Raw genomic sequence first — 288,358 nt, 5'->3', positions numbered from 1 at the left:
CGACAGGAATCTTCATGTGTCAAAGTTTCGCTCAACAAAGTTCGGCAGTAGGTCTTTGGAAAATATTGGCCATTCCGAATATAATAAACTGCCCGATGAGCTAAAATACGAAAAATTGAATAAAAAATTTCATATTTCTTAAATCTTTTTGGTTTAATGTAATTTATATAGATGGGGTTTTATGTTTCTTACAATAATGTTTTCTTTCTATTTCGTATGCATTAACATGTATGATATTATGTATTGTCAAAAGAGGTTTTGTCTTATGTACGGTCCCAAATGAGTTTCTTTAATAACTCCCGGAAGTATAATATGTACTTTTTGTATTATATGTTTTATTACTATCTAATAAAAAAAAAAAAAATAACAACAAACCATCACGCCGTTTCCCCGTAAGGGTAGCCAGAAAGGATAGAACGCCACATCGCGCCGATTATTCCGACTTTTGACATGTCCATCTTCAAGTATTTGTTGAAAATTTAAAAAGTCAAATATAAGGTAAGCTGTGCATAATTAGCTTATTTTGACGATTCGCCCCCGCTGGCCTGTTGTGGTGCAAAAGTCAAACGCGTTTTTTCAAAATACGAATGTGTAATTCGCATGCTAATGAAATAAAATGAAATGAAATGAAATAAGTAATAATTTCCTCAGTAGTTGGAAGTGAGAACCCCTGCCTTGCTCGGGCCAGCGGGCGCAGGCAAAAGCAGTCTAGCAGTAAAAACGGCAATAAATCTTCCCGAATAGTCGGAGGGCCCAAGGCCGCCAGCCTTTGTACGAAAACCATTCCCGGTCCAGGTTACGCGTTACGAGCGGAGAAGTCCAGACACAAGGAATGTTTGCAACCTCGTCGCGGGCCTACATAATACCCTTAAAATCTGCGTTTAAAATTAAAAAATATGACTTCATTAACTCTTGTGTGCTGTGATGTCACCCTAGTCTACATATTTTTATTTATTTGATCAACATTCAACATATACGACAAATCTGCCTTGTATGAAAATATACAAAATTAGCATATTTACAATATTTGAGTTTGACCAAATGTTTTTTTAAAATATTTTTTATTATTAATAAAACATACAAACAAACAAACAAACTATACGTCGTTTCCCCGTAGGGGTAGGCATACAGACCTCACTTCCTCTACATTCATGCATCTTCTCATGCATGCACGCCGATTATTCCTACTTTTGACATGTCCATCTTCAATAAGTATTTGATGGACTTGATCGTGCCATGTCTTTCTCGGTCTTCCTCGTTTTCTGCGTCCATCAACATTTGCATCGTAGATCATATAATACATACAACATACAAACATATAATACAAAAATTACATATTATACTCCCAAGAGTTATTAAAGAAACTCATTTGGGACCGTACATAAGAAAAAAAAAAATTTTGACAATACATAATATTATACACATAATACATCCAAAATAAAAATTAAATATTATTATATAAGAAACATAAAACACCATCTTATATAAACTACATTAATAATTATCAATATCAAAAAGATTTAAGAAATATTTTTTAATTGCGACACTTCTGGATTTTATTTTCAGTTTTTCGTGTCAGGGCATCAGGCAGTTTATTATATTCGGAATGGCCAATATTTTCCAAGAACCTACTGCCAAATGCCTACTGTTTGTAGACAAAAGACTCGATTTCACCCCCTCGTGGGTCGTTAAGATTAACAAATTACAACAGGGATGGAGAATACCTTAAAGAAAGTAATATGCAAGTCTAGGCATTTACAGGGCTTATGACTAGTCAATATGGATGATCAAACATCGGCAAAATGGTGTTACACAGTGTGTAAAGTGGCCACTTAAACCAGACATTGACAGCTATTAGAAAATGGCAATCAAATTGTGGTAGAGTAGGATTCGAACCACGGACCTTTGAGCCGTGAGTCCGAGACACTAGCCACGTGACCACAACCCGATGGTACAACACATATTAAGATTCTTTAGAAGGGAATATAGGAGTCTGTATTTACTGGGCTTACGATCTAATAAATATGTTAATCGGTTTAAAATGTAAAATGGTTTATCAAAATAACAGTTTTAAATGTTTTACAAATAAGCTACTTTGAGGTGAGGTATCATTAAAATAGCGTTGTTTAAATTAACATGTAATCTTATTTGAAACATCTTTAGTAAAATCTAAAATGTGGCAACAGAAGTCAGTATGTTACAAAGTTTAGTACCCCGTGACTTGCACAGTGACCCAGGTAACTGATGATGGATAAATAATAATTATGAACATCACTAAAACTAGCCTATACAAAAAAAGGTGCTATTCAAAATTTGTTCATGGAGCCTTTAGTAAGACCTTTTTACAAATTCCGTAAATGCTTTTTGGTGTTTTTGGTTCGGGGAGCACAAAATAAGTCTGATGCAGTCTCCTGATGGGCAAAATACCTACGGTAAACTGGGGGTAGTTAATAATAATAATAATAATGTTTGGATAATTTATATAGCGCCATTTTTGTGAAAATCACCTCAAGGGCGCTGTACAATAAATAAATATCCCAACACGTCTTGCAGCTACAGAGCGCATGGACGGTTGGGATTCTAGTTCCTCGTCTCCAATTATGATATACTACAATTATGAAATATATGAGCTAGATAACAGAACGTCTTGCAGCTACAGAGCGCATGGACAATAAGAAATCTAGCCCCTATTTACATTTTTATATTTAAAAATTTTATTTGACAATGAAGTTTTGAGTTTAAGTGATATTTTAAAAACGAAATAAAAAGCAAATTTATAAAATTAGAAGTTAGATAACAACAAGTCTTGCAGCTACTGAGCGCATGGACGGTTGAAATTCTAGACCCCATTTACTAAATTAGTTTGTCATTATTATTACTATGGATAACTTATACAGCGCCATTTTCGTAATAAAATACCTTAAGGGCGCTTTACATAATGATTCTATTGTTAAATTAATTTAATTGAAGCTTTTAAATTTGTAATTTAATTAAAACAGTTTATTTAGTTAGGTAGAAATAATATTTTATTTAACACTTTAATAATGTTTTCATCATTAGCATTTCCCTATCTGCACCCAGCGGTGCATAGAGCACAGAACCGGTACTCCGAATGCAGCGTATCTAGATCATTTTTGTTACATAGAAGGTTAGGCGATCAGTCTTACACTTTAGGTGCCAGTCCAGAAACTATGATTTTTTTTAATGTAGAACCGCCTTAAAGGTAAAATATTTCACATCCACCCTGGTGGGAATCGAACCTATTATTAGTTTTTTATTCATGTTTTACTAAAAGAAATATCTTTTGTTTTTTGATAAAAATATTTTCGAATTTAGTTATTCGCCTTAATTATAAATTAATTATAAAATTAATTAAAAATTATTCATTATAAATAAAGTATAATTCAACTGCTTAATTTGAAATAAAAAAAAAACAATTGAATTGACTATAAATTGGTTAATTATTTAAGGAACTCCTTAATTTAAATCTTGTTTCTTATGAAAGTTCTTCTGAGCAAAATTCTTTTTTCAGTATTTACATAGATAGTAAAAAATGCCTACATAATGTCAAATAACAGATCTAGACAACTTGTTTTTTTTTTTGTCGTCTAAAATCTTGCCGATTTTGTCAATATTGTATGTAAAAAATAAAAAATCTTAAGATCGAAAATAAAACTAATTTAATCAACTGATAACCATAATAATAGTGCTTTGAATCTACAGCGTGTATGATAAACCCTGTCACATCTAAAGCCACGGTGATTAATATGAACACGAAGAAATATAAGCATAATAAAAAAAACCGTTTTATAACTAAAATAATATTTTTAAAACTGAATGGTCGCCTACTTCCGCAGGGGGAAAAAGTGCGGAGGGGGTAGCTGTTTTTTTTAATATGCCGATATGTCATTTTGTCTCATATTTTGGATGTGACAGGGTTTACCATCCACGCTGTCTATATGAAATATTTTTTCCAAAAATAGCGTAAATAAAAAACCATACATCAGAAGGAGATAATTGCTGAACTGCCTATATGTACAGACAAATATATATATTATCTGCAGAAGCTGTATTTAAAAAGCAGGTTGCCTTACTGATGGGTAAATTCTGACTTGCATTTTTATGGATTATCGGTACGTAGAATAGTGTATGAGATCTTGCTATCGTAAAAAAAAATCATTTTTTTCTTATTCTATATAAATGTAAAGGCTTTGACACTTAACTTAAGTGATGCTAAAAATAATAAGAATAAGAAAGTATACATTTAGAAATTAACCTATAAAAACCTTTTCAAAATGTCATCTATGAAATCAACTCAAACGAAAATAAATACCACAATGAATTCAATAGATATATTTCCATAACGATTGAAATGTCAACTGGGCGATTTGTTCTAAAAATGAAAAATGCCAAAAACGGCCACGTCGAGCACCGCATGTCCTGCGATATGACTGCACGAAAGTAATGGTGGTCAAAATAGCCCTTAAAAAATACTGTTTTCCAAACCGAGAATATTCAAATAATTTGCATAATCTGCAAGCTTACCTTAGGAGAAAATTACCGCAACTGAATTAAACATGTTAAAAATATAGCATACTTAATTGTATGAAAAAATTAACTAAAATAATTGGCTAGTTTCTTTGCTCACTGCTATCGCTCGGCGGGCTTAGTTAATATTCTTTTTTTTTTAAGAAAATAAAAAGGTGGCAACGGTTTATAAGAATAAATAACAATTATTTGTTTATCATTCTTTTACTAAAGTTACTATAAAACAGTATTATGGATAGTCAAATATAATAGTAAGTTTATCACTTATATGGACGATTCGCCCCTGGATAATATATTCTTTTAGATATCAGTAACACAAAATTACCTTTTGCATTATCTAAAACATTCAAATTTGTGAATTTAAGAACCACTCGTCTTTTATTTCAATGGTAAATTACCTTTTATTAAGAATTGCCGCACAGTCGCTTAGTGTATCGCTTTACCCCCATTTGCCTTTTGCTACCGTAATGAAATTGATTAATGGATCCTGAACACCTTTAGTGGTTATTTTCTACCTACATATTGTTCAATTATTCTAGTTTCATGTTATTCCTAGCACAATCGCTATTTGGAACCAGTTGACCAACGGATGTCGTACAACTAGGATTATTTTTGTAAAATACGAAATTTTAAAGATGTAAATAGTTTTTAAAACATGTTAATGTTCCATTTGGTCGTGCTAATATTTCATTTCCGTGGTGCTAAAATTTAAACTAAAACGTCGCCATGATATAATTTATTTGCTAAAAAAGATTAAGGTTCATCATTTTTTTCGTTTTAAAAATATGACGTTTCGTGTAGGTACTTTTTTTATTTCAGAATGAAGAAGTTTTTTATTATTATTTTTTGTAAATAGACTATCAAACTAGGGCTGTTTAAAAAAAATGTCTATCGTATTATCAGCGCTATGATTTTACGAAGTTTTGCAATTTTGAAATTACTCCGCGTGTGACGTCACAAGTTATCTTGGTGAGTTCTGCTGCTTGGTGAATCAGCTTCCCATAAACTCGAGATTCGGAAGAACTTGTGACGTAGTTTATTTTGATTATTTTTTTCTCCAATTTCCCGTAACACTGAACTTACTCATTTTAACTTTGACGTGATTTTGATTAGTGTTTGAATTGAAACATTCTTAATAATTCGATTTGATCTCACTAATTCTATGTCCGGGCTGATTAGGAATACAATTTTGTGTGTGAAATAGAACCAGAACCCTGGACGAGTGTTTTCGACTCGATGGCTGCTCTCAGGTAAATGTTCTGAATAAGAGTGTATTTAAGTCCACCTCGTTGCGCAATGGTTGACACGTTTGCGCACCATTTTGAGGTCCTGAGTTCGATTCCTGACAGGGTGGATATGAAATATTGATTTTAAAAGTTTTTCGAACTGCAGTTTGTCATTGTTCCTGGACTGGCACTAGAAGCGTAAGACTTATCAGCTTTCCACGCTTCATTTAATTTACTTATACAGTGTCTTTTGCACCACTGGATGCGGAAAAGAGTATGATAATGATGAATGTAAATATTTTTTAATTTTTTGTAAATCAAAATTTACCGTGCAATATTTAATTCCCAGTTAAAGTTTAAAAGTGTAATAAAAATAACGTTTTTTTTTGCACCACAACAGGCCAGGAGGCCCAATTACAGTGGCGAATTACATCACAGAACACCCAGGCTTGAGAAAAATCACATTTATTTTTTGTGTTCTCAGCGAACCCGGAACCTTCTGTGTGTGAGTCAAGCGTCTTGACCACTACACCGCGAGGGCCGCCATTTCAATTCATTTGTATATTATGAAAAAAAATATTTTTCCTTAACTAAATCATGAAATATTGTACACAAAACTTTATCATACGTCTTTTCATTATTCAGAAAATATTTTTATGATACAATAACATTTATTTATTTATTTAACACTTTATATATAGGTACATATAACGGCAGGCAAATTGCCTTAAGGCAATTTCTTCCTACCTGCCCAAACCGTTTGGTTTGAGAAAGTTACAAGTACATGGACATATTCTAGGTAATTATGACTTATAACTTTATACAAAAATTAACTAAAAAATTCACTCTACTAGGAAGAGAGGAGTAGAGAGGAGATGGAAAGGAAATAATATTATAAAATCTACAAAAAATGCTTAAAAGGCGACATTTAAAACTGGGTCTAATTTGACCCAACTCCGCCATGCACGTATTTTTGAGCAAGCGGATTTTTAGTTAATAGTATTTTGTGTGCTAATAATTTTAACTCATTTCACGTAAAGCACATTTTTTTATAAAGGGAATATGGTTGAGGCATATATAGGTATTATGTCCTGTCATTTATTTATTTATTTTTATTTAAGAAGATAAATACATGAACAGAAATACAAAAAAGGAAAAATAATGAAACCCACTAAACCGCGAAACCGGCTCGTCAGCATTTTTATTTTTTTTTATTTTACAAAGAAATATTTTTTGCGGTAATAAACGGTATTTTTTTTTTCTTCAGAAAATAAAAATTGTTTACAAAAGATTCGCGTTTTTTTTTATTTTTTGAATTGACATTTACTGCTTTCAATGTTCAGAGCAACCTAAATTTATACAGTCAATTCGTCTGTCACCCTCAATCAAATTTTCCCAATTCTGACGGCGATAGGGTATGTTAGTTCATTAACTTGTTAGTAGACCGGAAGAAACAACGTCGCGTTGGGGAAACTAGGTCCTATATAGATTTATAATTTTTTTGAGTGATGAAAGTTTGAAATGAAGACATTATTTTATCTAATATTGGCTTTCTTTATAAATCTTATGAGCATTCAGAATTGATTTTTATTTTAAAATTTTATTTAAAATTTTGATCCAAATAGAACCGATATTTAAAAATAAATAAAACTAAGTAAGTCCTGTAAATGGCTAGACTTCCGTATTTCCTTGTCTTAAAATAGTCTCCATCTTTGTTGTAAAATATTTGTTAGTAACACGATGTTACAAATGAAGGATATACATGTATGTATTAGGCACACATTATTAAGTTGTAACATTGCATATTATTACTCAAATAAACACTTATATTGACTGTAAGCCCGGGCGTGTAGCTACTACCTACGTATTATGTTCTGAGCTAAGCTTTCAATGGGTTAAATCCCAGTGGACTTTATTTCTATAAATAGATTCCCATAAGGTTGTAGGAAACTTAACCTAAAAATAAAAATTAGACCTAGCTACCAATTACTATTGCGTACTTTAGTACCCGTATTCAAAGACAAAACTCAACGTGAGAAAAGTTCATTCTATTGTTTCTTCATAGTATAGTGTAGATATTTAGTAAATTTTTATTTCTAAAATACATATATATGTACATGTGCATATTTTTATTTATTGTCATAATTAAAATATTATAATATACCTACAATATTTTCATATTTTACTGATTTTCTCAAATTGAACAATTTGGGTAGGTAGGAAGAAATTAAGACAATATGTCCGCACATAAACTGTATATTATTATTATTTTTTTTATTCAGATAACAAAAATAGGTATACAATATTATACAATTTTTATACATATTAAATACATATATTTACATTAACGTTTCCAGTTACGTAAAAGAAAAAAACAATTATTGTGTACACAATGGGGAGTGACGACTTACAATAGTTTGTTTTAATTGTTAATATTTTTAGGATAACATATAAATTACAAAAAAATATATATAAACGATGTTTTAAATCAGCGCTTCACAAAAAGAATTAAAAATGTAACTTTTCACTTCTTTCTTAAATATATTGTATTCCTGACTGCACTTTTTTTGTATGTCTTCTTCTTCTTGCGGTGCCTTATCAGGTCCCCTTGACGTTGGCGATCACTACAGCTAAAGTATCTCGGTCCTGCGCTACTCCGAGGCCAGGACAACTGCTCGTTGGATGTACTCGCCATAGAGATTCCTGAGAAAAGATGACCAGAGTGGTTTCCCGTTGCCTTCTCAGGTGGATTTTTGTGTCGGGGTTACCTTCCCTTAGCTGGTTGGTTCTGGTTTGCAGGCGCCAGAAACTCGCCTTTCATCCTCTTGTTATCTGCTGTGATAACACCGTTATGAGTGTGATCCCATTGCCCAAGGTTCGCGACGTGGAAGCTAACGAGTTGGACTAGTCAGTAGTATTGCCGGTGGAAAGCAACTGGGCATTCGCACCATTTAATAGAATCCCACCCTCCAGCAAGATGTGACTCACTGCGACCTTACTGACGATTTGAACCCCGTATATGTAAACAAGGTGTTTAAATAAATAAATTTTCTCCATCTTTAAGTTATTCTTTGCCTCAGAGTTAACAATAACCGCTATCTCTATAAATACCACTGTCACATGCAAAAAGGCTGTTTTTTTTCAAAAATCACAAAATGTGTTAAATATGAGCTAATGTTCTACAAGAAATTTCAAATCATTAGATAACATGTATAGCAATGAGCAATAAAAAAATTATTTCAGCACAAAAAACGACACAATGTTTTTTTTTTAATTTTCAAAGCAATATCTAGAGAACCATAAGCAAAAACTCGGTGTAAATATGACAAACACTGGTTTTATGCTTTGGAAACAATTTATACACTGTGTTTTTACTTTGAATATTTAAATTTGTTTTAATATTGCAAGAAGTTGATAAATGCCATAGAGTGATATATCTTAAAATATGACTTTCGCAAATAACTGCCATTTGCATATGACGGCATTATAGAGCCCATACGGACAAAAATCATTCTAGGTATATCAATTACGAAGTTAAGTTTACAGTAAAACAATGGGCCTTAGGTGCTCAGGTCGAAAATCGCAAACACAGCGACGAAACCATCTGTTACACGTTTGTTGTTAAACCGAAAACCGAACCAAAAATTTGCAACGCTTTGTTCTATTTAATACAGCGAAATTGCATGTCTGCTGTAGCGCGCTATTACTCTAAGCTCTTACTGATATTAGTATGTATTTTTCTTACCTTGAGTTTTGTCTGTAAATAACGGCATTATACGCTGTGAATCCGGACGTTGCGATGCGCACTGTACGAATATCAAGAAGAGAAATGGAGTCCAGGTGCCGACCCTTATGAATTAGAATTAAAATTAGAACCACAAGGATGAAAGCAGACTGAAAGCTTTCGAAACTCCGTCTCTCAGACCTGTGGTAGCTGCACAAATGTCCAGACCCGTGCAAGTAAGGCTGAGATAATCATTATCGACAAAATCAAAACAGAGGTTCTGCGTTGATCTCAACATGTATGGCGAATGGGAGGCGAAAGAACGGCCGAAAAGATTTGCGACGCGAATGTTGATGGATACAGAAAACGAAGAAGACCGAGAAAGACATGGCTAGACCAAATCTACCAAATACTTGAAGATGGACTCGTCAAAAGTCGAAATAATTGGCAGCCATGTTTGTATAGAAAGACAGTGATATGGCGTTCTTCAACCCCTACGGAGAAACGAATAAAATGAATAAGATGATGTGGTTTTTTTCCACCACCAACAATCTTTTTAACGACCTGAATGTCCATGGCTGATAGGACACTCGAGCTTTGAGTCTGTTTGTGGACGTTACGTCATAGCTCTGTAGAGATTGATCATCAACATGGAACGATTAAATTAATAAAGCATTAAGGTAATTAACCAGAATCAACAATCAATCTTGAGAGACAATGAGAGAATGTATTGCGATTTTTCCAGAGTACTATAGCCTTGTACATGGTGTGTAAGGACACTTATCACAGGCGCAGGCGTCTAAAGTATTTTTTTTAAAACAAGGAACGTTGATCATGACGTGATCCTAAAAAAGTACAAGTTTTCATGTCACTTTGGTCATGAAATCCATCGTTTTCTGTGGCGCTCTATCCTCTAATGCCCCTCCAATCGCAGTAGTCCACTGGAGTCGGGCGCCGCCCTCGGGCCCAGCCGCCCGATCGATACAGCGGTCTGCCCCCCAGCGCCGCCCCCCCAGCGCCACCCTGCGCCCCTCGCCGCCCTGCCGCGGGCCTGTGCTCTAGCACCCCTGCGTGGCAACAGAGTATTTCATATAAGGATGGAATCGGGGAAACGTCAAGTAACAGGAAATCTTTTATATAATGTTGAATGATATGAATACAAAGAATTGCGTTTTTTTCTAAAATAATATTGTTTTTGACTATCGTATTTATTTCCTCATTTACCTCCATACTCTCTTATATACCTCTATGTTATTTCCACTAATTCCATATTTTTACCATTCTTTTCTTTTTATAGAGGGAAATTGAAGATCCTTAGAATAAGCTTCTGGGATAATAGGAAAATATCACCTTTTTAAACATCTTTTTAATTAATAAAGGTCTATGATAAACTGTCAAGTAAAATAAAATTTGCTAATTATTAGTTGTATTTAAATTTGTAATTTTGAATTCCCGCAAAAACGGTCATTCTATTGGCCACGCCCCCAATACGTTACGATTCATGCTTATTTGTTCCTGGCCATTGAAATTTGTGTAGAGCATTATCGCAAATCTTGACGTCACAACAACCAAGGCCGACCACGTCGCATTTTTCTAGTAACGAATTTTATTAAATTTCTTGTTTACATTTATTTATGAAAACATTTCTCCAAAATATCCATAGTGATTATGAAAATACCTTTTATTATTTTTATCGGTATTCGTAGTATGTGATATTTCCCTGTTGGCCAAATTCATTATTTTATTACTTTTTATCTACAATCCTATCTTAATCCACTTTTATCAACACCATATTCCATTGGTTCGTGCGCTTTGTAGCTGCAAAGTTTATTGATAAATGCTTCCACATGTTTATTTATTGATTATGTTTTACATTAAGATACAAATATATTTATATGTATTGAAGAAAACAGAAATAAGAAGAAAGAAAAACCGTAAACAATTCACATGCAAATTTTATTTTTACATTTTCAATGAACAATTTGTTGCCTAACTAGACAATAACTTGTTCTATGGCTAACATATTGTAAATTTACTGGTTTTTATTAATGGAACATACTAATAATAAAGGTATGCAAGAAAATGTATATTCTAAGCATCATGTTGAAAATCAGAAATATATTTTAGTTTGGATTCACTGCATTGCCTGAAACATATTATTTTTGTGGCCCCGTGCAGCGATCCACTTGGTTATATTGACTTTAAACGTATTCAAGTTGTTTGTGGTTTTCAAAGAACTGTCCAACTGATTATACACTAAAGGTACTTATATAAATATGAATAAAATTTACTAAAAAAATATTTCGAACTTAAATTTCAACTGTAAATAATGAGGTTTTGATTTCTACTGCTAAAACACTTCTTAGTTTAAAAAAAAAACATTACGGTTAGATTTCTAGCCGCGCGTCAATGCGTTCTGTGGCTGCAAAATGTGTTGTTATCTTGCTCCTAGATGTAATTAAAATTTAGCATACTTAGAAACGGAGAACTACGATCTTAAGCCCCCATGCACTCTGTAGCTAGAAAGCATTTTAGAATATTTATTAAATTGCCCTTGACATTATTTTCCCAAAATGGCACAATAAAAATACTTCAAATTATTAATAGGGTAGTTAGTTACATTACTGCGCAGTAATACCAATTGCCCATTGCGTCATCACTTAATTTTATTTCTTTATTTAACATAATTATTATTATTTTTGATAACAAATAAAAATACAGTATTACAACTAAATACATTTTTTTACATTTATCTAATACATATATTTACATTAACGTTCCCCATTGCGTAAAATAAATTAACAATTTTTGTGTACATAATGGGGAGTGGTGTCTTACAATAGTTTATTTCAATTGATAATATTTTTAGGAAAATATAAATGAATTACAAAAAAGATATAAACGATGTTTTCAATCAGTGTTACATAAAGAAGAATTATAGATGTAATTTTTCACTTCTTTCTGAAATATATTGTAATCCTGACTGTATTTTTTATTATCTTTGTTCATTTCATTGAAATACTACTGTTTATTTTATCTTTGTGTATTTGAAGCAAACAATTCTTTTTATATAGCAATTTTATATCAAAAACCTTTCTTTTTTTTTTTAAATGTAACAGTGGGAAAAGTATACGGTTTTTTCAAAATAACTTTTATAATGAAGTTTTGTATTTTTTCAACTGGTAAAATATTTGTTTTAAAAGCACCACCCCATCCGATTATTCATTATTAAAATATGTATTTAAAAAACAGCTTCCATAAGTTTAACATAAAAGACATTTTCTGACTTAACAAGAAAAATAATTACCACAGAAAGGTACGTTATTAAAAATATAAATGTGCAAAGTAAATTATGAATATAAACCAAATAAAAACGTTACACGAAAAAATGGTGTTGAATACAAATAAATTTAATACAAAACGAAAGCGTACGTTTAAAAAGTGAACTGTAAAATTCTTACTAACTAGTTTTTTCAATAATTTCAATGCTAGCATGATCAATACTACACTTCAGATGCTGGTCTAAGAAAACCTCATAATCGTCGTTCCCTTTCCACACCTAATGGTGCATAGGGCACTGCATTGGTACACCAATCTCAGCGAATCTTAATCACTTTTGTTACATGAAGGTAAGGTGATCAGATTTCATATCAACCATGTCCATTGCACCTCGAGGACGACAAAGAGTAAGACAAAATAGGGTTAAATAAAAATAAATTTTATACAAAACGAAAGTGTACGTTTAAAAAATGACCTATAAAATTCCTACTATTATTTATTTTTATAATTTGAATGGTAACATGATTAGTACATAATTTCAGATGCTGGTCTAGGAAAACTGTAGTGAAAAAACATTTTCATATCAACATTTTATAAAAAATGTCCGTTTGAAACAATAAAAAACTAAAAACGGCTCCATGCATTTACTTCATAATTTTGTTTTTCATTATTTAAGAGTCCAACATATACAATTATTTTTTTAGTTTAAAAAAAAAAAACATTAATAAAACAAAAGTGGGTCATCTTTAAAACAAAAATTAACAAACATGTTCTCTAACGCTACCGCGAATCTATGCCCCCACCCTTGAAATTAGAACATTTAATCTGTCTCGTTCTCTCCGTAGAGCGCCGTCACTCTCCCCCTCGAGTCTGGGTCCGCCATTTTTGATGCCAGTCACACAGCTGCTAAATGCTAAAAGGCGGTATCCGCTCGTCTGGATCGGTGACATTTTCTCTATTAAGCTAATTCATTTTATCTCAAACGAAGCGGAAAGTAGTGCCTAAATTGTGCAAATTAATTCTAAACTCACGTGGATTTGATCACAGTTTTAAAAAGTTTAAAAATGACGTTAAAATCGGCGGGAAGATCAATATGAAATCAAAAGATGGTCGCGGGACGTCATATAATTTGGGTAAGATTTAATCATTTAGTTCCGCTGCAACAATGTATATACCAAATTAAAGACATTTATTACTTAATTTGCATTTATGTTTGTTCATACATAAAAGAAACATACATATTTAACCTCGATTAGGTAAAATCTCTGGCATCCATTTCTTGAAACTGTTTAATTTTTGTGTGATATTGATTTTATTACGAAGCAAGATGAAAAGCGAAGATTTATTCAGATTCGTTATATTTATCATAAATCTCTTTAAAAAATTGGTTTTTTGCAGTTTATTCATCATACCTATTTAAAATTAGGTTACATATTTATGATCTGTTGTTAAGGTGTTATTAGATCCATAATCTAGTAGGTACCTACATAATATATTCATACAAGTTTAAAAGGGCAACGATGCATTATTTTTTATTATTAACCAATGAAGTATATGAACATATAAAACATTTAATGCTTTATAAAATTAAAAAATAAATGAATGGGCGTGCAAATAAGTAAAGTGTCGATTGAAGAATAAAAATATGAAATCAGGGCGATTCTTATATGACTGATTACATTTTCAGTCAAATTAAAGATATTATTTGTTTTAAATTAGGTTTTAATTGACAAAAACACTGTTCCTTACTCTCGTGTGAATTTGTTGGTTCCAATTTGGTCGGGCCAACTGTCGATGTCGCATTTCGGACTGATTGAATCCTGTTGTTAGAGTAGGATGTCAAAAGTCACTATGAGAATCATGTGTAGCATAGATGTGTCAAAAATTAAGTTTTTGAGTAAAGATGTGATTTGACGATAGATCGATATTGATTTTATGTTACTTATAATGATTACGCATTAGTTATTTGATTCATTGTTGGTTTGACTTGCATATTTCAAAGATTTGAAAGTAATTTAAAATGTTATAATAATTGCGGTTCCAAGATGGATCCTTGTGGGACACCAAAAAGAAAAAGTAAAGTAACGGTATAATTTGTTGCAAATATGTGTCCAACTAGATTCTAACGTGAAATTTAAATTTAATTATTAATTATTTGAAATGCGTAGTGTTAAGACACATAATATATATGTAAATATTCATTTTTAATGCGGATGAAGAGTACAGTTCTATATGTTAAATAGAAAGAGAATCCTAGGCGAGCGTTTACCACTCGATGCCTCCTCTCAAGTAAAAATCCCGAAAAGCCAAATCAAATAGAGATAACTCTGCCTTGTAGTGTACTGATTGGCGCTTTCGCCAACCATGCTTGAGATCCCTGGTTCGAATCCTGGCAGAGTCAACGTGAAATATTTATTTCAAAGGTCCTGGAGGTCCACGGAGTCCTGGTTCCGACCTTGATGTATGGGAGCGAAGTGTGGACTTGGAAAAACAGGAATGAAAGCAGGCTGAATGCTGTCGAAACGCTATCTATCAGGCGAATGTGTGGTAAAACTAGATTCGTACATTACGCAAGGCTGAGACAAGCATTATCGACAAAATCAAGAAAGGCGCTCAGCGTTGGTTCGGACATGTAGAGCGAATAGACAGCGAAAGAACGGCTAAAAAGATTTACGATGTAAATGTTGATGGATGCAGAAATAGAGGAAGACTGAGAAAGACATGGCATGACCAAATCCAACAAATACTTGAAGATGAACATGTTAAATGTTGGAATAATTGGCCCGCGTGCATGAGAAGATGTATGAATATAGAGGAAGCGAGATCTGTGTGCAAAGATAAAGTAATTGGGCGTTCTATCCTCTCTACTTACCCTTACGGGGAAACGGCGTGATGGTTTGTTGTTGTTGCTGTACCTCCAGTATTTCACTATCCCTGGTCTGGCTTCTGAAGCGTAAAACCTTACCTTCAAATAACAGATGATAAAAAAAAGGCGCATTATTAAAATACCAATTCAGTGACTATGCATCACTGGGTGCAGAAAGGAAAATTATTATTTTTTTGTGAAAATTACCTCAAAGGCGCCGTAAAAAACTATTTTTTTAATATTTTTTATTTAAATTATTTATTGACAATTCTTCCTGACCAGACTGAAGATGCCCATTAGAAGGTGAAAGCGCTAATTGGTCAAAATAAATAAGTGGAAGTGTACCAAGTATTTTTTAAATTAATAACTTATATGTAAATATAAGTTATTACATCATTAATTTTTTTTGTTGTAAATCTAAAAAAAATAATAATAATTGTTACCAAACATTAAAAAACTTGTATCTTGAGTTTCATTTGTGCTAGATATTATATATATATATATATATATATATATATACACCTATATCTAACGAAGAAGTTCGGTGCTACGGGAAATTTCATATAAAAAATATTTTCGTGCACTCTCGAGCATTTAATTGTATGGCGAAGTTTCTCGAAAATGTTAGAAAAAAATAATAAAATGAACCACGTTACAAGTTCTTAAGAATCAACCAATGACAGAGTTTTATGATAGGTTTCCGGGTTCATGGAAGCAAACTCACCAATCAGCAGGACTCCCGACTAGAACTTGTGACGTCGCAGACGAAATAAATTATAAATCATAGAGCTGATAATACGATACATAAACTTATTTTTTGGGCTTAGTTTAATAGTTAATTATCAAATTTGAAAAAAGAACTTCGTCACTGAGAAGGCTTTTTAAATGACAGAAAACAATCAAATGGATGAATTATTATCGAAAAGGCTAAAAATCATTATGGAGTTATGACTTTATGAAGGTCCTTTGGACATCGGCACATAAAATTGAAATACAACATTTAATATTAGGACGTCAAATTTTAATTTTAGAAACCGCAAATTTGTGTTCTCGTCTGGAGCAATATCGCGTTCCATTGTTCAAAAAATCGTTTCGTCTCCGTTTTGGCGGCAGTTTCTTTTTTCTCTGTTTTTTTCGCGCGTCTTGAAACAAATAGTGACCCCTGCAGTTTGTGACCCTAATGGCCCAGACAAAAAGGTTATTAACCCCGTGCCCAGATCAGCTAGGCATCGACGGAACACTATACCTCGCTTGTGACGCGCTCTTCTTTTCATGATATGCAAATTAATTTTAATTTGGTCGGAATTCAATTTATAGGCCGCCGTTTCGCACCAGTTCAATAATTTTAATTTTAAATTCGATTTAAATTTTAATGTATTTAATTATTGATGCAATTTGCAAATATGAATTTCAAATTGTTTATCTAATTCATTCATTCATTTATTCCCTCGTTCGCACCCATTGATGAATAATTTTTTTATCATCATTCCCTTTCACCTAATGGTGCATAGGGCACTGCATTGGTACACCATTCGCAGTATACCTTGATCATTTTTGTTACATGAAAGTAAAATGATCAGTCTTAGGTAGTTAATTCAACAATGTTTTGATTATGTCCAAATACACAAAGTTGCCTAGTAGGCGAATTGGTTCAGCCGGATGAATCTCACCCTCATGATAAAGGTTTCAGCTCTTTTACATCACAAAAGTCAACAGATCGAAGAGTTGAGGAAATGTGGATGTATTAGGCAGACTGGTGAATGTTACGCAGTGTGTAAAGTGGCCACTTAAACTGGCCCTGTAAATGCCTAGATTTTTTTTATTCTCTTCTTAAAAATGTTTTCTTTCACTGTTGCAACAAATTCAGATAATTAATACGTTTTAATTATGATTTAGTGACCCAAACACCCAGTCTGAAATCGAACCGTATCTCAGCATACTGACTACTACATAGGTAAGACGTTAAAGCTCTCTGTAGGAGTGGATGAAACAATTTGTTTTAATAATAAATTATCCTTAAACCCCGCTGAAAGCATGGATTATTATAATAATGGACATACAAATAATATAATGTTATCGGGCAAAGCGTTCCATCTCGCTGATTATAAGCTCCACGAAAGGGCTTAGTGAAAAATTATGGTCAAATAAGTCACACCCTTGCCCTTAATTACGTGCTTTATAATGTAGCTTGGAGAATGATTCCCCTAAAAAATTCAGGTTTCGAAGCTCGAAAATAAAGCGATATTTACATAAATATTAAAATATTCGATATCTGTCGTGATATAATATACCCGACATACCAAATAGTAGTGTAGATTAAAAATGCTTACGGCAATAAAATCAAAATAACTTACATTTTTTTTTTTAAACGCCTTGTAGGCTTTTACATGTTTTAAGCACAAAAAACCATCACGCCGTTTCCCCGTAGGGGTAGGCAGAGAGGATAGAACGCCATAACACTCTATCTAGGCATACAGACCTCGCTTCCTCTACATTCATACATCTTCTCATGCTCGCACGCCGATTATTCCTACTTTTGACATGTCCATCTTCGAGTATTTGATGGACTTGATCGTGCAATGTCTTTCTCGGTCTTCCTCGGTTTCTGCATCCATCAACATTCGCATCGTAAATCTTTTTAGCCGTTCTTTCGCTGTCTATTCGCTCTACATGTCCGAACCAACGCTGAGCGCCTTTCTTGATTTTGTCGATAATGCTTGTCTCAGCCTTGCGTAATGTACGAATCTAGTTTTACCACACATTCGCCTGATAGATAGCGTTTCGACAGCATTCAGCCTGCTTTCATTCCTGTTTTTCCAAGTCCACACTTCGCTCCCATACATCAAGGTCGGGACCAGGACTCCGTGGACCTCCAAGACCTTTGAAATAAATATTTCATGTAGACTCTGCCAGGATTCAAACCAAGGATCTCAAGCATGGTTGGTTGTCGAAAGCGCCAATCAGTACACTACAAGGCAGAGTTATCTCTATTTGATTTAGCTTTTCGGACACACTTCGCGGATCTCGACATTTGTGCACCTATCATACATTGTTTTATCACACATTCGCCTGAGAGATCGCATTTCGACAGCATTTAACCTACTTTCATCATCATTTTTCCAATTCCATACTTCGCTCCCATACATTAGAGTTGGCACTAGAACTCCGTTGTGGACTGCTAGTTTAGCCTCCTGCGATAATCATTTATTTGCCAAAGTAGATTTTAGTGCACCGTTTACCCTGTCCCCGGCACTCACCCTCCTTTTTCTTTTTATTTTTTTGCACCACAACAGGCCAGGAGACCTAATAACAGTGGTGAATTACATCACAGAACTCCCAGGCTTGAGAAAAATCAAATTTTATACCATATCTTTCTCAAAAGATAATACGGTTTTTTATAGTAATTAAAAAAGGAAATAAAAAATTTGCAAATGTTTTTTTTGTTATAATGGCTGTTGTTTTCTTTTAATAAATAAATAAATAATATATTATCCTTCGAACCCTGCTTTACGGTGTAACTTGGAGAATTATTCCTCTCACAAAATACCAGAACTTAAGCTAAGTAAAAAACGAGAACGTCGCGTCAAAGATGTCCGACATTCTTATGAGAATTAGGTTTAATATATAAAGTATCGGCGTAGTTTTTCTTTCCACAATGCAATTTAAATTCATTCGTTTCACTTACATTTATTCATAAATATATTTGGCAGGGTTTGGCGTTTCAAGCGGACATTTTAACATCTGTAAAAGGATATGAAACGATTCAATCATTCTCAAACTGTACTCATAACTTAATCATTTTGCCTTCCACAGCTCTGAGACAAGCGTTTCGGTTGCCTATTCATAAACCAAATAACATGTAATGTATATGTTTGTGTATGTTTTATATGCGCGTTCATGTGTGTGCGTGGATGGCTCGGAGTGGACATTCTGTATTTTTATTTATTTTAATTAATTACCTCCATGGAAAACGCAAATGTTTACAATTATTCTTTTCTCCCTTGAAATTCTTATTTATTTATTTTTTGGTCACATTTAATATTTATATCTTTTGCATAATTTATGAAAACGTAATTGGTTTTTTTAAGTTAAAAAATTGTTGTTTTTAATACTTATTGTGTATGACTATATGTTTTCTGAATAAAATAAAATAAAATAAAAACAATGTTTCGAGTGGGTCCAAATATAAAAATTCAATGTGACTCCTGTTGTTTATTCTTTAAGAAACAGAAATATTTTTTAATTTTGAAGCTTATTCTTGGACCAGTTGGTTTAATCAGCAATTTTTTTAGTGTCTCCAAATTTCTGTAGACAAAAGCTAGATCTCACCCCCTAGGGGGATAAACTCGAAATGTTTTTATTTGTAAGTCTGCAAAAAATATAATTTCCTGAAATCCTTCTAAAACACTGGAGTTCATATTTTGGAGTTTTGAAGTTTAAAATGCAAAAAATTACAGCAGTAAGCTATTTTACACATAAATAAAATACCGCTAGAGGCAAAATTAGCCGCTCTCAATGGAGTCCTGGTCCCGACCCTGATGTATGGGAGCAAAGTATGAACTTGGAAAAACAGGGATGAAAGTAGGCAGAATGCTGTCGAAATGCGATCTCTCGGGTGAAAATAGATGCACAAACGTTGAGATCCGTACATTACGAGTATGTAAGGCTAAGATAGGCACTATTGACAAAATCAAGAAAGGAGCTCTGCGCTGGTTTGGACATGTAGGGCAAATGGACAGCGAAAGAACGGCTAAGAATATTTACAATGTGAATGTTGATGGATGCAGAAACAGAGGAAGACCGAGAAAGACATGGCATGACCAAATCCAACAAATATATGAAGATGGACGTGTCAAAAGTCGGAATAATCGGCGCGCGTGCATAAGAAGATGTATGAATGTAGATGAAGCGAGATATGTGTGCAAAGATAGAGTGATGTGGCGTTCTATCCTTTCTCCCTACCCTCGGGAGAGATGATAGAACGGGAAACGGCGTGATGGTTTGTTATTGGTGTTGTATAAAATACCGAAGTCCACATTCGTCATCAAAATGTTTTTTAAAGTTGAAATAAAAGTCTGAAGTCCACTTTGTTTTAATGCAAAAAACATCAGTAGTCCCAGGTATACTATTTTAATATGTAATTTTTAGCCTCGTGGTGCAATGGCCAGCGCGTTTGCCTACTATGTAAGAGGTCTCGGGTTCGATTCCCGGCATGGATGATGAGAAATATTTATTTAAAATGATGTTTTTATACTAGAATATTTTATAGTCCCTGTAGATTCCCTATAAATCACCTTACCTTCATGTAATAAAAATTATCAAGATACGCTGCAATTGGTGTACAGATGCAGTGCCCTATGCACCATTAGGTGCGAAAAGGGAATGATGAATGATGATAATTTTTATCGAAATAATCATTATTTTTATATTAAAATTCTTACAGATTGAAATTAACTCATTCGTTTTTATTTATTTATTTATATATTTTATTAGATATATTTTTTGTAAACTTTGCCCAGCTAACAACGGTACATAACCCGTTTTAAGCCAGGCAATTACATTTTTTTAAAGGGTTATCCCGCTATACATAGGTATATATGGATTTTGATACATAATAATAATTTACAAGTAAATAGAAAGAACAGACAAGTAAAATATAAACTTACTTGTATACACATATTGATGCATACATATATACATACATACATATACACACATATACACATATATATGTACATTCATATACCCATGCGCATACACGTATGTACATACATACATAAATTTGGTTCAAAAGTTATGATGTTTTAGAAATCGTTCAATCACAAAACCTTGTTTCCTGAACATTTCGTATAATGTGACTCCCGTGGTTCAATCTTTAAGGAACAGATATTATTTATTCGCAAATAAGGTAAAGTTGTAGAATCCCTGAGATCGAGGCTCGCTCTCGCCGTAATATAATGCACTGCGCTGTAACATAATATTACCTACATATACAGGATGTTCTTTAAACCCTGTCACATCCGAAACCACGATGATCAGTAAGAGCAAGAAGACATATTGGCACATTAAAATAAATTTTTAGAACGAATAAAATTTACAAAAATAAAATATTTAAAAAAACAAATCGTTGGTTACTTCTGCAGGGGAGAAACGAGGAGGGGGGGGGGAGTCTGATATACCGTCAACCGCGCGGCGGCGTCCCCCTCGCTTCTTCCCTGCAGAAGTACGCAACCATTTGTTTTTTTTTTTATGTTTTCTTTAAAAAAAAATGTTTTTTCTAAATATTTTTTTAATATGCTAATATGTCTTCTTGCCCATAGTGATCATCGTGGTTTCAGATGTGACAGGGTTTAAAGAACACCTGTATATTATATGTGTTTTATTGTGTATTAAATGTAAATAACGTAAGCAACACCATCACGAATATAATATTTTTACTGTTTGTTTTTTTTTACCTTTTTATTTATTTACCTTATTATTTCTTTTTTTTATGTCTGTTTTTTACTATTGTACGAGCCATATCCAGAAAGTAAGAGTACTCAATTTCTGTATAAAAAAAATAAATATAAAATAAAAAATTACTCTATTTCTATTTCACACACAAAACTGAATTATTCATTTGTCTGACCACAGAAAAACTCACTTAAATTAAATTTCGACCTTAATAAGAATAATTTGAAATTTATTATTTATATTTTATTTCTTTTATTATTAGGAACCAAACCGTCCCTGCGCTAACATTGGGATGTGTATTTTTAGTATAAAATCGATTCCCAAATAACTATCTTGGAATTTGTAATCCTTTTGAAATCCTCTTAAAAAAATTCTTAAATATCATATTAATAAATTAACCCATTTAGTACCAATATTTCCATTTAGGACACCACTACTCTTTATTTGAATCGATTTCCGATTTTTTACAATGTCAAAATACTGTTTTACGTTCTCGTTTTGTGACAGTTCGAGTATTTTTTTATTATCAAAAGAACCCTTGACACTCCAAAGAAGTGGATTTGCATGTTTTTAGATAGACCCATTTTGGATTATATCACATTTTCTCTAGAAACCTTAAATTTTACTATTGTCTTTTAAAATCTCATGATTTTGTTGATATTATTAGTGTGGATAATTTAAATAGCGCCTTTTTTGTGATAATCACCTCAAAGGCGCTGTACAATAAATATCCCAACTGTCTTTCAGCTACATAGGGCATGGACGGTTGGGATTCTAGTTCCTCGTTTCCAATTATGATCTAATTTAATAAAAGATAACAGATAGGAGCTAATTTACAGAACGTCTTGCAGCTACAGAGTGCATGGATGGTATAAAATCTAGCCCTCATTAACATTATTTAAAACATTAATTTTGGTATTTCTAATAGTGAAATATCACATTTTTAAAACATTTTTTAAGTAATAAATTTAAATAAATTGAGTAATATTTTTATATTTAATTTGTAATTTTGAATTCCCGCAAAAACGGTCATTGGATTGACCACGCCCTTAATACGTCACAATTCATGTTCATTTTTAGCTTTGTTCCAAACCGTTCAAATTTTTTTAGAACATCGTCACGAATCTTGACGTCACAACTATCAATACCACACATGTCGCGTTTTTCTAGCGATATTTTTTTACATATTAAAAAAAAAAATGTGCATATATTAAAACGTTTCTCCACAATATCCATGTTGATTTTGCCTCCTGAGAGCCTTAACCACGCTTGCCTACTTTACAAGTTTGTGTCAGAACTACGGGACGCGAACCTGACATGGGAGGATGCACAGGTGCTGGCAGGTGACAGAGATGCTTGGAGGATCTTTGTGGACACTATATGCTCCAACTCGGGATCGGACATGGAATGATGATCATGTCTTCTATCATTACTACTCTTATGTATTTAAAAATCACAAATTTAATATTCTTTGTAAAGCAGTAAACTTTGTCCTTTTAGTAAAATTCCATTTTTACTTTTTTTATTGGGAATTAATGAGTTTATATTGTTCTGTGGAAATAAGTACTTGTGAAATAAATTATTCCGTCGACTCATGATCTGACGAGTGACAAAATACGAAATGGCTTAATTGTTATTAATGATCTACTTCAAAGTAATTTGATATTAATTTCTGCGTGACGTAACTAGGTGACGTTTAGAGGAAACGAAGTATATTTGGAATGATGGTAATTTGGAACACTTCCGCATTTTCACCAGAATTCCAAAATGTATCGGCACATATACAGACCATTCAAATCTTTAATAAACTTTACATATGTTTGGTGTAACAAAAAGTTTTCAAATAAATTATTCAAACATGCGTGCTTATACAAGCATTTTTTTTGGTTCTTCAGCAGGCATTAACATGGGCTTACTAAACATTCAAACGCACTGTTCAACAGTGTAAGAATAAGTAAAAATGCAATTCAAAATACAATAGAAGAATAATAATTTTCCTTTATTATTATTATTATGGATAACTTATATAGCGCCATTTTCGTAATAAAATACCTCAAGGACCTTTGTTTAGTTTATATTTATTTCATTTCTTCGTAAAATTTGATAGTCTAAACTAATTAATTATTAGGTATATTTTGACATATTATATTTTTTTATTCATGGCCTTCTGTCAGTTTCCCCGTTAGGGTAGACAGAGAGGATAGAACGCCATCATTCTCTTTTCGCACATAATGGTGCATAGGGCACTGGATTGGTACATCAATCGCAGCACATCTTGATTAATTTAGTTACATGAATGTAAGGTGATCAGTCTTACGCTTCAGATACTAGTCCAGGGACTATGAAATATACTAATGTGAAAACACCCTTTTAAATAAATATTTAATATCAACCATGTCGGAAATCGAACCCGAGTCCTCCTGCATGGTTGGCAAATGCGCTGACCATTGCACCTCGAGGCCGACAAAGAATAAGAAAAAATAGGGTTGAATAAAAATAAATTTTATACAAAACGAAAGTGTACGTTTAAAAATGACCTGTAATTTTTTTACTAACTTATTTTTTTTCATAATTTGAATGGTAACATGATAAGTACTGCACTTCAAACGCGCTGACCATTACACAACGAGGCCGACCACCGCAATAAATTACAAATAGCAAAAAATAAAAATAAGGTACTAATAAAAAGAACAAGGACATATTTGATAATTAAAACCAACACAATTTTTAGTCTTAGAAATGATTTAATAATAATAATAATGTTTGGATAATTTATATAGCGCCATTTTTGTGAAAATCACCTCAAGGGCCCTGTACCATAAATAAATATCCCAACACGTCTTGCAGCTACAGAGCGCATGGACGGTTGGGATTCTAGTTCCTCGTCTCCAATTACGATATATTACAATTATGATATATATGAGCTAGATAACAGAACGTCTTGCAGCTATAGAGCGCATGGACAATAATAAATCTAGCCCCTATTTACATTTTTATTTTTTATTTTTTTATTTGACAATGAAGTTTAGAGTTTAAGTGAAATTTTAAAAACGAAATAAAAAGCAAATTTATAAAATTAGAAGTTAGATAACAACAAGTCTTGCAGCTACTGAGCGCATGGGCGGTTGAAATTCTAGACCCCATTTACTAAATTTAGATATTTGATAACATTTACATAATATGATAGCTATCATCACAAAAAGTCTTGCAGCTTCATAACGCATCGACAAATTTTACAGGATATAAAAGTATATTTATGTGGATGACATTAAATTTCACAGGGGTATATCTTAACCTAAATTGAATTTTCCATCCTTTCCAAATGCTTAATCAATATCTACCCCAAAATGGCCGTCAAATTGTGGCCATATCATTATGTTTTATTGCTCTGTATATTTACATTTTCATTGACAACCAGGTATTGATTCAACAAAGCACTTCGCCAATGTCTTGTGCGTTTCTTCGTATATTTTACGCTAATTCCTATGACTGGGTGTGGTATTACTGTATCTAATATCCGTCGTTCACTCAATTCTGCATTTTAGTCTATCAGTTGATCATTATTTATGGGTTGATCAACATTCATGTCGATAAAATGCCCATATTTATTTCTGGTCATGGTCTATAGTTTTGCTCTTTGCAAGAAAAAAAAAATCCATTCCTCGATACACTTTTGACTTCAAAGTGCCAAACTCCGGAACTTGTTCATCTAAAAAATGCACCTCCTCCGATCATCTTTGAAACGCCTATTACATTACAATATTTCATTAAAACTCTTTTTTCCCTGCCTGCCCTTCCAAACTACATACTTGACTAATCCCACATTCTATGCATTACTTACATTATCATTTAAAATGCTATAAAAGTACAGTAGAACTCCATTTATCCGAACCTCAGTCATCAGGATTGCCAGAGAGATACCAGAAAATAAAAAACATGGGATAAATTTTTTATTTCAATTTACAACAACAACAAACCATCACGCCGTTTCCCCGTAAGGTTAAGGAGAGAGGATAAAACGCCACATCACTCTATCTTTGCATACAAATCTCGCTTCTTCTACATTCATACATATTATCATGCACGCGCGCCGATTATTCCGGCTTTCGACATGTTCATCTTAAGGTATTTGTTGGATTTGGTCATGCCATGTTTTTCTCGGTCTTCCTCTATTTCTGCATCCATCAACATTCGCATTGTAAATATTCTTAGCCGTTATTTCGCTGTCCATTCGCTCTTCATGTCCAAACCAGCGCACGGCTCATTTCTTGATTTTGTCGATAATGCCTATCTCAGCCTTACATAATGTACAGATCTCGACATTTGTACATAGTTTTACCTCACATTCGCCCGAGAGATCGCATTTCGACAGCATTCCGTCTAATTTCAATTTAATTGTGAGATTAAATTTTTTTATGTGATTCCGATTCGCTATATTATTTCAAAAGCAATAAAATTTTGCAAGCATCAATCCGGATAGTTGGAGTTTTACTCTATTCAAAAATATACCGTTGTATACATAGGTACAAGAACTATACATATATGACCGCTTATAAACGGCTGTAAAATATTTGTAGTCAGATAGTTAGACAGGAAGATATTGCATATGAAAATATGGCCGCTATTTTAATACATACGTATATCTTCGCTCTGGCTCCATCTCAACTCACTGTCTGCATATTCTGTTGAGGCCAGCTCTCGTCGTCAGGCTGTAGGTCCTTCTGTCCTGGACGACCTCTCACAAGCCGTGCCTTTGCACCTTGATCTCTCCACTTCCCACAAGATCTTTGGTCTTCCTCTGATTGTTATTCGAAGAAGGTCCGTGGAGATTGCCTGGTTCACAGTGTGATCGGGTGGTCTGCGTCCAACGTACCCTTACCCTCTCAATTACCTTTCCTCCATCTAAATGTTGTCGTCAGTGACACTCCACGAATGCTGAAGCTTTTTATTTTGCACGCAAGGACACCAGCTGACCATCTAAGTGTGCGAATTTCAGACGGTAAGCTGAAGTGTTTCTACGCGACAAAATAAAAAAACTCTATTAAATATATCGAGAGCATAAAACGAAAACCAGAATTTTTAATTTGTTGGCAAATCAAGATTGAAGTTTTTACATAGATACGCACTTATAGTTTTACTATTTAGTACACTTTTGATTTTAGTTATTTTGCTTTACATAATACAAAGCACTATTGTTAATATGGAAGTGTTTTGATTTTGTTTATATTTCCTGTAGCAGATTGTCACAATCTGACTCGATCGATGTACAATTATTAATTTTGGTAAAAACTTTGATATTCAGTACAAAATATTCAATATCCTCAATATCGAATTCTGCAAAACCATGACCAATATTCAATTAAATAAATTGGTAAAAAAGTGGTTACCGGGTTTAGGTGGAAAAAAATCGGAAAGTTTACTAAAACACATTCTTAAAATAGTAAAATTAAATATTGGATAACTGTATGATAAATTAACTAGAAGGTAGCCTTGTTATTGTTCTAAATAATAAAATAAATAAAAAAAACTTTGTTTTTAACCACTAATTTTTATTTTTCACCGACCGGTTTCAAAGCAAACAAGCTTCTTCGCATAAAAATGTCTGACTTAAAACAGGTTCTACCTAGTTAGGCAAACTAGACAAATCCAGAGAAATCTATTACCTTAAACATGTAGTAGATAAAGAAATTGTAATTTTTGTTAATAAACTGTGATTTTTATTATTGTTATAGTAAGCGGACATGTTTTTTTTTTAGTAAAATATACCATCCAGAAATTGTAAAAAAAATACAAAATCGCGAAATTCGACTTGGCCACTTTTCACTGTATGCTCACAATACGCATGTAAGTAAAGTATTGTGCGAACGTTAAAAAAAAATACTTAAATAAATACTAAGTATATAACGAACATCAAACGGCTCCATTTTCATTCAGTGGGTAAACGAAAAAGATTGTTCAATTATCTATTCATTTAGAATACTCCTAATTAAAAAAACAATCATAATAAAAACCTTTCCAGTCAAATATGCAGTCATCGGTAGTTAACTCGATTTCCAATCATTTAAATAGGACACCTTAGGTATTCTTGGCGAACATTGGAGGGATTTCGCATAGTCGAGAATTCTAATTTCGAATTCTGTGTTTGCACACGACCATTCTCATAACTTTTAACTCGATTAGGTACCAATTATTTTGACCTAATTGTCACCTATATATTGTGTTCTTAATTTGAAATCCTGTTCTTGGCAAACCTTGGTGAAATTTCGAATATAAATTCTACTCAGCACCATTCTCATAATGAATTCCATACGTGATTGGTTGTTCTTCTTTCTTCTTCTTCAGCCTTCTGTTCTCCTCTGCTGGATAAAGGCCTCTTCCATATCCTTCTATTTTTCTCGGTCGGTTGCTACTTGGAGCCAATTTGTACCCCGTATAGCAGCTATGTCGTCTGAACATCTTTTTTGAGGTCTTCCGACGCCTCGCCTATTCTTCCAAGGTCTTCATCTTTAAAAAAATTGGGGTCCATCTTGTAGGGTCTTGTCTCGCAACATGTCCTGCCCATTGCCACTTCAGTCCTGCTACGCGATCCATGACATCAGTTAATTTGGTTCTGTTCCTGGTAAAGGTTCTAATATCATCTGAGTATGAGCCAAAAAAAAAGCACGTAATTTTGGCGTTTTCAGTTGAATAGGACAAGCCGCATTGATTGGTGTATTTAAATTTTCAAATTGACCCAATTGGCTACTTGCATTCGATTAAATTTAATGCCAAATGAATTATCCCCACTAAAGAAGCAAGCAACACCTACCGCATGTATCCCTAAATCCAATACAGCGAATAATAATGATAATAATTGGCTGATTTATATAGCGCCATTTTTATGAAAAATCATCTCAAGGGCGCTTTACAATTGTATACTTAAACTTCTAAGTTTAATGATTTCATTCTTAGCTAAACTGACATATTATATTTTCTGATTTATATTGAGGGTATGATAAACTAAAGTAGTGAGATTTTAGTTGGGATCTGAACTGACTGGGACTGTCGATGATTCGTAAGTTTAAAGGCAATTGGTTCTAGGCAGAGGGGCCGGCAACGGCAAAAGAACGATCTCCGAATTTTATGTCTGGGGAGCGCCGGATTTCGACAAGTTTTCCTCAGCCTGAATCAAGGCTGACCTAAGAGTAGATTTTCTTTGACATGTATTTTCGCTAATACAAAGGTGTGATAGGTATTTTGGAGCCATTTCATGAAGGGATTTGAATACTGTCCAGCAAAGCTTGTATTTGTGATGATTGTAATGAGTAAATGAGACGTAGGTACTCGATTTTTTAACTGCCGTAATTGACTTCGTATTGACACATACGGTAGTAAAAATAGATTTTCTTGTATAAATCAACAACTCAAAATAATCTGCATTTAAATTTATTATATATCTTTTTTTCTTACGAAATCGCGAGGTGAGTCCTAAACATTTTAGCAAATGGTTCTTCCGCGGTATGATACTTACATAGACGCCATCATTCCTCATTTGAAGACTTCTTGGCTTTTAGATAACATTTGCGAAATTTCGCATTGTTGAAATATCTAAATTTGAACATCGAATCTGCCCGTTCCATTCGTAACACAAGTGCATATAAAAATAAGAAGGTACCCTTCGCCAATTTAATTCCCTCCACTCGGCAGACAGGAAGAGGCCCGTATTGGCGGGAATTGGTTCGAGAGGGGGCCACCGGTGGTCGGTGGCGGGAGCCGCTCAATGGTTGCCATGGCGACCGAAAGGGTGCCACGATGTGATAAATTTATTAGCATTCGCCCTGCGAAATCACAATTTAATTTTAATAGCATTAGCAACAGATGAATTGTAACTTCGCGCATCGCAAGCTCCTTTCGTACATCCGAAATCGTTTTAAAGGCCGGGTCTTCCTTCCGGTTTCGCTCATACTAAAAAAACACTTTTTGTCTAAATCTAATACTGCTAGAGGATGGACCGCCACACACGTCTATCCTAACATACATTCTTAGCTTCTTCCACATTCACACATCTTGTCATACTCGTACATGCCCTTTGGTTGTGTTTGCCTTTGACATTTGGATTATCTGGTCATGCAACATCTTCCTCGTCCTCGTCCTCGTCTTACGTTATCGTTCATTCTCGCCATATGAGTATATCTGTTTTACCATTCTTTCATCGTCCATTCGTTCTACATGACCAAACCATATCAGTAACCTTTTCTTAATTTTATCAATTATACCTGTCTCAAATTTGCACTCACGTCTGTTTTTATCGTTCGTAACCCTGTCATACATTGATTTAAAATGGAATAAAAACTGAAAATGAAATATGCAGCATTAAGTATTAAATATGCAGCATTAAGGTAGCCTCCCTGGTGAAGTGGTTAAGACGCTTGCTTGACTCACGCACGGAAGTTTCCGAAATCGATTCCCGATAAGAACACAAGCATTATATGCTATTTTCCATAAGCCTGGATGTTCTGTGCTGTAATTTACCACCGCAATTGGGTCTCCAATATTGTATGTTTTTATTGTTTTGCTCTATTTCTTCATTTAATTTTGTGTTGCCAACAACATATTGAACAAATCAAATTTAAAGTGTAATTTAAAGTACACAATTTACAATATTATGTGTTATGATAGATCAATTTGTTTTTTGTTACTTGTTTTCCTTTTATTGTAAAATACTTCTATGGACACTTGAACATGAAAGTACAGGTGCCAGGCCTGCCAACAGAGGCGCGATACGGGGCCAACCTTAGAGTATTCTTAGAGACTCCCTCAGACCATTTTTGATTCCGGTTGCCTTCAAAACGACGTTGCTACTCCCCTATTATATTTCAAGTAAAATTGTTCCAATTTCCACGGCTAGGTTCAAACAGTATTGTTCGGCATTCATTTGTTGTATTTTTATTTCATTATTGTCAATTAAGTAAGTTGAAATATGTTATTTTATACACGCCACCATGCAACAAAAAATTGGTAAAATAATAATTCTATACAATTATCATAACTACACGAAAGAGATTCCATTACACTTCTTTATTGTTTGTGATTTCTTATTTTTATCTATATATATATGTGTTAATTTTACGTTTTACGAGTTTCAAATACCTGGGAGTATATGTTACGGAAAAGGACAGCTTTCAAAATGAACTGGGAGTGCGGCTAGAAACAGCAGGTGATACATTCAACAGTATGAAGGTTGTTTAGAGATTGGATATTTACTCAGTAACAACCAAATGCCGTAAGCGTTATAATTCGTTATAAGTAACGCCTATTCTCCTCTAAGGATGCGAATTGTGGCACCTCACTAGGGCCCAAAACAGCGAAATTCAGAGTTTTGAGAATGGGTGTCCCAAAGAATATTGGGTGTGCAGTGGTTTAATAAGAGAATGGACGCAGAAAACTCCGGTGATAACTGTCATCAAGCGGAGGCGATACGGTTGGCTTGTTCGTGTGTTGCGGATGCTTCCTGAAAGCCTTAAGTACGCTTGCCTACTTCACAAGGCATCGGGTTCTCGGCGTCCTGGACGTCCACTGCTGACTGTTCATCGGCAGTTCGTGTCAGAACTACGGGACGCGAACTTGACTTGGGAGTATGCGCAGGAGCTGGCAGCCGACAGAGATGCTTGGAGGATCTTTGTAGATACCATTTGTTCCAACTAGGGAGCGGATATGGAATAAAATAACTATTTAGCATTATTAGTACGTAGCTGTCAGCATTTTTTCCTGTGCAAAATAAAACAATCCCGTGAAATTTATTGAAAATCATGAGATAAAAATAGCATTGAGCATATTTCGGTTAGCACGCTAAATATAGTAATAGTTTGCGTCACTAATGCCGCGTGCCACATGCGCCATCTACCAGAGCGGAATAAAATTACAATAGGTTTCTTATTTATTTTTCTACCCGCCATAATAATATTGCAAACATGGTAAAAAATAATTAAATCAGCAAAAACAATAAGATCATCAATTGGTATCTACCATTCATGAAGGTACTGGACATCAGACAATTTTTAAACAGTGTTTGACACATTTCTGGTCATGCGATTACAAGAGTAGATCCCAGCAGAATGCTCGTACGAGGTTTTCCTGTAATTTGAATTATTTAATACCAAAACACGTACGACTTTGCTCAGAGGAATTTCTCTTTTGTGGACCCAAGAGTATTCAATGTTCTGGATGGACATATTTAGTTCTCCAAAATGAAAGCCATTTTCAGAAAGAGTGTACAAGTTTTGATTTTGTCTAAGGGAAAAGACCATTGCAGGAGACTGCTGCGAGATATTGCATAGATTTATTTTTTTGTTTTATTTTTTACATACAGTACAGTTACAAAGTTTAATATTTTACACAGTTAGACTTAACTCTAATGGACCAGTGAAGTTTCCATATTATAAAGCAATTATATGTAAGGTTATTAATGAAAGTATAAAAAAGAGAAGGAAAAAAAACGTAAATGGAAGTGGTTTAGAAATTAAAATTTAATTTAAAAAAATATATTTTAAAGTTTGTAGTTTGTAGTGAATATTTAAAGGGAAATAATATTAAAAATGAAGAAAATTTGTAAGAGTAATCAAAAGTTAAGAATTAAAATAAAGAATGAAAAACATGCTCAGATGTAAAAATAAAATAAAATAGTATTAACATTTTTTTAAAAAAAGGAGAAACATAAATATACACATACATACATACATATATACTATTAAGCGAGTTGCCCAGACGGTTATTGAAATATATGTTTATGTAATGATGTAATAACTTATATTTACATCATTACAATGGAATTCCATCAAGAACTGTCAATAAATAATTAATATTAAATATGTTTATGTAATCATTTTCAATATTTATTTTTACTATTATTTAATAATGTACATGCTTCTACTTTCCATTATGCTATATCCCAACTCAACACAGGACTCTTGGCCTCTTAGATAGATAAATAAATAAAATTCGTGTGTTATTGGTGTGAATATAAGTTGTGTCCGTTTTTTTACAAAAGAAGAGAACAAGAGGAGACAACAACAAAAAATACAACACATTTGTCAATAATTCATAGCATCTTCACCGCATACTGCTGAAATATCGCGAGCAGCTTTGGCAGCTTTATTCCCTCAATCCCCTTAACTCTAACAGAAGGAGTGTGCTCACTTTCGTCTACTTGACATTCCATTTTGAAGACTTGTTTGTAATCAAATAAAATAATCTATGTAACGTAAAAGCAAACACAATATCTTGTGCAGAAAAAATTCTTTCGAATTACGAACCTTTAGTAGTTCATTTTCCTTTTTGTGCTCATTTTTAAATTTGGATGAAAACTAAATACTTATGTTAACATCTAACATCTAATACTTTCAACAATGTTTAAGTATGTCCAAATGCTTGCAGACTGGCTGGATTTCCTCCCTAGGGAGTTGTTCATGTTGAAATTTATATCAACAGTGAGGGAAAACATTTTTGAGAAGGGAATATGGAATTCTAGGCATTTACAGGGCTTATGACCTGTCATTGGCTGGTTTAAGTGGCCACTTTACACACTGTGTAACAGAGGAAATGTGGATGTTCAAACATGGGCAGAATGGTGAACGTTACACAGTGTGTAAAGTGGTCACTTAAACCAGCCAATGACAGGTCAAAAGCCCTGTAAATGCCTAGACTTCCATATTCCCTTCTCGAAAATGTTTTCCCTCTCTTTTGAAATAAATTCTAATACTTTCCTTCAATCATCCTTCACCACTCCTTATCAATTTCCTTCTTTTCCTTCCCACTATCTCCTTGTTTTGTCCATATTTATCTTATTTTAATATATAGTACATTTATTATTTATATAGTTTAAACTTTAAGCCGTCGTCGCTTTCTTACGGTATTATTTAGTGAATACATATAATTGGATGGCAGGACCTACTATGTATACATTTTATATAGTTTTAATTTATATTAATTTAACCTGTACATCTGTTTGTATTCGAAATAAAAAAAATAAAATAAAATAAATAAATAAATAATACATTCATATTTTCGTCTATAATAATAATAAATAACCGCATTGTAGTCCCGTACCTAAAACTAGTTGAAAATTGCCTAAAAATTAAAACATTTTTTCTTAATTTGTTGCAATAGACAGGGAAAACATTCTTGAAAAGATAATATGAAAGTCTAAGCATTTTAACACACTACCACTTATACACTGTGTAACATTCAGCATTCTGCCCTTAACATCCACATTTCTTCAACTCTTCCATCTGTTACCCTTTGTGAATTAAAAGAGCTGATACCTTTACAGTTGTGGGGAAGATTCATCTGACTGAATTATTTCGCCTTCTAGGCAACGCCTGAAAACCCTTATCAAATTTTATAACACTTTTATACCAGTTAGTTTAATCAACGATGTTTTAAGTATGTCCGAATGTTTGAAGATAGGCTGGATGTCACTCTCTGGGTGCCTAGACTTCCGTATTCCCTTCTTGAAAATGTTTTCCCTCTCTGTTGCAATAAATTAAGATGTTAATAACTCCCTATCATAATCGTTGAATCCAGTACCTCCTACATCTAAAAAAAAAACAAAATACTGTTTTTTTCTAAGCTTTATTCTCGTAGACTGAGTGAAAAAACACCTTTTGAATTGAAACACGAAACACATCTTGGTCAGGAATAAAACTCATAATCTGTTACGTGGTAGACAAAAATGCCCTAACCACTACGCTAATGTCTCCTCACTCTGGTAGCCCGTGCCGGGGAAATTTTATTTTTCTGTCTCGCGAATGTCTACAGACACTGTTCGAAAAAGACAACTGAACGTCGGATTTATTATGCCTAACTAAAATTGACGTTTCGCTGTCCTGTTTTCCGCAGCTCAAAACTGAACCGATTTTGTTGTTTTTTTTTTTTTTTAAGTATCAGAATGAAATCTTCTGTTTCTGTACTTTTGCGTTTTTTAAAAATAGTTATCGTATTTTTATACCGTGCGTCCGACAGTATAAAAATAGTTATCGTATTTTTATACCGTGCGTCTGACAGTAGATGAATCTGGGCGCTTTTAAGTGTTTTTGGATGGTTCTAGTTCCCATAATAAGCAATTAATCAAAAATACAAAACGATAGGAACACGCCAATGGTGTGTAAAAATATCGTTGCTCTGTTACCATAATCTACGGAGAAAATACGGAAATACATAAAAAACGCGTAACCGCGTTTCCTCTTAACTATCAGTAAAATAGTGCTGTAACTACACTACGAGCGTTGTAATTTTTCAGTTTCGTTTATTGACCACTAAAAACGTGATCACAAGCTATTAACATTTAAAATGAGGTCAACAAAATCACATCATACATTAAAAACACTGTTATTCGATTCCTATGATATAAAAAGCCTCCTGACACGCATATCATAATATTACCTACGTTTGTTAATCATTCGCTTTTTGTTTACATATTGTGCGTATAGTCCTTAAATATAGCTTGATTAAATGACAGCTGCCAAACTAATGCCACTAGTGATGGGAAATTATTGATCACTGATCATGTACCGATCAAATCGATTTTATCAGTTTTTTAATGCAAAAATGAGACTCTGTTTTCGAAAATTGAAATAAAAACGCAAAAACGAGGCTATTATAGTGTGTTTAAGACAATTATTTACTAAAAAATAAGACATTAGATACTTTTTTTCATGAACAACAACAAATGAATTATTTTTTATTCGATCGATTTACATTGATCAATTTGTCTCATCTCTAACATTTTTGCAAAATGACGTAACCTTTAAGAACGTCGTTAATAATTAGGTTTATTTTAGTTTTAACGCTGATTTTATATAATTATGTTGATTTACATGTCAAGCATTGTATTCAAAAAATAAATTAACATGCCGGATACGAATGATTTTTCGTGTGTCAATATAAATCACTCCTTTGACGTTACTACAAAGTTATGCCCTCACTCTTGCTGACAACTGTCATTCTAATCAGGCTATATTTTAAGGACTATGGTGCTTAGTGCGTTTGGTAGTTATGCATGGATCCCATTTTCGATTTCCGCAACATTTTCTTTAGGACCTAGGAAATTCGTATTTTACTGCCCTGTTTCCTTACAATTGCTATTACGCATATCCGCATAATTTCAGGGTTGTCAATAATACCGCGCAACAATCAAAAGAAGTGCGTAGTTAAATACACATTCCTTTTGGTCTTCAAACTGCATATCCTGGACGAACTCAGTGGGATAAAGCCATGGATAATATCCGCACTCCCTCATGTAGAGAAACCGAAGAAATTTCTTCTGAACCCTCTCCACCATAAGAGAGTACTTCAACTCACACGGTCCCCAAATCATCGAGCCACTCTCGAGTCTACTTCGCACCAACGAGTAATAAAGAATTCTCAGTACTAGTGAATCCTCTCTGTTGCAACAAATGTAAATATGAACAGTCGCGTGCACAAAGTTTTCAACTAGGGTAGGCAGTAGAAAAAAGTACGTTTTATATAGTATAAGTACCTAATCAATCTTACCAAACAGTTTCCTTCACTAGTCACATTAGTTTGAATCACTATGCTGTAGGTAGTTAATATTGAATTTACCTAAGCTACATCAAATATCCAAATAAATGCTAAATTTATATGATATGTTTCTTATTTTTAATATAATTCATATAAATATTCCTACGAAATCCTTCTTTTAAATATTTTTATATTTTCATTTATTACGGTTGCTACACTCGAAATTAAATCATTTTGGGCTCTACTTGATATTCTCGTAAATGCATTACTAGATAATTGCAAGTGATTTTCCAAGATACCGACATATTTAGCTAGCAAATCAATAAGTTCCAAAAAATTACCCTTTTTATTTATTTTTTTAAATAAACGCGAAACAAAAATACTCTCGATTGTATAATTTTATAACAGGAACCAATTTGAGGTTATTTATTCGACATGACTGTCTTTTATTAAATAATAATCGAAAACAACGCTAGATGTCAGTAACGTATTCGTTTGTTCTTTCTAAAACAATGTACCTACCAACGTTCAAAAAGCACTGCCTACTAGCTTACACATACACGCGTAATTACAGCTGAAATAAAACCCACACATACACATTTCGTTCCCGCATCGCGTTATGTTCATATGGAAGAAAAAGGCATTTGTAGTTCGTGCTTCTCCCGACCCAGGCCGATAGCGGCGCGCTGCTCAGTACAATATATTACTTAAACGAATTATCTCTGGCGCGTTTTTCAAATTTTAAATATAGTTACTAATATTTTTGATATTATTTTAATGAAATTCTAGTAGGGTAGGCACTGCTTATGTGCCTTTATGGAACGCACGCCACTGAATATGAACTACTCCTTAGGGAGAAAATCCAGCCAGTCAAATACAAAACATTGTTGGATAATACATGACTTCAAATGTAGATAAAAATATTGGCCAGGACTGACGACGATTTATTGTAGTAATTTATTTGGCAAGTTTGCCACAAATTAATTCCATGCGTGCCTACTACTTACCTAATACTTACCTTCTACCTACCCGCGTACAGAGACGCATTCAATTTTTAATTAAATTAAATGTTTAATATTGACAAATATGAAGAATCTCTTTAAGAGGTTAATATGGGAGTCATTGTTACGGAATGTTCAATTACTGTTCATTGTATTGACATGCTTCTTGCCAGCAGCAAAAAAGACCTGCAATTGAACGTAGTTATGCAGAAAGCATCCAGCCATAGAAAAGTGAAACTGAGATAATAGCACCTTTGTGAAAAGAGTGAAAAATCAAATCTACACAACAGTTGGAATGTTTTTGACTTGAAAAAATGATGAACACTGAATACATTTTTTTTTTTTACATTCCAAGCTAGAATCTAATTATGTATTTGACCAGTTTTAGTGATTTTTATAGTACTGAAAGATTTTACTGGTGCTGTGGGTGTTTTCTGCAAATTGAGAAATTCCGTTTTTGTGATCGACACTATTTTCAGAAGGTGATTAATACAGTTTTTTGTATTAAAGCGGTCTGGCTGATAACACCAATATCTCACTTTTTCAAAATTGTGGGCTGGCTGCTTTCTGCATAACTACGTTCAATTCTTGTTAACAAAAGTCTACGATGTATGCAAGAAAAGCGATTTGCTTATGAATGTTGATAAATCGAAAGTGTTGGTTTTTGAAAGGGATGAAAATATAACTAAATGTGAGATCAGTGCGAACGGAGATATTCTGATTTGGGTAGAAGAATTCGTGTATCTAGGAAGTATGTTTTCTAGGGATGGAAAGGAGGGTGAGTGCCGGAAACAGGGTGAACGGTGCACTGAAACCTACTTTGGCAAACAAATGTTTATCGCAGGAGTCTAAACTAGCAGTTCACAATTGAGTTCTCGTGCCAGCTCTAATGTGTGAGAGCGAAGTATGAAATTGGAAAAACGATGATGAAAGTAAGTTAAATGCTGTCGAGATGCGATCCCTCAGGCGAATGTGTGGTAAAACTATGTATGATAGGTGCACAAATGTCGAGATCCGTGAACTGTGTAAGGCTGAGACATGCATTATCGACAGAATCAAGAAAAAGGGTTGCTGCGTTGGTTTGGACATGTAGAGCGAATGGACAGCAAAAGAACGGCTAAAAGGATCTACGATGCGAATGTTGATGGATGCAGAAAACAAGGAAGACCGATAAAGACATGGCACGATAGATATACTTGAAGATGGACTTGTCAAGAGTAGGAAAAATTCGGAGTGCGTGCATGAGAAGATGTATGAATGTAGAGAAAGCGATGTTTGTATGCAAAGACAGTTATTTGGCGTTTTATCCTCTTTGCCTATCCCTACGAGGAAACGGCGTGATGGTTTGTTTGTTTGTATTGACTTTTTATTATATGATTGTGGTATTTGCGGTCCTATGTATTTTGTACGTATTTTATTTTATAAATTGCACCAGAATATTACAATAATATTGCAAACAAAAATCCAGGCAACTCAGAACAATCTGTGTCATAATGGACTTAAGATCTAATCTAATCTTTCGAATTTTAGCAGTGCTTACTTACAAATTATATGTATTTTATGTATCCTTGTTGAACTTCCAATTTTTTTTTTTTTTAATGAGTTGCTTAAAGAGATTATGGATGCTGTGTATATCGCATTGTTTCGAGGGATGGCTTTTGTTTTTGTTAAAAACACACATCCATATTGGTAGAAGAGTGTCATCGGAAAGCGTCTGGATTTCATAACAATGTTTTGCTTAAAAATTATTTTTGTAAATATATTGTTTATTAGTTAAGGTACAAAACCAGGTGTTCAAATTTTATTTGTTCAACTATCTAAAAATAAATTCATTACATTACAATAAACACGCAATTTAAAGTAAAATGTTTGTCTTGTTATATATGTACATACGAGGGCGGATTGATAATGAAGCTACCTAGCGCTAGATGTCAGCACAAACCCAAAAAAGATTTATATTTTTTCAAATTGCGATCTGTCAAACGGCAGCTGTTAAAATGTCACCCAAATTCATCGATTAGTTTATTTGTTGTAGTCGTTTGAAGTAAACAACTTTTGTGTTTCTTGAAAAATGGAATAAAGCAAATTTCGTGCAGTGAATGTATTTACTCTAAGGATTAAACACTATTATTTGAAAGGGAAAACGGCGAAAGAGACGAAAGAAAAGCTCGATAAACATTACGGTGAGTCTGCTCCGTCAGATTACATGGTCAAATATTGGATTGCTGAATTTAAACGCGGCCGAACAAGCACTGCAACAATACCATCAACGGGAAGGCCAAAAGAGGTGGTTACTGAAGAAAATGTCAAGAAAATCCTTGATATAGTTATGAATGATCGCCGAGTGAAGTTGCGTGAGATTGTTGACATGGTAAACATAAATGTGTGTTCAACATTTTGCATGAACATTTGCATACGAAAAAGCTATCGGCAAGATGGGTGCCGCGTTTGCTCAGTGCCGAACGAAAACGAGTTCGAGAGACCACTTCACAGCAGTGTTTGGACATGATAAAGCGTAATCCTGTTAATTTTTGGCGTCGATTAATAACTGTCAATGAAACGTGGGTGCACCACTATACACCTGAAACCAAAAATCAATCGAAACAATGGGTGGAAGCTGGTGGAAGTGCTCCGAAGAAGGCAAAGGCAGTGAAATCGGCTGGCAAGGTTATGGCCACTGTATTTTGGGATGCCCTAGGAATATTGCTCATCAATTATCTTGAAAAAGGATCCACAATCACAAGAAAGAATTATCGTGCATTGTTGGATCAATTGAATGATGCAATCAAGGAAAAAAGACCACATTTAAAGAAGTAAAAAGTGCTCTTTCTTCAAGACAACGCACCGGTTCACACATCATTAGATACGATGCTAAAATTACGTGAAATATACTTCGAATTGGTTGATCATCCACCATAGTATGTCATCCACCATTATAGTCCAGATTTAGCTCCTAGTGACTTTCCTGTTTCCAAACTTGAAAAAATGGCTCGCAGTAAAAAGATTCAGCTCAAACGAAGAGGTGATTACCGAAACTAACGCATATTTTGAGAGGTTCCCGAAATCGTATTATTCAGATAGTATAAAAAAGTTGGAATATCGTCTTACTAAGTGTGTCGAAGTAAAAGGAGACTATTTTGAGAAATAAATGATTTTTGAAGAAAAATAAATGTTTTTTTCCTACTTAGGTAACTTCATTTTCAATCCGCCCTCGGATGAGTAGTAAAATATATATATTCAATAAATGAACAACCGTAGCTGTGTGAAATAAACAATCACGGTGAAAAACTTTTATCGCGTGGTTATAACCGAAAAGTAAGACCATTGTGATTGAGCTGCGGTCAGTTTTATAGCATCTAAAAACTATTAGGTTAGTAATAAATAAAATTGCAAATTTGAGCACTAATTCTGCCCTGCATCGAATTATTTCAGTTATAACGTATACCCACATGTTAATTAACATACCGAACTAGGACACATCCTAGACAGTGGTTGTAAGACTATAGAAAAGTAGGTAGATATAATAAATATTACGTACCTACCTACACCCATGGTGATGTCATGATACCATCATAATATATTATTATTTAGTCTAGCCCATGGAACGGCTAGACAGTTTTTTAAGAATCTACAACGTTGCCAGCCTCTTCGTCCAGTTTATTTCTTGAGTAGGTGCAAATAAGACTTGGACTAATTTAATCCTCAATAGGTCAAAAAATAACCTTTGGTGGAGTTTAAAACTGTGCATGTCTTTTTATGGATATTTTTATCAAATATTTAAAAAAAGCAACACATCGTCATTACCAATCAATCATGGGTTGCGCTTTAAGATAAGGTTAGGGTTCATATTTTCATGTTTTTTTTTTTCAAATTTCGCCAAATCCGTTATTCGAAATACAGAAAATTCTAAAATATTATTCATAATTTGTTGAAGCTTCCTTCAGTCCATTCATATATTTATTAACCTAATATGCTTTCTATGCGCGTGACCATAAATTTTAATATACATCATTCTAGCGTGTCTACTAACACAAACAAGGTTTGTATGTTTATTTGGTTACCGACTTACACCAACACATTAACATCGTGTTATTAAACATTCGTACGCACTGTGCGTCTCTCTGCATGCATTGTAAATGGTTCCTACGCCTACGGTTCGAATGAGGATCTAAAATTATCCGAAATCTTGTGATATTACCGCTATTGAGCTTAATCCACATTCTCTGGGGCGATAATGTTTCTATGCTATGCTAATTTAATTAGTTCGCTCGCTTAGCTCATTCCATTCAAGTAACGCTTAGTGTGAAAACTGCCACTCATTACGTCATTACACACACATAGAACTACTCAATAATAAATGTGAAGTTACTCACTGTATCATGGTTATAACTGTATCATGGTTATAACTGTGTGTGTACCTATGCAAATTATTGTCAATACCAGTAGAATCACTAGAGTCTCATCAGTTGTGAATTAGTTTAATATAAACATGTCATGGGGAAATGCGCCATCAAGGACTCAATTTAAAGCAAAGATATCATTAGAATTTTTCTCGCTATTTTCGTTACCCATTGCGATTATTACGAACGAGAACAATAGGGTTTTTAACGCTAACACTTAATTTTATTTTTCGTTAATTACGAATGTTGTGTTTTAAAAGAGGACCGCCTTTTTAGAAAGGTTTTAGAGAGCTTCGTTAGTAAAACTAAACTGTGATTAGGTAGAACCGTTATGTAGGTACTGCAGTGGTAAGTGATTTACTTTAAATCATGATTCATCTACAATGACAACCCAAGATGCTCCGACATGTTTATGACTATTTAAAGACTAAATAATAAAATGCAATGTTACTTTAACGATATGTACATATTATGTAAATTACTCTCAATTCTAAAGATGCACCAGTAGCACTTCTGCAGGCGTGTCATATTGGCAAGTAGGAAGTTTCTACTCATTATGTGTGTGGTAACGTGTGAGGGAGAGTTAGCAAAGTAATTCACACCTCCGCTCAGAGAATTGCCACATACATATTATAATTTACAGTAATAAATTATATCATAGGAACTCGTATATTATGGTCAGTCTGCCAGTCTAGAGTGGGAGCTGAAGACAAAATGTAACAAAGCAACGAAACAGCGCCTGCATAATTGAAATTCTTGGTCAACTCGTTTGTCTGCATCTGCATACAAATATCATTAATTTATTGCATTTCTTTTTTTTTATGTTAGCATGCAGGAAAAAAATCTAATTCGCTTAACCAAAATAGGGTTACTTTTTTTCGTATTGGCTAAAAACTACATATTCTAACTTATTTTTCTAAATATGCGTCTTTTAATTTTGACATGTTAGTAGGTAAATAACTGTTTGCAAAAAACGATTTAATCTTATGTTAGTAAATTCATTTTTAAAAAAGGAATCGAAATTTTAACCCCACAGTCGAAGAAAACGTTACGCGTGATGAAATGCATTTAAAAAAAATTAATTTAAACCTGTGTAAACTTTTCCTTACTTATAAATCAAAGTTTATTATTTTAGCTCATCCTTATTTTTACGCATATCCTATTTTTCACTAGTCAAATTCAAATAAATAACGGACTTCAATCTCAGTTTCTTTAAACTCAAAATCTTAATTCAGGGTTTGTCCTTGAATTACACATTAATTTGTAAATGTTTTCGTCATAAATTATTAAAAAGTGCTTTCTTTATTATTTTTTAGAATTCTTTGGATGGGGACCTGCTTATGAACGTTCTTCCCTTACCTCGTTGAAGTCATCATAACTAAAAAAAAACAAGAAACATACAATATTATTGAAAAGTGTAAGTATTCATTATTTGTATTATTATTTATATTCATTATAAGGCAGTATAAACTTTCAATACTAATGCTTTTCCATATTTAAAAATATTGCGGTCGCAACAATATGCGCAGCTTTCCCATTCCTTTTCTAAAAAATGGATCAATAAAAATATTTTGAGTAGGTACGTTGTGAATCGAGCACCGAATTTTTCAAATGTTTATTAATTTATATTCTGGCAACTATTTTTCTCCATAGATACTTCACGAATTATTCGATCGGAAATTGAAATGTCAAATTGTCCTTTGTGTCTGAGGTGTCTGGTCTGTGTCGGAATTTATTCGCAATGTAACGATTTTAGAATTTCTGCAAAAACTAAAAAATAATTGATAAATTCAGGCTTAAAACATTGTTAATCGATTCGCTGTGTCGTGAATTGTTGCGACGAGTGAAAAGGGCTTGCGCAATATCGGATTCTTGCAAAAATATGTTTCATTTCCATCGAGATGTAGATTAATTTACATAATTCAATTCGATCGAACATTGCACATATCGCGATTCTGCGTTTAGCATCACGAAGATACCATTTCTTGTAGTCAAACATTGCTTTAGCATCCCGTTTGGAAATAGTTTGAATTTTTAGGAAGATTAGAACTCAGGTGAATAGTTTCTAAATTTAGCATTTTATAATACAAATATACTTAATTTCATTTTTATCCTTCGATACTTATAAATACGTGTAGGAAATTCTAATGTAAAATAAGATGATATTCGCTATCCATGTTGCTTTTGATCAAAAACAGCTGTATGAAATTAGCTGAGTTTGTAGACTGTTGTCTGGAGTATAATCACATGTTAGAAAATCAATACTTTTCTCTTTACATGTATTTTTCCACTGTAAACTTACTGTCTGCTCTAAGATTTGGACTTAGTTTTTTCTTATTTCTACTTCGGACTATTCTCTGAACTAAGAGTAATATTTTATGCAATTTATTTCTTTTTGACTAGGTACCATTTTATAATTTTGCTGGCACTGTGATTTATAACACGTTTTATGTAAGTCTGAAACATTTGAGATATAAATATTATGTTTTATTTTGAAGCAGTTGTCTCCTTGTTACACAAATTAATCTATTTATAAAAAAATAAATTATGTTCGTATTTTTGACTTTCAACATATTTAATTTTTATCTTCACCATTGCCCTTTCCGCACCCATTGATGCACAGGGCTGTGTTTTTAATTATCTGTTACATGCAGATAAGGTGATCAGTCCTATGCTTTAGGTGTCAGTCCAGGAACAATGAAATAATGTAGTTTTTTTAGCCCTAGATTCATAAACATTCCTCTCACAGACCGCGCAAAATACGTAAACGCTTCTAACTTGAAGGAGATAGAATGTTCAATTTAAAATACCCTCCCAGATTGTTTATTACTGAGTTTCGCCCCGGTCCCATGAGAGGGTTCACATATGTGATTTTAAAAGTGTTAATATTGCCAATTCAATTCCATAAATTATAAAAATACTTGTTTATTTTTATTATCATATACTTGTTTTTTTATTTTTTACTATTATATCAAATTGCATTGTAGTATTGGAAAATATGCATTTCATTGATACATATTTTTATTTCTTATTTTTTCGTGATAATATATGCTTTCTTGTTTATTAATTTAACTTAAAAATGTCTTTCTTGCTTACCGTAACACTTTATTTATTTTTTGCTTTACAGAATTTATTGCATAAGCTTATATCTTTGCATTTTTTATTTATATGCTTACTGTTTTTTCTTGCATACCTTTGTTGTTATTGTTTTTTTTTTTACTTTGTAAAACTTTTTATTATATCCTTTATAACTAATTTCACATATTTTTTCTGTATATTCTGTGTTTATTATTTAGTATGTTAGCATGTATTTCATTTTTATTTTTTGTAAATGCCTTTTGGGCGTTGATGAACAAAAATAAATAAATAAATACCTTGATAGTCCAAAAAATCTAAAATCATAAATACAACATGTTCATTTGAGAGGCGAATGTTTATGAATACGTAACTCCCATGTATATTTATGAATTTACAGTTAAATATGGCAATCTTTAAAATCGATGTTTCACGTTTAACCTGCCGGGAATCAAACCCACGACCTCAAGAATGGAAGTCCAATGTGCCAAACACTTCACGAGGCGAAATTATCTCCACTTGATTTCCTTATTCAAGATTTTTACCTGAGAGCAGCCATTGAGTCAAAAACTCTTTTCTGGGGTTCTGGTTCTATTACACACACAGAACTGCATTCCTTACCCGTTCGTCTGGGAGGTCACAGATTATTTTTCACTAAACAATGAGGAAGTTTGGTTAAGTTAACTACAGTTTACAGCAAGTCAACGGCGTTGGTATTCAGGTCAAGAATTGCAAGTACATACCGGAATCGTCCAAAAATTTGGAACGCTGTTGTTCTATGCAATAGAACGAAAGGCCAGCTCTATAAGCGAGAGTGAATTATTACTCTTAGATTAAAACCATATTTGAAGATACAAATTAAGTCAATGCATGTCAAACTAGTTTAATTTTTACTATGACAATGAAATATCAATTCGTATCTTACATTTTTCATTCTGGAGTTTTTTTTCTCCTGTAAAATCATCCATACATTGTTCGTTTTTGATATTAACAATTCAGTTACGTAATTTTTATATCTTCAATATAAATAAACAAAATTTGTCCAATAATATAAAAATCTCATTCAACTTAATTAAAATATTGTTTTGTGCTTGGAACTCTATACATTTTGTTTCTTTTTCTTGCCATTATTCACACCAAATGGTGGATAGGGCACTTCATTGACACACAACTACACCACTTTGTTATATATTATTATGTGTTACACAAAGGTAAGATGATGATCAGTCTTACGCTTTAAGTACAGATTCCAAAGCTGTGAAATATTTATGTAAAAACAATTTTGAATCAACATTTTACATCCAAAAGCAACCCAGTTCCCCCGGGATAATAGTCAAATACAACATTTGAAATGAGTTTTAAATTCTTTTGTTTTACTCTTGAAAATGTTAACAATGTTTTGAATATGGCCAAATGTACATACAATACAAGAATTCTCTTTGTCCGGACGGATTAAGACTACAGTTATTTGTGTGAAATACAATCAGGGTCTTGGACAAATTCTTTCGGCTCGGTGGCTACCTTCAGCTGAAAATTCTGAATAAGGAAATCGAATGGAGATAAGTCTGTCTCGTAGCATAGTTGTTTGCGCATTCGCCCATGCTTGAGGTCCCGGGTTTGATTCCTGGGAAGGTCGACATGAAATATTTATTGAAAACCTGAAGTGCAAAGCTGATCACCTTACGTTTATGCAACAGATGACATAAATATGCTGCGTTTAGTGTATCAATGCAGTGCTCTATACACTATTAGATGCGAACAAGGGTATATACAAGAAAAGTTGTTTAGAATAATAGTGGAATTTTACTAATATTTTTTTTGTGTTTTCCAGGTGCATCTTTTGAAGACTTGCTAAGGAATCTCCATAATAAAATGGTAATGGTAACTGTGTTTTTTTTAACTAGTCAATATGCAAGAAATAACAAGATACAAAAACCATAAAACCTTTTTCTTTTTGAGAATTTCATCGTCATTAATTTAGAGAAACAAATACTTTTATGATTTTAAAATTTAATTAATGCAGTCTCAGTTAATGTGATTTCCCTAGTAAACCCAGTTTACTGGTGGTCAGTTTCTGTAGAGTTGTGATCTGTTTACTGTGACACCATAATTATACCTCTACGCAACCAGCACACTAAATTCAGTGAACGCTCATTTGCAGTCACAGGCCCTATGGTGTGGAATACTTTCCCAGCAGAAGTGCAAAACTATGAGCGTGAAGTGATGTTTTTTCTGAAATCCACTTTTCCTCTAAATCATTCGAACAAATCCGAAGCATGTGATAATAAAGTAAATTGTTTTACTCAAATGGCATTTTTTTATTTAAAATTAAATTCTTTTTCATTGAATCGCTTTTTAAAGCGCCCTGAAGTATATATTACGAAAATTGCGCCATAGAAGTTATCCATAATAATAATAACAACATATTAAGTTTGTTACTAAATACTAGAATGCAAATATTTTTTTGCAATTTAACAACATTTTTATAATTCGCTAAAATTTTGTTTTGTTTCAAATATTGTTTTTTTAAAGTTTAGTCTGTCCACATCCCATTACTTGTGTTAACTCTGTATTTTCTGTAGGACGCTACAAAAACTACACTGGTTTATTATACTAAAAATATTAAGACTTTAGAATGACATGTTCCTTAAGCAAATATATCCTTAACTCGCGTTTGATGTAACTTGCCAACAATGTCTTGTTTCTCTATAACACACCTTTCCATTATTTTTTTATAAAACTCTTTCAAGAACAAAAAAATACATTCATAATATTCCTCTGCCCTATTATGTCTGTAATTTTTTTATAATATGTATCTTATTAATTGAATAATGTTATTTATTACAGATAAGATCCACCTGATGCTGGAATTCGCCAGAAATGTATCCCGGAGAATGGAATTTCACAGGACTTCTAATCCTGTCAGTTAATGTTCTACATCTACCCTGTAGATCCGAATTTGTTTGAAATAAGGCGACAAATTCGGTTCTAGAGAGGTTTGTGTGGTGCATACAATGCGTCATTCAGCAGTAACTCTAGCATATTTTACATATAAATGTTTTAGTTTTTAATAAAAATGTGTAATTCTGGATATGAGGTGATATCGAGTTGTCTCGTAAATCCCATAGTATTATTATTTATTTAATACTTCACCAGAATACATATTATTTAATTGAATTGAAAATATATCAGCCGAGGAACCGTACAGTTTACGTTTTTAATTTAGTTTGATTTATTTATTTCTTATAGAAAGAATAGATTTAGAATATACATTTTAGTCATCCAATGTTCGAGTAGCCTCTTAATCACATCTTATTTGCTATTTTCCATAATAGTAGGTCACTAATAATATGAATATGAATAAATAATGAATAAATAAAACTTTTTCTTGCCCTGCTGTGCCGAGGTTTATTTTCAATTCTATTGATTTCATAATTCTTCCCTTTGTATTATCATGCCTGGAAAACATTGTATTTAATTTGTTTTATTACCATTCGCTAATGGAAATAGCAAATAAGACCAAAACCCATTTTGTCTGTATTTTTATTTTTTTAATAAAAGAAAAAATTGCATTCTTATTATATACCCAAATAGTTCATTTTGAGGACCATTTTCAACTTTCAACGAGTTGTAAATAACTCACTATTAGAAAATGAGAATCAAGTTGGGGTAGAGTGGGATTCGAACCACGGACCTTTGAGCCGTGAGTCCAAAAGTTGTCAATATACACTGCATTGGTACACAAATCGCAGTGTTTATTGATTATTTTTTTGTTACGTGGGGGTAAGACAATCAGTCTTACGGTTCAGGTGCCAGTTCAGGGACTATGAAATATTCTAGTGTAAAAACACCTTTTTAAATAAAGATTTCATGTCAACCATGTCGGGAATCGAACCTGAGACCTCTTGCATGGTAAGCAAACGTGCTGACCACTACACCACGAGGCCGACTGGTGTAGTGGTCTAGTGTATTTAATTTTTGTGGTTTAATATTTGTAGGTTTAAATTATTACTGCAAATGGATACATAATTGTTTTTTTATTATTTAGTACATAAGCATATTTAAGTAAAACTCCGGGTGAGAGGCAAGCCAGCTAATGAATGCCGATAGGTATTTGAAATCTGCATCTATCGACCATAACTCTAAGTGTTTTATCAACTATACAGTCTATCAAAATTTAAACACCATTATACAAATTGGGATTGTCTTTTTTTCTTGAATAGACATCAATATTTGAAAAAAACAGTGCTCAATTTGCAACATACCTACTCGAAAATATTTTCATTAATCCACTTGTTATAATAGAGATGAGAATGCTTGTTTACTTAGAAATATTGCTGTAATGGGAATGTTTTTTAAATATAAAAAAGTATAAGAAATACCTGTTGGCGTTCTTCAGCTGGGCTTACCTCTCCGTTTGCACTTATATTCTTTTTGTATAAAACATTTTTTTATTTTAATATTATTTTGAATAAAAATACTGTTCTGCGAAACTTTGTTTTTTTTGTCTTACAAGGAATGTGTGTGATATTATGTTTAAAAATATATCATACCATTTTTCTAATAAAATAGGGGGTTTCACGTGCATGCCTTGCATGTTTTATTTATGCCAATAAAACATATCCGATCTTAATTTTGTTTTACTTTTTAATGATTACATACTATATTATAAATCTACACTAAACTATGAAGAGTGGAGAGGGGATGGGAAGGAAAGAAGAAGGGGAAAGGAACAACTCGAACATTTAGATAGTGACATTTCAATCTTGATTTAAACGTAAATGAAGAATTAACATATTACAACAGAGATAAAGAACACTTGAGAGAAGGAAATATAGAAATCTAGGCATCTACAGGGCTTATGACTTGTCATTGGCTGGTTTAAGTGGCCACTTTACACACTGTGTAACATTCACCAATCTGCCCATATTTGAACATCGATATTCCTTTAATTCTTTCATTTGTTGATGTTTGTGAAGTTAAAGAGCTGAAACCTTTATTTATGCGGGTGAGATTAATTTAATTGAATTATTTCACCTACATACTAGGCAACGCCTGAAAATCTTATTTTTTCAATTTCTATGCTTCTTCATGGACCAGGTGGATTTATCAACAATATTTTGAATTTGTCCAAATTTTTGCGGACAAGGACTGGATTCAACTCCCTGGGGAGCTGTTTGTATTAACATATTAAAGAACACTTAAGAGAAGGAAATATAGAAGTCTAGGCATCTACAGGGCTTGTGACCTGTTATTGGCTTTAACTTCACAAATATCAACAGATGAAATAATTAAAGGAATATCGATGTTCGAATATGGGCAGAATGGTGAATGTTACACAGTGTGTAAAGTGGCCACTTAAACTTAAAATTAATATGGAATATAAAAAAACATAAATATAAAATATCTTGTTTCTCATCCCTACTGCACACTGAGCACACTACATGAGAATGGTACTTTTAAACATTGATTGCAGCTTTGCTTGATAATTTATTGTGAAAAGATAATGATTAATCTTACCTTATGTAAGTGTCTAAGAGATGGTGATTTTAACCACTTATAAATATTTAATGAAGTGAGAAAGGATGCAGCGCAGTTTCTCCAGGTGGCAAATTGGAAAACGGCGGCTAAGGACCGACAGAGTTGGAGGCGAAAGTTGCAGGAGGCCAAAGCTCGATATGGGCTGTAGAGCCATCGGAGAGAGAGATAAATATTTCGTTTTTGAAGTCGGGAATCAAACCCGAGATCCTATGTACCAACACGCCAAACACTAAGAGGTTGAAAGTATTCAATTAAATATACTAAATATTTTATTTTTTTCAATCTTTTTGCCTAAGTTATAAAAAATGTACATCAAGTAATATTATTTCATTTCATTTGTTTGCACCACAACAGGCCAGGAGGCCCAATTACAGAACAACCAGGCTTGAGAAAAATCAAATTTTTAAATTTTTGTGTTCTCACCGGGAATCGAACCCGGAACCTTCCGTGCGTGAGTCAAGCGTCTTGACCACTACACCACGGAGGCCGCCTACTGTAACTATTATAAATTGCTCCATCTCTACTGTAACTATTTTTTTTACAATTTCATTCAATTGTGAAATTTTCCAAGATTAATAATGCTGAAAATGATATACTGGGCATACAAAAAATTGCTATGACTTCTTGCATTATTTATTGCACCATCTAGTACAGCCATTAGAATAACAATATAATTCTTGTTTCTTGGCTCAATATCTACACAGTACTTATGACTTATGTTTTGTGCTTATATTATTACCATTTTATTTAAATCTTCAAGTACAAAGAATAAGTACTTAGGCGGACTAATTGCTAAAAGCAATATCTTTCAGCCAACCAAAAAACAGGCAGGTCAAAAGAATAGTTGGTCAAAAATTGTACTTAAAAACAAAATGTAAATCAAAAGATGCATACATATAAAAACCTAATTAATCAAAAATAATAGATGTTTTATGGGAAGATAATACTTGCTCATATTGACTTAAATAAAAGTAAATTATGTCATACATATTAAAGGATGATGAACTATTATTATTATTTGGATAATAACTATTATAACTAAGAACATAAGGTAAATGTATGCCTTAAAACCAATTGTACCCAGTGAGGTGCTCATGTGGAAAATAAAAAAGTATGTCATGTAAAACAAAGAGTATAAACAGTGCACTATGTAGTTTAAGTTCCAACATTTATGCATTTGTAAAAGTGCAAAAAGCAGTTCGCACAAAGTGTGATGCAATTAATAAGTAACAACCGTGTGGATGTTTTTTTTACGACACAAGAGGTGTCGTAAAAAAAATCATACAGTACAGAACGCCTATGTTTGTGAAAAATCACATTTTATTTTATTGAATTCTCACTTCCTAGTGATTCCACCGATTCCTATCGAGCCAAAAACCTTCGTGCCTGGTAAAAATTTTAGGCATTCTGCTAGGTTGATCAGTCAAATAAATCCAAATATATTGAGAACAATGAAGATACTAACTTGTTGGTTGAAAAAAAAAATTATCTACTATGAAAAAAATAATATATTTAAACCGAGATAAAATCTGTCTGAGAAATGATCAAAAATGAATATCTTCGTTCATTCGTCAGCGATTTCAATTAAAAGAAATTACGAATCAAATTATTATCTTTTAACCATGCCTCTATCATTTTATTGCCCCGGTCTACCCAAAAATATAAAAAGCAAAGTATTTAATACCTACCTATCGTAAAATAAAAATGAAGTAGTAGATTTTCTAATATGTGTCACAAAAACGTATATTTATCTCACCAATAAAGACTATAATTGCTTGAAAATTTACAGAAAGTGAAATAGAAAACCGAACCGTATCATCTATTGGCCGTTAAATTTTAAAAGTCATTTTCAAGATCCCGTCTCGTTCAATGTAGGGTTTTATTTACCATCCAAAATCTTCAAATACAATATTTACTTATTTGCGGTCATCGGTTTTTATAAAACTAGTGTGAAAATGTTCGTAGATTAAACAAGGACCGCTCAAAAACTTTATTCCCGCCAGCTGTGAATCGTTTAAAATAGTATAACCTAAAAATGGCAAATGTCCAACACTCTATTTCCACTAAAGAAATATTCTTGTGGAGACTTTCTCGAGCTGTGTTATGGAGTGTTTTAATGCAGTTTTTCTTTTTGTGCATATACATTTGTGTTTTAAACGTCGATATAGTTCATCCAATATTGTGGATCAAACAGACGTTATTTTTACTGACAAGTGTACACACTTGGTTACGCCTGATACCATCGGCCAGTATTCTCTTCTTACAAGGAGTGTTTTGCGGTAAAGAATACATAATCCAGCACCGTACTTATACAACTCGTTTCGCATTCTTCCTGCATTTATTTTCAATTCAAAATGTGGCGCTGTGCGGTGTACATACACTCTCCGGTGGACTGACTGTCTGGCTGTATCTGTCTATGTTAGGCGGACATTACAGCAGTTTGATCAAGCATAGTGAAATCTCCGATCAGCCGTGCTTAGTGGAAGGAAATCTTTTCTTACTGTTGAGCGGATTTTGGAATGGAATGTATTACTTTTCTAAAGATCACATTCTAACCACGCCACTTCTTACTTTTCCACCTATTCAACAAAGAAAATTCATCCAAGTGAAATCCTCCCTCGGGTCTCTGTTCAGGAAAGCCATGAGAGACTCGTTTCTGCCAATTTTAATATTCGCATTCTTATACTATTGCAAAGGGTCTGTATTTAGAAATGCGATGACGTCCCTTCTAAGTATTGCTATCGAAGATGAGCCACTAGATAAATTATTTTATATGGCAAACCTTTCCATAATATTCTACGCATGGATGTTTTCAACATTGTTTCTGACCACAATGTATAGTATGACAATGTTGTTCAACGTTTACCTTACAGAACAAAATTACTTCCCTATAGAATCGATAGAAAGCACCACAACTTTGAATGAAGCCCTCTCCAACGGGCCGGAGATAGTGACCAAACTGGCGGCGCAGGACCTCATGGAAATGTCCTTCAAGGACAGAGCTCGGCGGAACCTCGTCTTCAGTCTGTCCCAACCTGGAGGTCACCCCACTAACTGGACCAACTTGTCCAACGAGTGTCTCCACATAATCAACTCCTACTGCGGAGAACTGAACAGTATAATTAGCGATGTTAAGTCTGATCTGCCGATAACTTTAACTCCGCCCAGAAGCCTTCACACACCTCCCGAAATGATAAAGAGTACGAGACTGCGAAATCTGGCCTTGTCACCTCCAGTTAGTCCCATGTCCGACAAAAATGCAGAAAATAAAGGAGATTCCATTTGGACAGTTTTAAATAAAGAATTCCAAATCTTTCTATGCGAGCTCTGCAAAAAGCCAGGAATAAGCTATTTCTTCGGAGAAATGACCGAACTAAAGCTCAAATGGGTCGTTCTTCGTGGACAAGTTGTGGCGAGAGTTGCTCAAGGACTTTCACAACTCGTGGCCACGTCTCTACAGGAAGACACATTCGGAGTAGTTCAGGATGACCTTTCTCCGATCATCACGTCCCTCCTTCACCTCAAGCAAACTTTAGACAAGTTGTCCAAGTCCGGAATAGCCAACAAGAAGAGTTTACGGCAAGACATAATAGTTATGCAAATGTTAACGGAGTTGAAATCCGCAGTCAAGAGAAGTATTTACAAGATCACAGTTACATTTGGAGTATTCATTAAAGATATTCCACTGGATTCAGAAACGTTACAAACTCTCCAGCCTTTTATCAACATGCGCGAGGGTTAGCGCAAAATCCGCACTACCCGATTAAAAGACTTATGTTGTTTAATTTTATTAATATAACATTTAATAATGATATGTGATAACTGTTAATTTAGAAAATTTCATCTTTTCAGTGTGAGAACATTGAAACTTTTTTTATAATTTTAGGAATCTGCATATTTTGTGATATAAACTACATGTTTGTTATGTTACTTACATAATATTTCCGTTTTGTCTGAATATTATTAATTAATTTAGTTGTAATATAAGTTTTTGTTACTCAATGGATAAGTAAAAGTCACTGTATTTATTGAAAATGATTTTTTTTATTCAATCAACATACCTTTACATATTTTTCAATGATTTAACAACACACAAATTGTACATGAGCATATTCTGCAACTTCTTCCAACCTTGAATCTGAGCACTTTGAATGTCATCGATGGCCTCTAACAGTTGCGAGGTTTCCACAATAATTTTACTGTGGGTTTTTAAAAACAAACTAAGATAGGACTGTGCTAGCTCAAAATCTTGATTGCTTTCAAACATGTTTGTGAGCATTAATAAGAACTGTTTTAAAACGTCCAATGAACCACCATTATCGGGAGAGAGGTTTGTGATTTCAAAGTCTGTCATTGATGGACCGAAACCTTTGAGAATTTCTAAACATTCGGTGAAATCAGAAGTGTCAGCAGATTTTTGCAATGATTTGCCAAACGCTGTGAGGTTGAGGAATGATTGGGGAATGAGCAGTTTACTCTGATCATCTTTATTAGCATCAGAAAGGTCAAACTGAACTTGTAAGTTGGATATTGTTGGTAGGAAGAATGGAGCAGCCTTAGGTGTTTTTGGTGGAGCTTTAGGTTTGTTCCTTTGCTTGACTATATCCAAATTAAGAAGATTCTGCCATCGAGATGCGGGAAGATTTGACAGTGTAATCAGATCGTCACTTATTTGTTCCGGAGACTTGAACTCAGTGTCATCACCCAAATTTAGTGCCTCGAATTCTTCTAATGTCTCTCGTGGTCCATCATCTGCTGAAGTTGGGAGATCTGTAAGAAGCATTTGAAAAATACTAACAATACAAAATAATCATATTTGGCTAATTTTTGTTGCGCCATTTTTAACAAAAATCACCTCAAGGGTGCTTCACAATTATGAATTTAAACTCACATTCATATTTAAAAAAAAAATATGTTAATTACACAATATTAGCATGAAATATGTACATATATTTTGGTCTCAAGTTTGTGATTCTTCAAACAAATGACAATTTTATTTTTAAGAAAATTTTCTAACATGTTTCTAAAAAATATTTAAAAACATTGAATAACGCGACACTAGCCATGGGACTACAACCTGATTCAATATTTTGAGTATGCTCATATCTTTGTAAACTGAGTGATTTAATTTTTATTAGGTACATTTTTAATTTTTAAATATCATAGAAACTAAAAATATCTGTTCATACATCATGAGTTATTAAATATATTTATAATATGTATTGTTCTAACAAGAATGTACAGTCCATTCAAATCTTAAATAAATTTTGCATATGTTTGCACACTTACAGTTCAATGACAGACACGAACACATTAAAATTTCCTTATTAAATATTCTAAATCCATATTAATGTTAGGTACCAACAAAATGTTTTATAACTAACCCATATATCAAAGGATATACTTTTGTACTTATAGTTGTTTTTAAATTTAACAAATAAATCATTATAATTTCCCCATCCACACCCAGCAGTGCATATTGGGCTACATCAGTACTCCAATTGCAGTGTATCCGGATCAATTTTATTACATGGTAAGGTGATCAGTCTTACGCTTCAGGTGCAAATCCAGGGACAATGAAATATTGCAGTGTAGAATCACCTTTCAAAACAATATTTCACAACCCACCTACCAGGAAATCAAACTCTGGACCTTAAGCATGGTAAGTGAACGCGCCAACTACTAAACTTATCTCCGCTCGATTTTAATTTTATGGATTTTTACCTAAGAGTAGCCATCGAATCGAAAACATCCGTCCAGTGTTCTAGATGTATTTCACACACAGAACTGTTATCTATCTAGACTATCCGCCGGGAGAGAGAAAGAATAAAATATATTTGCAAGTCATACCTAATGTTGGAATGATCAGGTTATCAGGATCTAAAGGCCTGAGGTTGACATGAGCATATAAAGTCCTATTGGCCCACAGGTAAACACCCAACTGCCCCGAATGTGTTGTCGCTAGGAATTCTCCATTCGGAGACATGCTGAGGGATGTGCAGGGACAATCCAACTATAACAAATATAAAAACAAATAATGAATATATAATTTTTTTTTAAAACATTAATGAAAGATACCGAATTCTTTTTTACAAATCTTGGCGAAATAGTTGCATATTATTTAACAAGTTATTTCATCATCATTCCCCTTTCTGCGCCCAGTGGCGCGTGGGACACTGCATTGATAAACTAAATGCAGCAATGTAAAACAAAATAAACTCGACACTTCTGATATCCGTGTAATTTAGGATTATGTCTAAAACCTTGTTGTAAAACATATACCTTTGTATAACATTTATCAAATAGATATTTATATTTATATTGAATTGTATCAAAAAAAGAAACAAGAGAAAAAGACAGTAAATATTTATGAATCTATTAAATTAAGAGAATTTATTTTTCAATATCTGGTTCATTAAATGGAAAATGCATCAGTTCCAAAGTGATTGGCACAGTTTTTTGAGAATTAATTTACTGATTCTATGAGTTTAAGGCGTGTAGTTAAAATAAAGTAACAAAATAATATTTAAAATTAAGCAAAAGAAAACACTAGGAAAAATTAAAGTTAAAAGTATGCTTACTCTATAAATATCAACAAGCTGTCCAGATGGTATATCCCACGTCCTTACAGTACAATCCATAGCTGTAGTTACCAACCACCTAGAAAATACGTAAAATACCTCGGTAGTAATGCGCTTTTAAAGAGACGGCATATTGTATGAAGAGAAAATGTAATGAAAATTTGATTTTCATCAACTTCATTCTGCTGGCGGCCATCTAAACTTGTTTGTCTAGTTTGTTGTATATATCTCATACATTTTTTTTGCTATGGAGCATACTTTTTTCTATACTGTATTTCTAAATATGTACTGTACTTTCTTAACACACACTGTATTTTTTCTTGAATTGTATGTCATTTATATATAAAAGCCTTATAGTCATTAAAATTAATAATGTCCAAAAGTATGCACATATTTGGATTTTTATTAGGATATGAATTTAAAAAAGTTTCAGCTTTAAAACTTGCATGTACTGTGCTTATTCCTTTCAAATTAAATTATTTACATAGAAGTTTAAACAAAATAAAGAGATAGGGGCGGGGCATTCAATCACCCCTATCAATTTCTACACTTCCATATCGCAGGGTTACTACAACTAGGTAACTTCAAAATGGTCATATTTATTTTTAGTACTGGCAACATTTTTTCCGATGTGTTCCCATTGTACTTTACAGGTGCATGCGCATCATGTTATCATTCACATTCACTGTGACTTCCACAATTTTTTTTATTTTAACCACTAGAGGGCGCTTATTAAACGTCGAAATTTAATCTGCGCTAAATGACATATTGAAATTGACTTATTTCTCAATATGTTTCTTTTTGGGGTGATACCGTGTGTGTTGGATTTGTTTCGGCTACCATTGCAGGAGCCATCTTCAGGGTAAACTGAGTAGTGAACTCAGTTTACCCTGAAGATGGGTCCTGCAATGGTAGTAGTGAACTCAGTTTACCCTGAAGATGGCTCCTGCAATGGTAGCCGAAACGTCGGAACAAATCCAACACACACGGTATCACCCGAAAAAGAAACATGTTGATAACAGTGACTTAAAACCTTCGCACCTAACTTATTTCTCTTTGGTTTTTTAAATAGGCTTTTAAGATAAAAATTAGCCACCTGCAAATGATTTCAAACAAAAATTGCTTGGTGGAACAACATTTTTGACACTTTGAATGCGTAGGTATGTGTACCGTGGGGTACTTGAGCCCTCGGTACATACCCTCGGATTCGGCTTTATAACTTGTACGTATTGTACAAATTCCTTATAAATTTAAATATGTATACAGAAGTTTAAACAAAATAAGGGCATTCAATCATTCCTATCAATTTCTACTCTTCCATATTTGGGTAATTACTACAACTGGGTAACATCAAAATCAGCATTTATGAGTTACCCACATAAAACACACTTTTTTATCCTCCTCCGTGAATGCTACAAACGGTCGTGATTCATTTAAGTCATATTACGATTTAATTGCATGACTTGTCTATTTGTAGCATTCAAGGAAGATAAAAAAATGTGTTTTTAGTGGGAAGTTACCTAGTTGTAGAAATTACCTTTTCAAAAACCTCAGTCACTTTTGAATGTTATGTAAAACTAGTGAAATGATTTGTTTTTAAACCTAACCTGCTGTCATGACTGAAGCAAGCATCGTTGATCTTTGAAGAATGCCCATCAAATTTCCTGACGATATTATTAGAGTCCATGTCTACTAGAGTGATGGTGAAATCCTCATTACAGAGAGCCACGAGCCCACTCTCACGATGGCATTTGGTGAAGGAGACTGACTCTTCGAGGCGGAGAATCTTCAGCGGAAGTTTGGCTATAGACAGAAGTAAAATAATTACAACTAAATGCACATTTTGCGTTGATCTAAAAGCACTCCCTCCATACACCCAAAAATATTCATATTGCATAGTCCTGTTTAAAAATCAATTTCCTCATTATGGTATTTAAAACAACTTAACACACATTTTTTCATGACTTCTTCACACAGTTGTTGATGATAAAAGCTTAACCGTTTTAGTGTTGAGCTTTTTTTTGCAAGTAGGTAACCAAAGTGCTGTCAATATTTTTTTTGTTATTAGAAAACAAAAAAATGGTATCAAATAAAATTGCAATAACTTACAACAAAAATTAATTGGTTTTAATAGTTAAATAATAATAATAAATAAATAAACAATGTTTTTTTTTTTGTATAATGCTTTGAATAATGGTTCGCCATAGCACTGCGTCGCACTTTTTGTGAATATCGTTTGCAGAACAATAACACTGTGCTGCACTATAGAGTAGAAAACCGATAGCGGTTAAGTTCATTTTTATACAAACAGGTGAATCACACCAGAGTTTGAAAGGTTAATTAATTGTTCGATGTAACTTACATTCTTTGAACGGCCATATCTTGAGTCTTTTGTCGTGACCGGCAGTCAGCAGGCGGCTATTAAGGCTGTCTGTCTCCACTCCCCTGATGGGCCCCAAGTGCGCCGCACCCCTGACTTCCCCCCACCGCCCCCGCATCAGTCCTGACTGCATATTAAACTTGAATACCTCACCATTACTGTATCCTAAAACATTATAAAAATAATAAACTGATATTTTTTCTCAAATGGGTTAGCTAAAAAAAATCATCTTATTATTTACTTTGTCCTTTAAAAATTCCAATACATCTTGGTATAAAATAAGTAATATTTTTCGTTAACTCCCTTCGTCCTGCGCGATCGAGGCTATTCACGGAGCTGGGACAAGACGATATTGTCTTTTCTATTGTATTATCCACATGTAAACAATATTTAAAACTAAAACCCTGTGACATAACATCTGTTTTGTGTCTGATAGTGAATTAATGTCTACATTTCAACAAAATGTTCTATTGAGCATTGCCTACAGTGTTTTTTTATTATCTAAAGAGTAAGCAGTGTGACAAGTTGAATCATCGTAAGCCGTAGCCTACTAAGTCCATGTTACTTTAAATTAGAATATCCAGTATCCAGCCTAATTTAACTATCTGGCCGGTTACTTGATAGTAGCTCAATATTTAGCCGGATACTGGATAGTAGTTCAGTATATGGCGAATACCTAATATTAATTTAACTGCGAAAATTTACAATTTCGAACTTTCATTTCTATATTAAACATATGAAATACTAACTATCATTTATATTTAAATTGTTTATGTTTGTACAAACCTATAAAGACGAAATTTCCACAGTGCGTGACAGAAAGACACGTGGCGAACACATCACTCGACATCTTGGGTGGGACAAGCTTGTGTTTGCCCATGCGCTTTTTGTCGTAGGACCAAGTGGTCACAATATTTAGACCATTGTGAATGGCCGCTACACTGTCCCACTGCTTGTCCCGTTGCATGGACGCACTGATCTCAGTAATTGCCGGCATGATGAGGTTGTCTTCTACTGTTCTTTCTTAAAATTAAAAAAAATATATGTATCAATATATTTTCTTTTATTAGAAAAAATATGCGTGGATATTATTACGCTCACTAAATTCAAGTGTATAATAAAAAAGTTTAATTAATATATCATCCAAAGACGGTTTCTTAGTATGTATGTGCATCTGCCCGGTAAAAACATTGACAAATCATTTACATTTAAAAAAAAGACCTACAATAAAACAGAAATTTATGGGAACATTATATGCATATTTTATCAAATACAAGTTTAAGATTTTCGCTCGTGGATGCGGAAAGCTCCTACACCAGTTTGAGATGGCAGAAGAAAACAACATATTTAATAAAATACAGAATTTGGTTAAGAAGCGCGAGTGTAATAGCGATATCTGAATAGAAATGTTCTTATCTACTTCATGGCTGAACTGAACTCTACTGAACTACTGACTATTACTGACTTCTTGTAGTAAGGGTTTCACAGCTTTTATAGTAGCTGTCTTCATTTTTCTCTCTTCTTTCGAGTAGAAAATTCCTGGAGGTCTTTCATTTCCCTGACTATTGGCAATTTGACATCCATGCTAGGTAATAAGTATTTTGGATCTTTTGATTTTTTGTTTTTTACGTACAAGAAATGCATGATTCACCTTCTGCACTGTTCTTAAGGCCATAATTGGTAGGTCAGACGACAATCAGTGGCCAGATGATGATAGGTTGACAACAATCGCACTAGCACCAAAAGATCTAGGGAAATTGTCTCTAGCGGGCAACCATTTTATCTTGTCAGCTGACAGAATCATTGTACGCTGATGATTCGTCGACTGAATATTAGTATAAAATTATAGGATTTAGTTATGTACAATGTTAGTGCATATAGAACAAAATACAAACAAAAGCAATGGCATATTTGGTATTCCGATGCGTGAGCTGTCATTGCACATGATATCGCTTGTTTACAACACTAGAGTCATTATATTATATTATTATTAAACCCAATAAAGTACAAGTATGCAAATTGTGAAGAAATAGACAGCCAGTATTTTTGGTTAGGAGCCGCCCATCTTATGTCAAAACGATGCACCTCAAAAACTCAAACTGAGATAACCGCCTTTGAAAATTTTTAAGGTATTAAAATCAGAACTTTTCGATAGATCTGAGAGTAGAATATTTTGAGCCATATTGCGGCAGAACGATGCATCGTTTTGCCATCAAATGGGTGGCCTGTGATATCATCATACCCTTATCTGCACCTGGTGGTACATAGAACACTGCATCAATACACCAAACGCTGAGTATCTCGATCACCTGTTACGTGAAGGTAAGCTGATCAGTCTTATGGTTCAGGCGCTAGTCTAGGGAATATTAAAATATTGAAGTGAAAAGCCACCTAATAAATAAATATTTCACTTCTGTATTGCCGGGAACCAAACCGTAGAATACCACAAAGAGAACTGATCTCTATTCAATTTCCTTTTTCAGGACTAACCTAAGATTATCTAACGATTTGAAAACATTCATCCAGTGTTCTAAAGTCTGTTCATTATTACAAGAATTTCCAAATAAACAAACCTGCCGCATGATATCCGACGGAGAATAGCCCGCTTCACACATATCATCCAAATCCAAACGGCACAGTAAACTTATAGTGGATTGACATTTATTAGATTTTTTTGTACCTATTTAAATAAGATATTTGTTTTTCGTTTTTTTTTAATAGAACTATAGTTAATGATTTTATGATTTAAACACCTCGGTTAATATATAAAAAAAATAAGAAAAATATTAGTGTGCCTTTTTTTTTTTTAGTATCATTAATACACTAAATTTATTTGTCAATTTTTAAAATGTGTAAATGGGGGCTAAATTTCTAACTGTCTATGCGCTCTGTAGCTGCAAGACGTCCTGTAATCTAGCTCCTATCTGTTATAATTTTTTATTGATCTTAATTGAAAACGAGGAACTAGAATCCCAACCGTCCATGCGCTCTGTAGCTGCAAGACGTACTGGGATATTTATTAATTGTACAGCGACCTTGAGGTGATTTTCACAAAAATGGCGCTATATAAATTATCCAACTATATATATATATATTATATATATATATATATATATATATATATATATATATATATTATTTATATATTTATATATATAGATTTACCCAAATATTTCAATTTTGGTGACCATTTTCAACAAGTTGTAAATAACTCACTAGTAGAACCGCGATATAACGAAATCTAAGGAAGCAAAAAAAAAATTTGTAATAACGAATTCCCATATAATGAAAAAAAATCAAAATCATACTAGGTATGTATATGTTATGCGCCGTCGCAAAAAAATGTTGCACGGCCTCAAAAAACAAAACAGACAGACTGACATACTCGGCAGTATTCGAAGAGGTTCGGAGGTTCTCCTTCACACACGCGCTTATATACATACACACGCACACACTGGACACGCACTTTGACAATTCTGGGTGCCGACAGACCGCCGCGCGCCGCCGAAAAGGCCATAAAACCGATCGCATACGGCAGATGCAGCGGCGGCGCAGCTTTAAAAGTGCGAAATAATATTTTCATCTTTAACATTTTTTTCTATTTTGTAATAAATGTACGTTAATGTATTGGCATTTTTTTGTATGAAACAAAAAAGATTTTGTTATATTTATTAACGGGATTTTGTGATATAAATGCATTTTTGTATTAAAAATTTGTTGTAGGGAATAAATTTCGATTTTTTTTTTAAAAACATCATTTTTCGCTCTATCGAGTTTTGTTATATCGCAGTTTTACTGTATTAGAAAATGGAAATCAAGTTGGGGTAGAGTGGGGTTCGAACCTCAGACCTCTGATCTGTGAGTCCGCAACACTAGCCACGGGACCACAACCCGATTCAAATAATATAGTAAAACTTAACAAAAGGGATTTTAATGATAATATCATCAAAATCATTATTTAAATTTAACGTGTACTCTCAGGTAAAAATCCTGCAAAAGGAAATTGACTGGAGATTAGTAGGTCTCATGGTGTACTGGTTGTTGCGTTTGCCAGGCATTAAATGAATAAATAATTGTAAAACAATAAATATCAATCCACCCAATCGTATTTTATCATGCCGTGTAGATTCTTGCCATGCTGTGAAATGAGCTCGTGGTTTGCGCGTGCACAGCGGTCCAACCTCCGTGAATGTAGGATAGTTCTATTTTGCACACAGAGCTGTATTTTTCATTCACAATAAAATGAAGAATAAAACATAATAAATAAAAAAACAAAACATTTTTAGCGACTTACTCTTCATCTTTGAGGCATTCCTATTGTAAGATGCCTTCCCGAGGCTGGCGGGGTGATGTCCCGCAGCTGAGGATAGGATGCGAAGGGAGCTGTCCATACCGGCCGAAAGGAGAGTCTTACCAGCAGGACCTGCGTGGCGGACTACAGTGGGGGCAGAACTGTGACCTTCCCTGGGGAGAAACATTATCAACACAACCTTTACAATTTCATTAAAACAAACATTTTTATATCATCTAGAAATAAGGCCACAAGACCTTCAGAAAGAATTTGAGTAAGTGGAGGGGGCTTTCAATGTGTAGATCTATTGTGACAGGTTATGTAAGAGTCACTGGTAATCTGTTTTTTTCTTTTTCCAAAACACAAGTTATAAAGGGTTTAGATTCATCATCACCATCCCCCTTTCTGCACCCAGTGGTGCATAGGGCACTGTGTTGGCAAACTAAATTCAGCATATTTTGATAATATGTTACGTAAAGGCAAGGTGAACAGTTTAATGCTTCAGGTACCAGTCTAGGAACTATATCCTTTATTATTTGATTATTCATTTTATTTATTCATACAAATATATTTATTACAAAAAAATAATAACGTATCCCTTACTGTACGAGGCCAAGGGCCCTGTGTTGAGTCGGGATAAAACATAATGTAAAGTGGAAGCATGCATATTATTAAACAATACCAAAAATAAAAATTATTACATGAACATATATTTTAATAAACATCTGGACAGCTTAATAGTATATAAATCTGCAATATCTCGCAGCAGTCCCCTGCAATAATCTCTTCCCTTAGACAAAATCCAAACTTGTACACTTTTCCTGAAAATGGCTTTTGTTTTGGAGAACTTGATATGTTCATCCAGGACATTGAACACTCGTGGGGCCACAAAAGAGAAATTTCTCTGAGCAAAACTCATACATATTTTTGGAATTAAATAATTAAAATTACAGGAAAACATCGTAAGATGATTTCTGCTGGGATCAATGTGTCGATGACTCTTTTAAATAAAATTGTCTGATGTCCATTACCTTCATAAATTGAAACAATGCCTCAGATGGGAAAGTGGAGGTGCATTGAAGCATGACTAAGTATATTAGTTTAAACAACCTTTAATATCAATATTTCACATCCACCCTGCCTGGAATCGAACACGGGACCTCTAGAATGGTAGGCAAACGCGCCAACCACCCCACAACTAGGCGGGCCCATCTCCCTCGACTTCCTCATTCGGGACTTTTACCCGAGAGCAGCCATCAAGTTGAAAACACTCGTCGGGGGTTCTGGTTCTACTTTACACAGAACTGTACTCTTTATCTCCCTGGACACAGATATCATCAAACAGAAAGGTTTAAATTACCTTATTCTTAATAATCTGGCTCCTCCGTCGGGCATATCGAAAATCCAGAGTTTGATGGAGTTATCGGCCGAGTTGGTGGCCATCAGGGGCTCGCTCGGGAGGCAGATGGCCCCGGCCACCGCAGCGTCATGAGCCTTCTCCAGTTGCGAGGCCACACGGCGCTCCTCGAGATCCCACATCACCATATGTCCGGCCGTGCTGCCAGTCACCATGATGGGATGCCCGTCGGTTCGGAAGGATATTGTGGTCACTAAACCCCAGTCTTGAGTGAATTCCATTACCGTTTTGTCCACCTAGTTCACGTAAAATCGAAGTTAAAAAATATGCATGTGGCAAATAAAAATATTGCAATAATTATAAAAACACAGTTCCTTGTTTCAGGGCCGAAATTACAATAGGAAATTGATAGAGTTATCTTCAATAGTCTATTAAGTCAAATCAAATTTTCTGTATGAAAAATTTAATACGCACACAATTTTGAAACACGTTTAATTGCAAATTGCGGTGAAGATACTTTAAATTTTCATACAAATATACACATTTTCGTAAAGAAACATAAATTTTACTTTATAAAATCTTAATATGTACCGATGAAGATAGCGTTTGTAATCGCGGCTCAGGTCTCGACTAGCAAGGAATTTTCTAATTTTAGACAGGACTTTTTTTATTACGAGTGATTTTTCATTGGATGATACCAAAAAAATTGAGTTAATATTTACATTTTATGACAGTTAAATTAAAGTTATTAAGTCATTATTACAACTTTAAAACATTTTCAAAACATCATATTAAAACGTATTTTATGAACATTTTAATTGCAATAAAAATTTAAGATAATAACGAATATACAGTCAAACTTGGTTATAACGATCACGGAAATAGCGAGATCTCGTATGTAATGAGGAAACATTTAATGACATTTTAGTTTATGGTTACAGTGGAAATGTGTAAAAAGTTTTCTTTATCCTTAGAGTTACCATTTTGGAAAAATAAAAATGTTTATTCATCTGGATGTGAAATTTAGAAAGTGATATGTTAGTAAGTGTTAAATTTATTTATTTAATATATTTATTAATTATTAAAATGTTCCTTTAATTACCTGTATGAACTATACATATATTTATTTGTTTACTTAGTAACAATATGCAAAGGCAATTGTATTTTCAAATAAACCTCTCTCTGGTATAACAAATAATGCTTATAATGAGCAAATTCCATCGGTCTCATCTTCCTCGTAATAATCAAGTTCGACTGAACTATTTAAAAAAATTGCATGAATAAATCATCCTTTTTAGGATGGATTGAGTATAAAAAAGAAAAAGTTATTGATTAAATGAGATTTGCGACTTTTGTTTTGATTTAATAAAGTGACATAAACTAAACCACTATCTTAGAGGGAAGAAAGAAAAATCAGTCAATGCAAGTAAAAAATACCTTGAGATTGTGGAGAATTATTTTTCCATTCGCAAGACCGATAGCTACCACATCAATGGCCGGCGCTTGTTCGAGAACAGTAACACTGCTCCCCCATCCTTTAAAAGTGTAAACTAATTTGGAGGTTTTAATATTCCAGAGTTGCAGAGATCCTTGATCACTCCCGAAAAGGACTTTGTTGAGGTATGTATTGGGATGAACCATCGTTGTAATTTGGAATGTGTCATTGTTGAAGATAACCTCTAAATGCTCTTTTTCCTCTTTGATATACCACACTTTCAAGACGCTATCTTCATCGATAGATATTAGTAGAATTCCAAATGGTAAAATTGAATGCACGGGGGCTCTGTGACCTTTATACGTATGTTTAAGTTCTGAACCTCTTCTCCAGGCGTAGATATTGCATTCACTAGCTGTGTAAATGTGATATGTATCACCCGAGATGCATGTTATTGGGCCAGGATGCGCTCCGCTTACACTAAGTAAGCTGAAGTGATTGCACCCATACGTGTGGAACCAGTTTCCTACGCTCGTAACGAGGAGAGTTTCCTTTCTGCGTTTTATATATCGGGCAATCACGGGAACATGAGTACTAATATAACCTAGAGCTCGGCACCCTAAGAAGATCCTACTTCGGTCAATTTCAGCCATGATAGAAATGAATTAGAAATATTAAATACGTATTGATGAAATATTAAGTGAACATTATCACATACACTTTTTGAAAAATACGTTATATTTTATATTTATATTAACACGTGAGATGTCAAGACGAGAAAAAGAAACAATTTGACAATATGTCAAATAACTTATTTTCTTTTTATTTATGGCTGCCAAGAACATTATTAGAAAATAATATTATGAAAACTAGTTTTTCTAATACCCCTCCCAACACATTTTAATAACATATTTAATTAGATAACTTAGTATTTGTTTTATTTAAACAAAAAATACATGAAATTAGTTAAATAACTGGTCAAAAATCATATTAACAAATGTAAGTTCTTAACCAAATTTTAAAATGACAATTGTGCTTATGGTAGCACTCGCCAAAGTGATTTGTCTTTGGACATTCACCCACGTGTTTAGTGATGTTTCTGACGTTTCCTTAATACTACGTACATATTCATAATTTCGATTTGCCGAAATGTCGGTCCCAGAAAAAGTATTAATGCGAAAAATAAAAAAGCGTGAAAAAAAAAAGTTGAAATTTTTGCAAAAGAAAGAAGCTGAAATCGCAGAAGTTGGTAAAGTAACGTTTTGTTAAAGCATGTTTGCAATTAACCTTACTTTATTTTTAAAACGAAACAGCTTTCGTCACAATGTCTTTTATTTATTTTAGAAGCTCAGGAAAAAGACACTGAGGAGAATGATACAGTTAAACTTGTGACCATGGATACACTTAAACGTAAAAATGACGGTGAAGATACGAACAGTAAGTTTGACAACACAAATTTTATCCCAGATTTTGTTTGAATTATTCATATTGACTAAAATGTGTTTGCAGTTAAACGTAAAAAGAAACGCACGAAAAAGAAGAGTATTAGTGAAAATGAAGATTCTGAAAATGAAGATAAAATAGATGAAATTAAAGAGGATGACATTAAATCTGAAGACGATTCAAAGATTACCATTAAGGCAGAACATACAAAAGATTTGGGTGAAAAACGTATGTATTTATACTGTTTTTTTTATCACTGTTACTTGTTAGGTCAAATTTAATTTCTTATTGTGGAACTTCAAATCCATAGCGAATAATTATATTATTGGTTAGTACTTATAGCATTAAAATCTATGTTTTGAAGCAAACATTTTTAAATCGGAGCTAATGTTCATTATTGAAATGTTTGACCAAGATGGCCGGGATCTCATTTTATTTATTTTTGAGTATTGTTTATACATGGATGATACAATAGATAGGATACTATTGTCTTGTCTCAGCTCCATCAACAACTTTAACTGTGCAGAAAAGAGCACTGGGACAATACAGAAATTCGGCCGCAGTTCACACCTGAGCGCTACGAAAATTAATACACGACGGCGTTTATTATGACTGAGTTCACTAAAAATACTCTTTATTTTATACCAAGATGTATTGGAATTGTTAAAAGACAGACTGAATATTAAAAAGGAATTGTTTTTGCCCCCATTTTCGGCAGAAAAAAATGCATGGGAGCGGAATCGCCATTGTCATAATGTCCTGTCTGTCCGCCTGTTCGCGAGTTCACACGAGGACAATGCGGCCGCGTGCGGTGGTAAGGTAATCATTGTTTCGCGAAGATAGCCTGTCGCTCTATTTCCTTGACAATGTCTCGGAACAATGTCGTGTCCCACAAATCACAGTTTGCACCTGGACAACCGATTGTGTCCTGGGTCAGAACAATATTGTATTGTCTATGTGTAAAGGATACTTTAAAAATTAAATCGTTCTAGTAAATGATTAAAATGTTTTCAATTTCCAATACCTTTGATTTTTGAGAACTTGGCTGACAAAAGCGCACCGCGTTGCGTTGCATATTCTGTAACTATTACTTGCAGCGTGATAGTGCTGGGCCGCTCTCTAAATATTATTCTTCATCTTCATTCCCTTTCCACACTTAATGGTGCATAGGGCACTGCATTGGTTCACCAATCGCAGCGTATCTTTATATTTTTTCCTACATGAAGGTAAGATGATCAGTTTTACGCTTCAGGTGCCAATCCAGGGATTTTGAAATATTCCAGTGTAAAAACACTTTGTTAAATAAATATTTCATATCAACCATATCGGGAATCGAACCCGAGACCTCTTGCATGGCAGGCAAACGCGCTGACCACTACACCACGAGGCCGGCAGTGACTCTAAATATTCAGAACTACATATACTTCCTACATATTTCAGAAGAAAACGTGTGTTGCAAAATGGATATTAGATATTTTATGCAGTGTATAATTATTTGTATATTGCAATAATGCAACTCATGACTCCCAAAATGTGTTTTTTCTATAGTACCGGGGTCCAGTGTAGGTTTAGAAATTCTCTCAGACACAAAGTTCTCATCTCTGGAAGGGAAGGTGTGCGAGGCTACGCTAATGGGCATCAAGGATATGGGCTTCACCACCATGACAGAAATCCAAGCTCGCTCTATTCCTGCCCTGCTGGAGGGCCGAGACCTGGTGGGAGCTGCCCAAACTGGGTCCGGGAAGACGCTGGCCTTCCTCGTGCCTGCTTTGGATCTCATCAACAAACTTAAATTCATGCCGAGAAATGGTAAGAGATCATTAATTTTTAACATCTTGCGAGTAAGGATGAATATTAATAAAACTTATAAATCCTGAGAAAATTGCAAAAATAAATAATGTTTTCTATTACAATTTTGATGTTATGAAATTATTTCAGTAAAGTGTATTAAACATTTTGTTTTACGCTTTTAAACATCTGAAGACGTACCTAAATGTAAATTATGAACATTTTTGTAGCTTTAAAATCCTTTTTAGAATCTTCTATTATATATATTATCTGACTGAGCCTGAGAAAAATGTGATGAATTCACTAAGTTAAAATGGCAGAACTCCTCATGTTGAGTCGCCATATGATTATTACTTAGAACGGATATCTGAAATTAATTTCAAACGCTGCGATGGGAAGACGACAAAAAAGTATTTATCCCAACTACTGGAAGTCTCTAACTGGAGGGTTGCAGCAGACGACAGATGGAGTTGGAGGGGAAAGTTAATGCAGGCCAATGCTCAATATGGACTGTAGTCGCATTAAAAAAGAATAAATAATTATATTAGCATTTAAGTATGAATTTGTCCCACTTTCATGTTTGTTATTATTTTTCAAGGTACTGGATGCATCATTATTTCTCCAACTAGGGAATTGTCTATGCAAACATTTGGTGTCTTAAAAGAACTTATGAAATATCACCATCACACATATGGACTTATTATGGGTGGGGCCAGCAGAGCTACAGAACAACAAAAACTATCTAAAGGTCTGAAAATGTTTTTTTCTGTTATATTTGAAATAAAATCTTGGTGCTCATGATGAATGTGCCATTATATGAACTACCTTAGACGCAATCATCATTACCGAAGAAAATATCCTTTCTCACTTAATTATATTTGCTATTATTGTCAATTGATTTTTAAATATATTTCATTGTATGTAGAGTAAATAATATATGCGATATTATTATTTTCCAGGTGTAAATATAGTAGTTGCCACTCCAGGTAGACTTCTGGATCACCTACAAAATACCCCAGACTTCCTTTACAAAAACCTTCAGTGTCTCATTATTGACGAGGCTGACCGGATATTAGATATTGGCTTCGAAGAAGAACTCAAACAAATTATCAATCTTTTACCTAGTAAGTTTTTAAATACTGAAACATTCACTGCTTTAGCACTGTGTAAATGAATGTAAAACATATTACTTGTAATATTTATCCAGAAAGAAGACAAACCATGCTATTCAGCGCCACACAAACTGAGAAAACTAAAAGCATCACATCTCTAGCTCTTAAAAAAGAACCTATCTATGTTGGCGTGGATGACCACAAGGAAACTGCTACAGTAGCTGGTCTAGAACAAGGGTAATTATAGTCTCATATTATGCTGTAAACGTAGATAAATCATATGAAATAAAATTATCGCATTAATTATAAAATGACTGAAGAAAGCAAATAGGAGCTTCTTGTGTAAAGGCATTAGGCCATCATTTTGCATACTGTCATTGCGCCAGTAATATTTGTCCAATTATATTTTAAAAATTGTTCAGGAAATGAATAAAAAAATCTTTCTTTTTGATGATGGATTTGATCATAACATAGAGTGTTTCTTTTTCCACGCCCGTTCCTAGATGGAGATGTGGATATCACTGAACGCCTCCAGGTGACCCTATCGCCAGCCAGCACTCTCTCCTCCCTCGTCAATCCCACGTCGCTTAGTAAAGACGAGGCAACTTCGGTTTAGGTTCTCCTGAGGCATGTGCAACACGTGTCCGAGCCAGGTCCATCGCTGCATCCTAAAAACACTCGTTATAGGAGGCTGCGCGTTTGTCTCAGACTTCAATGTTAGTTATGAAATCGAACCGCCTTACACCTAATATTTCCCTCAAGCACTTACTCTCGAAATTCAGAAGTTAAAGTTTTAGTAATGCGCCAAGCGTACCCGTATAAGAGTACTGGCATTATAGAACATTTGAATAATCGGCATTTCGTTTTGACCAAGTATAGACTAGAGTTTTAGACAACATGCATAGTATTCAAAGTTGCTCCAGTGATTCCTAAGTGGGTCGCGAGCTCTTTGTGCTTACTACCATCTCAGTTATGTGAACTCGCAAGTATTTAAAACTGTCAACTTTCTAGATCCTCAGCCCAATATTATAAAGAGGCTGATTAGTTTCAGGACAAGATTTGTTGCACATAATCTAGGTTTTTTTGGCATTAGTATTAAGATCCAGATGAGCAGAGTTTTCCTGCAGTTCGTCAACAATTTCTCGAATATCACCAACAGACTTTTCGAGAACCGCATCATCAGCGCACTCCAAGTCGCACAACTTTAGGGGGGAGTTTGCTTAACGAATATACCAAGATAATCAAGTGTTCAATACTATCATGATGATTAATAAGGCGAAGATGATGGTAGAACTCCAACTATTTAGATTGATGAATATTATCTCTATTTGTTGTCGAGTCACCATGTGATATATCTATAGAACGGATATCTGAAAACATTAACTTTTAATTTTTTTCCACACAACGTTTGACTTGTGTTTGATTATTTTTATTTCCTTTCAGTTATATTGTCTGCCCTTCGGAGAAGAGATTATTAGTATTATTCACATTCCTGAAAAAGAATAGACGCAAGAAAGTAATGGTATTTTTCTCAAGTTGTATGTCTGTAAAGTATCACACTGAATTATTCAACTACATTGATCTTCCCGTCATGTCCATACATGTGAGTAATATATATATATATAGTAGTATCTATAGTAGGGCCAATTTAATAGGTCACATTTGACACTTCATCAAAATTCAACAACATAACCGTGTAAGGGCGGTAATAAAATATTTTTTTTTTTTTCGAATTTAGAACTGCTCAATTGCTTAACTTTTTTCAACCGCGATTACGTATTTATTGCAATAATGACAAAAGAAGGTAATTTTATGATTTACTTTCACTAATAAACCATTCTAAGCATAATAAACTTTTTCTGTTCTAAACGTCGTTACAATGTTGCATCAGTGAACCCCTTTTCTTTTTAAACACTAGGGATGTTACCCAGAAAAATCGAATGTTGATAGTTTTGTTAAATTATGTACTTATCTTATTTTGTTCCTTAAATTTACGATAGAAAATAAAAATGGGACAGGGATTCGACTTATGATTTTTAAAATAAAATTACAGTACCTATAAGTACTTTTTCATAGCAACTGAATTCAATTCACGTGTATTATGTTTGAAGTCCAAATCGATTCATTCACTTAAATCGATGTTTTTAAGCAGGTTACTTCACTATGAAGCTAAAACCGACAAATGTCAAATGTGACCTATTAAATTGCCCCTACAATATATTCTTAATTTAATTATGCTTTATGTAGGCGTATCTGAAACTTAGAGTAGTGGAGATAATGGTAATGTGCCATGGCTGGTTATTACTCCGTTACATTCACCACTCTGTCAAGTTCGAACATGCATATATGGGTATATTTTTTTTCTATCTGTTGATTTTTAATTAAATGCTTAAATAAACCGGATTTTGGTCTCGTGGATAGTGTCGCGGACTTGAAGGTTCTACCACAACTTGATTCCTATTTTCTAACAGTGAGTTATTTACAACTTGTTGAAAATGGCCATAAAATTGAAATGTTTGGGCAAATCATAAGAACGTAAATATTTTTTTTTAGAATATTATTAATTAAAAACCTTCAATGTTTTTGTTGCATGGGTCTGTTTTGTGGTTTAGTGATCAAGGCATGTTTAAAGCACAAGACTGATCAGATCATCTTACAATCATATAGCAAAAAAATATTGCAGTACGCTGCAATTGGCATACCAATGCAGTGCCCTGTGCACCATTAGCTGCATATAAGGGAATGACAGTTTCTTCAGATACATTTGCATTCTTATGATTCACCTAAATATTTAATTTTGAGGGCCATTTTCAACGAGTTGTAAATAACTGACTATTAGAAAATGGGAATCAAGTTGGGGTAGAGTGGGATCCGAACCATGGACCTTTGATCTGTGAGTCCGAGACACTAGATAAATTAGTCTCATAGACATCCCTTTGCTATTAAATCCAGTATCTTCAAAGATTTTTTTTTTAAATGTGAGCACCTACATGTTAAAAAAAAATATTTGGCAAGTTGCTTATGGCTGTTGGCCAGAGGACTGGACATTCCTGCTGTTGACTGGATTGTTCAATTTGACCCACCAGATGATCCCAAGGTAACACTGACAATAATGCCAAAAACCGATTGAACACAAAGCTAGGAAAAATTAAGTTGTACATTTGATAAATAATGGAATAAATCACATTCAATTCAGCACTCCATTTCTGCACAACTTATTCTATCACTTGCATGTATTTTTTAATGTATTTGATGAATATAACATTTAAAGTTGTGCTAGATTAATTTTATTTGCACCTCTGAAAACATTACTAATTTAAAATATAGTTTATGGCCGTGTGTTGCAAACATTTTTACTACATAGCTATTTCCATAAAAATCAATGCAGTGCCTTATGCACCTTTGGCTACATATAAGGGAATGACAGTTCGTTCTTTCTTCCTCTCTGTTAATGAAGATAAATTGGTCTCATCGACATCCCTTCCAGGGGCCTTATGCTGGACTCATTTGTCTTTAGAATCGTATGTGACTTCCGTGATTTGACGAGTGTCAGTATTCTTAAACCACCAATACGAATGCAGTAGATTGAAAACCAATCGACTTTATCTCAAGTGCTCCAAAGCAATCGACATTGACAATCGTATGCGACGTCGTAACTTCAGCTGTCAAACGTCCTTCTTGTAAAACGCTCGGGATTCATGTTTGAATGACGAGTAGGTATTTTTGTTGTATGTAACTTAAAATTTACAACACTGATCGATGTTATGATGACGGCGCATCAACAAATGTGCAACAAATATAACTGTACTTATTTTTAATCCATTATCAAATGAAGTTTCACTAGAAACATGATTTCAAAATTATTCTATCGCCCGTCAATGTCAAATTACGTATTTGAGATATATATTACACAATATGTTTTTAAAATACATTAAATAAATATGAAATATTTCTAATTACATGTAGATGTGTGTTATGTCAAAGGCAAATAATAATTATAAATGTTGCAGTGTTTCAGTTAAACATTTTCTTTCATTTTTTAAATAATATTCCATACACAAAATATTCAATGGAAGAAGTCTGATAAGAAACCATAAAGGTTTACATGTGACAGGAGAGCCATAGATAAATACGGATTTGTTAGTGTTGCCACTTGCTCATTCATCTTTGTAATTAAATTGTCGGAGGGTTTTCAAGAATAGCATTATGACAAAGCAATCGAGGTGCCCAATCGACTATTGTCGAGTGGGTGACAAAATGTCACATTTTTCAAGCTCCAGTATCTTCAAAGATTTAAAAATTTTATGTGAGCACCTACATTTTATGTTAAAAAAAATATTTGGCAAGTTATTTACTAATATTTTTTTTTTCCTTAGGGTAAACAACAACAGACCAAGCGAACTACAACATTCTTCCAATTCTGTAATGCGGAGACTGGTATATTACTCTGTACTGATGTAGCTGCCAGAGGACTGGACATTCCTGCTGTTGACTGGATTGTTCAATTCGACCCACCAGATGATCCCAAGGTAACATGCCACACTGACAATAATGCCAAAAACTTATTAAACACAAAGCTACGAAAAATTAAGTTGTAAATTTGATAAATAATGGAACAAATCACATTCAATTCAGCACTCCATTTCTGCACAACTTATTCTATCACTTGCATGTATTTTTTAATGTATTTGATGAATATAACATTTAAAGTTGTGCTAGATTAATTTTATTTGCACCTCTGAAAACATGACTTATTTTAAATATAGTTTCTGGCCGTGTGTTGCAAACATTTTTACTACATTTCTATTTCCATTAGAATTGGTTATTTTCTCAAAAGCAAAAAATTACAATTTTATTATTTCTCAGGAATACATACACCGAGTAGGAAGAACAGCTCGAGGTATGGGTGCTGCAGGTCACGCACTCCTCATCCTCCGTCCCGAGGAACTCGGCTTCCTTCGCTACCTGAAACACGCTAAAGTTCCCCTCAACGAGTTCGAATTCTCGTGGTCCAAAATTGCTGACATACAACTGCAGGTAAAATAATTTAAAAAATTTCTAAACTGCAAACTAACACAAATAAAATTTGTATGTTTACTTGGTTCACCGACATTCACTAATACATTAGCATAAGCTTATTAAACATTTAAACACTCTGTACTAAACATTAAAACTAACTTCAAGATGCAATAACTGAATAATCTGGTTATGTCACACAATTTTGTATTCAAGGTTTTGATAATACGTTTGTTTGTAGTACTTTATTTTAAACTAAGTTTCCTGATGATGATAAAAAGAAATGTAGGTTCTCAACTTTGTTATTGTTCCAACATCCTTTCTTCCTTTTTTAAAGTGATAATGGTAGTTTCTCATCTAACATCCTAACAAATTGATTTGTGCGCTTCACACACTTTAACTTATACCTACCAGGGCTGTTATTCTGAATACTTTTGTAGCGCAGTACAACACATACTTAGTACGTAAATATGCGCTATAAAGGCTTTCGGAATACTAGCCCAGAGATAAGTCCGATTAGACCCAGTAGCACAGACGTATTTATAGCTTCCACATGGGGGGTGTTACAGAGAAATTAATAGAATATAATATAATATAGAAATTAATAGAATATAATATAATGTATAGCCTCGATCGGGATCGAAAACACTCCGTTCCCATTGATCTTTGTTTATTAAGTATCACATTTTATTAAAGTAAAGGTCGAAAATTCATAGTCGGTATCTTCGAAATTCACTATATCTAGTGTAAAGTACTTTTTTATGGGGGGGTTTGAGCCCCCTAAACCCAGTACATAATATACAGTACCTGGCATTGAATATCGTACGTCGGCACATAGAAAGAGACTGTCGGCCATTTCAACTAACTTGACATTGTAAAGTGTCGTCTCTGTCGCACGACTACGGTACTAGTCAGAGCAGAGCTTCATTAAAATACCTTTAAATTGATGTATAAATTAATATTATCTGATCAAATTAGAATGAGTTGTGTTTTTAATTAGCACGTAACGGGTGTAACTTTTTCGACATCCGCGGGTGCGGATATTAGGTATTGGCATCCGCGGATGCGGATGTTTTGAGAAACAGTCAAGAAAAAGAAATATGTACAAACATTTTGCAAAGCAAATGGTATATTTTTATCAACAAAATATGGCAAATGCAAGTTGATTATTTTGGCGATTTTCCTACGTAATTTAAACAAAAATTTAAAATATGAGATTCTTTAATAATTAAAAATAATAATAAAAACTTTATTGGCACTTCTGTAAAGTTGCTACATGTCATTTGGTAACTGTTTCCTTTCCAGTGTCGATATGTTGCACGCATATAGCAAATAAACTTCTTCGCTACTGAGTTTAACAAATATTCTGTACACAAAATAACTTAGACCAACTATGATAGGATGGCAGTGCGGCGTCTAATTATAAAGACAATTACACAGTGCTTAAGCAATAACAATATTGTGTCATATCACTGTGATAACGATTTCTATTATGAAATTAATAAGATTTTTGCTTGATGCCTTTCACTAGATAGACCAAACTAAAAAAAATGTATTTTAATTTTTTTACAAATTATGTTTATCTTTTTTATATTAATGATAATGCCTCATCGGGGTGTCCCGTGCCAAGGGAGACATTTTATATAATTTTGAAACATCCCTTATTAAACATAATTAAATCATGACCTAACATATCATTCAGATGTGGATCTTCTAAAGTAAGCGGATGTTCCATGGATGCGGAGCTACATTACAACCCTGTAATAATAATAAACTAATTATTTATGTTTTTTTTCTCTTTTATGTATTGCCAATGCAGTTTTTTTGGTTGTAAGCCATATTTTTTTCTGACATGATTATAAGTATGTAGTTTGCATCACCCGTTTCACTTTTTGTAGTATTAGTCGTAACACTATAGTAAAAAGAAGAATTAGTAGTTCTTGAATTGGTAAGTGAATAAAAAAAAATAGGTTTCTGGTTATCTCTAGAAGTTATTTTCATACCTTCGGACACCAGACTTCAGTAGAGCAATTAAATCTGATGAATTATGTACCAATTCAAAATGATGTAGGAGTCTGGAAAAAATCTCACCCAGCTAGTCATCAATCTCAAATTTTTCAGACATATTTTCTTGAAAATCATCATCATTCCCTTTCCACACCTAATGGTGCATAGGGTACTGCATTGATACACCAATTGCAGTGTATCTTGATCTTATTGTTACATTAAGGGAAGATGATCAGTCTTACGCTTCGGATGCCAGTCCAGGGACTATGAAATATTCGAGTGTGAAAACACCTTTTTAAATAAATATTTTCAAGTCAACCGTGTCGGGAATTAAACCCGAGACGTCTTGCGTGGTAAGCAAACGCGCTGGTCACGACACCACGAGGCCGACTGTAAACATGCATGCCGACCAAAACATTATCAACAATCAAAAGTGAAACATAAATTACTGCTTTTTTGTAAGAAAATTTAGGATTTATGTATTTAATGTCTGTAATGGATACATCCTTCAATAATTGGTAGTAGAGCATACACAAGCTTAAATATTTCAACTCTGAACTTTCACTCAATAATTATCCATGTTTGTATGTTGCTACGCTAAATCTATTATTGATAACACCACTTAGTATTTAAAAACACATTATACCATAAAAATTATTTGATTTACGTAAATGTGTAATTACAGATTTGTTAACTAATGCCATGACTTCCTACCGGGTGCCTTTCGTAATCATCCTACATTTATACATATAAAAGTCAAATTAAGTATAATCGTATGTAATTCATACTTGATATAAATGGGATATGACCTCATCATTATTAACCTCTGCAATTAATAATTTTAAAATAATATCATTTGTATGTAGGTGTAATTACAGAGTATGTAATTATATTGTCACAAATTGTTTCAAGAGATTTGTGTCAGCCAGTAAGAGGCCAATATTTTATTTTAGTATTTATTTATGCTTTAATCACATTTTCAAAACGAACTAACTTTTTTAGAACATAGTTCGTTTGTTTTAATTGTCGGGCTGTTTGTAAATCTTGATATTTTACCAATCGAGTTTAGTGACTTTTTGGTTTCCCTAAGATTATGTGTGAAACTTAAATATGTATCCATCTAATTTTAATAATCTTCTTCTTCAGCCTCGTTCTCTCCACTGCTGGATAAAGGCCTCTTCCAAACGTCTGCATTCCTTCCTATCACCCGTTTTTATCACCCATGTTTTACCGGCTTCCAACGCTTGTTTTATTTGCTATTGGTCTCCACTAATAATAATATAAATTTATTATTTTTAAACTTTTTGTACAGAGTTAGTAGGCACACTTAACTGGTTTATTGCTATGTACCAATATCTTCCAACCAACCAAATAAGTAAATGAAAGATGTAATAAACATGAACATGTTCAATCACAATCCATCGGATGTACTATACATTGACTTTGAAAAAGCATTTGATCGTGTTCCAATTAAAAGACTGGTCAAGAAGCTGGAGCACTTGGGTATCTACTAAGCTACTAAGATGGATTGAAGCTTTCTCGAATAATTGTATCTTTCAAGTTAAAATAGACAGCACCTTATCTACAAAACCTAACATTCTTAACGGCGTTCCGCAAAGTTCAGTTCTTGGCCCGATCCTCTTCATCCTGTACATTAATGATCTCAAAACAGTCATAAAATCTCAATCAAGTATCTTTGCAGATGACACCGAACTGCAAAACTAAACCCTGAAAAATGTACCTTTCTTCACGTAGGCAAAAACAACCCATTGTATACTTATCCTTTGGGCGGTGTCCAACTCAAACCCTTAAAGCATCAAAAAGATCTCGGCATAATCATATCAACGGATTTAAAATGGGAAGCTCAGATCACATATATTGTCAATCATTCACTTGATTAAAAAGGCATTCTAAAATATTACTCTAGAGATATCTCTTAAAATATACAAGACCTATGTGAGACCTTTATATGGATATAAAGTATGGAGTCCCTACTTTACTAAAGACATCGAGCTAGTGGAAAAAGTCCAAAGATGTGCTAGAAAAATCCCCAAATCACCCAAAAGTATGCCTTACCACGGTAGATCATTAGGACTCACATCATTGGAAGAGAGGGGACTTGATAGAGACTTATGAGATAGTCAATAATTACTATGACTGCCCCCTTGCATGAGATGTATCCATTTAATCCCAACACAAATTTACGGGGTCATAACTGGAAGCTCTATCGTCCTCAATTCCATCTCAATAACAAGAAAAACTTCATTTCCAGCAGGGTAGTTTCAGACTGGAAAAAATTGCCAAGCCATTTCATTTCCAGTTAAAAAACCGTTTGGATGCTTTTTGAAAGAAGAAGACCTTGGACAAAAAGCAGTACACGAGATATAGGCGCATCAGCAAAAGCTGCCTGCCTATAACTAATAATAATTATAATACATGAAATGTTCTAATTGAAAACAAATTATAATGAGGAAGGGAATTGTAGGAAACAGGAGAAAGAAGAAGCTGAATTTAGTTTAGGTATTCTATAGAACGATTTTCTCAGACGTTTCTTAAAATAATATTGATATTTTTTTGTTGATATTTCTTGATAAAACTCCATAGTCAATGATTTTGATAAAATTAAGTTAGTTTTACTTTTTTATCATTTTGAACAACGAGTTTACAGCTTTTATACTATTCTTAACATATTTTAGGGATAAGAAGATCAAATAAGTATTTTAACAGAGGACAGAAAACATAAATATTTATAACTAGTTTGCTAAACAGTTCATTTTTGGGAATTTTCGGACCATAATTGTGATTAAGCATTTATTATTTAAAAGGTGGGAAAAGAACACATGGCGAAATACAATAGAGTGGGAAATACACATTTTAACAGTAGCACAATACTGTGATTCAAAATTCGTTGGTCAAAATAGTAAAAATGTAAGACTAAACCGAGATGTTTCATTGATAACTTTATTTATAATTTTATCAAAATCATCGTTTCTTCAAGTAATTTGAGGAAAAATGAACGGCTTGTACAGAGAAAGAGTCACTAAAGAAAGATGTATTGTGTCGTGGAATGCAGAGCGTTCTCTCCTGGGATGATAGACCCCGTTCATTGAGATACATAAAGTTCTCAGCAACATATGTAGTTAAAAGCATGATTTTACTACATAAGTCTGCATAACATATGATCAAAGTATCTAAAAACGGTATCTCTGACAAGTGTATGTATGGTAAAGCTGCACATATTTTCCTTAGCTCTCTGTCTGGAGCAATCTGGTTGCTAGCTGAATTCACCCTTAACTACTTGTAGATCTTTTTGTTATGTCATTTTAGCTAGGCTATTGTGATCTATGTATATTTGGTGATATAGGGATAGTTTGACATGTTTTGTATTCATGTTAACAAAATGTTTAATTGATAGTATGCAATGACGAGATTTATTCGGGTACCTCATTCCCTATTTCTTTATACGAATGGTCTCCGAGTCTCGTCACAGTCTCGAGACTCAAATTTGTGTCAAAACTGGAAGCTGGAGACTGGAATTGCCTAACATTTGTCTTTTATATTAAAATAAATAAAAATATTGTATTATGACAATATGTTTTCTCAACAATAAACCATCCAATCACAGATCATAAGCTTCTGTCAATGTCCGACTTTATATATTTTTTTCCAACGGTTTCTCCACCTCTATTGAAATATCCGTCAGTCTTAAACTAGGGTTTCCTAAGACAGCGGTGCCCGTATCTTAACGGCCGTAGTGAACGGTGATGCGGTGGACAGCCGTCGTAACGGTGACTAGAGAATGGTTTCCTATGAAAACGGTGTTAAATGGTGTTGATATCGCCGTTTTCCTAGGAAACCACTCTCTAGTCACCGTTACCACGGCTGTCTACCGCATCACAGTTCACTACGGCCGTTAAAATACGGGCACCGCTGTCCTAGGAAACCCTAGCTTTACATTCATAAATAGACTTTTTCAAACTCGCCAGATATCGTTTTTCCGTCTCCGTATCTCTACAGTCTTTTCGTCTTAAATAATACGAATTTAATTTTATGGGGACGAAAGTCGATGTTTACATTGGCATCATCAACCGCCCACAATCGAAAATTATAAAAAAAAAAATACGTTTTAATTCTCTTTTATTGTGTGTTAGAATTTATTATCGGTTTTATATGACATTCGTGGCGCCAATAACTTATTGATACCTCTACACTCTAAAATTACATCATGTTTCTAAAAGTATTTAAAAATAATGATTGTTTAAAAGTGAAAATTGATGCGAAATAACGGTCCAGCTCAATCTTTGGAGCTATTTACTTTTGTAGTGATAATATGACGAAATTTCTTCGAACAAAAATGTATGCTAAAGACATCATTGGCTCGTTTCACCCGTATCGTGTCCACGAGCAGCGTGGAATTACATTTACAGTAAAACCCAAATTATTCGGATTTGGTTGATGAATAGGGTTGTGGCCCTGTGGCTAGTGTCTCGGACTCACGGCTCGAAGGTCCGTGGTTCGAATCCCACTCTACCCCAACTTGATTCCCATTTTTTAATAGTGAGTTATTTACAACTCGTTGAAAATGGCCCTCAAAATTAAATATTTGGGTAAATCATAAGAACGCAGATATTTATTTAAAAAAATAAATAATTAATGAGTGCCTGACGTTATCCAGGGGTGGTATTCCAAACGCTCTCGCGGCCGTATTATCTCGCGTATTTACATACAAAATACACGAGAAAAACATCTCAGAAAAGCACCCCTGGTATGCAGAAATCGGGACAGTTGGATTAACCATTAAATTACGGCAATATTTTGAAAGAACATGCAAAATTTACTTTAGTTTTTTATTGCTTTTGGAATAATACAGCGAATTGGAATCACATTAAAAACTTACCCACGTCCAGACCCAGACTAAGAAACGGCTGGCTGGCGCGCCGGCCGCCCGCGCCCCCTTTTAGTAATTAGCTGAACATTCAACAAATTTTGTTATTATAACATCTTCATTTTTTGATAACCTGGTTACGATCCGGATGTCTGGAGTCTAACTGCAATTCGGATAAACGAAGTTCTACTTTATTATATTATTTTTGTATTTTATAAAAAAATGTTCAGCGGCTATTTTTAAGTCAAAATCCTGTAAAAGGAAATCGAGTAGAGATTAGTCGGCCTCATGGTGTACTGGTTAGTGTGTTTGATTGCCACTAATAAAAAAAAACATAATTTTTTTTATTGTTTTGGCCAAAAAATACAATTTTGACCGCGGCGCGTGGCTTTGATTTCGGCTATTTTATAGCCAAAATTCTAGTTTAAACTTTGAAAGCTGGTTTCGGTCGGTCAGTAAAAATTATATCCTTGAGAATTTTATGTCGAGTTAGTTGATTGAATTACCTGAATATTTGAATAAATCCTTAGCGTGTAATGATAAAATATTTATTTTTACTCAATTACTTAAATTTGAGGTCAAATTGAATTCTGTGCCTTAGAGGATAAAACACGGGAGTACATTTTTTGCCGTTTTAATGTTTAAAATGCAGAAATTATCGCAATAAGCTATATTTTACTTGAATAAAACACTTAATTATTATTATTATAGATAACTTATATAGCGCCATTTTCGTAATAAAATACCTCAAGGGCGCTTTACAAAGTGATTCTTTTAAATTTGTAATTTAATTAAAATAATTTATTTTGTTGTCACATGCTGCGGATTTATTCAAATGATTTAGAAAACAAGTGGGTTTTAAGTTTTTTTTTCATTTAATTTGTCTCAGCTGGTAGAAGCATGAACTTATCGTTTTACTAATTTGAGCGTCAAGAGAAAGGTCAGAATTGAGTAAAACTCTCAGTAGTTTAACGGTGGGTAAAGCGGTACTCCCTACATTGGGTAGGGCCGTATCCTGGATCAAATTATGTCGTCTGGCTGAAGCCACCCATAGTTGTTCAGTTTTTGATGGGTTTAATGTTAGTCTGTTTTCAGCCATCCAGTTTCCTATTTTCTCGATGCATCCATCAATTAAATTGACAAGCACACTTCTCTCGCCTGGTTTGCAGTCCACTTTCGTCATAAAATGATTTTTCAATTTGAAATAAAAATCTGAAGTCCACTATGTTTTAATGCATAAAACGTCAGTAGTCCGAAGTCCCAGTTATACTATTGAATATGTAATTTTACCATCAAAATAATAAGTATTTTATATTGGAAGTTCTTTATAGATTAAAATGATCTTATTTGGTTCATAAGTTATGATGTTTTGGACATCGCACAATCACAAAATCTTATTTCATGAACATTTCGTTCAATGTGACTCCCGTGGTTTATCCTTTAAGGTACATAATTAAACATTGCACATACTATGTAATCATATGTTTTTAATGTAGAGGATCTTCACCGACAAGCCATATAAATCGGCGGTGAGTCCTGTAATAAAAAATGTGTAAATATTATATGTAAATCTATGTATATAAAAATGAATGTATGTATGTTTGTCATTTATAGACTCATTAACTACCGGATCAATTTGCATGCGATTTTTTGCAAAATAATCTAATTTACGTTTTATTTTTTTTTGTAAAAAATAATATCTTCAATATGTCCATCAGAAAAAAAGTTGGAAGCCAATGTGTGTTTTTCATCGAACTGAAGTTTTTTCGTAAACTAAAAAAGTTTGTATTTTAACGTTTACAAACATAAATTAGTTTTAATGGATTTGATTGAATAATTTCCTTACAATTTCTTAATTTCTACATATTTACTTTTTTTTAATGGATTTTTTTACTAAATTATTTAAGCATTACTTGCTTAAATAATTTCAACTGACATTTAATACATTTTTGAAAAACAGATTCTTACACAAAATGCACCGCTGTTGGTTTTTTTTTTTTCATTTACCATTCTTGGTAATACTAGCCAGAAACAAATAGTGTACCGCTGTTGGTAAGTAGCGCAGAGTTTGACATGTACAAAAAGAATTCCATATTTGAAAATTAATTATTTTAAGTTTTGGAATTCAACCATAAACAAGTACCTAGGTACCTAATTAAATTCAATATTTGAATATATATATATATATATATATATATTTTATAATTTTGTGAAAGTGTTGCCTTTTCATTTAGTTAATTAAACGCTCATTTGTCATTTTCAAACATTCATTTTCATCATACATACAGTAATAATTTCAAATATACCTTTTTTTTTAATACCCAATTATTCGAATTTTCGATTATCCGAATGGGGTCTGGTCCCAATCGATTCGGATAATTGGAGTTCTACTGTACCAACGTAAGTCTAGGACCTTAGTTGCATGTTAATTCACCCAAGTGACCAATATTTTCGCTATCCTCTGATTAGTATGAAACTTCAAACGCTTGCATTTATCATTGCACTGTAGTAAATTCAAATCAGAAATTGGAGAAAAGGTCGGACGATTTGAGAATTTGTACGTGCTAACGTTTCTGGCGAGGTCACACCTTCCCGAGGAGTCCCCTGAAGCCATCCATCATCACGCAGTAATACGCCACACATCCGCTCCACATCCGATATCTTGGGATTTAATTGCTAATCCAAATACTGTTCCCCTCCTAACTCCGGACACACTGCGTGTAATCTCTACAGCAGGTGTTTCCTCAATGGTTCCAAAACAGAACATGATAGAAATTATCGATTTTACGAAACAATTTTCGTTATTTATTTCAAAAGTGCATCATGCAATTAATTTTCAAAGTTCTCGTGATCAGTAAAAAATATTTATCCAAATCGATTAGGAAAAATGACTTTGAAATCATTAATTTACTTATTTATTGTATGTGAATCATAGTGAATTTATTCTCAAATCTTCTACTTGTGCCGTATTAGGCGTCCTCCGCGTTTTTTCCTTCCTACCTACTTAAACCGTTTAATTTGAGAAAATAAATGGCAAATATTGACATATTCTAGGTATAATACAATCGTAACTATGTAATTAATAAACCACTTTCTTCTTAAGACCACTTGAGTTTATTTTAAAGCACTTCCATTTACAGATAAAGTTATGAACTCTTTACTTTACCTGTAGATGTCGGCCTCGTGGTTTAATGTTCAGCGCGTTTGCCTACCATGAGAGAAGTCTCGGGTTCGATTCCCTACATGGTTTATATTAAATATTTATTTAAAAGCGTGTTTTTACACTAGAATATTTCATAGTCCCTGGACTTCCTGAAGTGTTATACTGATCATCTTACCTTCATGTAACAAAAATGATCAATAAAAGCTGCAATTGGTGTGCCAATGCAGTGCCCTATGCACTATTAGGTGTGGAAAAGGAATGATGATGATGTGTAGATGGAAAGATCTTTTTAACTTCAAAAGGTGGAAAGGTCTGTGCTGTGAAACTAGTAGTGCTTTGAAATGAACTCAAGTGGTCTTAGAACAAAGCGTTTTATTAATTATCATATATTTGATCATGGTATTCCACAAAGTAAATGCCGATTCAATCAATGATATCATCCTATACAGTCATTTTATTTTTATTATAAAACAAAGTATAGATAAATATAAAAAAATAAAAAAACTACATATTAATTTAAGTAAAAATCTACACTACTATGGGGAGATGAAAGGGTAAAAGTAAGAAGAAAAGAAGGAGGCGAAAGGAAACTCAAATATTCAGATACTGGGTTTCTATCATTACTTTTATTTATTTATTTAATTGTAAAAGTACACATGAAGAAAAATTAAGATAAATAAAAAATAAATACACCATAAAAATAGGTCTATATATAGCCAGGGAATCGGCGTTTTCCATTTTCCTAACACATCTTTTTTGAATTTTTAAAACATCCTGTACATTAGTAGAGTTACCCCAAAAAATAATACCATATTACAAAATTGGATTTACATATGCCCAATAAGTAGACATAACATAATATTCATTGTTAGCTATTTTATTCAGTTCTCCTAATACAAATACATAACTGCTTAGTGACAACAGTCTTCACGTGTTCTTTCCAGTTTAAGTGGTTAATTATTAATTCAGATATTTTGTGAATTCCGCAGAAACTCGAAATGTTATAAAAACAGTTTTATAAACACTACCCTGACATTCATAACAAATTTTTTAAAAGTCGTATTTATAGCATTTTAGCTGGGGTATTCCTGGTACTCCCCTCAGGAACTCGCGGATTTTTTCACCTTCAGGCTCGGAAAAGTTAATGTTTTAAATGAGGTCATGTTTCATTTAACAGCCCCGCCACACTATGCTCCTTGCGCTGCTCATCACTAATCACTATGCTCCTCGCGCTGCCGCCCTCTCGCCCGATGTTGCCCTCTCTGTCCACACACTGCTCTACTCGCGCAATTAATCGCGACTCTCCGAACTTGTCATTTGTCTTTGCTATACAATGGACGATAAAAATGTGACAGCGTGCGCGCTAAGCATTTTTAGTATAGCTAATCATATCAATTTCATACAAAGAAATATACATAATTAAAAAATGTCGCTTGCATCTTGTGTGAGCGCTCGATGCGTACTGCGACCGCGTGATTATGTGGCCAGCCACTCGCCCTCGTATTGCCGGTCCTTTGACTAGCGCTCAAAAATCCGACAAAATAGGGAGCGGTGGGCACGGCGTGAAGCATGACGTGCGGCATGACGTGTAATGTTGCCACACTACGTCTCTGCCTCCTTTCCTCGCTACTTCCCATGCCACTCGTCGAGTGTGTGGCAGGGCAGGCCCATAAGAAATCGTACAATTTTATTGTGACCATTTTATGGTCATTTACGTTGATTCTGAATATCTTTTCTCAGCCCTAATGAATATTTTGAAACCACTTTAGTCTACTTTGGCGGGTGCTTTCCTGGTCCATTTAGTCGAAAACCAGCTCGTGGCGTTGACGGGAAATTGTAAGATTTATTACGGAGATCAAAATAGAAGCGAAGGGAGATCAACACTCTTGCCGCTAACCACTAACGCACTGTAGCACGTAGCACTATAGTATAGATGCTACCGCTAGACGTGCTCGTGTAGTTTTGTATATACGACTTCCCATTTCATCTTTCCAGCAACTGAACTAAACATAGTTTTGAAAGCGATCGAGTAAACGTGATTTATTTCACAAAAATTCTCTCGCTACACTATTTATATGTGCAGTTACTATGTACTAGTGGTTGCGATAAATTGAACTTTTGTCATAGTTTTGAGAGAATATCTCCTCAGTCAAATTTTTATTTAATTTCTTCAGTTTGAAGCCAACCTTTTTCGACCGTCATATACTTCAGTAAATTTTGATACTTAACCTCTGATATTTATATTAATCAAAACCATATTAAAGTTCATTTATAAATGTATTGTTTGTATTATTTTGTTAATTGCTGTATCGAATATACGTCTCTGAGTAATCAGACGTCCAATCAATGATTGACATTCTATCGATCAACAACCATTATGGTGTGACAATCAGTAATGAACCGTTCGCGTTTGTTTTTTCTATAATTAAACAATATAAATTGCTTCATACAAAATGTCAATGTTGCTTAGTTTTTTGTCGGATTTGCTGGGCGTAAAATCATTTAAATGATTCAGGTATTAATTTCAATAATGATTTTATCATGAAGCAAGAGTAAATCAAAGAATTGGCCACTCGACCAAGAGTTTTTATATTAATGGAGTATCAAAAAGTATGCTTTTATATAAATTGATGTAAAAAATATTTTTTAAATTAATTATATGTAAGTTTGTTATTGTGTAGATATAAAGATTTTTTGTTTTAACTAGGATTATTTTATTGTTAAGTCTTGGTGGGATTTTGTGTTTACTCGTAATTATTATCGTAGGCAACTAAAATGGCTCAAAAATAAACAGCGGAGAGACTATCACTCCCTCTCACTTCTGTTCAATGTACTTCATAGTCCTAACGCTCCTATATACCTCCGGAAAAATTCAACGCTTATCAGTTCATGGTTTAACTCTTCGTTCTAATTCTCAAGGCACTCTTTTAATACCCACCCACAATTCCTCTTTCTTCTCGAACTCATAGTGTCCATGCGGCTCGACTGTGGAATCATCTCCGATCCACCGTCAAAGTTGTTACTACAGTATCTCTGTTTAAATCACATCTAAAGAAACACCTCCTTTCTCTTCTTTAATCTCTCCTCCTTTCCTGTTCTTCTTTTTTCCTTTTCCACATTGAGTAAGGGTATTGATTTAAGATAATTTATACACAAATACATTTATTTCTATTTTTATGTATCTTTAGCTTTTTTATTTTATTGCATGGTTGGTTGGAAGAAAATGTCATTTGGCAATAAGCCCGCCAATGTACAATTAACATTATGTACAAAAAGTGAAATGAATAAAATAAAAACTTTATTTTATATCATTATCTTATGTCTGTACTCATGCATGTTATTTATTTATTTAAACGCCATGTAGGCTTTTGTATGTTTTAAATACATAAATATACAGTCAGAAATTTAGTAAAACGTAATAATTATTATATTCATAATATTTGAAATCATCCAAAATTCGAGGTTTTTTTTACTCGCAAAAATAAAAATAAAAGTAGGAAATAGAAATAAGTTAAGATGAGGCAGAAATAAAAAAAACAAAATGTTTACGTATTAGAAACAACATGAAGTACACATGAAATATATTGTATTGGAGAGAACAAAAGCGTATTTTTTCTCACATTAATTTTTAGGCAGAAAAAAATAACTAAATTTTATTAAATATTTGTATATAACCACTTTTCTATGCCTACCGGTTTCAAGACGTACCCGTCTCTTCATCAGAATACCAATTATACCAACATGCAAAACCCACTATACACCTTCACTATAGTTCTTGCACAAAAATATTTATTTATTTATTTAATTCACAAAATACACAATTTTACATAGACACAATTATATGTTTTTTATGTCCCGACTTGTTAAAAATTCCGTGTTAAGTCGGGACTCTAATCTAATCTCTCTCTAGTCGGGACTCTCGGGAATATAAAACCAACATGCATTTTAATAAGTAACCCTCTCATGCACTGATTAGGTAATTGATAAATTTTATTTTTTGGGAGAAATGTTTGAAAAAAGAGAGGGAGGGGCGTGAGTTCAATAGGTATAGGGTGACTATTACAATGGAACATCGTATAATGGACTATATTATATACGTTACGGGTACGTGTCGAAACCGATAGACATTGAATAATCGGTAAGTGGTTATATACAAATATTTAATAACATTTATTAATAAGTTTGACCACAAAGTTGATTCTTTAAATACTAATAAGAAAAAAATAAGATTGTATAATAAAAACTTTGCTTTAAATATACGGTTAAATTAACATGTTTAAATGTAGAAAAGACCAAAAAATGTTAAGAAACAAAAAAGAGAAGAATGAAATTAATATTAACAATATCACATAACACTAAAAAATAATTACAGGTAGAGAAAAAAATAGGGATGTCATTATGATTAATATTAACAGCGAAGTATTAATAATTTCAACTTAAAATGGTAGGTAACCAAATAAAAGCAGTCGTAGTAAAAATAATAAGAAAGTATACAGATATAAGTTAGTAAAAGGTACCCAATTTATATCAACATATAGTATTTAGGAATTGAAATTTGAAGATAATTGATACACTGTATTTTAAAATTCAAATGTCCTAAATAAAAAAGTCATAAAATAAAGAACATTAAGAATTGTTACAGTAAAGTAACATTGTGAACAGTAATATAATAATATCAAAGGGATGTAAAGATACCTTCCACAGGTCTGTTGTTTCAAAGATAATTTTTGTAATAATTTAATTTTATTTATTTTAAATTTATTTTTAATTTAATATAATTTTTGTTGTGTTCCTTTATAGGTAATGAAAATTTTGTATTGTTTCCCATTAAAACTTCTGGTTAACCTCTTCTATAAATTTAATCAGCATATAGATTCATGAAGGCTGCAAGGTTTTTGACAAACTTGTGTTGTAGTTATATAAATTATTGAATTATTTTCAGGAATGCCTGTTAGTATACCTATCATTTGTAATATTAAAGGAAGGTCTCCATATTTACATAACATGATCTAAATATTTCCAAACACATATCTGTAATTTACAGCTATAATATTCGTCCTAAGCGCACCAGAAATCGTTTTATGAGGTCATAATAATATAATAGTACCAATATCTACACTTCGGTTGAATAATCTCCCGAAATAACTATTGGCTCCGAATCGAAGTGGACAGCCCAAGTACTCCGCCTCATTTCTTTTGGACTGTGTTCGTTTTATTACTCGATACAAATTGGTACAAAGTGAGCCTGTCGCTATTTGAAAGGGAACGTATTCCTAAGGAACAGGTCCGCACTCCCACGTGGGTTTCCCCTTCCCCTTTGATCTCCCACGTGGTATTTTTGCCCTCCACCCGATTCGTCCCACATGAATTCTCTCAGCTAATCTTAAACTGTTATTCCAAAAGTTGTTTTCTTTTGCACCGAAAATTTTGAGACATTTCGAATGATAAAAATGAATTGAACAGAATTGTGATCCCTTGGTAATGTCCCGGACTCAAGGATCAGGGGCCCGAGGTTCGAGCCTCGCTCTCCACAACTTGGTCAAAATTTTCTGGCACTGTTATTTACAATGCTCCAAATTCGTAACATTTGGGTAAATCATAGAAACACAAAATTAACTTGTTGCGACGAAAATCTTTATGGTATTTCTTTTACCGTTAAAGCATTTAATTTATTTGAATGTGCACGCTTCAAAAGCGTTTTTCGGAGACGGATTTAAAAATCTTAATTATTGTAAAATTATCTCAAATTAAGTTATTTTAGTTTATTATACAAATTTATGGACAATGTCCAATTTAAACAAATTATATAACGAAAAACAATAATAATACAGTAACAAATAATAGAAGGAATACAACAAAGATAAGCAAAGATAAGTTAATACATTAGACAGGCTTGGAATCCAGGTTAATTCTACAAATATACTGTCAATTTATTGGGAATATTTCTTCAGCCTATTTGTAAAAAAAACTCAATTTACAATAAAAATAATTAAGATCTTGATTTTAATTTACAAATCTAATCATTCTGGGTAGAGGCGCATGGAAACCATAATTAGTCTTATGATGACCGAGGAACAGAATTTCATTATTTATGAGTCTACGTGAAGGAACATTAAGAAATATTTGTTGGAGAATAGTCGGGACGTCAAATAAACTATCCTAAACATGCAAATTAAATCTGCATTAAATCGACGTTGTGAGAGACTGGATATATTCAGGAAAAGTTCCATGTCGGTATAGTTATAGTGATGTCTTGTGATTCCTAGTTTGTATGTAATTTTTCTTATAAATTTATGCTGAACTGACTCGATGCGATTTATATGAGTAACATATGAAGGAGACCATATTACAGAGGCGTATTCAAGAATGGGACAAACCAATGAGCAGTAATGTGATTTTAGAGTTAATATGTTTTCAAAATCGGATGTAGCTCTATTAACATATCCAAAGAATCCAAGAGATTTGTTAATGATATAGTCAATGTGTTCATGAAAATTTAGTTTGTTGTCTAGAATCACCCTGAGATCTCTTATTGAAGTTACAACGGAAAGAATTTGATTATTAAGTTTAATAAACGAAGGTAATGTTTTTTTTTAGATTTACGGTAAGAAATTATTTTGCATTTATTGATATTTAATTCAAGGTTATTTATTTTGCACCAGTCATGAAAATAATCAATATCATCTTGTAGAGCAAGACAGTCACTAACGTTTTCAATTACTTTAAGAATCTTATTATCGTCAGCAAAAAGCCAAAATTTTGTGGTAGAGAACGCTTGTTGTAGAAATGATGATAGCAGTTTAGTTATTTTAAACTTTTAGTCGAGTTTTTTTTATTTCAATTGGAGTTTTACCCCTTTTGATCGTAGAAGCGTAATATATGTTTTTTTGACGATGCTTTTTTACACACCGATATCATGATGTCCATAACACATTTTTCTTTTTATTTCAGAAAAATGTAAACGGAACAATTTTGTATGCTATTAAAATATTAACTCAACCTTCAAGCGAACTCGTAGATTTTTTCTCGTCCAACATTTTCTTTCCCATACAAATCTTCCTAGTTGGTGCCTCATGACTGAGGATCGTGACCACCTAACATATTCTCGAGACAGCAGTCCTCCACGTGTCTCGGTTCCACCAAAATTTCAGAGAACTCGTCTTATGCATATGGCCGAGAGTCTGTCCGTCAGCTTCAGTTAAAGAATGGAGGTGTTGGTGCGTCTGGCCGTCCAGGGTAATCTAAGGAAGGAGAAAATTAGAAGACTAGAAATTTTATCTGGACTCATATCAACACTATCTTGTCCTGATTAGCACCGAGCGACGATGTTTTTGTGTGTTGCTAAAGTCCATCTAAAAGTATGCAGATTCTTTAAAGTTATATTTTTGTATGCACACAGTTATATCCAAAGCGTTGCTATATGTGCGATGAGCTGCCATTTAAATAAGTAACAAACATGGCTTTTAAAAAAAATCAGTATACACAATTTGATAAAAATATACACCGAATCTGTGTTTATTTGAAAAAAGCTTTATTCCTAAATATTGTCCACTTCAAACTAGTTAAATCACAATCGGATACACTTGTGCCAACGTTTTTTCCAAACATTTGGAACGCACTTTTTGGGATGGCTTTTAGTTTCGTCAGCAATTTGATCTTTATCTTTATGGTCGCGAAACTTCGTCCTTTCAAAGTCCTCTTCATCTTTGGAAACTGTTTAAAGTCGTAGGGGGCCAAGTCTGGAGAATATGGTTGCTAGATCATAATTGCGGTCTGTTTTTTTTTGTCAAAAAGTCGCGAACAAGCTTTTCGCTCTGGAATAATTCGCCGATCACACCAAAACGTGTCTTACTAGTTTTGTCTGTCGAAAACCAGCTACGCGTCCAAAATGGACGTATTAATCATAAACATGTCTACCAATTTAAGAAAATTTAAATATTCCGTGTATTTTTTATCCAACTTCGTATTTTACGCACCACAGTTGCAGTTTCTCCGGGCGGCCACACGTTAAACCCTTTCACCCGCGATACGCGCACACCAACAAAGCCGATTAATGTCGTCCGCTCTGAATGTGTTAATACTTACCCAATATGTACTGTCAAATTGTAAAGCCACGGGCATTCCTACAGGTATTTGGTATTTCTGCCCGTGGTAACTGGTAACATTCCTCGATGTGTTACTGGGGTATATTCGTGACAATAGACAAGGAACAATAACTATTCAAATCTTTTCGTGTTTCTGCATGATAACGAAGTTTGACCCTTATATTATTTTAACAGCCCAACAACATAAGTATTTTTCGGTGACTTATTAATTTACGGACATAAACCAGTAAAAAAGTTATGTGCTACTAGAAATAGGATACGAAAAATGTTTTCTTACACTTGGTAAAAATTAGAGCATCTAATTTATTGTAAAGGGAAGTTTCTCGAAAAATGTATGAATTAAATAAATAAATATATCTATTTTAATCAAAAGAAAAAAAAGAAAAATTTGCCTTAGTTTGATAGTCTACTAACATATAAATAAAAAACTGAACTCATTGATTCTCAATTTGTTTTTGACTCGCGTCAAGATTGTTACTAGTTAAATTTCATAACATTACGAAGATTATTTGTTTTTTTTAACCCTGCGTGTTTAAGTTATTATTTTTGTCCATTCGAACATCGAAATTAGGTCGTATTTGTGTTTCATTTTATTCCATCGTACTGTCATCTTCTAGAATGATCTAAAAATAGTTACTACCTACAATATCCAGATTAAATTTGGAAATACAAAAACCATTAAGCATTTACACGGTATACGATAAGGGTTCACGCTTATTATCGTAGGTAACTGAAAAGGTTTAATATTACACATCGGAGAGACTGTCAGCCTCTCTCACTTATGTCACTATACTTCATAGTCCTAACGCTTCTATATACTTCCGTGAAATTTTTCAACGCTACACAGTAAACGATAAAGATACACATATCTTGTTATCGTAGGCAACTGAAATGGCTCAAAATTAGACAGCGAAGAGACTATTATTTATTTATTTATTTTACAGAAACATACAGTCAACAATGATTAAATGACATAATAAACTTATGGTTTAAAAACAGACCAGCGAAGTTTATAAATAAATTCATACATATTAAATTATGGTACGACAAAGGGGTGTGTTTGTGTATGTATGAGAGTAAGTGTAGAGGCGTGCTTCACTATAACTCTCTCTCACTTCTGTTCACTGCACTTCATAGTCCTAACGCTCCTTTATACCTCCGGGAAAAATTTCAACGCTTATCAGTTCATGGTTTACCTCTTCGTTCTAATTTTCAAAGCACCCATTTGACTCCCATCTACAATGCTTCTTACTTCTCTAACTCATATAGTGTCCATACGGCTCGACTGTGGGATCATCCAATATCAAAGATGTCGCTATAGTATCTCTATTTAAATCACATTTAAATAAATATCTCCTTTCTCTTCCTTTATCTATCCTCATTTCGTCTTTCCTTTTTATTCCTTTGTCCCGTCGATTGTTTAACAAAAAAAAAAATTTTCGTTCTTATGATTTACCCAAATATTCAATTTTGTGTTAACTCACTATTAGAAAATGGGAATCGAGTTGGGGTAGAGTGGGATTCGAACCCCGGCTCTTTATCCGTAAGTCCGAAACGCTAGCTGCAGGACCACAACCTGATTTAATTATAGAAATATTATTTCGTTTTTTGTGTATCTTGTTTTTTTTATTTTCTAGTTAAAACGTTTTGAAACTTAAATGATATAGGTAATAAGAGTTGTATTTTATTGTTTGGTCGGAAGAAATTGCCATTTGGCAATGAGCCTGCCAATGTAAGTTTTTAATTATGTACAAAAAGTTAAATAAATAAATAAGGCTGAGAAATATAGATCATTCGATTTAATTTATGATCGGTAGATGTACATATGAAAATGTCTTGGCATACATTAGTCGCTTCCTCTTCAATAATTCATCTTAACATGTTTGAATCAGTTTTCCTCGAATTTCGATATTTCAACTGTGCAATTTTTGGCAACTGATCTATGTTCAATAAAGTGTATTATATTATTATAAAATAGAACAAGACATTAAAGATTTATTTTTGAAGTACATAATACAATATAATATGCTGTATAAAATAATGTATTTCCGTGTGAATAACTTTCTGTCCAGTAAATTCTAAAAATAAGTTTTTAAATATTCGTACATATTTCTGGAACACTGATGTTTGTTTTATGATCCTATTAATTTATTATACGGCACGCGTCTCTTTTTCAATACGTAGATACTTTAATACTTTTATAAACGTGCTATCCTATCTCTGATCATAATAAACAAACTCGCGACTTGTAAACAAAAAATATATATATATCGTGCTTTGTTTTCGCTTTTCAAATCCTTTTTTTTGCCTCAACGAATGCAAGCAGTAGAACCTGAATCAATTTGTCGCGCATCCGATAAAATAGAGTAATAACTCAAAAAGCAGAATTTCTATTCATCTAATAAAACAGAACCTCGAAGTAATAATTCGCCCGCTTATAGAAAAGCCTTTTGCTCTATTGCATAGAACAAAAGCGTTCATTTTTTTTGGTTTAACAACACATCTGTAACGTCTTTTACCGTCTGGTTTCGGTTTGCGCTTGTTATTTTCGACCCGATTTTTCTGTAAACTGTAGCCAAATTCGTGATAAATCATTTCAGAATATTTTTTGCGCATATGGGCGGCTGTATAAGCGAGTGGAGTATTATTACTCATTTTCATTTCATTTTTTTTTCATTGAGTTTTTGCTCTCTTTTTACCCTTTGAAGCGATACCGATAAGTCTTATATATTTAGATTTGTCTAAAAAATTTTTAACATTTTTTAAAGAAAATCCCTGTAAATTATTATTGAAATAATTTTTTTTTTACTAGCGTTACACAGTGTGTTAAAACAAAGTTTTATATCACCCGTTGATATTGCACTCCCGAAACTATAGTTGTTTTTTATAAGGTAATAAAACGTGTAACACCAATAACAAAATGTTTAATTTTTATAATAAATTATAATGAAGTGTTACGAAGTGAATACCGATTAAAATTAATAATATAATCGTTCGTTTTTCTGTCACTTCTGTTAGGCATAATCAACAAAATCAAGAAACTGAACCAATTTAGATTTTTTTTAAATGAAAGAATATTAAAAATACATTTTTGTCTGCACGTTTTGCTCCTTTCAAAAATCGTTATCGTCTTTGTATACCGCGCGTTCGAAGACGGGAGATAAATTTAGGCGCTGTTAAGGGTTTTTAGATGGTCCTAGTTCCTAGAAAAAACATTTTATAAAAAATAAAAAACGATAGAAACATGCCAATTGTGCATATCTATATTGTGTAAAAAATCATCGCTCTGGTGCCATAATCCAGGGAGACAAAACGGGAATACGTTTGAATGAAGAAAAGTCAGACCAGACCGCACATACTTTTAAGACACAGCAAAATATGGCCGTTTTTAAATAAACGTGCGTCATAAAGTCATCAAGCAGACAAATCGTAAAATTATAATTATGTTCCTTTTTTCGCACGCGAGTTTTTCAAAATAATTTATTCCGAATAATTAACTAAAAATCAGAATTTTTTGAGTTATGGTTATTTTTATCGGAGGTGCAATATTGTTCAATCAATTAACATCAACCCACTGAGTTTGTCTTGGGATAAATAATGCTGTTTAGTCAATATCCAAAGAAATAAGTGATAAATAGTTTATTGTACGTTCTAAATTCGTGTACAAATATTTATTTAAAATTCACAGTCGTTTGTTTTAATTCCAAACGTATTTTCAGCGATTGCCCGGTTAATCATAATATAATAAATATTGTGGATTACAGACTATCACGTGTGTAAATATTTACTTTCTACTAATATTATTTTTTATTTCGTATCCATACGAGTAAAAAATAATGTTTGTTTCTTCGATCGCTCATTTTATTAACAACTAAACCAGATCATAGCCGTTTTAACCCTTTCAGCCCGGGTGTGCATTCAAATATTCTCTTCTTTATTTACTCCTGTACCTAGCGAAATTAAAAAGCGGCCAGATTATTTTTTTAATCACTGGTATTTCTTGTGCGTCTCTATTTTTTTTTGGTTTTGTTAGTAGTCGGCATTACACCGAAAAGTTCGTGTTTTAGTTTGGCAAGTGGCTTCTTGCAGGTTTGTTGGTTTTGGAACGAATTCTAGTCCTCCTTCTAAGTAATATTTCAGCTAATTTTTCAATATTATTCACTAAAATTAAACTAATTTGATCGAATAAACATACGTTTCTTAAAATTTTAATAATATCTATTGTTAAAAGAGGGACCGGAACCGGATGAACAGTATATCCCCCTTTATCAAGATATCTGATTAAATTTTCTGTCAATCTAGAGGGTTAAATACAGTTTTTGTTTACAATGTTTTACACACGCTCTATTTATTTTTTCAAAAATATTTAGGAAACATATGCATTATTTTATAAAATATTCGTGTTGAGTTTTGAGAAATCATTTAGGGACAAGCATATAATAATATTTATTAATATAATTATTTACACTTTTACTTTGGCCAACTATGGACAAAGTAAATATTATCATACATAAATATTATAAATAATAACTTCTTCTTCTGCAGCCTTATTCTCTCCACTGCTGGATAAAGGCCTCTTCCAAACGTCTCCAGTCCTCCCTATCACCCGCTTTCATCATCCACATTTTACCGGCAACAGAGACAATGTCGTCGACCCATCTTTTCTGTGGCCTTCCAACACTTCTTTTGTTTGCCAAATAATAACAACCTAATAGAAAAATAGTTTTAAACTTAAAAACTTGCATTATCTTGGTGGAGGTCGTTCGGGGTTGGTTTTTCGAAGCTCGGCGATGACTTCCGGCAAACAAATGTTTGTTTACCAATCGACAGTAACAGTTATTTGATCTTGCAGAGGAATTGTTGCTACATGACCCGCGTTTGAGACAAATGTCGCGACCATCTTTTCGGACACACTTCGAGAACGGACGACTTTTGTCGGCTTTTCTTCACATTGGAACACCCAAACAGACGATTTGCGTTTATTTTCAAGTCCATATGAGTAAATCCACGATTCATCACCACTGATGATGCTGTACACATTTTTAGAGTTTCCTGCGCTGAAGCGATCAAGAGTTTTTTGACACCAATTGACCCTAACTTCTTTCTGTTTTCCTGTCAACAGTTGCGGTATCTAACGGGAAACTATTTTCATGCAGTTTTTTTTATTAAGGTCTTTGATTTCGTGATATGTCACATGTCGATCTTTCTCGGTGAGCTTGCGCGCAGCATCGACGTTTTCCCGGGTGACTGCCATTTTTGGTGCTCCTGTCCTTGGATCGTATCAGTCGTCCATGTTTAAATTCGCCATACTAACGAGAAATTTTCGAGTGGCGTGGTGCTTCATTGCCTAAAACAGACACCAACTCAGCGAGGCATTCTTGTTTAGATAATTGTCTTCTTTAGTTGTAAAGAATTATTGCGCTAAAATTTTCTCGTTTTAATTCCATTGTTCGAATAACTTGTGAACTTTGACAATTCGCTGTAGCTACAACACTATACGTATCACACTGAAACTTTGGGTTGAGGTTCACTAAAGATGAAAATTTATATTTAATAGTGACATTTGATTCGTGGCGCCCTCTATGTCCCTGTATCTAAAACTAAAAAGACACCCCTCATATTGTTTATTCAAATTAACTATTTCTTGGGAAAATATGTTCTTAGTTCACACGTCCTGTTCCTAAAATATTGTTCTGTTTGTTTATTAACAATTAAATTTGACTAACATTAATTTATTAAGAAACAAATCTCAACTCCGTGGGACCAAAGTCCTTCGTTGGATTGGTACTTTATTATGATATAATATCTATAGCATTACAGCTCGTGGGCATATTTTTGATGGCATATGAATTTTATAATAATTTTGTTTTTTTTTTGTTCTCAGCTTGAAAAACTGGTATCGAAAAACTACTTCCTTCACATGTCGGCCAAGGAGGCTTTTAAAAGCTATGTTAGAGCGTACGACTCACATCAGCTGAAGGCTATATTCGATGTGGACACCATCGACCTTCTCAAGGTCGGGAAATCCTTCGGATTCACGACTCCACCATCCATCGATCTACGTATCCTTTTAAATTTTCTTTGGCAATTATTACTAAACCCTACAATACAATTCGTCAAAAAAAATTATGTGCTGTGTTACACCTTATTTGCTGCGTATCTTTGTTTCATTAAAATATTTCTACTGAGGGGATTTCCAGTTATGAAATATTTTTTTATTCAATTGCGTTTAATTATTTTTGAAATGTAAAGTAATAATTTATTGGTATTCTACTAAGTATTTTTTTATTTAGTTATAAAAATATGGAAGTCTAGGCATTTAAAGGGCTTGTGATCTGTCATTGGCTGAGGCTAAGTGGCCATATTACAAGAGCTGAAACCTTTTTTAATGTGGGTGAGATATTTAGATCTTAATAGGTCTCTAGGGAGGAAATCCAAAATCTCTACAAACATTTGGACTTACTCAAAACAGTGCTGATTAAACTTACTGGTATAAGACGGAGTATTAAATTGAAAAAGTGTATTCAGGCATTGCCTAGTAGGTGAATGAATTCAGCCAGATAAATCTCATTCACATCAATAAAGGATTCAGCTCTTTTACTTCACAAAAGTTAACAGACTGTCAAGGAAATGTGTCTGTTTAAATATAGGCAGAATGACAGGCCACAAGCCCAGTAAATGCCTAGACTTCCATGTTCTGTTCTCATAAATGTTTTCCCTCTCTGTTGCAACAAATTTAGAGTAATTTTTACTATTAAGTACAGTAGAATTCCAACTTTCCGAACTCTGACTATTTAAATCGATGATTATACGAATCGCTTTCAGAATTTCAGAAAAAAAATATATCATTGAAACATACTGTGATTCGCAAAATAACGACTTGGCTGTCCGAAAACGGATGATGACAGTCAAACAGCTTACTTTGACTGAGATATTAAACAAGCAATGACCTTCATTTACAGTACGTACATACTGTACCAATAGCACTTGTAACTACGCTTAACATGTACAAGTGTTGCCTTTTTATTTAATTAATTAAAAATTAATTTTTGGTTTTCAATAATTTATTTTCTTTTTCAACATGCATACGGTAATCAATTAAAATATATCGTTTTTTCCGGAAAAAGTCTAATTATCCGATTTTTTTATTACTCGAATGGGGTCCGGTCCAATCGATTCGGATAATTGTAGTTCCATTGTTCATAAATAAATTTAGACCGAAGTGCTGTGATTTTATTTTAACATTGTATAAAGCTTTAGTATCCCAGATTTATAATTTCAAACTCTCTTTTCCGACGATATTTCCTTGACTAATTCGAAACAGGCGTATCGGGAGCGAAGAAAAACGATCGGCCGAGAAAACGAGTCGGAGGGGGAGGCTACGGGCAGTTCAAATCTATGAACTCAGATGGACGGAAACGGGACGATAGGACAAAGGTGTACAGGCAGCCCAAGCCCGGACAGGCCGGACGGCCGGACAAGAGGCAGTTTACCAGATAAGGGCCGACTTCATGGAGGTTTTACGGATGTTTTGTTTAAATTAAAAAATAAATATTTTTAAATATGTTGTGTGTTTTATTTCGTACAAGAATAGCCCATTTCAGGCAGTCGTACAAATGGCACGACGGGGTGGATTAATTTTTGTTGTATTTTTTATTTAATGACAGGTAAACAAACTTTGTCGGCCTCGTGGTGTAATGGTCAGCGCGTTTGCCTACCATGCTAGAGGTCTCGGGTTCGATTCCCGACGTGTTTGATTTGAAATATTTATTTAAAATGGTGTTTTTACACTAGAATATTTCATGGTCCCTGGGCGTAAGACAGATTATCTTACCTACACGTAACAAAAATGGTCAAGATACGCTGCGATTGGTAAAACAATGCAGCGCCCTATGCACCATTTATATCCATAGGGAATGATGATGATGAAACGAACTAATAAAATTTTTGACTACAAATAAAGAAATATTTTAAAAACACTAAACATTCTTCATAACATGCAGTGCATCTCGAACATGTACCTACGGGAATGTAGGGCGATCAGACTTACGCTTCAGGTGCTAAGGGTTAGTGAAATATCGCAGTGTAAAACCCTAAGAATAATAACACGCCACTGACTAGAGTCGCCCATACGGAGAAAAACCACTCTATAATTATTGACTACGAAGTTAGCTACATATTACAGCGATACAGAGGGCAGTAGGTACTCGGGTCGAGTATTGCAAGCGAAGACCTAAACCGTCCGTTATACGTTTGTTGTCAAACTGAAAACTAAACCAAAAAATTAGAACGCTTTTGTTCTATGCAATAGAGCGAAAGGGCTTCTCTAGTGAATTATTACTCAGAGGTAAAACCACATTACAAAAATATTTTATGTTACCCTCCAGGAATCGAACCTGGGACCTTAAGGTCTGGTAAAACGAACGCGTTTCGTTTTCGATAAGGGCCGGTATGAAGGTCATAAAAACGTAATTAAGATGTGGTTTTAAATTTAATATTACAACCAGAATTATCTTCTTAAAAAAAAAAAAGAGAATACAATTCTTTAAAAAAAGGTTTCAACTGAAAGATTAATTTTTTTTTTTTTAAGTATTACTGAAGGCATAATTTTATGTAGAAATAAAAGAAAATGGATGTGATTTAAAATGCTTATATTTCTTTTTAAAATCAAAAAATCAAAATTTGGCTTCGGCCACTTTCATGTTCTATTTAGTATCTTCATATTATTACGACAAATTTTTGTTCAATACTTAGTCTTGATTGAGATCCCAGATACCTAAGTTTAGTCTAAATTTGAAATGGCGTAATCTGCCGGTCTAAAAGTAATTATATTTTAGTTACATAAAACTTTTAAGTATATTTTTTGACAGAAATACCTTTAAAAATATTGTTTTTATCTAATTTATGTTTTTTTATTTTTGCACGATTAAAAAAAACGTTTGTTTTAAGATGGCAAAATCGTATGATTTCCTAATTTTGCGTTCGTTTTACCAGACTAGCCTTAAGAACAGTAGGTTAGTGCGCAAACCACTACACTACGTGGCAGAGTTTTCTCCACTAGATTTATTTTTTAGTATTTTCACATGAAAGCTGCCACCTAAGTAGTCTAAAATGCTCGTTCAGAATTCTGGTTTTATTTTATACATACAATAATATTTTTCATCCGCCTGGACACGTAGGGTTATATAATATATTATTATTGTTTGCAAAATATATGTTTATTTGGGTTGCATAAATTTTCGTGTATTTTTAAAAAATCGTAAACATTTTAGATTCAATTGGATATTTTTCTCTTCCATGATTTATCGCATGGATATTCGTATTAGATTCTTATGAAATACCTACCGATAAATTTATTTATTATTGATTAAATTTTATAACCGTTTAATTATCGTTTTAAATTATTAATGATTCAATGAAAAATAGTAATTGATGGGATTTGAACTTTCAACCTTTATGGCAGATTGATTCGGAAACTGGTCTAACAGCTACTCTTATGCAACTTGTTTCTTATTTATTATAAATTTATATTTCATTAATTTTGAAGGCACTTGAAGATCTCTGACAGGTTCGATAAAAAAAACAATAATTAACGATTTTACACACGCCCTAATTGGTAATGCAATCATAATTGAATTTTCCAATAAATAACACGTTAAGTAGCAATAGCTTGTGACCCTTTTAAAATAACCAGTGAACTTTTCCTACCATAATAATAATATATATCCTATTAACACGTTCAAGTCTGGTAAAATAAATAGTGTCAGTCTTCAAATTTCGTTGAAAATAAATCAACAATAAAATTTATATGTACTTACATGTGAAGTACCTAATACTAGTTCAATAAATTGAAGAAAATTACCAAAGAAATACTTTAATTTGTCATATATAGTGTTATATATGAGGGTACTACTTGCAGGGTAACGCCCAGTTGCATTCCATCGGCATCACTACTGACTAGTCCAACTCGTTAGAGTCCACGTCGCGAACCCTGGGCAATGGGATCACACTCATAGCGGTGTGATCACAACATATGACGAGAGGATGAAATACGAGTTTTTGGCGCCTCAAAACCAACCAGCTAAGGGAAGGTAACCCCGACAGAAAAATCCACCAGAGAAGGCAACGGGAAACCACTCTGATCATCTTTTCCCAGGAATCACTATGGCGAGTACATCATAAGTAGTCGTCTTGGCTGCGAAATATAAAAGTAGCGCAGGACAGATACATATGCTTTCGCTGTAGTGATCGCCAAAGTCGGGGAGACCCGGCAATTCACAAGAAGAAGGTTGAATTTGGAAAACATTAAAACCGGTTAGGCGCTAAGTAAACGAGCCTCAAAAGTTAAGAGAAAACGTACTCCCGAAATTCCCAGTGTGAGTTTTGATGTCTCAAAATGTTTTGACTATAATTGGTTCAAACGATGAGTCCGATTTTTATGGTGCCTCGTAGATGAAGTAAGAGGGAAATAGAGTATTTGTGTCACCGTATCTACTCTTGCGTTAGTCGCCTTTAGCCGCTACCGCGCTTTTCGGCATGGAGTACATATGTAATGAATAACTTCGTATTTTATCAAAACTCAAAGATGCATCCACGCTTTTTCTAATTAGGTACCTTTTTTTAATTTAGTAACGTACTATTATTGGTAACCAATACTGATTATTGAAATCTAGCCGCATTGGAGAATAAAATGTATTGTGGTTTCGGATGTGACAGGGTTTAAAGAACATCCTGTATATATAAATTACGATGTAATGTTTAATAATGTACCTTTAAATATAAATAATAAATTGAAATTATATCGAGTTTCCAACGTGTTAATTCCTGGCTGGTTAATCAAGTTAATTACGTCCATATACACTAGTAATATTACTGATTAAAACTAATCAGTTTTCTTGTATGTTACATGAATCAGGAGGTGTCCAGCGTCCAGCATATCACTAGATGACCGACTATAGACCTGTTATAATAGTGTACTTCAAACCTAGAACCTACCTTTTATTTTATTTCTGTCTACAAGTATTTATTATGTTTTCACTCCTTACGGCATAAATCACTCTTTGATTAGTATTAATTAAAGACGGAAACTAATTGGATTTTATGAAATAGACTCAAATTGATTACTTGTTTCTACAAATTAGTATTTAGGTCCTAACAGTTCCAGTAATAATTGATTTCTTGTTATTTTTTGCGTGAAAAATGCAAATGTACGTTCTTTCACTTCATTAAAAATTTTAATTTATTTTTAATGTGTGTAACATAAAGTTTTAGAACAACATGAAAAAAAAACATAAATAACAAATACAATTTAAACAAGAAAGTTAAGAGTACTTCGGACATTGTATGCAGGAGATAAAAAAATACGAAAGAGTCCGTATCATATTACTAGGAAAAGTTGAAAGAAAACTTAAATTTTGATAGTTTTTGCTGGAAAAAGAATAACCCCTTTTTCGGTCCTCCGCACTTTTTTTCTCCCACAGAAAAAAATTTTGCATTTCCCCCATCATTTTTCTCCAGAAAAAAACACTGCATTTTCCGTTTTCAAGATTTTTATCACTAAAAAAAGTTAGAATTTTTTTATGATCTTCCAGGATTTTATGATATCTTTTTTTCCTGTGGAAAAAAATCGGTGAGTGTTTGGTGTTCTCCAGATGGGTACATTTTTAACCAAACAAAAAAAGTACTAGTAATTACTTTTAATCCTCCAAGGAATGTTAATACCATTTTTACTCTAGAAAAAAACACAAATTTTTGTGTTTTCCGTTCTAGGTTTTTTTTCCCAAAAAGACCATAGCAATTTCCAGGATATTTAACTTCTTGAAAAAAGGGAGAAAAAAATACCTCCAGAAAAAAGCTACTGGCCATTTTTCCTTTGGAAAAAAATTGGTAGTTGTTTTTAGTCTTTTTTCTACCGATTTTTTTCCAGTGAGAAAATTTTCCATACACAAAATCGGTAGAATTATGCTCAATTTCGGATTTTCAATTTTATCAATTTCTTATTTCTTATTATCTTCTATTTACATAATTCAATTTTAATGCTTAGAAAATTAAACATTTCTATCTTTTTGACTATCTGTTTTTGTGAAAAAACTAAATGTGTGCACATACCTTGTTATATTTATTTACAATATTATCTGGTTTTTCCTTACAAATTTTTGATGATTTGTTTTGTCATAATCTATAAATAATTTACGTAACATAACACACACGATGATTTTATATTTACGCGAATCGTATGTTGCTTCAAATAAGTTTATATCAAATATGCGCCTGTTTTCTAACAACGATTTGACTACCCGTTTAAGGCATTACAAATAAAACATATAGTATCTTGTTCATAGAGAAATTTCATTACGTATATACATGCTGACTAATGACGATTTAATATGAGCGACACGCGAAGAATGACACTTCAATTATTATCTTTAACCAAAATGGAGGCGCTACGCTAATCCAAAATCGATCGCGTCATGACGCGTTTTGCGCAATTATCTTTTTTTTATCTCCATTTTCGAATTGATGGGTGATTAAATGCAACTCCCCATTGGTTGTTATATTTATGCTGTCGACCAATGGCGCGGTTTTGCTGGAATAATAATAGCGCGTGTGTGGGCTTCATCGCGATACGTTTTTATTGTATTATGTATTAGGCGCCTACATCTTATGAAAAATATTATTATACTACTATTATTTACTCGTTTGTATTAACAATTTACGTTTTATATAATATTAAGTGAAACAAAAGAAAATAAAGGAAAACAATATTTAATATAATAAATACAGTCTAATTCCCGTAAGATTGTCCCGGTTTTAAGAAAATTAGGTTTTACTGCGCATAAACTCCACCTTTACATTTTAAGCGAGCAATTATCGCTCAGCTATTTTTTTTTTTATTTACAATTTTAAAAAACCCGTTAGGGTTACATTAGAAATTTAATATTGCCTAGTCATTTTATGTCTCGTCTAGTCTAGTTAGTTCAGTCATCATGTGCTTTTTCAGATTGATTTTAAATTTGTCTCCATTAAAAGTTTTCAAGTAGTGAGGTAGGTCGTTGTAGTGTTTAAGTCCATTATGTAGTATTTTTGACTGTCCTGTGTTTGTCTTTGCTTTTTCAATATGATAGTGTTTTTGTTGTCTGGTGTTATATTTATGTATGTCAGCATTTTTGACTAATATTATGTCGTCGTCTTGTATGTTTCCCAGTGTTATTTTGTGCACAATTTTTAAGGTCTCAATTTTATTCAAGTAGTTTATGTCAAACTGGTGTGTTTTTTTGTACAGTTCAGTCGTAGAGGTCAGGTAGGGTAGGTTGTATGTTAGTTTAAGAATTTTATTTTGTTGTCTTTGTATTATTGTTATGTCTGTCTTGTTACCAGTTCCCCAGAAGGCGATCATGTAACTCAATTTACTTTTGACATAGGCTTCGTACATCATAATTTTTTCCTTTCTTGATATAAAATCTTTATGAAGTCACTTTATCGTTATTAATTGACTGCAAGACTTATTTCTTCTTTTTCCAGCTAAACCATAAATGGATCAACAGCGTGATGGTTTGAGTATGTCCTTATATTTGCAGACAGGCTGGATTTTCTTCCTAAGGAGTTTTTTTAAACTAAATTTGTTGCAACAGAGAGAGAAAACATTTTGAGAAGGGAATATGGAAGTCTAGGCATTTACAGGGCTTATGACCTGTCATTTGCTGGTTTAAATAGCCATTTTACACACGTGACATTTACCATTCTGCCTATGTTTAACCATCCATATTTCCTCAACTCTGTTGACTTTTGTGAAGTAAAAGAGCTGAAACCTTTAGCATGTGGGTGAGATTCATTCGGCTAAACCAATTTACCTACAAGGCAACGCCTGAAAACAATTTTCCAATTTTGGACATACTCAAAATATTGTTGATCAAACTATAAGAAGTATCTGCCTAAATGTGGTTAAATTCCATATTCGCGTTTGACATTTCTCGATTCTCTAAATATGCTTGGTTACATTTCCATGCCTGTTGGTTTACTGTGTAGAATGATAATATGGCGACATCTATTGTGTTCAAATACTATTTTTCTCACAAAAATATCAGTAGATACCTGATCAAATAAACTTACCTAACACTGGCAACGTTCTCTAAAAAGATTTTTAAAATTGACGAGTAATCAACTGGCCTATTTTATTATTACATTATAAATTCGAAATATTAAAATATTAGTCTACGATGTATGCAATAAAGGCGATTTGCTTATGAATGTTGATAAATCGAAAGTGATGGTTTTTGAAAGGGACGAAAATATAACTAAATGTGAGATAAGCGTGAACGGAGATATTCTGATTTAGGTAGAAGAATTTGTGTACCTGGGAAGTATGTTTTCTAGGGACGGAAAGGCCAAGAAAGATATTGAAAGGAGGGTGAGTGCCGGGAACAGGGTGAACGGTGCACTAAAATCTACTTTGGCAAACAAATGTTTATAGCAGGAGGCTAAACTAGCAGTTCACAACGGAGTTCTAGTTCCAACTCTAATGTATGGGAGCGAAGTATGGAATTGGAAAAATAATGATGAAAGTAGGTTGAATGCTGTCGAAATGCGATCCCTCAGGCGAATGTGTGGTAAAACTATTTATGATAGGTGCACAAATGTCGAGATCCGTGAAGTGTGTAAGGCTGAGACATGCATCATTGACAGAATCAAGAAAGGGGTGCTGCGTTGGTTTGGACATGTAGAGCGAATGGACAGCGAAATAACGGCTAAAAGGATCTACGATGCAAATGTTGATGGATGCAGAAAACGAGAAAGACCGAGAAAGACATGGCACGATCAAGTCCATCAAATACTTGAAGATGGACTTGTCAAAAGTAGGAATAATCGGCGTGCGTGCATGAGAAGATGTATGAATGTAGAGGAACCGAGGTCTGTATGCCAAGATAGAGTGTTATGGCGTTCTATCCTCTCTGCCTACCCCTACGGGGAAACGGCGTGATGGTTTGTTGTTGTTGTTGTTGTGAAATTCAAAATATCTCCGTAACCTAACATTTAAATGTAAAATGTAGTTGGTCCTGAATATCGGAATATGAAACAATCTATGCTGACTCTGTCTTAGGCAATTATCAGGAACATACAAACCAATGCTCATCATATTTTCATAATTATCTATCATACCGCGCAACAATCGATAAAAATGTGTTGTCAAATACACATTCCTTCTAGTCTCTAAACTGTTGTAGCCGAGCATACCCTGGAGAAACTCGGTCGGATAGAGCCAAGGATAATACCCGCACTCTCTTATGTAGAGATATCTCAGAAACTTCTTTTGGATTTTCTCTATCACAAGAGAGTACTTCAGTTCATGTGGCCGTATGTATTTAATTATATAATATAATTAATTGTAATATTGATTCCACATTTTATTTAGAGAATGTGCCTCTAAATGTTTCCAGTGGGTGATTAAGATTGTTTAGTACCTAAATTTTATCAATAATAATATTAACAATAATATTTCGCACTTTAGCGCATAATCTCATATGTTATGATTATTGTATAATAATGTAAAAAGTAATACTCGTATTGATATATTTAACGATATTTTATAAATATAAGAGAACTAGAAATCCATGGTAAGACAGCTGCTCGGTGGCTCGGTGTTTGTCTAAGAGACAGAATAAGAAATCAACAAATATGGCGCTGAACCGGAGTCGTGGATATCATGGATCGTGCAGCAAAATAAAATGGCAGTGGGCAGGACACTTGGCGAGGCAAAATAATAGCAGGTGGACACCCAGAATAATAAAGTGGAGACTATAGGCAAACAAAAGAAGTGTCGGAAGGCCACAGAAAAGATTGGTCGATGACATTGCCTCTATAGCCGGCTTATCATGGATGATGAAAACGAGTGATGGGAAGGAATGGAGACGTTTGGAAGAGGCCTTTATAAATAAGGCTGAAGAAGAAGAAGTAAACTGTGACTGAATTTATAAAATCAAATAGTCCCTTATGTTAATTAAGTAAACTTGTAATAACCTGTAAGTATAATTATTGTACGTAAAAATAGATAACTTCATAACATTGATAGAATTTAATTAAATTTGTCCATTTTAAAAATAATTTAAAACTTATTTTTACACGTTGTGTTCACATATGATTGATAAACAATATCGGAACGTGACAAATTTTCAATATTTTACTAACTATGTATTGTTTATAGTTTGTGGACCACAATAAATAATTAATTTTTTTTTTCTGGGCATACCTGTATCGATATATTCCAATTTACATATTATTGAATAATTAATATGAATTTTTATTAACGTCTAATTTGATATAGTCTGTAAAATTACAGCAGCTGCGGAAGATAAATTATCAGGAATTTCAAAATTGAAGATTTGTCAATTTCCTTTTTCTATGTGTTGATATTTTAGTGCGTTATACGAGTTCCAAATTCATGTTTGTAATTCTATATTTAATTAAAAGTAAAATCTGTTTAAAATTAAAAACTTGCACTACATCGAGACAAAAATTTCAGATAAAGTGTTTTATCTTGTGGTTTTTACCTGTCTTAAAAGGGGGTTGAATATAACCCTAGTTAGACAGTCAAAGATTTTTTTTTTTAATATTCATATGTAGGGTTAATTTGTTCTGATACTGTAAGTGAATTTAAAACACTTCAGCGAAGAGTGCGCGCTGTACGGGTGCCTACAGAATGGTGAATTATGAATTTTATTGCGATTTGTACCGGTCACTAGGCAAACTGCAGAACTTGTCAAGAGATATAATATTTTTATTCTTTAAATTTTCTTAATACTCGTATCACATTATAAAACCCTGAATTGATTTTTCCCGAGAATAATGCAGAAATTGTGACATGTTTTTCGAATCTGAAACATCTAATCAGAATAAAGAGGTAACAACGGATGGACTAATCTTTATTGAGCAAATGCTGAGAAGTTCCTGATTAGCCCACATTAATATATCCCTCCTGATCCCAATAGTTTAGATAAATTTAAAGATATTTAATTGCAGAAAAATCCACTTTTTGAAATATAAACCTTGTATATTATAAGCAAGGTAAATAATAAAGCAACTCCCATAAAAAAAAAATTTAAAAAAAAACTTTATTTCATTCATATATCGTCTGACTAATTTGCAAAACTCCAATCTCCAAAAATAAAATTGTACAGGAGGGTGTAAATAACTGTATAATTTAAAAAAATTGAGATTGGAGCTTTGCAAGTTAGTCAAACGATATTAAATCTGTTATAAGATGGCTAAATATAATAAGTCATTTTTAAAAAAAATATTAAGCTATAAATATTACCGAATTTTTCAGCATTTCATGTAAACACACTATGGTAAAAAAATAAATTGCATGAACAAATGTTTAATACATCTACTGACACTAGAATTACGATTTTTCAGAGCTCATCAAAACAATCTTTAAACTTACATATCATCAAAAAAAATACATATCATCTTTTGCCATCTTTCAACAGAAATAATAACTTACCCTAATATTGAAGACAGTTTATTTCGATAAAATTAGTGTCTTTATTTTTTTTTTAATATCTATGTAGTCATCTAATCGATTATTAAATCGAAATCCATTTGTTGTCTGTTTCCCATCTAAATGCGGTATTAAATATAAATTTATTTATTTTAATTATTCCCTTTCCGCTCCTAATGCTGCATAGGGCACTGCATTGGTACAAAAGTCACATCGTATATTTATTACTCTTTTGTGCCAGTCCAGAACTACGAAATATTGTAATGTAAAAATTTATTTTTAAATTAATATTTCATGTTAACCATGTCGGGAATCGAACCCAAATAAATGTTTAAACAAAAAGCGGCCTATATAATGTAAAAACAAATATCATTCAATTTTGTACAAAGTTAGAGTATTTGGATACAGAGGAAAGGAGTACAGAAATGGACCTACCTTTGATGCGATGAGGATGTTTTTAATATTGGCGCACTTGATGATGAAAGTTCACTCGTGCAATGTCAAAATTTTGTTTATTGTGTTCCAAATCCAAATATTCTAATTTTTGTATCTTCTATCTTAATGTAAGGTAGGTACCATAAGAATGGGTCAAGGGAAGGATGTGAAAGAAAGGTAATCGGCCAGGAATAATATCGATAAATGCGGTTTTATACTTAACAGGTACTCAGGTCGAGAATCGCAAGCTCAGCGACAAAACCGTCCGTAACACGTCTATTGTTGAACCAAAAATCAACTAAACACTTTTGTTCTATGCAATAGAGCGAAATAGCGTCTATAGGGCGAAAATAAAAAGCAACAGCCGCTATTTTGGTACAAATTTTTTTTTTAACATTTTCATAACTTAAACGATTGCAGCATTTTTTGGATTTAGCTTTTTTTTTATTTCAGACTACTAGGGGGGTTACAATGATAACCAGGGCGCGCCATTTTATGAGACCGCCCCTTCCGCCTGTAGCTTTTTGAATTTTTACTTTTTTCACATGTTTTTTTATGAATTCTTTAAACTTTAATAAATACCTGGTAAAATAATGACTACTTAAAATATTGTTTGGTTTTTTTATTGCACCTGAAAAAATACCTTAAATTCATGACTAGACTAGAATACCCTCTGAATTTATTTAGAATGAAACACTTTGTAATTTTTACTATATATAAGAGTTCTAATTATCTTACGAGTTAGTTTATATTTACACCTGATGATGGGAAATTCAGAATTCCTGAAACTAGTAGTGTTATAATATATCAAACCCTTATGTTAACATATTACAACAGAGATGAAGAACATTTAAGAGAAGGTAATATATAAGTCTGGGCATCTACAGGGCTTATGACCTTTCAATGGCTGGTTTAAGTAGCCACTTTACACACTGTGTAACATTTACCATTCTGCCCATATTTGAACATCTATATTCCTTCCATTCTTTCATCTGTTGATGTTTGTGAAGTTAAAGAGCTGAAACCTTTATTTACTCCTCAGGGAGTTGAATCCAGTCCTTGTCTACAAAAATTTGGACAAACTCAAAATATTGTGGGGAAACTCTTATGTGGTAAAAATTACAAAGTGTTTCATTTGGAATTTATTTATAATAAATGTTTTATTTCATTTGTGTTTTTTCACAAAGTAAATGCTGAAACAATAAATAATATAAAACACCCTCTTAATAAAAACATTGAAGGAAGTGGGGAAAACGAGTGCGGAAGGGGGGTTGTAGGTAGAGCGCTAAATAATATATAACAGAAAAGAGAGGAGAATGAAGATTTGACCTAACATAACTAAGTTGAAACCAAATGAGGGTTATCCCTATTATAAAGCTTTTACAGGGCACTGCAGATTTAATGTTAGAATGAACTTTTCTGAAACTTTAAAGTGTAGGTTCTGCAGTACAGATGTTAAAAGACCTACACACATTCTATGTGAATGTGATGCTTTATATCACAAAAGAAGCCTCATCCTCGGGGGACCACTGATTAAACCTTAGGATGTTAAAGAGCTAGCTCCCTACCTAATATTTATTTATTTCACTATTTGTATATAATGTTATTTGTACATTAGCGGGCTTATTGCTAAATGGCAATTTCTTCCAACCAACCAATAAAATAAAGGTGTAATTTTTATAATTCAAGTTATAGAACATATGCAATAAAAAATAAAGATTAAAAAGCTAAAGATAAATATAAAAATAAATGTATTTATTAATTACCCTAAATCAAAACTATTATTCAATGGAAAAAAACGAAAAAAGAGGGGAAAAAAAGTAGAAGAGATCAAGGAAGAGAAAGGAGATGTTTCTTCAGACGTGATTTATACAGACAAAATGTAGCTACATCTTTGATGGTGGATGGGAGATGATTCTACAGTCGAGCCGCATGGACACTATATGAGTTAGAGAAGAAAGAGGAATTGTGGAGGGGTGTTAAGAGAGTGCCTTGAGAATTAGAATGAAAAGGTAAACCATGAACTGATGAGCGTTGAAATTTTTCACGCAGGTATATAGGAGCGTTAGGACTATGACGTACATTGAACAGAAGTGTGAGAGAGTGATAGAAGAGTTGAAGGGAGTAATAGCCCAAAAATTAAGGACCTGGGCTTGAAGGGGGAGATTTAGCAGTATGAGAACACTGCCCTCCACTCAGTAGCCTGTCTGTTTAAAGACCTTCGCTTGGAGGACGAAAAATAATTTACAGGGACCCGTCCCAATAGATCTACCCAGGTCGTAGTGACGTCAGAAGCTTTATAAAACTCACCCCCTTTTTTTAGAATAAGAATAAAAATAAGACAGGAAATAGGATGCTAACTATAAACAATATATGTAGTAATATTTTCAGTTTTTTTAATGTTTTAGTTTACTTTTATAAATGTATAAAGCTTTAATGTACAAATCGCAATTATTGATATTTAAAAATACGAATTGAATTGTATAAAAATTATCATCAGTCAAAGCGATATAAAAAGGGGTCGTAAGTCATAAGTAACCCGATTGGTTGTCGCTATAAAAATGATTATTTATTATTCCGTAAGAGGTACCCAGAAACAAACAACTAAATTAAAGCATTGCTTTAAATGTCGAGGCTATATGATTTATTTCTATCTAGCTATTTGATCATGTAATAATAATAATTAAATCACTATTTGGCCTTCTCCCACAATCATTAAAAATACCTTTAATTAGTGACTGAATATTCGATGACCCTATAGTTGTGTCATTTTGATGACCAATCTTTTAAGCAACTCTTTTAGTTCATATTATTCAAAAGTACAGAGACAAAAAATATAACATAAATATCGATTTGTAATATGTCACCATCAGAAATACGTGTGCATCATATTATTTATTTATTTGTTTTATTTTATTCTGGATTTTTACAGCTATTACATAAAAAAATAGTAGAAATATATTAACAATACTCGAACCAATAAAAAAATCCACTGTTAATTTAAAAACAGTTTCTTTAAGATTCCAGCAGTATTTCTAAACTTGAAAACGATACAACACGGCATAGTTGAATTCAAATCGGGAGTTGTGTACCGAGCGACGTCTACTAAGAAACTAATTGGTCAGAACGTAAAACTAATCTTTTAAGAGTAGTTTAGTCGCCTTCTGTTTGATGCGCGTATGCGTTTTCTGGACTATTCTTAATTCTATGAATTACATATTATTTATGATATAAATACATAGAGTTGCATAGCGACATATCAGGTGTTCTCAATAATAAATAATATGGTTTCACATGCACCATAACATGCTCTGGAAAACGCTAAGAATATTATAACATCCTTCTAGTAACGTCTATTATTTATGATAATATCTAATAATGTATTGTTATCTCTTAGAACAACAAACTATGCAACATTTTATAGACTCGTATCTCCAAAGTTCCCTCCTCCATACTCATTTTCCCTGTGGGTGTTTTTCTTTATGCGAACTAAGCCGTAAGAGCTTCGTGTATAAGAACGGTAATCCCATGACCTGGAAATAATAATCTCAGATATGTTGAGATCACCCGTTGTTCATTTGTTTTTACTAAATGTTTTGAAATTAGAATTCATATAAGATATTCAAGTATGAATATAGTAAAATCATAATAATTATAATTAAAATTTACTTCGCCGTTTTAAAATATGAAAATGACGTGTCTTTGGCTGTTTAAATAATAATAATATCAATGACTCCTTACCTCGTTTGTATTATTGCTATTAAATGTTGTCAATATTTTTAAAATGTCCTTAGTTTCTTAAAATTAATTGACGTTTCCTAATATTCTTCTTTTTCTTCTTCTGCCTCATTCTCTCCACTGCTGGATTAAGGCCTCTCCCAAACGTCTCCATTCCTTCCTATCACCCGCTTTCATCATCCATGTTTTACCGGCAATAGAGGCGATGTCCTCGGCCCATCTTTCCTGTGGCCTAATAGTATTACCTTATATTATTTTGCTTTCATTTAATAATGAGGAAGTTCAGTGGTTTTTTTAAAAAAAATATTTGTTAAAAGACTGTTAAACTAAGTAAATTTTTTTTTTTTTTTTTTATATATCGTATTATCGGCGCTACGATTTTTCAAAGTTTCGTATTTCTGAAATAACTCCGCGTGTAACGTCAGAGGTTCATTTCCGCTTATTCTCATTCAGTTCTTCCCATTGGTCCAGAAGCGACAAGCATACCGGAAATCTTCCAAATCTCTCTGATCATAGGTCGATTCTCATGAACAAGTGACGTCATTTAAAGTAGTGCGTTTTTATCAAAATATTTTTTATTATTTTTTCTGTACATTTTCAAGAAACTTTGCGGTAAAATTTAATGCTCTAATTTTTACCCCACGTAAGAACATTTTTTGTATCCAATTTCCCGTAGGGCTGAAGTTCCTCATTCCTTATCTTAAATGTTCTCCATCTTTGTGGAAATTCGTTTATCTTAATAACTCGATAGGGAGTGAAATACAGTCTTAAGTTAACAAACATTTGAACAAACTCAAAATATTGTACAAAATTATTTTTAATTTGTAACTTATATTCAAATGTGAGTTTACTAACTTTTACCCGCGTTTCACGCGCTTCGTTCACGTGGTATTAAAGATAAATTTTAATTAATTAGTGTTGTTATTTAACAATAACAAATTTTTCGAGGGAACGATATATTTTTTCGCGATAAAAAGTAGCCTGTATCGATTGCCGGTCATCAATTATTGCTATTAAAAAAAGCGATCGGTTAGTCTTTGATGACAAAGTTAGTCATTCTGTTTATTAATTCATTTTCCTCATAGAATGCATTTTTCACTAAGAATTTTCCCGAGATAGGAAAATATTTTTTTGCGATACAAAAAGTAGAATTTTTCACTTCTCAGCTTACCAGCTATCCCTATACAAAAAATTATCTCGGTCAGTCTCTCCGTTGCGACGTGAAGAAAACACAAATAAACTGACAAACACACTGGCGCATTTATAGTATAATTATAGTTGCATCTTTCCATATAAAATAAAATCGTCAGTAATGCCTGAAATTCAAAAATAATACAATTTTACTTGTGACGTCTATGTAATGTATTAAACATAGAATTAAGAATAGTCCAGAAGGAGCTTATATTATTTCTCTAAAATTTTATTGTGCACGCGGAAATATTGATTGACACAACAGAGTAGATAAGTAAAGGGTCATTTAATAAGAGTAATTGAATTAGTGAACTTTAAACTTAAAATATAAAACAAATTTTATTTTACATGAAACGGATATTTTTATACGTTTTAGATGTTTTAAAGATAATGTCGGTCAAATGTCCACGATAGAGTTGTTTTATCCGAGATCCAATTTTCATTAGTGCTCTCAATAGATGAGCAAAGTAGGGTAAAAAAAAATACTACCCTGGCAACACTAACGAAATGTTCATTTTGTTTCTTCGACAATCTGACAGATGGAAAAATAATTCAATTTTTAAATAATGCATTTGTTACATACACATTCATTTGCTAATTACACATGAAATGTGATTGCATCCTGTTTTTTTTAAGATCCTAGCAGTATTTCTACACTTTAAAAAGACACAAGACGGCATAGATAAATTCAAAACAGGAGTTGCGTACTGAGCGACGTCTACAAAGAAACTAAATGTCAAAACGTAAACCTACTCATTTATGAGTAGTTTAGTCGCCTTCTGTTTGATGTGCGTATGCGGTTTCTGGACTATTCTTAATTCTATGGTTTTAAAGTATAGCTAGTAAAAATGCTCACTAAAGGCAAATATTAAGTGAGTGTATTGTAGTGGGTATTACAAGGTAAACTTTTAACTTGAAGAGTCATTAAAATGGTGAAGTGTAGGTATTAAATATACCTGTAAAATGGCCATTCATTTTTTGTTAGCAAGTTGACTAAGGCTGTGTTTGAAATTATGCAACCCCGCCCACAGTTCGTACCTGGGCTTGCGGTGGGCGGAAGGCTCCCAACTACCATTGTCGCTGGTCCTAACAATCTCAAGTCCACAGGCAGTTATTACAAATCATGCAATCAAATTTCTAATGTTGACTTAACATTTTATTTCGTCAGGGTGATACGTATAATTAAATAGACACGTTACTCTCGCGAAGAATATGGCATTTCAATTCGTGGGTAATTGGCCTCCGTGTCTTCATCTTTAACGGACTTACGTGATCATATCAGATGTGATGCGAAGTATAAACATATGCAGTATTGTGTTATGAACAAATCCTTGAATTGCTTTGAAAATGTGAAAAAAAAACAGATATAAATCATTGTTTGCAATATCTGTTTATTGACATAAACAAAGATATAATTTTAAAATGTATCTTTTGATGACGAATTTTTTTAGATGTTTTTAATTAATTACAAAAAATAAAAATACCCAATTTTATTTTGAAAAATTACTTAAGTATATTTTAACATATTAGACAGAGGTGAAGACCATTTTAGATACGGCAATATAGAAGTCTAGGCATCTACAGGGTTTATGACCTGTCATTGGCTGGTTTAAGTGGCCACTTTACACACTGTGTAACATTCACATTCTGTCCATATTTGAACATCTATATTCCTTCAAATTTTTCATTTGTCGATATGAAGTTAAAGAGCTGAAACCTTTAGTTATGTGGGTAAGATTAAATAATTTAATAATTTCACCTACATACTTTTTTTTTCAATTTCTATACTTCTTCATGGACCAGGTGGATTTATCAACAATATTTGGAGTGTGTCCAAATTGTCCAAACAATGACGAGGCAGAATGGTGAATGTTACACAGTGTGTAAAGTGGCCACTTAAACCAGCCAATGACAGGTCATAAGCCCCGTGGATGCCTAGACTTCTATATTACCTTCTCAAAAATGTTCTTCATCTCTGTTAGAATATGTAAATATTAACAGCTCCCCAGAGAGTTGAATCCAGTCCTTGTCTACAAAATTTTGGACAAACTCAAAATATTGTCATTTTTTTTGTTGAAGCATAATTGTGTAATCTTAATGAGAAGTTAAAAATATATTTAAAAAATAAAAAATCACTCAACACATATTGCCAGCGCAACGACAATATGTTTTATGGGTAAATACAATTAAATTTATAAAATTATTAGATATTTTTTTATATTTTAAAATACGTGAATTTATACAAAAAAATGACAGTTGTTAACTACTGCCGTATCTTTATTATGGACGCTTAAATAATGTTGTAAGGAATGTAGGTATATTGTTGGTAACAACAATATAACTACAGTCGTCTGCATACCCACACAGCTTAACAAGTCATTCTAGATTTGTCTTTCCTAATAAACAGTCGCTCTCTAACAGGGGCGAACCGTGTATTGAAGCGATTATGCACAGCTTACCATTATATTTGACTAACCATAATGTTTTATTGTAACTTTATTTACAGAAAACCAAATAAATAATTACCATTTATTTTAAATCATTTCCACCGTTTGTATTTTTATCCTAATATAAATATAAATTTTAATAAAGTGCGTCTAGCGCCTGCGGTGAGTCAAGAAACTAGCCGATTATTCCAGCTTATTTTTTCGTACAAACAAGTATTCTATATTTTGAATGTATTAACCCCAGTGCGGATTTTTTCTCCTAGATTAAACTTGCAGATTACACTAATTATTTAAAGATTCTTGATTTGGAAAACAGAATTTCAAACATTGTTTCTTAAGGACTATTTTTCTTTGAGATGGTACTTTTGACATAAGACCATAATTACTTTCGCTCGTCCAATCTCAACACGGGACTTCTAATCCCATGGAGTTGGAACTTATTGTCTCAAATAATGTACAATAACCTTATGTTTGTAAATAAATAAATATGTATATCTCATATAGGCCATGTAGGGTCTATTTATTATATGTCGTTTGTGTTGACTTTCCAATTTTCTTTTATTGTATTTTATTTTATTTTATTTCATTTTATTTCATTTTATTTTATTTTATTTTATTTTATTTTATTTTATTTTATTTTATTTTATTTTATTTTATTTTATTTTATTTTATTTTATTTTATTTTATTTTATTTTATTTTATTTTATTTTATTTTGTTTTATTTTATTTTATTTTATTTTATTTTATTTTATTTTATTTTATTTTATTTTATTTTATTTTATTTTATTTTATTTTATTTTATTTTATTTTATTTTATTTTATTTTATTTTATTTTATTTTATTTTATTTTATTTTATTTATTCTATTTTATTTTATTTTATTTGGGAAATCAACAGTTCTAAATACATATTTATAGTAAACAAACATATATAGTGTATAAACTCAGAACTAATAACAGATTTCCACATAGTATACAAAGTTATGATTATTTCAGTTGGCTAACGCATTATAAAGAAAATCAAGAAAGGATTGCTGCATGGATTTGGACTGGTGGAACGAATGGACTAAATAATGGCCAGCCAAGAATAATTTCTACGCGAATAGTGATGGACGCAGAAATCGAGGAAGACGGAGAAAGACGTAGCGAGAACAAATCCAACAAATACCAGAAGATTGGGAATAGGAAAGGTAGACATAAAATACTGCTCTGAAAGGTGGTTTACACTGCAATATTTCACTGTCCTTAGATTAGCAGCTAAAACGTACGACTGATGACTAGATTTATAGGAGTATTTTTATTAGGAGTTAAGTCTGTTATATAGAAAGATACTATTGAAGATAATACCATATCCTAATTATTTACTTGCATGTAAGAGATGATCGAAATACGCAGCACTTGGTTTACCAATGTAGTGTTCTATGCATCACTGTGTGTTGAAAAGTAAATGATGAAGATAGTTAATTTTACGAATGTTTTATAATTTCATCATATTCACCTAAATAGGAAGGTTGCTAGTATGTACTAAATATTATTTAATTTATGTATAAAATGGCCCTCATATGTATGAATATTAATGAAAATCGATATGTTGTCAAGATAATGACATATTTGTTTATGTGAGTTTGCAAGTTTTTTGCAGGATATTGTGTTAATTTTGACATTGGAAATTTCAAAGTAGGCGAAACATTATGAAAGCATAGAAAACACTTTAAAATTAAAATTCTTTTATTTTACCAAAATACCATTACAAATAACAAAATATTTAAGGCATTTTATTGGGACAACATATCAAACTAGGGGTGCTATTCGGAACCACTCTCGTAGCACGAGAAAACAGTTTTTCTCGTGTATTTTGTGTGTAAATACACGAGATAATACGGCCACGAGAGCGTTTGGAATAGCAGCCTAGGAACCCTTGAGCAATAGTTTGACATTATTAAGGTATAATACTCTCCAATGTATTTGCCACTTAAACATAGTTTCGCTGATGTGAAAGATGTCGAGCTCCAAAGTGATAATGTTTAGCTGCCTGACTGCTCTTCCTATCGGCATTACAAGAGGCAGGTTGGTTCTGGAAGCCGGAATGTAAAACCCGTCGATACATACCGATGTACTTACCTCAAAACTTGAAGATGGGTGGTGATCGGTAATATATCTTCTGAATCATTCGGGAGAATTTATCTTCAACTATGACGTCATAATGAAGCTATGTCACTTTAGGTCGTAGATATGTGTACCGTGACGCACGATTCCCCTTGTTACATATCGATGTACCTACCCAAAACTTGAAGGGTCTGTGTATATCTTTTGCTGAGGACTTCGCTGAGCGTGGAGTATACGTCTCCCTTGTCGCTTTCGTTTGGTGAAGTAAAATTCTTCCACAATCACAAATTGAGTAGATACGAGTGGTGGCAAAAGTTGGTTTGCAACCAGTAGTCTTTGGGTAAAACTGCTGCTTTTGGGTGCGCCGCCGCGCCAGTGGCCGCTCTTGAGGGTCACCTGGGGGACTTCTGGTGCTCTAGAGGGTAGATACTAATATTTCCTATCTCTGTCTACATAAAGAGGTTTGAACTGGGTGATAGATTTTTTAATTATTTTATTAATACTTCCCCTTGTCCCTACCATGTGAACGATGAGGGGGTTAAGAATGACAGTGAAAGTGACATTAAAAGTTGTAAATGTAAAAAAAAAATTGTTCGCGATTTGCCTTACCGAATTTGGTTGACAGAGGCAGAAATATAATTAATTCGTAATGAAAAAAATATGATTGTTTGTATTAGTGAATCCCACGAAAGACATTAAGTTTTTAAAACTGATTCGGGTATGAGGTGGACTCTGTCAATGTTGATTTTTGTGAAGTAAAAAAATTAAAAAAATGATTTTAGGCCTTGTTTTGTAGGTGATATGGTTCAGCCGGATGAATCTCACCCAGATGATAAAGGTTTCAGCTTGTTAACTTAAATGAACGGTTTGTAGACCAGGACTGGATCCCAATTTACACCTCGACCATAGTAGCACAAACATATAAAACCAACGTGCTGATATGACACATAATCACAAATAAATTACATTTTTTTGGACTCACTAATGCAGATGCAGTTTTGAAACTCTAAATATATTGAAATAAATTTATGTTTGCATCCTGGCATTTCTTCGACCGTATTTAGTTAGATTAGAGTTTTTCAACCTTTTTTAATTCGCGACCCGGTTGCTGCTAATCATGCTTTTTACTTTCGCTTATCTTGTGGCTGCGACCCCCCAAGCAAGGACCCCCCAGGGGGTCGCGACCCACAGGTTGAATAACACTGAATTTGATAAGTGCAATTTTTAAAATGATTATATTCGCTTCATCAATGTCAATACCAAAAAGATCTTTGCCGCCCGTTTAAGAACATTGACTTTAAAAGTAGTGTTTACACGAGGACAATACAATATTGTCCTGTCCCAGTATTTGACCTTGTGTCCATGGGTGTACTGCAATTTGGAGGACAAGAAAATGGACCAAGCGTTATCCTCGTTTAAACGCACATACCCTTGGACAATAGTGATTTGTTAGTCGCGTACGTGTCGCTCCCGCGCATATTTCCGGTCGAAAATGTAGGCAGAAAAAAACAATTTTATTATTTAGTTCTTCTCTAACAATTCAAATACATCTTGGTATCAAAGAAATTGTGTTTTTTGCGTATTCGCTCGTAACAAACGTCGGCGTCGTTGCGTATAAATTTTTGCAGCGTTTCACGTGTGAACTAACACCGATTGAGGAAATTCAGTGAAATGGGAAATTTGATATAAAAATTATATTTTATGTAAAAATTAGATCATTAAATTGTACGGCGAAGCTTCTGGAAAATATTCATTAATTTATATATACGCCCAATGGGCATTCTTATGGACACATTTATACATAGAAAATTATTCAAACAAAATTAGAAAGACGCAATGGTTTATAGTAGACTTTGTGGGAGTGGAAGCGGGAGAGGGGTGTTTATAATTGAATTTGATTCAGTGATCGTTTGAAAGAAGACAACTTGTTATCAAAGAAATCAAGACTGGTATGTTTGTTGGCAGACCTAAGAATTCTGGGCATAGAGGAATGAAAACCATAGTTAGTTCTATGGTTATTGGTATGAAAGAGTAAGTTTTGTCTGGGGTTTCTAGTTGGGATATTTAATTTTATTGAGCTCAGTAGTTCAGGCGCATCAAAGAGTGAGTTGAGAATTTTAAATAGGACTATAAGGTCGGATTTATTTCGACGGTCTTGAAGAGAAGATATATTCAAAGTAGTTTCTAACTCATTATACGTATATAGGTCTCTGGATAAGCCCAACCTCTAGCCTATCTTTCTTAAAAAACGATATTGAACTGATTCAATATTCTTGATGTGAACATCATATGGAGACCAGATAACAGAGGAATACTCTAGGTGCGGGTGCAAAATATGTGAAAAATATAATATAAATGATTTTATTAAAAACAAACTACTTTGAACGATGTCACTAGTTCTTCTTAATCAACCAATGATAGTGTTTTGATAGATTTCCAGTTTAAGGGAAACTCACCAAACGTTACAGACCTCACACTTGAGTAATTTTTTTTTCAAATCATCGCACTGATAATACGATACATAAAAATTTTGGCTTTGTTAGATAGTCTACTAATAAATTTAAAAAAAAACATCGAACTTTTTCATATGTGTATTGTCTCAGTGTCCTGTCCTACGCGTTCAAGGCCGTTATCGGAGCTGGGACAAGAAAATATTGTCCAATCTATTGTTTTGTCCTCGTGTGAACCTAGCTTTAATGCGGTTAAATATATTGAACGCATGTGTTATTATATCTTTAAAGCTGCGGTAGACAAAACAAACATGAAACAATGGTGACTCGAGCATAACAAAATCCCTGAAAAACATACCTGATATTTCACATTATTTTAAACCACGGAAACATTAATCTATTTCACTAAGTAGTTTTTATAACCAGTTAAAATATGTTAAAATAAAAAACGGTGGCCTCTCGTTACTAAAATGTCGTCTGCTGTAGTTGTATTATATTACGAGTATATAAAATGACGAAGAATGATTTTCAGGATTAATGCAGAGATTATTGCAAAAATGCGGACGTCCGCTCACGCCTCGCGGCTTGTTCGCGATCTTTTGACAAAATACCTGGACGCTGGACGCAGTGATCCCAGCCACCGTATTCACCGGACTTGACACTTGACACCCTGCGACTTTTTCGTGTTTCCAAAGATGATGAGAACTATGAAAGGATGACGTTTCGCGACCATAGATTATTTAAAGACCAAATCGCTGACGGATCTTAAGGCCACACTTAAAAACGCGTTCTAGAAATATTTCGAAGATTGGAGAAAACGCTGGCCATACGTGTATTTTATTCGATCGTGATTATTTTAAAGGGGACAGTATTAATATTAAGATACAAATCTGTATGTTTATCGGTATAGTCCTTACGGGCCTCTGAATGTATTGCAAAAACAAATCATTAAAATAATTTTGAAAGAGTCAAAGATTAATGTAGGTAAGGATGTTTACGGAAATTGTTATTTATTTATTTACAGTTTTTACATATATCGCATACAGAAAATAAGAATACATAGAAACTAAAATTGTATAAACAGTTAGTATAAATTTTCCACGGCGATGAAGGCTGTTGATTAAGTACATTATAGGTGTCAAAATAAAAGCAATTTAAAATTTGAGAAATGATAGGAGCTTATAAGTTAAAAAATAAACATATGTATAAAATAATAAAAATGAAAATAATGAATTCACTACTTTTAGTTATTCTTAAAGGCGTTTTTTAAATATATTTATTCTGCTTGTGTAAGAAAAGGTTTTTGGCGTATATATTGTTGTTCTATATTTAGTTATAAAGGTGCTAAACTTGCTTTGTTTCTTTGTTGTTCTCAATATGTGCTATTTTTTAAATGTTAATAAAATTTATGTTCCGAATTAAGTTGTTGTAACTCCTGGGAATGTAATTCAACGTATTATACTTGTAAAATACTCTGTAAATAAAGGGCTGTTTATGACGTTGTTAACTAGTTTAAACAAAAATAATTTCTCTGCAATCACTTTTTTATACTCCTGATGTATTTTGTGTAGAATAAAATTTGTATTTTATTAAATTTATAAATATACCACAAATCCGAGGTGGTGTAGTGGTCAGTTACTATATTCTACAATTAAAAATGCCCATTGGGCGTATATATATATTTATAAATAAATAAATAAATTACTCATGTTTATTAATTATGTTGTAAATTTTGTAAAAATTGGCTACGGCCGTTGATAAATAAACAATATTACGACAATTCTTATATACAAATGTTTTGTTTTCACTCTTTTTCTTTAAGTATTATTGTTATAGTTTCAAAAAAATATTTTTTACTTTCATTTTATATAACAACAACAAACCATCACGCCTTTTCCCCGTAAGGGTAGGCAGAGAGGATAGAACGCCACATCACTCAATCTTTTCATTCAGATCTCGCTTCCTCTACATTCATACATCTTCTCATGCACGCGCGCCGATTATTACGACTTTTGACATGTCCATCTTCAAGTATTCGTTGGATTTGGTCATGCCATGTCTTTCTCGGTCTTCCTCTATTTCTGCACCCATCAACATTCGCATTGTAAATATTCTTAGCCGTTCTTTCGCTGTCCATACGCTGTCCATTCGCTCTACATGTCCAAACCAGCGCAGAGCTCCTTTCGTGATTTTTTCAATAATTTAACTTTTTTTTTACATTTTTTTTGGCACCACAACAGGCCAGGAGGCCTAATTACAGTGGTGAATTACATCACAGAGCACCCAGGCTTGAGAAAAATCACATTTTAGTTTTTGTGTTCTCACCGGGAATCGAACCCGGAACCTTCCATGCGTGAGTCAAGCGTCTTGACCACTACACCACGGAGGCCGCCTATCTCAACCTTACACAATGTACGGCTCTTGAAATTTGTGCATCTATCGTACATAGTTTTAACACACATTCGCCTTTAAGACTTCACACACTTTAAAACAGATCGCATTTCGACAGCATTCAGCCTACTTTCATCCCTGTTTTTCCAAGTCCATGCTTGCTCCCATACATCAGAGTCGTGACCAGGACTCCGTTGTGAACTGCTTATTTTGACTCATGCGTCAAACATTTATTTTCCAAGGTTGATTTCAGTGCACCGTTCACTTTGTTCCCGGCACTTACCCTCCTTTCAATCCATTTCCCAGTCATTCCATCCCTAGTAAACATACTTCCCAAATACATGAATTCCTCTGCCTGTTTTAGTATAACCCAATGGCTGTGAATGCATTGTATATGCACTTAGTCATACTTTCATTTCGTTCAAAAACCATCACATTCGATTTATCGACATTCATCAGCAAATCGCTTCCCTTGCATACATCGTAGATCTCTGTTACCAAGAATTGCAGTTCCTCTCTGTTGTTAGCAAGAAGCACGGCATCGTCAACATACAAAAGACAATTGACATTTAAATCACCCATTTTTGCTCCCATTTTTAAGCTTTTAAGTTTTTTCATGCAGTTATCAATATACACGTTGAACAGCCATGGTGACAACACACATCCCTGCTTGACTCTTTTATGAATGTCAAACCACGATGTGTATGATCCATTTACCCTGACCCATGGTCCTTATACAGAGAAGCAATAGCTCGTGTCAGATTTCCGCTCACTCCATACTCCGATAACACCTTCTATAATTTTTCTCTGTCAACTCTATCATTCATTTTACATAATTTTGTAATATGTTTTTTTACCACCTTAATCCTAAGACTGGCCATCTTACCTTTATATAACAGTTGATGAGTTGATGCTTCGTTTAGTGTACCGAACCGGTAGGTACACAGAATTCAGTGTATCTCGATTATACCAATGTGGATTTCTTCTTCCCAGTCGATCCCTTATGACTGAGGATCGTGACCACCATGTCGTGCTCTCAAAATTGCAGTCCTCCAGTCACAAACGAAGTGCCTGTTGCTGTTTTTGTCTGCTTCGACCTGCGCGTGGGAGACCTCCCTCTACGCTGCCGGTCAGAACGAGCTTCTCCAGAAAATCTTCCTTTCTCCTCGAGGGTGTCCAAAATATCGAAAAACTCGCCTGAGGCATGTGGTCGAGAGTCTGTCCGTCAACTTCAGTTCCTGCAGAATGGAAGCGTTGCGTTGGTGCGTCTGGCTGTCTACGGTATTTTTAACATACGCCCCAAGCACCACATTTCAAAGACACCTATCGTGTTGCGTTCACCTGTTCGTATTTCTGCCACATGTAATTTTTTTTTTTTAAATTATGTTCGAAACAATCTCATTTTTGTCGCTTTCGATATGCCTCTGTCCTTCCACGTCCTTTTCAAACTTGGCATTACACTTTTTGCAATCCCAGTTCTTCTTTTGCTTTCATGTTAGCAGCTGCCATTGTCCGTTATCTAAGAATCGAGGTAATTAAATTCATGGATAACCTCACGGACGGTTAAAGTATTTATCCTGGTGACTTGCTGATTATGATCTACATATCTAGAGTAAGTATTTTGGCTTTCGTTTTGTTAATCTCCAGACCCATTTTCTGCTTTCTTCCTGAACTCTTGATAGCAGTTCAGTTATTTCAATTTCTGATGTAGCAATCAGTGTTGTATCATCGGCATATCTCAGATAAGATAAAAGTTTTCTACCTTTTTTTATCATACCATTAATATAATAGATATAATAGACCAAAAGAAGATTTTTTAATATATACACACTCACGAATGTTTGCATAAAAATCTACAAGACTTCAAATGCACAAAAATAGATCACGTATCAAAATATAAGTAATTAGATATTAGATATATATAGATTCTACTTTTAATTGTGGAGAACAGGTAAAAACAGTTTGCAATAAGCTAAGAGTTTGCCTACTTAACATGTACCATTTAAAACCATGTATACCATACCAAGTGCTGAGACTAGTTTACTTGGGGCTAGATGACCCAATAATTCAATACGGATTAAGAAATATGGGGACTAAGTTTCAAATCTTATACCGACAGAGTCTTGAACTTATAGGTACAAATCTTAACAATCGTACCTGCAAAATAAAAGATTGAGGTAAAAGACAACAATAAAATATTATTTTATTATGTTAACGTTTTGCCAATTAACAAACAGTGTCAGTATAAGATAGTGACAGATCATTTCCTCGATTTCAGTTTTAAATCTAAATTAACCCACCATATCGTGACCCGACAAGTATCGGCACAGCAGCTGACGGTGCCACGACAGAAGAACTACTATGGAAATAGAACAATGGAGAGTGTAGTACCAAAACTGTACAATTTAATACCAGCTGAAAATCGTAAGGAAAAAAACCTAAATTCATTTTTAAAAATAGTCAAAAAATTATTAGTTAAAAACAGCAAGTGAAACTTAAGTTCGTTTACAATTAAACTATGTATATATATATTTAAATGTAATGTAACCCGCTGACAAGCTTCGGCTTTGCGGAAAAAAAAATACAATTATGTATGTAACGGATTTGTTAAAATGAGAAAACTTAAAAAAAAAAATTAAAAAATGTTTGCTAGTGCTCTTCTCCGTAAAGTTTTAAAAAAATATTTTGTTGTTCGTCTTTCTTTATTTATTTATTCATTAATTTTTTCGTTATTTGCTAACATCATGCAAATTTTATTAATGTTAATTTCATTTTACTACTTAATTTTCGTATTGTATTTTAATTCATTATTTATTTAATTACTTATTTACATACTATACTACATATTATTTACAAGTTTATTGTACATTATTTGAGTCATGCGTCCCAACTCCATGGGACTGAAAGTCCTGTGTTGAGATGGGACTAGCAATTAGTTGACACAGACAAATGAGTATATCACCACAAATATAGGATCAGAAACATAAAAAATAATTTTGATAAAATACATATATATATATATATATATATATATATATATGGCACATCAATATGGTAAACAGTAAACTCAAACATTCGGAAAATCATCAAAGAGTTTTCTACTCAAATCCCTCCCCCAAAGGAAAATGCAGCCCTTAACTACTTTCTTGAAAATAGTTTTTGTCCCTGAGAGCTTAGTACGCTCTTCCAAAATATTGAACACTTTCGGTGCTTTATCATTATGTTTTGATACATATTTACTTCTTTATATTTACTTCTTTATTCATGACATTCTGAAAAATTTATCATTGTTTATTTTATTTAAACGTATTGTGAATTTTCATTATGAATTTCCACTTATGGACGCTGTTCTACTTTACTGTGTCAACCAACAATTTTTGGTAAAATGACTTATGAATGCAGAATATTATTAATTGTGATAAATGTATGTACAATTGAATATAGTTATGCAGAAAGCAGCCAGTCCACAATTTTGAAAAAAAAAAAGATATTGGTGTTATCGGGTGCAGTAAGGTCAATTCTATGTTCTGCTAAAAACAGCCGGACCACTTTCATACAAAAAACTTTAAAAATCCCCTTCTGAAAATAGTGTCGATCACAAAAACGGAATTTCTCAATTTGCAGAAAACACCCACAGGACTATAAAAATCTTACGGTACTTTAAAATTCATTTACACTGTTCAAACACATAATAAAATTATTGTTTGTAACACCAAAAAACTCATGTATTCATTGTTAATCATTCGTCAAAGTCAAAAATATTCCAACTGTTGTGTAGATTTGATAATTTACTCTTCTCACAAAGGTGCTATTATCTCAGTTTCACTTTTCTAAGGCTGGCTGCTTTCTGCATAACTACGTTCAATTGTTCTATTTTTTGTTAGGTAATAAATAGCAATAACTCAAAGATGTATTTTTTTTGGTTTATCTTTTTTTTATAATAATGAAGTCATATTTTGCTTTAACAGATCTAACAATCTGTATTGAAACATAAGGTTTTACGTGAAATATTTTTATAAAATGTAAAATCTAATAACGAATACAAACAAATCACCTCGCCGTTTTCCCATACAGGTAGGAAGAGAGAATAGAACTCTAGGTACACCATTTTGTCTTTGTAAACAGACCTCGCTTCCTCCACAACTCTATACTAATTTATGCATAATTTAAATGTAAAATATAATGTAAAAATGGTAACAAAAAGCACTGAAATGCCCTTGATTCAATACGAAATTGGCACCGCATAAATTAGTTTTATGTTTTTGCTGTTGTCGTTGTTGTTATAGGAGCTTTGAATGTAAATGTTTTATTTTGATGTTAATATGATAATGTGAGCTTTGTGTGTAAATGATAAAGCGCTATTACCGTGGCCAGTGAATGAATTTACTTTAAATGTAAATACTCATAAACCTACGCACCTTAACGTTCATTCATAAAATCCACAGCCATATTACACAATAATTTATGTTATTGTATTTAGATGCATATTAACGTTCAGAAACCTACCGAGATACTACTCAATGAATATAAAATTGGTTGGAACATGCCCAAACTTACTAATCAAAAATATTTTTAGTAAACTACCGGCGCGTTTACCTACTATGCAATACAAAGGCTGTTATTTAAGGTTTTACAAACGATCTCTAGATGTCACACAAATGACATTAAAATTTTCGTAAAAGTTGACATTTGTTACTATTGAAACAGTGAGAGCTCAAAAATCGACCAAGAAGTTAATAATTAAAGTGGGAGTTTAAAAAAATGATTTTGTAAATAAATGGAAATTTCACATGGAGGTTTTCGTTGGATCATTTTTTACCACTACTACCGTCACGCTATTTCCCCGTAGGGGTAGGCAGAGATAATGAACCGCCACACACGTCTATCCTGGCATACAATCCTAGCCTCTTCCACATACATACATCTTGTCATACATGCCCTTCGGTTCTGTCTGCTTCTGACATGACCAGACTTAAGATTTTGGTTTATCTGATCATGCCACGTCTTCCTTGGTCGTCCTCGTGTCACGTTGCCGTTCATTTTCGCCATATATACTTGTTTTACCATTCTTTCGTCGTCCATTCGTTCTACGTGACCAAACCATCTCAGAGACCCTTTCTTAATCTTATCCATTATACTTGACTCAGATTTACACTCTCGCCTGATTTCATCATTCGTAACCCTGTCATACATTGATTTCCCACACATTCGTCTAAGAGCATCCTTAAGCAAATCTAAGACAGTAATACATTTGATTATGTATGAAGAATTGCATGTAAAAAATATCTGCTCTTGTGAACGATGCTCATAAAAACGCTCGTGTCAATTGGTGTAATAGACAAAAGATCGTATTTACTGCACACCAAAATAAAACAGGGACGAGTTTGAGTATCGTCTATTGTCTTGTTAACCTTAATAATAAGTTAAGGAATGGTATCTTTGTTTAGTTTTTTATATATTTTTTTTTTTGCTGTTACATGTTCACTTAATTGCCATACTTACTAGTTCTTTGCTCAATGTATTATCATTGCGTTTCTTAAAATTATTTTTTATTATTAACTTTTTAAAATCATTCTTATGTTGTTGAAATTCCATTTGTCGATGCGTTTTGAAGCTGCAAGACTTTTTGTGATGTTAGCTATCATATTATTTTTATCATATTATGTAAATGTTATCAACTATCAAATATCTAAATTTAGTAAATGGGGTCTAGAATTTCAACCGTCCATGCGCTCAGTAGCTGCAAGACTTGTTGTTATCTAACTTCTAATTTTATAAATTTGCTTTTTATTTCGTTTGCAAAATTTCACTTAAACTCTAAACTTCATTGTCAAATAGAAAATTTGAAAATAAAAATGTAAATAGGGGCTAGATTTCTTATTGTCCATGCGCTCTGTAGCTGCAAGACGTTCTGTTATCTAGCTCATATATATCATAATTGTAATATATCATAATTGGAGACGGGGAACTAGAATCCCAACCGTCCATGCGCTCTGTAGCAGCAAGACGTGTTGGGATATTTATTTATTGTACAGCCCCCTTGAGGTGATTTTCACAAAAATGGCTCTTTATAAATTATCCAAACATTATTATTATTATTATTAAGGGAGTGGTCAAAAAAGCACGTGTTTCTTCGGTTATATTGGACATATAGCCACCATTCCATTAGGAGATCGAAGAACAGTTTATGCTAAATGGTAACCAACAATTTGTTTGCCTCGAGTCATCGATGAAATTAGGAAAAACAACCAAACACGTCCCATCATCCTTCACCTTGACAATGCCAGCTCTCACACAGCCCGTCTAACAATTGATTATATGGAGGAGAAAAACGTATACCTAATGTCTCATTGCTCGTATTCACTCGACTGATTTGTGTACCAGAATGTCAACAAAAAATGCGTGGACTGCGATTATCATCACCTCAAGAAGCTGTTGAAGTCTTCCAAAACTGTTTTAGAGATACCACCATCAGAGTGAAAAAACCGTTTCGAGAATTGGTTCGAACCATACATAGAGAATAATACTCTAAGGTTCAAACGTATGGAGAAGTGTATAAAAGTTAGAGACAAACCTTATGAAAAGTTTAATCATCAGTGTGGCCAGTATATGAATAAAAAATATAAAAAATCCGCATGGAAAAAATTAATATCCCCAAATTAACCGCTCTCTAGGGGATAGAGAATATTCATAACAGCACCCCAGGGTTCTTGTTCTATTTCACACACAGAACCGACTAAAACACAATCATACAAAATAAAACAAAATTGACAAAAACGTTTAAATTCATGTGAATCACGAAAAAAAATCTTCCTCAAAACAGGTTACCCCTATTATTTACTTTTGCACCACGATAGGGCCAAGATGCCCAATTACAGTGGTGAATTACAAGTACAAAACACCCAGGCTTGATTAACATCACAACATTTTTCTGTGATCTCATAGGGAATCAAACTCGAAACCCTATATGCGTGAGGCTAGCGCCTTAGCCATTACACGACGGCGGCCTCCAGAGTTCTATCAGAACTACCCGTCTTTCGCGACTATTGTATTGTTCAAACATAGACAGAATCAACAATATTTTGAGTTTGTCCAAATTTCTGTAGACTAGGAGTGGATTTCACCCCCTAAGGAGTAATTAAGATTAACATATTACAGCAGAGATGAAGAACATTTTAGAAAAGGAAACGCGGAAGTCATTACTGAATGGCTACCAACATTGAAATATTTGGGTAAATTATAAGAACGTGTTTTAAAATACGTTTTTTTACTTTGTTTTTTAATATGTTTTTACTTTGTCTCTTACTATGTTTTTTTGCTATGCCTTTTCTCAAAATATTTTTTTTTTCTTTGTATTGATTATTGTTTTTATATTTTGACTGTCTTGGAACGGAATAAATAGACATAGTAAATAGTTGGACAGTCAAAGCAACTTTGTATAAATGTGTAAATTGATGCACCTATATGAAAATATGATACTAAATAAATAAATAAATTATTGTCAAATCTTTTTCTAAGCGTTGTTTTTCTTTTAATAACTTTAATCTCATGATTCATGATATAAATAATCCTCGCAATATCCGACGTCCATTTTGTCTAAACAATAATAATCCAGCGACAGAATCCGCCCAAATTTGGGCTGGAGATATTAGTTTTTATTTATTATTATTTTTTAAAAGTCAAGCTTAAGATTAGTGGATTGACTTGGTATTCATAGTCAGTTGTTTTTATTTAACAATAATGATTAAACACGTTGATGAAAACATCTGAATATCATTATTCTTGGTGATGATACTCGTTTTACAAGACTTACCGTATCTGGGCTAAAAAAAGGATACAAATTTGTGTATGAAAAAGAACTTGATGCAGGAAGGCATACTTTCACTATGACAGTATAGTAGAAAATAAATTCTAAGAAACACTATTGACCGAGTATTTTTGAGTTAAGAGGTAAGTACATCGATAGCTATCAAAGGCACCAATACCCCACCCCCAAGACCCAAGCCACAGAAATATATGCTTTTAGTGGGCCCAAAGCGTAAGATTGATCATTTTGCCGTCGTGTGTCAAAAAATTGTTACGTTGCAATTGTAGTGCTAATGCAGTAACATGTGCATCATTGAGTGCCAACAAGGGAATAATGGTGATTATTTTTTATCAGCTCTTTTATTACTAGGTATGCATCGTCTAAATAAAAATAAGGTCTTGTCATCCAGTGAAATCGACCATTGATTACTTAAAACTTGTCGAGAGTGAAATCGACCATTGATTACTTAAAACTTGTCGAGAGAGAGACATAGTTTTTATAGTCAACGGTCATAAAAATAAACAAAGTGTTTTTGTTGTGGTCATAAGAAAGATCGCTGTTTTTTTTTTCGTTATGCTCAAGAGAAGTGGTTTTGTTTATTATAGAAAAGAGTCAAGAGAAAAAACGCAGTTTAAGTTATGGTCAAGAGAAAAGACTCGCTTTTGTTGTTAAGAACAAGACGCTGTATTTTTGTTACGGTTAAATTCTTATACGAGTAGTAATAATTCTCTACAGAAGCCCAAATTTTTGGTATGGTTTTAGTTTGGTTTTAAGTTTAACAACAAACGTGTAATGGACGGTTTCGATTAGCACTCGCAATTCTCTACTCGAGTACCTACGGTCCTTTGTATTGCTGTAATCTGTAGCTAACGTCGTGGTCAATCATCGTAGAATGGTTTTTCTTTGTATGGGCGACTCTAAAGTTAAAATAATGTACATTTTTGTTTTTTGTTTCAGTCCGGGGTTACGGAAAGCGACGCAATTTTTTTTGGTTATCAAAAAAATAATATTGCTTTTTGTTATGGTCAAGAGAAGGGACGCTGATTTTTTTTCTGAATCTCTCAGTAAGTCGCCATCCAGCCTCTGTGGACTGTGAATGCCGGAACCAGAGTTGCAATAATAGGGTAGGCGGCCCCGCCTACACCGATAGCCGCCTACCTCTCATGGTCACCTTATATGGCCATCCGAGTGCCTAGCGTCCGATATATGCCACGTCGCGGATACATAATACGTATACACAACACTCGACACATTATACATACGTGAGAGACCTTCCCGTCGTATAAAATGTGACCAGGTACAGGTAGGTACTATAAAGAGGCTGTGACAATATTAGATTACGTCACGATATTATTTTGATCAAACAGCGATTAAAATGAGTTTCAACGAATTCACAAGAATCAAGTTTCCATTTTGAATTAGTGATTTAAATACATATTGATAGTTATTTTTTGGAGAAGGTCATTCTTATAGGATCAGACATGTAATATTGTAGTAACCAGGTTATAAAGACAAGGAAAAAATAGCTCGATTTCACCTGTTAAATAAAACAACATGTCTTCTTCCTTTTCCGGTGCCTCGTCGGGTTCCCCCGACGCTGGCGATCACTGCGACGAATGCATTTCTGTCCTGCTCTACTTTTATGTTCCGCAGCCAGGATGACTGCTTATTGATGCACTCCATGTAGCAGTTCCTAGTAAAAAAAAGGCCAGTGGTTTCCCGTTGCCTTCTCTGGTGGGTTTTTCTGTCGGGGTTACCTTCCCTTAGCTGGTTGGTTCTAGTTTTAAGGCGCCAGAAAATCGCATTTTATCCTCTTGTTAAATGCTGTGATCACACCGTCATGAGTGTGATCCCATTGCCCAGGGTTCGCGACGTGGACCCTAACGCATAACTTAATGGGAATTTAATCTTTATTTTTTTCATTTACAAATTGTTGATTGATTTATATTACGTGGGCCTAGGTCCTGGACTAAAGTCCTGTGTTGAGTTTGGACGAACAGAGCAATAAATTCCATTCAATCAAATATAAAATACATTCGTATTGGTGCGAAGGTTTTCACGGTCACTGTTATTAATGTGTTTCTTTTTTTCATGATACCTTGTGTGCTGGATTTGTTCCGACGTTTCGTCTACCATTGCAGGAGCTATTTTCAACGATATCTGTTGTAGTATTACATATATATATAAAAGAGGCAATCAAAATACACAGTCGCCCAAATAACATAAACAAAGATGACGGGCTTAAATTAAACTCAAAATGCTTCCCAGCACTACTGCAACACGGTACAAATTACTTGTAAATAAACACATACTTTTTTCTACAAAACACACAGTTTACCCTGAAGATGGCTCCTGCAATGGTAGACGAAACGTCGGAACATATCCAGCACACACGGTATTACATTTAATAAAAACAGATTGATACATTCGTATTATTATTTAAAGAAAAATATCAAAGATAATCGATCAATTTATTTCAAATAATCTTAAAACACAAATAATTAGAAAACTTTCTCGTGTCTCGAGTCTTCAGGTCGCTACATTAAATCTTGTCCTAAATCAAACTCAAAAAACGGTATTATAATAAATATTATTATAATTAATAAAAACTCAATAATTGTAACTTATGGCATAAAGGATGGGGGGGCACTAATGAATTATTATTAAAACCTCATGGGTCTGCTCAAAAATCGATCATCAAAAAAATTTAAGAATGCTTTTTAGAAACTCCAGCGTCGAGTTGTTTGAGGAATCCAGAAGTTTCGATACGGGGGAGGTATAAGTTCATAGAAACATGATGTTTGTAAAAGCAAACCATTCCGCTAAATCCCAAAAGGAACACTTCCACACAACCATGAGCTACACTAGAAGAATCTTAGGGGTTACTACAAACTCCGAATTCGGGCAAAGAAAATTCAGATTTTGGGTCCCGAAATATTCAATGTATTGCTTAAACATTGTAAAAGCATGACCCGAATTTAATTTAATAAATTAACAAAAACAAACAGAAAATTTGTTACAATACACTTCGTAAAAAATAAAACAGATACTGAAAACTCTACAATTGTTTAATAAATTCACTAGTAGATGGTCGCGTTTTTTATTATTTTGCTCTACACGTATAAATGTCTGCTTTAAAACAAGTTGTAAAACTATTAACATAAAAAACGTAGTGGAAAAAAAATTGTAATATTTGTTCAAAAACTATTATTTTTATTATTTATCTAGCTCCCATATTAATAATTGATTCAGCATAATTGGAAATGGGGAACCAGAATACGATAACAAAATAAATTGTTTTTACTTAAAATTTTAGTTAAATTTAGTTTAATACTGTACAGAATCACTTTTGTGGAGTGCCCTTGAGGACATTGCGAAAGTGGCGCTGTATTTAAATTGAAAACGAGGAACTAGAATCCCAACCCAATGCGCCATGTAGCTGCATAGCTGATACTTATTATACAGCCCTGTTGAGTAATAATAGTAATCATGAAATAAGCTACCAAAAACAACAAAGGAAGTAATTGTAATAAAGTGTTTACTCGATGAAAAGTGGGAAATGTTTTTTTGATTTTCTAATTTTTTAATATCATTTACATAAAGAAAAATATATTTTTAAAATTCTGATTAAAATTGTCAAATGAGAGACAGGCTCTTGTCTTTGGGAAGTGTACAAAATAATTTTATGCTTTGTTTTTCTTTTTGTTTATTTAATTTTACAATACGCCCAAGGGGCATTTAGAAAAATTATACAGGTAAGTACAAACATAGTAAGTATTAATTTTAAAAATAAACAACACTTTTTTTGTAAACATTTAAAAACAAAAAAAAACATGCTGCAACGCAAAATAAAAAAGAAAAAATATAGATGTAAGAAAAATGTTAGAGTTAAAAAACAAATTATAAATAACTTGTACAGAATTAAAAGAATAAAAAAATAAATATACACATATAAATAAAAAAAAGTATAAAAAAATGGTATTGACAAATTAATGTTAAGAACAAACAATAAAAATTAGTTTAAAGTAAGTATATATAAGATAATAATATAATATATGGTACAGAAAAATATTTGGTAAATTAATTTCAAAAAGAGATACGATAATAACAAAACACATCAGAAACAGAGAAAAAGATTGCATCAAAAAGAAAGTTTTATTACGACTTTAATAATTAGTTTTAAACAGTGCATTTACGAACGTTTTAAAATGAATAATGAGGAAGTTCAGTAGTTTTTTTTTTTTTTTTTTGTTAATAGACTGTTAAACTAAGTCAATTTTTTTTTTTTAAATTTTTATATATCGTATTATCGGCGCTACGATTTTTAAAAGTTTTGTATTTCTGAAATGACTCCGCGTGTGACGTCAGAGGTTCATTTCCGCTTATTCTCATTCAGTTCTTCCTATTGGTCCAGAAGCGACAAGCAGACCGGAAATCTTCCATAGCTCTCAGATCATAGGTTGATTCACATGAACCAGTGACGTCATTTAACGTAGTGCGTTTTTATCAAAATATTTTTAAATATTTTTTCTGTACATTTTCAAGAAACTTTGTCTTACAATTTAATGCTCTAATTTTTACCCCGCGTAAGAAAACATTTTTTGTATCCAATTTCCCGTAGGGCTGAAGTTCCTCATTGTTGTATTAAAAATGTCTATATCACAAATAAATTTGTTTGTTTCTGTTCTTTATTTTTAGATAAATAGAAATATTTTATTATTTGAAAAAAAAAACAATAATTTAAATCGATATTGTATTATATAAAAAATATAATTACAAATATTGTATTGAGTACCGATTGATGATTTTGACTGCTACATTTTAAAGTAAAGATGTCTTACATTGGATGAAATATATATTATGTATATTATACTTGATGAAACTACGGAATCACTGAATGTGTTTACCAGATGTTTTTGAAACACAACGAACGATCACATTTAAATACGCGTTTAATTCTCCTTATTTAAAACTACTTAAACTGCACATAAGGATTAATTGGAAAACGAAAAATGTTGGCCCCAGGATGAGAAAATACATTCGCCAGATGGATTTGGCACTTTAACAAAAGGCCACGAGTATAATTTGCCTTTTATTAGTAAAAAAATACTGCTACTAATACCGTCAAGCTATTTTCCGTCGGGGTAGGCCGAGAGAGTGAACTGCCACATACGACAATCCTGACATACATTTCCAGCTTATTCTACATTCATACATCTTGTCGTATATGCCCTTCGGTTACGTCTGCTTCTGACATGACCAGACGTGAGATTTTGGTTTATCTGATTATGCCACGACTTTCTTGGTCGTCCTCGTCCTGGGTTACCAAACCATCTTTGTAACCCTTTCTCAATCCTATCAATTCTACCTGTCTGAGATTTACACTCTCGCCAGATTTTATCATTCGTAACTCTGTAATACCTTGTTTTTCCGCTTGCAGACATGCATTTCACTCTGTTTTCATCCTTCCACTGCCAATTCCATGTTCCACTTCCTAACATAAGTGTTGGGACTAAAGCTCCGTTGTGCACTGCCAGTCTAGCTTCGATTTGAGTATTTCTATTAGCAATAAGGAAGTTCAGTGGTATTCAATTCAATGGACTATTAAACTTTATGCTATTCTATGTATCGTATTATCAGCGCTTTGATTTTTTAAAGATTTGTATTTTTGAAATTACCTCGCGAGTAACGAATTTCCTGCTGATTCGTCATTTGACTTACCGTTTTATTTATTTATTTATTCAGATATTTAGAACATTACAGAAAAAAGACCCAATTCATTCTACATACAATAATATATCACAATTTACAATAGATAGTTATGTTATCAAAATAATATAACAAAATGTAAAAAGAAAAATTAAAAGTTAGAAAGTGCTTTCCTAAGGGAAGGCCCACTGTTGTGAAATATGTCGACATCCGAGGCGATGCGATTAAGTAGCAAGATTGCTCTACCAAACGTTAACCGGAAATCTACCACAACTCCCTTATCATTAATTGATTCGAAAGAACTTGTGACTAATGACTTCATGCAAGGTAGTTCGTTTTAGCTAAAATAATTTTTATCAATTTTTTCATAAATTTTCACGAATCTTCGCAGAACAATTAGGAAGTTCGGTGGTTTAAAAAAAAACAAAAAAATGTCAATAGACTATTAAACTAAGCTATTTTTTACAATTTTTATAAATCGTATTATCAGTGCTACGATTTTTTAAAGTTTTGTATTTCTGAAATAACTCCGCTTATGACGTCAAAGGCTCTCTTCCGCTCATTTTCGATTAGTTCTTCCCATTGGTCCATTCACGGCAAGCAAACCGGAAATCTTCCATAACTCACTCATCATTGTTTGATTCATATGAACCAGTGACGTCGTTCAAAGTAGTTCGTTTTTATCAAAATGTTTTTGATTATTTTTTTCGTACATTTTCAGGAAACTTTGTCGTACAATTTAATGCTCCAATTTTTACCGCGCGCAAGAAAACATTTATACATATACATTTGGAAATCAACCATAAACAAGTATCTACTTAAATTCAATATTTTTAAATATTGAAAAATTTTAGTTTTGGAATTTAATCACAAATAAGTATCTAGGTACTAGGTACCTACTTATCAATGAAAAGTCTTTTTCCAAGGCAAGCCAACGTTCGGGCAGGACAACGTCTGTCGGGTCAGCTAGTTGTAATATAAAATAGGACTGATTTTTTAGTTTTTTTTAATCAAATTAAAAATGATCACCTTAGAACTGTGTAAAATTCACTATCCTATCCATGTTTGAACGCCTATATAACGATTAATATATTTTTTTTGAAATCAAAGAATACATTTAAAAATAATATCTACTCGTACATTCTTTACGATGCTAATCTGTAATTAAAATAATTACTTTTGTTTTAAAATTATTACTATTTATATGGGGGCGTCTGCGTAGGAAAATACTCAAGGACTTCTCCATTGATCTTTTATTTTAATTAACCCTTTCAGACTTAAATTGTTTCCTGTAAATATAAAAAAATACGCTGTATTCTGTCTTGTGGTCAAGTGGTTAGCGCGTTGGCCTACTATGCAAGAGGTATCGGGTTCGATTCCATACAATTTTGACTTGACAAACAAACAAACCATCACGCCGTTTCCCCGTAAGGGTAGGCAGAGATGATAAAACGTCATATCACTATATCTTAATTTATTCAAAATTACTCTCGTTTACATATTCATGACCGTATTAAGGCTTTTTAGACTGTACCTGTGTTAAGCCATAATAATTAACAATGAAAAATACATAGTAACATTAATAAAATTATAATAACATGTGATGCAATAGAATAACAATCCAGAAAAACAGAATATAAATAATAAAATCCAAAAAATTCAACGTAAAAAAATAATTAGATATAAATATTAAAGTATAAACATACATTGGTTACTTTGCAAACAGATATCGCTTCATTTACATTCATACATCTGCTCATGTACGCGTGCCAATTATTCTGACTTTTGAGTTGCCCATCTTCAAGTATTTGTTGGATTTGGCGATGCCATGTCGTTCTCGGTCTTACTCGATTTCTGCATCCATCAACATTCGCATCGTAAGCCTTTTTAGCCGTTCTGTCCATTCGCTCTATATGCTTCTAACCAGCTCAGAACTCCTTTCTAGATTTTGTCGATAATGCCTATCTGAGCTTCATAATGTGCGGTTCTGAACATTTGCTCACTTATCGTGAACACTTTTACTACTCATTCGCCGCGAGATCGATTCGACAGAATTCAACGTACCTACTTGTTTTCTAATGCCATACTTCGCTCCCGCACACAAAGGTCAGCACCAGGACTCTATTGTGAACTGCTATTTTTGCCTCCTAGGACATACATTTATCTGTCAAGGTTGATTTGAGTGCAGCGTTCAGTCTGTTCCCGGCACTCACCCTCTATTCAATATTTTTATATTTATTGAACACGGTTGACAATTAAATATTTTATATTTTAATTACTCTGAGCATATTTTTTACCTACTTTTTATTGCTTTTCGAAATGATTTATACTGTAATTTAACAATATTTTGAGTTTGTCCAAATGTTTGTAGTCAAGGACAAAATTCAACTTCCTGGGGAGCTGTTAACATTAAAATATTACAACAGAGATGAATAATATTTTTAAAAAGGTAATATAGAAGTCTAGGCATCGACAGGGCTTATGACCTATAATTGGCTGGTTGAAGTGGCCACTTTACGCACTGTGTAACATTCACCATTCTGTCCATATTTGAACATCTATATTTCACTTAAACCTACTTTCACTTTGGGCACTTAAACCAACCAATGACAGGTCATAAGCCTTGTAGATGCCTCGACTTCTATATTACCTTCTCTAAAATGTTCTTCATCTATGTTGTAATATGTTAATCAATGTAATTTGTTATTATTTTTCAAGTTGCTTTTGAAATTCATTTTAATTTCTTTTATTGTTGCTTCTAATCTTTTCCTTTTTAAATTCTTTTTCCCTTATTCAAAACATTTTTTTGCATTTGAGCATGTTTTTAATTACTTTCAGTGTTTTTTTGCTTGATAATATTATTATTGTACTTAAAATGATAATAATAGTTACATGGATTAGTTTTATATAGATTCCATGTTATTAAATATGTATACTCATTTTCATGCAATAAAATTATAAAATAAATAGATATAATCTGGAAACTTAAGTGGTCCGTTAGAATTAAAACGAAATTTTTAATACTCTTTTACTATGAAATTACACTGTTTGTTTCCTGAATAAAACAAATGATGAAAAAATAATTTCTGGACTGGCACCTGAAGCGTGAGACTGAGCATCTTGCCTTTATGTATTTTATTCTTATTATTTAACACGCGATCTAGTGTATCTCTCTTTACACCTCCTCGTTGATGTTGTTGAGAGAGATACACACGCATCCCCGTGAATAATTCTTGCCCTCCAAGCCAGGGGCCGCGATTATAAAAGCTATCTTCATCGGTACATACCGAGACGGTATACTTAACTCCTGTACTATCTCTATCTGCGTCGGTAGGTTCTACCAACTTGTCATATCGACAGCATATAATCGAATCCGACCAATGAATGACACCGAAAATTTAGCCCGCGTTCCTTTCTTAATTAAAATTTTAAATAGTTTTGATTTATATTTTTAAAAGGCTTCTATAAAAAAAATTCTTTCTTTTAATTATGCTCATCAAAGCACATTTGATTATATATCCATCCATGAAGTTATATGTAGTATTCTTATCTTTATATACATTATTTTTATTTAAAAAAAGGAATAACCCACCAATTTCTGTTTTAAGAGACTTGTAAGCAGATGAGAAAGAGGCAGCGTTGCCAACCTTACCAGTTTTTCCATAGATCTACCGATTTTGGGTGAAATCTACCGATTAACCGAACTCGATCAAAATTCTACCGATCTTTAAACATTTCCGTTTTTTCCATAGATTTTCTTTTACTATTTATTCTTCCACAATCCTTTTTTTTCTGTTTTATCAGAAAGTTACTTTTTCTGCCATCTGTTTATTCTTATAATTATAAATACTTATTATCCTTCGGTCGTACAAAATACTAACGTTTTTTTATTTATTGTTTTATTTTATTTATAAATCATATAACACACAGTATTTTACAAGAATGATATGTTGAATTACATTTCCAGGAGTTAAAGAAACTCAATTCGGAACATAAATAAGATTAACATTTAGAAAATAACACATATTGAGAACAACAAGGAAACAAAGCAAGTTTAGCACCTTTATAACTAAATATAGCACAACAATTTTTTTTTCCCAAGCAGAATAAATATCTGAAAAAAAACGCTTTTAAGGAGTGAATCTACAAAGGGAGACAAGGTCATTAACATCACATGCCATGCAGATGACGCAGCCATACTTATGAAGAGAACATATCCATCTCAGGAATATTTTTCTTTAATGAAATGAACAAAGATAATAAAAAGTACAGTCAGGAATACAATATATTTAAGAAAGAAGTAAAAAAATTACATCTATAATTCTTCTTTATGTAACACTGACTGAAAACATCGTTAATATCTTTTTTGTAATTTATTTTTGTTATTCTAAAAATATTTTTGATTAAAATAAAATAATCTATTGTAAGACGTCACTCCCCATTACGTACACGAGAATTGTTTATTTCTTTTACGTAATGGGAAACGTTTATGTAAATATATATATTTGATTAATGTAAAAAATTGTATTTAGTTGTAATATTGTATTTTAATTTGTTATTAATAAATAAAATAAAAATTTAAAAAAATCTCAGTTAGTAAACATCTGGATGCCTAAGAAATGAACACGTGATTATTGGAAACATAATTCGGATATACAAAACATGTGTCAGGCCGATCATGGTGTGTACAACAGAGGCGAGGATAGATAGAGAGAAAATAAAAAATACGAAAATCCAAGTAGAAAAACTTAATAGAAAAACTAATTAGAAAATAGAAAAACCAAATAACTGCTCAGAACGTCAGAGATAAAAGTATTAAAGGCAATCGCAGGGAAACCCCAAAGAGGCAGAACCCAGAGTCAAGAAGTTAGACGGAATTGCGATACCCAGTGCTAGTAAATAGATTATTGCGAGATGACGTCAATAATTCCATTAATGGACAACTCCAAAATCCCCTATACCATTGGCCACTAAATCTCGGCCGTTTGCCGTCTGCCCGGAAGACCACCAAGGAGAGGGAAGAACAGCTGAAACTCAAAGTCTCAGGAGTTAGCTTTTAGCTGATACCAAATTAATCGATCTTAACCGAGAAGAAGATTGGTTGATTGGTTAGTATTGGTAAATAATGATTCCCGGTTTATTTTCAAAGTTGATAAAAATAAAATGATGGCTGATTGAATGAATGAGGTTGAAATGATTCATAATTTCATAGTTTCTATTTCATCAAATGGAATGTCAGCAGACCACTTCATAATAATGAAACGTTTTTGTCACCTGTAACTATTTTTTGCTCAACCTATTTCAAAGATTAGTAGTTAGCATTTTATTGTTTTTTCATTAGCATAAAATTACGATAAATATTGGTAAATGCCCTTGTTTGTCTTTGCTACATAGTTTAATATAATTTTTGTTCAGTTTCTTGTATTTATGTTTCTTCGTGAAACATTGGCTTAGGCCATATATATATATAAATAAAATGTAAAAATTTAGGTAAATAATTGTGATCTCACTGGAAATCGAATCCGAAACTCTCCGTGTGTCAGCTATTAGTCCAAAGGGGGCGCCATTTAGTTTGATTAAAAAAAAACCACTTGCATGATTATCGAAATTTTGTAATGAAAAAAGGTATGGAAATTCCCCCCATCACCCCCAACCCTAAGGACAATTGAACGTAGTTATGCAGAAAGCAGCCAGCCATAGAAAAGTGAAACTGAGATAATAATAGCACCTTTATGAAACGAGTGAATAATCAAATCTACACAACGGTTGGAATGTTTTTGACTTTGACAACTGATAAACAATGAATACACTAGTTTTTTTTTATATTACAAACAAGACATTGATTATGAGTTTGACCAGTTTTAATGATTCTTAAAATACCATAAGATTTTTTTAGTGCTGTGGGTATTTTTTGCAAATTGAAAAATGCCGTTTTTGTGATCGACACCACTTTCAGAAGGTGATTATTACAGTTTTTTTTTGTATGAAAGCGGTCTGGCTATTTTTAGCAGAACATAGAATTGACTTACTGCACCCGATAACACCAATATCTATTTTTTCCGAATTGTGGACTGGCTGCTTTCTGCATAACCCCGTTCAATTAATCTTCCGAAATCTACCGGTTTATTTTTCTGTATCTACCGATTTACCGATCTACCGATTTTCGTATGATGGAGGTTGGCAGAACTGGAAAGAGAAGGTAAAAGTTATAAAAATACACCATAACAAACAGACCAATTGAGAAAATCTTCCTTTGAATTTTTCTTGCAACTGGCGGGAATCTAACCCGCGACTCCAATTTCACAGTTGGCCGTCTAATTGTATGCGCCGCGGCGTCTGTCTATAAAACGTCATTTAATATTATTTTATAGTCGCTTCATACTAACGTGTTTTCCTACCATAAAATACTTTAATTTTATTCCTGTCATTTAAAAGCCCCGTGGGCGTAAATAATAAAGACAATAAATAAATAATATTTTGCCGAGAATTGAAACCGGGGCAAGACCATTCCAAGATACATTTTTTTTACACTTATTTGCGCATGTTGTGTTCACATATACTTGATGAACAACACTTAAACATAACAAATTGTGATTCATTACAATATATTGTTTATTGTTTGTGAACCATAATAAATAAAATAAATAAAGACCGTTGACATTAACTGAACCACGAACGATCGATGGAATAATGTGTGAGGTCCTGAATTCTGAATGTTACATACCGTCACCACGAACAAAAACCTCAGCTTTCATCTCAGTAACATTCGTAAAATATTGTGGTAAATATATTTGAAAAAATAAATTAATAACAGGAAAGATGTATAAATTACTTAAATATAATTACAACGAAAACGCAAAAACAATTTAAAGCATTCTAGTCTGGACTTATTTTGATGAATGATAGCGTTCCTGGACATCTATTTCAGTATTTTTATTAATATTCAAATTTCGAATAAATCCATCTGTTGCGCGTTTCTTCTGTCGCGCCGCCCTTTCTATGCGCGCGCGAGCGTGGGAGCGAGACACTGATACATAATTAGTACGCCTACACTAGATGGAGCGAGAAACCTCCGTGTGCGCAGAATCAGAACTGGCCGCACGCTCTTCCCGCTTCAAGCGAGTCGCACAAACCAGTAGTGCTTGAAACTTACTAGTGTCCGCTTGTGTCGCGTAACATTTCTAACAAGACTCTTCGTATTTATGAGTTAATAAACCTTTCCCTCGGGACTCCGCATTAATCCGACGCGGGTGTACGTACTGATAAATATTAACACTCGAATCCAAGCTTAATCCGGCCAAAATGTGCGATAATAACAATCCGACGACGCAGAGTATAGCGGACTACCTAGCTCAGTTGCTTAAGGACAGAAAGCAACTGGCCGCGTTCCCGAATGTCTTCATGCACATCGAGAGGCTTCTGGACGAAGGTAGGCTGCCCTTTTCTGTTTATCTTTATATTTAGCTGTCAGTTTGTGAGGTTAGGGTCTCGCATTCCTGCGCAGCGCGCCCACTCCGGAGCGCGCCGTAACTGCGCGGCTCTCGCTGGCGGCGCGGCCGGCAGCCGGAGCCCGAGCCGGCGACACGAGAAAACCTAAATTATTTCTATAAACAAAGCGTTCGACCCGACTGGTTTGGGGCGTGACGCTACTTTGACGATACTTTTACTATTTTCCCGAGACATTTCGATCTCGGACCGTATGAGCCGTGCGGGGGATTAATTACCACACATCGTACGCTCTACCTGTCGCTGGAGGAAGATGCCGGCGAGTCGCGTGCCGATCCGACCTGTCAGTTTATTATTGATAATGATAATGTTTAGGTTGATTCTCCGATTGTTGTAGAAATGTCAGTCGGCCAGTGTTGACAGTCTGTAGATAACGGCAGTTCGGTTTGCGCCGTTGCCGATGTCAATTTCGTAGACTACTTTGGCCAGTGCCATTAGTCACTTCTGTCTCGTTTGGCCAGCAAAGCTGCCATCTTTCATGCTGCGATTTTCTGTAAATACTCCTTCCAATTTCCAACCAGTCATCGGCCAGTCATAATAAATTGTACTGACCGTCGGCGCTGGCGTTGTGTAAAGATTTCCTTTCTCCCGCCCATATACAGATTTAAAATTGCAATAGAAAGTTCGTGTATTTTTAATACGGCAAAAATCAAACTTCAGCTTCTATCAGGCTGATAATTAAGTTCATTTAACGATAGCGGCTTGATTACCTTATTCAAAGAATTATTTTTACCGACCATTTTTTAGTAAAAGAATTCCAGAGTGTGCGTTTCATTTAGGCTACTAAAACAGATGTTTTAATCATCTGATGACTCAATTTGTATATTAAAATTTAACATCTGCTTACTAAAAAAATTACATATTCTTATTAAAGGCATAGAAAATTGTGTACTTAAAAAATAAAATTAATGGAAACTGCAAATGAGGATCGTTTTTTCAAAACACGATATTCGCCCCAAATGGCAATTTAGTTTTTTTTTAAATTATTTTAAATTTAAAGCCAGTATCGAAACGCATCGTTTACCTGAAAAAAACTCACCAAACACGCTAAAACCGGCTTAATCTTATTAAAGGCAAAGAAAATTGTGTACTTAAAAAATAAAATTAATGGAATCTGCAAATGAGGATCGTTTTTTCAAAACACGATATTCGCCCCAAATGGCAATTTAGTTTTTTTTAAAATTATTTTTAATTTAAAGCCAGTATCGAAACGCATCGTTTACCTGAAAAAAACTCACCAAACACGCTAAAAACCGGCATAAAAAATATCAAAGTCTTGTCGTTTTTTCAAAATACGATATTTTATTGTGTATCTTTAATTTCAATAATTTATTTTCGGTGCTAATGAAATTTAAAGGAAAATTGTAAACTGTGTATAAATTATAAATTAGATCACCTTCGGGTAAAGCGTATTTTTTTAAAACAAATATTGTTCACGCGATTTGACGCGAATCACAAAAATCCTCTCCTGAAAAAATAACTCTCAAGCGGATGTTGAGTTTTGAAAAAACGGTCCTCAATGAACAATTTACGAAAAAAATGTTGTTTTTTTACGTTTTGTTTTTTACGCGTAAATAAAATAAAATATGGCATCGAAACAGTTAGCGTTAGCTGTAGCAACATTGTCCATAAGGAAAATTTAAATATAAATCAATAAAACTTCCTTCAGTAAAGGTCATGCCTAAATTGTCTCTAGTTTCATATAAAATATTTTATTTCACACTCAAATCATGTCTGCTTAAAACGGGTTGCACCTAGTTAGACAGACTGCACACAATCCAGAGAAATCTATTTCCACACAAATGAAGTAGATTAAATGCTTTGTCATGTTAATAAACCATCATTATCATTGTTTATAATGTGGATGTTTTTCTTTAAAATTTCGTGTCGTAATAGTGTATATTGATCATTTGAAAGATAGGATTTTGCATTTCCTTTCAACAGGTAATTATTAAAACGCACAACGTCGCCTTCATTTGAATCCAACGTAAATCATATTTTTCTGTATTTAAGATTATGATTGAATATTTTACACCGTACAAAATAGCATCTATCTCTGCCATTTGAACGAAGAAATTTTCGACATAAAAGAGATAAAACCCATTTTTCGAATAACACGTGTCACAAAGTCGATGTATATTACTTGGAAAACAGCGTAAGCGGTGGTCAATAGTACAATAGATTAAATTTGTTAGGATAAAACACTTAAAAATCATGTATACCGTATTTTGCGGACGATAAGACGCATCGGACCATTAGACGCACCCCAATTTTTGGCTGAATTTCAGAGTAAAAAAGTTCGTCTTATGGTCATAAAAATAGAGTACATTAAAAATAAAATTATTATTAAAAAAAAAATACTGCTTAAAACAAAATTACCGATTTAAGAAGTTTTTTTTATTTATATTATTTTTTTATTTTTTTTGATTATGTATTAATACATATTACCAAAAAAAAAAAAACGTATCCCTAACTCTACAAGGCCAAGAGCCCTATGTTTAGTTAAAATACAGCAAAATGGAAAGTGGAAGCATGAATATTATTAAAGAATGCCAAAAATGAACATTATTATGTACGTAAACAAATTTTTTTTTAAAACATCTGGACAACACGCTTACTAGTATATAAATCTATGCAATGTCTCGCAGCAGTCTCCTGCAATGGTCTAGTCTCCTGTAAAGTCATCATTCGGTGACTTACATTACATTCAAATTAAAGCGACGATAAATACAATAGTCATTCTTATGAAGACCTATTGATGAATAGATAAAACATTTATATCGTAAAAAGACGGAACACGGTTTTTATATGTATTCATTTTTAAATAATCTTCTTTTTATAATATATTATAATTTTATTAAAGTTTGTGTAAAATTAAACCCCAAAGAATCTACGTTTTTATCATACTTAATTTTGGTAGTCAGATGGCAGATAGAAGGGGCCATCTGTAATTTTCAAAAATGTTCAGGATAGTCGAAATACTACCCATAAACCAAAATATTTTAGTGTTACTTTTCAATAATAAATTGCCATTCTAAATGATGCTGTTTTTTTTTCTTTGTGTATTTACTGAAATATTTACTAAAACTTACAAACACAGAAAAAAAAAACAGATGGTCCCTTCTGCCACCTGACTACCGATTTGTATTCACCAAATTAAGATTATTGCGCGCAGAGATAAGAGTTTTGCAAAACAAACTTACATTATGGATGTCGAAATATTGCAAACTAGGAAACTCTAACAACTTTTCGATGCAGAATTACATTTATACCCTTATAAGCCGCAATGGTGGTGACTGGTGACCACTTCGACAACAAGTTTTATTGCAAAATCTATGTAGGCTTATACGTAATGTATAAAAACAATTTCTAAATGAATAAATGATTTAGACAAATCAACATGCAATAAAATAATTACTATTTGTTTGAAAAAACTCAGTTGTGGGAAAACAACTTAGAGATAGGGCCAATACATTAGTAAAAACGATAAAATACCATAGGGTGGATTGATATATATTGTATTCAAATTATTTTTGTATTATGTTTAACCTAACCTAACCACTAACTATAACGATTAATAATCCGTAAGGGTTAAAAAGTAAATTTTCTAATTTAAAAAAAATCAACTCTATTTTCTTTTTTTGGAATTTCATACGAGAGTAGCCACTAAATAAAAAAAACGATAAAAAAAGAAAATATAATCATTATAAATCCCCCCCTAATTTTACTGTGTCGTGTTGATTTGTAATTTGTACAAACTGTGTGAAATCGGCCGTACTGTGTCTTTCACGCTGGGTTGACCAATGATGTTTACAATGGGTGAACAGTATACTAATAACCCATTCGTATTTAATGAGATATCTGTCAAAACGCCCAGCGCTTTCCGGAAACAGTTCATAAGGACTATAAACCGTCTTTCTTAAGTTTCGCATATTCACCACCAATTAAAAAAAAAAACTAAAATAGCGAAAATGTAATATTTCTTTACAAACTGCAAAAAAAAGTTTCCGTTGTACTTATAACTGCAATATTGCCACCAAATACACTCGGTCCCATTAAATTCAACTTATTATAGTTTCTCTGAATGACAGTGTAGGAACACATAAAGCTCTGATATATCTAGAAATTCATAGAATTCGTCTTATACAACACACGCAATTAACGAAAGAAAAACTATTCGGTAGGTATTAATATAAATCAATAAATGGAGCTATATAAGTAATCCATAATAGTAACAATAATTGTAATATATGAAAGCGTAAGCCGTGTCAATGCCCAGTTTTTCATCTCTTAAAGCAGTTCTCATCAAAAATAATTGGCGATTTAGATAAATTCCTGACTTAAATATTTTCAATCATGTATGTATGTTACGACTTGTTTGTTTATTTTCATTAAATTACCTTTGAAAAAACTAATGTTGATAAAATCGTTGTAAATTCTAAGCAATATGATAAAAAAGTCGTTTTTTTGTCTACAAACGCCTATTTGTACACTCGTTTTTATACCATAGTAATAATCTCCGCTCATTATTTTTTGGTCCATTTGAGTTTTTTGCATTCTAGTTCAACAACGATCTGCCTACAGAATACAGATACAGAAATTACCTTAGAAAGTTCAACATACGAATATTATACCTGTACACCAGTGCGGTTACTGCATATTTATCTAGACAGCTAAAAAGGCGTCATGATGTTGACAAACCTTATCTTGTAAAGTGTTATCTTTCCTACTGCATTTAAAATAATTAATTTGTTAACATAGCAGCGCCTTGTTTCCCGTGGAACAGAAAACCAGGCAATAATTTTGATCTAAAAAACTAGTTTCAGGCGCTAGAAACCCGTTCGCTTTGAGAAATTTATCACTTTTACAGTTACTTCGCAAAATGGCGCATAACTTAGTAATTCGATTTTAATGTGCGCTGGATTTCAAGGGGATTAATATCAATACCATTCCTTCTAAATTTTTTTGAAATCCATCATGGCTAGATACTGCGCAGGTTATGAAAGAGCGGTTTGATGAATAGCTATTTGAAAAGTCTTTCTTTCACTCTCTCGAAGATGCATCCCCGAATACTGTGCAGTAGGGTGGGTCGATATTTTTTTTCCGAATTTTGAAATTAAAGGGGTCTAAAAAGTTGCCTTTTGGATTAGGTACTAGAAATGCAAATAATATCAAAACAAATATTCCATACTATCTTTGGCCCTCAACCAGAAATTTTCGGAAAGTCGATTTTTTGCGCTAAACCAGCTGTCATTTCGTATTTCAGTAAGAAAATTAGTCCAATTAAATTTTATAATGTGCATTAAATCTTATTAAATAAGCATCTAAGGGCGTAAGTTGCACTTTGCTTTGTAATAAATAGGTAGCATTGTTTTAATGAGCCATTGTTTTCATCAATATTAGCCAGGCGCTCAACGGAATCAGTTCCGCGGAGTGTAAACTTTTTGCATTTCGGTAGTTTTAAAACGTGTTCGAATTTGTAATGGGATTAAGTTATATCTTTACTAAACCTCTTTCACTTTGATGTCTAAAAAAATAAAAACTTCATACATCATCGGCCCACTCTACTGTGCAGTCAGAGCCTAACTAAAATCGACAATCGTCTCGTATTCCCGATTTTGACTTTTTTTAAAGAAAGAGTATCAGAAAGAAAATGTCTGTGTCTGCACGCTTTACTCTAAAAAAAATAGTTATCAAATTTGTTGTACCGTACCTACGTCTGAAGACGGCAGATGAAACTAGGCACCTTTAAAGGTTTTTAGATGATCCTAGCTCCTATAAAAGACAATTTACATTTTTTTTTAAAACCAACGATACGTTTATGGCGGGTAATCTTTAGTGTGTAAAAAATCATCGCTCTAGTGTCATAGTCCAGGGAGAAAATACGGGAATATTTTTGTATGAAGAAAAGTTCGACCGCGCATTCTCTCTTTGTAGAAGTTGTAAATAATATGTAAGGAAAGTCGTGTACTAGTTATTTATATGTGCAAGTTACTACTAGGTAGGTACTCATATTAATATTTGTAATTTTTTTCCTCAAAATACAAAAGATTCAACATATGGCGGCCTCCGTGGTGTAGTGGTCAAGACGCTTGACTCACACTGAAGGTTCCGGCTTCGATTCCCGGTGAGAACACAAAAAATAAACGTGATTTTTCTCAAGCCTGGGTGTTCTGTGATGTAATTAACTATGGTAATTGGGCCTCCTGGCCTGTTGTGGTACAAAAAAAAGTAGAAATATTTCAGAACACACAGCCAAATAATTAGGATCGAACAAAATAGGAATGAAAATAGGCATTGCCCTTTTTTTCCTTATTGAACCGATATGTTGCGGCAAAAAAAAATATAGAAGAACGTATTTGCAAAAGTGTTAACAGACATATCTTTTTTAAATCTTTATTAGTACACATTGTGAAATAAATTTATAATGCATGTATCTTCTCCTTCAGCCTTATTCTCTCCACTGCTGGATAAAGGCCTCTTCCAAACGGCTCCATTCCTTCCTATCATCCGCTTTCGTCATCCATGTTTTACCGGCAATAGAGGCGATGTCATCGACCGATCTTTTCTGTAATATATAATTCATGTATATAATATATAATTATGGGAACAATAGATAAGTATGTGTGTTATAATATATAAGTATGTATATAATATAATAAGTACGTGCATAATATATAAGTATGCACATAACGTATAGATATGTTTATAATATAAACAGATTATAAACAAATTAAGTTACAATTATTAACAACCATGTCAATCAACCATGCGCCAATTTTTTCCCAATAATTAACAAATATTTTTTTAGTATTTCCTTGTCTTCTAAAATGAAGTTTTTCTTCTAGCTTATAATCCTGAAAAATAAAAAAAAAAACGGTAAATATAAACCTCACAGTTGTGATAAACGAAGATAGTATTGAAAGGTTGCTTATTCGCTAAATCATTTCTGAAATGCACAAATATTTCGTCATATTCGTAATGTTGATATTTAAATGTGACGAAGAATCAGCACCAAATACCAATTGGCGTTTCTCAGTACAAACCGGATTGCTATTGCCACCAATTTTAAATTTTCAAATGTCGTTTCCTCTATCTACTGCGCAGATCACACTTAAGAAACATCCTCTGACTTTTGATGGCGTTGCGTTCGACAATCTTGTGTTTTTTTTAAAACAAATCTTGCTGACACGACCGTTTAATCGAAGTGATTTCATGCGCTGAACTAGATAACTTCAATCATGCAATCAAAACAGCGACATTTGATCACTCAAATTGATCAAATTTTACAATACTTCCCATATGAACTTTTCTTCTTTCGTTGATATGTAGACCAGTGATGGGTAACCTTTTAGCTCGACGGCGGCGTGCCAAAATTCAGAAAAAACCTGTCTTGACTCGGGTTCCGTGACAAATCTAGAAATATTATTATTTTTGCAGTCCTAGTGAAATGTTGTGAGTAAAGTCATCGCTAAATTTTTTGGAGTGCCAAAAGTGCTCAATAATCAGTTCTAACCATTCAAAAAATATTTTTCATAGTGGCTCTTTCCTTCATTTTCCTAACGATTTCTTTCAAGGGGTTTTGACCTCAAGTAGACGAACGAAAGTTGAGACAAGATGCTGTCTTAAAATTCTGCAGTTTGCAACTCCCAATTAACACATAGCATCCATTCAAAAGCATTTAATTTCAATGTACTATAGACTACTGCATTCGGATATTTAATTATTTCAATTGTTTGTTCTATGGATCTAAATTGATTTAATCTTGTACCGAACTGGTCATGTAACGGGTTCACAAAGTATGTAAATTCACAATTCACGGGCTCCATTTGCCTCCATTTCTTCCCTCAAAATGTCTCCTCTGACACGTATGTCATTCACTAGCGTAGACTTTTCGCAATGAATAATCGAGGTTTTTTCACTCTCTTAGATTCGAGATGTATCGTTTTTCCATACAGTTTTAACAGTAACACCTTATGCCAGTCAAATGAGTCGGTATAATTCTGCCATTCTCGTAATTCTGTCACTTGTAATCGGCCTCGGTGTAAACCATCTGTGGGACCGAATATATAAAGGCGTTCAGCAATAAATTTGCCAATTCTAGTAATTAATTAACCATGCATTTGACACTAATACTCAAATTAGAATATATTTTGGACATAAATAACTGGCACACCTCAAAGGAGGCGGCAGCGGAATGATATTTTTTCGCTTTCTATCCACGTTTTTGGAATGTGTTCTTGGACATATGTTTTGTTGTTACAAATCTCGTTTAAGTTATAATCGTCCTCGTAAATCAGTACTCGAATCAGGTTTGTTAATTTGCTAATTTCGTTTTTATAAATATTTATCGTATTGGTTTAGAACTCATCGCATCTTTAAAACAATAGTGACACAAAAACATAGATTTTGTATTGCCATTTGTAATATTATTTTTAGGTATTAAGTAAAGTACAAATAAATTTCTTATTGCTGTGCAAAAGGCAAAATATTGAGTTGAAGAAACCTTAAAACTTATTACATCACAAAATGATGTATTATAAAAATATGTGATTTTGATTAGATGTCATTGAAATTAATTTCAAAGTGCATTTTCTAATTGAATGTTGGAAGTACGTATTGCAAGTTTTTTTTTCTGCAAAGTACCCAAATTTGAGTGGTACATGTCTTAATTTACCAAAGTTATTGCTGCAATAGTTATTAACGAAAAAGTTGACAATATTAAACTAGCGGATTACAAGTAAACAACTTGTAGAACAGGGCTGAACAAGAAAATAATAATAAAGAATATGTTTAATTTTAATACTACTAATAATTTTAATTTTGTTATTAATTTAGTCTGTAAGAATATGTGCTTCGTGTCTTTAACATTTTTACTGTATTTTTTCAAATGTTTGACACGAATCACACTATTAACCATAGGACAGTTCTGGGAAAGAAGATGCTGAACACTAAGTAGAAAAGATAGACCCAATAAGCGAATCTGTCAAAAGTCTGTCAAAAAAAGAAGTCTATCAAAAATTCGTCACCATGTAACAATGTGCAGTCGAATAAAATGTGATCTGCAGTCACATCTTCCTTGCAAGTTTTCTTATTCAAAGCGAAAAATGAGTAGCGTAGGTTACGTCGGGACACTCAATAAAATGTTCCAGCTTGTTACTTTCATTCCTTTATTTAAGCTTAAACCTTTTATGTACTGTGTCCGCGTGTTGTGTTGTGTATGTACTGTGTCGGCGTGTTGTGTTGTGTATGTACTGTGTCCGCGTGTTGTGTTGTGTTGTGTATCTATCAATATTAAATGCCTGTTTTAGTGCGTGCCTGGTTCGGTCGCCAAGTGCCAAACCAAATATTGCAGACGCATTTCCTTTGTTTTTAACTGAAGGATGATTAGGTGTGTTTGGTAAACATTTTAAGTGATTTCCCCCTTTTTGGTATTTTCTTAGTAATTTACCGCCGTGAAGTAGCGCTTAGTTCCGTAAACCACAAAACACATCCGTCTGTGTTCCCGAGACTTGACGCGGACTTAGGCTCCTGCTATGTAGTAATTGAGTCATGCATTCTGACTACTAACCCGCTGCTCTGGGTCAAATCAAAGTTTGACAAATTTTTGCGCTGTTTTCCGCTGTACAGCAAAAAGTAAGGTTACTATTTTTAAAACATGTTTGATTTCGTAGTCAAATTCTGACTCGGTAACGTTTTGGTGTAGCGGTAGTTAAATAACTGTTTAATCGTTCTTTGGATCTAGTTTTTCTTCAATTCACTACCAGCATGCATATCGAGGGTTTACTGACAGAATGCATTAAGTCATTAAAACAAGTTGCGAGATAGTCGCATTTAAATCCTTTTTATTCTTTGAACGCATTATTTCTCCCACAATTTTCTTTTGTTTTAATTTTTTTAACGCTTTAAAAGAGTAATATCTATTCTACTCATAGTATAAAATTACTGAGAGGCTATACTGACAGAATGCATAAAGTCAAAGGTCTTTATACATTAAAAATATTTCTAAATATAGGTGCAAGATGTTGATTTCAAATTTTATGCTATGCCTAGAATAAAGATAACTCTTTTAAAGCTTAAAAAAAAAAGAAATTTATGGGAGAAATAATGCGTTGAAAGAGTAAAAAAGCTGTAAATGCGATTTACAACGCATTATAGGTTAGGTTAAAAAAAATTAAAAACTTCCCTTACATTACCCTGTGATTGATCTTCATTGACCCCATTATACTCCTATTAATTTATTATACCCGAATTAAATTGTCCCATAGAAAACTTATTCTCATACTTTTTGTTTCGATGCACTTTTTAGTAAACTTATGACGTATCTTTTTGTGACGAAAATACGTCCTACATTCTCATTATAATTCTGTATTCGGTACAGGTAGATATATTAACCTAAATAAATATTTTATTCTCGTTTATCCGGCCATTGCCACCACCCTTCTCACTTTCACCTTTCATTCCCCCTTTGACACGCCAAAGTCACACAGTGCGCTAAACGCATCATTATCTCGCAACATAAGCAGAACGCAGCTTTGTTTTTTATGTTTGTATTTGCAACATGTCATGCGATGCGGACACAAAAAAATGAAGCCTTAGCAGTAAGGGGTAAACAGTATTCTTTGCTCAGACCAAAAATAATAATTGATGTCGTAAAACGTTAGGTGCTCAATTTTATCATAATATTAACCATACTTTTTTAAACCTTAACAGAAAGATAATTGTACTGTTTAATATACCTTAAAATTACCAATAAGCACAAAAGGGTGGATGTACAACCACCCTAATAGCAAACGGCTACTAAAAGGTATAATTGGCTAGATCGTATCCTGTAAACATCTACCTTTCATCAATAAAGACCTAACACTGATAATATCTCGAGCCACTGATACATTTTATCTTTTAATTAAGCACAAGTCCTTCTGAAGAAGGGTTGGTGATGTGTAACCCGTTTGACTGAAGTCTGTCATCATCTACAAACCTTTATGGTGAATGAAGCGTGGAAAGTGGCTTCCTGGCTGCTCTTCCGCGTGATTATAACACTTCCTGCCTCCGCGACACTCCCTTTCTAGACTTCCTGTCTTTCCTACTTTTGGTATCGTATGAAAGCCAATGCGGCCAAATAGCGCATGCGGATTTAAGTACATTGTCCAGTGACCAAACCAGTATGCCATGAAAGCTATTTTATCGTTAAAGTTTTGCCAAAAAACTCAACTTTAGCCAAAGTCACTTTGTTGTTTATTTCGGTGATATCTTTAACTTAGAAAGGCGCCATTCTTTTTGATTATTAATTAAGTGCGAAAAAATTAATCTCTTAATTATGTCAGTAATGGATTTTAATATAATATGCTGCCTTTTCATTTTACCGCTAATTCTTTTTATTTTCCTATTATAATGTTGGTGCACTAGCTAAAAATACAAAAAAACGTTAATTTTATGCTTGAACGTTTTTTCTTAATCTTAAAAATGTGATGTTTTCTTTAAGTATGTCTCTTTAGTTTGTTTAAAGGAATTTTGCTGTTTTATTTTTATTCCTACTATAATTACATTTTTTAACATGATATGCATATTGATTACTAAGCGTTATTATTTTATATGCCCATTAAGTTTGATAATTATTGATCTCCAGTGGATTGTAAAAAAAAACGTTAAGTTATTACCTAATAAATTGATTAGATTGAATAGACCGAAGTCTTCAAATTTCGGATCTGGACTCTGTTCTGAAATATAAACATTGTTAATAATAATTAATGACATCAGCGATTGGGGTTTTCATTAATTTTTTTTAATGTTACATAGGTGCACAAAATTCGTCGATCATTTTTGATGTTGGTAAATAATTTACTCAGACACATCAACAGTATCTTCCTATATTATTTGGATCTAATTTTAATCCTTAGATTGCCTCGAGTTTATCCTTTAGCGGTAGAAAACGTGCCTTTAGACTGTCTTAAAACAGGACTCGGCGCAAAAAATTGCACCCAACGGAATTTTTTGGGATTAGCGTCGTCAGATTCGTTGGTGATATAAACACTAACAATAAAAATTAATAGTTTCGTTAACTAATCGCAGGCAGTGGGTATGCAATGGATTATCCCTGAAATACTGCTCCGAAAATCCCCCGTTTGCGCAAGGAAAATAAAATATTTACACATAATAATTAACACGTCGAATTGTAAATTGTACAACAATGCCTTTAAAGCTTTAAGCCTTTTACTAAGCGTAAATTAGGATTAAATTAATTTATCGCTGCGTGAAACGTGTATTTTTAAATATCTATTTTGGTGCCATTGCCCATTCCCTCCACATTGGACACATCAAAGATTTATTTAGTTTTCGTTTCCGTCTCTAATCTCCCATTTTATTCGTTCCAGGTCGTATTCGTAGACATTTATTCATCTTTTAATCTGTTCGAGCTGAAAAAACTTCTTAAATAATAATGATCACTATATTTTCGTTTTTCACCATCGGATCTTCGTGATAATTTTCATTTCACGTCATTTTGAATTATAGTTTGTTTTTCCGCGTGCGAAACCGGGTCATTATGAATACGATAAAATAATTTTAATTATTTATTTACAAAAGTAAACCGTATTTATTTTTCCCCTGGTAGCATCAAACGAGAAGATGTGACGATTTTAGGATTCTTAAAGTGAGACTGGTTGGAACTCAAAACAATATGTTTACCACAAAGGCTTAAAAAAGTTAAATGAGTTGCTAGAAAGTCTTAAGGAAGGTAGAAACGTCTACGTTTAAGACAAAATGCGCACATTGGCATTAGTTTAAAAACATATAAGAATACTAATGTTAAAATATAATACGTGTAATACGCTTTTATAAAATGTATGTTTTTAAAACCAAATTAACATAGATAGGTACAATGTAATTTTTAAAAATCCAATAATGTTTTTCTCAATTATTATTGGTCTGTGTGTTGTGTATTTTTCATAACTTCCTTCCATATCCTCTCTTTCTCACCTACTAAGAAACCTCTAAAAAAGATGCTTAGCTGGTTACCCCTTAGGAAAATGCTTCAGATAAGTCCTTAGCTCACTAGCTCTACGCAAATGGGAGAAAACGAACGACCTCCTTAGGGCATTTCTTTTAGTCATCCTGAATCCCGACTAAGAAGCTTATTCAACGAGTTTAGCTTTTCCATTTTAGTAAAAAAGGTTTTTCCCTTATATACAATATGTTTAGTTCATAGTTCAAGAAGCGTGTCAAATGTTTTGAATCTGGTTGTGGTCCCGTACTCCCGGACTCACGGATCAAAGGTCCGTGGTTCGCATCCCGCTTCACGACAACATGTTTCGCATCTACTTTTGCCCAGATCGGAGGTCTTGATTTATCTAATCTAACTAATTACTTTCCTCGTATATCGGTAGTGTGATTGCAGAGAGGTATATCCAAAACAGACGTTTCTACATAAAAAATTCAAAAATATGATGTTCTGTCAGAAGACAAAAGGAAATATCTCTCTCGAGCTCCTTTCAAAATGACCATATTAAAATACAGGGTTCGTCTGTTCTTTTCACTTTTTAATTTAAGCCATGCACTACTATATTTATTTTACTCAGGGTGAAATTATTGAAATTTTATTGCAACAGAGATGGAAAACATTTTTGAGAAGGAAATGTGGAATTCTAGGCGTTGACAGGGCTTATGATCTGTCATTGGCTGATTTAAGTGGCAACTTAAAAAAAAAAAATAGTAATAAAATTATACAAATATTTACATTTTGGTGGCCATTTTCAACGTGTTGTAAATAACTCACTATTAGAAAATGGAAATCAAGTTGGAGTAAAGTGGGGTTTGAACCTCGAAATTCCGATCCGTGAGTCCGCAACACTAGCCACGGGACCAGAACACGATTCACTTTACACATTGTGTAACATTCACCATTCTGCCAGTTTAAACTTACATATTTCCCTTTTCAAAATTTGTTTTCCCTTTCTGTTGCAGCAAATTTAGATCTAAAACTTCCCAAGGGGGGAATCCAGCCTGTTTGCAAATATTTGAACATACTTGTCGAAATTATTTTATTCACCGAATGATTTTTGCTTCCGCCAAACCATATTTGTAATCCATTCTTCTAGTTCATCCTCTAAATAAACTAATAATCAACCCGGATCTTTGGAGAGTTTTATTATTTTGCTTGACCCGAAATAATTGATATTGCAGGTTGGGGGGTTGCCTGTGTTGTTATGTAATTCGACCCATAGTGCGGCACCCGCGATATTCTATTCATAACCGAATTATTTTGGTCCGTCTCCCCACGAGGAAGTAATAAATGGTAGAAGAGCCATAAACTTGTCAGTCCACCGCCCCATAACTCGCATTTCGATTCAAGTTATTCACTAACCCAGCGCCAGCGTGCGACAAATTATAAAATAGAGAAGCTTTTCATAAATGTGCTTAGATTTCACCAATATATTGCATCTAGGACTCTTTTTTGCGTTTGCCTTTCCGCAGTTATTGGTAAAATATCATTCCTACCCATTGGCCGTTTTCATACCGGTCCGGTGGTACAAATCCACACGGCACGGTAAAATAAGGGATTTTATTACATATATTATATACACGTACCTAATATGTATTTTTAATACATTCAAATAAAATAACTTTGTATTTTACGCGCCACTTTATTTAAAAACAAAAAAATATATATTAATACATCAGTTTCGTTTGAAAATCATCTCTATTTATATGTAATTCGCTAGATTTGTTACCACATATCAAAGATTTTTTGCTCACAACAATAAAACTACAATGTAAATAATAGTAATCGTTACGCTCAAATTCCTGGGAAATGAATTCACTTGCTGTAAGATTTACTTCGTGTTTACGTGTTCCACACGTGAGTTAATCATTAAATTACAGTCTTAATAAATTATTCATTCGTTTCAATTATAAATATCATGTTCACAGTGACGTAAATTGTTTTTACACCCTTACATGAATATTTATTTTTAATATACAGGCATATATTATTTTACACTTTTTTGTTTAGTTTTGTAGCTCATTTCGTTTTTGATAGTTTTTATTTTTTGGTAACTCTTCAAAAGTATTTTTTAGAAATATTTCTGATTCAAGGCTTTTTTAAAAATCAGTATTTTAATTGTCATTTTTCTTTTTTCCCCTATTTCTTTTAGGCAAGCATATGAAGACGCTTCGTTGATGATATGTTTTTCATTTAAATTTAAACTGATATATTTTTTTAATTAAAATATAGATTTCTTTATTTTTGAAGTCATGATATAATATTTTACTGACTGAATGCTGTCGAAATGCTATCTCACAGACGTATGTGTGGTAAAACTATGTACGATAGGTGCACAGATGTCGACATCCGCGAATGATGTAAGGCTGAGACAAGTATTACCGACAAAATCTAGTAAGGACTGGTTCGTTGGTTTGGATATCTAGAGCGAATGGATCGCGAAAGAACCTTAAAAGAATTTACGAAGCAAATGTCGATGGTTACAGAAACCGAAGAAGACCGAGTAAGACATGGCATGACTGATTTCAACAAATAGGTACTAAGACGGACGTGTTGAAAATTGTAACAATTGCCGCGCGTGCATAATTGTAGAGAATGCGAGGTCTGTACGCAAATACAGATTAAAGCGGCGTTCTACCCTCTGACTACCCCCACGGGGAAACGGCGTGATGTTTTAATTGTTTTTACTTTTCAACAAAAAAATATAGAAATGGGCGTCGATGTTTCACTCTCAAAGAGGTTCACAATCGTTAAAATATTTGGAAAACAACTTTTTTGGTTCACTCGCTTGTTGTATTTTGTTTGTACTACATTTTTAGGTTATTTTCTTCCATACATCATGCACTGTGTGAGTTACTGCCGCACGCTTTTTATTTTGGCAGAACGCCAATTGAATATGTTTATTTTGCCCCATAATTATATTTGGTAAAATTAACTTTTACTAAAGCCACATTTGGCACGTGTTGTGGGAGTCAGGAGTCAAAACGATAACAGTGTCTTAAAGAAAAATGGCGTTCAATACGCATTATTTGCGTTAATTTCAAATTGCTTCCATATTCTCATTACTTTCCTAAATAAATATTTCAGATCGGTCTTTTTTCATAGATATTCCCTTTCTCTTTTTAAAAGAACGTTTAAAAAAATGTCCCATTTAATTAACGAGACGGATTTAATTTTTTAATATTTCATTGCCCAAAAAAACGTTTCTAATTTATCCAATTCGTTTCCATTTTGATATTTTTAATATGAAATATTATCACAGCAAAACTTTTTAGAGCACTTTAAATTGATTTACTTCTTGCGAACCTTATAAAATATGTTATTTTTTACGATAGTAAACCTATTGCTAAAAGCTGAGCGGAAGACTGAATTTATAGTGTACGTTATTACGATACTCTTCTGACACAAGACTTATTATTAATACGAAATATTATGAAATAAATACAGTACTCTCTCTATAATCCGGCACTTCATTTGCCAGTAATCCGGCGTTTTTATACAGGCAGCTACTAAGCGGGTAGCTCGAATTGGGGACAAATGACTGCTTGTCGCGTGGCCAATGACCGGTATGCGCGATGTGTGCGTCTACTTTGCCTGCCTTACACTAGTCTGTTCCGTATTGTGCGCACTAATGAAGTGTATTATACAGTATCACATGCATATATGTATACAATAAAACATAGCTTCTGTCGTTAAAATGTGTCATTATTCCAGTAATCCGGTGTTTTCAATAATCTAGCAGTGCTAGGGTCCGATATCTACTGAATTACCGAGAGACCGCTGTATCTCAATTCTGGTGGTATATTTACGTGCCACTTTGTTGTCCTATAAGGGGTTAAAATGAAAAACGTATTTAGTAGTGCATGATTAATTTGTGTACCGTATATTCCAAAGACTGGACCGCTGTGCACGTGCAAACCGCGAGCCCACTGCGTGATATCGCATGATTCGCCCGGCCCATTTCACACTACGGCAAAAATCTATACGGCATGATTAAAATACAATACGGTGGATCGATATATATTGTTTTACAATTATTTATTTATTTAATGCCTGGCAAACTCAATAACCAATACACCATGGGACCGACCAATCTCCAGTCGATTTCCTTTTGCTGGATTTTTACCTGAGAGTACTCGCTAAATTTAAATAATGATTATGAAAAAAATATCATTAAAATTTCTTTTGTTAAGTTTTACTATATTATTTGAATCGGGTTGTGTTGGTTTAGAGGTCCGAGGTTCGAACCCTACTCTATCCCAACTTGATTTCCATTTTCTAATAGAGAGTTATTTACAACTCATTTAAAATGGTCACCGAAATTGGGGGAATTTATAAAAAACGCAAATATATATATTTTTTAAATACACGCGGCTGGTTTGTTTATTTGTAAATTCTTGTAATAATGAACAGACATTACTTTTCAATGTGTTTGTTTTTTTATTTGTTGTTCCTAAGTGAAGTTCTAATTAGTTATTGCTTATTATTAGTTATTGTAAAAAATCTGTCTTCCTTTCCTCTACTTTATTTCCTCATGAAATAAACCTTCTTGCAGTGCTTTTCTTTTCTTTTTTTTTAAAAAATAAAAACCGTTATTAGCATAAATAAACAATACATTCAGTAAAAAATATCCCTTATTAGTTAGTGCGTATTATGTTTATATTTGTTATGAACTGGAATTATACACTATTTTTTATACACAGTTATTTATAAAAGTCGTATATAATCAAATACTCCAGTTAGTTTTTTTAAGGGGTAATTAAAAACATACAAATTGTTTAAAATAAGGCATTGAGGATTATGCTCAAAGGAAATATATTATGTTCTAATGTATAAAGAAGACACTCAGAAATTGACTTGCTCACAGTAAAGCAATAAAGTAAATATTTAAAATCAAATTTAAACAATGTCATGCATACGAAACTAGGGATAAAAAAAAGATTATTGAGGAAAAAAAGAGTTTCAAAGCTCATTTTACAATTAGGATTAAAACTGTATAAGTTACCTGAAGAAATAAAATAAATGGAAAGCCTTGAAATGTTAAAAATCATTTGAAAAAAATTGTTATTGAGAAATTTTGATGTTATTAAAAGTTTATATTAGTTCTTAATATCTATGAACTAATTTAATAAAGCATAGTTAAATATGGCCGCCATGAGCTATAAAAATCCCATCGCCCCTATTGGTAAACCCTGTACATGTTGACTGATGCATTTTATATTTTTTGTTAGATACATCGGGGACTTGGCGTCAATATCCAATTAAGTAATTAAGACCAAATGAAAAATGATACTTACACTTATTGTTTTCTTAGCATTAGGTCAATTAACCTTAATAGTAATTGCGGATTATTTCACTGACCGTATTTCGTCAATCACTCGGACACAATTTGGACGACCACATCCAATACTTTTAACCGTCCGATCTCCCATCGATGAAATTTCATGTTGTGTTTTATCCCACGGTAATACACGTGGAAATAATTCACACGGAATTCTTCATTGATAGGAGAGTTGAAAAATTCCAATAGATGAGCAACAGGATTAAAAAAACAGAATAAAAATTCTTGCCTATCTTGGAAACCAATTCAACATAAATATTTTCTGCTATAAAAGCATTCCCCTTTTCAACAATACTGCCCGCATAGGCAAAAAGGTAGCTTTTTGCAAGTCATATTTTGAGATATTACGCTTTTTAGTGGGTATTTATCAACTTTATGCATATTTAAAAAAAAAAGTGAATAATCACAAGTAAAAATATTGTATAAAACCTGTATGTCATAATATCTTCACTGTTTTTTTTGCTTATGAATCTCTAGATACATTATGTTGTTTTTCGTACTGAAATATTTGTTTTTTTTACTTTTTGCTTTATATCAAATGTTTCGAAATTTCTTATGGACGCCATATGTATTTATTTCATTTTTGTCGAAAAGCTTTCTTTCTGCCTTTGAGAGCAGAATATATGTCGCTAGTTTTTTTCCATACTTTCATTGTCTATAGTAAACCAGAACGCATGGAAATGTAATATTCAAACCAACCATATATTATACAGAATCGAAGAATTGCCAAGCGTGATTATGGAATTCCATCTACCTATAGTCAGAATGGTAAATGTGGAAAAAAGTGTGTAAAGTTATCGCTTAACCCGTTCGATGACAGATCAAAAGCTCTAAAAGTGCTTTCACTTTCATATTCTCAACAGCTTCATCTTGAATATGTTACTTAATGTTATTGAATATTTGTATATAACCACTGACCGACTTTTCTGTGTCTACCGGTTTCGAGACGTACCCGTCTCTTCGTCTGGACACCAATTAAACCAACATGCAAAACCCACTATGCACCTTCACGTTATTTGTTGCACAAAAATATAAAACCAACAGGACATGCATTTTTTTTAAAGTGAACTAATCGGCCTTGTGGTGTAATGGTCAGCTCATTTGCCTACCATGCAAGAGGTCTCGGGTTCGATTCCCGATAAGGTTAATATGAAATATTTATTTAATAGGGTGTTTTCACACTAAAATATATCATAGTCCCTGGACTGGTACCTTAAGCGTAAGACTGATCATTTTGCCTTCATGTAACAAAAAAATGGATCAAGATACCCTGCGATTGGTGTACCAATGCAATGCCCTATGCACCATAAGGTGCGGATAGGGATTGATGATGATGTACATAAATCTATATATCCAATCAATTATTATTTTTCTAAAAATTGACCACTTGCCTCCAAATACAGCTTTTCAATATTTCATTCACAAATAGTATTATTTAACCTTTTTTTTATAACCTGTCCTGTTCGATTAATCGCGTGACGATAATCTTGCATAATTATCATTTAATATGTTTTTTATTTAACGTTTTACGTAGATACCAAGATTTATAGTGAGCAACATTCACATAACGTTTTATTAATTTAAATATACATATATGTATGTACTTGTAACCATAGAACTGTATGTATAATATATTATGTAAATAATATATAAACGATAAAAAACATTTTAGAGAAGGAAACATACATTTACAGGGCTTATGACCTGTCATCGGCTGGTTTATGTGGCCGCTTTGCACACTGTAACATACACCATTCTGCCTATGTTTTAACATCCATATTTCTTTAAATATTCCAACTGTTTTTTTGTGAAGTGCTTAAACCTTTATTAATACGTGTGAGATTCATCTGACTAAATTTTTAAAAAGCCAACAGTTTGAATAACAAATTCTTGAAGATGGATATGTCAAAAATCAGAATAATCGAGTCGCGTGATTGAGAAGATTTATTGGAAGCGAGGTTTGTATGCAGACATAGTGATACGGCGTTCTCTCCTCTCTGCCTACGGCATGGTTGTTTTTCTAAGTTAAAATAATTGAAGAAATGTTACACAGTGTGTTAAATTTATATAAGGGATTTTTCTTCAACAAATTGCATTCAATTTTGTCACTTAATGTAACAATAAAAAATAATCCAATATAATCATTGTAGAACGTGATGAATTTTAATTATTTATTATTTAATTGGAATATTAGAAATTATAATGTTACATTAGTCGATAAAACCAACGATGTTTGCGATATGAATATTTTTAGCAATAATTATGATTAAATATTTGTCTAGTTGATGGATACATTGTTTCCAATATATCAATGTTAGAACTACCTATTATTGTATTATTTAATGGCTCTGCTGGTACTAACAGTGTTCCACTAGCTCTTTTTCATTCCATTGGTATGATTTATTGCAAATTAACCAACCTGAATACTTTGCATTTATAACAAATAATAACTAATGAGAAAATTATTAATCGAATTAATATTTTAACATCCACTTTTTATGACGTAGGCGTCAAATTATAATTTTTATGTTTATACTATATATTAAACGAGTTTTAGAATTAGTATAATTTAATATCCGTGTTGATAATGTTGACGCTGTACCTTGTATTAACTACTTGTGTAAGAATTATTTTCGAAATATTATTTTTTGATATGAATAAGTGGTACATCTTTTAGTTTGTCGCTAGGCAAAGAATGCATTGCAAAATTATAAATAAATTACTAGTATTAATGATTTTTCATATGCAAATTAATTTTTAGTTGGCGCCCCGAGCTGTACCATACCATTATATTATGAGGATTTTTTTGTTTGCACCACAACAGGCCAGGAGGCCCAATTACAGTGGTGAATTACAGTACAGAACGCCCAGGCTTGAGAAAAATCATACAGAATTTTTGAGTTCTCACCGGAAATCGAACCAATAACCTTCTGTTTGTGAGTCAAGCGTCTTTACCACTACACCACGGAGGCCGCCATTTACTAATATAGATATTTAATAAATAGTTTAATGATAATTAGATTAAAGTTATTATTCATCATCTGTGGCGCTGCAGCCCGTCGTGGGTCCTGACCTCCTCCAGAATCTGTCTCCATCCCTCCCTGCATCTGCGGCTCTTCACCAGTTCGTCAGGCCGCTCGAATGTCATTTTCCACATAATCCTGCCATCTGAATTTTGGTCTGCCTCTGCTTCGTCTGCCTTCCGAAGTTGTATAAAGATTTTTTTGGGGTACGATTATCATTCATCCTGTGCTCGTGCACATGGCCCAACCATTGTAATCTTCTTTTTTCTTTTTTAAAAAGAAATAATTGCGTTCTTATGATGTACCCAAATATTAAATTTTGAGGGCCATTTTCAACGAGTTGTAAATAACTCGCTATTAGAAAATGGGATTCTTCTTATTTTTATGAATTGTGCAATGCTGGGTTCGCCATATAGTGCCTCTAATTAATGATTAAACCGTCTCCTCCACACTTCGTTTTGGTTAACACCACCAAATATCCTCCTCTATCCAGCATCAATAATCTTATGTTAATATTAGAACTGTTCCAACAGAGGGAAAACACTTTTAAGAAGGGATATTGAAGTTTAGGCATTTACGATGTTTAAGTAGCAACTTAACACAATGACAGGTCATAAGCCCTGTTAATGCCTAGACTTCCATATTCCCTTCTCAAAAGTGTTTTTCCTCTGTTGCAACAAATTTAGATCTAAACAACTACCTAGGAAATAAATCCAGCTAGTCTGCAAGCATTTAGACATATTTAAAACATTGTTTTATAATTTAAGAACATTCATTTTTATGTTTTTACTATTTTAAGCTTAAATAAATAAATTATGTATAAATTTCTTAGTACAGTGCGTTCAAATGTTTAACGGCGTATATATCTACGTTAGCGTCCAAAATAAAACAAACAAATTTCATTTGTGTTTTGGACGCACACTCAAATATTTAATTTGAAAACTTTATGTCTCTCACACATAAACAAAAACTATTTAAGACTTGAATGGACTCTACACACCTATACATATAAAGAAAAATTAAGAATCTTGTTGCTGGTGTTCTGAAGTGCAGATGATGTAACAACTATACATATTCCATGTGACTGTGATGCTTTATATATATCACAAAAAAGCCGCATCCTCGGGGGGCCACCGATTAAACCAAAGGATACTAGAGTGCTCGCCCCCTTCCCAATAGCCCGATGCTTTAAGGACCTTGGTAGAGATTTAGCAATATGAAAGTATTCGCCCATTCAATAGCCCGGCTGTTTAAAGACCTAGGCTTGGAGGGCTAGAACTAATTTACGGGGACCCGCCACATACACAGGTCGCAGTGACGTCAGGAGCATATATAGCAGTGACACCTATCTTCCAAATCTAGTCATATTTGGTTTGATGCTGAATAGTAGGGAAACCTAGGCAGAGATACGCAGGCTGCTGGCATACAGTGAATTGCGCAAAACTCAAATCTCCTATTCGGTCAAAATTTCCTTTGCCCCATTATTTGAATATGCGTCTCAGTTTCGTACAAATTTTTGGTTTAATTAAATACTGAACGGTATTTTCCATTCTTGAAGACGATTATGTTAAGTTTTAGCTAATCTGAACAGTTCCTCAGAATTTAGAAGACTTCATGACGAATATTTTATCTTTACATTCGTTATTATTTATGGTGCATTTTTTTTTTTGTTAATTTGTTTATTTTTCCATACATATATTTACATAGAATTTTGGTATGACATAACGTGGAGATAACCATAAAGAAAGAAAAAAAACAAACAAGATTACCATATTATTATGTGCAGTATTCGGATAGACATCGATACCAGCGACATGGTTTCTTCCCCCTTGTCTTAGTATAACACCTGGGTACGTATTCTAATGGGAAGATAAAATTTATCTACAAAGTAAAATTAAGTTTTCTGTATGAAGAACAGAATACGTTTACTTTTTTTTTTCTAAACATGTTCAATTACCGGTTACCGACGAAGATACTTTGAATTTTCATACAAATATACACACTTTCGTACATAATTATCGATATTAGTTTATACCGTCTTGGTATATACCGATGAAGATAGCCGTTCATAATCGCGGCCCTGATTAAGAGAAAAATAGGATACAATGTTCCTCGAGTGGCAAACTCTCCTCGTTTTATGCACTCTAATATTTTAACTAAGTAAGCCATATTTAAGTTTTAATTTTTTATTCATTTATTACATTTTTTGTACTTAATGTAAATTGTACATTGGCGGGCTTATTGCCAAATGCCAATTTCTTCCAACCAACCAAAAAAATATACGTTTTATTTATATGATTTAAGTTACCAAACATATTCAATAGAAAATAAAAATAAAAAAAAGCTAAAGATACACAAAAATAGAAATAAGTATGTTTGTATATAAATTACCTAAAATCTATACTATTACTCTATTGGGAAAAGTAATAAAGGGGAAAAAGGAAAGGAGGAGAGATTAAAGAAGATAAAAGAGATGTTTCTTCCATGCTTCTACATAGGTGATTCTTTGATTGTGTTTACGCCAAATTTGCGTATAAGGGTACAAAACCGCTTCTGACTTCGTTTATTTAGTGCGTTGTAGTTGTAGCTTCTGTTAATATGTGATAATTTAATATACGAAAAATAACACCTGTATTTAGTATGAAGAATATAATAATATCAATTTGGTTGTCAGGTTCCCCCGAATTTCGTCCTCTAAATGGTATCCGATGCAACATTTTTGAGGGTTTTATTAGAGGGCTCACTATAATTTAAATCCTCAAAATAAAAAACAGATAATAAGATGCCCTCCCACACAACCCTAAACCGCTTCAAATAAAATGTCAAGCTTATGTGCTTTGGAGTGAAAATATATATGTCTGTCAGGTTCCTTGACACCCTTATAAGGTTCTGCCAATAGTGCAGCTCATTGACATCCAAACATTAAAAAATAAAAGAGTGTTTCCTCTTCAAACGAGAATACAACATTTTTATTATTAAACCTTTTAAGTTTTTTGTTTATTTAGTATTTTTGTGTTGGTGTTTCTAATCTAAGGTACGAATAAATCTAAGCAAAAATATAGTCGATCGTAAATGGTGTTTACACATTTCTTATTTACGCGGTTTTTATAAAAAATGCATATGGCCAAAACAGCTTCTCAGACTAATTTTTGCGTTAATGTCAATAATATTGCACCTGATTAAATAGGCCATGCGCATTATTTTATATTCTTAGCACCATATTTCTCTGACAGCTCTTGAATTGGCCTCGATTAATAATAAATTTATTTTTTTACGCTGGTTTAATAGAGCCTTAAGCTAGGGTTTCCTAGGACAGCGGTGCCCGTATCTTAACGGCCGTAGTGAACGGTGATGCGGTATACAGCAGTTGTAACGGGGACTAGAGAGTGGTTTCCTAGGAAAACGGTGTTATCAACACCATTTAACACCGTTTTCCTAGAAAATCATTTTCTAGTCACTGTTACGACGGCTGTCCACCGCATCTCCGTTCACTACGGCCGTTAAGATACGGGCACCGCTGTCCTAGGAAACCCTAGCTTTACTGACCCTTTCTTGAAGGGGTTCAGGTTTCCAATAGCCTGTCATTGCCAATTCGAGTCGAGTATTCGAAGAATTGGTAGGAATGGTTTGCATCTTATCTTAACTAATGATATTCGTAAAACTAATTATTTTCAAAAAGTCGTTATTCTTGATTCGAAAACCACAATTGCGCCATTGTTATCTGTTCGCGCTGTGGAGATGCATCCGATTGGACATTGTTTCGCAATCGACAAAATAGATTGAATACAATAATACTCGTCTTGATGAGTAGATATTGACGCGTATCGTTCGCTCGGATTGAGCGAGCCGAACAGGTCATAAAGCACCCACACACTTTTCCTTCGCTCGCTCCATTCGGTGGTTACTCGTTTTGACTAAGGCAAAAGAGATCATGCTTCGTTTTCTCACCTCAGCCTCTATACCCCTCGTCTAATTTTTGCGTTCGTGGGTGTGAACTACAATCCCCCGCAAACTACCCTATTTGGAGGCGACTACTAATTCTATCGACGCATTCAACCTGGTAGCTTATCCATGACAGAAGGAGCGACCGGTATAGAATGATTCACTTGTTGTTCGCAGATTTAATTTGTCATTCATTTTAGTTAGTAATAAGCCAGTTTTTTTTGTTGAATAATCACGAGCTCTTTGCATAATCCTTTCTAATAAATTCGTAATTCAGACCCTACACTTTTTAAAAAGTATGTTGTAATTAAGTTCTTATGTTGCGGAAGAGATTATCGGATCAATGTGCGCTTTCACTGTTTCTTTCTACTCGATTGAATATTCATTTTCTAGAATAGACGACTTATGTGGCATTTTGCGACAAATTCTCCAATTAGTTGACCTCGATGCCTCGGTAGACCCGCAACGCGTTTCGCGCCTGACCCGAGTGAAGTGACCGCGCCTGCGTCGTCACTCGGCGCGTCACCGACTGCCGCAACTTGCGGCCGACAGAAGAACGCAACCTCGGTGTCGTGTTGTTCGTTCCTCGATTCCGATAGTTGTCGGAATTCCTTACTCGGGCATTAGGCCGTGGGATGCCATCCCACATAATTCTTCTACGGTTTGTGTCGATCGCCAATATGGCCACGCCGGGTTTTGGAAATGGTTTGATAAACAATAAATAAGTGTGGCCCCTCGCTCGCTAAATGTGTCAATCCCACGCTGATTATACATTTTTCATGCATTTTGTTGCCCGCTCGTATCGAAGACTATTAGGGAAAGTGGTCATTAACACATGACGTCTTAAATGGTCACCTCACCATAAGGCTTAAGTAGCTATCCTGGTCACGCCAGCCATTAAGGGGCGTGTAGCACCTACATTGCGCTCGTTGCGCGTATTTATTGTACTTACGTTTATGGTATTTACCGCTACTGAATATTTCAAATTTTAGTCAAGCACACCGACAAAACGCCGATACAAAGTTGTCTATGTCTCGTGCCCGCGAGGCTCGTTCTTCGTAAAAGTTGATTTTATTAATATGTTATTTTAGTTGACTCTCGTTTTATTTATCGTAATACAATGGCGCGAGGGAGTGCTGTATTATTCTCGATGTACTGTCCGATAGTGATTAATTTCTGTCCTATAAAATCGTTTCCCATGGTGCAATTACGGAACAAAGCAAATAGTCCGTTTGAAGACGGATTATTCTTGAGCTATCTCGGTAACCCAGTTTCGAGTCTCGGTCTCCGTAACGACCCATTGTTTACCTTCCCCACAGCTAACGTTCCAATTAGTTCCTGCATCATGGCGCTGATCCATCCTCAGTACCCGGTTTAGATGGGACCTTACCGTTTAGGCAATTGCGTTACGCTGTCATGTTTCCATCCAGTCCACATTGTTTGGAAATAAGTCATACACGCCGATTCGTTACGTCGCATATGAAAACACTAAACTGTACCCGAGTGACTGTAAAATAAATCTTCATTTCTAGTCTCTTGTATTGCGGAAAAAGTATTTTTGTCACAGTTTCAAACACCTTTTGTGGCTCTAGAAAATACGAATATGTATTTGATTCAAAAGTACGAGTATACGCTATCAAAGTTTAAAACTGTAACTATAAATTATTTACTTGTAAACTTTCTGTATTGCGATCACAAATGACTTTCGACACATTGTTTAGCGCGGCACCATGAAAGAATATAGGGTGAATTTATTGATAATTATTTTTTTTAATTATTTCATTTATTAATAGGTAGGTAAACATATGAAATAGTACGCCATGAGGCCGACTGATCTCCATTCTCCACTCGATTTATTTTAGCAAAAATTTTACCCGCGAGTAGAAACTAAATAAATAAAACCAAAAAAGAAAATAAATAAGCATCCACCCACCCTAGTTTTACCGAACCGAGTGGATTAACACGATACGTGTGAAACGGGCCCGTACATGATAGAAGATACAATCAATCAATTTTTAATAATAATATGTTGGATGCCTATGATTTTTGCACAACTGCACTGTGGCTAATTTTACACCCAATTAAAATCTACTAGAATCCTTGTTACAGCCATGGATGGATATATTTTTCTTCTGTATGTGATTTCTTGTGCACCGCCAGTAGCTCAATCACAAATAACTATCGACGTGCTTAAAAACATGCTAAGAATTTGAGCGATCACAATAAACAATAAGTTATCGTAGTCATAAGTCAACGCACGTGTAATCTCTTAGTCAACTCTCGTGTCGGTTTGTTTTTCACATAAATAAATACGGTTTATTGGCGAAAAATCGGCATTTACTATAAAAAATAATACAGTATTATATTGCATTTGTAAAATAGTAAGAAGTATTTATTTTATTTATTTATTTTATTTTATTAGGGAAATCAACAGTTCTACATACATATTTTTTAGTAAACAAACAGATATAGTGTATAAGCTCAGAACTAATAACAGATTTCCACATAGTATACAAAGTTAGTAAAGAAAATATATATTACATATCAAATAAATACATACAATTTATACATATAAAAATGTTATTTTCATGTACTCAATAATGAAAGATTTTTTAAATATTAATTTTAAAAACATTAAGTTACTGTAAATTGGGCGGGATTGAGGAAGAAATATGGATGTTCAAACATAGGCAAAATGGTGAATGTTACTCAGTGTGTAAGGTGGCCACTTAAACCAGCCAATGACAGGTCATAAGCCCTGTAAATGCCTAGACTTCCATATTCCCTTATTTAAGGTATTCTTCATCTCTGTTGTAATTTGTTAATCTTAACGACTCCCGAGGGGGTGAAATCCAGTCTTTTGTTTACGAACATTTGGACAAACTCAAATATTGTGATAATTAATAAATAAATAAATAAAAATAGCAGTTTTGGAATATTTTCCGTATTTTCACCGGTGAAATTCAAATATGTGATTGCGCCGAAGGATTATACGTCGCGAAACGTAAATATTTTGACATTTATTATTAGGTGTTCACGGATGTTTCATTGTGATCGCGAATACGATGAACAACCATGGTGAGAAATTGTTATCACGTCGCTAGTTATTTGTGATTGAGCTACAGAAGTCAGTTAAAGCTCAGATAGAAAATCAAAATAAGTTCTGCTATCAGATTCCCAGTGCTTAGTGCCTACCCGAGCGATGAAGTCATTATTTTCATAGATTTGTCCGATTTTGAACGGTTTATTATTTCAACACTGGCGAGCAACGATAAATTGTTATTCCTATGAGAGATCGCAAATATTTTTCAATAGGCGCCGGCTCCTAAATGACTATAAATGCCCTGCCCACACATTATACCGATTCAACCATAACAACTCGTGAATTTACTTCTGACGCTTGTAATGGTATCGACGATTATAACGCACCGAAAAAAATGCTCTCATTTGCATAGTCTAACAAAACCGACCATCGCGTGATCACCATCTTTTTACATACAGGTTAGATTTTTTGATATCAACCACTGATTATGGCTGTCTATTCTAAGGTCATATTAACTATAATTTAGTCAATAGGAAACATTGATGTAATTGTCTTAAAATTTTAGTATAGGTGTATAAAATATTCTGTAGTCGACAACTCTACCTGGCGACGGATAGGCCTTGGTCTTCTGTACTACTTTCTAGATCATTGTTTTTTTCCATACAATGTCAAAATTTTACTCGCGTCGGCTAAATTCGTGTCTCCGAGTAAAAGTATCTTAACATTCAGTTAGTTTTTTGTTTTGAGTATAGATTTTTCTGTCGGTGTCTCCCGATGTGGTGTATTCTTCCCACGTGGACAGTCTGAGAAATGGCGTCGAGGTGAGTCAGTCAGTCGGTCTACCCACGCTTTTATTTTTTATGCCACATTTCGGCCCAACGATATTATTATAGACTTCCGTTTTTTTTTTCGTTTTGTCACCTGTTTGCTCATATCTCAGAAACCTGGCGGCGGATTTACCATTCACCTTTGAGTAATCGGATATCTAAGAATGGAACTCATAATTTTTTTAACACGCCAATAATATCCAAAAAAATATTTGTCATTTTTAATTATCATCGTGTACCTGTCCGCACCAGGGCTGCTATTGTAAACGCTTTCGTAGCTGTAGAAGACACATTTAGAGCGCTTATTTACGTACTAAATACGCGCTATAAATATATAAGCGCTTTCTCTATGACCGCGAGAGCGTTCAGAATAGCAGCCCAGGTGGTGCTAAAGCACTGCATTCGTACACCAAATCTCGCTTATATCTGTTACAATGGGAAATTATCAGAGTTGTCTTAAATTGTCTATAAAGTATAATGGAATTTTCTGTCCAAAAATGTGGATATTTGTGTTAAAATTTAAAGTATCTTCGTCGGTAACCTGTATAAAAACATGTTTCAAAAACAATATCATACGAATATCAAATAACGATCTATAAAGTAAAATAGAGTTTTCTGTATAAAAAAAATAATCTTCATATAAATCTATTTTTTAAACATGTTTGATTACTAGTTACCGACAAAGATACCTTAAATTTAAACACAAATATACACATAATAACACAGAAATTTTTAATTTATAGACAATTGAAGATAACTCGACTGTCTATAAAGAAAAATCGATATTTGTGTACGAAAATAAGTATATTTGCACAAACATGTAATGTATTTTCGTCGGAACATGTTAAGAAGAAAAAAATGTATACATATTATGCTTTCATACAGAAAATGTATCTTTACTTTGTAGATAAAATTGAAGATAAATGTTAACTTCCCATTGGAATCAGGGTCCAGGAGTTTTGAAATACTGCATTGTAAAACTACCCTTTAAATCAATATTTCATGTCGTTCTTCCAAGGAATCAAACCCGGGACCTCAAAATGGTAGGCGAAAACACTCAACCAGGATTCTGGTTCTATTTCACAAACAGAACTGTATTCTACATCGGCCCGGACGTGGAGGTTTTTAGTAAATTATTTTTAATTATTCCTATAGCTTTAGATATCCACTTATTCGAGTTGACCTTATCTAGATGGAAAAATAATAATTATATATTTTTTATCGATAGTAATTATCCTATTTCCTTAACTGATTAACGAACAGGTACAGCTACATAAGAGTAATTATAAACTATTTATGATGGTTATAACGTATGTTTATTTCAATAAATGTCAGCAAATAATTGTAGGTATATATAACCATTTACCGAATTCGGTGTCTACCGGTTTCGAGACGTACCTTTATCTTCGTCAGGACACTAATTACAATAACATGCAAATCCCACTTTCACCGCAGTAGTTGCACAAAAAACAACGTTCTGATAGAACACATGTTATTCTATTAAAAACTAACACCAACTTAGTGCATAGTGGGATTTTCATGTTAGTGTTAAAATTATTCATTATTAATGTCCTGACGAAGAGACGCTTACGTCTCGAAACCGGTGCACAGAGAAAAGTTGGTAAATGATTACTCGTATACAAATACTTACTAAAATTTAGAAATTTGTGTTTGGCTGTTTTCTGAAATAGATGTGTTATGAAATATTACATTTTATTCAAAACGATAAACTTGCCAATATTTTATTTATGTTAACCGATTAGCACAGTGGACTTACGTGTTTATGTTTATCTATGTGTATTATGCTTTTCAAATTTATATATTTTTTTTAGTTTTATTGTTTTTGTTTCGGAAAAAAATACTTTTATAAATATTACATTTACAACGAAATGCAATTTTATATAAATTGAATTTATACGTTTATGATTCATATAGTTATTATTTTTTATTTTTTTAATTTAATTTTTTTCGTTTTTTACAATAAACATAATAATAAAACAGAGTATTAAAAAATAAAGCATAATTACATAGCAATGCAATACATATTAATAGAAAACAATAAAATCCCACAAAGGCATGGCCTGTTCGTGGGTATACAAGAAAATGTTAATGAAGTTTTGCTCCTATAATAAATAATGGACAGTTATAATATTTTTTTGTAACATAAGAAAGAAAAAATAAAATATTCTGTAAAAGATAATATGGTATTTTTTTTAAAAGATAATATAGTAATTAAAAAAGGAAATAAAAAATATTTTTAAAAAACACAAAAATATTCCTTATTATTAAAGGGCAACAAAATAAATCATAGAAAAAAGAGTTCATATCTTTAGTTTGAATCCAGGATGGTGCATGTTTTTTAAAAGAAGGAAAATTTTAAAAGTTTTGAATCAATGAAATATTATCAGTAAAAAAAGAATTTAACATTTTTGGGCCTATAAAATATGCATGTCTCTGTACGAGCCTCGTTTTACAATGTGATATTTCTTACACACGATTCCTTCTTTGACTTGATCTATTTAAATTACTTGTAAATAAATTAAATATAAAAATATTACTCTGTAAGTATAATAATGTCCTGTTGTTGTTTTTAATTTTGGAATTCAGAAATTACCTCAGAGTAATAATTCTCCTATAATCTAGGGAAATTACCAACTGTTCTGGGTCTCGCACTTACATTTTGTGACGTAGAAACATTGTTAAATATGTTGTCCTTATGAATTTGAAGTAAATATTTTTAAGCAACATTTTTTTATCTAGAAATCATATCAATAAATATTATGTTTCTTGGCAAAATGCGTACAAATTACAGATTGATCTAAGCTTAACGACAATGAGTTGACGCTTGTATGCTGATACTCCAAAACCGGTCGAGCGACAGACGATTATGAAGAGATCTAAGTTTGCTGGAGGTTCGATATAACCATATATGGGCAATGAGACAATCGGTGACTCAATCAAAACGGTGATGCCTCTATTCTTGGAGATCTATGGCATCTTATTGCCGTGCATATTGATGAACACGTCATTTGCCTGAAGAAATTTGTCTAATTAGATCGAGATATATTTTTATTTATTATACGGCACGAGTGCCTTTTACAATACATGTATTTATTTATTATGTATGCCCAGAGGGCTTTTTCATGACAGGTACAGTAAAATTCAATCGTTTCATGGTATAACAAGTCAATATGTAGGTCTGATAAATATATATCTAATAAACAGTTTTTTAAATATTTTTATTTATCGATTTACATTAATACTTTATAGATTTACATAAATAAAGATAAAATATTACGTAAAAGTATGTAGGTATACGATTAAACGTTTTTGAAAAATTATTAACAGTTTTAGGCAAAAAAAATTAAGTATCCAGTACGTATTATTTAAGTGTAGGTAAGTAAAAAACAAAAACTTAAATTGATTTTTATAGCATTCGAATAATACAAGTTATTTTGATTTTATCGCCGTAAGCATTTTTAATCTAAAAGCTGACAATGGAAAACGAAACATGTAATTTTTTCCGTATTCGTTTCCTAGCCGGCGTAGTCTGACGATTGGAGAATTTACAAAATAATTCTGTCTATCAGACGCCACAACAAAAGTTGACTGCAACCTTGTACATCTTTTAAGTACTTTGATATTTATCAGTCTCATTAAATCGGGGACGTCCAGTGTGCCATTTGACATTTTATACTAATTTAATATAACTTATAACAGCAATGTTCAGTGTGTATATATATATTTAATGTATTATTTATTACAAAAGTACATATTATATTACGTCAAATAGAAACGTATCCCAAACTCCATTAGACAAGTCCTGTGTTAAGTTGGGATACAAATTGATGTAAAGTGGAAGCATACGTTTTATTTATAACTTAAAAAATAAACATTATAACATTAATATCAGTTTCATATCTTCATCTGAACAAAACGCAGCACTGTGTGCGCGCCATATTATTATTTAGTGGTTGGCAGGGGTCGGACAAATGTTCTTCCAGGAAGCTTTAGAAATGTTGGAGCGTCGCTGGAAGTGCATACGAGTCCAGGGGGACTACGCCAAAAATAAGGTACAAAATAAGTCAGAGGTGGAGAATACCGATCAAGTATCGTATGTATGTAAGCAAATTGATAAAAAATACTCGAATTTAGAACCTATGCTAGCGACTGCAGTTATGGCATGTGTCTTAACTACAAACTCTGATTCAATTACGAAAAAAAAATCCGTAATCATTTGTCATTCAGTCCAGGACATACATTATTGTCTTGAACAATGATTCTGAAGAATCACTTTCATTCGTTTATTTCTTAAAGTATGCTATTGTTATGCCGAATATCTCAAAGGTTACGTATAGTGATAAAAGATTCTTAATTTTGTATGCCTATTTGGATACCGTTCCACGAAAATGATAACTTATAATCATCCAACATGGAACGGAATTCATTGATTCAACCGCAGTCACGCATTGGAAGTTGGTAATCATTTAATTGTTCTGCTTCTCATCAGAGTCCCACGGTAGAAGTTGGCATTTTTACTGAATTTTTGAAAATTACTAACATCCACACACGCCGCTTTCTTCGCGGAAGAGGGCATTCATAACTCACGATTGTATCGTCTTCTTGCCATAATACAGTGTTACTAAATACGAGTAACAAACCTGACATCATTTCTCAGCAGGAATGGAAGAGACGCAGACGATAGGAGCAATATGGCATTAAACATTCAATACGGAAAATCTATATCATTATTTTAAAGTTCATACAGTAGACACTACTTACAAAATTAATTATGTTGTACAAATTTACAAAGAAGAAAAAGTAAACGAATTTGAGATGAATAAGGGACTTAGATACCAAAATAAGATAAAAATTCCTAATTTCCACATAAGTCATGGTCGAAATAGTTTTGTTTTCAAAAGAAAAAAAAAAGTAATAATCTCGATGAACTGAAAACTATTAAAAATAATATATCAGTAAATAAATTCAAAGTAAATTTTTTGAACGCGAGTAAAAACAGCATTCGTATAACTGTATTATTATTTTCTGTTTTTCTTTTTATTTCGTATATTCTTTTATTTTTTTCTCATGCATATTCGAAATTATATAACTACAAATTACTAAATAACTATAACAGTGTAAATCACTCTCCAAGCACAAGAGCTAGTCTCATTTTTGGAAAGTTACAGTTAAAACATCAACTAAATATATAAAAAAAGATTGTAATAAAATTAAAAAAAACATGCATCATTTATGTAACTACTCGTATATAAAGTAATAAAAAAATAAAAATATTAACTGGCACAACTACTACCATTTGCAAAAGTACCTGGATTTTTTCTACATTACACATGTGTTTACTACTAGCGCCCTTGAGGTGATTTTCACAAAAATGGCGCTATATAAATTATCCAACTATATATATATATATATAATACCATCACACCATTACCACGTAGGGTAGGCGGAGAGGATGGTCCACCACACAAGTTTATTCTATCTCCCATTCTCTATCGAAGAAACTTCTCTTTTCTCTTTCTTAATCTCTACTCTTTTCCTCTTCCTTTATTTCCGTTGTCCTATTAAAGACTAAGTAGTATCTATATTAATGAATATATCATACAAATTTCTTGTTTTGTTTTTGTATCTATTTTATTTTATTTTTTTCTCGCGTTTGTTGGGGAAAATTGCCATTTGGCAACAAGCCCGCCAATTCACATACATACAAAAAGTTGAATAAATAAATAATTTTAATGAGGTAGAGCTTAGGGATTTTACAAATGTTTTTTTATTTGTTAATAGAATATTAAACTAAACTAATTTTTTTTCTTATGTATCGTATTATTAGCGCTATGAAGTTTTGTATTTCTGTCAGTCAGTTCTGTCGATTGGTCCGTTGACGGTAAGTAAACCGGAAATCTTCCACAAATCTCTTATCACTGGTTGATTCATATCAATAGTGACATCTTTCAAAGTAGTTCGTTGTTATTAAAATATTTTTTCGTACATTTTCAAGAATCTTTGCCCTATAATTTAATTCTCTAATTTTTACCGCTTGTAAAACTTTTTTTTATCCACGTTTTTCACATCCAATTTCCTGTAGGGCTGAAGTTCCTTATTAAAAGAATATTTTTTTTCTTCTAAAATTGCGATTGACATGTTTGTACTCGATTAGTGCGTTCGATTGTTTAATAAGCCTATGTTAATGTGAAAGTACCCGTCGGCGAACCAAGTAAACATTTTGTATTATTTGGCACACTAGAATATTTTATTTGAAAACGTGTCACACACATTGAAGCAAAGGTTTATTATAGATTTGAATAGACCGTACATAGGTACCGTTTTGTTTTACTTCAGAGCTTGAAAATATTTACTTGGAAATAGCATCAATAATTTATTTTGCTTACTTATGTAGTAAATCGTTTTGTCGTGCACTGTACATATAAATTAATCTGGGAAACAATCAATCAATATTACAAATGATTATACTAACTGCCACTATCCAATTAAAGATTCCCATAACCTCCTCACATTTTCCAGCGACATTGCATTATGTTTCAATTTTCCTATTATCAATTTCGCCACCGCATAATTATTGTGGCCTTATCTTTTGGTTAAAGTGGCATTTATGTTCAATCTACAAAATTCCCTAATTGTAAATGTTATGAAAAACATACGTGAATATGATTTTTAAAATATTTTGTTAAAATAATGTAAATAATTAATATTTTGTCGACCTCGTGGTGTAATTATTATTATGGATGACTTATATAGCGCCATTTTCGTAATATAATACCTCAAGGGCGCTTTACATAGTGATTCTATTGTTAAATCAATTTAATTGAAGCTTTTAAATTTATAATTTAATTAAAACAATTTATTTTTTGTCACATGCTACAGATTTATTCAAATGATGGTCAGTGCGTTTGCCTATCGTGCAAGAGGTCTCGATTTTGATTCTCGACGTTGGTGATTTGAAATATTTATTTAAAACGGTGGTTTCACACTAGAATATTTTTATAGTCCCTGGACTGATACCTCGAGCGTACGACCGATCATCTTACTTTCATGTAACAAAAATATCAAGATACGCTGCGATTGGTATACCAATGCAGTGCCCTATGCACATTTAGGTCCGGATAGGGAATAATGAGGATGATATTTTGTTACAATTCAGTTTACTAATAATGCATTTTTCTTTGTTTACAGGTAAGCTGACATACGCAAATATGAGATGTATTGTAAGCAAAAACCACATGTTGAAGGTATAATATTTTTTTTTTAGTTTAAGAACGTATGAATTTTTTATAAAGTAAGTTTTCACTGCCAGGGTTTTTCAGCTTACATTAAAACGTTCGTATTATGATTATCTATAAAAAACAAGCAGAATTACATACAATTAATTTGTTTTATATCAAGCTTAATAAATATTTTAAACTAACATTAGTCGAATATCTTTTAAAAAAAAAATGTTTTTTCATAAAAAATGGATTGGATGATTTTGCAACCAAGGCGTCACGAGATTTCCGGTAAAACGTAAAAATATTTTTTTGCACAATTGATGGTTGAAAAGTCTTCAGAATCCCTAACAAAAATACATATTTTTTGTTTTATATTAAGTTCACTATGAATTTTGATAATATGCAGTTAAAAATGATAAATATAAAAAATGAGATCATATGTATGTATCCTGTGGATACATTGCCAAGAAAGGGGTTAATGAATTCTTGTTTTATTTTATTTTCATTTTATTTAATGGCAAGCAAAAGAACTAACCAGTACACCAAAAGACCCACTTATCTCTACTCGATTTGCTTTTGCAGAATTTTTGTAGAGAGCAGTAGCTACTAAATAATATTTTTTAAATACAAAATAATGTAATTAATGTCAATCCACCCTAATTTTACTCGGATTTGATTGACATGTTTATTTACAATGGTGTTTTTATGCTGCATTATTTAATTTAATTTTTTATTACGTGTCATGGCTGGTTCACAGGCATGGGTCTTTTAATAAATGTATGTTTTATATTGTTATCAATCAAATAAATAATAAATAGTCCTTGGACTGGCACCTGAAGCGTAAGACTGATCTTTTGTGTTACAAATAATCGACATACCTACTCAGCGATTGGTGTATCTATACAGTTCCCTGTGCACCGGTGCTAATAAGGAAATTATGATATCGGCAATAAATCTACAATGCTTTGAGTATGTCCAAACGTTTATAGAGAGACTGGATTTCCTCCCTAGGGAGTTATTTAGATCTCAATGTTGCAACAGAGGGAAAACATTATGACCTGTTATTGGCTGGTTTAAGTGTCCACATCACACACTGTGTAACATTCACCATTCTGCCTATGTTTAAACATCCACATTTCCTTGACTCTTTCATCTGTTGACTTTTGTGAAGTAAAAGAGCTTAAACCTTTATCATGTGTGTGAGATTCATCTGGCTGAACCATTTCACCCATTTGTAGGTGAAATCTTTCAGCCGGTTCAGCAAGTTTAAATCACGTCTGAAGAAACATCTCCTTTCTCTTCCTTAATCTCTCCTCCTTTCCTCTTTTTTCCTACTGAGTAATAGTTTTGATTTAAGGTAATTTATAAACAAATACGTTTATTTCTATTTTTATGTATCTTTAGCTTTTTAATCTTTACTTTTTATTGAATTTGTTCTGTAACTTGAATTATAAAAATAAAACTATTATTTTATTGGTTAGTTGGAAGATATAAGCCCGCCAATGTACAAATAACATTATGTACAAAAAGTTAGATAAATAAATAAACTAGTTTAACGTAGGCAAGTCGTGAAAAGCCTTTGTGAAGTGGCCACCTAAACCAGCCACTGACAGGTCATCAGTTCTGTCAATGCCCAGACTTCCATATTCCCCTATCATGTTTTTTCCTGTTGCAACAAATTAAGATCGGTAAACCTCTTGCCTACCGTTTCTTTATTAAGGGTCTCATTTAGCCCAAGGCCCCGATTACAATGGAAAGTTACAAAGTTATATTTAACCGTCTAGAAAATTAAATAGAATTCTCTGTACGAAAATGTGAATATATGTGCACCAACATAATAAAATCCAAAAATGGTTCAAGTTAAAATCATTTTCGTCAAAATGAACAAAATTTGTTGCTTGAAAACATAAAACGACCCATTTTGACAAAGCCGCTATTTAACTTAATTCGTTCTTAATGACACAAATCATGATTTGTTTATGGGCTTACCATAGTTTTACTACACTGAAATGTTTTGTATTAGTTTCGAATAAATCATGTCTAAATGTTATTTACTACTCGTTAAGGCCTCAGGCAAAGAAGTCTAAGTACTAAATACAACTTAATTTCACGCATTTATGTTTCGTGAGCCCTTTATTATCAATTAAGAGCCTGTTTTTAACATGATTAGGTATACCGTAACTATTTTTATTGACTGCTGTCGCAATTCTAAACGTATTTATTAAATTAGGTACTTCTAAATTTTATTACTTGGGTAAGGTTTGTCAATCGCTGTGCATTAGTTATATTTCTGTGTAACATATTATAATCTTATTATGGTGAATTTTTCATGTTAACTCTCCTCAAATCAAACTTGTTATTATGTATTACGTTTAATGATGTTTAGTTATAATTATTGATAAACTGACAAAAAATATCAATAATTCACTTTTTTTAATTGGTTTGTAATTGTAAAAACATAAAACCTTTCTTGTTCTCTAAAGCATTTGAATAAATCCGTAGGATGTGATAGCAAAATAAAATTTCTTAGATTTTCTCGACCGTTTAGATACACAATGAGTTTTTCTGGGTTATTTTGTCGTTTGTCATTCGCACTTTTCGGATCGCATTACAGCGTCTATCATCAGGGTTGATGTCAAAATCAAATGTTTGTCATCGGTTTGTTCTTTATTGATGTGTTATTTTTTAATGATGTTTTGTTTAACTATGTTGTATTTTTTATTTTGGGCACAAATAAACATATTCTTATGTGTGCTCTAATAATAACAATGTACATATATTTAATTTATAAGTTATTTAACACATATATTTTAACCTTCTGTTTGAATTTCGCTATTTTTTTTTCTTTTTTTTTTCCCATATAGTATTTTTTTTACTCCCTTATATTTTATTTTATTCGGGAAACCGACAACAAATTGTATAAACTCATGTTGGCTTTGATCAAGTTTTTCGTCACAACTCAACACTGGACTTTAGTCCCATGGCTTTAGGACTTGTGTCACAATAAATGTAAAATAATTAAGAATTTGTAATATATTGAGTTTTCTACTGACATTTCTTGGTGAAACTGCATTTCAATTATAATAATAATACATATATAATTTATTCCACTTTTATTTATAAATTTTCTGTCTGACGATGTCGGTCACGAGGAAACCCGGTCACTGGTATAAAATAAAAAATAAAATTGGAATTAAACTACATTCGTATTTTTATTATTATAATTAATAATTTGTATATGTATAAATAAATACATTCCTATAAATAAATAGATTTACAATCAACTTAAAAAAACATTGCGTGCAATTAAAAATTTCAAACAAATCTTGAATTTCTAATAAATTTGGTTACTCAACTCTAAATTGTATTTAATGGAATTCTTGCATTTTAATAAATTCATGTAATACTTATTGGTACAGAAATTACCGACTTCACCAGGTAGGTACGCCTAAATCTAGGCGGAAAATTATAATTTCGGTTCATATTTGTTCATATATACTAGATTTTTTTTATATTCCCAAACGGGTACTACTTTTAGGATGACCCTCGTTGTATACTCTAGCAGAAAGTATCAATAAAAAAGAAAAAATCTTTAACAAATACAAATATTAACCTTTTATAATAAAAAAGGAAATTAAACAATTGAGCAGTTACAAAGAAGAAGAAAAAATTTGGGTATGAAAAGACATTTTAAATAATATTTTTTTTTCCTCTTGTTCCCGTTATTCATTGCTTTGCTTATGCATACAAAGCTTTTTTTCCTGGTATGTATATTTTGCACAATAGTTATTTTTCACGGGTCTGAGTCAATTTCTTCATTTGTGAATTCCTTCAATGAAGGAATAATTAATAATTAAAAGTAAAAAATAATATTGTAATGTTTTTTTACAATACGATTAAAATAGAAACATCGACATGCTCCGAGTTTTAAAAAGGTCATCTTTTATTATTTCATCATAAAAAAAATATTCACTATTATATTATTTATAGTCTACCAACCATATACATCTCTATTCGATCTCACCTTATATTATTCGTGGCCTTTCTAGAGAAACACATAATTATACTATGAATAATATGTATCGGATGTTTTCTGTGCAGCGTGTCATCAATTTGTTCAAACGTCAAAACGTGAATTTAATCATATTATATTTTATCGGTATTTAATGATAGAAGTTAGTGTAATGTTTGTTTTTTTATGTGTATACAAAAGGCCTCACATATTAAATGCCTTTGTGCTCAGTCATTCGCAATGCCTCGGTAGGAGAGGCATTTAAATCAGACTGCCATGTTTTTTTTCAAATTGATTTTTCACTAGAACATAATTCGTTGGCCGTAGTGAAATTGGCAGCTAATTTCGCTTCGGATTCCAGTCAAAAATTGCAAAATTAATTACTTTCAAATGTTAACTTTTGGTGTATCATTCGGGAATCGAACCGATATCTACGCTGCTTGGAATTTCGAATGAACGACATCGTGCCTAGAATAAAATAACATTCGAGTTCGCCAAGTCTACATTTTTACCCCAGAAGAATTCTAAGGACTCCCGGCTATAAACTCAAAACAAATCAATAAAAACTTATGCATCGTTTAAAAATAATTTTATTTATTGTTAAATCAAACGTTAACCTTCATGTTTGATCGATTCGTAGATAGAGCCATTAAATTTATCGTTGCTTTCAACAGGATTTAATAATTTATTCAGTAGCTGTATCTACATAACCTTAAGCTTTATAATATATGATTATAGGGATATTTAAACTAATAATATACCTCTCTAGATCCCGTAATAATAGTTGTAAAATACCAACATTCAATCGTGTTTATTTCTTCTTAAACCAATATATTTATATTATGTCTTTGATTATTATAAGTTATTTACTTTGTTTAACGACTACTTGCTTTTAGCAGATTGGCTTCCAGTTTTTTTATTCGTACATCATTAAGATACTTGTATTTGATAAAACAATTACCATTTTCGTTTTCTTGACCCTTTGATGTTGTTTGAGTTCTCATACATAAAAAAATCTACCAATTCCTATTAACAAAAAAAGTACGTTTGAGATGATTTAGCGATAATCTGTTTTTCTGTTTTACTATCACTACATATTGTCTAATGAGAAAATTGGTACATCTATTATGTTTACTTAAGTATACATATTTTTTAATCTAATGAAGAAGTTCAGTGGTTTTTTTCAATTTTTTTTATTGGTAATAGACCATTAAACTTAACCATTTTTTTTAAAATTATGTATCGTGTATTATCAGCGCTATGATTTTTTTAAGTTTTGTATTTCTGAAACTACTCCGCATGTGTCTCAAGTTCTCTTCCGTTTCTTCTCGGTCAGTTCTGCCGATTGGTCCGATGATGGTTAGCAAACCGGAAATCTTTCACAACTCTTTTATTATTGGTTGATTCATATTAACTAGTGACGTCGATCAAAGTAGTTAGTTTTTATTAAAATATTGCAATAATTTAATGCTTTCATTTTTACCGCGCGTAAAAAAATATTTTTTGTATCCAATTTCCCGTAGGGCTGAAATTTTTCGTTGTCAACAGGGCACTCTATTAATTTATTATATCTATTGTTCATCATACGAAAGCGCACCTGGTGCTCCCCTGGATTACGTTGTTTGGATTTATGAATATTTATTACCTAAAAATTAACTGAAGCTACATAGTTTTTTTTATTGTAAAATATCAGAACAAGGGACATAACGTTCTGTCGATCTTACTGTGTAAATCTATATGGCTTTAAAAAATATTTTTTAATTTATTTGATCTTGTTGAAAATCAAACCCTGAAACCCCTTCACTCCGTGTTTACAATATGACCAGATTTTTCAATGTATATTTTTTTTATTTCTCCGTACATATTACGTCTATACATGTATACGTTACAATGACCCACCTGATTTTTTGTTTTAAAAAGTTAATTTTTTTTTTTTAAATGAGCTGGAAATTCCACCCAAGTAGCAATATTTTTATTTTTTTGATTCAGCGTAAGTGGCAAGACCAAATTATGTTAAAATCCCATGAAATTTTTCATTACTTTATACAAAATTTATATTATTTTGTTATTATAATTTTTTGTTTTTTTTACAGATTTTGACATGAACATTTTATTATTATAGAACCAAGTTTGTCATTAATGTTATTCAAATCTGGAGCCTTTTGCTTGGCAATTCGATTTGTACATAATCACTTAAAGATTATTGCCAATTTACATTTTTGAAATGTGCAATTTTATTTATCTATATCCGTTTTTATTTAATCGATTCATAAAGTGTTTCAATATATTATATCGATTTTTTGAGCTGACGCCACCTTATCAGTCAACCCATTGCTTTACAAGTTCATTCTGAGAGCTTTTTGGAATTACACGTTATATTTATGTAGATACATGCCGCGTTTCGTCAGTGCGACGATAAAATAGCAGTAAAATGTCTATTTTGTATGAAATTTTCCCACCGAACGACGAATTTAAATGACCAATCTCACGGGACCTGTTAATCGTATATATTGGTGTTTCTCTCGCGACGATTGCGAATACTTTACTACTCGAAATCACCATTGAATAATTTAGCTTTGGATCAAAATGTTAACCGATAACGCGTCTACTCCGGCGAAATTATATTTCGCACCTTTATTTTTAATTATTATATCGCTTAGTAAAATAAAATAAAAACAAATATTCTGGCCGGTATTTCGGTAACAAACTACAGATTTATGATTGTTTAATTTCGAATTATTGTAAAATCATTATTATACTTTCTTAAGAGCTTGTTTGTAGCCATTCCTGACTATTTTCATTACAACCCGCGTTTAAAAATCTGTATATCATAGTAAAATTATTTATACATATACTGCTGTTTTCTATTAAAGTAATGTAATCTTTTAAAGTAAAAAACATTCTGACTGTTGTGTAGATTTTATCATTCACACTTTTTACAAAAGTGCTATTATCTCATAACATTGATGTTTTTTGTTGATATTTCTTGATAAAACTCCATAGTTAATGATTATGATTAAACTATAAATAAATTTATCAATGAAACTTCTTGGTTAAATATTTATGTTTTCTGTCCCCGGTTTAAATACGTATTTGATCTTATCTCCAAAATATGTTAAGAATAGTATGGAAGCTGTAACGTTGTAAACAATTCACCAGGCTTGAAGATGCCTACTTAGGCGAAAGCGCTCGTTGGTCAAAATAATAAAATGTAAAACTAAACCAAGAAGTTTCATTGATAAGTTTATTTATAATTTTATCATAATCATTAGCATCATCATAACTTCGTTCGTATATTCTTCTGCAATTTTGTATGTATGCTTTAAATTAAAATTAAAAGATAACTCTTAATGTAATTTGAAAGGAAGATTGTTTAAAACCTATAATGCATACTTTGTTAATTTATGAGAAATAACAATAATGGGTAACAAAATTTTAAGTGCAGTTCGCAGTTCAAAATTTAACGTTTATGACAAGAAATCACCAACCAAATTTATTGCTTTGTTGCTGCCTATCAATAAAATAGTTATTTTAATACCAAATGATGGGGCAATTCAAAAACATGTGTTTGATGGGGTGTTAACCACAATAGATGCCATCGATTTCCTTTACTTCGTTTAACAAAACTATACAAGTGATCTTAAACATTTAAGTTTGTAAGTGAAAATTCTTGATGGAAGTTCATTGTAATTTATTATATAAATAAAACACGAGTGATACTTTAATCCACAAATTTGGAATATCCAGTGACCGGTTTCATCGCTTTCGCGACATCTTCGAGACTGGTATCTTTATTAAAAAGTTAAATGTATTTATACAGAACAGAGGTAAGGATACATAATTCAAAGTTATATGTAAGTAGATTAAATAAAGTTATTTTTATCTTAAGGATCATTATCAACAATTTTTCTATGGGTTAACTAATGAATTGATATAATGCTATTTTAATGAGTTTAAGTATTTTATTTTATTTTTGGTGTCTCATCCTTCGTGAGTACTAATGACTTTTTACCCTTTGATTTTCAGAAATCATTATTTACAAAACCACACTCACGAAGGATGAGACACCAAAAATAAAATACTTAAAACTCATTAAAATAGCATTATATCAATTCAATAGTTAACCCATAGAAAATTTGTTGATAATGATCCTTAAGATAAAAATAACTTTTTAATCTACTTACATATAACTTTGAATTATGTATCCTTATCTCTGTTCTGTATAAATACATTTAACTTTTTAATAAAGATACCAGTCTCGAAGATGTCGCGAAAGCGATGAAACCGGTCACTGGATATTCCAAATTTGTGGATTAAAGTATCACTCGTGTTTTATTTATATAACTATACAAGTGAGAAAAAAAATATATTTCACATTATTGTATAACTTGTTGTTGTCTTGTTGTGAACAAAAAAACGTGTAATGATTTATAGTGAATCGAGTTGTGGTCCCGTTGCTAGTGTTTCGGACTCGCGGATCAGAGGTCCGAGGTTCGAACCCCACTCTGTCCCAACTTAATTTCCATTTTCTAATAGTGAGTTATTTACAACTCGTTGAAAATGGCCACCAAAATGGAAATATTTGGATAATTTGTAAGAACGCTAATATTTTTTTTTTCTATAAAAAAAAACAAGCTTACTTAAAATGTTTACATCTGTACCGGTATTATAATAAAAAAACAAAACATATACGACTTTAGCTCAGAGAAATTCATCTTTTGTGGCCACAAGAGTGTTCAATGTCCTGGAGGAACATATTAAGTTCTCCAAAACAAAAGAGTTGTAAGAGTTTGGAATTTGTCTAAGGGATGAGACCGTTGCAGGAGACTGCTGCGAGATATTACATAGATTTATATACTATTAAGCGTGTTGTCCAGATGTTTATTATAATTTATTTATTTTATTTATTTATTTATTAAATCAAAATTACACTAGTTTAAATATTAATGACCTTATTAAGGCTTTTTAGGCTATGCCCGTGTCAAGCCACAATAAATAACAATAAAAATACATAGTAAAATTAATCAGATTAAATTATAATGACGTATGATGCAATAGAATAACAATCTAGAAAAAAATGTATAAGTAATAAATAAGAAAATTCCAAAGAATACAATGCAAAAAAGATAATCAGAAATATTTTTTAAAATATAAATTATACGAATTAAGAATCAGAAGTTTCGCTCAAGATCTTTTAAATGTGTGTTTTTTTTATATTTTTTTATTTCATGGCCTTTATCTCTTACTTGATCACTGTAATCGCACGTATGTAATGTGGTGTGAATTATAAAAATGTAAACTTATTATTTTGTGTATTAATTTGTTTATTAATTAGTGCTAAGCACACTGGTTAGTAACGTTTTTGGATTTTATAAAAAACGATTCCGTCATTCGAACATTTAAAAAATGTACATATATCAACCTTTTTTAATACCTGCCAGTCAAATGAAATATCCCTAGCGTTATTGCATAATTATTAATGACAATTTTAAATCAATATCGCTGAATTGCATTCATATATTAGTAAAAGAGAAATTCCGTTTTTGATGTTTATAACCCCAATAATAAATGTCGATATTTATTGAATCCGATCGTTTATCAATGTACGAATTTGCAATATATGAGTATTTTATTAAATTTCAAAATCTACTGGTGAAACGATAGCATTATACTGCTATTGATTATGATAATTATTTTATCGCTCCGCTTATTAATATCATCTCCGGATCATATAGTTTTTACTTATACATATATATTAAGAAATTTTATTTTATGTACCTCATTTTGCGATCAAAAGACGCAATTAATTGTCTTTGTATTTACAATAATGATTTATTTTACATAGGAATTATTACTTGAGTAGTTAGAACCATTTATGTGCCTTCTACCTTTAAAAAACTGTTTTTCATTGCCACTAATATATTTCAACCGAGATTGCTGGTTTAAGGGGTCCATTTACACACTAACATTCACCATTCTGCGTATGTCAAAAGATTCATATAATTTTAATTCTTTAATCCGTTGTTTTTTGTTAATTTTAATAGTTGAAACCTTTATTGATACGTGTGAGATTCTCCTGACTGAATTATTTCACCTACATACTACATATTAGGACTAGTTGGAATTATCAACAATATTTTTAATTTGTCCAAATTTTTGTAGACGAGAACTGATTCAATCCCTTAGGGAGTTATTAAGATTAATATTACTTAATAAGGGCGCTTTACAAAATGATTATATGAGTATTAATTAAATTTAAACTTGAAATTTGTAATTTAAGAAGAAAAAAAATATTTTGTCATCACATGCTACGGATTTATTCAAATAATTTACAGTTATTCATATTTTTGTGATGTTAACATTATGCTCGTCTTTTACTTTATTTTCATACTTTTATTATGTTATCACAGTAAAACAACATATTTTTAGTTTTTTGTTTATTTTTAATGATAAATTGAAATCACATTTCAATCATTATTTTATAATATAAAAGTTTTAAACAATTTATTTATCTTATTTAAGGTATATAAATAAAATTATTACAGTAATGTAAAGTATGTTGCTTTTTCTGTCTAACTAAGGTTAGTAATCCTGTTCTAAGACAGTTAAAAATATATTATTTTACTAGCCATAAAACATAATATTATGTAATATTTACAAAAAAAATGTTAATATTTTTTTAAAAAGTTAAGAAAAACATCTTAACTTCTGGAAAAAAAATCAAAAATTATTTTGGTGAAATAAGAACAATTTGCTTCATCTCTTAAAAACTGGATTTATTTACATTAGTTTTTTTTATTTCTAATATTTAATTCTCTTATTGTATAATGGATTTTATACTTATTCTTAAATAATTTTTATAAAAATTACTAAATATTTAAAGCGCCCTTGAGGTATTTTGTTACGAAAATGGCGCCATATAAGTTATCCATAATAATAAAAAATGGCATTTAATGTGCAGTATTTTAAGTCAAGAAAATGATTTCCTAAATCTATATTTGTAAAAACTCAACATCAAAATCTGAAATACAAAATCGTGTTCCTGCAAAAAAAACTATAAATCTCATATTGTATACTTGGGAGTTTTTTAAATAATGAAAGAAAAATATTACAATTTGTGTAAATATTTCACCTTTGTTGTGGATTAAAACTGTCGCCCAAATCCCAGGCAAACGATGGGACCGAAATGCCGGAACTCCGCGTCCGTATGTACTTTAGGCGGCGCCATTTCGACTAAAGTGGGCCAGCCTACACCCGGTGATCCACTTCCCCATACCCGCCCTGCACGGGCCCGGGACCCGGTTCTTTGAACGCCAACCTATCTGTTAAGGGTTGCTGGATTAGGGGTAGAAATTTGAGGGGTGTGGGACTATTTATAGCTGCAGGGGGAAGGTTTTAAGATACACGTGTACCGCGCGCCTCTGACTATCGTTCGTATATACTTTCCTACCAAAGCTTCGCATCGCCTACAGCAGTGTTCCGAAACCTTTTATGCCGTACTGTAAAGTTTTCTCCGAAATTTCGTAGTACACAAATAAATTTACAAAACCGAATTTAAATCCATATTATATTATGTAAATTACATTTGTATGTGTCTAGTAAGTACTTAAAATAACTATACATACCGGAAACTGAAGATACGACAGATTATTATTATACCGTAATACAGTATTTTTTTAATAATATTTCTTTAATAATAATAATTTGTATTTTAATATTTATATCTGTTTTTTTTTTACATTGTCCTCTTTGGAATTTTACTATTTATAATTTGTTTTTCTGGATTGTTATTCTACATCATCACATGTCATAATTTAATTTAATGAATTTTACTATGTATTTTTTATTGTTAATTATTATGGCTTGACGCGTACAGCCTAAAAAGCCTTAATAAGTTCATCCATATTTATACGAGTGTAATTTTAAATGAATGAATCAATAAATAAAAAAAATAAAAAAATATCTGCTTCTTCTTCTACACAAAATATTTTAATTATGGACGAATTATTTGATTTTGAAATTTTTATTCGAGAAATGCACTTCGGCATATCAGTTGCGTAGCACTGGCCGACTGTAGTACTGTTATATCATTATGTATGTTGCCAGTATCGTAATGTGTAAGAAGTCTGTCACAAGCATTATTGTAAGTACTGCGTACATAACTCTTGAGTCCCAACTTTCAAAGATTTATCGGAAAAGATCTTAATGCCTCGTATTTTACACGCATGCTGTTGATTTTGTTGGCCAATGTAATCCGAATATTTATTTATTGCTAGTTTCTCTAATTCTCACTTTCTTTTTTATGCGTCGTTATATTTTATTGGTTTTATCTACATCAATTTATTAATACGCCATATCGTCGCCCTAACTTGTAAAACTCGCGAGTCCACAAATGTTCGAAAATTTTATTTTGGCTTTTTCTGTTGGGACTTCAAATAATTTATATGTGCGTGAATCTTGTATAATATATTCGAACCTTGATTAACAATACAAAATATTAGAAAAATACCTTCATTCTAATGGTGCACGCATGAACCATTTTGTTTTTGGTGTCTTGTCCTATATAAGGTTAACTCATCGGGAGTATTATTTAAATATTCATTTAAATCAAATATTTAAATCTACCATCTCGTGAGTAGGTACATAGGTACTTGTTTATGGTTGAATTCTTGATACACATTTCAAACTCTGCTCTTCTCACCAACACGGGTGTACTTTATGTAGGAATATTTTTAAATATGTATGAAATGTCAGTTAGTATTATTTTAGCTTTACTAAAAATCCAGTAAAAAGATAAATATGTCTAGAATTACTAAGTAAGAATATAATACGGAATTTAAGGAAATAATTTGATTGGGATCCACAAAAAACGAACGTTTTTTGTAAATTTTCAAATACAATATTTTTTTAATACTAAAAAATAACATCTTCACATTTTTTTAGTATATGCATTCTCATCGAATGCAACCCTGGTGATGGATGAATAAAACGTTTACGCTCCTAACTTTTTTTTACTTATTAAATTGAAGATATTAAGAACTATAAGAATGCCCAGCGCAAAGCTCATTATTTTGCAAAAAACCGCACGTAAATCGGCCCAGTAGGTTTTTAATGTATCGAGGACACACATATTGCCTTTTGTATAGATGAATTTATTTTTTAAATAACGTATGTAATTCATTTCTTGTCTTGTCTGAAACGGCGTTAACGCATTGGTAAAGCTAGGGTTTCCTAGGACAGCGGTGCCCGTATTTTAACGGCCGTAGTGAACGGTGATGCGGTGGACAGCCGTCGTAACAGTGACTAGAGAGTGGTTTCCTAGGAAAACGGTTTTGATAACATTTATTAACATCGTTTTCCTAGGAAACCACTCTCTTGTCACCGTTACGACGGCTGTCCACCGCAACACCGTTTACTACGGCCGTTAGGATACGGGCACCGCTGTCCTAGGAAACCCTAACTTAAGCCAGGGAATGGTTTACAAGAAACATGCTATTGTAAAAACGTAAGAAAAAAGATTTTTTTATTTATCAAATACCCTCTTAAAAAATTGAGTTCGTGATCGTTTGGTCACACCTTAAAATATTTTGCGCACTTTCTGTTTGCATTGTGTGTATTTATTTATTGTATTGTAAGTCGGTATGACTTTTACATACATTTACTCATTTTTAAACCTCGAGTAATTTTATTCATGACAATGTAAGCCTCACATTACGATATTAAGCAATAAAAATTATCTACCGTGTGATCAAATTATGCACGATTATAATGGGTATCATTTATGTTACGTAGAGTGTACTTAGAAAGAAATCTTTGTCTTTTATTACGACTTTTTAGAGAAATTTTAACTGTACCAAAAGTAGAGATTCCCACGCTCAGAAGCATAATTTTAGCGCCCACGTTTTTTTGCTTATTTATCAATAAAACAAAACAATGCGTAAATAAATTAGCCATACCTGTCATTACGTACCATTTTAAAATGTATAAAAATGATATATTTAGTGGTGATGAAACCTTCCAATTTCATTTTCTTTTGTACTTTCGATTATGGAAATTAGGTAGGTAGGTACATGTTAGTATATTCAACAAAACTGGGTATTCTCCTATGCTCGGTGTTTAAATTACATTAAACGTCTTTTTTTTTTATATTCGTAGTTTTATAATTAAGATTTAACTCAAATAACATCTACATAATCACACAATATTTTTTTGTCCTTCTTATTAATTTATTAATGTACAAAAAATATACAATTTATCAAGTCCTTCTGAACTGTGACTGCAGTTCGTCGGTAGGTGCTTATCACTAATATCTTATATACGTATTATTATCTTTTAATTCTACAACATGTCAAAAATCTTATAACTATGAAATACATATATATATACACATCGAAACCGATAAAAAAAAAAAATGGTCCAAATAAATAATAGAATAAAACACAAAAAATCAATACACAATCACGTTCTAGAAGCCAGATCCTCAGCATGTCTCTTTTAAACCTGATGATTTTTTAACGGGAGCATATAATACATTTTAGGTACAGTGTAGTCTAATGTTCTCCGTATTTATTAATGAATTTTGGGAGAACTATTCCATCTACACTGGTGAACCGAGTATTATATACATGGTCCAATTTATTTTTACATTTAGACGAGCTGAACCCGGCAATGCATTGCTATTTCTATATTTGAGTACATACACGTGTGTATGTATATATATATATATATATTAAATTAACACAATCGAAAGTTTGATATCAATTATTGTATTTAGTACAAATTTAATATTTACACATTATTTTTGTGTTTTGATTTATAAAAATTGTGAGGACAGAGAATATTGATGCTTGGTTGTGTCGTGAAAGCGTGTAAAAACTGTTGGGATAAACGTAAAAAAGATGGTGTAACTTTTCATTGGTAAATAGGTGCCTAGGTACTTGTTCATGATTAAATTTCAAAAGTTTTAATAATTCATTTTTAAATATTGAATTAAGGTTGGTACCTAGGTACTTGTTCATGGTTGAATTCCAAAACATAAAATAATTAATTTTATAATTAGAATTCTTTTTGCAAATGTCAAACTCTGTGCAAATGTCAAAACTTACTGTTGTTTGTCGCTAAGATACAATTTTTTTTAATATACAAAAAAAAACAACAATCAGCGAATTTTTAAATACATGCATTTTAGTCGATTGCAACCCTGGAAAATCGATTAAAAACACATATATGCTACTCACTTTTTTTTCCACTCAATATATTAAAGATGTTTTATTTATATTTTTAAACCTTGAGGACGTAAATTTAAAAAAAATGCAAAAAACCGCACGTAAATCTGTCAAGCCATTTTCGAGTTTTTGCGAGACTAATAACCGTGATTTATTTATATATATAGATAAGAGACGCATGCTGAGAAATCAGCGCCGACCTCAATAAAGCCCATATAAAGATTACATTTTAAATAAAATTTATCAATTTTTACGCTTACATGATCGAACTACTCGTGAAAACTTAAACAATAATGACATTACTCTACACAATAAATAAACCATTAATTAAACTAACTTGAATAAAAATCAATACCAATTTTTAGTCATATTTGTATGTTCTCTCATTAAATAAACAAGTAATAACAAGCAATAACAATAAATAGTTTTTATTGAAGGTAATTTATAAACAAATACGTTTATTTCTATTGTTATATATCTTTAGCTTTTTAATATTTTTTCTATTGAATATGTTCTGTAACTTGAATTATAAAAATAAAACTTTTATTTTATTGGTTGATTGGAAGAAATTGCCATTTGGCAATAAGCCCGCCAATGTACAAGTGGCATTATGTACAAAAAGTTAAATAAATAAAAATAATAACGACTTGCGATTTAAAAAGCCCTTTATTTAAAAGTACCTAAATTCATAACGCGCGGCGCGGTCAGCAAAGTCACCTGTTCTTAGTACCTAAAGTCTTCAACAAAAGCCGCATGGCTTAAGGGAAACAAAAAAAATGAAGTTAAAAAAAAAGGATTATGAACCTATCGGTGCATTTAGCGGAGGATACAATTATCGATATAATATTTTACGACATAAGCATAAGCCCTGTAAATGCCTAGACTTCCCCCCATCCTTCTCTAAAATGTCCTTCGTATCTGTTGTAACATGTTACTCTTAATAACCCCCTAGGGGGTTAAATCCAGTATTAAGTTTGCAAACATTTGGACCAGCTAGGGATATTGTTGAATAATATTTTGTTTTATTACACTTCACGATGCGATGAATTCATAGTGTATCCACGTGTGGGGATTACTGTACCTATATACTAAGTTATTCCAGGGAGACGTTGGCGCTGGTTGCACGTGGCCCCTAGAGACTTGTGACTTGTGAAGCTTAGTATTGGATACAGCCGTGGCTTGTCTTCTTGGGATTTAAAAATAAATCCCTAGGTCGACGAACCGCCAACCCCAGATGTGTTTTTTGCCCGAATACGTACTAACCGCTTTAGTGAAGAGATAGTATTATGTATACGTACAAGAAGGATCCTGACTTAAATATGGGTCTTCATTCCACCGAAACTTTTCCTTTTTTTTATGACAGTTTCACTTCCTATTTAATTAAGTTTAATTTTTAAAAGCTATTTATATTTATATATTATATCCCTTCAGATTATAAATATTATATGAGAAATCAAAAAATTTAAAGAGCTGATACTGTTCATGATCTAGGTATAATATTAGATAAAATAAACTTTTGTGAATCATATTGATAAAATACTTAACGGAGCATTCAGAAATTTGGGTTTTGTTCTGCGAACTTGCGAAGCATTTGAAGATATCGGATGTATTAAAATGGTCTACTTTGCATACGTACGTAGTCTACTCGAGTGCGGCTCCTTTATTTGGTCTCCACAATACATTACATTCATAGAAAGATTTGAAAAAATCCAATGGATATTTCTTCGGAATCTTAACTGGAGATGCAAATTTACTGACCTTAACTATGTGTATGTCTTCTTGTAAAACATATAATTTACTAAGTCTGAGTGATCGACGTCTAATTCTGGATATGGACGTTCTTCGCGATATATCTACTGGACGTCTGGTTAATAATTAGCCTGTAACACTCCTAGCTACCATACTCATCACTCATCACACATCTAACTGTTTATTCCACGAACCATCCGTTCGCACAAACTATCCCCAGAACTCTCCACTTGTGCGCTTTGCTAGATAGTAGATTAATTGTTGATTCTATTAACCCTTTTGATTGTAATATTATGACTTTCAAAATGCGAGCTCTAAAATTAATACCTTAGGCTAGTCTATAAGCATTTGGTGATATTTCACATTGTTTATGTTCGTTTACGTACTCTACTCTTATTTAACAATTATTCTTACAATGTTTACAAATACTAACTTGTGTACTCTGATTTTTCAGAACAAAATTGATACTTATTCACATATTCACACCCTAATACATACCCTCATACACACACATAGACACTCACCCACCCACCCTCTCTCTCTCTCTCTCTCTCTCTCTCTCTCTCTCTCTCTCTCTCTCTCTCTCTCTCTCTCTCTCTCTCTCTCTCTCTCTCTCTCTCTCTCTCTCTCTCTCTCTCTCTCTCTCTCTCTCTCTCTCTCAATGAGAAATTTCAAGAATCAATTACAGGTTTCCGACGAAGAAATTTTTACACAAATATACGCATTTTCATATAAATTTCGATTTTTTTGTATAGAAAATCGAATATAAGTTTGTTAACTTCGCACTGTTATCTGGGCCCAGGAATGAAGTCCCATGAAGTTGGGACTTGTGCCCCGATAAATGTAAACAAAATAATTTGTGAATGTATAAATCAATTTATATAAATAAAATCATATCTTTCTAAAAATATGACATCCAAGCGACGCTTTCTCAAAATATGACATACACTGAGGTACTTTTTAAATAAGTAGGTAAATTGTTACTTAAAAAATATATTAAAAATGACCTAAAATTAGACGTAAAGGTACTGGGTAAAGCCAGGCACGTGAGGATGTTTGTAATACATGTTTATGTATGCCATGAAATATTCTATATGCGTAATTAAAAATGGGTTATAAAGTCCAGATATAAATATTTACACGAGTTTTCGGGAGAATGTGAATCGCTATCGACACGTGGTCTTACTGCTTTTAGAAACTTTCCAACGTGTTTTACCGCCATTGTAATTGTTTTCACCAGCGAGGACATCTGAATGTCACTAATCACATTGCAATCTGGCCTTCGACTACAAAGGGGCGGTTAGAGCTTTAGTATATATTCATTCTGTATATATTCACCACTGTAATTGGGCCTCCTGGCCTGTTGTGGTGCAAAAAAAAAAGTACTAATATACTGATATATGGCCATATACTAAGTTAAGTATCGTCTAAGGTCTAAACCCACACGACATGACACGTTAATATTAGGGTGGATTGACATTATTTATTTAATTATTTATTCAGTAGCTACTCGTGAATGTAATCGAATGGAGATTAGTCGGCCTTATGGTTGTACTTGTAAGTGCATTTGCCTGCAATTAAACAAATCCTACGTAATTTTATCGTGCCGTGTGAATTTTTATGATTTTATGAATTTTTTTAAATTGCTTTCATTTATTAGACCATAGTTTTTTTTTATTTATTTGGAAGTTCAACAAGAATACATAAAATACATACATTTTTTAAGTAAGCATAACTAACGTTCTTTTTATATATTCTCAATTATAGAACTCCACCATCTTTCATAAATTATATAAAATAAGTGTGTAAAATCTATTTAAGTTTGATAGTTGCTGCATACAAATCATATCACAGGAAAAAAGATTGAGTACAGATATTTTAATTATCGTATGATGGGTAATTCGAATGACATCTGTATAATATTATGTCGTGCTCTCTTATTATACCAGCAATATAATATCTTTATCGCAATATAAATACTTTGATTACTACCCTCTGATCGGATCAGAGGTCCAAGGTTCGAACCACGTTCTACCACATCTGATTCCCATTTTGTAATTGTGAGTTATGCACAAATCGTTGAAGATGTCCGCCAATATTTTAATATTTGGGTAATTCATAGGAACGCAAATATTTCTCTTGAATAAATAAAATAATACAAATTATGAGCTAATATGGTTTTTAACTTCCTTTTAACCCTTATAGACCACATATTATTTTGTGTTAATTTACGACTTGCAAACATAATAACATATGTTATTTTTTAAAATACTAAACCTATTCCTTTTGCAAAAGCTGAATACAAGACCGATCTACCGATGTACGATATTACTATACTTTTGTGAAATATTGATACGAAATATTAGAAAATAAATCCAGACTCGGACAAAGACACTCATTTTTCATAGCTCCAAAACTGATCATGTAGACAATATGATAGAGATGAATTATTTGACTTAGTTTCGATTAAAATTTTTGTTGAAATTATGTATAAAAAAGCAGATTTAAATAGATTCCTTTTAAATTAATAGAAAATACTTTTCTTATAATTTTATCATTTTTAGCGACAAAAAAATCGTGTTCTAATATAAGAACTCGTTTTTTAAACTTTTTATATCTGTCGTATTCTTCCAGTAGCCTTTATTTCAATTTAAAATAAAATATGTACCCACACACAGGCCATGCCTTTGTGGATTTTTTTTGTGTTAATGTAATAGTTTTTTTTTGTATTTCTAACTTATATATACCTATTGTAAAATGCCAAGATAAAATTTCGCCGTGAGGGTAGGCAGAGGATGAAAAAAAACGTATGAATTTAATTTAATGGGTAAGTTTATGGGGTAGGCATGAAATCAGAGCATAAGTTTTAATATTTCTTTTTTATTTCAGCATTTACATACATTATATCTTCAGTAAATCAAAAGATGGTAACAAGATACTAAAATAAAATTATAAGATTTAATATAATTTTACTGTACGCATAACTCGCAGCTGTGTAATTCTTAATCGAAGATCAATATTAATTAGGACTTGTTTAATTTATCCTTTGTAAAAAAGTACCTACCGCAAAAGTAACACTTTAAACTACATAAATTATGTACATATTTATAATTTTTGAAAATTTTGGGCGATTTGACATTGGGGTCGTTAAAATTATGAAAATAATTTATTTTTGTACAAATTAGCATAACATTATTGCTATTCATTATGTTCTTTGAATTCTCTTCATTTTGAAATTCTTTGGCCATTTTAAAGTGTCTATAATTAACTGCCGCAACTGTTCTTGTTTCTCATGAATAGTTTACTTTTCAAAATACTATCGTAAACCATTCTTGACAGGTTTCTTATCCTTTTGTTGAAGTTTAAAAATGTGGTCGCTTGATGTATCGTATTAATGAAACTAGTTTAAAAGAATTTCTTCCATTATGCAATCATCGGTTGTCATTTGTTTTGGGCATACGTACATATATAATATTCCTATTATGGACATTTGAAAGTTTGCTCGCGACATTAATTTTCCACTTTTGTATGCTAGTTAATTAATTATAAAATTTATGAAAAGTGAGATTTTCCACTAATGGAATTTTAATTCTTACAAGTCTTGATAATTGGTTTTTAAAAATTTTATTTTTGAAACACAAAAATTCCTAATTGATACGTTTGTTTTTGAAAATAGAATTAGTTAAAATGCCAAAAATATATAGGTACTTTGGAAAAAAATCTATCGAAAAACAATGTACTTAAAAACAACACCGGTCTAAAGTTCAAATTTTCAATGTAGAGTGTAGAGCAGACAATCTAAGTTAGGGCAGTCGAGCCTTCGTCTTAGTAAACACTGAAAGGCAAAGGTCCCATTGACTAACACCTCTTTCAAAATAATGGATTCAATAAATTTATCCCTATATAAGTTGTGATTTTTAGATGGTGAAACGGTTATTTGTGGTTACACAGGGTGTTCAGTAAACCCTGTCACATCCGAAACCACGATGATCAGTATTAGCAAGAAGACATATTGGCATATTGAAATATTTTTTAGACCGATAAATTAAAAAAAATAAAAATGGTTGCTTACTTCTGCGAGGGTGAAACGAGGAGGGAAAGGGGGGAGTATGATACTGTGCCGCGCTCCCCTCACTTCTCCCCTGCAGAAGTAAGCAACCATTTGTTTTTTTTAATATGCCAATATGTCTTCTTGCCCATACTGATCATTGTGGTTTCGGATGTGACAGGGTTTAAAGAACACCCTGTATACTTGTTTAAAAGAGAACCACTTTGTTTTTAAACATTCCTTGTTTTTAAATTATTATATCGCACGTAGTAACTCCGATACCGGTCGGTAATTAAATGAATAATAATTGGTTAAAAATAGATTTTTTGTTTCAATTACAGTATTCAAATATTATTTTGTAAATTCTCTTCCCGTCTCTTCGTAATCGAATCTTTTTATTTATTTATTATTATTATACTATACAAAAAAATGTTTAAAAAAAAATCATTTAAGAGCCCTCCTTACTGGGGAAACCTGTTCTAAGGAGGACTTGCAGTGTACAGTGTTCAAAATTTAATTTACATTGTTCACATGTGAATAAAATATATTGTCAATTTCTTCTATGCTATTTTACTTCAGCCAGGTTTTGATCGGGTCCCCAGAACCTACGAACAAACAAATTCATAAACGACTTTTATTCGCACGTTGATTTGTCAGATAATTTAATTCAAGATCTTAAATATTTGAAGAATGTATGATAGGATGATCCTCGAGATATTATCGCGCTCAAATGTGCACGATTATGTCGATAGGAGTATGCTCGATTTGTAATATGGTGACTGGTGACCTCTGAAGTTGAATGAGTACAAGAAATGTGATCCAAGGCCAAGCTCGCAAGATAAGGAATAACTGGAAAGTGCATTCGTGACAATATTAAGGAATCCTTATCTACGCATTAGATCCAAATACGAGTACACATGAACATGTCCAATACATTTTACAAGTTTTGGGCGAAACGAGGCCTAGTCCAAACAAAGGGATTTTTTATCTTTCATTTCCCACGTCGGCGTCGCGTCAACGTAATTGTAATTCCGCGTGGGTATTTTAAAAGTATACAAAAGTAGTTTGAAATATCATTTTATGGTGCCCACAACATATTTCAAAGACGTTTGTCTTGAAATTGTCTAAAACCGATGGTTCTTTTGACTTTCTCGCAATTTTCTTTCATCATTGCGTTCTCTACATGACTATCACGATTGAGGTATTTAGATCATTATAATATACAGACTAAGAAACCTACATGTTTCTTTTGTATCTATAATGATCTAAATACTTCTATCTCCTTCTTTCGGGGCAATCACGTGCTATTTATTATATCTATTAACCTTACATTCATTTTATTAGATTATTTTTTCTTAATTTCAATCCATGTGCCATGTTAGAAAAAAATATGCGGACCGATAATGCGCAATCGATTATTTATATTTCTAGATTTACTCTGATAAATCTAATGGTATTTCGATCTACGTCTAAATAGTGATATGTTTTTTCAATACGCCAGTCTGTCTCGCTTTCCCCGTGAATTATCATATCACGATTTGATAGCCGATATTCCCGTTACGAGGCGTATGTGTTCCAACCACCGATTTCAGCTGGTAAACCCGCGTAAAAGGTATATTTTGATGTATATGTTTGACTACAATAATCCTTACTTTCGTTGTATCCCTTTTGCGTTAAAAACCAGTTTAAAACGCTATCGAGCTATTATTTTAATGTCAAATAGCTACTTATGTATCTTTTGTGTGCAGTGCGAGAGAGATGGGTTAATTGCATTTTTGATAATGTTTGAGCGGCAAGGCCGTTTTTGATATGGTAGGTTTCTTTTGTTATGAAAGTAGATACTAACATATAATAATAATAATACACATTTTTAGCTGTAGATAGTTTAGAATTGAAGTGCTGATTAATATCATTCGCTGAAATGGTGCATATTGTAAGAGTTGCATTTCATTGTCCATGCATTGTTGAGCGTGTGCTTGAATACGAAGTTCTTATTTTTAACTCAATTTATAGATAATTCCAATTGATTAAATGTTTAAAATATTCACGCGAAGGTAGTAAATCGATTGTTAGCCTTATTGCTTTTATGCAATGTGTGCACATGTCTGTCAGTTGTACAAATATTTGCGCAAACGTTTATTTCCTGGGTCGCGTTCATAAAATAATATCTCCGTGACCGAGATCATTAGCAGTGTTGTGCTCAATGAACGCAAGCACGGCGTACGTACGAATATGCTAGCCGGAGAGTAAATAAAATGATTCTTTTATTTGAAAAAAATATTTGTAGAAAGATGATTTTATAAGTTTATTTTGGATATTTATCTGAGGTTTATGAAATAACTTATTTAAATGGGTGATTTTAAATTCTCCGATTTTGGTGTGCCTTGGAGATTTTTACAAAAGAATTGTAACATATTTCGTCACTGAAATGAGCTTGCACTAAAATTATTTTGCTCCACCCTGTAAACTTTTTTGCCATTCCTAAACAGGTCCTTATTTCCATCTAGTAGAACTCTAGAATTTTTAGTATAATGGCGAGTAAAATCTCTTAAAATTTTCCAATTATTTCTGTAATTTGTCGAAAGATTTTCCTCAATAGATATATTTTTAAAAAAAAATTGCATAATGTATTATTTTTTCTTAAATATGCCAGCTACAGCACCTTAAGAGGATATGCGGTGCCAGACATTTTTGATGAATAGGTCTGCAAATGCAAAATGCACTTCGGTTCTTTCCACTTTTATACTATATTAGTATAAAAGTGGATGGAAAGTAAAAATGATATTTTTGATATTTTTCTTTTTCTTCTAAAAATCATTTATATATTTTTTGCTAATTTTTTGTAAAATACATGTCTGTCTTTATTTGTATATATGTATGTAGAAGCCTAAAAGGCGTTTAAATAAATAAATAAATAAAAATAATAAAAATAAAAAAAATGCCCCCCGATACTGCGTGAAAAAGACAAAAATGCATGTCGAACTGACTGTACCTAACCAAACCGACGCTTGGTTGTACCGTTTTCCGCATCTCAAAACAGATTTTGTTGTTTTTTTTTTTAGAAAGAGAAACAGAACGAAATTTTCTGCGTCGGTACTATTTTCGTTTTCCAAAATTATTTATTATACTATTTGTATACCATACGTTCGAAAACAGCAGATAAAAATGGGGCGCATTTTTGGGTTTTTGGATGGTCCTAGCTCCCTTAAGAAATTATTTATCAAAAAAGCAAAACAATAGGCATGTCAATGGTAAATATCTATCTAGTGTAAATCACTGCTCTAGTGCCATAATCAAGGGAGAAAACACGGGGATGCGTTTGTATGAAGAAATGACAAACTGCATTTCCTCTTAATGTTCTTTGTAAAAAATATTGTATCGTATTTTTACGTGTGCCTACGGCAATTTGCTTAATAAAAAAGTAGGTAGACTGTAATAAAAGATAAAATAATGTTTGAGTGTGTTCAAATGCTTGCAGACTGGCTGGATTTCCTCCTTAGGGAGTTGTTCATATTCAAATTTGTTGCAACAGAGAGGGAAAATATTTTTGAGAAGGGAATATGTGAGTCTAGATATTTACAGGGATATGACCTGTCATTGGCGATTTGGTTCAGCTGTATGAATCTCACCCACATAATAAAGGTTTCAGCTCCTTTACTTCACAAAAGTCAACAGATGGAAGAGTCAAGGAAATGTGAATGTTAAACAGTGTGTAAAGTAGTCTCTTAAATCAGCCAGTGACAGGTCATAAGCCCTGTAAATGCCTAGACTCACATATTCCCTTCTCAAAAATGTTTTCAACAAATTTAGATAAAATAATGGTTTGGGATGACCGGAACAGTTTTAGCGATATGAGAAATTCAAGATAATGTAATTTTGACGCAATCGTTTCTCTGTTCTTGGAATTCGATTGAAGACCGCAAAGTAGATAATTTATTCAACATTTAGTCGTTACGTAGAACACGAACTTGGCGTGCTTAACGCCGAGTAGTTTAGAAGGAGAATTTTCGTATACATTACCTATACATTTTCAAGTGCACTGTAACTAGGCAAGTTATTGATTATTCATATCACGCATAGGGCGCTAGGTTAACTTACTTCGCGTTTAATTACTTCGTGTTGTCATTATTATATTTTTGTAATAGCACTTAATTTCTTCATCTCTTCATAGTCTCTTCATAGTAAAGTGTTATTTTTTTTTTATTCATATATTTATTTTTGTTAATCTTTGCTTTTAATTTTTGTATAAAATTGTAAGATTCAATATGTCCATATATTTATTATTTTCTCAAACTGAACGGTTTGGGTAGGTAGGAAGAAATTGCCTTAAGGCAATATGCCCGCCTTTATATGTATATTTATTGTATATGTATATAAAGTGTCAATACATACATACATAATTTCTATGAGACAGCCATTTTAATGTGGAAAACTCTTAACTTGCCATTTCATACTGTCACAAAAATGACCAACATCGGCAGTTTGATATTATAACTATTAATCTTTGATATTATAACATGTTAAATTGTAAATAAATAATGAAATTCAAAGCGCGATTTATTTCAATTCTTGGAGTAAACTACACAATTCAATCTTTGTATTCTGTCACTTAAAAAAAAAGAAAAGAATTACATCGTGTAATTGAATTCACAACGGGTTTTTTTCACAATTATTACTGAAATAGAATCTTAAATCGTGTCACCTGCATTCAGTTAAATTAATACGCTTTCTGTGATTGTCAGCAGGTTTGAATACAACACTTCAAAAGCCTTTCGGCCTGGTTTGTCGGCAAATTCACTGATCTTGAAACTAGTATGGTTCCGATTATTTCATATATACAGGGCAATTGGCCTCATAGAATTTAGGATACGTTTTTATTTTTTTCTAATATGTATCTTTATGTGATTAATACATTAAAAATAAATAATAATATAGAAAATAATATAAACTAGATAACTAGAACGAAACTTACGCGCTTCTTCAATCATTGTAAACCAACACTGAATTTACATCCAAGAATTTACCTTGTGCCTCGCAAGATACAAGTGTGAAAATAAACTTATCTAACAACTGTTTTGTGAAGTTATTACTGGCCAATTTTTTATCTTCTTAAAATTTGTATGCTACAGCTGAATTAGCTTTGTAATTTCTGAGTAATTTTAATGTCCAATATAAGAGTACGTATCAGATCGATAGAACAGAATTGTCAATTTGTTAAAATTTAACTCTAGTGAAAGATCCCCGGTGAAGTGTTTTTTTTATTCTATATATAAGATATATCGTTAAATTTGCTACTCTTTAATGCTGAAATTGTGGCAAAAATTTGAAAGCACTGTCGAATTACTGTGTTGATAGTTAGTACGTATTTTATTTATTTATTTAATTTTATTTGGGATTTTTACAGCTATTACATGGAAAAATAAGTATAATATATTACCAATACTAGAGCCAATTAAAAAAATCCAATGTAAATCTAATAATACACAATAATTGTAAAGACGATCAGGACATAGAGAGACAGAGAAGAGCCATTAATGTCAGGGCCTCTATGCTAGCGAGACGCTTCTTTCAATGCAGTAACGAAGTGAAGAAAATCATATTTACTTCGTATTTGACGTCCATGTATACAGGTGAACTTTGGAACAACTATACGCAAGGAGCGTGGAACAAATTAAGGATCACATATAACAACTCATACCGACAATTATTCGGATTGCCCAGGTACTGCAGTGCCTCTGAAATGTTTACAGCTGGACGAATAAACACCTTCGCTGCCCTGCTTCGCCAAAGAGCCTGGAGCCTATGGGAACGCCTAAAAAAATCTAATAACGAAATTCTCCAAGCCACTGCAGAGTGGATCCAATCACCGCTGTTGAAGCGATGGCGCGATATGTTAAGACCACCATAAGTGCTGCAATATAAAATTTTATTTTATGTTTATATTTATGTTTATTGTTATATTTATGTTTATTGTTATATTTATGTTTATTGTTATATTTATGTTTATTGTTATATTTTTGTTTATATTTATATTTATGTTCATGTTTATATGTTCATATGGTAGAATTGGCTCTGCACTTTATAGCCATTTTACTGGAATAAAAATTAAAAAAAAAAAAAAAAAAAAAAAAAAAATATATAAAAAAAAGAGTCCATGTAATTGTATGTGTGTGACGTTTGTATTCATGTGCGTGTATGTGAATGTGCGTATGTGTGAATGAATTTTACCTATATACCTAGCACCAAGTGATTGCTTTCCTAATTAAAAACCTCACCGCACGCCCCCGATACCTTTTCATGTAATATTTCTTCAGTATTTAGACAAATGCGGATATTAGAGCAAACTTAGAAATCTCCACCAAAAACGGAAAATTAGTTATTAATGTCAAAATAAACTATACATAATAACCTACCTACCTAAATAATAGCGTAATTTAAAACCGTCTCTAAATCTTGCAGAAACAGATTTCAATTATACTACTTGACCCCGCAAACTTAGCATTCTCCATTGAGTTGGTGAAGCATAATTAGAAATCTCAATTCTTTTTTTTAAATTTTGAGGGTTGTTTTCAATTTGTAAAGAAAGATCTTGTCTACTCAAGCAAAAAGGGATAAGTCCTCTGATGCTTGTTTTATCAAGTTCACAGTCTAAATCTGTTCCTCTTGTCTTCGGCACCTTCTTGCCCCGCCATACATTGGTCCGGTTCTCCTCTCCTCTACCGACTTTAGTTCACCGCGTGTTTCGTGTTTCCTCGCGCATCCGCATAGCTCCGTTACCGTTCACTTTTCCTCTGCGCGGTACCGAATACACTCAGTTCTGTTACTGTTGCGTATCGCTCCACGGCCAACTAACATTGAACCGTTTAATTGTGACCACGAGTCGACCAGTAAATGCTTTTTTGTGACCTTTCGATGCCCGACACGACTGTTTTCTGCATTAAGTATTATGAAAATGATGTTGCCGAGCTCCTATTATATCTAATGTTTTTGTTTACTAATAATGTATCTACTTTGATATATTTTCAATAAATTATGTACAGTTAATAACAGTTTTCGTTTTTTATTGATGTAGCTGCCTCTTTTCTATTGAAAATACCCAATAAATTTGGATCTGCGCACGTGGACTGTGCAGCTCAAAGCTCAATATCTGTTGTACTAGACTAGATACAATTTTCAACGCGTGGAAAAACAGAAAAACATTTCTTTATTTGAATGGTAATATATATATTTAATAAAATTATCAAAAAATAAACTTTATATTTGAAGCACTAAAATTAAACATTAAAACAATAATAATGAAACAACTTTTTTTTTACCACCTTTTTTTCTACCGGCCGGATTAAAAGCTACCCATGCATTAACAAGGTATAATTAAGGAATTACAAAAGATTAAATCACTGGTACAGTTTAAGGTAGGTTTAAAGTCTTAGCATGGAAGGAACAGATAGACACCATTTTTTTTTTTTTTAATTAAAATTAAAAATAAAATGCACACTGCAAATAAATTCTGTTTTCATAATATCAGCATATGTCAATTTTATTTTTCTTTTCTTTTTTATTTATGGTCATGTCATACCATATTAATATCCTATAAACTTATTAATAATTAAAAAAGGAGTGGCCCACGCTCAGACGCTGAAGTCCAGATCGATATAAATAGTCCAGATCTTGTCTCGGTGTACCTTATGATTGTCAATGCTTCTTTTCTTTTTTTTTATGTTTTAAACTATTCTTTTATTGTAATATTTAAACCTTATAAATTGTATACATGGACAATGTCCGTTAATAAATAAACAAGTCTTTGTGGGCATCTTTTCCAATTTATGTCATAGCTTAATTTTAAGATTTATTTGTTTAAAGTGTATTTTTGTAATTATATTTCTATGTAAATAATATATGTAAGGAAAAATAAACAAATAAAAAATGTACATTAAAAACATAACATTTAATAATATATACGAACCACCTGACGAATTACATGCTTTCAATTTAGCGCTTAAAAACATGCTAAGAATTTGGACGATCACAGTGAAAAATAATGAACTTGCTTAAGTTTTAGCAGTCATAAGTTAACGCGTGTGAAATCTCTAAGTCAACGCTCGTGTCGGTTTGTTTTTTGTTTTCCTCGTAAATAAATACAGTTCGTTGGCGAAAAATCGGCGTTTACTATAAAAAATAATAGCGTGCTAATAAGCGACGTGATAACAATTTCTCATCGTGCTTTTTTTTTCTTAAAGAAATATTAGCGCTCTTATAATTTACCCAAATATTTCAATTTTGATGGCCATTTTCAACGAGTTGTAAATAACTCACTATTAGAAAATGGAAATCAAGTCTGGGTAGAGTGGGGCTCGAACCTTGGACCTCTAATCCGTGAGTCCGCAACGCTAGCCACGGACCACAACCCGCTTGTTTATCATATTCGCGATCACAATGGAACATCCGTGAACACCTTATGTTAAATGTCATAATATTTACGTTTTGCGACGTATAATCTTGCTGCGCATTCACATATTTGAATATCACCGGTGTTAATATGGAAAATATTCCAAAACTGCTATTTTTATTTATTTATTATTTATCATGCTATTTATTGCATTTAGCCGGCGGTTGGCAAGCCAAATGTCAAGAAAAGCAGTCGCCATAAGAATTGTTATTTAATTTTGACCTTTTTTGTATTAGTATCTTCTTACTATTTCGCAAATGCAATATATTTTTTTTTTTTTTAGTAAACGCCGATTTTTCGACGTATTTATTTGCAAGAAAAACAAAAAACAAATTGACACGAGCGTTGACTTATGACTGCGATAACTTAATCATGTTAATTATTGATCATTGTGATTGCTCAAATGCTTAGCATATTTTTAAGCACGTCGATAGTTATTTGTGATTGAGCTATAGAGCATAAAATGGTTAGTGGTAAAAATTATACCTATTTGGCAATAAAACTAACTTTTATATAGGCGTACGTAATACAATCTAATGGAGGTTTTTAATTTTAAGATACCATCGACACTTCTAAGATTATTTATCGAATAAGGTTCTCTAGTTGTGCCTCTACGAAAAATAATTAATGAATTTCTGGGGGCTAGCATTGTTTTGTAATAAATAAATTTTAAATGGTCGCGGCTCACTATGCTATGTCTATTCTTATTGAGAAATAATATGATATTTTATTGCTCGGTGTACAATTTAGCACAGTAAAACATAGCCATAAATAAGGAGGTACATTCGGTTCTGTAAAACGTTGAATATTTTTTTACGTGGACGATTTAGGCGATTGACCAATGTTATTTTTGTAAACGAGATCATTATGATTAACCTTTGATATTTTGTCTAATAAAATCAGCTACCATAAATTTTCCATTTATTTCATTGTTCGTCTTCATCATCGTACAATGACGTCCAAAAACATCGTACGAAAATACGCTCGTACAAAAACAGTATTATATAATTCGGTTCTACTACCTAAAAAGTTTTTTTTAAATGTGATTTCAGTTATATTTCCTAATAGGGATAATAACAAACTAATAAATAGTAGGTGTCATTATCTAAGATGATTTGGTCATGTGAAACGAATGGATGACGAGAGAATGTTAAAACATATGTATATGGCGAGCATGAATGGTAATGTAGGACAAGTACGACCAAGAAAAGCGTGGTACGATCAGATAAACCAAAATTTTAAGTCTGGTCATTTCAAAAGCAGTCTCAACCGAAGGGTATGTATGACAAGATGTATGAATGTGGAAGAAGCTAGGAATGTATTTCGGGATAGAAGTTTGTGGCAGGCGCGTTCCGCCCATACATACTGTGGATGTGGCGCATCCGCTGAATATTTAAATGAAATATTAAAAATTATAAATATGAAAAAATAAAAAAAACCTAAAATGGTCGAAGAAAAGTTCGATCGCACTAAATTGTCAAATTTAAACAATATTTTTAGCATACATTCCTACCTTCGTATGTGTATTTCCTATATCAACGTACTGAATATCGGGGTACCTTGGCCTTTGAATCTGGTTACTTCTCATTTTGAGTCCAGCCCCGTTACAAATGTTCGAATTTCCGCGCACGCGCATTAAGATTCATAACGTTGTCATATTGTTCTACGAAACTCATAAAGATAAGAGTATCCAACTGTGTAATGCAAAGAAATAACGACTCTAATAACATATGGCATAAATATTTAAATATTGAGGGGAGATCCTTAAGCCCACCATCCGCCCGCAGCTGTTATAGAGTCCTGGGGGACTCTGCCAGCTCCGCACAGAGGAAAATTTTTATAAATATTTCAAAGGAATACAAACTCTATGCAGATTAAGGAGAGGGAAGGAGAATGTATGGACAGAGGCCAACACGTCGTCCCCACCCCTCAGGATCTCCTCAATGCCTCTGCTTTTTTTATTCAAAAAATATATATGCACACAAACAATTTACATAAATAAACGTATCCAAATATACAAAAAACAATTTCTTAAAACTATAGTAACACAACAAACATAAGTAAAAACAGACAATGAGAGAACGGCTTTGAATAAAAAAGGACTCCCTGGGTGGTCGGAGGCAGAGGATCCAAATACCACCCCCGTAAGGGATAAAGATTTAAATAGCGTATTATTGAAATTTGGCTAAAATTTAAGAACATCTGGAGTTTTAGGTACTGTTCTAATGTTTTTAGCTTCACCGCTAGACGCGCCGGCCCCTGTGCTTCTTAATTTTATAGACGATAAACTGTTAATTTTTATTATAAAGGAAAACTTATATCGAATCATTTTCGTAATATAATACCTCGAGCGCACTTTGCAATAGTGATTCTATGCTATATTTATTTCAATTAGATATCTACCTATATCTACTATCATGCCTATTAAAAGAAGGACCATGATTTTTTTTGTCAGCATCCCTGCTGATAACATTCACCGCACGCGCCTGATGTGTGGTGTTCCATCTTCTCTGCCTGAAATGGCGTGATGGTACTAATAGTAGTACACAATATATCTTAAGCTTGTGGCGGTAAGATTTTTCTGAAGTTATTGTTTTTGCTTTCGCTTCTACACTAGCTTTCTAGGTCACGTTGTCTCACTAGTTCATCTTGAGTCGTGCCTAAAATTATTTGCTACGTATTGATATGACTAATAATTATAAAATGGAACAGTGCGTTTCGTTACTATTTACCATACCATAAGTTTAAAAACGTTGGTTATTATCTCTTACTGTTTTTACATTTTTATTTATTTATTTATTAATTGCATCAATACACATGAATAAAAATTAAGATGTATAAAAAATAAGTACCCCCAATAAATACTAAAACCTCACCAAGCCACTTTTTGTTGCTTGTTGGTGAAGTTTTTATATTTCAATATTAATCTTAGTTAAAAAAAATATATACTTACATAAACAATTACAGTCAAAATAAGGAGCAGTAGCTGTAGACTGTATACACACAAACAAAAAAAAAAAACAAATATCATTTATCATAAAAAATAATATACATGTTAATCAAATTTAAACACATTATTTATAGAACATTAATATAAAAATTCTTGATTAAGAAGCCAATTTCTATTTTTTTTCTCATTACATATATTATTAAATCTAAGGTCAGCAAGAATTGAATTAAAAATGTAAGGTACAATATAATTCACAATGTTCATTTTTAGTAATTTTACACATTTATTAGTAATTTTAGGGATCACTAAACCGTCATTATAAGTAAAGCGAGTGTTGTGATTATGATTTTGATAAATTAAAAAAATATTATAATCATATTGCTCTAAAATGATGCAGAACCACACAATTCCTTGAACTGGCAGAGTTTTGACTGATTTGTAAAAGAGTCTTTTGTTATCTCTCTGATTGAATAATTCTAGTGGTACAACTTTCTTAAAAATGGAATACTGTATATCCTGCATCATTTTGATATTGGTTCTGGTTGAATAATAATATAATGCAATAAAATAGATTATAATACTCAATTGAAGCCAATAGCAACGCTGGCCATCCTAAAAATATTTTTTGATCGAAGTTAACTAGATTATAAACGTGTGGATTTTTACCTGATTTTAGGAAAAAAAACATTACCTAATTTTCAACGTTACACTCGACTATTATTATTTGTATTGTGTAACTCGTGTTTTATTATGTAAATTAATTCTGAGATATTTTATCGCATTGTGGACAATGGTAAATTAATGGTCGAACATACCTAACCTACCCATAGAATAAATTACTCGCGCGCAGAGATATAATCTGTCAATCATCTAGCAAATGGGATTTTTATGTAATCAATCATTTTGCAGCCTTTTTCAAGGTGTTTGTTGATGGTTTAAAGACAACGCCATTCAAGAAAAAAAATCTTTGAAATGCACACTTTTCTTTTGTCATTGTAATAATCTAGATAAATTTAACATTTCATATACTAGGTGCAGATGAGAACTTACAGGCTTTATTCAGAATAACAGAGAATAGACGTTGAGTTCTTTTTTTCGCTCTTTATTTCTCGTCATCAAATCAAATGCAATTTTACACTCCTACTTTCCTTCATTCATCCTCCACCACTCCTCATATTTTTCTTTTATTTCAATTTATATGAATAACATTATGAATATTATTGATAAATAACATAAATGACTTATCGTTTTATTTTTTGTATAGTTTAAACTGTCGCTTTATTTTATTATAATTAAGTGAACACGTGTAATTAGATGGCAGGCCCTACATATATTTTTTCTGTACGTGTGTGTCACTGAACTCCTCTTAAATGGCTGGACCGATTTTTATGAAATGGAAATGATTTAAATGTTAAACTCAATGTCAAATGTCACTTAGTATATAGTTTATCGAAAATTCGAAAATCGAAAAAAACGTTTGCTGAACCAGCCGATAGCAGGCAAGCCAACACTCGGGCAGGACAACGTCTGTCGGGTCCGCTAGTTTATAAACATTTAACCTGTATATGTGTTTGTATTCGGCAAATAAAACAAATTAAATTCTGGTACTTAAATCAGTACAATTTTAAAACTTGATAAAATATTTTTATAATTACACTGTATTCCATACGACTCCCACCCCCCCCCCCCGTTACTTCGCCGCAGCCGTCATTCACGTTTTCATGCGAAAACTTCGATCGATATCTTTCTCTAAACAACGGATATTATTGTTACACCATGTATTGTTTTTATTTTGTAAACAGTCAGAGGAATCGCCATTCCGTTCACGCTATCGCGTGCTCTGATAAAAGTACCCAGTGACCCAGTCACTCGGAGAGTCAGTCAGTAGTTCGTTTTGCGATTCGTTCGCTCTTTGCTCCATATTGCGCAATGTATCAGTCACACTTCTCTTTCTATCTCCCTCGCGAGTCCGCTTACCTGCGCGTATTTGTTGTCTCTCTCTCTCTCTCTCTCCCTCTCACCGTGTTCCCCAACTCGGTTTAGATTGTTATAATATTATGGAGGCAACAATTAAAACGTGCGCCGATCGGATCGCTTATTCAAATGGCAGCGCAGTTCACTGTCACGGTGCCATTAATCGCGATATTCTTTGCCGTGCGACAGCCATCACTTCCCGATGCACGACATGAAGTTATTTCAATGCCCGTAGCGAGTTTTGGATGGATATAGCGGATTGACTTTGGATTTGTAATAGTCTGGAGCTTAACGTGACGTTTGTGCCGTATTTACATTCGCAACTGTTGCCCGAGACGTAATTTCTCGACAGCTAGCGAAGATCTCGTCGTCTGTAACAACGATCATGTCTCGCTTTGTGTTTTACGCCACGGATGATCCACGGGCTCTAGGATATCCCGCAATTTCCAATCTCCACTTTGTCCGTAAGACTTTATTATACTAGCCGATAGCTAGCGACAGTGTCGGTCCCGAGTCTGTACACCTCGCTGATCTTTCCCAGCGATCTGGACATTAGTTTGCGAGACAACTCGCAAAGTAAAGCTCGACCCGCGGAATGTTTACGATGGCGAACGGCCACTAAACTTCTCTCTAGCCGAGGTCTTTCCGTCGCGATATTTCCTTATAAGGTCTAGTAGTTCACTCGGATTAACAAACAACCGCCCTAAGCTGAACCCATAAAGACAGGCGAGATATTATCGGCCTGCGATGAATATGACGCCGCGCCGTTCTCTCGTGAATGCACCGTTATGTACAACATTTGATTTCTTGCGTATATTGAGTTACTCTATTTACCCGTATTATTTTTACAAAATGTCTGAAGCGTACGTAGATAAGTTTATTGCATTATTAATTTGTATTTGAGAAAAAGAGAAGAAAGTATTTCAAGGAAAGGCGGAAGTTTTATTTAGTTCCACCGTAATACCTATGTCTCGAAATAACTATTTAACGATACCACAAATTTAGCCAACCAACCCATATACGTAACAATATTATCGAAATTAGTTATGATTTCTCGTATATTTTTTGTCGTTTGATTGTTACTCCGGTTTCTTTGTGTACTTAAAGTGACGCAATTTCAATTTAGTGATTTCTATTTATTTGTTTTTTTCAATTGGATTGCCAGTCTTGATATTTCCACGTCTCGTTTCGGCTGTCACTACGTCACGGCGTCGTTTCGCGCTGATACAATTCCTCCACGACCACTTGCAGGTGTTTTCTGCAGGAAACTTGGAAATAAATGTACATAGGTGTTCGATACTGTAAATATTCCGAACGTTTTTGTTCTACATAGCCAAACGCATGTCAACTTTGCATATTGTAAACGGAATAAAAGACCTCGACCGAATTGAGTCTAAATTTGCATTTCAAAACAGGCGCTTCATAAAGATGAGCTACAATTTATTGTTTTTACATCTATCGTTCACAGAATGGAGACTTTTTTTGTTTTTGTAGCTGTTCTTTTTTGGATAATCTAGTTTCTTTGCATCATCATTTATACATATGCACAAAGGCTTACCAGACGGGGTCCCTATTTTAGCATATTACTAATTTTGCATGAATTAAACCTGCATTTGGTGTTTTATTGCAATCTATTGTGCTGCTGCACCAAAAAGTTTTTGTTTCCAAGTGGTTTGAATTCGTAATTTGTATTTTTATGCATGTACTCTGTATCCGTATAATTTATATTCCACGGTGATAAATTTGTGTATCACATTAGGTCTTTCCTGTTGTCTAATGTAATCTTGCTTTCAAAATATAACGAGTAAGTACCTCTTTTTAATAAAATTATTTATTATAATTTATTTCATCTGCATATTTTCTGATACAGTGCTTTATTTATTTAGTTTTTTATTGCTTAGTTATTGGCATGAACACTTGACAAACTTACTACTATGCTCTATTTTTTATAAATTTATTGATATCATTCTAACTTTGCTAGAATTCCACTCGTCCATGCGCTTTGTAGCTGCACGATGATTGGTTATCTAGCTTTCATATACCAACTTAAAAATACCTAAATTTTATAAATGGGGTCTAGAATTCCAATCGTCTATGCGCTTAGTAGCTGCAAGACGTGTTGTAATCTTACCCTTTTTTATTATTCATATTATTTTTATTTTTTTTAAGTATCATTAATACACTAAATTTATTTGTCAATTTTTAAAATGTGTAAATGGGAGCTAAATTTCTAACTGTCTATGCGCTCTGTAGCTGCAAGACGTTCTGTAATCTAGCTCCTATCTGTTATATTTTTTTATTGATCTTAATTGAAAACGAGGAACTAGAATCCCAACCGTCCATGCGCTCTGTAGCTGCAAGACGTACTGGGATATTTATTAATTGTACAGCGCCCTTGAGGTGATTTTCACAAAAATGGCGCTGTATAAATTATCCAACTATATATATATATATATATATAAACCTTTTAAAAATTGGGGATGAATTCAAGAATTTTTAAATTTTATTACGTACATGCTTGAGACTCTATAATCTTAGTAAAATATTTCGTGATATACCTTTTTTAACTATTGTAATGCAATAACAAAAGATGGAATGAAAAAAAAGATTATGGTTCTTTATTCCGAGAAAATATCGGTCGCATTGTCAGGGTCGGGGATCTGGGACCTACCTCACTAATAGTGACTGACAATATTTTTTGATTAAGGATTACAAAATGCGAATTTTAGTTTTACGAAGTATTGTTTAAAAGTTAAGATATATCGAAACAAGCGCATTTTTTTTTTAGTTTGAGTATCATCATCATTCAAAATCCACAATGCTTTTTCTTACATGTAGACTACGAGTTTAAAATTGGTTCTGTTAGTATCCAGTTTGTTTTGTCATGTTTTTTTTCTGTAGAACTTTTAAGGGTCTAAGATGAGCGTTATAAGCCCCTCCCCATCCAACTATTGCATATTGAATGATTGACTGTACTAGAGCATAATAAACTGTCTTCAATTGATCCGTCGATAAAATACCTCTAAGCTTTAAAAATATGCGGAGTAATTTTCTTAGTCTTTTGCACATTGTGTGTATGTACATATGTTTATGAATGCATTACAAGTTCTCCGACTCAACACAGATTTTCTAGCTATTCGGGGCAAGTTCACAGGCGCGGGTCGTTTATGATTTTGTCACTATAAACTGTGTATCTGTCCCTACTAAATGTATGCACAGTGCTATTGATAAATATAAAAAAATATATATATATATATGTAGACTTTGCGACCCACAAAGGCCACAAAGGTTAAAATCGCGCTGATAGTTACTCAAACCTCACAATATTGAAATTCTGTTTATTGAACCTAAGCCCCCGCTCAAAACAAAATCAGAAACTAAAAAAACCTCCCCGTCGCGTCGTGGGTCGCAGGTTTCTGTCTTCCCCGGTCCTTGTCGCTCCACCGACCCGCGTCACGCATGTCCTGTACAGCTCACTTTCCCACAAGCAGGCTCGACCATCCTTTCTCTTACCCCCTGCCATAATATCAGATTCGCTAGGCTGCACTCGTTATACCACCGGCAAAAGCAATTACTCGGTAATAAGCTTTTCAATTTTTGATTCCTTTTATATTGAATTTGTGTAAGAATATTTTTGTTTAATTCCTCAAGAAATACGTTACTTCAATAGGCCATTTTAAGGGAGCTTTCATAAGTCTGCTACACACCCTTTCATGTCTTTAAATAGATTTTCGATGATTCATTACTTTAAAATAATAATGCAAAAACATTGGCAACTACGCGAGTTGACATAATAGTTCTACTTTAAATCGTGTTTGATAAATTCGCGAGATTTATAATCCACGTTTTCTTTTAATTTTTGTTGACATTTTGTTTTTGCAATTTTTCTTCGTGGCGTAAGCTTTATTTGATCCGTGTTTTTTTTGTATTTTTGCTCTACATGCAACGAGTCTGCGTCTATCGCTTTTGATCATCATAGAATTATCTGCTCAGGCGTATTATTAGTTTGTAAATGGCGGCTTTACTTTGATAATTTGTAGAATTGTATGAGTATTGTTTTCAACGAAATGTGTTGTTGAGATGTGTACCCGTGATAATAGTAATTATGCTTTTTACTAGAACTGTAACAAAACCCCATTATTTCTTTTCTATTTTAACTTTCTTTTTCGGTCATACGTTTAATATAAAATCCGTTTTAGCTTAACTTCTAATCGATCATAATAAATGTGATTGTATTTCAATAACGCCCGATTTGAAAGAATTCGCTTTTGGAAACTCACTCTTCATATTTACTAAATAGAATTATTATGGACCAGTATAATATAATAGTGGTTATTCTTATTCCGCAACGAAATAATCAGTGACTATTGAATTCCACAATAATTTGAAACTTCCACAATGCCACTTACTTACGCACCATTAAACTTGTGAATATGCATTATTGAGTCATTTTCTTTACTGTATTCACTAGAATTCCGTTTGCATTCTTCGGGTTCTCACAATAATGGTCTCGCTTCCATCCCCATTTGTATCTTGACCATTCTTGTTCAAGACGGTCCCGACTCGCGTCTATCTTGTTCCCCCTGTTACAACCGACGGCTTATGAATAGGGTCCTTTATCCTTTGCCGGTAAACACGCAAAGTGTATTCTTTTACAAAACTCCACCTGTAATTCACCTGCAACTTTCAACAGGTGTTTTTATTTGCCCAGACCGAATTGAAACGAGGTGTGAATTGGAGAACATGGCACTTTATAGAAATGTATACACTTAAAAGCGTATCAGCTTTCTTTTGTGATGATTTGGGTCATCTCTTTGTACTTTTTCTTTATTCTTAGTCCTTTTCGTGGTATCTTTTATCTTGTACATTACGTTATTGGTTGTAAATTTGTTTGTGGTTGCCACAGTCATTCAGGTAATCGAACTGTTATTATGTAATGTGGATATTTCTGAAAAGATTATTGCAGTGCTCGCTTCAGTGAGGATTTAGCATTGTAAACGAATTCATGTTTCCATTTTTTTAAGAAAACTTTTCACTTCCACTTTTCGAGCTTCTTTTCTATCAGTTTTGTTTTCGTTATGTTACTCGTATATTGTTTTTACTATCTTATTATTTGTGGACACACTAATAATTAAAATGTTATACTTATTTGTGTTTTATTTTGTTTCAGGTAAGAGCGCCGGTTCCACACTATTAACGACTATCGTGTTAGTCGTTTTACCAAAACCAAATCAACAACTCGAAAGTGTGGCGGGTCGACAACGACGGCACGAGCCGAACATTGCCGAACGCCGACGTAGAGCGTACGAACGGGCCAAACCGGCTGAGAGAAAACTACCGGATTCCGACCTCACCGCACGCGTCTTCGAGGCACAAAATTACCGCCAATTTAGATTTACCAACTTCATTTTATTTTGCCTAATATAGTTATTAGAATCCTTCTTTCAATGTGTTAGCTTCAGTAGTTTAGTTTCGTGAATAAATCTTTGTGTAAAACGTAAGTACCCTGTTTTACTTGCTCTCATTCTGTGCACCCACATAACTTTGTACATCACAAAATTAGGCCACCAACTAGGTGCCTACATAAAGGTGGTAACAACACCACTAAAGTGGTATACCCCGACGTTTGAACACGAAAACACAACATTAAACAATCAATCACGGTGACCCCATTCAAATTCCATAAAAATTGCGCAAAATTTCAGACAGAAATATCTTCGCTTGACAAAATTGTACAACAATTACTTTTTTTCGGTCGGTACATGAAAAATTTAAAATTTCATTTTTAATTTGATTGCACTTTTAATTTATTTGTAATTAATCAAGGTTAATCTATTTCAAGGTTAACTTATTGTAAGGTTAATTAATTTAGTATAATAGAATTATATTATAATAATTATAATATATAATAGAATTAGATTTTTCAAAGACCGAGCGAATCGAGTGAATTTTTCTGTCGGTAACAATCTTCAATGTAAATGTAACTAATGTAAATGTAATTAATGTAACTAGTGAATTGATTAAACTGTGATTAATTTCTTAACAATATTACTCGGCCGGGATTAATTCAAACAGGTGATTCATAATTTAACTAAAATTATTATAAACAAACATAATATAATACGTTCGAGCGACTCGCTCACCAAAAATCGCACGCCGAGTAATACATTCCTACAACACATATAAATTTTATTTTTTTTATTTTTCTTGAGTCGAACACACAAACAATTCACACGAACATTTACATAGGGTGCCAGATTGAGTAGAGGTACTTACAGGGTACCGGAAAATAATTGTTATTTATAGTTCTTAAATTTTGTTTTTTTTTTTTTTTTTTTTTTTCAAAAATCCGGTACATAATTATTTTTGACAAATATTATATGGCGAGACAAGCGTGACGTAGGCATCCGAAAGTTTTCTCCTTGTGAACGCACTGCGGGAGTAAGTTTTTTTTTTACCAGCGAAATCTATCGGAAATATTTTTCAGCTGGCGCAGTCGTTCACAATACTTGCAATTTGTAAAATTTTATTTTTGTAAACAACTTGAAACTATCAAACAAACAGATATTCGGGCGGCTAAGCCGACGAATGTTTAACTTAGTACGTGGACATTAGTATCCATACTTTTTTTCTATATACATTATATTGTGTGACTGTACTATATATGTTTATATTTTTAACCTAGGCTATGCATGTTATTATGTGTTACAGATTTGAAGTTTTACCATAAACATTTTTAAACTTGATATATTGTACAACGGACAATCAAAAGGAATATTAATATTGAGGGGACCACTCAGGCTTGGAGAATACAAATACCTAATAGTTGGAAAATGTGTTCCGCCGTATGGTAAAATAATTATTTAAATTTTCTGTTTTTAATTTTCTTTTCTATAACTTGCACAGTACATACATAACAAATAGTGACTCTGACATTTAAAAAATAAATATTTTTGTTTGAAATTTAAATTTAAATTTAAATTTAAATCTAATAATTTAAACTTAACTTTTTAATACAACTACACTCATTATTGAATACTTTTATTTCAATATTTTAACTTATACTGTAATCATTATTACATACATTTTTCTGAATTTTTTTTTAAAAACGAATATTTTTAAACTGTAAACAATGGCTAACAAGGACAACACTGACTTGACAAATATCAACACAGCAAACAACATGTTCCACACGGATAGGATTAGCGTTAAACTACCACAGCTATGGGTGAACAACATCGAACTTTGGTTTAAACAGATAGAAGCACAATTCGAGTTGGCAAACATAGTTTCAGAAGACGCACGTTATAGTCACTTAGTGTCAAAACTTGAACAAACGCACATAGAACAAGTTTCAGATATTTTACTCATGGAACCGAACCGAGCAAAATATACGAGGCTGAAGGAAGCTATAATCCAACGCATGGGCTGTCCACAGGACAGAAGGAGAGAAAAACTGTTTTCTTCCTTACAGCTTGGGGATCGAAACCCATCCAGCCTACTTAGAGAGATGCGGACGCTAGCAATAGGTTTACAAATAGACGAAACGACGTTGCAATACTTGTGGATACGACAACTGCCCAAGACGATCCAAGCGCATTTAGCCATAAGCGAAGATGACTGGGATAGGCAAGCGACGATAGCAGATCGCCTAATACAGGTGTACACACAGGATAATGTAGCGGTAGTAGGTACCAACAATAAAAATAACATTTGTAGTTTAGAACAGTCCGTACAAGCTCTAACCCATAAGGTAGAGAGTTTATTTCACACAATCAACAAACAGCATAGTCACAACAACAATAACAATAGATTCAAACACACAACAAGTAACAGCAGTAACAATTTCAATAACAACAAATACAACAACAATTTCAACAAAACAAGCTATAGGGCCAACGGAAATAACAAGAAAACTATTCTTTGTTACTTCCACACAAAATTTGGCGATCAAGCTAAGAAATGCGTCACACCATGTGAATTTAAACCGCATCTAGCTTCAAAAAACTAGATGGTCGAATCATAGCGGAGGCGGCTGATTCAACCAACACAACACGTCTCTTTGTTAAAGATCGTGATACCGGTGTGTCATACCTCGTTGACTCCGGATCGGAAATATCATTAATTCCTAGATCTTTACACAAACGCCATGGAGAAAAGTCTAAGCTAATTCTCTATGCAGCGAACGGGACTACGATCCAGAATTTCGGAGTTACCACGGTAACACTGAATCTGGGATGTAAACAAATGTTTACATGGAAGTTTATAATAGCGGATACGACACGCCCTATTATAGGAGCAGATTTTCTCCACAACTTCCACCTGTTAGTAGATGTTAGGAACAAACGGTTAGTAGACAATACAAACGGCAAGATAGTCAGAGCATTTGACATCTCCACAAACAACAACATAACATGTTCCATATCATTAACAGACAAAACCAACATTTACCACTCACTCATATTGAAGTATCCACAACTAGTAGATATCAATAAACCATACGCAGGGCTGGATAAACACAACACAATCCACCATATAGATACCCGTGGCAAACCCGTTATGTGTAAGACTCGTCGGCTGTCCCCAGAACTACTGAGGCAGGCGAAGCAAGAGTTCGATCACATGGTGGCTCAAGGTATTTGTAGACCCTCCAAGAGTGAGTGGGCCTCTCCATTGCATATGGTGAAGAAGAGCGATGGTACTTATCGCCCTTGTGGCGATTACCGTAGCTTAAACGCACAGACGGTACCTGATCGTTATTCCTTGCCACATATCCACGATATATGCAATGACTTATTTAACTGTAAAATTTTTTCCAAAATTGACTTACAACGAGCATATCACCAAATTCCAATTAATGAAACTGACATTAAAAAGACAGCTATAACCACACCATTCGGGTTATTTGAATTTGTAAGAATGCCATTCGGACTATCATGCGCTGCACAAACATTCCAACGTCACATCAACGAAGTCACAAGAGGTCTAGAAGGAGTACACGCATATATCGACGATATATTGATCGCTTCACCAGACGAAGAAACACATGTGGAACACTTAAAAGCTTTGTTCCAGCGACTTCAAGATCATGGAATGGTGGTAAACCCATCTAAATGCGAGTTTGCCAAGAAAACACTGTTATTTCTTGGTTATGAAATTTCGGCTGAAGGCATCGGACCCTCGCCAACAAAAGTGGAAGCCATCACGAACCTCAACAAGCCAGAAACCATTAAACAGTTGAGAAGATTCTTGGCCATGGGAAACTTCTACCGAAGATTCATACCACGAGCAGCACACAAATTGATACGACTACACGATTACCTCAAGGGAGCAAAAAAGAATGACAACAGAAAAGTAGAGTGGAACGAAGTCACTACACACGATTTCGAAGAGGTCAAGAACTCGCTGATCAACGCCACTAAGCTTAGCTACCCAGAGGAAAGCAGCAAGATGTCAGTGTGGACAGACGCCTCAGATTACGCAATCGGAGGCGTGCTACAACAAACCACAGACGACATCAACTACAAACCGATAAGTTTCTTCTCAAAAAAGTTGAACAAGGCTCAGTGTTCATATAGTACGTACGACAGGGAACTACTAGCCATTTTTGAGACTGTAAGGTACTTTCAACATTATCTGGAGGGCAGAGAATTCTGTATATACACGGACCATAAACCACTACAATTCGTGTTTAGAAGGAAAAGTCACGACAAAGAAAGCCCCAGACAACTCAGATATCTAGACTACATCTCACAGTTCAGCACGGACATCAAATACATAAAAGGAGAAGACAACGTCGTCGCCGATACCTTATCAAGAATCGACATGATCGAACAAGAGGCAAACATATCGTTCGAAAAGATCCATAAAGAACAAAGGCAGGACAACGAACTACTCGCACTCTTGGACGACAAGAACACTGCTCTGAACCTGATCAAAACCAACATGCAGGGACAAGAAATCGTCTTCGATCTCAACAAAGGCAACATGCGACCGTACATCCCAAAAACGCTACAGAGATCTTTCTTCAACCAAGTGCATAACCTCAACCATGCAGGAGCCGACGCCACGACCAAGACCATCAGTCAAAGAGGCGTCTGGAAAAATATGAAAGCAGACTGCGCAGCTTGGACGAAGGCCTGCATACCCTGTCAGAAGAGCAAAGTCAACAAACACACGAGGACACCGATCATCAAGATCGACATGCCGAGACAGAAATTCTGCGTGGTCCATGTCGACCTCATCGGACCTTTTCCACCATCAGAGGGACTGAGGTACTGCCTCACATGTATCGACCGATACACTCGATGGGCGGAAGTAATCCCTATCGCAGATATCCAGACCCACACAATCATCAGAGCCATCTGGGACAACTGGATTGCGAGATACGGCGTACCGGAGAAAATTATAACTGATCAGGGTAGGCAATTCATGTCTACGGACTTTAACTTGTTTTGTTCCAGATCAGGCATAGCACACTCCAACACGACGCCTTACCATCCACAAAGTAATGGCATGATCGAGCGATTTCATAGAACGCTGAAGACGGCCATTAAAGCTCACCACCCTGTTCCGTGGACAAAATCGATCAGCACCATACTACTCGGACTGAGGGCCACACTGCGCACGAATGCAGAGCACTCAGTAGCAGAGATGCTGTATGGGTGCAAACTAAAGTTACCAGCAGACATCCTGGAGCAGACGAACGACTACATTGACCCGGACTCCTACACTAGGCAACTGGTAAATTTCATGCAAAACGTCAAACCAAGGCCAGTCGAGCACCACAATAAAGGTAACGTTTTCATCCACCCGGAACTAAAGAGAGCCACACACTTGTTTCTGAGGGACGACAGAGTGTACAAACCCCTGATGCCGAACTACAAGGGGCCCTACAAGGTCATCACCAGGGCGGAAAAGACGGTAACACTGGACGTGGATGGCGAACATAAAAAGGTTTCGCTGGACAGGTGCAAGCCGGCGTTCCAGACAGCGGAAGAACGAGCCAGTCCAGCAGAAACGGAAACACCAACAGAACAACCGGCATACACAACGCGTAGCGGCAGGAGGGTGATACAGCGTCAGTTTTGAAAAACAGATTTCAAAACTTGGAAGGGGGCTGTGTGGCGGGTCGACAACGACGGCACGAGCCGAACATTGCCGAACGCCGACGTAGAGCGTACGAACGGGCCAAACCGGCTGAGAGAAAACTACCGGATTCCGACCTCACCGCACGCGTCTTCGAGGCACAAAATTACCGCCAATTTAGATTTACCAACTTCATTTTATTTTGCCTAATATAGTTATTAGAATCCTTCTTTCAATGTGTTAGCTTCAGTAGTTTAGTTTCGTGAATAAATCTTTGTGTAAAACGTAAGTACCCTGTTTTACTTGCTCTCATTCTGTGCACCCACATAACTTTGTACATCACAAAATTAGGCCACCAACTAGGTGCCTACATAAAGGTGGTAACAACACCACTAAAAAAGTATTGGATCGTGAAGTGGTATACGCCAAAGTGATTTCTCGACGGTAATGTTACATTGTCCCATAACTGCTTCAACTAACCAATATAATAATAATGGCAATAACCACGATTCTTTGCAAATCGCACCGAAAACATTTTTTTCAGAATATAGTATCGTAATTTTCTTGTTTTGTTTTTTTTTCTTTTTACATATGCGCGTACCTTTAGATTCAAATAAAATTTCAAAATGTTACGCGATTTATGAAATTCTTCTAAGGTAGCTGCTAAACCGATTGACACAATTTTCCGCGCATTTCTCAGTAGAAATAAATCATTCGATTATTCTGAATATGCACTTGATCAAAGATAATTTGCCGGTTTGCAATTTATAATGAATCGTTAAGTGGCTATAATCATTGAATAATACGAACGCTGCCCTTGAATATGAAGTATATACACGCACTTTGCATTCTACGTGTCAATTGTTTGAGATTTCCTCTGATTTACATAATCCAATAAATAATTATGTCCGCTCAGCACAATACTATTAAAACTAAATGCAGTGGTGGGGTAGTCATTTTCGCAACCTCCTTAGAGTTAAGTGCAGCGGGCAGGTTGCACGCTGTGGGACCGCGCGACTGACGAAATTGCGGCAATTGTATTCCTCGGCGGTCGCCGGTTACGGTGGCTAATTGATCGTGAAATCACTAATAATCATTCGTATATTCAATAAAACGTTAGGTGCCGCATTAGTATGCCGTGATCAAACAGTCATTTCGTCGGAAAACGCTCATTTGTTAGTTTTTCCCACACTAAATGCATCCACATCGTGTCAGATGCGTATTTATATATTTACGTCTTTAAACCTCCGAGTAAAAACGTCGTCCTTTCTGTCACGCGGCTAATATTACTGTAGTCGACAACTCGCCTCTTTTTATTGAATGGTATATTTTTAACTCGGAGTTCCAGCCTCCTATTCATGCCTCATTTGATTTTCCATAAATGGAAAATAATTGGAATATTCTTACATCAGTAAATCACCACACTCTAGTAATCAACATCTCGGAGTCTTGACATTATTTGCTCGTGCGTTAGAATAAGTAATATATTAATAAAAATCTCGCACTGCCTACGTGATATTATTTTTTATATTTAATCCTATGTGATTTTAAAAATAATTTTGCGGCCCGCCTTTCTGTAAGAAATAAAGTATTTTTCACAAAGCTTTGTGCATTTTCGTGATGAATGATTTTCGAAGATTTCGCAGCCAAACCACCGGATAATTATATCGCATTCATAATATTAAATCGGCCATCCTTGTTGATTTTACAGCCGTTTAATACGGCCAAGTAACCGGCCGACCACCTGCTGAAAACAATTCTCTTGCCAACTTTTTGCTGGGAAAGTTAGTCATTCTTTAGTTTGTTCGGGAACCGAGGCCGCGGACTTACAGCATTTTTGTAAGCGGATTACCAGGATGGTCGCTGAAAGCTTCATACTCTTCGTTACGAACAGCGAAATTTCTAGCTGCGAGATGGAGATATTTATTTATAAACGCCAATTATACCAGTGGCAGGTTTAACTTTGCTCGACGTGTTTCCGCGCAAGCCGCAATATAATAGGTAATGCGCAAAGCCGAAATCCGACTGAGGAATTTTCCCTTTAGCCTTAGTAAAATACTCCTATTTGATATCACACACACACGAATGTGCGATATCCACACTGGCAGATCTGACTGAGTATCGTTTTAAAACAAATTTCTTATATATACTAGCATAAATACTTTAAATACAAAAAACCGTTTAGTATGTTTTTCTATTTAATATTTTTTTAGCATACAAATATTGCGATTCTATAAATTGTATTGCGGAAAATAGTATTCCAAAATATCGTCCCGTTCCTGTCTCTACTTTGCCTAGATACGAATCCTTCGTTATGTCTCCACCAAGCTGGTGTCGATAATTGGTCGCAATAAATACGCACAGCATATTTATTTGTGACACCTGGATCGGTTACCTGGTATTAATTTTAACGCCCGTAAGGCTTTTATTTCGCATGCTGTTTAAGAGAGAAAATGTTGAATAAGATGTATGTATGTAAAAACTAAAATATGTTATACGCAACTACTATGGGGAACAGGATATCAAAATGACATAAACAGACTACAAAGACAGCAAAATAAAATATTAAAGTTAGTATATGACCTTCCCTATCTAACAGCAACTAAAGAACTTTTTGAACAAACTAAACAATTAAACGTAACTGAACTCTTTAAACTAGAATCTTTAAAATTTATTCATAAATTTGCCACTGATGTAATTGTAGACGAAGAATTAAAACTTGAAAAAAACTGTAGTAAACACGAACACAATACGAGAATATCAGAAAAATATCATATACAATCTTTTAAAACGAGAAAAGGACAATCGAGACTTATAAACCATGGACTGAAATTATACAATAAACTTCCTGACAAAACTAAACAAAAGACTTTTTAAAAGATGTAAAAAATAGTTCTTTTTAATAGTAACAACAGAGTATGAATGAAAAATGTTTATATTATTTCTTTTAATTCATGTAATAATCCGTAAGGGTTTATAAATAATTTTTCAAAGATTTTTTTTTTTAAAAGCCATAAAAAATAATCTAGATTGTTGATAAAGCTCAACCTTTTGAGTCTCACATGACTTGTACGGTGCGGTGTGCGTTCCAATATCAACAAAATAATTACAAGGTTTTAGCGTTCGCGGTTTTGGTTTCTTTAAACCTACACAAGTCGTTAGTTATACGTTTTTGTAATTGTTTCCTCGCTCTTTCTCTTCTATGCATAAATCAAGTCCATACTAAAACTTTCGTATTGACAAAAATAGGCACGAGCGTGGGGAGTAGTCTTCGTCTCGCTTCAATACTACACCCATGTTATTCCATATCCAATTAAATTGATTTAAAGATCATTCAAATTGTAGTGGTAATCATGTTCCGAAATGATCTTCGCCTACACCGACTCGCCTACATTATAATTGCTTACAAAACTGTCATTTTTCTTTGTTGCGAGATCAAAATCTTCCGAAGGTACCGGTGTCGTGTATATTACTTCCTGTTCCCCTTCAAAAGAATACTCAATGAGTTGCACTGGGAAGCTTCTTTCAAAGCTTCGCATTAATCTCTGTTACTAAAGACTTGACTGCATTAAATAATCTCGCTACCGTACATTCACGGAGACTGGACCGCTGTGCACGTGCAAACCACGAGCCCGATGCGTGATATCGCATGATTGGCCTATTTCACACCGCGGCAAAAATATACACATGATAAAATACATTATCTAATGCCTGGTAAACGCAATAACCAGTACACCATGAGACCGACTAATCTCGAGTCGATTTCCTTTTGCAGGATTTTTACCTGAGACTACTCGCTAAATTAAAATAATGGTTTTGATAAAATTATCATTAAAATTTTTTTTTTTTAGTTTTTCTATATTATTTTAATCGGGTTGTGGTCCACTGGTTAGTGCTGCGGACTCGTGGATCAGAGGTCCGAGGTTCGAACCCCAGTCTACCCCAACTTGATTTCCATTTTTTATAGTGAGTTATTTACAACTTGTTGAATATGGTCACCAGAATTGAAATATTCGGTAGATTAAAAGAACGCTAATATTTTTATTTTTTAAATAATAATATTATAAACCAATGCATTTTTATTGATATTTTTATTAAAGTCATTAACTATGGAGTTTCATTAAAAAAAAAAAACGAAAAATACAAATATTATCAAATTTTAATAGATACAAATCTTCGCGTTGGGGAAACAAGGTTCTATGTAGATTCATAATTTTTTTGAGACTTGAAAGTTTGAAATTAAGACATTATTTCATCTAATATTTTTTATTAATATTGTCTTAATAAACTTAATAAAAATTAAGGATTAATTGTGTTTTTATTTACAATTTTAATGCCGATAGAACCGATATTTAAGTAAAAATATTATAAAAGTTCAATGTAAAAAGAAATTTTTTTTTAGATAGAACCTTATTTCCCCAACGCGACAAAATGTTAATCCACCATAATTTTACCGCGCCGTTTAGATTAGGATGATATGTGTGAAATAGGCTATTTTCCGTCGGGTATCATGCGGCTGGTTTGTTTATTTGGAAATTCTTGTAATAATGAACAGACTTTAGTTGTTTATAAAACACGTTAAAAATAGATAACGTATTACCCAGATCCCCTATACCTTATTTGTTTGAATCAATATTGTTTTTTTTTTTTAATATTTTAATATATTAGTTGAAATAACATACATCCGGAGAATAAGGAATAGTCCAGAAACCGCATACAAGCATCAAACAGAAGGCTACTAAACTACTCATAAATAAGTAGTTTTACGTTTTGACCCATTAGTTTATTTGTAGACCTCGCTTAGTACGCAACTTCTGATTTGAATTCAACTTTGCCGTGTTGTGTCCTTTTAAAGTGTAGAAATACTGCTAGGATCTTAAAGAAACAGGATGGGATCACATTTCATGTGTAATTAGCAAATGAATGTGTAAGTAGCAAATACATTACTTAAAAATGGAATTATTTTTCCATCTGTCAGATTGTCGAAGAAATCAAAATGGTCATTTCGTTAGTGTTGCCAGAGTAGTAAAATTTTTTACCCTACTTTGCTTATCTTATGAAAGAACTAATGAAAATTGGACCTCGGATTAAACAACTCTGTGGTGGACATTTGACCAATAATATCTTTAAAACATCAAATATTATTTAACATGATGTAAAAATATATGTTTTATGCAAAATAAAATTTGTTTTATATTTTAAGTTCAAAGTTCATTTATTCAATTACTCTTATTAAATGACCCTTTACTTATCTTCTTTGTTGTGTCAATCAATATTTCCGCGTGCACAATAAAATTTTAGAGAAACTAACAGTGTTTTTTTTTTTTTTTAAACCTTAAATTTGTGTCATGATTATATTTTTTCCCATCGTGCAACATTACGCGGCGACATCACGAATGCGCGCGGCGAAAGTGAGGTGTTTTTTGGACACAGTCCGATGTATTCAAATATGATTCTACGCTCCTTCTGGACTATTCTTAATTCTGCGCATACATCATAAACAATCATATTACAGATCTCATACAGTCCCAGACCGCTGACTATGGTTTCTGATTTTGTACTATATGGTATATGGCCGATCCTCACACGAGCCATCAAATTCGTTGCATTGTATCGCGCTTCTCCTGTTTGGCGAATGTATACAAAACCATGGCGATATTGTGGCCGCGATGCGTTTCGTTTAAACTTAATGACAATCGTAAACGGCTCCGTATGATCCATTAATAACAATAATCAAATTGATTATATTAAACATACAAATGACGGGTGACGCTTCCTCGGTGTTTCTAGCTCGTGCCACTGTTTTTATCTGCGAACACTTCTAAAACGAATGAAGTGTTACGAAGTGAATGCCGATTCAAAATAAAACTTCTAAAATTGATTTGAACCATTATTATTGAAACTGCAACCTCTTATAAATTAAAATTCAGCATTGAAAATATTTTTGTAAATTATAATTTTAGAACGCATTTACATCATCAACATTCTCTTTCCGCACAGTTTAGTTTATTTTTCATCTAGTTCAGTTTAACATATTACAACAGAGATGAAGAACAATTTAAAGAAGGTTATATAGAAGTCTAGGCAGGGCTTATGACCTGCCATTGGCTGGTTTAAATGGCCACTTTACACACTGTGTAACACTCACCATTCCGCCCATATTTGAACATCTATATTCTTTCAATTCTTTCATCTGTTGATGTTTTAGAAGTGAAAGAGCTGAAACCTTTATTTATGCGGGTGAGATTTATCTGATTGAATTATTTCACCTACATACCTTCACTTGTAAACGCCTGAAAAATTATTTTCAATTTCTATACTTCTTCATGGATTAGGTGGATTTATCAACAATATTTTGAGTTTTAAGTGTAATTTTTTTTGAGTAAAAACAATTTTTGAGTAAAAATTTGGACACACAAAGTATTGTTATTAAGAGGAAATGCGGCGGATTGATTTTTCTTCATACCGTATTCCCGTATTTTCTACCTGGATTATGGCTCTAGAGCAGTGATTTTTTACACAATAAAGATGTTTACCACTGTCGTGTCTCTGTCGTTTTACTTATTTGATATATCGTTTCTTATGTTAGGACCATCCAAAAAACCGTAAAAGCGCCCAGTTTTATCTGCCGGTTTTGGACGAACGGTATACAAATTTAATATGATAAATAATTTTAGAAAATATACCGACACAGATAACTTCATTTGATGCTCTTTGTAAAAAAAAATAATTAAATCGGTTCAGTTTTGGGGTGTGGAAAACGGGACAAAGGGGCGTCGATTTTAGTTAGGCATAGCCAGTCCGACATGCATTTGTCGTTTTCGCACAATATCAGGGAGATATCTGCAAGGGAGGGACAGACAAACTATGTCTAAATACCTATTCATATTATTTCCCTGACACCGAGTATCCTCTTTCGATCTTGAATGTCTTCTGTTTTTTTCTCTCGATCATCACAGAAAACAGTATGTAGGTATAATATTTTGCTCATTACGTGTTAAGCCTGCTGGTTTTAATGAAGGCTATATTATTTTCATCTCACCGTTCAAACCATTTCGAAGTGCCTTGCTCGCTCATAGTTTTGCATTACAAATAGGTTTGTCTGTGCCTAGTGCCTACTTTGCATTTTTTCATGCTTAGCACGCGCCTTTAGTTGACGCAATATTGGCTTTGGATTGAAGATTGAACAGCAACGCACTTTTATATGCTTATTTATATCCGTAAATTAATTTTACGAGTATTTAATTTAATTCCCAGGCAAAACGCATTATTTTACTGTCTCTAAATTTGTTCGAGGTCAAGCATTTTGCATCAGTTTTAATATTGTAAAAAATATTGCGCAATCACATTGATGTTGAGCGATTTCTAGGTTAAATGCACTCGATAATGTAACCTTTATTTATTTCGTACTCATATCCGTTCTGTGTCCTAAAACTTATGAATATAGACGTGTAATATATTATACAAAATTTCCACTATAACCAGTTTCGTATGGCTGTCGTGTCGTATCTACCTCGCTAAAACAAATTAAGCAGTTTGTCATATTTGCGTTCCTGCTTGTGTCTTTAATATACGGCTAATGTCTGAGATAGCAAGGACATGCATCCATCTTCGTGTTTAGTATACGATTATATCATAATTTCATTTAAGTGTCTTGTAGAATGTTACATAAGCAGATAAACTTAAATTAACGCTAACAAGACATGATTTGATTTGATCTTAATCCCGGGATCATGACAGTTGACATATTACGCATAACATTGTCGCTATAGCCAACTAGTTGTGTACAATCAGAAATCAGAATAATGATGCACTTTTAATTTGTCTTCGCGACTATTCACAATAAATCTTTCTAGTTTGTTTTATGTTGAACAGGTGTTATATTGTAAATGACCTCATCGCACCCCGCAAAGAGCGCAAATGACAAATGTTTTTTTTTCTTCTATAAATATTTCGCAACTTTTTAATATTTTACATATTGTGAATGTTTCCTTCCCAATCTTGTTTAACTTTGACGCCATTTCCCGTTTTGATGAACTTTGATGTTATTTATTAATCGATTCACTAGATCAAAGATTCACCAGTTAAGCGGATGTTATTTTACGGTCGCTTTTTTTATAAATTCACTGCCATCTATTCGTTTTTTACTACTTTACGTGTGTAACACACGAAAAAACAATATTATCATAATCAATGCATTTAAATACAGTGTGCATACCTCGGATATTTAAATGTGTTCTAGCATTGCACTGAGCATATTCGTATGTGTATAACGTACACAAGCATACATAGTTTTAGTGTATGTAACTCATTTAAAGCTTGTTTTAGATACAAAGTAATCACCGTCTATGTATGGAGTGTTTTTGTCGTTTTTTATTATTTGGTATTTGTTCGAAAAATAAGAAAACGGAGGCTTTTTATAATTCATTCACGTAAGAACAGTCATTCAGACAGCATCGTGACGGGATATGACGCAAGCTATTTACGGAGTAGCCGTTGATCTTATTCTGTTGCGGTTTAGCTATTGTTTTTCTCCGAATCGAAAGTAGAACTAGCCCAGGTCTTTTAAAACCGGAAAACTACATGTCTCCGTGTTGACTGTGTACGAATTGGTTTTTTTTTATCATTGATATGTAGCGATTCTGTTCATTGAATTCCCTTCGATATTTTTAGACAATTAAAAAATTTTTTTTTTTTTGTTTCTGGAATTGCGTTTCTTTTAAAGCACTCAAATCCTGTCATTAAATTTAATTCTAATTGGATTATTGTATTTTTTGCATGCGATAATGACAAAGCTCCATTGAGGGCATTCAGAATCAGGTAATAAATAGCAGTTAATGCGGAGCACACAAAACTCTAATTACTACCATAACCTACCCAACGTAGTATTATAATATTATCGTTGTTTTGCGGTTTGATAGCAATGACGCGCTAGCTGTTTTACAGTAATATGTATCTCATTCTCTCGCGAATAAAAGTTTGCCAGATGGAACGGGATGACAGTATCGGAAATATCGGTTGCCGTTTATCTGATAGCGACACAGCGGTCATTCATGCGGCCCCCTCCACCTACACTCGGTACATGTCATGTACATACCTCCATTGCCAATCCATTCCGTGCTGCGTCCCGCATACAAATGTTAAATCGCTTGCATAATATCGTTTTCAATGAGATTCTGATATATGTATGCACAGAGACATTAATTATTTTCGCTATTTAAAACGCCAGGTCTAACTATTTTATTCATTGTCTAAAACATCTACGTGTCTTTTTATCTAGCTGAAATGTGGTACTGTTTATTGTGGTACCGTTTATTGTTGTACCGTTTATTGTGGTACCGTTTATTGTGGTACCGTTTATTGTGGTACCGTTTATTGTGGTACCAATGTTTATCTTTAATTCATCGTCTCTGTGGTTTCTTCTCAATTTAGCGCCTTTTGGGACCTTTATTGTTAGTAGATTTCTAAAACTCCTCCAAGCTACCATCCACTTTTACGACAAATATCGACGTACATTTTTTATTATTATTTTTTTATCAATAAATTTCATAAAGGTACATGTTTTTTAAAAATTCTATACATATCTACTTTTACACATCTAGTAAATGTTATCACTGTAACTATCCAAAAAAAGAGACCAACTCTTGTGCTTGGAGAGTGACTTACGCTGTTGTAGTTGTTTGTTTATAAGAGTCCATATAATTTTAAATACGAGTACATGAGAAAAAAAAAACATAGGATATATAAAGAAAAATCATAAAACAATAATACATTCATACTAATTTAAATTTAATGTAGTTTTTACACGTGTTCAAAAAATTTCTTTAGATTTACTTTAAATTTATTTTTTGAAATATTATTTTTAATAGGTTTTAGTTCATTGGGAAGGTTATTATAACTTTTTACTCCTTTAAAGACAAATATACATAAGAATTAGATTTTGCTGAACTTGTTTCCAGGAACAACCCTTTCTTATTTTCCTGATCTATAATTTTTCATGCTGTTAATCCAATACGCCCTCGATGTCTATAAACCGCATCGTATATTTTTGTGCCGATTTTCTTTTATTATTGTAACTGTTAAATTATTTGGCAACATTCTGATGCCCGTTTTTATGACTTCTTTTTATTTATTGAGTTCATTAAAAATTTCACACGCGATGTAGATGTACGTGCGGTAACAGTATTTCTCCACAGCCTGCTCAGACCAGGTTAAATACTGCCATCGATAAAATGACGGATCGGCTCATCAAATGTATCCGATTACTCTAGATATGTTCAATGTGCAGCTAGGGTAACTGTTTTGTGGTCAACACTGTTTTTGGTAAATTTACCTCCAAGTTATTTTTTTATTATTATTTATTGGGGATATCAACAGTAATACATGTAAAAAAATATAACAAATAAAATATACAGTGAATGAAATCAATGACAGATATCCACATAAATACATTAAATACACGTACAATACATACATACAAGTGTGTGAGAGGGTGGGTGAGTGGATGCTATATTGGAATGAGGGTGGACATGTGTGTAAATATTATTGCACAAGTGTCTGGAAAAATAAATATGTATAAAATATTAATAATTAGAGATAAAATAAAATAAGACTTTATTATTAAAACTAAGTATAATACAAAAAAGTAAATTTTAAGACGCGCATTTTAAATGTTATTTTTTTACAATCAAATGGATCAATAAGGGGAAAGTTCAAATTATATTCACGAACAAAACGTATAAGTGGAGAGTTCTGGGCATAGTTCGTAAGAACTGCTGGTACATGAAATAGAGAGCTCGACGTGTGACGGGTGCGGTATAATTTGCGGATTTAATTTGTTTAATCAAAATAATATTTTCAGTGCTGGAAATAGTTCAAACTCTAGCGTATCCGAATAATCAAAACGTTTTTTTTTCATTTATGTTTCATCTTATTTCATTTACTTATTTAAAGAAAACAACCGCCATTACAGCATACAAATACAATGCTTACAAATAAACCAAAATTATTGGCCAATTATATAATTTAAGATGTTGACTTCTTTCTAAATATATGCCGCTTACTTCGGATTGTTTTTGTATCCAAACATCTCAATTTTGTTTTGGGTGTCGTCTAATTATTATTGTACACAAATCTGGTTAAAGGTGCTAAAAAATATCCTGACAGTAAAATTTATACTGGAAACTTTTTTTGTAAAATTTATAGGTACGTATTTATTTTGTGTAAAATCACCACATTAAAATGAATATGATAATAGTATTTTTAATTAGTTGAATCAAACGCAGTATACAATATACGTTCATATAGTATATTAATTATAATTTGTTAGCATGTCATTTTAAGTTCTTTAATCCCTGTCCCATCCGAAACCACAATGATCAGTATGAGCAAGAAGACATATTGGCACATTAAAATACATTTTTAGAACGACTAAAATCTTAAAAAATAAAATATTTAAAAAAACAAATGGTTGCTTACTTCTGCAGGGGAAAGACTAGGAGGGGGGAGGGGGAGTCTGATACACCATCAACCGCGTGACCGCGCCCCCCTCGCTTCTCCCCTGCAGAAGTTAGCAACCATTTGTTTTTTATTTCTTTTTTTAAAATTTACTTTGTTCTAAATATTTTTTAAATATGCTAATATGTCTTCTTGCCCATACTGATCATCCTGGTTTCGGATGTGACAGGGTTTAAAAAACATCCTGTATATTTATGTTCTTACGTAGTGCGTTGCATTTGTCGCGGATTTATGACCCTACAAGTGATATTTATTGACCTACTTTCTGTTCTTTTGATCAAATAATCTCCGCGTTTGACATAGCACAATTTATTCGCGTTCATGAAATATTCTTACTTTATGTAAGCCATACGCTGTTTACTATCTGCGATGCACATTGATGTTGCTACTCCACTTGTATTTCAATATTAACAAAACGCGGCAGGTAATATGAAGTACCTGTTTTGTTCTAAGTCGTCGCGCGTTGTTTGCCGTATTTTGCCTTTTAATGTAATCCATTAGACTTGGTACGAACTGCGGAGAGATCAGTTGTTTTGCTTATCTGATTTTGGCTGCCTTTACCATTCAATTAGGCCAGGCGTTCTCCAATGTAATTTATCTGGATAAGGCTTGAGCACTCGCAAACTTCGCAACAAAGACCGAGGGATAGGCTAAACTAAACCGCCTCAAGACTTTAGACTAAATTCTTAGCTTTTGAAAACAACCGCAGCTTTGCTTAAGACTCCATTGAAATCATTTAATACATTTCCCTCTAATTAAATTGGCGCGACAGTATCAATAGTAGCTAAAGGTATTCGCTTCTATGTTATATATGCAACGTTATCGTGTCGTCAGAATCACACAACTGTTGGCCTGCCGATACACCTAATGCCTACGTTTCCTAATTGTTTGATAGTAAAACCAGTTTTATTGCCTTTTCCTTCTTGCGTTCAAGGGTTCGTTGCTTTGTATTAATTTCCGTTGAAATATCGATTATTTTTTAGAGGAGCGCTAATATAACATCGAGCAGATATGCAATATGCATATTTTTATCGTACGAGTTGAATTAGACCGTTTAAGATCGGTTTCTTGATAAACTTTGGTGGTTTTGATTGGTTTATCTTATCACGTATTTTATGTTACTAAACCAATTATACGTAGTTTGTTTTAAATGACACTTAATGACACACTAATTTGCTGCTGCTGATAGACCAATGATAATCATAATATTTATAATAAATTAACTAGTAGGTAGTCATGTTATTTAAATTTATTTCAACAGAGAGGGAAAACATTTTTGAGAAGGCAATATGGAAGTCTAGGCATTTACAGGGCTTATGACCTGTCATTGGCTGGTTTAAGTGGCCACTTTACACACTGTGTAACATTCACCATTCTGACCATATTGCCAGTCTGCAAGCATTTGGACATAATTAAACATTGTTGAGTCATGTTATTGTTTATTTTTGCATAAAAATGTCTGCTTCAATGTTTTATTGAGCCTAATTAGGCAGACTAGACATAATCCAGAGAAATCTATTACACAAGTTTGTATGTAGTAGATAAAGAATTTGTAATTTTTGTTAATAAACCATTATTATTATTATTATTTTAAAGAATCCGAGTTGCGATTTATTTATTTTAAAAGAATGAATGTAAATGGATGGATAAATTGATTTTTAGTTTTAATGGTAATGTCATAGGATTTAGATAATTGTGGTATATTTATTATTTATTTTTGTACATTTATTATTTAATTTTCAATCCGGAATTAGGGCACACATGGACATATTCTTTTGTGTGCTCTAGTAATAATACTGTATATGCTTGTATCTCATTTATAAATAATTGTATATGTATTATGTCTTAACTTTATGTTTGAAAACCTATCAAAATAAAAAAAATGTTTTATTAAGGTTAATGATACTTATGACTAAAATAACTATAAAAAGTACATTATTTACTGCCTTAAAACGTGAAAGCTACCTCTAGTTAGGCAGTTTAGATAACTCACCAGCAAAAACCAAAATATATATATGTATACTTTTGCTACTCAATTAATCTATTGTATAAATAATTAAATTTAAATTACTGTAATAAATATGTAACAATAAAATAAAATGTAAAAAAAAAAATGCTGATCAAAAGACCTGAATATAATTTTTCAAACAACAAGCGTCAGATAAATTTTTCACGTTTTATTTACCAACAAATAAGTTAGTTTCGAGAAATAAACATAGCATATATTTTTATATATTTTTTAAATATTTATAAATCATATAACCCAAAGTACTTTACAAGTTTTATACGTTGAATCACATTCCCAGGAGTTACAAAAACTCAATTCGGGACAAAAATAATATTAACATTTAGAAAATAACACATACTGAGAACAACAAAGAAACAAAGCAAGTTTAGCATCTTTATAACTAAATATAGCACAACAATATATACGCCAAAAACCTTTTCTAACTCAAGCGGAATAAATATATTAAAAAAAACGCTTTTAAGAATAAAAAAGTAGTTAATCTACTAAGGGAGATAAGGTCATTAACATCACATGGCATGCAGATGATGCTGCTATAGTGATGATGAGAACACATCCATTTCAGTTAGTAAACATCTGGATGCCTAAGAAATGTATAGTACAATGAACACATGATTATTGGAAACATAATTCGGATATACAAAACGTGTGTCAGACCAAATCATGGTGTATACAACAGAGGCGAGGATAGATAGAGAGAAAATAAAAATACGGAAAACCTAGTAGAAAAACTAAATAGAAAAACTAAATAGATAAACCAAATAACTGCTCAGAACGTCAGAGATGAAAGTACTAAAGGCAATCGCAGGGAAACCCAAAAGAGGCAGAATCTAGAGTCAAAAAGTTAGACGGATTTACGATACCCATTGCATAGTAAATAGATTATTTATTTATTTTGTTCATTAACGCCCAAAAGGCATTTACAAAAAATAAAAATGAAATACATGCTAACATACTAAATAATAAACAGAATATACAGAAAAAAATTGTGAAATTAGTTAAAAAGGATATGATAAAAAGTTTTACAAAGTAAAAAAAAAAACAATAACAACAAAGGTATGCAAGAAAAAACAGTAAGCATATAAACAAAAAATGCAAAGATATAAGCTTATGAAATAAACTATGTAAAGCAAACAATAAATAAAGTGTTACGGTAAGCAAGAAAGACATTTTTAAGTTAAAGTAATAAACAAGCAAGCATATATTATCACGAAAAAATAAGAAATAAAAATATGTATCTATGAAATGCGTATTTGCCAATACTACAATGCAATTTGATATAATAGTAAAAAATAAAAAACAAGTATAAGGTAATAAAAATAAACAAGTAAGTATTTTTTTTTTAATTTATGAAATTGAATTGTCAATAATAGTTTGACGAGTAGCTACAAATAAACTTGATGTTGTGGACTTATAAGATGGTAAAGAATTGGACAGAATGTCTGCAGCCGTTCCATAAGTGTTACCTAACCTATGCAGTCTCAGTATCAATGAATTGTTTTGTTGGTTGGAAGAAGTACTGGAGCAATGAAACAATAAAGTACTCCTAGTGTTGACAGCAGGTACTCTAAAATAAATCAATTCAAGTATTTTTGGTGCGTCAAAAAGAGAGTTTACAATTATGGAGATATTACGTCAATAATTCCATTAATGGACAGCTCCAAAATCCCCCATACCATTGCCCACGAAATCCCGGCTGTTTATTTACCAGTAAAAAAAATAATTGAGAAAAAATGAGTATTCGTGTCTACCGTTTCATTTTCTCTGCCCCTTGCGGGTCGATGTTTCTGCGTAGCCCTGGGCATTAGGTGATTTCTGTAATGCAAGTTTCGAGTTGTATCAATTAAAGTAATCGCTTGTACTTGCAAAACCTCGCACACATTACGAGGGAACGCTGCGAGACAAGTATCGGGATTCGCGCGCACATTAAGCCGGCATTTATAATGAGCCTAATCGTAATCTTCAGTGAGCTGTTGCTGCGACGGGGTACGAATTACTTATTGAAAATTCAAAACCTTTTGGTTTTTTTTTTTTTTTTTTTAATTTGAAAAATTTGTTTATAAACCCTTACGGATTATTACATTCATTTGAAAAAAATATTATAAACATTTTTCATTCATACTCTGTTGTTCAAAATAATATTTTTTACATCTTTTGAAAAGTTTGTCTGAGTCTTTTGTTTAACTTTGTCTGGTAGTTTATTACATAATTTCAGTCCCTGGTTCATTAGTCTTGATTGTCCTTGTCTTGTTTTAGAAAGTTGTAAATGGTATTTTTCTGATATTCTCGTATTATGTCAATGTTGAAAACATTTTTTTACAAGTTTTAGTTCTTCGTCTACAATTACATTAGTGGCTAATTTATGGATAAATTTTAATGATTCTAGTTAAAAGAGTTCAGTTATATTTAATTGCTTAGTTTGTTTAAAAAGTTCTCTAGTTGCAGTTAGATAGGGAAGGTCATATACTAACTTTAATATTTTATTTTGTTGTCTTTGTAGTCTGTTTATGTCATTTTAATATCCTGTTCCCCATAGTAGTTGCGTATAACATATTTTAGTTTTTACATAGGCTTCCTACATTAGATTTTTTTCCGTTTTTGGAACAAAGTTTTTGATTTTTAAAACAAGACTCGATAATGTCGCCACTTTGCTAATTAAATTGTTGATATAAATTGTCCATGTCAATTGTTAGTCGTATTTAACATGTTCAATTTCAGTGAGTCGTTCATTATTTATGTAGGCATCTACTTTATGACATTTTTTTCTAGATTCAAAATGGATAATATTGCATTTTTTTTCATTAAGTGTAAGTAAGTTTGTGTTTGTCCATTTAGTCAACACAGTTAGGTCTTTGTTTATGTCATTGTTTGTTAATACGTCTGTTTGTTTTTATATAATAGTCCAATGTCGTCGGCATACATAATAATTTTTCTCTTGAAATTCTAGTGACAAATCATTAATGTATAAAATATATAATGTATAAAATACATAATATTGGACCCAAAATAGATCCTTGTGGTACTCCAAAATTTACTGCTTGCAAAAGGCTTTTTTTCTTCGTTTAAATGGCACCTTCGGGAGATATCCCCAGTTATAACCATTGATTAAATATATTTTTTCATTGTTATACGTGTCTAATACAGGGTTTTTTGCTGCTATATTATAATATTTGTATAGGCCTTATTTTTTTACCCAAGCCGGAGCCAATACTAAATAACAACCAATATTTTATCACACGTAAGTGAAAATACCGCCTCAAACTGAGTTATGGATGTTTATTATTTTAACAAAACGTGAAGTACAAGTTCAAATTTAAGAACCAGGATTTTCGGCGTCAGTTATCAGACATAAGATGCACTAGTCCGTGAGTATAAAGTAAATTTCAAACGAGAGCTTCAGTTCATTGTTCAGATCAGATCAAATAATTTCCATAGATGTCTATTATTGCTGTATTGTCATTCTCGACATTTTGTTTACAATTAATCAATAGAAACCAGGTGAAATTATTTATATTTGTACGCTCGTCAACGCATTGTTCACAAATCATACTCGGTATTCACCAGCCCTCACGCATGTATTGAAATGAGGATTCTAATGTAATTCCAATCCCACATTGATATTTCCGCATGGTTGACCCTTTCCCGGATGTATCCAAAATGGATTTGAAATCATGAGGAAATACAAGGGTTATAACGATAACAACTGGCATGTTACCTTTGTGATATCAAGGGGTCTTCTGCTCTCCTGTTTGCTAGCATAATTATTCCACGATCGCTAGTGTTTCTAAATTATCAAAAAAATGCGTGAGTTCATTTGTAAAATATGGTTGTTTTTCAAGACTATCTTGGAAATTTGGTTGTATGCAAGTTTAAATTTTAATTATCAACTTTCATAATATGTATATTCCCGTTTCAAAGATCTTCATTTTTGGTGAAATCTATCAATCTTTTTTTAAGCTTTTCATTAAATAAATTTTATGACTACGTTTTATGGCGCCCTGATTCCGCTGATATCTCAAATAGTCACATATTACGAAAATAGCTTATGGTTATGGTGTATGATAGATTAAATTAAATGATCTGATTTTTATTTTCTTTCAGTTTTTCACGTTTCCTCTAGATTCAGTTTCTAATTTTTAAAATTTTTTGTGTCGGTGAAATATAATTTCTGTTGGAAAGGATAATCCTACTAAATCCAGATTGATGAATTTGAATTTTTTATTTTCAATCGGGTTTTTATTTTCCTGCTTAAAAAAGTTATTATTGAATGTTTACAAAAACTTTTTGGGATAATAACAATTACCTATTCTTGTATTTTGAAGATTTTTACCCCTAAAATATATATAATATTTATTTATTTATTATTACAACTAACGGCTGTAGCCAATTTGTACAAAATTAAAGTTGAATACAAAGTTATATAATATAAAGAAAGAAGAAATTAAACAGTACCTTCATCTATTCTTTTTTGTACCAACAATGATCTTAGACCGTCGATGCATATTAATCAATAATACACTAGGTAAAACTGTCTTCAATTGACTTAACAAAAAATAACATTTTCTAATAATTGTTTATTCACAATTTATTAAAAGACTAGCGGACCCGACAGACGTTGTCCTGCCCGAACGTTGGCTCGCCTGCTATTTACTACATTGGAAAAGACTTTTCATTGATAAGTAGGTACTTAGGTACTTGTTTATGATTAAATTCCAAAATGAATTTAAATAGGTACCAAGGTACTTGTTTATGGTTGAATTCCAAAACATAAAATAAATATTTTTTCAAATATGGCATTCTTTTTGCAGACGTCAATCTTCGCTCGTCTTACCTACAAACGGGTGTACTTATGTAAGAAATACGATTTTTTTAATGTATTGAATTTAATATTATTTTAGTGTTACCAAAACTCCAATAAAAATAAATAAATGGGTAGAAATGGTAAGGAATTTAAGGAAAGAATCTGATTGAGATCCACAAAAAACAAATGCTGTTTGTAAACATTCAAAAACAAACTTTTTTATACACAAAAAAAACATCTTTCCATTTTTTTGTGAATGCAACCCTGGTAGATCTATGAATAAAACATTTATGCTCCTTACTTCTTTTTTACATATTGGATTGAAGATTTTAATATCTACGAACACGCACAGCGCGAAGATCTATATTTCTCTGAAAACCGCACGTAAATCGGTTAAGCCGTTTAGGAGGAGTTCAGTGACATCACACGTACAGAGGAATTATATATTTTAAGATAACATAAGAAAATTTATGGACGCTTTTAGTTTTGTAATTAGTTAATGGCTTAATCCCAGTAAGATGTACCAGTCTTAATAATTGACCCTAAAGTTGACTGTAGACAGCGTTAATTAATTATACAGAAGAAGCACTTTACGAGAGAGTGTAGGTTCTCTATAGATACCTATAATAAATGTGTACATTGTGTACGGATTGTCCAGCGGAGAAAATTGTTTGAAATAACAGTTCAGTCGACCCCATTCCACAGCTCTTGGGGAATAAACCATGAAAAGCATTCGCAGTAATTCTCAGGATAAAATAATAATATGTATAAGTATGTCTAGAATTTCATTTCACAGTGATAAAATTACCATTGTTTATAGTTTGTAAATGCGCAAAGCATTTCATTGGATTAAATAATCTAAGTAAGATTATTGTCCACGATGACAAACGTCGACGATAGGTAGGACTATTAAATGTCTCGGAAACTACTTACTAATTCCATCATCGAATTTGATCGAATAAATACTATTCTTATTACATACATATATTTTTTAATACGCGATGTAAAATAAGCCCCTTGGAGTATGAACATAACGGCTCACGACATTCTATACTTTAAATTAAAACAATTTTTATTTATTTTATTCAAAATATATTTATGTAACATTTATTGAGACACAAATCGCAACTCGATGGAACCAAAGTCCTGTTTTGAGTTGGGACGAATATTATGTGTATAACATTTTAACAACATACATATCACCACATACAGAACAAAAACATCATTCAAAAATACAATACATATAAAATAACAGACAACAAAAAAAACATTTGAAGTACATGAAAAAAATAAAATTGAAATTAACTAACTGAAATATTTGAAAAACCATCGAGAAGTTTCTCACTCTAATTCTATAGTATATAATAATAGATTTTGTCCTTAAGAGCTTAATACGCCCTTCCAAAACATTAAACACTCTCGGTGCGGTAATATAAAAAATAAATATACAAACTTATTGAAATAAATACGCTACGCGGACAGTTTCCAGGTGACAAATCCAACGGAACAAATAAGTTGGTAGTTGTGACTGCTCCCGTCAATTTGGCGATCGGAAGTTCCTCAAAATTCACGCATAATTCGTCAAGTCTTCGTGCCGTATATTTCGGGAGATGTGTCGTTATACAATCCGTGACACGTCGCCATTTGTGGGCGGTGCTGGCAACGTTCGTGGTGTGAGCGATGACACCACGAAATGGGAGAAAAAACCCGACGGAAGCTGAGATTTCGGGTGCACATGCATATACAGTCGCCATAGCGTCGGCTTCCCACTCGCATCCTCCGCGGTCCAGCTCTGGCTCTTGCCGACTGCCGCTCGTGGTAATTACGATGGGGAACTGGTCCAAATCTATTACGTTTTCCCGCATTTACAACCGTGTATTGGAAATGCTCAATATATTTACTAATTTCCCTTTCTGCGGAATGAGGACGGAACTCATAACTTATGCACAGCGCGAATTTATGACTTTTCAACGAATCAAATTCGTAAATTAATAAGAATGATCTGTGTGTTGACAGCTTTCTTAATAATTTGCTATTTTTTTGCACTAAAAAAATATGGATTCTTTTACCACAAATATTAAACATAATATATTTTTGAGTAATATAATTTTATATATAATTATATTTTGTTGTTTTGATTGAATTGTCGCCGATTTTAGAGAATCAAATTTCACCTACCGTTTTATCATACACCTACTTGTTTTTATTTCCGTTTTTATTCAATCATTGTAACACTCTACTTATTTTGATAGTCTTGTCAACATTGCTATTGTTAACGTTAACTGGTAGAAATTGTCAGCAGGCGATTGTTAGTGTAATGTATGCAATCGTAATAATGTAAATGCAGTGTAAAAATACAAGCCAATAAAGACAGTTATTATTTAAAACTTACCCAATACAATAAAAACAAACTTATAAAAATACAAATGCCTTCTGCGATATCCAAGTAAATGACACAATCCGGCAACTACACGTGGACCGGGCCATCTTCTAGGAATTTAGCAAAAACATGTGTTTGCACTTGTGCGATACTGCGACAGTGACTAGTGACTACCGAACATCTACGAAAGCTACCCTTCGGATATTTTTATCTGTTATGCTATCCATAGTGTTGAAGTGCTTTATCTGTTTAGTTTTTTATTGTTTACTTTTTAGCACGAACACTTTACAAATTTACTATTATGCTCAATGTTTGTTTTTGAAAATTAATAATTTTATGTTGCCAGAATTTCACTCGTCCATGTACTTTGTAGCTGCAAGACGATTAGTAATCTAGCTTCAATAGGTAAATGTTATCAACTATCAAACATCCTAATTTAGTAAATGAGGTCTAGAATTCCAACCGTCCATGCGCTCAGTAGCTGCAAGACTTGTTGTTATCTAACTTCTATTTTTATAAATTTGTTTTTTTATTTCATTTTTTAAAATATCACTAAAACTCTAAACTCCATTGTCAAATAAAAAAATAGAAATGTAAATAGGGGCTAATTTTTTTTTACTGTCCATGCGCTCTGTAGCTGCAAGACGTGTAATTTAGCTCCTATATATCATAACTGGAGACGAGAAACAAGAATCCTAACCGTACATGCGCCCTGTAGCTGCAAGACGTGCTGGGATATTTATTTACTGTGCAGCGCCCTTGAGGTGATAGGTGATTTTCACAAAAACGGCGCTATATAAATTGTCCAAATACAAATAAATAAATAAATACAATTTTCGATTGCAAACGAAGGAAGAAAATAATTCAGAATTTGTTTCTGTGTCCTGGCGGATTAAGATTACAGAACCAGAATCCTCGACGAGCGCTTTCGACTCGATGGCTGCTTTCAGGTAAAAATCCTGAAAAAGGAAATCGAGTGAAGATAAGTTCGCCTCGTAGTGAAGTGGTCGGCGCGCCTACCGTGCTCGAGGTCTCGGGGTTGATTCCTAGGAAGATCGCCATGAAATATTGATTAAAACCGTGGTTCTTCACTGCAATATTTCACGTTCCTGGACTGGCACTCGAAGCGCAAGGCTGATCATGTAACTGATGATCGATACACCCATCTGGTGCGGACGGGGAGTACGGTGATGTTGATGAATGTCCTTATTTTTAATATTCTGCGAGTCGTTACTCTTTGAAGCATCGTTGGCGGTGCTGTTTGATTTACTCGAGTGAATCCCCAGTAAATTTTATTTGCAATAAAATATGGATGTGTCGGTTGCGAAATAACCTAATTTTCTTAAATGGGTATCGGTTCATTACAGTCTTGTGATGTTTCTCGAATCCGATTCATCCCGATATTTGTTCCAGAGCGGGAAGAGATACGCGAAGGAGTGTGCAGTCGTTAAATTTATTGATGAGAACTTTAATGATCTTATTTGTGCGGAGCTGTTTTGTATGTTATTAACGTATTCATTCCGCCGTTTATTTTATTTGCAGTCAATTTTCTAATGTGACTTGGCTTACTTAACGCGAACATCACGGTTAACTTACTATAAGTTATCGTTTTTGGCTAGTTACTACTTACTATTTTTGAGTTGCGTCTCTGGGTTCAAACGAAAAAAAATGATTTATGACACAATTTATAATTCACATATTCTTAATTTTGTAACTGTATATTGATTTAAATGTTTTTTTAACCCTGTTTGTTTCGTGCGAAAAGTTTAAATTGAGACCTAAATTATAGTTGTTTATTGATATTATTGCGAAAATTCTAAATTGAGTTGATTTCTGGAAAGGAATTCAAGAAATTGAAATAAAAATAGACACAAACTTGTATCGGGTCATAGCGTTTGTAACTAACAGAAGTATGGCAGGCCAATACTAGTACCGTGTGATGGAAGTAGTGATTGAACAAAGCAGGTTTACATTTGATTTGTTATCCAGTCGATAGCAGAACACGACATATTTGACTTTATCCACCTTTCTTCCTGATGGCCAGGAATGCTTTACAGCGCATGACGTCACATGAATCTCGCTAACTGCGCCGTCCCTACCATTGTATTGTTTTCCTAGCCTAATAATGCAAAGTACTTTGAACACAATGGGCATCGCGTCCCCGCTCCATTGGCCATAGGAGTTGGAACACCTAGTAGGAAACATTACTCTTATCCCGAGTAGATCGATTGTATCTGTTTGTTCATCCGACACGAACTCTTGCCCGGTCTATCTACGTCTCTACCTACCCCACTAGCAGCTTGGAAATCAGCGGGATTCTGTAACTAATTCGTATCGTATGAGAGGGAACGAGAGCAAGATACGCAATCAATTGCGTTAGAGCGAGATGGATATATGACGAACGAACGAACTTACGAAACGAAATTGTGACAGAATAAGCATGCTGTCCTCGTATCTTGTAACAAACGAATAAGGACATGTCACTCCGTGGGTGACTCCGTGCAAAGAAAACACTTAAATAGCTCTACCAAACAACTCGGTTGCGGTTTTAATAATTTTTAGATCTTTTTTAAGAAGTAATTTCAACGAAAATGTGTATTTTGAAAAGTGATAGTTATTTTCATATTAATATTTGCAACAGAAAGGAAAAGCATATTTCAGTTTCAGTTTCAGTGCTGCAGAGCAGCGTTTATTTTTATAATTAAAAAAATACATATAATAATTTGTTACCCACTAAGTCTAAAGACTTTTCGGTGGGACACATTTTTTTTATGACAGGTTTATATTACATTTATTTTATTTATATTTTACAGATTTATTTATAAACAGGCACTATAAAGTATCTAGAAGACATTTCTTCGGTTCTTTTTTTTCATTTGAAGATTTTTCATGTTAATGATGGTTTGATTTGAGAAGGGGATATGGAAATTTAGGCATTTACAGGGCTAATGACCTGTCATTGGCCGGTTTAAATGGCCGCTTTATACTCTGTAGCATTCACCATTTTGGTCATGATTAAACATTCATATTTCCATCAGTTGGCTTTTGCAAAGTAAGAGAGCTGAAACCTTTATCATGTTGATAAATCAATTCACTACTATATCTACAGCCATTTGAACATACTCAAAACATTGTTGATGGTTATTTTCGTTAAAAAAATGTTTTTCGTTTCGGTTTTCCATTGCACAACTTGTCACCTTTTTAGTAGTATTTTGCAAACATACTGTTTTCAGCGATTTATTTACTAATTATTTATTCAATTATCAAATTAATTAGATATTCAAAATTCACACTTTGTAAAAATTTTATTTTTTTGCACCACAATAGGCCAGGGTATTGCAGCGGTGAATTACACTGACACCTGAGAAAAATCACACGGACTTAGAAGATCATTTCAAATTGTCAATCAAGTCCAACGTCTATCGCTTGTGGTTTTCTTTTATCACTGTTGTTGAGGAGTGGACGAGGTGTGAGGAAAATTGAGAGATTTTGAAGAATGGTTAGGCAACTCCACTAACCTGATGATGCGTTAAGGCTTGACGTGGTGCTGGAATCTTGCTGGTGAAGCTGGCGGCACAGCTCTATTGTAGATAGTGTTTGTTGGTAGCACTTGACTTAAGTGATGGTAGTTGGGTATTAGCGATTTAATGTTTTAATTGGCACTCACCAACCTACTAGAAATGCTTTATGCATGGTTAAAAAATTTAAAATTTATGTGTGTTTTGTCTTACCCGGAACATTTTATCAGACTTGTCAAGGATTGTCCGTAAGGGCGTTTTATTATACAATGCAAATCTTAATCTGTATGCGTCAAGTGGTCATTTCTCTGTTGTCCTATTATGGTTTTATATCACTTGTATTATCATCTTATACGACCTTTATAGTTGCTTTATCTCGCTTATTATTTAGCTATTCTTGTCTTGGCATAAACAAGGTTTTTCAAGGCTGATCTGTAGGACGTTTTTATCGATATTTTTTATTTATTATGAATTGTTACCCTCGAAGTATACAATATGTATACTGAAATGCTTAATAACTGAGCGAACATACACTCATGCGGGTGCAGAAAGAGTTTTGTATGTTACCATTATACAAGTTTTATATAACCCTTTGCAAAATAGTATATTGCTTTTTCCTAAACATTGCTTGTCTAGTTTTTGCCTTCTTATTCCTCTTTGGGATAAAATAGTTCAATCTTTATTTTTTAAAACTCCACCTTGGAAAAAGCTTAAATAATCAATATGTATATATTTTTTAGGTGATCCCGTGTAAGTTGGATTTGTTCCGACGTTGCGGCTACGACAAACCCAGTACCCACCTAAATGTTTTTTCGTTGTGAAGGTAATAGTTTGAGAAACTCTCCTAGAGACAACATAATTCATAAAAAATATTCACCTAATCTTGATGTAGGTTATAATGCTCTTACTAACTTGTTTTTCTTCAATAAAATTTTACTAGCAACCTTTAGCCAAGTGCTAAAGAGTTTTATGATTTCTCTCAAGAACATTGAAATTTTTCGACCGTTAATAAATCAAACTGGTCGTCATTGCAAGCTAATTTAGTTAATTTATTCACTTCCCAAGTACGTGGCTAGCATAGTGTACGGTCGTCTCTTGAGAACTAAACGAGGTTGTAAAATACCTCGCTCAAGAGGATGGAATAGAGTAGAGCTGAATTGGGAGAAACAGATATGCAACTTTACTATCCCACTGTTCGGAGGATGTGATGCTGGCGTCTTTCTGAGAATGCTGGCTGTCAAGACGACGCCGACGCTGGTACAGTTAATTTGTTGGTTAGCGGCGGGTCTGGTCGACGCTGGCACAATTTATACTTAAAAATGTAAGTGACCGGTTGAACGTTTTGATATTTTCTCCATTTTTTGTTACATGAAATAAAAATGAAATGAAATTAAGACTAGAGGGAAGCTTATAACATGTATAGTCTCGTAGGGACAATTGGATATAAAATATATGGAGTTGATCCGAAATACCTACGTCGTGACATCCAAATTTGTGCGTAGATTTTTGTGGTCACTGCTTAAAAAAATTCCTGATTTTTGGGAAAACTTGCGTTGACTTTACTTCTTCATCCGATGTTCGACATTTTGACCTCCATTACAGTGGCCATCTTCAGGGTTACGTTAAAATTAAATAACGGCTGTGTCCCCATAAAATCACCACAACTTAAATGACATCCAGGCTTGATCTCCTGTTAGGTCTCGATAACGATAAAACAAATTGTCCTAATCATTTAAAAGCCACCAAACAGTTGGCTGACACTCAATTTCTCCATTCTGAACTCATAAAATAAATAAATGAATGGTGTTCTACGACAATTCGTGCAGGTAAAGCAATAAGATATAGGAAGATGGATATTAAAAAATATTTTATATATTCAAGATGTAAATTCATATGAACATACTTAAATATACATTATTTGACGTAGAAGCTGGCAAAGACGTGTCATAATCAAGTGTACCTAACAAATATTATAAATAAAAGCAAATTCGTTTAGAGTCCAGAGTTTCGTTCGGCACGATGGCAATGTATGAAGGTGAAATATCAAAATGGAATTATATATTAGGCTGTTTTCGTAAGGGTTAGACAGAAGGGGTAAAAAGCTACATTACACAATTTTTTTAGACTTTTCCGACACTCGCCAAGAAGTTTGTCTAATCGTTTTTTTTTTAAAAACCTAATGTCATTTTCTTTCTGCTTCTGCGATAAATTTATTGTTCAACATAGAATTTAGCGCATCATTACACTTGTCTAATCGACTACACACCTGTTGGCGTTTTATCCTTTCAGTTATTTTTTTATTTTTTTTATTAACGCGGCAATTTAAACATTTGTTTAGACTTAGATTGACATATGATAGACAAATAACTAGGAATACATTTTCAAGCTCATTATATTTCAGATTTATATCTGGACCAGAGACGGAGAAATCAATTTGAGAAATGAATTTGATCTTTTTTTTTTATAAAACTATTTATTCACAAAACAAGAATAAAATTAAAGTGCCGCTGAATTGCAAGCATGTAATTCGTCGGGTGGTTTTTATATACTATTAATTGTTATGTATTTAATGTACATTATTTTTTTTAAAATTTGTTTATTTTTCCATACATGTATTATTTACATATAAATATCATTACAAAAATACACTTTAGAAAAATGCATCTTAAAATTAAGCTGTAACATAAATTAGAAAAAAATCCCCACAAAGACTTCAGCGTCTGAGCGTGGGCCATTCCTTTTTTAATTATTAGAAAGTTTATAGCATATCAATATGGTACGACATGACCATGAAAAGAAAAGAAAAGAAAAAGAAAAAGAAAAGAAAAACCAAATTAACATATGGTGATATTGCGAAAACATGATTTATTTGCAGTATGCATATTTCCTTTTTTTAAATTTTTATAAGTATGTGTCTTATCTGTTCCTTCCATGCTAATTTAAGACCTCAAATCTACTTTAAACTGTACCAGTGATTTTTTTTCTAGTTTTTTAGTTATAAGATTGAAGGATCTTGGACTAACATGTAAGGAGTGCCTCTGCGCGAACTTAGTTCTGCATCCTGGAACTGACAGTACACTATCGGATCTATTACAAATACTATTTAAATTATTACTAAACAATTCCCTATTCAAGTACATTAATCGTATTATTTAAACACCTTATCAAAAATCAGAAATTAAAATATGACCTGTCGTTGCCTAGTTGAATTACTTTACACACCACGCCAATTTTTATGAAATCCCTCGAAGGTTAAATCCAGTACAAACTTGCATACGAAGATTATGACATATTCAAAACGGCCGGTTCCTTAGTACGTGAAAACATAAAGTGTAAATAAATGATTTATAAATAGTAAAAATTTGTAATACCAAGAACGAGGGATTCATTGCAACATTATGCTCATATGCCATTATAATTGTCATTCAATATTAGAGCCAAAAGATCTAGTGGACGATTTTCTTATCTTGTTTGCGCACGCGCAATCGTCACCGTGCATAATCTGTTTTGCACAGATTTTACTCTGAATTTGTACGAAAAGTACCAGATCTTCTAAAATCCTGCGTCAGAGGGAGAAGACAATGTACATATCCCGTGCACCGCCCGCGCCTGCGCAGAAATGAAGTTCACTGGTAATGTCACTTAGAACATGCGTACTGACAGAATATTAGTAAGAATTTAAGTGACTTAGTTCCGCATAATGTTCGTATAATGTTAGTGCGTATTAAACAGCATGCAAACAAAAACAATTCAAGATTTAGCGTTCGTAGCTGTCATTGCGTATAATACTCTAATTGCTTATTAACCATGTCAGACTTATCATATTTTTTTTTATTTAAAAAAAAAATATTCATATAACAAATTTAAATACAATATTACTACTAAATACAATTTTTACATGAATTAAATACGTATATTTACATTAACGTTTCCCATTACGTAAAATAAATAAAAAAAACAATTCTTGTGTACATAATGGGGAGTGACGTCTTACAATAGTTGGTTTATTTTATTTTTAATTATGTCATTATAATATTACTTAATATTGAAATTGACAAAATGTAAGGAAAATCACTGCCAGTGTTTTTGGCCAGGAGCCGCCTGTACTAAAAAAATATTGTTTACAAATTTTTTTGTTGTTTATATAACAAAAGCGAAAGAAAATGAGAGATGATATCTTCTCTATCTTTCCTGATATCAATTATTGAAAAATTTACATGCAATTCATTGATTTTTCTCAATCTTTTTTCTTTACATTCGTGTCAATCGATTAAAACGTCAATAATAATCAATGGTTGTCTAATCAACATTAAACACGATTATCTTTTTTTTTGCTTGTTTGTCCGTGGCATGATTTGTACTTTAAGTGTCGTAAAAACTATCACTGCAGTGAAAACATCTCAAAAAGCTCTTTGATCCAGAGCAGAGGTGAACTTTTTAAAAATTTCCTTTAGCTGTCACAGTTGACCGTGTTCCTTTTTTGTCACTGGTGACAAGCCACAGGTAGTACCTACCTCAGGCTCAGTGGCCATTGGAATTTTTCTTCCAGAATAAGTTGCGACTTTTAAACATGTATTAGATTACAAAAATGCACATTCTTGTAGATTGTTTCTAAAAAACTTACATTAATTTTTAATTTAATAAGATAATATTTAGTTTTATTATATATAAATAATCTTAACACTGCGGAATATTTACTAGTCTGAAGATCTCCATTAGAGGGTGAAAGCGCTAATTGGTCAAATAAATAGGTGGAAGTGTACCAAGTATTTTTATATTTAAGTTATTATAATTTACAATGAAATCCCATCAAGAATTGTCAGTAAATAACTCAAATTAAATTAAATCAATATTCATAGAATCACTCTGTAAAGCGCCTTCAAGGTATTTATTCCGAAAATTGCGCCACACAAGGTATCCATAATAATATTAATACATTTATTTACAAACAGCTGAACACAAACAATGGGAAAACAAAAACAACAAACAATATTCAGATAAAAATAAAGCACGGAAAACAAATCATTTAAACAATAATTCTATATTGATTACAATGATGATTATGTCAATAAATTCGAGCTTACATTTACGTGGCATACCCAAGTATTATGTTTAAATAAAATTAATGAATGTTATGATGATAAATAGTGTTTGAAAAATATATTACATAGAAAATGTTTAACAGATTCTCGTACATACGTAATCAATCTGTAAGTGCATTTTGCAATAAATCTATTTTCTAGCGCATTCGTTATAAAAGACTGCCAGCAATATCGAAGGCGGTTACTCCACTTCCTTTTAGGGACTCTTCTAGCATATTCTTGTCATGTATCGAGACTCCTTGTACTATTTCTTAATTAAGAACCGACTACTCTTGACTTTTATTATAATATAAACACATGCACGTAGATATTATGCAGCAATAGTCACGTGAACGGGGCACACCTGAAACGTAATGAATCGCTTTGTGCCCAGAATGGAAAAAATATAAGCAAATTCGAAAATCAAATCGGGAATAATCTCGACAATCCTTTATTCGATAGTTTTGCCTTCTGTTGTTCATCCTAACTATTGTTTTATATAGCATTGCTGCACCCGACACCTGGAAGATGTGATTTTAAAAATAATTTTGTACTATAGTTTTATTAGGAATTGTTACCATACCTCAGTCGCAATTTGCCCTTCAATAACATAACCCAGAAGAAAAAAAAAATTCAACCTGTGTGTTCATTCAAATATACACGAATTTTATGATTTTTTTTTAACTCTCTGTCTACCGAAATTCAAAAGCGGCGTGTTTATTTTCTAATCACGGAACCCCTAAGCACGTCTCTATTTTTTTTTGTATGCGTCGGTAATCGGCATTACACAGAAAAGTTAGTTTTTAACTTTGACAGCTGGCTTCTGGCTGGTTTGTTTGTTTTGCAGCGAATTCCTGTCGTCCTTATAAATGATACGTAAGGAAGGTTTTAAACATATTTCACTAAAATTAAATAAATTCGTTTAAATAAACATATATTGTAAAATAATTACACATTTTCAATTAACTTTGTCGGTTGGGTTTGAGACCCATTGCTTATAAAAAATAAACGTTAAATAATTTCTTAAGTATAAAGAAAGAGTTAATGTCTTAAGGCTTTCCATTTCTTGCATTTTTTAAAACAAATAACTTAAGGAAGAAGGCAATTATCTTAATTTTTTGCCATTTTAAATGCAATACATGCATATCTTAATATATTTTATTGCACTTACAACGTACCTATCTACAGTTTACAACATCGCAATATGAGAGTGAAGAGTGAAGTGGTTTATTAAAAAAAAACTAGCGTCTTTTAATAAAATATTTTCATTAAAAATTGAAATTATTGCGTATAATCAGTTTTTTTATTAAGAAAATATCGGCGTATAAGTTATCCATTATACTTTTAAAATCAGCGAATTGGATAGGACGCCGATTTACCACAAATTCCACAATGGACAATTCAATAGACAAGACAATATAGTCCTATTCCAGCTCCGTGAACAGCCTCGTCCGCGCGGGACAAGACGATGAGACAATACAAGAACGTAGTTCGTACGCACGCGGAACACTGAAAATAAATACACAATGCTCGTTATGAGCCGATTTGCGTAAAAATAAAATTATACCAAGATGTATTTGGTACCTTGGTAGCGATATGCACGCGCCGAGCAAGTGGCTATTTTCCTACTAGGAGATTATAAACGTGTCTGTGCGCGTTCACACGAGGACAACGCAGCCGCGCTCGGTGGTGGGTGTAATCCATTGTCCTACGGAGATACCCCGCACATCTATCTATCTCTAGGACAATGTTTTGGTCTATTGTCTCGTCCTCCAAATTTTCGTTCACACGAGGACAACGGGTTTGATGCTGGGACATTTTACCCGGAATGTGTATTTTAGAATGAAATTTAACTAGAATAATGTTTAATTTCATTATTGTCTCGCACGTCGCGCAAGTCCTCGCAAACAGACCGCATGTTGTGATTGTATGCTTTACCAATAGTACAGTTGCTGGCATTGTGACAAGAAACAGCCGAATGTAATATCTCTATAATGATGTGAGTTAACATTGTATGAAGAGAAAAGACATTTGCATTCAGTGTTGCTAGCGTACCTTTGCACGCTTGGCTTTTAATTTCGCGGTACGTATTATCGTGATTATCATTAAGAATCAACATTATTGCCAAGATAAACATGTCGCCATCGCAGAAGCACTCGACTAAATGTTCGCCATAAATTTTCATTTTATTCTGAATGACTGGATGCGTAATTTGATGTGCATAATATCTTTAACCGATTATTTTATTGACCAACAAGTTCCACTGCCACAAAAAGGTAATACGAACCAAAGAGAAAACAAATATGTTTTTAAATTTATTTTAAGGTCTATTTACAATTTTATTTGAAATAAGCTATTATATCTTAAGACCGGGGTTTGTTATTTTTTTTTATTTTTTAAAAAAAGAAATATTTGCGTTCTTATGATTTACCCAAATATTTAATTTTGAGGCCCATTTTCAACGAGTTGTAAATAACTCACTATTAGAAAATGGAATCAAGTTGGAGTAGAGTGGGATTCGAACCACGGACCTTTGGCCCGTGAGTCCGAGACACTAGCCACGGGACCACAATCCGACCGTTATTGTTATTGTGAATTCGATGCATTTAGTACAACATTAAAAACAGTATAAGAAAATATATATTAATAAACTCATGTTCTTGGTCGATACGCAAAATATTTGACATGAATCTATTTTTACCTCCGGTCTCTAGCCTGCTGGCCACATTCATTGCACTGCTGGACATGGGCCTCTTCTGAATTTTTCCAATATTTTCTATCTGCTGCATTCTACGACCCGCAAGCTGGACATTTCATCTATCCATCTTTTTGGGGGTCTTCCTACGCCTCTTCCTAGCCTCTACTTGTAGAAATTCTTGAATCTTATAAAATATTTTACTGCCAATATGAATGCCATGTCTACAAGTTCAATACAGCCTTTAAATATTGATAGCCAGGATGGTCAGGATTTGGCAGAATCGAATCATACGTATACTTACGTCACACCGTTAGACTAGAGAGGGATAACTTGGAAGCTGGATAAGGAGAAAGAAGAGGACCAGGATAAGCCGCATTCAGCAAATCATCAAATATTTCTGAAATCTTGAATGATCCCAATACACCCGAAGAAAAAAGTTTTCGACGCATGCGTTCTCCCTGTGCTCACTTATGGGTTCGAACTATCACCCATTAATAAAATAATCTTACCGAAGCTTAGGTTGACGCAAAGAGCGATGGAAAAAAGAATGGTAAACATCTCGCCCAGGGATCGCAAAACATATCAGTGGATCAGGGAAAGTACAGTTACGGATGTGGGAAAAAGAATTGCGGAACTAAAATGGAATTGGGTCGATCATGTTTCTTGGACGTCGGATGGTAGATGGACAAAAGTGATGGACTGGAGGCCGAGAACAGGACGCAGAAGCGTAGGGAGGCCCCAGACTGATGGCCCGACGACATCAGAAGAGTTGAAGGTTCAATGTGGCAAAGGGTGGCGGCTGACTGAATTGTTTAGGTCCAAACGAGAAGCCTCTGTTTAACATAAATATAATGCCATTTTAATAAAAGTTTACCTCAAATTAGCTTTTTGTTTTATTTTATCTCACCAAAAAGCCACAGAAAGTGACTTGGTGGGATTTTAGTTTTGAACTTTTTTCTTGTAGCAAATTATTTTTCTATGTTTCCTTGACTTTTTACAAGGCATTTTAACCATGATTCTCCTATTTATTTTATCCGGTTTTTGGCCGGCACTTCTGTTTTATGTCTTTATCTGCAATCAAATTACCGATACGTTCAACGCAAAGTGATAGGTTAACAATGAACGTTCATCTCATATCTAATCTACAGTGACTCCCGTCTAATTATCTTCTCGCAGTCTTAATCGAAGCCTGGAATCTTAATCGATATGTTTACATCGTGTCATTTATCGTGGACCATGCGGGGCTTTATGCCGGATCTCCCCTGTAATATTTAGTTAACAGTGTTGTAAAACTGGATCATTACCGGTACACATTACATTAGCATCCCGGGAATGACGCTATCACGACGTAATGCAAATCTCGAGCGACAAGTATGGTCATTTGTGTTCTGCTTCACACAATCGCAGATCTTATAAGGTAAAATTGCGCTTTATTATTGTTGCCTATACTAAGCGCTATACCGTCTCTCCAATCCTAGACTGATCTGTATCCAGTCTCTTGTTTATCGTCTCTCATTCGCGGTTCAGGATGAATTGTCGTTCATTATGTTGATCTAATCATCCGTCAATGTCAGATATAATATTGTACATGCATAAATATGTCGCGAAATATTATCTCGTTATTGGAATTAGATCGTTTATTTATTCGAACAAATGATAATGTACGAAGAAACATGGCTACAAATCTTGTAGATCGTTCATAGATTGACCTTATAAGGCTTTTAATATCTCACTTCAAATCGCACCCATGTAACATTTTTATCTGCAAAAACGAAGAGATTAGTCATGATTATCAAAATCTTGATTGCTAGAGTAATCATGGTTTTCATAATTTATTATGGCTTTTTTTTACGGAAGTTATATTTTGATTCGTGTTGTGTTGTTATTTTTACCGGTGCAGTGGATTGTGCCAGTGTCCGGCATGGTTATATATGTATGTTGTTAGGTTATCTTTTATCTACCGGTTAACCCACAATCTTTTCCTTAAACGGCTACATTTAGAAATGCTGCCATTTCTCGCAATTCTTCCACCTCGGTGCCAACTTTCTATTCGTACTCAGTTCTATATATGCAAAACTTTTCTAATAACGAGTATACTGCCATTGTGATATTGTACATCGCTGTACCTATGTATCCTTCTTCGAGGGCATTTATTTTAACTTGTCTTACTTTAAATCATCTAGACCTAGTCGCGTGTCCTTCTTCTTCTTTAGCCTTATTCTCTCCACTGCTGGATAAAGGCTTCTTCCAAACGTCTCCATTCCTTCCTATCATCCGCTTTTATCATCCATGTTTTGCCGGCAATAGAGGCGATGTCTTCGACCCATCTTTTCTGTGGCCTTCCAGCACTTTTTTTGTTGGCCCATGGTCTCCACTTCTGGGTGTCCGCCTGTCATCATTTTGCCTCGCCAAGTTTCCTGCCCACTGCCATTTCAATTTCGCTGCACGATCCACGATATCCACGAACTACAAACAAAACGAAATGACGCGTGTCCTTTTCTGTTTATTAAACCATTTTTATGTATATATCCATTCTTTGATTTTTCCATTTTCTCCCTTCATTTAGCAGAAATCTCCTTAATTTTAATTGCAAATCAATTTACTTTAGATCGAATACCATTGATTGTTTGATGTTTAATCCTCAATGTCAATTATTTTCCGAATTCAACATCCAGATGCGTCAAGTTAAGTTGATGTGTTAAAGAAAGTGTGATTTATAACAGCAAATGGGCAAAAAAAGCCTAAAATTATAGAGAAACATGATCAAACATAGAGAAGAATGTGAAAATAATGTGTGAACCGGTAAACAATAAAATATTCTGAAAATAAGGGAGATTTATTGGAGGTAAAATATGAATAAAAATGATTGGAGGATATGGCGTTTTTTGTAGTACATAGTGGATATATTCGTATTTCCTTTGATTATATTTATTTGTTGTGAAACAGAGACCCTTTTAACACCGCCACGCACAAATGCACTGTAAATAGCACATAGCTTCTTAATTGAATAAAGTGATTCGTGCATGTTGTGGGAAAGAATACATTACAACTTTTACCGTAAAAGCACTAATTTGTAAAGTGGTTACTTGCATAATGTATTTGTGTAACGTATAACCCTTCTTTTCTTTGGTCTATGTTAAGCCACAATGCACAATCGAGATTAACGTAAATATGTTCTTATATACACCGCAAGACAAATAAATTTACGAGTTCTCAAAAAAAACTAAAATTGACATATAATGAATTATTCTTGATATTTAATTAGTTTTTTTTATATTGTTTGACATATGTGATGACTACTCGTTATTTCAAGGTTAAAATAAAAAATCTTACTCATGAATTGTACTTAGAAATTGCCATTATATATCAGGTATCAGATTACCCGAACCTTAGAGACCCATAACGGTTCATTTATGGTCGAGTGTTTGTGATGGAATAATAAAAGACATGTTATTTTTTAATTCATATTTAAGAAGAAGGTTCTTATCGCTTTATTTTAAATTAAAGTATTTTACATTTAAACATATTTATAACATTTAAAAATATTTAGTACTTAGTGAATTCACCTTTATTTTTTATAACATGTAAAATTCTATTATTTAGAGAAGCGTAAAGCGAATCTAAAATTTCTGATGTTATTTCTTCTTCCCAAACTTGAATTAAGTTTTTTTTTAATTCCTCAATGTTTTTTGATTTTTTTTTCCCGACTTTTTTTTTCATAATCGCCCATAAATTTTCTATCGGGTTCAAATCAAGGCTATTCCCGGGCCACGTCAACGATTTTAAGCCAATTTTCTCCTTGAATTCATTGATCTATAAAAAAACAATAAATTATTTATCATGTGGTCACAAAATGCATTTAAAAAAATATATATTTGTACTCACAGTGCGGGCTCTATGGCACGGCGCAGAATCGTCCTGAAAAATTGGGTCCGCGGTATACTGCGTAATGTCCTCGATTGTTGGAATAATATGTTTTTTTAACACTTTTTTGTACTGAATGGCATTCATCGTACCCTGTACAAAATTTAGAGGTCCTAAACCGTATGCTGTCATGCACCCCCAAATCATCACGTAGGGTGAATGTTTAACGGTTCGAGTGACGCACGACGGATGATATCTTTCCCCACGTTTTCGTCGAACTATCTTTCTGCCGTCTGGACCAAAAAGGTTGAATTTTGATTCATCAGAGAAAACAACATTTTGCCAATCCTCCAAGGTCCAATTCTGGTGCTCTTTCGCCCAATCCAGTCTAGCCTTCTTCATTTTGTCCGTGAGTAATGGTTTCTTTGCGGGACTCCGTGCTTGGAAACCATGCTCCAACAGCCGCCTGGACACTGTTTTTACTGAAAATGTTGATGTGCTGGTAGACTGCACCTCTGCGTGTATTTCAGGTGCCGTTAAAAATCGATCGCGCATAACAATTTTTTTTATTAAGCGATCATCTCGGGCAGATGTCACGCGCCCCCGTCCGCTTCCTTTTTTCCGTTCTATGGATCCAGTTTCTTGGATTTTTTTTAATAAAAACCTCACTCCACCTTCTGAATACCCAACTCGACGAGATATTTCACAATTAGATATGTTTTCTTGCGACAATGTGATTATTTTGGATTTTATCGCAATCGACATTTGCTTTGCACTTTCCATGATTGTTGTGTTATGTTCACTCAAACGCGGGTAAAACAAGACTGTTGAGACATTTTAAAATGTAAATATTGTAGAAAGGTGACACATAGTGTCCTTAATTTATTAAACAAAAGAAAGATGTATCGATAAAGGATTTCTTAGAAAAAGGGTTAAAAGGGTAAAGTCAAGGGGCGCGGTAGCAGGTAAACTCGTAATTTTTTTTGTCTTGCGGTGTATTCTATATAACGGCCTCGTGGTGTAATGGTCAGCGCGCTTTCCTACCATGCGAGAGGTCTCGGGTTCGATTCTCGACATGGTCGAGAAATATTTATTTACAAGAGTGTTTTTACACAGGAATATTTCACAATCCCTGGACTGGGACCTGAAGCGTAAGACCGTTCATCTTACCTTCATTTAACAAAAAATATTAACATTTTAGAGAAGGTAATATAGAAGTCTAGGCATCCACAGGGATAATGACCTGCCATTGGCTGGTTTAAGTGGCCAGTTTACACAATGTGTAACATTTACCATTCTGCCTATATTTAAACGTCTATATTCCTTCGGCTCTTCTATTTGTTGACATTTGTGAAATTAAAAAGCTGAAACCTTTATTGTTGCGAGTGAGATAAATTTGATTGAATTATTTCACCCACATTTCAGGCGACGCCTGAAAATATTTTTCAATTGTTATACTTCTTCTTGGACTCGGTGGATTCATCAACAATGTTTTGAGTTTGTCCAAATTTTTGTAGACAAGAACTGGATTAAACCCCTCTGGGAGCTGTTAATATTTAAATATTACAACAGACACGAAGAACATTTTACAGAAGGGAATATAGAAGTCTAGGCATCCACAGGGCTTATGACATGTCATTGGCTGGTTTAAGTAGCCACTATACACCTATACACACTGTGTGGCATTCACTGCCAATTCGCAGCCATTCACAGCCAATGAAATGTCATAAGACCTTTGGATGCCTAAACTTCTATATTCCCTTCTGTAAAATGTTTTAACAGCTCCCAAGGAGGTTGAATCCAGTCCTTTTCTTCAAAAATTTGGACAAACTCAAAACATTGTTGAATACCTTTTTGATTTGACTCATTTTTACTTTTGTATCTAGAGTCAGAAAGGTGAGTCTCGTCAAAGGACTCTTTTATTATCTCCACCTTTATTGTCTTGTTATGTGAAGAAGTTTCCGGAGTAATGATTTTTTAATTTGTGGGCAAAATGTATTGCAATAATTTGGTTGATACGCTTAGTGACTTTCATAATGCTGCTTTCACCTTGGTGACACTCATAACTCTTTGCGCCCTCTCCTCGGGTTATTTAACGGCTTTTATATCTACCAGTGCGACAACAATACGGACGTGTCATTGTTATGTCGTCGCAGAGAAAGCTCATAGAGACTTTATAATACCATTCATTAAAATGTTTAAACCGACGCTACGCTAAACGTACTAAGATAAAGTATTTTGCATTGCGTTATACTAACTATTTGAAATAAAGGTACATAGAATTAAGAAAAGTCCAGAAGGAGCGTAGAATCATATTTGAATACATCGGACTGTGTCCAAAAAACACCTCACTTTCGCCGCGCGCATGCGTGAAGTCGCCGCGTAATTTTTCCAGATCGCGAAAAGTATAATCATAACAAAAATGTAAAATAATTATATTTTTAAATAAAAAGCAATTTGGTAATGTATCTAGAATTTTATTGTACACGCGGAAACATTGATCGACACAACAGAGTAGATAAATAAGGGGTCATTTAATAAGAGTAATTGAATTAATGAACTTTGAACTTAAATATGAAACTAATTTTATTTTACATAAAGCGGATATTTTTATGTCATGTTAAATAGTATTTGATGCCATTATATTTTAAAGATAATGTCGGTCAAATGTCCACCACGGCGTTGTTTAATCCGAGAGGTCCAATTTTTCTAAGTTCTCTCATTAGATGAGCAAAGTAGCGTAAACATTTTTACTACCCTGGCAACACTAGCAAAATGTCCATTTTGTTTTCTTTGACAATCTGACAGGATGGGAATAATTTAATTTTTAAGTAATGCATTTACTACTTACACATGCATTTTCTACTTACGCATGAAGTGTGATCCCATCGTGTTTCTTTTTTATCCCAGCAGTATTTCTACACTTTAAAACGACACAACACGGCATAGTTTGTCACGGCAACAAGGCGCCGTGGCGCAGTTGGTTAGACGGCTATCTGTGAAACTGGCGTCGCGGGTTCGATTCCCGCCAGTTGCATTGGTCTGGGTGTTGTGGTGTATTTTTCATTACCTTCTTCCATATCCCCTCTATTCCACCTGCTGACAAGCCTCAAAATAGAGGCTTAGCGGGTTATTCCTTTAAAAAAAATAAAAAAAATAGAATTCAAATCGGGAGTTGCGTACTTAGCGACGCTGACGTCTACAAAGAAACTAATGGTCAAAACGTTTCGTTTCGTTTGATGCGCGTACGCGATTTCTGGACTATTCTTAATTTTATGTGTACGTTGTATATTCTTTTAACAGTTTTAAGATTTCTTACAAATAAAATGTTCTCAATTCTGCTCACCTGTTAGTGTTTTAAATTGTAAAGAATAGATGTATTATGTTTGTTCCTTTTTCGACTTTTCTCCGTAAAATTTTCCTATTAAAAAATCGATATCAAAGTACGTTTACTCACTTCCCTAAACATGCTTTAAATACGACATCAATTTGACTTACTCACTTAATTAGAATATTCATGTTTTATGCATTTTTCATCATAAAACATTCGCTTTTCTTGTAAGAATTCATTATTACTTGTATTTATGACTTAATTCGTTATACAGTCTGAGCATCCATTATTCATGTGCCGGCGCTTGCGCCTTTTGAAACATCACGATATTTTCTGCTAGAATAAACAATTTAAGAGCATTATACACTTGACCACGAACCTCACAAAACACTTAGTAAACTCGTCTTCCGTGTAGAAGTATAAATTGTGTAGAAATGTTTGCGATTTGACGTTTTCATGCCGCTTGCACCACTCAGAAAACTCCCAACAGAAGTTTACGCACGTTTGTTTGCATTTTATTTGAAGAGTATACAAAAGCTCCTGTAATAATATTTAATTCTTGCTACGATTCGTTTATTTACTCGTATCTACATACGTATATAGTACTTTATGTGTATCTTTTCCTATTGCATTAAAAAAATCTCACACGCGGTAAATTAATGTGTCCTTCTTCTAAAGTGCATTAATTAATTCGTTTATGAACACGAAATTGATCTTCTCGATCGAATGCTGGAATTGTCTTATTTGTTTTTCTCTTGCAAACCTTGACAAAATGTGTAATACTTTTTAAAGGAAAAAGTACAGTTGTGAGAAGTCAGTAAGACGTGAAGCGCAGCGGAATAATTGCATAATCCATATTATGATGTTCACATCAAAATTATTGAATCAGTTCAACATCGATTTTTAAGAAAGATGGGCTGTAGGTTGGGCTTATCCAGATACTGATATACGTATAATGAATTAGAAACTAGTTTAAATATATCTTCTCTTCAAGACTGTCGAAATAAATCCGACCTTCTAGTCTTATTTAAAATCTTCAACTCACTCTTTGATGCGCCTAAACTGCTGAGCTCAATAAAATATCCCAGCTAGAAACCTCAGACAAAACTTACTCTTTCATACCGATAACCATAGAACTAGCGGTTTTCATTCCCAGAAGTCTGCCAACAAACATACCAGTCTTGATTTCTTTGATAACAAGTTGTCTTCATTTAAACGATCACTGAATCAAATTCAATTAAAAACACCTCTCTCCCGCTTCCACTCCCACCAAGTCTTTCTACTTACCTTTATAATATTTTTCTATGTATAAATATGTCCTTAAAAGTGCCCATTGGGCGTATATATAAATAAATAAATTATGGAGGCATCTTAAGTTCGCGTCATCACTCTAAGTAAACAAGAGCCTGTTCTCACCGTGCCTTCTAACTTCAAATCAAGTCATTTCATTTAATTTTCTGCAGTACTGCTAGCATTTATGATTTTTCGCAAAATATGTTTATCATTCAATTGTTATTATAATTAATGATCCATTTTGAATTGATTTTCTTAGAAAAATGACGAAATATTGAATTATATTTCATACCCTGTGATCATTATTTGTTATGCCATCGCAGCTCTTAACACAAATCACGACTGGAACATTTAAAATACATTATTTGATTATTTATTTGTCCCATAGTAAATACAAGCTTTGCTGGACAGTATTCAAATCCCTTCATGAAATGGCTCCGAAATACCTATCGGACCTAAGTATTAGAGAAAATACATGTCAAAGAAAATCAACTCTTAGGTCAGCATTTGATTCAGTCAGATGAAAACTAGTCCAAATTCGGCGCTGCCCAAACACTAGATTCGGAGATCGTGCTTTTGCCGTTGCCGGCCCCTCTGCCTGAAACCAATTGCTTTCGAACTTACGAATCATCGAGAGTCCCAGTCAGTTCAGATCCCAACTACAATCTCACTTATGTAGTTTACCATACCCTCAATTTTAAATCAGAAAACATATTATGTAACTTTAGCTCAGTTAGAATGTAAGTTTACGTATGAAATTGTAAATAAATTCCTTCTTGGGATGGATGCATACTTAAAAAAATAACGTAAAATTGTAAAGCGCCCTTGTGGTGAGTTTTTACAAAAATGGCGCTATTATAATAAATCAGCCAAATATTATTATTATTATTATTTTTCATAGTATATTTTACTCGTGGTTCACCTAAACACGGAAATCGAATAGAGATATTATGTCCTTCTATGCAACAAAAATAATCTAGATACAATGGGAACAAATGCAGTATCCTATGCAGGGAAATCATGATGAAGGAAACTGAGAAGTTGTGGAAGAAGAGCACATGCCAAGTGTCCTTAATTTTTTGTTTTAAAAAAACATAAATGAAAACATTGGATACATTGTGAATTGTTATTTATTATTATATTAATTTTATTTGTCTATTACGCAATGTATTAGTAAAAGCCGGGTCTCCCTAATAAATTGATTTGATTTTTTATTCTTCCCTACTCATTACACTAACTTCAGAACTCTGTACAACCACTTGAAGAAGTCTTATACCCGTATGCGGAAACAAAACTTAAGGTGAGGAAAGTACATTATAATTTTATATGCAGATAATAACCCGAAGGTGACGACAATAGAATGTACTTTCCTCACCTTAAGGTTTGTCTCTGCATACGGGTATTAGTCACTCTCCTCTCTTCATAGTATAGTGTGTTTTTTTTTTATATATATTTTTATTTTGTTAATCTTTGTTTTTAATTTTTGTATAAAATTGTAAGATTCAATATGTCCATGTATTTATAATTTTCTCAAACTTAACGGTTTTGGGTAGGTAGGAAGAAATTGCCTTAAGGCAATATGCCCGCCCTTATATGTATATATATTTTGTATATGTATATAAAGTGTCAAATAAATAAATAAATAAAAGAAGCACGCAATATTATAGAGGAAGGGAAGCTATCTTCTCCTCTGTGGGGTAGACGGGGTGTAGCACGTAAAATAACATTATGGGTCTGGAATTTTCGGCAGTGGTTTGGAAAACCAGATGTAGCAATTTTTATCAGAATGGCTCAGGATCGCCGGAGTTTCAAACGATGGTCGCCAGCCTCCGATAGAAGCGACACGAAAATAATATAACATTAGATACTGTCGCACCTGAGGCCAGTAATTAGCTTTCGTTTTCGGCTTTCCAATGCATTATTCCTATCTACAAATAATCTAAACTAATTTCCGATTTCGTGATGACCTTTCTATGCAGCGCTGATTTAAATCTCCGTGGAATGCAATATGGCCGCGGGCGGGAAACGAGATGGCAGATGACAGAGGTCGACCTCCTCGGAGACGACAATTGATCTCAATTGGAGCAGGTCAGGTTTCTTCTCGGAAATCGGTCCGTTGTATTGTGTATCGGTTCGTTAATCGGCTCTTATTGTTATTAGATTATTTTGCAAATAATCGAATTTTCATTCAAACAGTGCACTGTCACACGCGTGTGAAATTTTCTTTGGCCACTGATATTGATGGTAGCAATTAACAATCTTCGAGTACTGAACGGCTCGTGAAATCTGTTTATTTTTGTTGCTTACAGTTTACGGTACAAGAAGACATTGAGAGTACAACTTCGACCACAGATCGTAAAATTCTACTTTAGAGCTCCTAATTGCTTTTAAATTACAATTATGCCAACACGTCTTTCCTACCATAAATATGTACATTGATCAATACGGAGGCATTATGGTTGTCACCTATACGTATGTCGTATAGTATCGAAGACTAACATCTGTGTCGTTTGTCGATTTCAATATTGTTAGGAGTCCTTAATGTCCATAATATTATTACTCTAATACAATGTAGTCAATGTTGCCACTGCTAGCAATTGAACTTACAAGTCGTATATCAATCTATTCGTACATTTTATGACTAATCAAGATAACTTTCTGCTCTAGTTAACGTTATTATTCATCCCAAGTTATACCAAATGTGCTGGTTAATGTATGCATAATTTAATTCCTTGCCAAGACGTGATAACCGATCCACTTCACGCATAGTTTTGACGTTCGTCCATTTCGACCAACGCATTTGCGTTTTTGGAAAAAAATTGGCCAGGAAAAAATTCATTATCACAATCATTCCTTTTCCGCACCTGATGGTACATAGGGCACTGCATTCGCATACCAATCGCAGCGTATCTTGATCATCTTTGCTACATGAAGGTAAGATGATTAGTTTTTCGCTTCAGGTGCCAATCCAGACTATGAAATAATATTTAAGTGGAAAAAGACCTTTTTCAGCCAGGAATCGAACGCGAGACCTCTTGCATGGTAGGTAAACGCGTTGACCACTTCACGACGAGGCCGATTTAAAAATGGAAAACTGAAAACCGAAAAAGTTTTTTTTTTTTTTTGTTAAAAGCTGAACTGTAATTTTCTCAGGGTGTGTTTGATTCAATATGTTATTATTGAGAATTATAATGAGAGCGCTCAGCCCTTCCCTGAAACTTTCTTCAGTTTTGCATATTCTCTATCAAATTCTTTTCAACTAATTCAGCAAAAATGCAATATTTCATTACAAAATAACACAACAGAAAGTTTTAAAGCTTTCATTGTACCCACCACTGCAGCATAGTCACTTAATACACACGGTCAGTGCATTCAGCTTATTCTAGTTTCGCTGTATGACAGTGAAGGAATACAGCGTTAGTTCCAAATTGGGACCGCGGCCATACTTCCCAGACCCTTCTTTGAAAGGCAGAAGAACGTAGTAATACAAACAAAATATACGACACAAAATATACGACACAAAACCCCTGTGGTGGATGTACTCGTATCTAGGAAACATTCGAAGAATTCGCCCGATGCAACACGCACTCAAATAACGATAGAAAAACAATTCGTATTCTGAAGCGCATAAGTAAAACCCTAACACAGATTCCAACATGACCCTATCGAACTCACCCTAAACTCCCCCGTATCATAACGCCATTGATCCCATTGATACATTACATTGATTACGTTAACATATTATCTTTATGCTGGTTTTCTGCTTATCGTTTTCTTTCTTAGCCTTTCTTTGTGATTAGAGTACAAAGTTCTCATTAAAACGTCGATCTATAGTCCAAATAAAACGTTTTACGGCCAGTAAAACATGTATTTTAAAGTAGCGGTCGTTTTCCCCTTTCATTGGCCCAAATGGCCCGCTCAATTACATGCGAGTAAATCTTTAGAAGAATTTATCGCATCGTCATTAATTAGATTTAATTAAACTCCGCCAGGGCTACCAGTCTTAATAACTTTAACTTATCACAGAATGACAAGTTGATAACTGCTTTTTATTAAAAGATGTGCAAGTAAACTATGATACGGTAGCTATTTTAAGATACTTGTATTTATTTATTTAATAATGTCCAAGTGCCTTTTAAAATGTTATTTTTACAGCATTACCGTCTTATCAAAAAGTATTCAAAAATTTAATGCCTACATATAAACTTTTGATGTGATTCACAATAATTATTTGCCCTCTCCTATGTGTCTAGGTCAACATATAGGTTTTTTTTTTAAATCTTTATTGCGTCACAAAATACTAGGTATGTCATTATTACGTCAATACTAGATCATCGCATCGGGTCGACTACTCTGAGAAGGTAGTAAATAATATCTGTTATGTTAAATTTTTTAAAGTTTTTTGTTTTGTTGTTGGTTCAAATTTAAAACAAAGAACTGTCGTGAACATATACACCAAAGCCATTAATGTTATTTCCTTGTATATTTTTGTGTCGAATTGGTGATATTCCAATGATCGTTTTCGCCCCATAATTCTAACGTGCTAAAAACACCCTCCACCCCACAGAGTATGCGGGTCGGGGTCGTTGTTATTTTAATCCGTTTTCCTCGTTGCTTTTTATCCTTTCGGTTCGGGGTTACATTCGACCCTCGATAGGGGTCACGTGACGTCACCAATTGACTCCATTCAATCAACCCGCACACATTACCTCGTCAATTACTTAATTGTGGGTTTGCTCTTTTATTACTCCGAATTTTTTATTGATTTGAATTCGAATTTAAGTGGCAAATTTCAACTCGTTCCTTTTAATAATTACTTTTTAATTTTGAATTACTGAAACCGTTTTAAATTTCATTGTGCGCAGTATGTAATGCTGTATTTGTTTATTTAAAACAAATAAAGTTAATGTAAGTTACATTGAAGGAAGGTAGTAAAAGAGAGTATGACAAATAAATTAATTATGCTTCAATTGATATTTATGATACAATACTTCTTTTCTTTGTTAAAAGTACAAAGCAAAGCGAAGGTTTTTTTTTGTATGCTTTTCAATAAATTTGTGTGGATGTCCGCTTCGTTAGTTTAGTTATTGTTTTACATTTGTACAAATACTAACTGTAATGTTCTCTTTTTTTTCAGAAATAGCAAAGGTCCGCGCCAGCTTATTCCAAATAAATGGAGTCAGGAAAGATCCATTGGTACTTCCAGAACCAGAGGGCATCGTCACAACACTCACCGAGAAAGTATATGTACCAGTAAAAGAACATCCAGATGTGAGTACTTTTTACTTTCACCTGTTATATTATCATATTAATTATTATTCGTTATGTACATTGTAAATATTGACACCCACGCCAGTCGTATCGTTTACGAATAATTATGCAATTGGCTGAATTCGTGTGCGAGTATTATTTAATTCAATTATTTTTTTCCGACATATCACTTTAAATCTAAACCTGTTACCAGGAAATCATAATCGGAGAAGAGTCGAGCTTGTTTTTATCACTACTTCGTTTGCCGAAATATGTATATTTGTATGACATCACACCCTTGATGTGCACGAATATTCCGTGACTCATCACTCTATTCCGTATCGTCTTCTCTTCGACCGTGTCGGTGTTCGGTACACGATTCTGGGGAATCGAAATCGATACGAACTTCAATTTCTTGTCACATACCGCCTAGCCACATTGTGCAAGAATCGACTTGACAATTTCCAGCTATTGTACGGCCTTTTGTTTCTTTTTTAGATCATATTCGTTGTTAGCCATGCATGGTAGCGTCCGCAGGTACCAGCCGAAAGTTATTAGCGATGCCTGTCGACGGTCCTAGACGGTTTTTTATTCTACAAATCGACACACCCCTGATCTTTGTTGTCGCAATCGTGTCTCGTATGTCACCCGTTATTATTTCCGAAATGATACAAGCGAAAATCATAATTTTGGTAGTACAGATTTCGGTGTTTTAAATTAAGGCTATTATAATTGCGGCATTCGTGACAGAGCCCCAAACCTATGAATTACCATTTAATCCTTATAGCCAGCCAGTATGACAAACATAAATAAGTACCGCCGTGGTTGTGTTTTTTGCTACAGCGTCTTAGTAATATTATCGTTGGTTACAATATCTATTATTTTGACCCGAGGCATTCGTTAGTCACTGGTTTCTGCAATTATTTAATTAAATACGCCACAAAACATCTACCTCCGATAACTCATATTTTTGTATCATGTTGTTTCTGCGGATCGTATGAATAGGGAAATATCACGTTTTTTTAAAAACATTTTTTAAGTAAAAAAGGTCTATGAAATACTGTTTTTTGTTACTTATTAGTTATTATTTGTTCCTGACCGTTCAAATTTGTGTAAAACGTTGTCACGAATCTTGACGTCACAACTATCAAGGCCAAATATGTCGCGTTTTTCTAGAGACGTATTAAAAAAAAATATTTTTAAAATTTATATATGAAAACATTTCTCCACAGTATCCATATTGATTTTAAAAACACAATTAATTATTCTAAATCCATTTCATTTTTTTTTTTTTTTTTAATTCTTAGTATGTGATATTTTCCTATTATGAATAAAAATTGTTTTGATGCGATCTTCAATCGATAGTCGGTTACCATTTTTTTGTAAAACTAGCTTTACACATTTGGAAACTATGAATTGTTTACTTTGTTTTCTATTTGACAGCTCTACTAGTGGTTATTAGAGATCAAGGTCATCTAACCGCTTATTTGGTTGTGTTTTAAAATATATTTCAATAGTCTTCTTCCCGCGCTCCTCCCGGTTCGACAATATCCGTACATTGTATGTGCCCCGGAGATAGAATGAGGAATGCGAAACAAATTTTGATTAATCCCGTCCAGACCGCTTTGAGGAGACGCAGACACACTTCAGTGCATTAAATGGCCACTACATACGCGGAACAGAGAACATTTCTAGACTACTAATATTAATCACTACTGAACGCCTAGAAATTTATGAGCTACACCAAGAGGCGAACATATTTCAATAAATATTTCCACCCTAATATAAATACTCGAATTAAAACGACTTCATTATGTATTTTACTGTCGAAGAATAAACGACCAATGTTCAGAATTTACGAAATCTAGTTTGTCCTTTTCAGCAACATTTCATATTCGTATCGAACCAATACACCTTAATCCTCGGTTGTTTTGCTTGAATAATTATTGTAGATGAAATTCCAAGATATAATCGCATTTGACTTCTAAATTCAGACTGATCTCCCTTAGCTACCTACGCTACTCGTATGTTGTATGTAAATATGCATAAATCATGAAAATACCTGGATGTATGTTATCTCTTTTAACCCAATTAAATGGATGATAAATAATGTAATAACTAGAGTCGTAGTAATCTTGCGGGATTCTGACAAGTTTGTTTTATTGTTACGCCATGCGTTGATGTACTTTTTCGAGTTTTTTTTCTACAAATTATTTTTTAATAGCAACATTGGTGTATCCTCTTTGAGTTTTAGTATCGTCTTCAAAGCGGATACTATGATTGACGGTTGAAATTTAAAGGAGACGGCTCCCCTAGACGTTTCCCAGTGCCGCCTTCCATTAGGAAAATGATTTCACTTTTATCTTCACACTGTTGCTATTCCATTGATGTGACGTATTGTTGACAGTCATCTTATTAGTTTTGTGTTATCTTCTGCAACCAAAATAGAAAATTTGATTAAGATATTACTCTTGTATAATGTTTAAAGACATAGGCGTGTTTTAATGTTGGAACAAACTTCTTTTCTTCGTTACCTCTACATGAGAGAGTATGGATACTACCCATTGCAGTACCCATCATTGTTCTTTTTGTGTATGCTCGGTATAACAAGTTTGTGGGCCAGAAGGAGCATTGTCGCACTTAAACTTCTTAGCGGGTTAATATACAATCCCAACATTTTGGGGCGCATAAATTATATGTACCGATTAACTATTTAAAAGCTAGGCAACACAGACCATTTGTTCCAGAATGCAGGACAAATTTACCGCTGATAATGCCTGTGGGGAGAATGATTCTGACGAACAGCCTACCGAGAGAGGTGGATCTTTTCCATGCTGGGATTACAAGTTTTAGACTCTTCATCTCTAACTACGTATCATATTGTATATCAGTTACTTATTTGTCTTTGTTTACTATTGTTTTTATGGACCTGCATAATCTATTGCGCTTTTTTAAAATATGTTTTTGTAATTACTTAATTATCCATTTATGTACATTGTAGTTGGGAGTAGTGCTGTATTGTACATTTAAACAAATAAATAAAAATGCCGAGCTTAAGTAGAGTTAGAGAAATCTGATTTTTATTTTGTCTGAGATTTGCACATTGTATAAAGATAATAATTTTTTGCCCATAATTGATTCTATGCAGATAATGCCGATGCGGAAAATGATGCACAGCATTCGAAGTTTTAAATCATCCGCTAAAAACGTCGTTTGAACTAAATTTATGTATGCAAGATTACTAATTGCCCATACAAGTACGGTATAATGGTGCAAATGTACAGTAGGCCCTCAACTTTCGCACATAATTGGTTCCTGACAATGTGTGGGAAATATGGAATATTTGAAAGTCGAGGGATGTGAAAAAAAACATCACAAATAGTATGTTAAAATACTTATTTATCAATAATACATTATTTACGTACATAGTTATGTTAGTAAGGCGTGTTTAAGTGCTTTCAGGACCGGTATTCTGAACGGAATTGCGCGCGAAGGAATCGCTCTGTTAGCGTGTATTTAGTACGTCGAAAATGCGTTTTCTACGCGCGCTTTTGCGTTCAGAATACCACCCCAGGGCCGCGATTATTAATGGCTATCTTCATCGGTATATACTGAAACGGTATAAACTAATATCGATATTTATGTACGAAGGTGTGTTTAGAAAAAAAATTGTAAACATATTCTATTTTTCATACAGAAAACTTAATTTTACTTTGTAGATAAAATTTTAGATAAATTTTAACTTCCCATCAGAATACGTACCTAGTTGGTTTATTTATAATTTTTTTATTTTTTTTAATTTTTACAATTTATTTTTATTAGTTCTATGATTAACATAGTCTAGTGTATATTTACAACACAATATTTACATCTATACTTATTCTAACATTATTTATCACTATTATACACTTAATATCCTAATTTATAATATTCACTGTTTCATATGTACATTTTCATTAATTATATTCACTATTTACACTATATATTACCTAATATTTTTCACATATATACTTTTTACATTTAATTTTAAATATATTTCATTTTTTATGCTTTCTGGCATTTCCTCAAATAATTGTATTTCCTTGTACGTAAGGCAGTTCTGGGACATTGCTTTTGATTTCTTTTCCAGTCTTATATTTTTAGATCCTCTTGTTGCATAGTTTCTATGAAAGAACTCATTATTTTTTAGTTTATTTTGAAAATATTTCGGAACTATTCCTTTAATAATTTTGTTTATTTCATTAGCAACATTGAATTTGTTAAGAGTTAGTTGAATAGCACAGTTGATAAAGAGTTCTATAACATGATGTCTCTTTACTCCAAGAATATGATATGTAAATCACACACTATTCTATATATCATAATGTTTTTAACTAAGTTACTAAGTAAGTTTTAGTATTGATTCCACAAATTAAAAATAGTGCCAATAATCGTAATATCAATGCACTGTTTTTTGCCTTAAGCTTTTAAGTTAATTAATGTTGAATACGTTATGCATTCAATGTTTTGTTCATTTTCTTATCATAACAAATCTAAATCGTCACATTAATAATGCATAATAGTTTATTATCTGACTAAATAATTTGCTAATCGGCACGCAATGAAGAATTGCATAATATAAATTATATGTTTTTACACAGCATTTACCTGTATTTTATTGATTATTATTATTATTATTTATACTATTTTTAAAACATCGTATGACACTTTAAAAGCTTGAAGGTAGTATTAATGTGTAATCGTTAAATAAAATCACCGCTGGGAACATAAATGGCAAGGTGATATTAATATGTGTTTATAAAAAACCTCCAGGTAAACTGGCGCCTTTAAAATTACTCCAGTGACACTTAATGCTTTGGCTCAATTAAATTGATCTAAAACAGTAGTCCTGTATAAACATATAACATGTATAGTGACCACTGACGTGCTTGATAGTGAAAATAAAATTGTTTTCCGTCGAAATTTTGATAGATATATAGTGATTTTTCAGTCATTTTGTTTAACTGGCTATTCAAACAACTGATATCTTTATTTTTTGGACATAAGCCCCTATCAACATGGCGGTTTACAAACTTCCCTTGGTTGATATTACAATATTATAAGCTCTCAGACGAAACTTACTGACTTAATGGGTCCGGATCTCAGACCTTGCCGCTCCAGTATACAGAGACGAATATCGTTTTGTCAGTGGCCATCCTCAAGTCATCCGCATTTGTGGACACTGCAGCAGATGAGGATCATCCTGCACCTCTTCACAATGGCAGCTCGTGTCATCTCTCCTCAGAAAGTCTCACCTCTCTTGATTATACTAGACACGTATATTATGTTAGATGACGTTTGACCGGCATAACAACTCGATCACAACTCAATTGACTAAAAGTAAGTTGCCTCCTCTGCCTTTATGAAACATAGGCTAATTGCTTGTTAAAACGCACTGCTAGATCGCGTATATTCGTGCCAACCACTTCTATACATAAATAGTAAATTTCTCTATACCTGCTTGATAAAATATACAGTAAATCTTGTCCTGGAATACCGCTAAGGTGCAAGTCTTTGATTTTAAAGTACAATGTCGAGTACCTATCAGGCGCGTTCCGTCCATAGATATTGTGGATGCGACGCATCTCTTGAACATTTCAAAAATAATATGAATTTTATAAAAAAACGTTATAAATACGAAATAAAACCTTCAAATATGTATCCCTAAAATTCTCACTGAGAACGTTCGGGTGTACGCGATTCAAACAATATCTTCAGTATACATACCTAGCTACATATGCGTATTTCCTATATCAACGTACGTACTAGGTATAGGTATCTTGTTCTTGATAGTATTTGTTGTATACGCGGGATGCTGCTTGTCGAGTTGCGTCTAGTTCCCATAGGAATTGTCCAAATTTTCGCGCACGCGCTTTAGGTTCATAAGGTTTTAGATTTAGCTTTCGAGACTCGGAGAGATAAGAAGCATCCAACATGTATAATGCAAAGAAAAAACGACTCTAATAACGTTTATCATAAAGTTTGAAGTAGCGCATTATTGACACTTGGCCCAAATTTAAGAACGATTGCCTCGGGTCTTGTTTTAGGTGATTTGATGTTTATATTGTTTATCTCCTTTTCACACCTACGGGGACCGTCCTGGAAGACCATCGATGGCGATCTTTCAGCATTTTTCGGGGGAACTAAGGGACGCGGAATTGACGTTAGAGGAGGCGAGAGTGCTGCTTAACGATAAGATCTCCCGGAAGCGTCTGGTGATGTCCACATGCTCCACTTACGAGTGGAAAAAGCAGAAGAAAATTGCTCCACTTAGGAGTGGAAAAAGCAGAAGAAAAATTTATTAATTGTCAACTATTAATTATTATTACTCTAATGGACAACTTATATAGCGTATTAAATAATTCAGAATAAACCTACTAAAATAAGGAACATGAAGGATTTTTGTCAGCGTCCTTACTGATAAAAGTCACCGCACGCGCCTGGTATCTATGTATCTGAAGATGTCAAAAATGTGTAATTGTTTGCTGAGACTAATATGTTTTACGAGTTATCTAGGATAGCAAACATTGTAGTGTTGTTTTTACACTATTTGCAATGAAGTTTTGCAGCAAAAACTCGTTTCGAAATTATGTACTCGTATCTACATTGTGTATTTAGTATCTCGCTCCATGCGTATGAAATACAGAATACATATGATACATTGTCTCTTTTTTGCAGCGCCTTTGTTTTATTTCCTTCAAATCCTTATGAAAGCAATTGACAATTCATCCAATAAATGAAATAATTCCCAGGATAAAATATTTGGTTTATCTTTGTTATTACTTCTAAATGTATGTAAAAATAATATATTTTAAATATATGTATGTACACGTTTGCGTATTGTTATTTTATTCTGAAGGGTTCACTTATTCAAAACACGACCCGAAAATGCCTGCTTGTAATCTAGGAGATATTATTGTTTCACAAACTTCTGAACAATGCATTTTTAGTTTGAACACGTTCGAAAATCGTTTTACCAGCGCAGCGTTTGGACATTTCAGAATGGCGTTGGTCTTTCTCTGTTTGAGTCACCCTTTACATTCAAGGCGGTAAATATTCTCTTCACGTACACAACTGGACCGAGTGTGTAGCGAGTAGCCTGTTAGCCTGCTCGCCTGGTTGCTGCCTACCTCCGGTGGCCGATAGCTGGTGCCGCTGTCCCGGTTAATAATATTATGTAGTATGTCCGTCAAGTGCATTGTTAAAATGCATCGTTAAGAATGTGGCTTTTATTTGTGCGTAACCCTGGAACGTAATATTGTTGACAACTATCATCTCTCAGTTTGATCGAACTTGCTTTTACACTATTAGATATCCGTTTTGCTTCGTTATATTTCTTGTATACTTATCATGAATTTAACGTTTAAAGTTACATCAAAAATTCAAAACGTAATTTCAATATTACTCGCATTGTTGGCATTTTTTGTCTTAAAAATATATTTAATTTAACAATTCACTTTTAAAACCTTCTCGGTCCTTTTTTCCGCGTCAAAACGTGGACACTTACCCACTTCAAAAAATATTGAAGCGTTTGAAATGTGGTAATATTTAAAATCTCACGGGTGGACAGAGTCCGAAACGATGACGTTCTCAGACGAATGAAAAAAGATAGATACTGAATATCGTTAAGAAAGGAAAACTTGTTCTTCGGGCATGTGATGACAGGCGAAAAATATAGCATATTACAAGTCATTCTACATCGAAGGATTAGAGGGAAACACAGTGCAGGAAAAAAGCGCATATTTTGGCTGAAGAACTTGCGAGACTTGTTCCATTGCAGCACTCAGTCCTTGTTCATGGTAGCTGCACACACAGTCAGAATTGCTACGATGATATCCAACCTCCATCGGGGAGAAGAATGATAAGAAGAAGAATCATTTAAAGATCTGTGTTTCGTTTAGCTTTGTCTGAACGTTTATCGTGCTTTAAGTCCTTTTCTTGTGTTTACTGGTCATTAGTTAGTTTTTCAATTTGTTTAGCCGCCGGTGCATTGGTTCGCAAATGCGTGGCACTGCTAACTGCTGACACACATCATTCTCGTACACGACCACACGACGCACGATTTGTATGTATCCCAATACAAACCTGAAGTCATGTCCGCTAAACCTACGCGATGCGTGTCATTTGGTTGCGAGTGTTTGTCCACTTTTATGATTCTGTTTGATTTTGGCCGAATGGCGTCAGCTAGCAATATCGAAATGTATTTTTGTTTCCGAAGTTCGATAGCCATTTGTCTCTTCATTTGTACTTCAAACCAATGATTCGATGCTTCAAACGTGTAAAATTGCTTAGAGATATTTGTTTTAACACTACTTGATTCTACCTCTTTGACGACCAGTTCGTTGCTGCTTAAAATAGTGTCTCATTTTCATTATTTTTAAATATAAATATTTTGAAAAACCTGACGTAAAAAAAAACAAATTCTCCCATACTTTACTATGTAGTAATTGAAAAATTCAAAGAAATCTTCACTTTTGTCAACAATTTAAAATCGAACATTACATTTATATTCCTGCAATTCTATCATCAATACTTAAAAAAAAAAATATTTGTGTATCTTAATAAGGTATGTAGATTAGAACGAGATTGTGATCCCGCGGCTAGTGTTCCGGACTCACGAATCAGAGGTCCGAGGTTCGAACCCCTCTCTACCACAACTTGATCCCCATTTTCTAATTGAGTTATTTACAACGCGTTGATAAAAGCCCCAAAATTGAAATATTTGGGTAAATCATTAAAACGCAAATAATTATTTTTCTTGGCGGCCTTGAAGTGGTAACTCACGAAAACGGCGCTGTAAAAATTAACATTTTTTTTTTTATAGAAAGCAAAATTGCATTCGAAGTTGCGTGTATTAGAATTTCACCGACATTTTTCGTTACATACATCTTTCAAATAGGTCTGTGGAATGTTTTCCCGTGAATACCAAGTCCCCGAGAGCTGCAACTTCGCTGGTTGCTGTGCAACTTCGCTGGTTGCTGTGCAACTTCGCTGGTTGCTGTGCAACTTGTAAAACGCCAATGTAAGAAAAAAACATTATCATCTACTATTAGGTAAGCACTGTAAGCAGTTAAAGGAAAACACGTTTAACTGAGAGTGTAATCTGCTTCATTGCGGGAGGTGACATTCCCGACATGTTGAGATCATGATAATAATTATTATGATCTTAATATCTCAAAGACATGTTTGACGTAATTACTTGTTCTTGTTGACGAATTGAACAAAAACTATTTTTGTTTGTTGTGTTTAGTTTTATAAAACTGTTTCTCTCTTTTAAAAAAATATTGTGATGTAAAATCTAAATGTCTCTATTCTCCATTTGAATAGAAACTCACTCGGGTTTACATTATGATATAGTCACATGCTCAACCTTACGCTTCAGATGCTAGTCACAGATTTCATATTTAAATTATACAGACGCGTGCAAATACAGACTAACAAGTTATCCAAGCTGACTGAATATTTGAGCGAGAGACGTTACATTTTTTCCAATGCCGCGTTTTAAAAAATGTACATCTTGTTTCTAAACTATAAAAAACGACTATTGTTAGGTACGCAGACCACCAAACAATAATTAAAAAGACTGTCTTGAACCATGTATTTAATCTGATGGTTCATTTATTTAATTATTAACATTCATGTTTTCATTAATAGTAATTAAGCACCCATTTCCAAAATTCGTCTTGCTTCTTTTGAGATATTCACAAAAAGTGTGTATAGCGCTCTGTATTTAAAAATATCCCTAATTAAATATTGAATATAGCGTTAAGGAAAAACATATTTCCAAAATATGATTATAGTTTTTCCAACAATGTTTTGAGTATGTCCAAATGCTTGCAGACTGGCTGGATTTTCTCCCTAGGGAGTTGAACAAATTTAAATATGAACAACTCCCTAGGGGGAAAATCCAGCCAGTCTGCAAGCATTTGGACATACTGAACAACATAGTTGAATTAACTACCTGGTAAAAGGAGAAGTATAAAAAATTGGAAAATTGTTTTCAGGCGTTGCCCAGAATGCCTAGTAGGTGAATTGGTTCAGCCGGATGAATCTCACCCACATGATAAAGGTCTCAGCTCTTTTACTTCACAAAAGGCAACAGATGGAAGAGTTGAGGAAATGTGGATGTTCAAACATAGGCAGAATGGTGAATGTTACCCAGTGTGTAAAGTGGCCACTTAAACCAGCCAATGACAGGTCATAAGCCCTGTAAATGCCTAGACTCCCATATCCCCTTTTAAAAAATGTATTCCCTTCTGTTGCAACCAATTTAAATTATAGTTTTTAATTATTTAAAGATATATCGTGGAGAAGATGACCTTTATAACTTTTTTATGGACATAATGCGTATGGAAAATGTTTTTAAAAGACAAGATGAATTATTATGGTTATATTTTGAATAGGGGAGAAATATAACTTTGTTTTCTTTATTATTTATTACAATGATTAAAAGGTACGAAAGCAAAAATATTAAAGAGAATTCCGCATTAAGTAAAATATTTTTATTATTTTAATAAGCTTAAATTAGAAATAAACAAATACGCCGTATTTATTTTGACAAGTAATAAAAACAAATAAAATTTCACATTTTGCGTAGTAATGTGACCTCAAAATGGACAAGAGAATATTTATAAATGGCGAGCTGACGGACAAGATGCGTTTTGGAATTGGACGATGTTGTTTTATTCGTTGTACTGACGTAAATTAATGTTTTTTTTAAAAAAAATTAGAATATTATGTTCAATGTCTTCTTTAATAAGCCACGAAATGGCATACACTGGAACCACGTTTTAAAATGATTATTTTTTTCGCATGTGTAATGACTACACAGTACCGTAACGCGTGGATGTGTTTGTGACAAAAAGGGAAATGACAACTTTTGGCAAAGTCGGGACAAGATGGATTTCGGAAATGGGCGACTCAATTGCAGAGTTGTTGATCTCGGTTGATTCTTGTTTAATTTAAGGATTATCAATCTTATCTGCCGTATATTCTCTTACAGTCACCCAGGCGCCCGATCACTCGGCTCTAATCTCGTGTCAAATAATAACAATCCGAAAAGAGTTCGTTGATTTAACGCCTTCGCGATGGCGATACTTTTTAGCGATTCGCCTCGCACATCGCTGTCGTGGCATAGACCACCGGGATTGGCGCTCGATTTGTCGAACGCGCGAACAATACCGCTGATGCGGTGTTTGGATGCATAAACATTATAAACACCCGACAATGCCCAGGCTTCTAACCTTCCAGCCTTCAATAGCCTTTTGATTGCCGAGGTGCCGTGCAAGAAGTCGGTAGGCGTTGCGTTCGTCCTAATCGTCTGGTTCCCTTTGTGCGGGAACAATATCGGGCCCATCTCCATTTTCTTACTGAAGTACACCGATTGTTGCGGACAACAATACCATTCTATTATCGAGGTGATTTTCTTTATATCGAGGTGTGATGCTTTACAGATTAGCAAAATTACTCGGCTTCAGTAATGTAATAGTAAATAATTTTTTTTAATCGGCGAATCTAATTGTTAATATTTTTTTAATTTAAAGTTCTCGTAGACTTTAACTAGTGATAAAAACGAAGTTTTATATTTATTTGAACAATTTTATGTATTGTTATATACTATGCGCAAAACGTAATAATTGCATAATATATTATGTTATTGTCAGTAAAATGATTTCCAAATATTAGCAGCAAGTATTTTTTTTTCCTGGATACTTTTTATCATCCACAACGTATATTTTTTAAGAAGTGTTTCACACACTACTATTATCATTTCCCTATCCGCGCCCAGTGGTAGACAACGAGGAAGTTCAGTGCTACGGGAAATTGGATTTGAAAATTGTGTTCTTACACGCAGTAAAAATTAAAGCATTTAGTCGTACGGTAAACTTTCTCGAAAACGTACGAAAAAAAAAAAAAAAATTAACTACGTCACAAGTTCTTAGAAATCAACCAATAATACAGTGTTGTGATAGATTTCTGGTTTCCGGGAAGCCAAGTCACCGATCAGCAGAACTCACCGACTAGAACTTGTGACGTCACAGGCGGAGTAATTTCAAAATTGCGAAACATTAAAATCATATCGATGATAATACGATACATAAAAATATAAAAGTAACAATAATATTTGGCTGATTTAAATAGCGCCATTTTTGTCACCTCATCACCTCAAGGGCGCTTTACAATTGTATACTTAAACTAACAAGTGACATATTATATTTCCTGATTTAAAATTGAGGGTATGAAAAACTAAAGAAGTGAGGTTATACCTAGTTGGGATCTGAACCGACTGGGACTGTCGATGATTCGTAAGTTTGAAAGCAATTGGTTCCAGGCAGAGAGGCCGGCAACGGCAAAAGCACGATCTCCGAATTTAGTGTTTAAGGAGCGCCGGATTTCGAGAAGTTTTCCTCTGCTTGAATCAAATGCTTACCTAAGAGTAGATTTTCTTTGAAACGTATTTTTCCTAACACAAAGGTCCGATAGGTATCTTGGAGTCATTTCATGAACCGATTTGAATATTGTCCAGTAAAGCTTGTATTTTTTTACATATGTAATTTGTTTGCTTAGTTTAATAATCTATTAACAAATAAAAAAAAGAAAACAACTTAACTTCCTCATTGATAGTTTTTCTAAATAAATAAATAAAACTATATTATAAACGGTTATTTTTTTATAAAATGTGGCTGTTTGATAAATCTGCCTTATTTGCTCTCCTTCAGCCACAGTAAATTATTATCGAGCTCCTTGCAATGAATGCCCTTCAGATTACACTGACTGGCTCCGGTGAAACTTTATACGTTTTCCAAAAATAAACTAAGTGCCAGAAACACAATAGCGTGATCGCTTCCACGTGGATGGCGTGAGTCATAAAAAGGAATCATTGAACACATACTCAAATTCCACGTTGCGCACAATAGGAAAAGGGGCTCTGTGGCCTGTGGTTCTGGGCGCCATGCCTTCGTCTCGAGTTTCTCCACCTCTGAACAAAGACCCTGCATTGATAATTGCATTGTTATTTTTTTTTTTGTGTACTGCTCGCGTGCTACGATCGTGTTTGGTGAACGTCTTAAGCGATTTGCTGCGCGGTTTTTAACGTAAATGCAAGAATGATTACTATTAATTATCTAATATATCAATTAGCTGAAGAAACTAAGGTACGCGAGCTACTATCTATAAAAGAAACAGA

General features: G+C 33.2%; 4 protein-coding genes and 1 long non-coding RNA gene across 6 annotated transcripts; 4 read left to right on the top strand and 1 right to left on the bottom strand.

The window, feature by feature from the left end:
- The first annotated feature begins 13,670 nt into the window (after positions 1 to 13,670).
- Positions 13,671 to 49,722, top strand: LOC148282775 (uncharacterized). The gene is made up of 4 exons (XR_015822021.1): positions 13,671 to 13,910; positions 43,331 to 43,431; positions 46,921 to 46,964; positions 47,937 to 49,722. It is a non-coding gene; the product is annotated as an uncharacterized LOC148282775 (long non-coding RNA).
- Positions 49,723 to 52,387: 2,665 nt separating this feature from the next.
- Positions 52,388 to 54,665, top strand: Ndc1 (Nuclear division cycle 1). The gene has a single exon (XM_088224568.1). It carries the CDS (start codon positions 52,666 to 52,668, stop codon positions 54,370 to 54,372), a length of 1,707 nt encoding a protein of 568 aa, XP_088080694.1. The 5' UTR covers positions 52,388 to 52,665; the 3' UTR covers positions 54,373 to 54,665.
- On the bottom strand, positions 54,655 to 67,504 carry LOC148282773 (WD repeat-containing protein 36). The gene is made up of 9 exons (XM_088224567.1): positions 66,677 to 67,504; positions 65,243 to 65,535; positions 63,886 to 64,055; positions 60,378 to 60,614; positions 59,574 to 59,756; positions 58,819 to 59,014; positions 57,212 to 57,290; positions 56,481 to 56,643; positions 54,655 to 55,400 (listed from the first exon to the last, which is right to left on the bottom strand). Exons 1-9 carry the CDS (start codon positions 67,325 to 67,327, stop codon positions 54,694 to 54,696), a joined length of 2,679 nt encoding a protein of 892 aa, XP_088080693.1. The 5' UTR covers positions 67,328 to 67,504; the 3' UTR covers positions 54,655 to 54,693.
- A 239-nt stretch (positions 67,505 to 67,743) lies between these two features.
- Positions 67,744 to 101,745, top strand: pit (probable ATP-dependent RNA helicase pitchoune). Of its 2 annotated transcripts, none has more exons than XM_088224565.1 (12): positions 67,744 to 67,923; positions 68,019 to 68,111; positions 68,184 to 68,345; positions 69,666 to 69,926; positions 70,504 to 70,653; positions 70,865 to 71,029; positions 71,113 to 71,254; positions 72,461 to 72,620; positions 75,394 to 75,546; positions 75,884 to 76,054; positions 100,078 to 100,255; positions 101,518 to 101,745. In XM_088224565.1, the coding sequence occupies exons 1-12, from the start codon at positions 67,824 to 67,826 to the stop codon at positions 101,691 to 101,693; spliced, it is 1,911 nt and encodes a 636-aa protein (XP_088080691.1). In that variant the 5' UTR covers positions 67,744 to 67,823; the 3' UTR covers positions 101,694 to 101,745. The 2 variants fall into 2 exon arrangements, with proteins under 2 accessions (XP_088080691.1, XP_088080692.1); XM_088224566.1 differs by having other exon boundaries at positions 67,756 to 67,923; positions 68,022 to 68,111.
- A 45,367-nt stretch (positions 101,746 to 147,112) lies between these two features.
- LOC148282771 (protein held out wings-like) lies at positions 147,113 to 276,321 on the top strand. The gene is made up of 2 exons (XM_088224564.1): positions 147,113 to 147,388; positions 275,021 to 276,321. Exons 1-2 carry the CDS (start codon positions 147,262 to 147,264, stop codon positions 275,218 to 275,220), a joined length of 327 nt encoding a protein of 108 aa, XP_088080690.1. The 5' UTR covers positions 147,113 to 147,261; the 3' UTR covers positions 275,221 to 276,321.
- The last annotated feature ends 12,037 nt before the right edge of the window (positions 276,322 to 288,358 follow it).

Source organism: Micrasema longulum, unplaced genomic scaffold (genome assembly GCF_059751315.1).
Source record: "Micrasema longulum isolate JH-2025_06_02 unplaced genomic scaffold, ASM5975131v1 h1tg000297l, whole genome shotgun sequence".
In the NCBI taxonomy this organism is placed as follows: Eukaryota; Metazoa; Arthropoda; class Insecta; order Trichoptera; family Brachycentridae; genus Micrasema; species Micrasema longulum.
Note: the sequence above shows the minus strand (reverse complement) of the source record. Positions and strands in the feature narration are given on the sequence as shown.

Bases quoted from the DNA above. Each gene is read 5' to 3' on its own strand.
- LOC148282773 (XM_088224567.1), bottom strand. From the start codon at position 67,327: ATGGCTGAAATTGACCGAAGTAGGATCTTCTTAGGGTGCCGAGCTCTA. The intron at 60,615-63,885 runs GTAAGTCGCTAA...TTTAATTTTAAG, and splicing joins GAATGCCTCAAAGATGAAGA to AAAGAACAGTAGAAGACAAC. The intron at 55,401-56,480 runs GTATGACTTGCA...TGCTTCTTACAG, and splicing joins CCTGATCATTCCAACATTAG to ATCTCCCAACTTCAGCAGAT.
- pit (XM_088224565.1), top strand. From the start codon at position 67,824: ATGTCGGTCCCAGAAAAAGTATTAATGCGAAAAATAAAAAAGCGTGAA. The intron at 68,346-69,665 runs GTATGTATTTAT...TTTTTTCTATAG, and splicing joins AAAAGATTTGGGTGAAAAAC to TACCGGGGTCCAGTGTAGGT. The intron at 71,255-72,460 runs GTAATTATAGTC...ATTTCCTTTCAG, and splicing joins GTAGCTGGTCTAGAACAAGG to TTATATTGTCTGCCCTTCGG.
- LOC148282771 (XM_088224564.1), top strand. From the start codon at position 147,262: ATGTGCGATAATAACAATCCGACGACGCAGAGTATAGCGGACTACCTA. The intron at 147,389-275,020 runs GTAGGCTGCCCT...CTTTTTTTTCAG, and splicing joins CGAGAGGCTTCTGGACGAAG to AAATAGCAAAGGTCCGCGCC.
- Ndc1 (XM_088224568.1), top strand. From the start codon at position 52,666: ATGGCAAATGTCCAACACTCTATTTCCACTAAAGAAATATTCTTGTGG.